Raw genomic sequence first — 241,585 nt, 5'->3', positions numbered from 1 at the left:
CAAACCTGTGAGCAATGTGTTCACATCAGCACCTTATCTGTATGTAGACACACACCTGCAGCTTTACAGGACACACACCTGTCCACTCGAACACTGGAGCACCTCTCTGACTCCACAGCTGTGTGGGGAGTATTGTGATCCAGCCAGCTCTGCTTTGGCTCTCAGAGGAGGCGGACGCACTTTTTCTCCTCTCCCTTATCTTTCCTGCTAGTTCTTATGTCCTTGTCTAGTCTCGTGTCTTTTTTGTATTACTTTCCCTGGAACACTCTCTCACAGTCTGTGTCTAAAACCTAAAAGAGAATTAAGAATTTGATCAACTGGTCTCTGAATGCTATTGACACTCTTTAACAAGAAGTCTGGGCTCGGGAGAGCCCGAGTGCCCTGGAGGGACTTTCCCTGCCGGATACACGATGGACGGGTGGCAGAGGATCGTGTGCCTGGCGGGACTGTCGATCGAGGACGCTGAAGATATCTACCTATTCGGAACCATGATAACAGGGTTCTTGCTGATCGGAGCTGGCTTGGCCCTGGCTTATCGGAGAATTAAGAGAGCGGAACCGGCTGTTCAAACCCCCACAAGGCTGCCCGCTGGGATTGGAACGACAGGCGCGACTTCTCAGAAAGGGCTCACTGAAGGCAGCATGGTTAAGAGCTTGGAGGCGCTTACGACTGCAGTGAATGCTCAGAATAACACCTCTGAGCGCATGTATGTTGGATTACATCAGGAAAGAATAAACTCAGAACAACATCTCTGGGCGGAGCTGGATTACATCTCGGATCAGTTGGCTGCGGTCGTGAGGTCTCAGAATCTGCTATGTGAGCAAAAAGAGTGACAAGACCACAGAATCGACGGCTAATAACATCACGGAGAAGCTCGCAGCTATTAACGGGAGATTGAGAGACGAGTGTCGGAGTGTTAAAAACAGCTTGAAATTCTCATGAGTTGTTTGCAAAAGAAAAATCACCATCATAACCCGGCTACCCCTTCGGCGCCAGCTGTGGGCTCAAGGCCGGAGCTCAAGGCTGGAGCCGAACAACAACTCCCTGATAACGACTGTGTTGAGTCTGTTCCTTCCCATTCCCTACAAGGCCACCTGGGTTGGCTGGAAGACTGTTTACTTAGCCTGGCAGGGTGAAGGACACTGTCTCAGCTGAACTATGGACACGCACACACATACATATACTGATACTGATAAGCACTCACTGACGCATCACCCTCCCTACCCCGGATCCAACGCCACCTCCAACGCTTACCTCCCCCATGATGTGGCCATCGGGTCAGCTGGAGGCGCAGTCGAAGATTGCAGCGGTCCCAGATCAGATGTACACACTGGGACTCTTTCCCGTGTTGCTGTCTGTGTTTATTGTGTTATGGTGTGTTGATACCTGTGCATTCCTGTATTATCCTTTTGTGTTGCACATTTCAATGTTTTTTTTCCTCGCTACCTGGCCTGACCTGTCTCCCCAATGTGATGTTTGTATTGTATGTACGGCCGGCAAGGTCTGTCATCTTGGTTGTGGGCAAAAGACCTGCAACTGACAAATAAAGGCTCTCTCATCTCATCTCTCTGTGATTATTGTTAGACACCTGTCCGTCCTGGAGACATCTCATCTGCATCATGTCCATTATGTTGGTGAGTGACTTGGTGAGTTTGTGAGGACGAGACTCAGTAAAGCCGGTTTGTGTTAGCATGTAGCTTCTGTTAAGGTTCAGAAATTGAGGAGGAGAGTACAAACAACCAGGGTCCAGAAGAGCTTGGTCAAACAATTGATTTTAATGAATACACGCGTGGGGGGACCAGCGCCGTTCACAGACAGCGCTGATCTCCGACTAATCAAAGCATAAGCAGATATTATATACCATCAGGGTTTGAATTTAATGACAACCCTTCAACGTCACAGATACATTTCATACATAGGTTCCCAGACCACAATGACTTTTAACACAGTTTAAAAATAACATTGTCTCTGTCTTCATGGCAGATGTTTCCTGTCAACCTTTTGACTGCCGCTTCTCCGAAACCACAGACCATGCTCTGCAGTGAGACAGCACTTCTGCACGCCCGCAGTTGCAAGAAAACATGATTAACCTCTCACCTATAAATGAGTGTATCTACTTTGTGTGTGTGTGTGTGTGTCACGACCTCACTTGGCACTCTGTGTCACCTCTCACCTACTAACACTCGCAGTCAAACAGAGGCCACTCTCAAATGTGTCAGCAGTTTACGAAAACTATATGTGTAATATATTGAATAAATGTTTTAATCAAGAACCTCTACTAGAAGCTTAATAAAAGAATATAAAAGTATAAAAGATAATAATGAACAACCTGGTTATTCAAATAGCATCATCCCAACAGCTCCTCAGAATAACCTGCACTTAGACTCTGCTTTTAGTTTCACTTTTGCAAAAGGCACACTCTGCAAACCTGCAGTTCCTGTCTACTTTGCACAGAGTGTCCTCAGAATCAACAGAATCAGCACATACACACTTAATATTATAACAAGCATTCAAAAGCATTTAAGATTATAGATTCAACTCAACAGTTTAAAGTGGTTATAACTGCACCTGTAATAAATTGGGTGCCAATATGTTTAAACATCTTACTACAATATCAATGCTGTAGATTATATTATTAATGCAATGGTAATGATGATGATTATTAACAATAGCAGCAAAATCATTTCCCTGATCTCCACACTTCACACGTGTGCCGGCCTCCTCAAAGGTGAAATGGTGATGGCTTTTCTTGTTGCTCTATCTCTGGTGGTATAAAGTGGACGCAGCAGGAAACTGCAGCAGCTCCGACAGTAATTCAAGTGTTTATTCAGGGCTGCTGTGGCTCATTAAAAACTCTGATATTAAAAACAAATGAAGGTCTTTAAATGTCTCATGTTTCCCCCAAATCATTGAATGGAAGCGTTCTAAGACTGGAAGGGAAAACGAAGCCAAGAACAATTATTATTAATAGTAATGATGATTATTATTCTTATTGTTATTTTATTATTATAAAAAAAACCAAAAAAACTTTTTCACTTGAAATTTATTGGTGAAAACTTGAATGAATTTTCCTGAACAATGAAATAGTGACATGTTCTCCATCCAAATCAATCAAAATAATAGCTCTTAAAGTGTTAGATCATAGAAAATCTCCAGGGCCAGACTTACTAGATCCTTACTTCTTGAAACTGGCAGCTGATTTTGTGGCAGAGCCTCTCACAACACTTTTCAACCTCACACTCGATGTGAATGAAATTCCCTCAGTGTGGAAATCAGCTTTTGTTGTCCCTCTGTTAAAGGGGGCGGCCCAGCAGTGTTAACTAATAAGAGACCAAAATCTAAACTATCTGTGCTGGCCAAAGTTCTTGAAGCTCCTTTGTTTCAGCAGTTAAAGTAGTTTTTAGATACCAATGCCATTTTATCTGAATATCAATCAGGCTTTAGGAAAGACCCCTGGAACTCTTTTGAGGAAATGAAAGGATTTTAAGCACACCTTATAGTCTGAAAAAATGCGGCACTGAAGTTATTGTGCTTAAAGTGCTTCACTGAGCTTAAATTTAAAATATCTCAAGATACATAAAATAAAAATGTCAAAATTAAAAATACCTCAAAGGCTTTGAACTGAACATCTAAATAAATGCACATCTTACCTTGGGCACAGGCATCAGAGGTCCCTCCCTGACTATCTCTGAATGTAACAATAATAAGTCAGGAAGTGTACTTCTAAAATGTCCTTGTTTCCTCTGTAAAGTGTGCATTTTTTGGTGGTTATTTTGAGGAGCTGTCTGGATGAGGCTATTTGAATAACCAGGATATTCATTACTGTCTTTTATTCATTGATAATATTAATATTAAGCTTTGAGTAGTGGCATTTAATTAAAGCATTTATTCAATATATACATATATAGTTTTAGTAGATTGTTACACATATGAGAGTGGCCTCTGTCTGGTTGTGAGCTTTAGTAGGTGAGGTGAGAGGTGAAACAAAGTGCAATTGAGGTCGGGAGACATATACACACACATCTTAGGTAGACTTTTTGCAACTTATGCATGTATTGTATCTGCTTGGCGCATGAGGGGGCGTCATAAACAATACCCTGATGGTATAAAAACAACTGATTGTGTATTTTTCGAGTGAGATCGATGCTGTCTGCGTACAGTGTTCATCTCCCACACGTGTGTTCATTAAAATCATCGTTTGACCGACTCTCCTGGACCAGTGTTGTGATTTTGAATCCCTCCTCTATCTCTCCTCAATATTTGAACCCTTAAGTTTAGACCACGATATGGGCACAATGTGTGTCTGTTGTTGACCACACAGAGACTTTCAGAGTTGCAAAGACTTTTCTTTCTTTTTTTTCATTCGAATGGCTGGTCTATGATTTTTTTGGCAGAACACTGGTGGAATGTGCAGCTGTCGCTGTGCGCAATTAGATTATTGTGGGAATTCCCTACGTCATTTTCCCTTTCTGTGCGTCTGTGCAGAGACACCCGCATGATACACAAATCGAGCAAACAGCAGCAGCACGGAGCCGGTGCTGGAACACTTTAGCGGTGCATTCAGCTACTCTAAGCAGCACGTTCATGATTGGTTTGGGTCATGATGGGGGCATAATGTTGTCTGCTGTTGGCCACACAGAGACTTTCAAAGTTGAGGAGATTTTTTTGTTTTTATTCGAACGGCTGGTCTCAACTGTAAGTTGTGTTAGCGCTACTTTAGCATCTAGCTAGCCCTGCTGAAGAGCAGCGAGCATAAAGGGAGGAACGTTTTTGAAGTGTCAGCTAATTTCAAATGCAGCGTTTCTATCAGCTCAACAAACATCAGCAAACACACAAACTGTTTGTGTGCAGTTTGTCTCACAGTGTGTTGCAGCCAAAGGTCCAGCTGCTGTATTTCACAGGGAGAGAAAGAAAGAAAAGAAAAGCTGCTGTAGGAGAGGAACCCAAGCTTTGGCATCGCTCTGAAAACTATCGCTGATCCTTTTACTCGCTGGCTTTCAAATCAAAGCTGGAATGAAATTTGTGGCGTTTGCAGGATCGAATCAATCACACAGGATCAGAAGAGAAGACAGCAGAGCAGCTGATTTTACACCTGAAGATAAAACTGTAATGTTAGAAACATGAAGATATTACACACACAATACAGACTGCAGCTCAGACAGCTGCTGGACAGATGTGTGTGAGTGTGTGTGTGTGTGTGTGTGTGTGTGTGTGTGTGTGTGTCCTCCTCAGGGTTCAGCAGGATAAAGAGAGTCACTCATTGTAGCTGTCAGTCCGTCAGCTTTAGCTCAGGAAACGTTTGTGTCTCAGTGTTACGACCCGGCTTGAAATGACCGTAACAAGAGCGGGGTGTCCCGTGACTTGAGATTTAAATGAAGCTATTTCATTACTGTATTTCTACACAATGCAAATGTGCTCATAGACGAGTTGGTGCTCCGTGTTTGAGGCTTTAAAGTACTGTAACTCCTTTATTCCACACAGACAGCTTCAGCATTTGTTCTGCTTTCTCTGCTTTTATTTGAATGTGATAGAAAAACACGACTAGAATTTACACAAACGTGTTTACAGGCTGACTTTAATGTGTTTCTGCACATGCTTGTCCTCTGGTCATGTGATCATGTGGTTTGTAGGATGCTCCTCTTCCTCAGAGGATCCACCTGTGCTTCCTCTCCTCTCTCCTCCACCTGTTACAGTGAGGGAACGTCCTCCATGATGGAGGAGCTGCTGGAAAGTGCTGAGAGTTTCCTCCAGAGTGAGACCTCTGTCACAGTTCAGAGGATCTACGGCAGCAGAGACCTTCATGGACACTAAAAGTCTCAAACACACAACAACAACATCACACTGACTCCACTCTGACATCACTGATCAATAATCAAAGAACACACAGATCAAACTGATTGATCAGCCATCAGAGGAGTCGGATCAATGGAGCTGCTTCTGTTCCTGATGTCCCCTGTTTGATCCTGGACCTGAACTCTCCCTGCAGATGAGACACAAGACAGTCAGAGACACACACACACACACACACACACACACACACACACACGCAGACATACAAACACAAACACACCTTTAACTTTGAGCTGCACTGTTTTGAATCTAACCCGTCCGTTCCTCCTCACATCACATTCATATCTCCCACTGTCTCTCTCTGTGGGCTGTTTCAGGGTCAGACTGAGGTCTCCAGTTTTCAGCAGGTCTTCATTCATCTTCGTTCGGTCTCTGTAAACCTGGTGCTGTTTGTGAGGCTGTTCAGAGCCGTTCTCATACACGTGAACCCTCCTGTATTCAGGTTCTTTACGTTCCCACTCCACTTCAGCATTTTCAGGCAGGTTTTGTGTGGTTTTGAAGGGCAGCTGGACAGACTCCGCCCCCTCCTCCACCTCCACCTGCGGGACTGAGAGGACAACAAACACAACATGAGCTGTACAAAGTGTGATTGGTGTTCAGAGCAGCATCATGTGACTCTTGTTCTGCACTAAATGAAGCGATGGAGTGGCGCCTCCTTCAGGCAGAGAAACAGCTCATGGAGAGAAATAATTATTAGAGCAAAAACAAGAGTGGAGCTGCAAATAAGGCCGAGAGGAACGCTGCAGAAAACTGTTCATGTGTGAATTCATCACTTCATAGATTTCTTTGAGCACTAAAATCAGAGCTGCTTCTATTTCTAATATGACAGCTGTACATTAGAGCTGCAACACTTTAAATGTGAGCCATAAAAACATGATGCTCTACAAGTGCATTCAGCTCTGACACTGTCACATCATGAAGGAGACGTGGAAATCACTTTGTTACACAAATCAAAGTCAAATCAATTCTATTGATGGAATATTGTGTGATCAATAGACTGATCAGTTTCTAATCTGTCATCTATCAGCTGGAAATCCAGCATGTCAAACAGACAGGCAGCAGATTAGGACCAAACACAAACACAGTGAGACTTTTTCTTCACAGCAGTTGCAGGTAAACTGCAGCAACAATGCGACTCAGACAGTTTCTCTGTAACTGCAGGGCTTCCTGCGCTGCTGTTAGTCAGACACGGATCAACAGGTTGTGGATAGAAAGCAGATTCCTTCAGCAGAGGATCCATATCACACGTGAAGCATGTCGTCGGGAAACAATCAGTGAAAATGGGACACTTTGAGCCTCAAACTCTGAACATGACCTGCTGCAGACCAGCTGATGTGTTCAGTTACCATGGTGAGGAATTTCACAATAAAGGAGGCGTGCGCTCTGTCTTTTCCCGGCCCGACGCTCTGGGACATTTTAGACACTTCAAATGCTCCACTATTAAGGTGGATGAAGGGTGTAGTTTGGAGGTGCTGCTTGTTAAAGTGTGAAACAGCTCCTATCTGTGCAGGTATCTCCGCCCTCCTAAGACTCCATCAGAGTTGGAGCTGAACTCTCAGATGTTTCCTGCTCCATGGTTCTTATGTGTGATCACATGATCTGAGCTGCTGATTTTAAGATCCATGTTGATGATCTTACTGACTCATTTGAGTTCCTCAGTACAGTAAATTCATTGGTTTCAAACAGCGTGTTGTTGGCCTACATATAACTGTGGGCTTCAGTATGAACTCCAGGCTTTGAGCTGATGTGTTTCTCTCTGATCATTGATGGATTCTGTTTGAGATCATTTTTCCAAGTGATCAGGCAAAAGCAGCTGTGTCAGTACGCTGACGCTCTTTTCATGAGGAAGCAGGAGAAACATGTTCATCAGTGTTTCTACCACCACTGGTGTTCCTCCTCCCTCACACACACAAACACTCTGAATGATCTGAACCTCCTTTGTACATCCACTTTAGATTCAACTGCACCTTTAAGATCAGGACTAAACGTGGTGCTCGCTCGCTGCCCTGGATCCACAAAGACATTCACAGTCTGAAAAGACAATGCCGGAGGGCAGAAAGGAGACGGAAGAAGGTGAATCTTCAGCTGCGTCATCAAGAAATGAAAGCATGAACGACTGCTTTCAATGAACAGGTGAAGGAGGCGAGGGCCGGCTATTTCTCTCCGTTAATTCATTCTAATAAGCACAGCCCAGAGCTCTTTGGAGCTCTTTGGAGGTCAGTGGAGCGTCTTTGAAATCCTGCAAGTTCTCACCAGATTACGGCATCGAGTGAGGAACGTCTTCACTTTCTAAACTTTCTGAAGGATCAAAAGAATGAGAGGAAATCCAAAACAGCAGCTCCTGATTCTTTTCTTGATGTCCCCGACCCCAGCCACCATATCTGATCTTCTTTTGTGCCAGTCTCTGTGGAGGAGCTTTGAAGGACGGTGGCACAACTGAAACGCTCATCAAGCTGTGTAGATATGATTCCTCCAAAGTTCCTGAGTGAAGTTTGGGATGTCCCTGCCCCTCGGCTGCTTCCAATAATGAACACTCGTCTGTCCTCTGGCTGTGTCCCAGAATACTTAAAGACAGCCAGTGTGCAAGCACTCATCAAAGATCCAGCCTCCATCCTTCTGACTACAACAATCACAGCTCAAAGTTTCCTTTTAGAGCAGAACTTTTGGAGAACACTGTCTGTCTGAAGCTTCTTGAAGCGTCACGTCCATGCTAGAACTCCAGTTTGACTCTGACTGTGGATCCTGCTGAAGCTTCTCCAAATAGTGGAGAAATGAAGACAAGATCAGCAGAGCCAGCTCAACAATGTCTGCAGGTGCTAACAGGTCAATCTTTGAGACGCTGAATGTTCCCAGTTTGCTGCTGTGAAACTAGAAGTGATGACTATTATTGTAACAGCACTGCAGCTGGAACTGCTGACGGGGCTGGAGATGAACTGGATTCTGATTTCAGGGACAGTTTTGGCTTTCAGTCGTCATCAAAACACTTTGTTTCATTCATGTTGCTCTGAAGCTTTCCTTTCTTCTCATTGACGTGTTCTGAACCAATCACAGCCCTTTCCTTTACAGCGCTCTGCTTTCACCCCTCCCTGAAAGCCCAAATTCCCTCTCAGTTTAGTTCAGCTGGAGCCGAGATGACACAGAGAGCCTTTGGTCCATGAGATCTATCTAGGAGACATCAGTAACATCAGGTTTGTGTCAGCCGTCCTGTAGAACGCTTCCATACAGCTGCTTCTGTCTCTGATCTCTGAGTATCTCTCAGCTTCAGCTGGGACTCCACCCAGGTGTTGGTTGGTTGACATTTGACAACATCCAAATGACTGGATCAAAGTGTTTGAATGATCTCAGCAGCTTTAAAACTATTGATATTTATACATTTACACTGATTTGGACTAAACTAACAAAACTATTGATTTGATCCAAACTCACATCATGCCAGAGGCTTTTATTTTGAAGGTAGGATAATTTTAATGGTCTTCTTAGTCTGTTCATTTAAACACACAGTTGCTCCGCCTGACATTTTTGGCTTTTAGATCAAAACATCAAAGAATTTATTTTATTTGAATGAACTGAAAATAGATTCAAACTAAAAGCTTTTAGAGAATAAACTCCTGCATGACCTCTGACCTTTGCCCTGTATCTACAGTACTGACCTCTGACTTTCAGCTGCACTTGTTTCTTCAGCAGGATGTTTCCCTCCCTGCTGTAGACGGTGCAGGTGTAGGTCCAGTTGTCTCCATCTGTGGGGTGTTTCAGGGTCAGACTGAGGTCTCCAGTTTTCAGCAGGTCTTCATTCATCTTCGTTCGGTCTCTGTAAGCCTGGTGCTGTTCTTCAGGCTGGTCAGAGCCGTTCTCATACACGTGGACCTTTGCATTGTTATCCATCCACTCCACTTTAGCATCTTCAGGCAGGTGAAGTGTGGTTTTGAGGGGCAGCTTGACAGACTCCAACCCTGAATCCACCTCCACCTGCAGGACTGAGAGGACAACAAAGCACAACATGAGCTTGGATGGAGACATTTGTGTTGCCTCTAACAGGCTGAATGCTGCTGCTTCACTGGGAGCTCACTGTTAGATAGAAAGTGGTCAGTGTGACATCACATGCTAACCTCAACATCAGACATGTTAACACTGTAACATTATTGGATGGAGCCCACTGAGACTGAAACACCATCACGAGTCTGACCTCTGACCTTTGACCTGGATCGACAGCACTGACCTCTGACTTTCAGCTCCACTTGTTTCTTCAGCAGGACGTTTCCCTCCCTGCTGTAGACGGTGCAGGTGTAGGTCCTGTTGTCTCCATCTGTGGGGTGTTTCAGGGTCAGACTGAGGTCTCCAGTTTTCAGCAGGTCTTCATTCATGTTCGTTCGGTCTCTGAAAACCTCGTCCTGTTTGTGAGAGCCGTTCTCATACACGTGGACCTTCCTGTTGTAGTAACTTGTATAATTGTCCATCCACTCCACTTTAGCGTCTTTAGGCAGTTGAAGTGTGGTGTTGAAGGGCAGCTGGACAGACTCCACCCCTGAATCCACCTCCACCTGGGGGACTGAGAGGACAACAAAGCACAACATGAGCTTGGATGGAGACATTTGTGTTGACTCTAACAGGCTGAATGCTGCTGCTTCACTGGGAGCTCACTGTTAGATAGAAAGTGGTCAGTGTGAAGAGGAGACGCAGCAGAAAGATGAAGACTGACAGGAAGAAAGCAGTGAACAGACTGTTGGAGCTGCTGTTAGTGGGACAGGACTTTATTCCGTCTCTGAGGACCAGATTTGACTTGATGAAGCAGAGAAACACAGTCTGAGTGTTTCTGTCACACTCACTTCATCACACAGCTCAGTTTGACAACATGTGGAAGAATTTGATAGAAGCCTTCCTTTAGTAAAAGCACCAAGAAAACACCATGAAAACACCTCACTACACACAAAACTGCAGTACTGGCAAATTGTACATAAAGTATGAAAAGTCAAAGTACTTATTGTGCAGAAAAATGTTCCCATCAGTGTCTGTGGATCAATATTACTGCTGCACATGTTTAAGGCTGAGCTCATTTCAAATCCTTTCTATTGTGTTGAATCTGCAGTAATGCATCATATTCTATAAAATCATATGTTTGTAGTGGCTGTCCTGTGAGGACCACGTCTCTCTAAACAAACAGCTGTTAATGAGCTCACAAACACAGGCCTACAGCTGGATTTGAAAAAGTCCATTCAATAGAAAATCAACAGTCACAGCTGGATTCAAAGGCTTGAGCTCTGTGTGACATGGTTACCTGTCAGCATCTACAGGGGGATTCAAATATGAAGGAAACATGAAGGTGGTGCATTAGAAAAACTGCTGCTTTCAAGCAGAGCAACAAACTGTTTGAACTGATCCAACTTTATTAACACAGACAAAGATTTGTGCATCAGCTGCTGTTTGCTGCTATAGATATAATCCAGCTGATGTGGAGAACTACATGTGACACTTTGATGCAGCCATGAATCTGACTGATTTCTTTCCATTTTCAAAGGTTGATGCATCAGTTAAAGTCCTTAAAAAGCTCAGAAATAAAGAGAAAGGTTGGTTAAAGCAAAGAGAGGCACTGGCAGCATTTAAGACACTAAACAAGAGAAACAGATCAGAGAACATCAGACTGAATAAGTGGAATAAAGTGAAACAGAACTAACGCTCCCTAAGAATGGAGCTGTCAGAGGAAGAGAGCAGCAAACTGAAAGCCTCTGTTAGCTGCAGAGCTCTGAAACTTCACACAGCTTTGGATGATAACATGGAGAAAGGATGTGGAGATGTTCACACTTCTGCTAGAAATCATCTTCTAGTTATTGTGACTCAGATATGACTGATCATAGATGAGGACCAATGAAGGTTTTTACTGAGATTTGAGCTGACTTAGCTTAGCCTGTGTTTCAGCCACATGCTAAACAAACACATGTTCAGAAACTAGAAGATGTGACCTTTCAGATGAAGTCTCACACATGAACTTTGCTCCTACAGTTCATCTGCTGAAGCTTTTACATTTGGCTGGAAATCAAATAAAAACCAAAACAGCCACAAACATCAGACATGCTAACACTGTAACATTATTGGATGGAGCCACTGAGACTGAACCACCATCATCAGTCTGACCTCTGACCTTTGACCTGTATCTACAGCACTGACCTCTGACTTTCAGCTCCACTTGTTTCTCCATCAGCATGTTTCCCTCCCTGCTGTACACGGTGCAGGTGTAGGTGGAGTTGTCTCCATCTGTGGGGTGTTTCAGGGTCAGACTGAGGTCTCCAGGTTCCAGCAAGTTTCTCTTCATCTTTGTTCGGTTCTTGTATTTATCGTCCTGTTCTTCAGGCTGGTCAGAGCCGTTCTCATACATGTGGACCTTCCTGTTGTTTGCATCCTTCCACTCCACTTTAGCATCTTTAGGCAGGCAAACTGTGGTTTTGCAGATCAGCTGGACAGACTCCACCCCTGAATCCACCTCCACCTTATAAACTGAGCGGACAACAAAGCACAACATGAGCTGTAGTGAAGGTTACTAATGTTCTCCTTATGACCTGTTACAGAGGACTTATTTCTGTGCTTGTCCTGTTAGACCTCAGTGTAGACCACAACATTTTACTACAAACACTAGAACACACCAGAGTTATTAAAGGAAACTTACTGCAGTGGTTTGAATCACATCTGATAGATTCCAGTTTGTTCATGTAAATGAGGAGTTTTCTTCAAAAAGTAAAACTGAGGAGTTTCCTTCACAAACAAAAATTATTCATAGATGTGTATGATTGCTCTCCAAATGATACACATTAGATTTTCATGATTAATACCTGTCATATCATTTACAGGCACGTTTTAAAGACACAAGGCCTGGATCAACTCTAATTTACTGCTTCTAAATTCATCACATTGATCCAGGACCTGTACATAACTAGAACTAAGACACACATATTAGTGTTTTTCAAATGAAGTCAGTGACCACTGTGTGATCGCTGCAGTCAGACAATTGAAGCTCCCAAAATCAAAGCCTCAAATAATTTTTAAGAGATTTTAAGAATTTCTGTGAGCAAAATTTCTTTTATGATTTCTGGGACGACAACTGGAACAGAATCCACCTCATTACTGATGTAGAGCTGGCATGGAATATTTACAGAATACTTAGTTTTGTCCTTGGAGTTCTGCAGAAATCATTAAACCTTCTAAAATTAAAAAAGGCCAAATCAGAGTTTTAGCTTTGAAAAATCATTAAACATCTTAATGATCCTAAAAAGTTCTGGAAAATAATAAAATCTTATTAAGGGGATATAGCCACCAAAATACCAGATTTTGTTTTAAAAGGCTGACGTACTTTACTGAAAAATTTGATATTTTAAGTGCTTTATACATTTTGTTTCTTCGGGGTCTTTATTTGAATCTTTACATCAGATTTCAAACAGCTTATGGCACAGGAGGCTCTCTGTAACAACTCAAACTCTGTGCTTCAAGCCTTCAGCTTTTCTCCTCTGAATGTCCTGGAGGTCCACAGAACTTTAAATCTGTTGGATCCAAATAAATGTGCAGGACCAGATCTTTATTTTATTAAACTGGCTGCAGATTATATAACAGAACCACTAACTTATATTTTTAGTTTTAGTCTTTTGAACACTGAGATCCCTGAAATATGGAAATCTACCAATGTTCTCTCTTTGATGAAAAGAGATGATGTTAATAACTACAGGCCCACATAAATACTGTGTTTAAGTTTACAAAAAGCTTATTAGTGAACAACTCAAAGAATTTGGGCAAATATTTAATTCTTTCCCAACATCAGTCAGTAAACAACACAGCACAATAACTGCTGCTCTTAAAGTGGATCAATGACATCATTAATGCAATGGACTGAAAAAATACTGAGCTCCTCTTTGTCTTGGCTTGTAAGAGGCTTTTGATACAGTCGTCCTGCCATTTTAGTAAACAGACTAAACAATATTGCTGTGTGTTATATGTTGTGAGTTGGTTATCAAATTATCTGTCAGCTAGAACAGTGTCCAAAGGAGTTCCCCAGGGCTCCATATTTGGACCACTGCTCTTCTGTGTACACAGATAAAAATGCTGCATTACATTTTTATTCAGATGAAGTACACTTGAATTTGTGCAGTCTGCCTTTGATGATGTTCAGTCCCATTTGACTCAAATTAAGTTGGTGTTAAATTCAGATAAATTCAAGTTCAAGTTATTCTCAAGTGGCAAAGAGTTGTTATGCAAACTTCCTAAGAACAAACCAGTCAAGGGATTGAGGTAAGGAATGCGCAAATGTCATGGGGAAGAAAAATCATATCGCTGGTTGTAACAGTAGTACAATCTGACCGGATTATTTTTGTTGTTTAAACATCATTTGTTGCGGGTCATTTCTCATGTCCTTATGTTGAATTGAATGCACGTTTATGTGAGATTTCTTCATTGGGAAGAGAGGGATAAAACATGGGAGCATAGTTAGCTAACGCTGTTGTTGCTTTTCCATTTAGGTCTTACGCCGACTGTCCACGAGAGTAAACGAAAGCATTCTAACTTGTTGCCTTTTTGTTGTGAATGCAGACCAGAGAAGACTACACAGAGGTCACATTGGTGCCGTAACTCGTTCGTGATGCTGCTGGATCGGGCTGGTGTCTTCTCGTGGCAGCAGCATCGTGGAGCATCGGCCTCCTTATTGTTTAGACTGTTGGGTAACAGAATCAAACTTTGGGGACTTTTGGATATACTTTCATTTGGACTTTGTATATTGCCATATTGGATTAAGCCAATTTTAGCTCTTTTAATATCCTGCTAGATATGGATCTCAGTGACTCAGATGACACCCCAAATGTGACTCACCTTGATGTGGGTAGGGGTAGAGGGTTCACAGCTGTTCCTTTTTCACTGGGTGACTGTCGGGTGGGGCATAGAGCAGCAGATTGCCCTTGTGGGCTTGTGGCTGAGTCGCCGTCGTTACAGTGCACTAAGGCATTGGCCTCAGACCCCCCAATAACTGATGTGAGTCAAAACATGTGATAAATGGTCAGCTCGTGAAGTTCAGGAGGTACTGGATAAGTATCACCTGGGGAAAAGGGTTCCAGTCTTCTCCACAGACAGGTGACTGTGTCTATGTGAATAAGGCAGAGGTTAGCGCAAATGCTACTCTTTGCTTGGCTGACCACGAGCAGAGACCAGCTGTGAGTCAGGATAGCACTGCTATTGAGAGGTTGATCAGCATGCTAGAGAAGGTGCTGCAAGGCCCAGGCTATGCTCGAGCTAATGTCAGGTGACAGAGTACCCGACTGCCAAAAATACCGTGTTTGGATGTTCCATCTGCAGAGATAGATCCCACTCCACCCTCACGCACTGTGGGGAAAACAGATTGTGCTTCCTGTGTCATGTACCTGATCATTCAAGACGCAACTGCCCAGAGGGCAAGTGTCCTCCTTTCAATGGTCATCAGGGAAACTGAACGATCTGCGTGGAGGGGAGGACAGCGCAGATCCAGCAAGTAAGCCTCCCACTTTGGACATGACTACACAGATTATGAGACTTTGTATTCCACTTACAGTGGCATCATACCGCCAAATAAAACACTGATTGCACAGGGCTTGCATAGGCTCCCAAATACTGATAGCTTATTCTACTCTGCAGTGACTACTAGTAGTGGACAAGTTTTTAAAGCATTAGTGGACAGTGGATCTATGGCGTGCACCATAAGTGAGACAGTTGATGAGAAACTTTCACAATCTATACCTGATATTGAGAGACGTTCAGCCGAAGACATTGTCATTGTTGGTTGTGGGGGTCACCTTGTTATACCTTCTGCTACATATGATCTTACAGTATCAATATATGGCTTCGAGAAGCTTCGCACTACTCTAGATGAGATGGAGGAGTCAGGAAAAATCCATAAATCCCAGAGTGAGTTCTCATCCCCCTTGTCTTGGTTGTTAAGCCAAATGGTGACCTGCGCATATGCAATGACTTCAGATGATGAAATGCAAGAACAGTTAAAGATTCACATCCATTGCCTCATCAGTCAGACGCCCTTGCAGCACTTGGTGGGAAATGTCTTTTCCTCTTCAATGGATCTCACATCAGGGTTTTACATCAGGGTTTTTTTTGTCGTCCACGAGGACGACAAAAAATACACGGCATTCTCCCCATTTTGCCTTCATGAGTATAACATGGTGCCTCAAGGCCTGACAAATAGTCCTGCTACTTTTATGCGAATGTCCATTTTTGGTGATGAGAACTGCGCAAGCTTGTTGTGTTATCTGGATAACCTTATGGTTATATATGCTTATATATGCCACATCTGAACAGGTGGCACTTGAACGTCTGCAGATGATTTTCTCGCGCCTTTCTGCCAACAACCTGAAGCTCTCACCTAAGAAATGCCACTTTCTTCAGCGGTCTGGGAAGTTCCTGGGACACATCATATGTGGTGAGGGTGTGAAAACAGACCCAAGTAAAATGCAGGCTTTAGACAATGTGCAGAAAGCAGACCTGATGGAGTCTGATGGGGTGACACTGTGTGCGAGGAAAATCAGGTCCTTCCTAGGAATGGTTCTCTACTACCATCATTTTGTTGAGTGGTGCTCTGCAAAAACTAAGCCGCTGTTTGATCCTGTGGCTGAACCGGCTGCGATACGCATAAGAGGTAGAGGCCATAAGCCTAAATTTAAAAGGGGCCACGTAGAGCTGGGTGATAGAACGATAACGATATGTATTGCGACATAACTTTTTCTCGATAGAAAAGTTAAACTATTGCGATAGGCTTCATCTCTCTTGTCCTCTTAAAAAAAAAAGAACAGCCAATCCAAATTAAGTAGCGCAGAGCCGAACCAATCACAACTGCAGCGTCATGTCACGTGACTTGTTACGTACAGCACAAGTACCAAGCCGCACATGTGTATTTGTTTGGGAAGCAGCCAGCCGCCGTGCCGCCCGGGTAATGGAGGAAATGAGTGTGCCGACTAGAAAAAAAATCAACCGAGAGTGTGACCAAAGGTTACCGAAGAAAAAACAGATGATGGTGTCATGATCCTGCGTCTTTTGACCCAGCGTTTTGAGTTTTAGTTTATGGTTTATGTTTAAGCCCTTCAGGTTTTCTAAGTTCATTTTTATCATGCCTAGGTTGTTATAGTTCTTTGTCATTAGATTCCCCTTGTGTCTAACACCCCTGTTAAGTCTCCCTTGCCCTTCATGTGTTTCATGTCTGTGTCTTACTGTAGAGAAGTAGATTCTGGTGTAGGATTTTACATGATGTCCACAAACGCACCACTGACATCCACACCTTCCCAGCCAATAATTAGCAGGCTTATAAGAAACAGCTGCGCTTCACTACCAGAAGGAGGCAGTCTTGTCCATCCAAGGTGGCTGAGAGCATTAGGCAGTTAAGCGCTGCAGATCTCTCAAGGAAAGCTACTCGGTTTAGTATTGCCCTTTAGAGAGTGGTAAGTGGGACTCTTTGTTCATCATAACGTGGCATATAGTAGGGTGGACTTTGACAACTGTTTCCCTCCTTTGTTGCAGGTTTGCACTATACTGCTGTCTTGTCATATGCTGTTTTGTTTGTTACATGATGCTTTTATAACGAACAGTACTTTGGGGTGTATTTGTTTTATGTAGATCTTTCATTAATGTGTGTAATGTTTTATGCTTTGTTTTATTGCTTTAGTGGAGGTGTGGCCGCTTGCTGAGGGGCTAGACACGTGAGGTGGAATCCCCTTCCTGATGCATGCGAGTGTACACACCGGGCATAGGTTGATTGCACCATTTAGAGTTTAGTGTAAGTGACAGTGAGGTCTGCAGTGAAGTTACACGGGTGAATAATTGGTGGCACCCTTGGGCACTCCTCCCTGTAGGTTGCCTCCTCAAGTGGCCGGTCTCCACTATTTTGTGTGGTTATTCTTTTATCCTGGCCGCCACCCGGCACACAATGCACCCGACCCCTATGGCGCCTCCTGCGGGTGGTGGGCCTGCGGGAGGATGGGCCCATGTCTCCTCTTCGGGCTGTGCCCGGCCGGGCCCCATGGACTAAGGCCCGGCCACCAGACGCTCGCCCTCGTGCTCAACCTGGAGACTCTGTTGTCCTGCTGGGAGACTTCAATGCTCACGTGGGTAACAACAGCGAGACCTGGAGGGGCGTGATTGGGAGGAACGGCCTCCCTGATCTGAACCCGAGCGGTGCTTTGTTATTGGACTTCTGTGCTAATCACAGTTTGGCCATAACGAACACCCTGTTCGAACATAAGAGTGTCCATAAGTGCACGTGGCACCAGGACGCTCTAGGCCGTAGGTCGATGATCGATTTTGTAATCGTATCAGCAGACCTGCGACCATATGTTCTGGACACTCGGGTAAAGAGAGGGGCTGAGCTGTCAACTGATCACCACCTGGTGGTGAGTTGGATCAGGTGGCGGGGGAGGACGCTGGACAGACCTGGTGCACCTAAACGCGTAGTGAGGGTGTGCTGGGAACGTCTAGCAGAGGCCCCAGTCCGCGAGATCTTCAACGCACACCTCCGGCAGAGCTTCAACAGCATTCCGAGGGAGACTGGGGACATTGAGTCCGAATGGACCATGTTCAGCGTCTCCATTGCCGAAGCTACTGCATTGAGCTGCGGCCGCAAGGTGGTTGGTGCCTGCCGCGGTGGTAATCCCCGAACCAAATGGTGGACACCAGAGGTGAAGGGAGCCACCAGGCTGAAGAAGGAGTCCTATCGGGCTTGGTTGGCCTGTGGGACTCCGGAGGCAGCCGACAGGTATCGACAGGCCAAGCGGAATGCGGCTCGGGCAGTGGCTGAAGCAAAAACTCGGGTGTGGGAGGAGTTCGGAGAGGCCATGGAAAAAGACTTTCGGACTGCCTCGAAGAGATTCTGGCAAACCGTCAGGCGTCTCAGGAGGGGAAAGCGGTGCTCTACCTGCACTGTGTATAGTGCTGGCGGAGCGCTACTGACGTCGACTGAGAAAATTGTCAGGTGGTGGAAGGAATACTTCGAGGACCTCCTTAATCCTACTGACACGTCTTCCGAGGAGGAAGCAGAGTCTGGGGATGAGGGGAATGACCCGCCAATTTCCGGGGGCGAGGTCACTGAGGCAGTTAAACAACTCCTTGGTGGCAGAGGCCCTGGTGTTGATGAGGTCCGCCCCGAGTTCCTGAAGACTCTGGACGTTGTAGGGCTGTCCTGGTTGACACGCCTCTGCAATGTTGCGTGGAGATCAGGGGCAGTACCTGTGGACTGGCAGACCGGGGTGGTGGTCCCCATCTTTAAGAAGGGGGACCGGAGGGTGTGTTCCAACTACAGGGGGATCACACTCCTCAGCCTCCCTGGGAAAGTCTATGCCAGGGTGCTGGAAAGGAGAGTTCGTCCGCTAGTCGAACCTCGGATACAGGAGGAACAATGCGGTTTTCGTCCTGGTCGCGGAACACTGGACCAGCTCTTTATCCTCTCCAGGATACTTGAGGGTGCATGGGAGTTTGCCCAACCAGTCTACATGTGTTTTGTGGACTTGGAGAAGGCATTCGACCGTGTCCCTCGGGGTGTCCTGTGGGAGGTGTTGCGGGAGTATGGGGTGTCTGGCCCATTGCTACGGGCCATTCGATCCCTATACAACCGTTGCAAGAGCTTGGTTCGCATTGCCGGCAATAAGTCGGACTCGTTCCCGGTGGGTGATGGGCTCCGCCAGGGCTGCCCTTTGTCTCCGGTTCTGTTCATAATTTTTATGGACAGGATTTCTAGGCGCAGCCAAGTGGCGGAGGGCTTTCGCTTTGGTGGCCTCAGAATCTCATCTCTGACTTTTGCAGATGATGTGGTTCTGTTGGCTCCATCGGGTGAGGGCCTCCAGCTCGCACTGGAACGGTTCGCAGCCGAGTGTGAAGCAGCGGGAATGAGGATCAGCACCGCCAAATCTGAGGCCATGGTTCTCAGCCGGAAAAGGGTGGAGTGCCCACTACGGGTCGGGGATGAGTTCCTGCCCCAAGTGGAGGAGTTCAAGTATCTCGGGGTCTTGTTCGCGAGTGATGGGAGAAGGGAGCCGGAGATCGACAGACGGATTGGGGCTGCGGCTGCAGTAATGCGGACGCTGCACCGGTCCGTCGTGGTGAAGAGGGAGCTGAGTGTAAAAGCGAAGCTCTCAATTTACCGGTCGATCCACGTCCCTACCCTCACCTATGGCCACGAGCTGTGGGTAGTGACCAAAAGAACGAGATCGCGGATACAAGCGGCAGAAATGAGCTTCCTCCGAAGGGTGGCTGGCCTCTCCCTTAGAGATAGGGTGAGAAGTTCGGCCATCCGGGAGGGGCTCAGAGTAGAGCAGCTGCTGCTCCACATCGAAAGGAGCCAGCTGAGGTGGTTCGGGCATCTGACAAGGATGCCCCCTGGGCGCCTCCTGGGTGAGGTGTTCCAGGCATGTCCCACCGGGAGGAGGCCCCGGGGCAGACCCAGGACACGCTGGAGAGATTATATCTCTCGGCTGGCCTGGGAACGCCTTGGTGTTCCCCCGGATAAGCTGGAGGAGGTGGCTGGGGAGAGGGAGGTCTGGGCCTCTTTGCTTAGGCTGCTGCCCCCGCGACCCGGCTCCGGATAAAGCGGATGAAGATGGATGGATGGATGGATATTCTTTTATCATGCTGTGATTGTTTTAGGGTAGCATCGTGGTAGGGAGTCTGGTCATTTTAATCATCGTTTGTAAATAAAGTGTTTTAATTAACTATTTTGCCGTCTCAACCCTGCTACCCTAGGTGCCTTCCTGATTTTATAGTTATGTTTTTAGTAGTTCCTCTTAATAAATTTTGATTTGTAAACTTCCTTTGTCTCACCTCTGCCGTTAATAACGAGTCTGTGGGCTTTGGTAGCCAGTGCAATACGTACATTGGCTAGAGAAATCTTTCCTGGGGTGTAACGGCCTCCCCCAGGTGGCGTTGTCAATATCTTAGTTACCGTCCCCAGTTATTCCTCTATTGCGACACCACATTACGTTGTCAAGTTCAGGTTGTCATATCTGCGTCTTATGTTTCCTGTGTTATTTTTTATGAGATCTTGTGTTCCTGTGTTCATTGTGTTTAGTTTTACTCTTCCACTGTGAGGTCGTTATGTTCATGTGTGTCAGCTGTTCCCCATGTGTTCCCACTTCTCTCATTAGCCTCCTGTGTGTATTTAGTCTGTGCCTTTTCATTCAGTCCTTGTCGGATTGTCTGTGTTGTTCCCATGCCATGTCCTGCGTTCAGGTTTTCACATACACTCAACAAAAATATAAACGCAACACCTTTGTTACTGCTCCCATTCCCCATGGGATGGACGTAGAGACCTAAAATTCATTCCAGATACACAATATAACCATCCCTCCCAAACAGTGGTCACAAATCAGTCCAAATGTGTGGTAGTGGGCACATCTGCCATATTGAGATAATCCATCCCACCTCACAGGTGTGCCACATCAGGATGCTGATCTGACATCATGAGTAGTGCACAGGTGTACCTCAGACTGCCCACAACAAAAGGCCATGCAGATGGACCAAGCGAGTGATAGGGAGTCTGCCGTTGGTCAAACTGGTTGTTCTCTTGGTGCGGCATTGAGCGTCCCAACCTCTGAGGCAGAATCGACTGTGGCTCCACATGCTGTGTGTGACGTGTTGGTTTCCCAACATAATTTGTATAATTTTACCACTATATGATCACACTGCAAGTGTAAATGTAATCCTCAGAGTATTGGAGGATTCCTGTGAGGCTGACTGGTCACGACAATAAACGAAAGCATTCTAACTTGTTGCCTTTTTGTTGTGAATGCAGACCAGAGAAGACACTACACAGAGGTCACACTTGTCATTTAGACAGCTGTTAGCACATGATTCTCCTTATGGGGACCTGATACGTTTAATATGCTGATGAGAATACAGCCCAGAATAAGCGTATACTATAGCTTTTATTTTGGAAAGAGACATTTCTCTGTAATAAACTCTCTTTACCAAAGATGAGTGATTCCTCAATCAGATAGATTTTTTTTTATTACTTTGTTGTTTCAGCAACATTAAATTTAAAAACTGTACTTTTGAGTTAAAATATATATTTATAATTTTAATAAATGACAAATTAAAAAGTCATGAACATTTTTTTTGTATCGAAAAAATATCGAACCGTGACTCCAAAGTATCGAACCGAACCGTGAATTTTTTGTATCGTTGCACCCCTAATATATATGTGTAATATATATGTGTCCTTAGTGTCGGAACAGAATTGGGGGAAAAAGCTTTTGAATAAGTTGCCTCTGGAAAAATCTACAGAAGGAGTTTAAAGTTAAAGAAGTGAGAGAAGGTTCAATTTGATCAGTGTGAATTTTGTCATTGTTGGTTTTATAATGACCTGTTATTTTATAAGATTCTTGATTTATTTTTGTGTTGTGTTGTGGTTTTGTTTTTTTGTGTTGTGTTTGTGTTGTTTTATAGGATTTGTGAATTCATGATTCATGTTTGTGTTCACTTGTCTGTGTGGAAAATTGTGTTTGCTTCTTTATTTGTCACACATTGTATTTGTTGTAACTTATACATGACTCTGCTGGTCACTCTTGTAAAACGGATTTTAATCTCAGTGAGGTATTTACGTGGGCAAATAAAGTACACATGCAGTGAAGCACACACACTGTTTAGTAAAGTCGTGTTGTGGAGCTGTTTCACTGATCAATGACTGAGTCTGAAGGAGGTTTTCTGACTTCTGGAACAAACCTGGAAGTTTCTCTTCAGCTCTCTGTATCAGCTGTTTGTAACTATCAACTCTTTCAGCTTCTGGAACAAGTTTGTGTGAGCCGCAGTCAAGGAGCCACCAGAGGACACCTGCTAACCATCGGCATTATGGGTAGTGTAGTAGGAGACACTCACCTGACATGAAATACTGACGGAAATAATATATGAGACCTCCAAAAACCACAAGAAGAACCAGGAGAACCAGGAGCACAAGAACAGCTTTCGCCCAGGATGGAAACTGTTCTGTGGAAAAAAACACAAACAACATGTCCTTTGAACTCTGATCTCAATGTCCTGCACTGTATCATGGTTTTTATCTCCATGTCTGACCTTTGACCTGCAGCACTACTTTTTGTCTCAGGATGTCTTTGTCCCTGTAGATGATGCAGATGTATTCTCCACTGTCTCTCTCTGTGGGGTATTCCAGGGTCAGACTGAGGTCTCCAGTTCTCAGCAGGTCTTTGTTCATCTTTGTTCGACCACAGTAACGGTCGTCCTGCTTCTTAAGGTGGTCACTTCCATTTGAATATCCATGGACCATCATGATTTCTCTGTCAAATCTTGTCCACTCCACTGTGGTGTCCTCAGGCAGGTCAGGTGTTGTTTTGCATTGCAGGATGACAGACTCTGATCCTACAACGACCTCCTCCTCCAGTTCTTGGTCTGAGAGGACAGTAAACCAAATTATAAAAATTGCATCTGGAAAGTTTTCCCAGTGTTTTATTTGTTCCACATTTTGTTATTCCAACATGGATTAGATTGAGTTTCACCTCACATTTCTACACACACAATACCTGGGGATTCCCATGATGCATTGAGTTTTTCCTTTCCAGTCACCTTCCTCACTCACTATGTGTTAATAGACCTCTCTGCATTGAATCATATCTGTTATTAACCTCTGTCTCTCTTCCACAGCATGTCTTTATCCTGTTTTCCTTCTCTCACCCCAACCGGTCGCAGCAGATGGCCCCGCCCCTCCCTGAGCCTGGTTCTGCCAGAGGTTTCTTCTGTTAAAAGGGAGTTTTTCCTTCCCACTGTCGCCAAAGTGCTTGCTCATAGGGGGTCATATGATTTCTAGGTCTTTTTCTTTGTATGTACGATCTGCTGTACAATATAAAGCGCCTTGAGGCGACTGTTGTTGTGGTTTGGTGCTGTATGAATAAAATTGAATTGAATTTAACAATACCCCGCAATGACAGGCTACTGTTTAAATGATTGCAAATGTATTAAAAATAAAAAAAATGAGAATAACATGTAATCACAAACTTTGCTCAGTGCTTTGTTGAAGCAACTTTGGCAGCAATAACAGCTTTCAGTCTTTCTCAGTATGATGCTGCAAGCTTGGCACCTATTTTTAGGCATTTTCTTTATTCTTCTTTGCAGACCCTCTCAAGCACCATCAGGCTGGATGGGGAGTGTCAGTGCAAAGGCATTGTCTAATCTCTCCAGAGATGTGTAATTGGGTTCTTGTCTGGGCTCTGGCTGGACCACTCAAGAACAAAGACAACAAAGTGGTGCCGAAGCCCTCCTATGTTATCTTGTCTCTATGTTTAGGATCGTTTTCCTGTTGGAAGATAAACCTTCAGCCAGTCCAAGGTACAGAGCACTCTGGAGGAGGTTGTCATCAAGGAGTTCTCTACACATTGGTGCATTCAGGAAATCTTTTAGTTCTTCCACTGTAAAAGGTCCCACAACATGATGCTGTTTTTTCCAGACATGACACTTGGCATTCAGGCCAAAGATTTTTATAGTGGTTTCATCAGACCAGAGAATTTTCTTTTTCATGATCTGAGATACTTCAGGGGCTTTTTGGCAAACTCGATTCAATGCATACTGTCTCAGAGGTCTGCAGACAATTCCTTGGACTTCAAAGCTTGATTTGTGTTCTGACATGTACTGTCAACTGTTGGACCTTATACAGACATGTGTGCCTTTCCAAATCATGTCCAATCAACTGCATCTATCACAAGTGGACTCCAATCAACAAACATCTGGCAGATTATCAGAGGGAACAAGGTTCAACTGAGATTAAATTTTAGTGTCCCAGAAAAGGCTGTGAGTACTTTTGTACATCTGTTAATTTTAGCTTAAATTTAAAAAAAAATTTAAGCCAATTTTTTTCCATATTCATTATGGGGGTATTGTGCAGGAAGAATTTGGAGGTGAAAAACTGATTCCATCCATTTTGGAATAAGACTGTTACATAACAAAATGTGGAAAAAAAGGAAGGGCTGAGAGTATTTTCTGGATGTTCTGTAACTAAAGAAGCAGATTCAGTCACATTGATTTTAATCATAGAATCGACCTGATCTGAGATCTGAGCATCTGTGTTACTGACCTCTGACTCTGCTGCCAGTAAAAATAAATATCAATAATAAAGTCATTAAAATCTCTATTCTGCATGAAAAATATCAGGAAAGCTTGTGAGCCAAAACTGTGCCAGGTCTTCACAGTACTACTGTTAGTTATCACACATAAGTAAGAGACCATGTGGGGTTATTGTCTGTCCCTATTAGGCAGGCAAGCTGCTGGTTTTCCTGCACATGTAAGAATTTCTGGATCAAATCATCCTGATTTAGAAGATACACCAAAAATTGTACCAATAAGATTCTATTTTCTTCTTCTTTGGTGTTCATGTTTTTATTTTTCCAGTGTGGTTGCATCTAGAAAACTTTACCACTATTTTATCAGATTTCAGTACTAGAAAAATCTTTTATGTTACTCTTTAGTTTGACCTCTGACCTTCATAATCACAGGTGTTGGGTTTTGTACCTTTGACATGCAGCTGTATTTCTGCCAGTTTCCGTTCCTCCCTTTCATTTCTGATGGAGCAGGTGTAGATGCTGCTATCAGTCTTTGTTGGTTTTCTCAGAGTGAGGCTGAAGTCTGAAGTGTCCAGAGCATCAGGCCTCATTGATGTGCGCCCTCTGTAACGCTGGTTTTGCCCTTTAAAATCATCCGTTTCCTCTCGTCGTAGGTGGACAGATTTGGGGTTGAGATCATTGCGAGTCCACAGCACTGTGGGGTTTTCAGGTATAAAACCTGAGTACTCGCAAGGCAACAGGACAGATATTTCCCCCTCATACACCTCCACCACTGGAGCCAGGGCATGCTGGGAAACTGGAAGGAGACACAAGCACACACAAAAAAAACACTTATTATGTGTATGCAGTAGATTTTGTCCTTGGGTTGATATAAAGTGGTTTCAGAAAGTTGCAGAATATGTAACATCACTCTCAGCCATGTTTTATAAAAAGTATTCAAACACGGATTCTTCCTGTCCAACAAGCACTGAAAGGACATCAAAGATGTTAAAGAAAACTGATGGATGACTGAACAACACTGAGGTGAAAGGAGGAAACCATCTCTTATTTTCTTGTATCGGTGTTCATTTCTTATTGAAAATGAACACAGATACAAGCAGATCTGAGCTCAGACGCCTTCCTGTAATGAGACAGCAGGGCTAACAACGACACCACAGTCCATCAATTTGTAACAAATAACCTCACCATGCATCAACATCAAATGAGGCAGAAACACAACCACACAGAAAACAAACAGTTTATTAGTAAACAGACATCCCAGTGTTACAACACATAAAAGTGTCACCACTGACAATGTTACACACAACTGGCAACACAACCAATTTTCATCTGTATCATTGGACAAGTTTTTTTCTTTTTTTTTTTTGCCACAGTCGTTAATCTTGTCAAACGTCACTACTCTCTGGCAGGTTTGTGGTTCTATCAGTAAGAAACAGAGACGTCTGGAACACACAGATAGTTCGTCTTAAACAGATATGAACTCAGCTGTAACCCTGTGAGCGCCCTGCATGAAGTCCCAGAGGGGGTTATGAGGAATAAAGTCAAGTAGAGTCAGTTTACATCCAGTGAAATCATGTTAGACTTTATGTTGTCTAAAAGCACAAACAGCTGCGTTGTTGTGTTTGCATTCAAAGAGTGCGCTTACCGAGTACGAGGAGCAGGAGTGGCAGCAACATCTTCATCTCCAGTTAAAGTCCTGATAACAACAACACGCAGCTGCTGCTGCACTAAAGGTTTGGTCCTCTTACGATAACCTGATCATTTCCTGTTGAGCCTTCAAAATATTTATTTATTTATTTTTTCTTTTTACAGCGAATGACAGAATTAAATTTAGAGGAGAAACAACATGGCTAGATTGCTGTTTGCTGCTCTATGGGATTAATATTCTGCTGTCATTTGAAACTTAAATTTAGAAATTAAACTTTAAGCTTTACAAAACTGACAGTAGGATTTTAAGGTTTGTCAAAACATTTTTATACATTTACATCGTTTTGCATTTGAGGTTTCCTTCGTCACACCAGCAGCGAGGATGTGCAGCTGTTTGACTCACTTGTTGTTACGGTCCTGGACCCGTGGCCCAGTGTTTAGATTTTGTATTATTGTTTTTAGGCTGTTTTCTTCTATTGTTCAAGGTTGCTAGTTTTTTGGTGTCTGTTTTGTATTTCCGAGCCTGTGGATTCCTTTGCTCCTTATGTCACTCTGGTCCCTGTACTGTGTTAGTATTTTCTCTGAGTTCAGTCTGTGGATTTCCTGTTTTACTTTGAAGGTCTTGTCTCATGTTAGTGTATTCTGCTTTACTTCCTTGTCTTGTCTAGCCTAATGACTTCCAGCTGTCTGTCCACCTGTTCCTGTACCTGCCAGTGTATTTTAGTCCCTGTCAGTCAGTACTTGTCCTGTTGTTAGCATCATTTCTCCCTCCTGCTGTGTCTTTCCTGATGTTTTCTTGTGTATTTCGGTTCTAGCTCCAGTTTAGGTATTCTGTTTGGTTTTCCTTGGTAAGCAATAAAGCTGCTTTCAAGTTCATGTTTTGCCTCAATGAGTCCACCGTGTGGGTCCTCTTCTCCTGCCTGCACAGCACACACCATGACACTTGTCATTTTTCAAAGACACAACTTTGTTTCTTAGTTTTTTTTTTCTTTTCTAAAAGTTAAAAAATAGAAAGAAAAATAAAAAAGAAAATTGAATTAAAAATTTTTTATTGAATTGAATAATGAGAAACTTTATATTTAATTCTAATAAATGTTTGTAATTTGAATTTTTAAGTTTGTTCTTAAAAGTTAAAACAAATCTCATATCTAAAGACTTAAATACTTAAATACAACACTGAAATAACCACAAAAAAGTACTGTACCATAAGAAACTGGGAAAATTCAAAGTACCTAAATCACAAACTGTAAAATATTCATTAAACTAAACAGACCATCTGAGGAAGCTAAGGTGCTGGTCATCAAAAACATGGTGGATCCCCAAAAATATCAGTCACAAGTTAACAAACAACCACACAAATCACTTATGAAACACACTGAAAGGATCAATTCAGCTACATCTGGAAGAAACAGCTGCATCCATCAGACAGAATTGAAAACATTAAACTACAGGGAGTGCAGAATTATTAGGCAAATGAGTATTTTGTCCACATCATCCTCTTCATGCATGTTGTCTTACTCCCAGCTGTATAGGCTCGAAAGCCTACTACCAATTAAGCATATTAGGTGATGTGCATCTCTGTAATGAGAAGGGGTGTGGTCTAGTGACATCAACACCCTATATCAGGTGTGCATAATTATTAGGCAACGTCCTTTCCTTTGGCAAAATGGGTGAAAAGAAGGACTTGACAGGCTCAGAAAAGTCAAAAATAGTGAGATATCTTGCAGAGGGATGCAGCAGTCTCAAAATTGCAAAGCTTCTGAAGCGTGATCATCGAACAATCAAGCGTTTCATTCAAAATAGTCAACAGGGTCGCAAGAAACGTGTGGAAAAACCAAGGCGCAAAATAACTGCCCATGAACTGAGAAAAGTCAAGCGTGCAGCTGCCAAGATGCCACTTGCCACCAGTTTGGCCATATTTCAGAGCTGCAACATCACTGGAGTGCCCAAAAGCACAAGGTGTGCAATACTCAGAGACATGGCCAAGGTAAGAAAGGCTGAAAGACGACCACCACTGAACAAGACACACAAGCTGAAACGTCAAGACTGGGCCAAGAAATATCTCAAGACTGGTTTTTCTAAGATTTTATGGACTGATGAAATGAGAGTGAGTCTTGATGGGCCAGATGGATGGGCCCGTGGCTGGATTGGTAAAGGGCAGAGAGCTCCAGTCCGACTCAGACACCAGCAAGGTGGAGGTGGAGTACTGGTTTGGGCTGGTATCATCAAAGATGAGCTTGTGGGGCCTTTTCGGGTTGAGGATGGAGTCAAGCTCAACTCCCAGTCCTACTGCCAGTTTCTGGAAGACACCTTCTTCAAGCAGTGGTACAGGAAGAAGTCTGCATCCTTCAAGAAAAACATGATTTTCATGCAGGACAATGCTCCATCACACGCGTCCAAGTACTCCACAGCGTGGCTGGCAAGAAAGGATATAAAAGAAGAAAAACTAATGACATGGCCTCCTTGTTCACCTGATCTGAACCCCATTGAGAACCTGTGGTCCATCATCAAATGTGAGATTTACAAGGAGGGAAAACAGTACACCTCTCTGAACAGTGTCTGGGAGGCTGTGGTTGCTGCTGCACGCAATGTTGATGGTGAACAGATCAAAACACTGACAGAATCCATGGATGGCAGGCTTTTGAGTGTCCTTGCAAAGAAAGGTGGCTATATTGGTCGCTGATTTGTTTTTGTTTTGTTTTTGAATGTCAGAAATGTATATTTGTGAATGTGGAGATGTTATATTGGTTTCACTGGTAAAAATAAATAATTGAAATGGGTATATATTTGTTTTTTGTTAAGTTGCCTAATAATTATGCACAGTAATAGTCACCTGCACACACAGATATCCCCCTAAAATAGCTAAAACTAAAAACAAACTAAAAACTACTTCCAAAAACATTCAGCTTTGATATTAATGAGTTTTTTGGGTTCATTGAGAACATGGTTGTTGTTCAATAATAAAATTATTCCTCAAAAATACAACTTGCCTAATAATTCTGCACTCCCTGTATACGGATCACACACAGGAATATCAAATACACCAAGAAAACAGCTTCTTCTCTAATATCAATAATGACTGCTGCTATTATACAGATGAACAAACAGGGGATTCAAATTGAGAATAAACGGTCAGTTTTCCAGTTTAACTGTAGAGGTCTATAGATTTTAATCATATCAAGGAATATCTAAACCAGTTTTCATATCCACTCGATGTCATTGCCTTATCTGACACTTTGATTAATATGGATAAAGGAGCAGACTTTGAACTGGAGGGTTATGAACTCAGGTGTATAATTCAGAGAAATAAAGGTGGAGGAGCAGTGGCCTCAGTATGTGGACAAATGTCTGAAACTGAACGTGGTGATGACAGCGATTGATGATGTGTTAAATGTATAACAGTTTAAACCTAAGCAATAATCTCCAGGTAGTAAAACAACATACTGTGTGAGCCTGTTCTCTAAGATTAGCAGAACCACATCACATCCTGCAGCTCTCACAGACACGTTTTTATAAATGACATTGAATATAAAACAGGAAGTGGACTTCTCAACCCTAATAATTTGGACAGAAATAAAGATTACAGACAAGTAAGAACAGAGGAAATGATAAATGCTTTAAAAACAAATCAGAATTTTAAACAAAGAAATATGAGTAATGAGTTTTCTATATTTTCAATATCAGTGTTTAAGTGACTCATCAGGAAGTTAGACCGCGGCGAGAAGAGAAACTGTCAGAAAACAACAGAAGTGGAAAAGTGTTAGAAGTAATAATAGTGGGGTAAGAGTGGGAGGCGGAGGAAGGAGGGACAAGACTGGACAACCGATTTTCTGGATTAAAATGTGAATTGAGGCTTATCTGCTAAAAAATAAATAATGATTAAATAAATTACTACTTTTTCTGTGAGTACTTTGTCCTAATAACTTTGAAACAATAACATCTAGAGCAATATTTTCACCTCCGATTAAATCTTTGTGTTAGCTTTATTTTGATACCAACATTGTTCACACAGAGTTTGTAATTGCAGAGAAATACTCCATTTATTTTATACAGTGCATTAATTTAAATCATCACATAAACACCACACAGTGAGATTATCTGCCTTAAACTGTGGTGTGAGTGCAGATTGATCTGCATTCAGTTTCTTACCATTTATGAGGAGCAGGATCACCAGCAACGTCTTCATCCTCCTGTAAAAAGCTGAAACAAACACAAAGTCCTTTAAATCTGCTGCTGACTGAACAAAGAAACAAACACTCAGCAATTTTTCTTCAGCTGTAAGCACATAAAGAAAGTTCACTTTTGTTTTTAAGAGGAAGTCAGACATGTGAAATGAAACTGCCCAGTGGGACAGCCACTCTTTACAGCCCACAGCTTCCACCTCAGTGCTGACACAAGGCTCATTAGCAGACTGACATCAATTAAATGTCATTTTAACAAAGAACCTTTAAAAACTGCTGCCATGATTAAAATGTTTAAGTAACCTAAAGCTTCAGCATGTCTCTATATTTGTGATAAGAACCTATTACTCACATAAATCTTAACTCTGGGCCTCAAACGTAAAGACACAGGGGACTTGGAGCTTATCTAAGCTGTCATAGGCAGAAATCTCTGAAATCATCCATATGTAGGACAGATCTCATATATAAGTTTGAATGTACTGTAATGTTCAGATTTTTCAGAATAATTCCTGGAGAAATATCTGTCTTTTAAAAAGATTTAATTCGCTTTAGCGGGTGAAATTACAATTTACAGCACTGGAACGTGAACAGACCAAGGATAACCCTCAAGGACAGTCACGCCGAACAAAGCTCTCGAACTTCCAAAGACAGAGTGCCAACTCATATGAGCACAATTGCATTGTAAATAAAATAATTACAACATGTTTATTTAATAATTGAAATCAAAAATCTCAAATTTTCAACCCCAACAGTACTTAAGGAATTTTGTCCTAGTTTTTAATTGCTTTTAAGGTCCAGTGTCCTCACTGATAACACAGAGTTGACTGTGTTTAATAAGTCTAAGATTAGATTTAGTCTAAGATTAGTTTTAAGTTTTGCAATTTAAGCTGGACTGTTTGAAACAACACTGCTGGGACATTTTTGCACCACCTTTTCAGAGCAGGTAGAAACTCGTGATGGTCCTGGCAGGTCAGGTTTGTTCTCCTTCTTTCCTTCCTCTGCTTCCTCTCTGTGTCTCCTTCCCTCTCTCTTTCCTCTCGGGTGGCTGGCTTGATCTCCAGTTTTCTTGGGCTCTGGCTAGTGCGGCTGTTTGTCATCAGCTGGCTGCTTCCTGCAGCCTGTTAAAGAAAAGCAACCAAATATGCATCAATCCAAGACTCCACACCACCTCAAACAGTTACAGCTATCATTCACTCAGCCGACTCTAACAAGTCCTCTTCTCTTGAGCAGAAAACCCTGTGATGTTTCTGCTGGCATGTTTTTGAGTTGTGCATTTAACTACATATTTACTGACATTATCACAGAAAATGTTCAGCACTTCAAAACTACACTGGAGAACCAAAATTCTTATTTTAATTGAAATTCTCAACTTGTCGAATAAAATAGTTTAAGAGTTAATACATATCTTTCAGTGAACCCTTGCAAAAATTGCAGTTACAAAAATTCTGATTGGCTGTTTTGGTCTCCAATCAGTATTGTGGAAACACAATGTTGCTAAATCCAGTGGAGTGGTTTGGTGTAAACTAAATCAAAAAAACACGTTTGGTTAGTATGTTTAATTCTTTTATTTCAAGATATAGATTTTTTTAAGACCATCATTGGTGTGGTATGATGGTGCTATTGCATTGTCGAGAAACAGATGTTGAAGGAATCAGTCCTAAAGGGATGTTTCCTCCTCAGCCTAGCTTCTTCCACAAGGAGTGATTTGGATTTCCTCTGCAGCTAAAGAAGACATAACAGAATGAAAGAATTGCTCCAAAATACTACACCACAGCATCAGATGAGTTCAGATGTTTGTTCTTGCAGTTCCTTTCATTAAATATGTTGTGAAATTGTAGTTACAGATGCAGCTGTGGAGTTTAAGTTAACCTATGGTAAATTACCAGCATAGTTTTCTTATGGAGGAAGTTCATGAGTTTCTAATCATGTGACTCCTTTCATGACTGTTGCAGTTTTAACTAAATAATTTAAATCTGTTTTATGGCAATGGTGCAGTTGAGTCAGCAGTCAGAAATCTGGTATCTTTGTTGCTTAACAACATGGCCTCAAACCCTTCAGGAAGAAGGATTTGATCCTTCAATGAAGATTTGTTACCAGTGTAATGAAGCAATGCCTCTGCAGATGCAGTACACATCAAGATGTGAGCCTTATGAAGAGGTGAGATGCAATTACTGATTTTGATGTAAAAACAAAAAAAATATATGGTATAACACTTGCTGTTTTCTAAATCTGCAGGAATCCAAGTTATCCATTGTGAATAGAAAATGCAAGGTAAACCTAGAAATTACCTAAAAGAGATTACCTAAAAGGTAAACCTAGCACATTACTAGAATCCAAAGTAACTACAAGTAATTTTGGATCAGTAACGACCTGTTGTGTAACATGCAACCCTCTCTCACATTTTAGCTAATTCATCCAATTACCTGAAATTAAGGACTTCACAGTAACAAGGAGGAGACCACAGTCCATGCTAGTTTGTTTGTGGATATATAATCTCTTTTCAGATGTTTCTGAAAAACTGTGTTTCAGTTACAGTCCACGTAAACATAATTAGTTTCTTTTTTTTTTAAGTTTGTTTCATCAACAGCTTCAAATGCATGGTGCCTGCTGCAAATGATAAAACTCCACACAGCGCAGCTCAGTATGCACACAGACATACTTTATTCTGTGTTATAGTTCATATACACACTATTATGCAGGACCATTTGTTACAATTATGTGTAACATAATTTACACAATAACTGTAACTGTAAAACATTTTGTGACCACACTACTTTAAATTATTTTTAACCCTTTAAGACCTACCATAGAACCAAGTCCGCCAGAGCTTATATTATATTTTTACATGCTGTGGAACCATTTTTAGGAGCGTTTCAAGTTGCTATACATCAATACAACCATTATAGCCCAGATTTTAATAATATGTCTGCATTAAGTGCATAGTAATTACATAAATTGGAAAAAAGTGCAATAAACTACAAAAAAATTTAAAATCGTTTTTGTTTTTTTAACATATATTTCTAGTTAGAGAAATTTAAGAGGCTTATCCCTCAAAACTGTAAATACAAAAAAGTTGCACAAAATAGTTTCCTACCACAGGAAATTTATTTTGAGTGTCTTCATAGTTTTATTTTTGAAATACACCAATTTTTATATACTGCAGGAAAAACGAAAATAAATATTATACTGCAAATTTGCAAAAAAAAAAAAAATGCATCAAAATAAAATATTTCCAGCAGTGCAATATGAGTACTAATGTCATGGTCTGCGGTGGGTGGCTGGAATTTCCATAAGGCTCCTGAACAGACCTGGGATCCGCCCCTGGGCAGGGCCAGCTCCTGCACACTGGAGCCTATTGCAGGCAATCAAGCCTGAGGGATTTAAACCACACGTTGATGTTCATTCACTGCCAGTTCGTCATCAACACATGTTGGTAACAGGCCTTATGCTTCAAGTTCTTGCTGTGATCGATCTTGTTAACACGACTCTCTTGTGCTGCAGTTGCTGTATTCACCTTGGCTCACGCTCCACCTCCGGACTCAGGATACCAAGCAATCATTCTGAAAATCTCTCTGTGCCTCACCGGTAGTGATGGGCAGATGAAGCTTCATGAAGCACTGAAGCTTTTCATCCAATTGGTTCACTCCAGTGCAAAGCTTCTTGAAGCTTCATTTGCTCTAGTAGGACACCTACTGGACGTAAAAATAGTAGTTGGTATGAATTTGAAGAGTGTGGCCTTTTGCACACAGCCTGTAAATGTCAACAACAAAAGGAGTGTGTAAAACATGTATATTGTAGTGATGGCAGTATACTGTGTATATTTATACTGGCAGTATGGAAAATGATCATTTGGAAATGCTTGAAATGGAAATGATCATTTACTGTGAGGTGAGGTGTGGTTGGGGTGTGGACAGTGGTTGTGCTTTTGTAACGTTGAGGTATGGACAGCTACACACTGAGGCTTTGAGCCTCAGTCCTGCCTGTTCACATTTTATTCTGTAAAAACTAAATTTTCACTGCTTTTATGACCTTTTAGTGGGGAGAACATAGCTAGGATTTAATGATTTAACAAATCTTTTGAATCCTTTGTCCTCCACAATGCTAAATGGCTGGGAGTCCTCAATCACCATGCTAACCAGGTCTTCATCTATTTGAGATTGTTCTCCTGAGGAAAGACAATAAAGACAAAGCACAAATATAAATATCACATACGTAACTTATAACAGTTGTATAATATTGTTATATCATTTAGTAACATTACTGCATGCTATATTATCATGGCATTTGATGGCTCACCTGGTCTTGCTCCACAATCGGTGTTCCCCTTATTCTCATGCAAAGCTCTGTAGTGACTAAGCATGGATGAGGTGTTGTTGTTATATCCCAGCTCCCTGGCACATAGCAAACACTTCACCTTGTACAAAAGTACAGACAGCTTAACATAGGTTTTATTGCACCATCAGTATTATGAAAATACATCTTCTGTGGAACTTTACATACCTTGTTGGGAGATATAAGCTCAAAATGTTCCCACACAGGGGAGGACATCCTTCTCTTCGTAGCTGGCTCCATTCTCTCCTGACTTTCTCTCCTCACTCTCCTAAACCTCCAACCTCTCTCCAAACTGTCTCTAACTCTCTCCAAACTGTCTGTAACTCTCACTAACCGCAACTCTCCATCAAACACCCGCATTTTGAATGAAGTCTGGGGGGTTTATATCGCTGTCATATCTCGCAGCAAAGTTCGAACCGCTTCCTGAACCAGTCACGTGGTACAGCCGGGCAGCGAGGCTTCGGACGTCATCATTTTCAGCTCCTCCCATAAATGAAGCAAGCCTCGATACGCGCTTCGCGGAAACGCCCCCTCCATTACTCGACACAGGCTTTGAAGCCTCGATACAGAACGTCACATCACTACTCACCTGCCTGCCCTTCTCCATCTGAAGCCCCGGATCTCAGGCCAGCCTTTCCACGCCACTCAGCCTCCCCTGGATTCTCATCACCCCCCTCTCAACACTCCATGTCCCCTACTGCAAGTAAGAATTGCTACTCTTACAACTGGCCACTTCAGAGCTGCCTCCACTACCTCCCTAACTCCTCTATCTTCTCTCTTCAGTGTGACTGTTCCCTGCTCAGCTCCACTCCGCATCTCAGGCCTCATTCCCTCGCCCTAGCCACGTTCCCCAGGCCACGCCTCGTCAAACTCCACGTCTTATTGGGGTTTTTTTTGTCTTTGCTACGTTTTCTTTTTTGCACTTAAACCTAATAAATTGTTACATCATCTGCTGTCTCTGCTTTGGGTTTCTGCACCTGAGTCCTGTTCAGTACAGGCCACTCGGCCCCGTGACACCTAAGCATCCCAGAAAAGACACAGAAAGTCATAAAGTCAAACATAACTTTTAAAATCACCAGTATAGGCTCATGAGGCCCTGATGGTAAAAAAAAACTACATTTCCGCAAAATGACGTCACTTCTGGTTTCGTGCAGGTCATGGCGGACATGAGATAGTTCGTGCTGATGGACGTAGGAAGTGTTACAAACAGCTGATCGGATCGGCAAAGCGTGTTTCTGGAATATTATGTTTTTGTTGCTGCAAGTGCTTTTTATGCAGTTTTGCAAAGCTTTATGTGGAAGGAAACCGTGACCTAGGACAAGCTGATGGCATAAGATGTAAGTACAACTCCTCTGGTTTTAAAAGCAGTTACGCAAAACGGAGCGTGCCCGCTCCGACCAGCTTTAAAGGGTTAATGGTTGTTGCACAGAACATGCTGCAGTAATTTATAAGCACATTTAATTTGGGAGCCTCTTTTAATCTGAACATGATTGTTTCAGATTTGATAATCATGTTTATGATGTTTTCTACCTTTGTTTTTCTTTTTTAGCATGGAAGATGTAAGATTTTCCTTAAACAAAAGTTGATGCCACAACAGAATTCAAGTTGTGTCTGGACAGAGAAGATCTTCCAGACAGAGGCCTTCTCCAGTAGTAGAAAAAATAAAAGCTGCATCTGCTACCAGTGTTTGTTTGTTTTTTGTTTCCTTTTATATGATTTGGTGTGTCAAGATGGCTTGCCGTCAGCTGTTACCTGTTTTGTTTGTGGTAGCTTTGTTTACATGTAATTTCTTCAAAAATGTCTCTACTCTTCTGGTGTATGACTTCCATTGTTCCTCTGCTGTGATCCACCTTTCTCCAGGAGGAAATGCCACAGAAGGCAAGGGAAACAGGGCGGCGTGTTGGTAAAATTCAAAAATTGCATGACCGCCCGGGCTCTTTGGGGCTCTAATGAGCTGTCGCATTTTCTTAATTAAGTCTTCACAAAAGGTTAAGAAAATTAACAGCTACCCACCATCATAAATCAAGGGTAAACCTGATTCCTAAACCTAAGAAATGTCAAAGATGACTACTAAAGATGACTAAAGATGTTTGCTCTTATTTTAGCCCATGGAATAAAGATGGTTACTAGTTCTAGATATTTTGGATTATCCAGAACTAATAAATAGGGGTGAGTTTTTGAAAAATGAATTTTCAGGTGGTTCGGTGGTTAGCACTGTTGCCTCACACACTCACAGCAAGAATGTCCTGATTTCCTCCGTCAGGGTCTTTCTGTGTGGAGTTGGGGTCTCTACAGGTACTTCAGCTTCCTCCCAACAGTTGAAAGACATTCAGTTAGTGGGACTAGGTAATTGGAAACTCTGGTGTGAATGGTTGTCTATGTGTTAGCTCTGCGACAGACTGGAACTGTACAGGGTGTACTCTGCCTCTTCCCCTAAGACAGCTGGGATAGGCTCCAGCCCCCCTGTCACCCTGAAGAGGATGGACGGAAATCGATTTTAGCTTGAAAACGAAATTTTTGCCAGAAACTTGAGAATCTCACCTTAAAGCTCACAAAATTATTTCCACACCACCACCACCACAAACAGCAAATGAAAGGAGGTAACTGGATTCTGCACACATGTAAACATAAAGTGCGTATTGGTCACCTAACCTAACGCCATGGACACGCCGTCGGGGCTGAAAGCCGACATCTCACAGATTCTGATGCTGCAGGTTTTGTAACTCTTTGACCAAAATTTACTGAACCAGCAGCAAAAGAAGATGAAAACTCCACTTCACATTTGATAAACATCAGCATTAATTTGCTCTATTTGCTTACTTATTGCCGCTCAGTTAAAAGTCTGAAATTCAAACAAATGTCAAATGTCTCATTTTTCCACCAAATCATTACATGGAAGTTTTTTAACACTGGAAGGAAAAGTGAAGGAAGTCAGTTTTTAAAGTTTCATGTCACTTGCTCACCATATCTCCTCTTATCACCACTCATTAGAAACATTTATTTATTTGAAGATGCAGTTAGCTGCTGACACGCTGATGATGCTCAGTAAATCTGATCTTTGTATCTTTTTTTTTTTCGGGATTTATTTGACAGGGACAGTGTTCATGTTCATGGACATCAGGATAAAAACAGAAGATGGAAACCTGCCAGATTTGAGCTAAACTGCTCATTTCCATTACCACAGAGGATCCACCTGTGCTTCCTCTCCTCGCTCCTCCACCTGTTACAGTGAGGGAACGTCCTCCATGATGGAGGAGCTGCTGAAAAGTTCTGAGTTTCCTCCAGAGTGAGACCTCTGTCACAGTTCAGAGGATCTACGGCAGCAGAGACCTTCATGGACACTAAAAGTCTCAAACACACAACAACAACATCACACTGACTCCACTCTGACATCACTGATCAATAATCAAAGAACACACAGATCAAACTGATTGATCAGCCATCAGAGGAGTCGGATCAATGGAGCTGCTTCTGTTCCTGATGTCCCCTGTTTGATCCTGGACCTGAACTCTCCCTGCAGAGGAGACACAACACAGTCAGACAGGGAAATACAGACGTGAACATGAAGAGAGAGAGAGACAGACAGATACCTCTGACTTTCAGCAGCAAAGTTTTCACCCTGATCCAGACGTCCTTGCTGTAGATACCACACTCGTATCTCCCACTGTCCCATTCTGTGGGGTGTTTCAGGGTCAGACTGAGGTCTCCAATTTTCAGCAGGTCTTCATTCATCTTTGTTCGGTCTCTGTAAAGCCGGTCCTGTCTGTGAGGCTGGTCAGAGCCGTTCTCATACACGTGGACCTTGTTATTGATTTGGTCCTTCCAAACCACCATAGCATCTTCAGGCAGGTTTTGTGTGGTTTTGAAGGGCAGCTGGACAGACTCCGCCCCCTCCTCCACCTCCACCTGACAGACTGAGAGGACAACGAACACAACATGAGCTGTACAAAGTGTGATTGTGATTTGTTACTGGTCAATATTAGAGCTACTACCTTCTTGTATGGAGGCCATTTTGGGCCTTACGTAACATCTGTTTTTAGTCTTGAATGTAGTTGAAACTTTTGTAATTTCCATTGTGATAAATAACAGTTAGAGAGTCATGCATTAAATGGAGCATCAAAGTAAATTTTTTTACATTGATGTCAGGGCAGTCTGTTCTTAGTGGCATACAAGGAAAAAAGTAAACAATGGTTCAAACCTTTGGGTTTAAGCAGCAATGGTTTTGCTCTGAAAATGTCTCCATTCCTCCAAACTTCACAGATGAAAGCTCCACCGTCACAGTCTGTGGGATGTTTCAGGGTCAGACTGAGGTCTCCAGTTTTCAGCAGGTCTTCATTCATCTTTGTTCGGTCTCTGTAAACCTGGTGCTGCTCTTTAAGCTGGTCAGAGCCATTCTGATACATGTGGACCATTCTGGATTTCCCGTCCTTCCAGACCACTATAGCGTCTTCAAGCAGACCTGTGGTATTGAAGGGCAGCTGGAGAGAGTCCACCCCATCCTCCACCTCCACTTGGGGGACTGAGAGGACATCAAACACAAAATTAAAAGTGATAACCAGATGAGCTTTTCACTGTTATCCACTTTCTTGAATACAAATGTGGAATAAACTGCTGAACCACTCCAAAACATTCATTTAGAAACAAAGAGAGAAGACGTCACACATACAAGGATAATTTGGATTCTTTGGACAATCTTTGGACTCAGGCGCAGACTGAGAAAGCACGGTTCAAACATTTCTTTATTAATCACACTGTTGGTGTGCCTGTGGGATCACCAGGTACTTGTAGCTGTCCTCTATGTCTACGCTGTTGCCTTCACCCTGGGTCTATACACCTGAATCAAAGGATTAGTTCATTACCAGGCCTCTGGCGAACTGCAAGACATGTTGAGGAGGTAATTTAGCCATTTGAATCAGCTGTGTTGGATCATGGACACATCTAAAAACTGCAGGACACCGGCCCTCGAGGCCTGAAGTTGACGACCCCTGCTCTCAAGGGAGGCTGGTTGTTCGGCTTAACCACGTGACTTCTGAGTTGGAGAAGGAAGTCCCGATTTGGCGTCCGCAATACCATCACAGACCTGAGGCAGAGGAGGGTATGGCGGAGACCATAGAGGGCTTATTGAAGGTAAGGGTGTTAGCACCCTCAACCCTAAGCCTGGTTCTGCCAGAGGTTTCTTCTTGTTAAAAGGGAGTTTTTCCTTCCCACTGTCGCCAAAGTGCTTACTCGTAGAGGGTCATATGATTGTTGGGTTTTTCTTTGTATCTGTAATTGGTAATAGTGATTAATCAGGCTGTGGGAGGTTCTGATGCCGAGGCAGACCACATGATGCCACTTTTGAGAACCAGGAAGGGTCAATCCGCTGATATTATGTTTGATGACTTGCAGTAGTGTTGGTCTACCATGGGGGGAGACCAAAAGAGGGGATGTTGGAATGATCTTACCTGAAGTGCTTTATTACTGTGCCTTTTATTAATCTCATATTATTCCAAACTTCCATATGATCATATAGAAGTAGTGTTGAGTGGACACAACCCTGAATAATAAAGGCATTAGAATACGTGTCCTTCAGTCGTAGAGTCTCACACATATTTGCCTGTAGAGCAGTAGATAAGAGGGAACCATCTAGTAGTCAAAAGTTACTGAAATGCTGTTGTTTAGACTAGAATGGGGTGGCCGGGAATAAAACTGTCAGGTGCGCGTCACCATTTTGAGATCTGCTGCAACGTGTCATGTAGGACGCATCTCCCTTCTAGAAGTAATGTTAAAAAAAAATAAAGTGTTAAATGGTCTACTGAGCAGTGTTTTGTGTTCCATCGGATGCCTCTGAGGAATCAAAAGAACTCGGTGAAGTGTTGATATTTGGAGTGCTCAGAGTAGAGATGCTACTCCTCCACATCGAAAGGAGGAAATCACAAAAAAGTTGGTCGTGTTCATCTGGACATAGGGTTTTCAGTGGGAGAAATGTTTTGTCAGTCATCCAAGTGTCTTCTCAGCTGACTGCGAATGAACAATAGGCTGGGGGGCGGTGTCAGTTTTTGACCATTAACTCATTCACTGCCAGCCATTTTCATGGCAGTCAACGTAAGTTTTTCAATTGACGTGGCAGTGAATGAGTTAATATGCAAGTTGTCATGACCACTGATCTACGACCATTGATCAATGACTACTCATCATCCATCCATTCGCTTCCACTTATCCTTTTTCAGGGTCGCGGGGGGCGCTGGAGCCTATCCCAGCTGTCATAGGGCGAGAGGCGGGGTACACCCTGGACAGGTCGCCAGTCTGTTGCAGGGCTAACACACAGCGACAGACAACCATTCGCACATTCACACCTAGTGACAATTTGGATTATCCAATTAACCTATCCCCACAAACTGCATGTCTTTGGACAGTGGGAGGAAGCCGAAGTACCCGGAGGGAACCCACGCAAACACAGGGAGAACATGCAAACTCCACACAGAAAGACCCCGGCCTGATGTTGGAATTCAACTCAGGACCTCCTTGCTGTGCGGCAACAGTGCTAACCACCATGCCACCGTGCTGCCAATAGGCTGGGGGGGGTCAGTTTTTGACCATTAATATGCAAATTGTCATGACCACTGATCTACGACCATTGACTACTCATCGATGACCATGAATACTATTCACAGAGATTTGAGGATTGGCTGCAATCACAGCATTGAAAGATGTACCATTGGGATGTTACATCTCTCTCCACTTGTGTTCCAATTACTGAAGCGTTGGAGGTAGTTCATAAAAGATTACAGGATGACCCCAATACCATCAACAGAATCACTCTCATTACTGACCAAGTGTGTTTGCTCTTGGAACTGTCTTAATTCCACCTATTTCACATACAAGGGTCAGTACTACTGGCAGAAACATGGGTATACCATGGGTTCTTCATTTTCATCCATTGTGTCCAACTTGTACATGGAAGAAGTGGAAAAGGGGGGTTTATTATACTGCCCTGGAACAACACCAAGTGATTAGTTGAGGTACGTGAATAACATCTAGGTAAAATCTAAACCTGAGGATGTACCACAATTCACTGATTATATTAACCTGGTGGACCTACACAAATTCACCAGGGAGGATATGAAAAGTAGCAGGTTAGCCTTCTTAGACTGTGAGATGTCCATCAGTAATGGGGGACATTTAAAAGTTGATATGTACCATAAACCACCACATATGGTTCATTGTATAAGGTTTGACTCTCATCACCCAGTGGAGCACAAACTGGATGTCATCAGGATGGCGCCCACACAAACACACAGCAGGAGATGAAGCATCGCTGAATATGTTTCCAAACCAACTTCCTTCCAACCCGAAGACAGAAAAATATGGTGAAGCATGTGATGAATAGCATGCTGACTCAATCATTTCTGCATGTTTCCTCATGTTACAGAGGAGGAGAAGATCCAAAGAGGAGGCAGGGGGAGAGGCTCAGGAACAGTTAGGATCAGAGACTTTGAGCCATCATGGACTCCCACTGTGGGGACTCTTAGTCTTGGTCTGTTCAATTAAACGTACAGTTGCTCCCCCTAAAAGTTTTGGCTTTTAGACAACGGCATCAAAGAATTTATATTATTTGAATGAACTGAAAAAAGATTCAAACTTAAAATGTTTAGAGAATAAACTCTTGCATGACCTCTGACCTTTGACCTGTATCTACAGCACTGACCTCTGACTTTCAGCTCCACTTGTTTCTTCAGCAGGATATTTCCCTCCCTGCTGTAGACGGTGCAGGTGTAGCTGTCTGTATTCCAGCCTGTGGGATATTTCAGGGTCAGACTGAGGTCTCCAGTTTTCAGCAGGTCTTCATTCATCTTCGTTTGGTCTCTATAAACCTGGTGCTGTTCTTCAGGCTGGTCAGAGCCGTTATGATAAACATAGACCATCCTGCTGCCTCTGTCCATCCACTCCACTTTAGCATCGTCAGGCAGGTGAAGTGTGGTATTGAAGGGCAGCTGGACAGACTCCACCCCTGAATCCACCACTACCCGGGTGACTGAGAGGACAATAAAGCACAACATGAGCTTGGATGGAGACATTTGTGTTGACTCTAACAGGCTGAATGCTGCTGCTTCACTGGGAGCTCACTGTTAGATAGAAAGTGGTCAGTGTGAAGAGGAGACGCAGCAGAAAGATGAAGACTGACAGGAAGAAAGCAGTGAACAGTAGGGATGGGTATCGTTTAGGTTTTATCCGATACCGGTGCCAAACCGGTACTTTTGAAATGGTGCTGGTGCTTAAACGGTGCTCAAACTGGTGCTTAAAGAATGGTGAACATAAAATTGGTCCAAAAACCTCTCATGTTCAGCTGTTTTTTTGTAAAAAGATAACAATGTTAGCCTTTTCTGCAGCTATGGGGCATATATGGCATCACTCTTGGCTGGAAGCAGTGCTTAAACAATGCAAAAAACACAAACTTTGTCCAAAAACCTCTCATGTTTAGCTGTTTCCCTCTTTTTCTTTGATCATTTTAGCCTTTTTGGCCAGGGTGAAGGGAGTATCTGCCATCAAACAAGAAGACAGCCGCATGTAACTACGACGGTGTTTGCTAGTTCACCTTAGTGCATTAATGTAATAACGTGGTTAGCCTACTCAACGTAAATTACACACGAACAACATTAAGCTAATCACGCAGAGAAGAACAGCTGCTGCTGCCGTCATCATCCTCATCATTTCTGCTACACTGGCAGGGCTAGGGGCCAGGACTCTCCTCTTCGGGTTTTTGGGGGATGTTGCTAACTCCGGGTCTGATAACAGGCACCACACCGTGCCCCCAGTAGATGTGCACGGTGTGAGGTCTCGCAACAAGCTATCAAATACGGCGCATTTCTCGGCTTTTAAAAAGAACGCTATGCGTCGCCAGGTGTTTCATCGGATTTGAGGTGTTACCTCCTTTGACAGTATCACAGTATCAGCTTAAAGCACTTGTTGCAGGCTGCTGAGTTTGCATATTTTGCTGTGAAGTACAGCCAGACTTTTGACCGCTTTGCCTTGGGCATTTTAATCTGTAGCTCTGCTCTAAAAGAATGTACCTACCTGGGCCCGCCTACTATCCTCGGAAACATAAAATGATTGGCTAGAATCTAAAGTGTATCACAGCTCAGGAAAAAAAGCACCGAAATGTGCGCTGCTTTTCGGTCTGGTTACTACTGTTTATGTCAGAACCGATACCGGTACCCATCCCTAGACTGTTGGAGCTGCTGTTAGTGGGACAGGACTTTATTCAGTCTCTGAGGGCCAGATTTGACTTAATGAAGCAGAGAAACAAAGTCTGAGTGTTTCTATCACCAGAGATGGGCAGTAACACGTTACTTGTAACTTTACTTTTTGTAACTTTACATTATTTTTTTCCAAGTAATGAGTAAAGTAAGGGATTACAATTGTAAAAAAGTAATTAGATTATACTTACTTTCCCGTAAGCACGCTGCGTTACTGCATTACTAAACTATGATTTTGTTTGTGAGAGTGTCTCCTGACAATGACGCAAGCGGGTGCGACGGCTGTGGTAGCACGTCTGTAAATCAACAATAGAAAACATGGAGCGAGGGATAGAGTTCAATCGTGCAGCATTTAATACTTGGAAATACCGACATTGCTTTCAATTTGACTCTTTAAAGAGCGACAAAAACATAAGCGTTCATTGCACACTCTGCATCGGAAGAAAACTTCTTTCTACATCGAAAAATTCCACTTCCAACCTGAGCAAGCACCTAGCACGCTGCCACAAGAATGTTAAATTAACAGAAAACCCCAGGATCCCCCCACTGACATGACCGCTGTGGCTACCACATCTACTTCCACTGGGTAAACCTCAGATGAACCCACTCCTACTAAACAGGTTAAACTAGACGTAAGAGCGACAGGACTTAGTGTCACTGAACTGAAGAAGCTCGTCGCTGCCTATATTGTCGAGGACATGTTGCCAATTTCCACTGTAGACTCTGAATCATTCCGATGCATCGTAGAAAAAATACCAACTAAAAGTGATGTCAAGCTGCCCCAGAGAAAGTCATTTGTAGGATACCTTGAGAGAGAATATGATAAAATGAACTCTAACTTGAAGGCTACACTCGAAGAGGTAGAGTTTGTTTCCACCACTGCTGACATCTGGACAGTAAATAATAAACGTTTTATGGGTTCACTGGATTAATTCCACATTACAACGCAACAAGGCCGCCCTAGCATACAACAGAATTAGAGGCAGCCATACCTATGATGTAATTGGAGCAGAGATTGAAGAAATCCATTCATCATATGGACTACAAGGCAAAGTTATTGCCACTGTAACGGATAATGCATCCAATTTTGCCAAAGCATTCAGAGTATGTCAGCCCTGTCATTTGGAGTCTGAATCTGAAAATGAAGAAGGTAATGACGAGGAACTGACCTTTACTGATGTCAAGGAAGCTCTTTCAACCCCATGTGGTGATGCACAGTTTGGCCTCCCTCCACACTACAGATGTGCATCGCACACAATTAACTTGATTTTAACAAGCGATGTTGACAAGCATCTAAATTCCTATGGCGACACCAAGGCTGTATATAGGAGTAGCATTGCAAAATGTTCTGCTCTTTGGACTAAAGCAAGTCGATCAACATTAGCCTCTGAACAGGTAGAGGAAGTCAGCCAGAGGAAACTAATGGTACCGACATCCACAAGGTGGAATTCCCTGTATGAGGCCATTTCTAGAATCATCACAATTCCCTTGAATGATTTTAATCCCCTGTGTGTAAAGCTGGGAATCAAGTGACTTAATGAAAGGGAGTACCAGTTCTTGAAAGAGTACTGTACGGTGATGAAGCCCCTGACAGTGGCTCTCGACATCTTACAAGAGGATGAGTGCACCTATGGGGCTTTACTACCAACACTCACAAGCCTGAGGTCAAAGACGCTTGCCCTGACCTCTCTAGAATGACAGTCAACCTTCCAGATGTCATTGTAAAGGTAAGATTATTATTAATTGCTTTGAGTGGTTTTGTTAAATTTGTTATACCATTCAGAGTGGGTGGATGTTATACTTTGTTTTAAGCAGCGTGTAAAATTATTAAAATGATAGAATAAAAGACCAAGTATTTACCCCTTGTTAAATATCATAATAGTCGGCCTCATCACTGATGGGGACGACAAGGAGTACAGCTGACTGACTCAGGACTTTGTGGACTGGTGCCAGCTGAACTACCTCCAGATCAACGCCAGTAAAACCAAGAAGCTGGTGGTAGACTTCTGCAGGCACAAGCATCCTCCACTGCAACCACTGAACATCCAAGGTATGGACATTGAGGCTGTGGACAGCTACAGGTACCTTGGTGTTCATCTGAACAACAAACTGGACTCATAATTCAGATGCCCTCTACAGGAAAGGGCAGAGCAGGCTGTACTCAGGTCGTTTGGAGTAGAGGGCCCACTCCTTCTATGACTCTGTGGTGGCTTCAGCCATCTTCTATGGTGTGGTCTGCTGGGGCGGCAGCATCTCTGCCGGGGACAGGAAGAGACTGAACAGGCTGATCAGAAGGGCCAGCTCTGTTCTAGGATGCCCTCTGGACCCAGTGGAGGTGGTGAGTGACAGGAGAATGGCGGCTAAGCTGTCATCCCTGTTGGACAACATCTCCCACCCCATGCAGGAGACTGTGACAGCACTGAGCAGCTCATTCAGTGGCTGCAGCACCCACGGTGTGGGACGGAGAGATTTTGCAGGTCTTTCCTCCCCACTGTTGTCAGACTCCACAACAAAGACTTTTGCAGCTGATCAAACCCTCACACGTGCAATAAGACTGCTATATGTGCAATTCTTGTACAATTCTTCTTCTGACGAAGTTGTACTTTTGTATTTTCTTACTCAGTTGTACTTTTGTATTTTCTTACTCAGTTGTATATAGCATTTGTATTTCTATTTTATTCTATTGTATATATTATTTTATTCTATTCTATTTTATTCTACTGTATATAGTATTTTATTTTATTTTATTGCATTCCAGTGTTTTCTAATTTCTGCTACATAACTTTGCACTTTTGCTGTAACAAAACAAATTTCCCACCTGTGGGACTAATAAAGGTCATCTTATCTTATCTTATCTTATCTTATCTTATCTTATATCAGGGATATTGATCATCATTAATCAAGAATATTAATCAAAATATCAACAAAAGCCTCAACCAAAATTCAATCTCATACAGTATTGATAATAGAAACATGTGCTAACACTTTTAGCAGGCTTAGAATCAGAATCAGAATCAGAATCAGAATCAGAATACTTTATTGATCCCTGGGGGAAATTATTTTTTGTTATTTTTTGTTCTTACATGCTAACCCTACTTTTTAACTCACTGAGACCTATCGAAACACTTCAGATTAATCAAAAACAAGTATTTCCCTCACGGAAGTCTTTAAATGTCCTTTACTTGTCATTAAACTTGCTAACCTTAGTGAACAGAGCATTAGATAGTCTGAAGCTCTGTGCGGTTCGCTCGTGAACTGTACATGCTGCTTTCAAGTGCAGAGCAACAAACTACAGTGGAATCCTGACTTGCGAATACCCCATTTAATGAAAAATTCAACTTACGAAGGCACTTGAATGCAATATCTCTGCCTGCGTTACGGCAAAATGCCGGCGTAACGAAATCTGCTGGCTCTGATTGGCTGAGCCCAGAATGCCCAGAATGCCTTCTGAATCATGTGACAACCCCTTAGCTTTTGTACTTGCGCTTCACTGTTCCACTTGAATGACGTATTGTTGTTGCAGTTAGTAATTAGCCTATAGCCTATTGTTCACTCAAAAGGCGTAATGGGTGCTTCGACTTACAAAAGACCCTCGGGAACGAATTAATTTTGTAAGTCAGGGTTCCACTGTATTTGAACTGATCTAACTTTATTAACACAGACAAAGATTTGTGGATCAGCTGCTGTTTGCTGCTATAGATATAATCCAGCTGATGTGGAGAACTACATGTGACACTGTGATGCAGCCATAAATCTGACTGATTTCTTTCCATTTTCAAAGGTTGATATATCAGGTAAAGTCCTTAAAAAGCTTAGAAATAAAGAGAAAGGTTGGTTACAGCAAAGAGAGGCACTGGCAGCCTTTAAGACACTAAACAAGAGAAACAGATCAGAGAACATCAGACTGAATAAGTGGAATAAAGTGAAACAGAGAACTAACGCTCCCTAAGAATGGAGCTGTCAGAGGAAGAGAGCAGCAAACTGAAAGTCTCTGTTAGCTGCAGAGCTCTGAAACTTCACACAGCTTTGGATGATAACATGGAGAAAGGATGTGGAGATATGACTGATTATAGATGAGGACCAATGAAGGTTTTTACTGAGATTAGCTTAGCCTGTGTTTTAGCCACATGCTAAACAAACACATGTTCAGAAACTAGAAGATGTTACCTTTCAGATGAAGTCTCACACATGAACTTTGCTCCTACAGTTCATCTGCTGAAGCTTTTACATTTGGCTGGAAATCAAATAAAAACCAAAACAGCCACAAACATCAGACATGCTAATACTGAGACATTATTGGATGGAGCCCACTGAGACTGAACCACCATCATCAGTCTGACCTCTGACCTTTGACTTGTATCTACAGCACTGACCTCTGACAGTGAGATTCACTTGTTTCTTCATCAGGATGTTTCCCTCCCTGCTGTAGGCAGTGCAGGTGTAGGTGGAGTTGTCTCCATCTGTGGGCTGTTTCAGGGTCAGACTGAGGTCTCCAGGTTCCAGTAACTTTCTCTTCATCTTTGTTCGGTTCTTGTATTTATCGTCCTGTTCTTCAGGCTGGTCAGAGCCGTTCTCATACATGTGGACCTTCCTGTTGTTTGCATCCTTCCACTCCACTTTAGCATCTTTAGGCAGGCAAACTGTGGTTTTGCAGATCAGTTGGACAGACTCCACCTCTGAATTCACCCCCACCTTATAAACTGAGAGGACAACAAAGCACAACATGAGCTGTAGTGAAGTTACTAATGTTCTCCTTATGACCTGTTATAGTGGACTTATTCCTGTGCTTGTCCTGTTAGACCTCAGTGTAGACCACAACAGTTTACTGCAAACACTAGAACACACCAGAGTTATTAAAGGGAATTCACTGCAGTGATTTGAATCACATCTGATAGATTCCAGTTTGTTTATGTAAATGAGGAGTTTTCTTTGCACACAAAAATTATTCATACATTTATTTGATTACCATGCATATGCTATGCATTTGATTTTTATTTCTGATATCATTCAAATCAATCAGTTACAGGCATGTCTTAAGAAGATAAAGGCCTGGAGGACATCTAATTTCCTTCTTCCAAATTCTTTACATACTTGACCTTTATGTGAAATTAAACCCTACTGATTTATTTTTCACTAACATGTCCATATTGGTATTTTTGCAAATATCAGTGACCAATGTGTGATTGCTGATATCTGGCAGAACCACTAACCTGTATTTTTAATGTAAGCGTTTAAACAGTGAAATCCCTGAAATATGGAAATCTGTCTATTTTCCTTTGCTGAATGGATAATTCAGATGTTACCAACTACCAGTGTTGGGCGAGCTACTTTGAAAATGTAACTAATTATAGTTACTAGTTACCTCTTCAAAAACAGTAACTGAGTTAGTAACTGAGTTACAATATTCTAAAAGTAATTAATTACTTGAAAAGTAACTATTGTGTTACTTTAAAAAAATGTTTAACCCTCTGGGTCCAGGGTATAATTGGCCATTTTTGACTACTTTTGATGTGACCTCTTCATTTCACCCTTAAAAACTATTTACTTTGCCTTGTTTGGTATCATCCTTTTCAACACAACCTCACATGCCTGAATTTACAGTCAGGTTTTCATTTAGATATACTGTATTAACACAGTTGATCTAAAATAAAAATAAAAAATTAAAATCAGAGTAGAAAAAGTTATATTTTTTACTGTAACAACCACAAACATGTTTAATGAATCCTATTTCATAACTTTAAATGCAAATATAAATTATCAGTTTTAAAATATGTACAAATTTTGCAAACAACAGTTATTTGCAGCCATTAACCTTTTACCCCTTTTTTAAATAACCATTTCAAACTATTTACAGAACAATCAGCTGTTCTGCATTCAATAAGATGCCACAAATTATCTGTGCCACTCCAAAAAATAATAATTTCTGTCCACTATAAAGGAGAACATCACAGCCTGATACCTGTTGACATGGTGCATTTTCCTCCCCCTATATTGTTTAACACGAATCTGGTTTCACGTGGCCTATCTACGGTGGCCCCTAGAGACAACTCATGTACAAACTCCAAAACACTTGCAAACTCCAAAACACTTGCAAACTCCAAAACACAACGGAAGTGCTCCCGGACGCTAGGGGCAGTGTTGAGCTCGATTTACAAAATAAACGGCAAGTTTGTCTGTATGGGACGGTCTAGTCTCTGTCGAGCTTCCCAGGTTGCCTAGCAACCATGATACTAACTGCTGGAAACGTGTCATACAACTTGGTTTGACAGAAATGAAGGAGAACATATTTAGTTCATTTGTTTGTTTCTACAAGAGCTTTGTGTGATTTGATAAGTATCTGAGGCTGAGACCACAGGACAGCAAAACATGATTTTTGGGCTTCATTTCTGTGCTGAACAGTCATTTAAGATTAGCTAGTAAATAACAATTAGCTGATGTTGTTCATGAGACTAAAGTCATATCACTTTGGTAATGTAAATATAATATGGCCAATATTATAGTTATTATATTAATCATTATTAGCTATTACAGCAGTGAACATGAACTCTGTGTCAAATACTGAGCCCAGTACAGATTCAAGTTGCAGTTATTTATATGTCTTATCACCTTAAATCTTCACTCAAAGACAAGTATCTTTGACAGTGCATATATAGGTGTATCATATATAAGAGACAAATGTTGTTCCTTCAGTATGTTGCCATTACTAAATTTGGCTCATTGCTTACATATATTTATAAAAAGAAAATGTACAAGCTGTGATAACTGTGTCTGATAGAATGAAGAGTAGACTGATATATGAAATATTCCTTTATTGGGTGAGAAAATCAGACCATGTCATAACTGCTGTAAGTCACACAGAATAGATATCAGAGTCTTAAACAGGCTGACTTCTGCTAAATGGGTCAAACTGGGCAGAAAGTATACAAACACATAACATCCTTATAGAATATGATGTAACACTATAGATCAACTTAGCTCAGAATATATAAAGCATATAAACAATTACAGCAATATGATGCAACACACACAGCAGTGATACTGATCCAAAATCCTCAAAGCTTCATAGAACTGTAACAAACATTTATTTTTAGCTCCATTCTGCTGCTGATACAGACTTTAGGTTTCTGAACATTACACTTGTTGCTGCCTTTCATAGTGTGTAACTTGAAGGCCCTGAGTACTTTCTCCCACACTGAAAACACTGGGATGATCACATTATTTGAACATTACCTAATAAGACTGATTCAGGACAGACAATTAGTTATGTTAAACTTTCCTAGCAGTCCTTCACAAACAGGGAACAGTCTGTCTATTCTCTCCATCTGTCAGCTGCTGCTGGCTCTTCCTCCTCCTCTTCCTCACACACTGCTGAGTTTGTCCTGGTGGATCATCAGGGGTGCAAAGCCTCATAGATGATGTGCAGCAGTGGGTCCCTCAGTCTGTCCTCACTCTGGACACTTGCAGTCGTCACACATGGAAATCAAATGTGTGATAAGCTGCAGGATTCAAACACAAGTGTAACTTATAAACACATGTTCATAATTTTATTCCACAATCAGAAAGAAACAGAGAGAGAGTGCAGGACAGACAGACAGGTGACAGTCTCAGGTGTACACACTGCTACAAACAGGAGGATTTAGTGTTTGTGTCATTACGAGTGCTAAACAAGAAGAGTTCCAGATGGTGCAGTGGACACATGTGTGACTGCTGTGATTAAAGCATCTTTCTTTCAGCTTAACGAGTGAACCGTCAGCTCGTTCAAACACACGTTAAAGTCCGTTTGGCTCGACACCACCGAACAGAGGCAGCAATATAACATAGCTAACATTAACAGTGCAGTGAATCCTGCTGGTGCCGTGATATTCAGGACTGCAAACAGAGCAGCATCACTGACTTTCAGCTTGTTGTGTTTGTGGATATATGACTGACTTTAATTATCCATAAAATCATCAGATTCTCTGTAAGATTAAGGTCGACTATCGAACGGCGTATAAAGGCTTTAAAACAAAGTAAACGCTGAAAGTTCAAACATCGCTAATGTCACATAACTTTGCCGGCATGTGGCCAACAGTAATGTTTTAATGTTTCTCATTATTAAACATTTGCACATAAATAAGTGACATAACATTCAGTACTTACTTTTGAAAGTTTACTCTTTGGCTGCTCCGCTTCCACTTCTTTGAAGTGTCTCCCAGTCCCAGTGCACTTGTTAGCATGTTTTGGTTCATGCAACTGGTCCGTCCGCTTATTGTCTCCCCAGAAACATTTCCGTTGTGTTGTGTGTGCTTTTGCAGCGTTTTTCTTTTTGCAGCGTTTTTCTTTTTGCAGCATTTTTCTTTTTGCAGCGTTTTTCTTTTCGCAGCATTTTTCTTTTTGCAGCATTTTTCTTTTCGCAGCGTTTTTCTTTTTGCAGCGTTTTTCTTTTTGCAGGTGTTTTTCTTTTTGCAGGTGTTTTTCTTTTTGCAGCATTTTTCTTTTTGCAGCGTTTTTCAGCACTTTTCTTCTTGCAGCGTTTTTCTTTTTGCAGCATTTTTCTTTTTGCAAGCGTTTTTCTTTTTGCAGCATTTTTCTTTTTGCAAGTGTTTTCTGAAGTTGCAGTCCGTTTGGCCTCTCAGGGCCACCGTAAAAAAAAAGGCTTTAGGATATAAGGTTTCCTGGAATAATCTACAAATTGAGCTAAAATTGTCAGAAACGAGAGAACAGCTCTTTTGGTCAGTGTTCTTGTTTTGGTCTGTTATTGCACACAACTCATACATTTGTGTTCACTGGTCTGTACAGAATATAGTATTTAAACATTCTGAATGAATATTGGTTCTTTACTTGTTATATTATTAGTGGCATTTGTTGTAACATCTTCTGCCCCCTGCTGGTCTCTCTTGGAAATATGAGAAACGAGTCTTTTGTCTGGATTAACTGCAAATAATGAAAGAACAGCTTGTCCACATGCAGCCTCTGTGTCAGATCAATGCAGTGAAGCACACACACTGTTTAGTAAAGTCATGTTGTGGAGCTGTTTCACTGATCAATGACTGAGTCTGAAGGAGGTTTTCTGACTTCTGGAACAAACCTGGAAGTTTCTCTTCAGCTCTCTGTATCAGCTGTTTGTAACTCTCAACTCTTTCAGCTTCTGGAGCAAGTTTGTGTGAGCTCTACTTGTGTATAGTACGGAACACTCACCTGATTTATAATATTGACGGAAATAACATATGAGACTTCCAGAAACCAAAAGAAAAATCAGCAGAATCAGGAGAGCTTTGGCCCAGGATGGAAACCGTTCTGTGAAGTTCAGAAAAACATGACCTTTGACCTCTGACTGAATGTGGTGATATATTTTATTGAACATACCTCAAGCTAATATTTTTTGAGTGAACATATTTATGCAGCAATAAAATAGTAAAGTTTTATCTGAGTGATGTCAGATGTATCTACAGCAGATGTTTGTTGCTGACCTTTGACCTGCAGCTGTACATCACTCCGACTCAGCTCATCTCCAAAGTCTCTGACGGAGCAGGTGTAGGTGGCGCTGTCAGACAGTTGGAGGTTGGTTAGGTTCAGGCTGAGGTCTCCAGTTTCCAGAGCGTCAGCCTTCATGGATGTTCGGCCGCTGTAACGCTGGTTTTGATCTTTCAGTTCGTCTCCTTGAAGCTGACGCTGGTGGACGGTTGGAGGACTGAGGTCGGAGCGACTCCACACCACTGTGGATTTAGTCAGATTAAAAGTGTCGACGTGACAGGGCAGGATGAACGTGTCCCCCTCATGCAGCTCCACAGCTGAGGCATGCTGGGAAACTGAGGACACACAGAAAGAGACTCCATGAGTCACTTTAAGGTGAAGATCAAGTTTAGACACATTTACAGAAACCAGGAGACAGAACGACAGAAACATTCAACATTTTAACAACTCATTAAAAAGAACACAGCGCAGATCAGAGGCAGGAAGTCCATCACATAAAAATGTCAAACAAAGTCCAAAGTCTGAAACAGTGAGAAGTTCTAACAACAACCCAACAAAGAACATTACCTCCTACGTTCTGTTCCTAACTACTGTGTACACCATGTGATAGTTGCTTGTTGTAGTTCTTATGTATTTGGTGACTTATTTGGAAAGACAGGGCGAGATGTTCTCAGCATTTGTTGGTAACTGGTGGGTCAAACCCGCAAACAAAAACTTTGTCTCTATCCTGTAACTGTTCGTCTCCAAAAGCTCAGGATTACAACCATAAATAACAAAAACCATGACAGTGTGTCAGGCGCGGATCAAGGTTTGTTTAAAGAAAATATCTTTCTGACACATGCACAACTGAAACCAGCTAACAGTATTCAGGCTCCGCCCACAGCACCACAATAGTCTCTACACAATGATTTCTGTTACAGCCCAGGAACCTAATCTTCCCATTTATGACTCAGTTACAGATCTGACAGGTGTTTGGTGGTCCAGATGTCAAAGCACATCTAACATCTGGACCATGTATTATAGATCTGTGGCTGAACAGTGGAGACAGACATTAAAGTGGAAAATAACTCTTGTCTTGTTACGTCTAATTTCTCCCACTTGTATTTTCCTCCTGTCTCAAATTCCCTGATTACTCCACTGTGTATTTAATCCCCATGTTTTCCTTTCCCTGGATCGCGTCATGTTGTCGCTATGCTGTATGTTTGTTTCGTGCTCCTGTTAGTTGGCTAATGTTTAATTTCTAGTTTCAAGTGTGAGGTTTTGGTTGGTTTTAGTAAGTCTTTATTTTCATGAAGAGTTTTTCCCACAATACAAGCTACATTATGGGTTTAAGTCACATTTTTGAGATCCTGCATTTGGGTCTAATCCTCCCTGCCGCACAGCACGTCATGACAGAACGACCAAACCAAACAAGCGACCCAGCAGCACTCTTGCCGTCTGAGGAGCTCCAGGAGGATATTATTTACTCTGTGAATAAGTTATCTGACCTGTGGCTGGATCATTCTGAAAAGGAGTTTTAGTGAGCTGTAGATAAATGGCTACAATGCCTGGATTCTGGTCTCTCCTGGTTACCGAGTGTGCTTCACCAACTTTTGCAGCACTTTTTGCTACACACACCAGGGCCCAACTGGTCCGTCCAACGATCTTCTGTCTCCACTGGAGGTCCCAAGGGGTTGCTTCAGCCACCTGTCTCCTTTGGAGGCTCTGAGCCTGTCCAGCCATCAGCGCCGCCATCAGCGCCACCACTTCCACTACCTGCAGCAGCCATATCCCCGGCCTTTCAGCTGCCCGAGGCTGCTCCACCTTCGTCTGGTCCTGCCTTGCCTGGTCCACCACCGTCTTTTCCTGCCTCGTCTGGTCCCGCGGCTCTCACACCGCCGTCTCGTCCAAATCTAGCTTGCCCACGTCCACATCCAGCATGGCCTGCTCGTCCAAACCCGGCACACCATCGCCGGCCACTTTTCCAGCCATCAGCTAAGGATCTTTGCCGTCATGGATGGCCTTCTCACCTATGTGGCCAGTGCCACTTGACCTGCGGTGGGGCTCCTGATCTGCTCTGTCATTGCCACTGACTTGCCACCCCGGGTCGGTCTTCTGCTTTGGTTCTGCTCCCAGGATTTTCAGTTTCTTGTGTTTTGTATTATTTTACATGATTTATGTTCAGTTTTTCTAGTTGTGCTGTTCGGATTATCTTTATTCAATGTTTCAGCTTAATTCTGATTATCAGTAGTAACTTAGTTCTTAGGTTTTGTTCTTTTAGTATTTAGTATTTAGTATTTATTTATTTATTGTCATTGTCAAGAACAATGAAATTGCGTTTGGGGCTTCCATACAACCCCAAAAAAAGAAGAAAATAATAAATACCCCTTAAAACCCAAGTGTACATATTTAACCCAGTGTGACTCCAATGCAATAAGACAATCCTTAGCAATAATGTTCGTAGAAATTCAGACAAAGACCTGAGAAACATGACAAAATACAACAATGCAACCCATTCAATATTATTGTACTGTGAGATATGATATCAGATATGATAGTTATCTATTTAAGAAAGAGGGGGGGGGGCAGGAGGGGGAAGAGAATAAAGATATGATGCACCAATGCAGACCAGTTCATTGCTATTAAGAAGTTGGATATGGTTATTGTCCGTGAGAGGGGGGCAGAGAGTTCAGGAGCCTCACAGCCTGTGGATACAGGCTGTTGGCCAGTCTGGATGTTAGTAGATCATCTCTGTTGTATTGAAGTAACCCCAGACTGTGTGAAATAATACACAGTACCACCAAAAGTGCCCTTGTGTTTACTGTAGGTTTAGTTCAGTGTCGTGTGTTTCCTGTTTTACATTGCCATGCACTTCAACACATTAAAGAGAGAGAGATGAAAGAAAAGCTGATGATGAGAGCAGAGAGAGGAAGGTGTACTTACCGTGCAGGAGGATCACAAACACCACAAACATCTTCATGTTCCTGTCAAACTCAGAGACTCTTTAAAAGCCCTTCAGGACATCAGCTCACAGCAGCTTCACTTTCCTCTGCTGATCATCTACTGACACTCTCACACTGCTTCACTGTCACAGCTCAGAGTTCAGCTTCACACTTTGTTAAAGCACATCTGTGGAATGAAGTCCAGCCGGCCACAGATCACTTCCTTTCTTCTAGTTTCACGCCCGAGCGCTCCGGTTGGAGGCGGCTGCTGCGGCCTCACCCTGACACGCACAAAGCTCCGCCTCCAGTCCTGACGCTGAAACATCCACTGTAGCTACAATGATGCAGATGTGACCCTCAGCAGCTGGATTTCCTCTCCATAGATGTGTTTCCATGCAGATCATGGACATAAAGCAGCTCCAGGATGAAGAGTGTGAAAGAACTTCTTCCACTACAGTATTCATTACAGCACTGTGGCACTCCACAAACCCTCACACTGTCTCAATCCCTGTTTCCAGTTTGACTGAGAGAAGGCCTGAAGCTCAGCCAATCACAGGACAGCAAGTGATCAGCTGACACAGTGATTTGAAGGTTGAGCTGTCAGGGTGAGGCTGCTTCGTGCAGGTGTGAAACTATGAGGAAAACTGACAAAACGAAGAGTCTCAAAACTACACAAACACAGGTGTGTATCAGGTGACTCATGAGTGTATTTAATGTTCTATCAGTGAGTGAAAAGAACATGAAAGAGGACAGGAGAGGAAGAAGAGAGCTTAAATTTAAATGGAAGGATGCTTATTTAAAGCTTACATCTAAGTCCTCATGTTCTCTAATCAAATATTGGATCTGTACATGTGACATCATGTTTTTCCACATTGTGAAACCTGCTGCTAACTGGGTTATTTAAAGACTACATGTAAAATCCTCTGCAGGCTAGGGCAGGATAAACAGGTTAGTTTACTCGTGTTTACTGTGATGTAAATCCATCACAGGATTTAGAGTAAAAACAGTGTGTGACTAGTGCAGAGTGGCTATGAATTAATGGTCACAGTTAGCTTACATCAAATGTAGCAGAGATTGATATGAACGTTAGCTGATGATGATTCCCTGACTGAATTCGCCCTTCATAGCAACTTTATACCATCTAGAAAACAAACAGCATAAACGGTGTGCAGCCAGTAAACAGACAGAACAACTCATGGACACTAAGAAAATCTACTGAAGCTCTCAATAGAAATTATTGTGAGTTTAAATTCTTTTCCACTGAGACATTACAGCTAATTTTAGGTTCCCCCACCTGTTGATTCCACATTACCTGACGGCACACATTTATTGTTTAGAGGCAAAGTCACCCTCTACAATGTAGGAAATAGAGATGTTTTTTTTTAATTTATTTATTTTTTTTGTTTTATTTTCCTTACTTTTCCTGCTCATGCTCATACTTAACTGATTCAAGCTTAACTGATTGGTTACAATTCAATTTTAGACTGAAATAAATCTTTGTATTTCCATCTACTTGTCTTATCATTATGTTAATAAAGCACAAGGTTCGGTTAGCTTTGCACAAATGTCCTCCAAAGAGCTACTTTTACTTTCTTTCTTTGAGTATTTCAGAGCCTCTACTTTTTTACTTTTACTCGAGTAAAGAAGTTGAATCAGTACTTCAACTTTTACTGGAGTATTTTTAACACTAGTATCTGTACTTCTAAAGTAAAGACATACGTTTATTATACTAATTAGTATTAGTCACAAGGAATAACCCCAATGAAAACATATTTATTTTAGTTTTTCCTTTTAAAAAAGCCACGCCCACCACACATCTACTTAACCTGTTCATCTGGCTCACCTGGCTGCAGAAAAGCCTCGCCTGGTGTTTTTCCAGTGTGACACTGATCCATTTCAGCCTTGACACAAAAATCTCCTTTTAAGTAACGTACTGCATTACTTTAAAAAAAAAGTCTTCTGTGTAATATGTGTCATAACTTTTTTACTTTACTTTTTTGAGTAAACACTGATCACAACTAGGGATGGGTACCGGTATCTGACATAAACGGTAGTAACCAGACCGAAAAGCAGCGCACATTACAGGTACGTACATTCTTTTAAAGCAGAGCTACAGATTAAAAATGCCCAAGGCGAAGCGGTCAAAAGTCTGGCTGTACTTCACAGCAAAAGATGCAAACTCAGCAGCAACAATTGCTTTAAGCTGATACTGTGCAAAGGAGGTAACACCTCAAATCTGATGAAACACCTGGCGACGCATAGCGTTTTTTTAAAAGCCGAAAAATGCGCCGTATTTGATAGCTTGCTGCGAGACCTCACACAGAGCACATCTACTGCGGGTGTGGTGCCTGTTATCGGACCTGGAGTTAGCAACATCCCCCAAAAACTCGAAGAGGAGAGTCCTGGCCCCTAGCCCTGCCAGTGTAGCAGAAATGATGACGGATGATGATGCAGCAGCAGCTGTTCTTCTCTGCATGAGTAGCTTAATGTTGTTCATGTGTAATTTACGTTGAGTAGGCTAACCACGTTATTACATTAATGCATGTAAGGTGAACTAGCAAACATCATCATAGCTACATGCGGCTGTCTTCTTGTTTGATGGCAGATACTCCCTTCACCCTGGCCAAAAAGGCTAAAATGACCAAAGAAAAAGAGGGAAACAGCTAAACATGAGAGGTTTTTGGACAAAGTTTGTGTTTTTTCCATTGTTTAATCACTGCTTCCAGCCCAGAGTGATACCATATATGCCCCATAGCTGCAGAAAAGGCTAACATTGTTATCTTTTTACAAAAAACAGCTGAACATGAGAGGTTTTTGGACCAATTTTGTGTTCTCCATTCTTTAAGCACCGGTTTGAGCACCGTTTAAAACCTAAGCAATACCCATCCCTAATCACAACAAACATGGAAACATCTCAAACATGGAAAAACATTTGACCCACAGCATGTATTTAATGTGCATGAATGTAATGTCTTTGATAAGTTGCTTAGAGATGGTGGTGACTCTCTGTGTTGTGTTAAATTATGTATTTTTCATATAATGTAACGTCCTGCAAAACAAACTGAGTTATACTTACTTTGTGGTTTTTGTTTTTTTTGTTTGTTTTTTTTTTTTTTTTTGTGTGTGTTTTGTGTTTGTTGTTTGAATGTTGCATGAAAATACTGGGTACTTTTGTGCAGGATAAACTGTTAAGTCTGAATTAATGTGGTGCATTCACAGTACAGAGCAGTGTGTAACTGCGGTGCAGAGTGTCTGTGGCCTCATGGTCAGATTTATGTTGCATTAAGTGTAGCAGAGATTCATATGAATTTTAGTTTATGATGATGAGATTCAGTCACTGAGCACCAAGTTTATAACAGAGTACTTCAGTGTAGGAGATGTACATCAGTATAAAAATACACAATGCAGTTAGCAGCTGACACGCTGATGATGCTCAGTAGATCTGATCTTTGTATCTGGATGTATTTGACAGGGACAGTGTTCATGTTCAGGGACATCAGGATAAAAACAGAAGATGGAAACCTGCCAGATTTGAGCTAAACTGCTCATTTCCATGTGTCGTCCCTGGGCAGGTCACATGACTCTATCCAACATACAAAGACACACAAGAAAAGCCAGAGAAAGAAAGACAAATCCAAACAATCCATCATACTGAGTCAAAGTGATCACAGGTCTGCTTTGTTGGAGATGAGCCTTCAAAGTGGAATATGTGCACTGTTCCTTTATTACTACCACTGAAGGACACGCCCCTCTGGTCATGTGATCATGTGGTTTGTAGGACGCTCCTCTTCCTCAGAGGATCCACCTGTGCTTCCTCTCCTCTCTCCTCCACCTGTTACAGTGAGGGAACGTCCTCCATGATGGAGGAGCTGCTGGAAAGTGCTGAGAGTTTCTTCCAGAGTGAAACCTCTGTCACAGTTCAGAGGATCTACGGCAGCAGAGACCTTCATGGACACTAAAAGTCTCAAACACACAACAACAACATCACACTGACTCCACTCTGACATCACTGATCAATAATCAAAGAACACACAGATCAAACTGATTGATCAGCCATCAGAGGAGTCGGATCAATGGAGCTGCTTCTGTTCCTGATGTCCCCTGTTTGATCCTGGACCTGAACTCTCCCTGCAGAGGAGACACAAGACAGTCAGAGAGAGAGAGAGACACACACACACACACACACACACACACACACACACACACACACACAAACCTTTAACTTTGAACTGCACTGTTTTGAATCTTATCCAGATGTTCTTGCTCTGAACTCCACAGATGTATTTCCCACTGTCTCTCTCTGTGGGCTGTTTCAGGGTCAGACTGAGGTCTCCAGTTTTCAGCAGGTCTTCATTCATCTTTGTTCGGTCTCTGTAATCCTGGTGCTGTTCTTCAGGCTGGTCAGAGCCGTTCTTATACACGTGGACATCTATTACTGGTTCAGGGTCATAGCGTACCCACTCTACTGTAGCATCTTCAGGCAGGTTTTTTGTGGTTCTGAAGGGCAGCTGGACAGACTCCGCCCCCTCCTCCACCTCCACCTGACACACTGAGAGGACAACAAACACAACATGAGCTGTACAAAGTGTGATTGGTGTTCAGAGCAGCATCATGTGACTCTTGTTCTGCACTAAATGAAGCGATGGAGTGGCGCCTCCTTCAGGCAGAGAAACAGCTCTTGCCCAAGGACACAACGACCGGGACTGTCCAAGCCGGGGCTCGAACCGGAAACCTTCCGATTACAAGGCGAACTCCCAAGGAAGACAGCACGAGAAATGTTGGGGATCATTTTCAAGTGATTGACAATGAATGCAGTACATCAGTTATTGTTCATTATGTTGTTGATATGTATATGCAAAGATGGATGTTTAAATATTCTTTATAAGACACCTTTGAGTTTATGTTAGCTTAACCACTGTTGCTGTAATATAGTTGCCCTAATGGCAGCTTATTTGCAACACTGTCTATTAACTCATTCACTGCCATTGACGTCTATAGACGTCAATTGAAAGCATACGTTTGAAAATGGCTGGCAGTGAATGAGTTAAGGTGACAAAAAAACAGCTGACTTCAACAGTTAAGCATAGTGGAACCCTCTTGTCCTCCTTCCTGTATTCTGACTAATACACCATCTTGTTGACTGCTAAGAAACTAGTCATAACACTGCTATTCCAGAACACATGCACTCTGTTTTTGCCCATACTCTGCAACATTTTAGAAAAGTTTCTGGGCAGAATACGATCCTGTGCAGAGGCCGACACCATCCTTATCCACGTGGGCACAAAGCATATTCCAAAAAGCCTAAGGAACTTTGAAAGAAAAGCTTCTGGACTTCTTTAAGTTTCTTGAAGACATTTCACCTCTCATCCGAGAAGCTTCTACAGTTCTAAGAGCAATTGTTGGACAGTCCCAGATTTGCTGTGAGCATTCGTGCTAACAGCCAGAAATGTTCAGACGTCTAAATTGGAAAACATAAAAGAGCCACCTCGACAGGACAAGACTGAGCTGTACATCTGAATCTCAAGGACAAAGATCACACTTTTGAGGATGCAAAGGTTCACATTCTGGACAGAGAGGGCGGTCGGTTTGAGAAAGGGGTGAAAGAAAACATCTATGTCCACCATGGACCAGGAGGCATCTTTCTGCAGCAGATGTTCTCCACTTCAACCAATCAAGAGCCAGACACTCTCTGCTAACATATGATATGGAGTCCAGCAAGCAGGAAACACTCCATCAAGTACCTGCTGACCACTATTTCCACGATTCTCTGTCTTCTGGCTGTGCCCCTGAACTCTGATTTCAGGGACAGTTTTGGCTTTCAGTCGTCATCAAAACACTTTGTTTCATTCATGTTGCTCTGAAGCTTTCCTTTCTTCTCATTGACGTGTTCTGAACCAATCACAGCCCTTTCCTTTACAGCGCTCTGCTTTCACCCCTCCCTGAAAGCCCAAATTCACTCTCAGTTTAGTTCAGCTGGAGCCGAGATGACACAGAGAGCCTTTGGTCCATGAGATCTATCTAGGAGACATCAGTAACATCAGCTTTGTGTCAGCCGTCCTGTAGAACGCTTCCATACAGCTGCTTCTGTCTCTGAGTATCTCTCAGCTTCAGCTGGGACTCCACCCAGGTGTTGGTTGGTTGTTGGCACAGAGCTGCTGCAGTGACTCACAGCTGGTTTCGTCCAGTTTAAATAAGCACATGAAAATCCACCAAATATCAAAATAGAAACAGAAAAAGCTTCAATCCACATTTTGCCCTGTATCTACAGCACTGACCTCGGACTTTCAGCACCATTCTCTTCAGCAGGATGTTTCCCTCCCTGCTGTAGACGGTGCAGGTGTACATCCTGTTGTCATAGTCTGAGGGGTGTTTCAGGGTCAGACTGAGGTCTCCAGTTTTCAGCAGGTTTTGATTCATCTTCGTTTTGTCTCTATAAAACTCGCTCTGTTTTTCAGGCTGGTCAGAGCTGTTCTCAAACACATGGACCTTATTATCATTGTTGTCCTTCCACTCCACTTTAGCGTCTTCAGGCAGGTGAAGTGTGGTTTTGAAGGGCAGCTGGACAGACTCCACCCCTGAATCCACCTCCACCTGGGGCACTGAGAGGACAACAAAGTAAGAAACACAGTCTGAGTGCTTCTGTCACACTCACTTCATCACACAGCTCAGTTTGACAACATTTGGAAGAATTTGATAGAAGCTTCCTTTAGTAAAAGCACCAAGAAAACACCATGAAAACACCTCACTACACACAAAACTGCAGTACTGGCAAATTGTACATAAAGTATGAAAAGTCAAAGTACTTATTGTGCAGAAAAATGTTCCCATCAGTGTCTGTGGATCAATATTACTGCTGCACATGTTTAAGGCTGAGCTCATTTCAAATCCTTTCTATTGTGTTGAATCTGCAGTAATGCATCATATTCTATAAAATCATATGTTTGTAGTGGCTGTCCTGTGAGGACCACCCAACTCTATCGTTGCTAAACTCTACATCCACCTCACTAACAGACATTATTCTCTGCTAACCTTATTCATGTTTACAGCTCGTGGTTAAATGCCAAAAGGTCAACTCCACATCCCTCCCCCACAGTTACCTGATTGGTCTGAATGTTCTTGATTGGCTCACTAACAGCCAATAAAATCTCATGTACAGAATTACAGTATTAGTTAGGAAACTGTACAAGCTGCTTTCAAGTGCAGAGCAACAAACTGTTTGAACTGATCCAACTTTATTAACACAGACAAAGATTTGTGCATCAGCTGCTGTTTGCTGCTATAGATATAATCCAGCTGATGTGGAGAACTACATGTGACACTGTGATGCAGCCATGAATCTGATTTCTTTCCATTTTCAAAGGTTGATGCATCAGTTAAAGTCCTTAAAAAGCTCAGAAATAAAGAGAAAGGTTGGTTACAGCAAAGAGAGGCACTGGCAGCATTTAAGACACTAAACAAGAGAAACAGATCAGAGAACATCAGACTGAATAAGTGGAATAAAGTGAAACAGAACTAACGCTCCCTAAGAATGGAGCTGTCAGAGGAAGAGAGCAGCAAACTGAAAGTCTCTGTTAGCTGCAGAGCTCTGAAACTTCACACAGCTTTGGATGATAACATGGAGAAAGGATGTGGAGATGTTCACACTTCTGCTAGAAATCATCTTCTAGTTATTGTGACTCAGATATGACTGATTATAGATGAGGACCAAAGAAGGTTGTTACTGAGATTTGAGCTGACGTAGCTTAGCCTGTGTTTCAGCCACATGCTAAACAAACACATGTTCAGAAACTAGAAGATGTGACCTTTCAGATGAAGTCTCACACATGAACTTTGCTCCTACAGTTCATCTGCTGAAGCTTTTACATTTGGCTGGAAATCAAAGAAAAACCAAAACAGCCACAAACATCAGACATGCTAACACTGTGACATTATTGGATGGAGCCACTGAGACTGAACCACCATCATGAGTCTGACCTCTGACCTTTGACCTGTATCTACAGCACTGACCTCTGACTTTCAGCTCCACTTGTTTCTCCATCAGCATGTTTCCCTCCCTGCTGTAGGCGGTGCAGGTGTAGGTGGAGTTGTCTCCATCTGTGGGCTGTTTCAGGGTCAGACTGAGGTCTCCAGGTTCCAGCAAGTTTCTCTTCATCTCCGTTCGGTTCTTGTATTTATCGTCCTGTTCTTCAGGCTGGTCAGAGCCGTTCTCATACATGTGGACCTTCCTGTTGTTTGCATCCTTCCACTCCACTTTAGCATCTTTAGGCAGGCAAACTGTGGTTTTGCAGATCAGCTGGACAGACTCCACCCCTGAATCCACCCCCACCGAGCGGACTGAGAGGACAACAAAGCACAACATGAGCTGTAGTAAAGGTTACTAATGTTCTCCTTATGACCTGTTACGACAGCATTCGCTGTTTAAAGCGTGTCTGTCGTAAAGCTGAGCGTTTGTGGAGAAAGACTCGTTTACAGGTTCATCTCTTTCATTTAAAAGACCTTTTAGTTTCTTTTAACGCTTCAGTTCGTGATGCAAGGGCTGCTTATTTTTCAAACCTAGTCTCTAGGAGCAGAGGTAACCCTAAGGTTCTATTTGACACAATTAGGGATATTGTTGCTCCGGTTTCTGCTGCTGTCGCTATTTCTTCGAATGAAGACTGTGATAATTTTCTTTCCTTCTTTGTTGTTGTTGTTTGTTGTTTCCTTAAAAGGTTAGCAATGTAAGGAGCAAAATCTCTCCCTCCATGTACCATTTGCCTGTTCGGATTTTACTTAAGCCTGTCAGATTTGAAAGATTTTCACCAGTGTCTTTGCCTGAGTTGTTGAAGCTGGTTACTTCAATGAGACCATCCTCTTGCATCCTTGATATTTTAACTGGATCTTTACTTAAAAATGTTTTTGAGTCTATTGGTCCTAGTGTTCTTAAAATTATTAATGCATCTCTGCTCTCTGGTCAGGTCCCTGTTTACTGTAAAAGTGCTGCCATTCACCCACTTTTAAAAAAACCTAAACTTGATCCTTCTTTGCTTTCCAGTTACAGACCCATCTCAAAATTGCCTTTTATTGCCAAGATTTTAGAAAAGGTTGTGGCCAAGCAACTCATGGATTTTCTAGATGAACACAACGTTCTTAATAAATTTCAATCTGGCTTTCGTAAGGCTCACTCTACCGAAACTGCACTTCTTAGAGTGTCTAATGATATTTTGATGAATTATGATGCTGGAGAGTGCACTGTGTTGATGTTGCTGGATCTGACCTCTGCTTTTGACACTGTTGATCATCTTATTTTGTTAGATAGATTAAACCACTGGGTGGGTGTATCGGGTACCGCATTGGAATGGGTTAAATCCTATTTGTCAAATCGATCTTTCTCTCTTGCCTATGGGGTGCCTCAGGGCTCTGTCTTGGGACCATTATTGTTTTTGTTGTATTTACTCCCTCTTCTGCAACTTCTTAGCTCTTTCTCTGATATTTCATATCATTGTTATGCAGATGATATTCAGCTATATATCTCTTCTAGGCCACCTGATGTTTCTAAGCTCCAAATCTTGCAGTCCTGCTTAGACTCCGTTAGAGATTGGCTGGCTGGTAATTACCTTCAACTAAATGCTGATAAAACGGAAGTCATTGTCTTTGCTCCTGAGAAATTTGTTCCCCTCGTGGTTAAAAATCTAGGCCCTCTTGCTTCCTATATTAAATCATCCATTATGAACCTTGGTGTTACATTTGATCCAGCTCTGACGCTGGACACACACGTTAAATCTTTGGTTGGCTCTTGTTTTTACCATTTAAGAAATATCGCTAAGCTGAGTCCCATTGTGTCACGTTCCGAATTGGAAATGATTATTCATGCTTTTGTTTCATCTCGCTTAGATTATTGTAATTCCTTGTTTACTTGCTTAAGTAACGCCTCCCTGGAACGACTGCAGGGTGTTCAGAATGCTGCTGCCAGGCTTCTGACAAAGCATCACAAACACTCCCATGCCACTCCCCTGCTGATTTAGCTGCATTGGCTCCCTGTCAAGTTCAGGGTCCAATTTAAGATCATAATCATGACTTATAGGGCCCTGCACGGTGTAGCTCCAACTTACTTAAGTGATCTTCTTCTTTCCTATCACCCCAGCAGGTCCCTGAGGTCTTGTGACCAGGGGTTGCTGGCTGTCCCGCATACAAGGTTAAAAACAAAAGGTGGCAGAGCGTTTGTATCAGTGGCTCCCAGACTCTGGAACTCGCTCTCTTTGAGTTTGGGATCTGTGGACTCAGTCATGTCTTTTAAAAAGCAGTTAAGAACGTATCTGTTTAAACTCGCTTTTGGTTGATTTTGTTTTGTTTTAGATTTTAATGTCTGTTTTCTGCCTCTGTAAAGCACTTTGTGATTTTATCTTGAAAGGTGCTATATAAATAAAATTTTACTTTACTTTACTTTACTTTATTTTACTTTACTTTACTTTACAGAGGACTTATTCCTGTGCTTGTCCTGTTAGACCTCAGTGTAGACCACAACATTTTACTACAAACACTAGAACACACCAGAGTTATTAAAGGAAATTCACTGCAGTGGTTTGAATCACATCTGATAGATTCCAGTTTGTTCATGTAAATGAGGAGTTTCCTTCACACACAAAAATTATTCATACATTTATTTGATTACCATGCATATGCTATGCATTTGATTTTTATTTTTTTTATTTTTCTGCTTCTAAATTCATCACATTGATCCTGAACCTTTATATAACTATAACCAACACACACATATTAGATGTCAGTGACCACTGTGTGAAAATAATAAATATTAATGACAGTATAATAAAATAAATGTATAATAAAATCTTATCATGGAGGTCTCTTTAACATTGTTTTTTTTAACCTTTATTGGATTACAGTGAGCTGGTGTACATTGCATTGTAAATGGTAAATGGCCTGTATTTGTATAGTGCTTTTCTAGTCTCTAAGGACCCCAAAGCGCTTTAGACAACCAGTCATCCACACATTCACACACTGGTGATGGCAGCTACATTGTAGCCACAGCCACCCTGGGGCGCACTGACAGAGGCTGCCGGACACTGGCGCCACTGGGCCCTCTGACCACCACCAGTAGGTGAAGTGTCTTGCCCAAGGACACAATGGCTAAGACTGTCGGGGGCTCGAATCGGCAACCTTCCGATTACAAGATGAACTGCAACCTTGTGAGCCACGATCGTGATTGTATTGTAAAGTTATTACATATTATTCACATGTCTGTGTTCTCGAGTATTAGTTTGTTTTTTTTTGTAACCTCTGTTAACTCATGACCAATCGCAGTGAAACTTTTGGTAAAAAGTAAAACTGGTTAAATTGCAGATAATGAAAGAACAGCTTGTCCACATGCAGCCTCTGTGTCAGATCAATGCAGTGAAGCACACACACTGTTTAGTAAAGTCGTGTTGTGGAGCTGTTTCACTGATCAATGACTGAGTCTGAAGGAGGTTTTCTGACTTCTGGAACAAACCTGGAAGTTTCTCTTCAGCTCTCTGTATCAGCTGTTTGTAACTCTCAACTCTTTTAGCTTCTGGAACAAGTTTGTGTGAGCCACAGTCAAGGAGCCACCAGAGGACACCTGCTGACCATCGGCATTATGGGTAGTGTAGTAGGAGACACTCACCTGACATGAAATAGTGCCGGAAATAAAATAGAAGACCTCCAGAAATAACAAGAAGAACCAGGAGAACCAGGAGAGCTGTGGCCCAGGATGGAAACTGTTCTGTGGGGAAACAAAAAGAACAGCATGACCTTTGACCTCTGACTGACCTAATAGGCCTACATTTCAATCAAAGAGCCAATATGATTTCTCTGATAAGTTTTATCTGAATGATGTATGATGTGTCTACAGCAGGTGTTTGTTGCTGACCTGCAGCACCTTTGACCTGCAGCTGTACATCACTCCAACTGAGTTCACGTCCAAAGTCTCTGATGGAGCAGGTGTAGGTGGCGCTGTCAGACAGTTGGGGGTTGGTCAGGTTCAGGCTGAGGTCTCCAGTTTCCAGAGCGTCAGTCTTCATGGATGTTCGGCCGCTGTAACGCTGGTTTTGATCTTTCAGTTCATCTCCTTGAAGCTGACGCTGGTGGACGGTGGGAGGACTGAGGTCGGAGCGACTCCACACCATTGAGGCATTTCTTAGGTTGAAAGTGTCAAACTCACAGGGCAGCACTACAAATGATGCCCCCTCATATGATTCCACAGCTGAGGCATGCTGGGAAACTGAGGACACACAGACAGAGACTCCATGAGTCACTTTAAAGTAAAGATCAAGTTTAGACACATTGAGACACACATGAGAATGTGTGACTGATGTGATCTGTGTGTCCAAAAAAAAAAAAGTCAGGGTCAAACAGCACAAACAGACTGTGAGTGGAAGTCCTGATGTCGGAGGACAGATTTTCAAGTCTTTTTACAAATTAAAGATTTGGGAGTGACTGAGAGGAATCCAGATCTAAAATCACTAAGCTGATCAAAGCGTTTTACATCAGAGCAACAGATTCAGAATACATTTGTGTTGTTGCAATTAGTGCAACATACAGCTGTATATCATCCACGCAACAGTAGAAATAACACAGTATTTTCAGACTATCCCAAAAAGTTGATTCTGTTCATCTGGACGTAGCGTTTTGTGAGAGAAGTGTTTCGTCACTCATCCAAGTGACGTCTTCAGTCTCAGCTGACTGCAGGTTTCAACCTTATAAACAGTACCTTTGCATAATGACTGAAACCAGCCCACTGAAGGAACAATGGGCTGGGAGGTCAGTTCCTTAATCACTAGTATTCAAATATTGCACAGACATGCCGTCCCAGCATGTCTGTGCAGGTTTCAGACAGACAGGCTGGGAAACATGGAATAAAACATAAGGAGGGGAAACAAGGCAGCAGAACTCTAATACACACAGGGAGACACTGGGGGTAAAGACACGAGGGGAAATCCAAAAAACTACACTGAACAACTTAGGACTCATAGAATAACTCCTAGAACAACATGATATAGAAACACAAGAAAGCAGAGAAGGACCCAGGACCATGACAGTAAGTACTTAAGTACAGTTTTAAGGTATCTGTACTTTACTTAAATATGTAGCTCATCTGGAAACCACCAAGAAGAATCCAGAGATTTGAAAGTTGCTGCTTTGGATTGTTAGTTTGATCTGAATCAGAATCCAGTGTTTGATGGAAATCTCCTCCTGCTGCACTTCAACACATTAAAGAGAGAGAGATGAAAGAAAAGCTGATGATGAGAGCAGAGAGAGGAAGGTGTACTTACCGTGCAGGAGCATCACAAACACCACAAACATCTTCATGTTCCTGTCAAACTCAGAGACTCTTTAAAAGCCCTTCAGGACATCAGCTCACAGCAGCTTCACTTTCCTCTGCTGATCATCTACTGACACTCTCACACTGCTTCACTGTCACAGCTCAGAGTTCAGCTTCACACTTTGTTAATTTGAGGAATGAAGTCCAGCAGCCACAGATCACTTCTGAGAAAAGAGGACGTCGGCTTTCCTCCTAGTTTCACGCCCGAGCGCTCCGGTTGGAGGCGGCTGCTGCGGCCTCACCCTGACACGCACAAAGCTCCGCCTTCAGTCCTGACACTGAAATATCCCTTCCGCTGTCGCAACAATGATGCAGATGTGAAAAGATCAGTACAGGTTATTAACGAGGCCGGGTTCTCTGATCACGGCGATCCTGTTTCTAAAGTCCCACATGATCACATTTATGATGTGGTTTCTTTTCACATCATGCAAATAAAGTTTAAAGTCTGCGTGTCTCCAGACTGTGTCCACAGTGTTTCAGTGCAGCAGAGTGAATCTGATTTACTGGCAGCTTTTTGTCCTTTCACTGAACAAAAGGCTCCAACAGAGATGAAATGAAGATGTGTTTCTATCGTTGCTTCATGATGGAATAATGCTGACAGCAATATAAAAATGGGACTTTTGGTTGTCAGTGATATTTGTGAGGCTCACATGTGTGAATGTTGTTGTTTGGAGGCTCGGGCAGCTTTAATGAGACGAATGGAGGCCAGGCATATATCAGCACTGCTGCTGCCTGAGCCTGTTCACTCCCTGCTTGGTGTTCACACTGTGGACTTTATATGTGCTGTTTATACTGTGTGCGTCAGAGCTGATGGCTCAATACACAATACAAATATGCCACGTAATGTGAGCACACACTCTGTGTGTGGCACATTCCAACAGTGCTGTTTGTGTGTCAAACAACAAGCAGAACAAAGGTTCAGTTTAAAAAGAATGACTACACCCTGAAGGTTCCTCGGGTGGCTCAGCAGGGAGAGCAAGTCATCTCTTGACTCCTCCTACCAGCATGTCAAAGTGATCTTGTACAAATAAAACTGAGGTTATTGTTCTCGTCCCTAAACATCATAGAAATATGGTATCTAACCACATTCTTTCTCTGGATGGCGTTACCTGGGCCTTCAGTAACACTGTGAGGAACCTTGGAGTCATTTTTGACCAATTCAATTCAATTTTATTCATATAGCACCAAATCACAACAGAAGTCGCCTCAATGTGCTTTATATTGTACAGTAGATCGTACAATAATAGAAAAAAAAAAGCCCAATGGAAAAATGTACCATGTCAACCAATTAATTAAGTGGGATTTGGTTGTTGATGAGAGAGAGAGAGACAGTTTCTAGATGTGGGAGATTTGTGACGTTTGGTGTGGAGTAGTTAGTTAGTGTGTTGTCTCGTGTAGTTGTTCTGTTGTGTAGTTGTTTTGTTTTGTGTGTCAGTGAGGGCACTGATGAATGTCACAAAGGCACATTTGCAGTGTAAACACTGTCACTAAGTACAAAACCAGCGGAGTGATACACCTCCTGCTGTCAGGCCTGCAGGTTTATCCCTGTGCTGCTCTCCTCTCTTTTGTTGGACCAACATTGTTTTTTCCTGGCACACATAATTTGTGGGTTTTTATACTTATTGGGCTACATATGTATTTGTTATACAGGCTTGTAACAGGGCAGCCCTTAGCGGCTGGAAACACAGTGAGACAGACCAAGGCAAGTGTAGTGGAACAAAGTATTTATTTTCTATACGGCTCTCCTTACAACAATTAACTTGTCGAGCTTCTTCACAGCACAAAAAATCCACGCTCTAATGACAACTGGCAGCCTTAAATATGTTCAGCTGTCACAGACTTAACCATTATTCCACTCTCAGGTAAATTCTTAAATCCCAACCTTCCACCACAGTATACAATATATCAATAAGAATAAATAAATACATAAATACATTTTCACATTTACATATTAATAAATACTTCACACTTTAATGTTACACCAAACCCAATATTATAAAAACCCAGAAACCCAAGCACAAAAAGATTCACCACACTCTCTTTACCCATGGTCTCTCCCGGAACCTTTAAATGGTGTCTGGACCCCAAAAGCATGCATGGCAAAACATAGCCGACAGAGTCAATGCGTGAGTGTTAATATAAACATTGATCGAGGGATTTCCACCCATTTAACACGTTATTTTATCATATATTATTTTATTTGTTATTTTATACATTTTATTTTGTGATGTGATGTGAGCGCAGGTGCAACCCAACAGGCCCCAAACGTGCCTGGCAGCAAGTAAAAATGAAATATAAAAATATAGTCCAAACAGGTAAGGTGTAATTGTATTATGAGCCATAGTGCTTGGTCTGTTTGTCCCATGTAAATCAATTGCAGTTAGAGGCTACATTAATTTTCTTTCTGTAAGCACTTATTGAAATTATCTGAGCACATTACAAGTACATATTTGCTTACTCTGTATGCTCAAATGTGGCCCGTTATAGCCAACAGAAAAAAAGCGGAGGCCCGAAAAACAGGTGGGGGTCCTCCACCACCACCACTCACAGAGGCTGAGCAGTTGGCCCTCAGCCAAAACAGTGGGCGCCCTGTGGCCGAAGGCATCTCTGCGGGGTCAATAACCCCGCAAGACACAAGTGCCTACATAGGGGGTAAATTCAAAATAATACATGATGTGCATACATCCTTTCTTCACAGTCACCTTTGCAGTGCTGCTCATTCATTTGATAAACTCTTTACCATAATGAATTATTTTGTAGTGAAGTTATTTTCCGACTGATTTTGCCTTCCCTCAGCCTTGGTTGTCTTTGAGAGCATAATGACAATGAAGTGTAAGGTGATTGGTATGTTTGTTAATTGCCATTTGGTCCCTTGTAAGTTATAAGTGACCTGTATAAACCTCATATTCTATCAGTTGATGGTGGTGGTGTACTGCATCTGGTGCAGCCTCCTGTTGAGCCAGACCAACATGCAGTTGTGAGTAATACTCCACAGATTATATGAGTTTACAGTAGAACAGCAATGTTGTTTATTTCTTTACTACAGGAAAATAATGAAGAAACATTGACAGCTGTTACAGAGGAGGAAGCAACAGAGACACTTTATGAGGTTTACATCTTTTAATACTTTGTGTACAGGAAACACAGGCGACCAATAAAGCCAGTTGAACAAAAAATCTGTTTATTCTTCTTTCAACATGTTGAGGTGATGGGTCAAAAGAAATGATTGTGACATATGGTGTCTCTGACTGCTCTTCCATCTTGTATGTCCGTGGGAGGGTCAGGATGTTCATGGTTTGGATCACTGCTGATGTTTGGTTCAGAAGGACAGTGTTCTCCTCTAATTGTGGCAATGTTGTGAAGAATCACACATGCCACAATAATGTCACATGCCCTTTCTGGGGTGACCCTGAGTCTTTGCAGGCACTGGAACCGGGCCTTAAGCATTCCGATAGTCATTTCAATTCTGGCTCTTGTCCTGCAATTAGCCAGATTATATCGCTGCTGTGGGCCCGGTTCAGGGTCAGGGTAAGGGGTAAGCAAATAGGGTAAACATGGATACCCCCTATCACCAAGCAAGTAGCCAGTGAACTCTCCTAAGACAGAAGGGTACACTTCAGTTCAAATGTCCCTGAAGCAATTGGTCTTTATATATTTTAAAGTATTCTCAACTCACCATGTCCAAATTTTGTGCTCAGTGTACATTCACGGAATATTTGTGAGTCATGGACAGAGCCTGGCCACTTGGCTTCCACATTTGTGATAATGTTGGCAGCATCACATATGATCTTCACAGTGCAGAGAACACAAATTAGCATCCATTACTATGATGAAATAATTTGTTAGTTTGAAATGCTACAGGGAACTATGTACCTGTACATTAATGCTGTGGAAAGACTTCCTGTTCACATAGTCTCCTTCATTTACTGAAGGAGCAATGATTGGAATGTGAGTGCCATCTGTACAGCCAATCACGCCTGGGAACCCTGAAAATAAATGTGCAATTTAAGTAGTAGTCCAAGTATCACCACATCATACATTAAGTTTTGGTCATCCTGATACCTGCAATTTTGTGGCATCCCTCTTTGATAAATCTTGTGGGTCTGTGACCGGGGAACACCACAGACGAGTACAGGAGACGTTTCAGTGCAACTGTAACATTCCTGACTGCCCGACAGACGGTAGCCTTGGAAACGTGCTCAGCGTCACCAATATTATACAGAAAGCTCCCGTTTGCAAGAAACCGAAGTGCAATACAAATAATATGTAATGAACTGAGAGCATGTCCGCGATGTGTCATATGCGTAATATATGGCCTGAGGATGTTATCCAAATAAATTATAGATTGTGCTGAGAAACGGTAACGTTCACACAGACAATCATCAGGAAATGATAAAATGTCCAAACGCGCTCTAATCACTCTCTCCCGGCGGAGAGCTCTGCGGAGAATTTGGGCTTCACGATCTACTGGCTCTTCAAGGAAGTGGCACGCCATGTCCGACACTTCCTACTGTCAGGTTTCCGACAAAGGGGCGGAGACAGTCAGGGTTAGTTGTAGTAAACCTGCTAGGGGGCAGGTTAGCTTCACGGAGTGTGTCGTCATAGTGACTCACTCAGGCTGCAGCTGAACTCGCTTTGTGAAACCGAAAACCCAGAGTTTTCGTTAACTCAGGGTATACTTACTCAGTTTTTCCACTAAACCGGCTTCCTGAAACAGGGCCCAGGTCGCAAAGTGAAACGAACACTGTGGCACACTGAGAGTTAAAAACTGTCTGAATTCTTTCATCTTCAATAAAATGATCAGTGTTGCTGCTTTACCAGGTGTAACAGTTCAGTTTAACATCCAGGCATCCATGAAAACAGATGCAAAGTTACATAGCAAAAATGTGAAAAATGACGGAGCAACATATACCACAACAACATGGGAATAGAGCATCTGCAAGAGAATTCAACATGAATGAATCAATGTTACAGAAGTGGAGGAAGCAAGAGGAATGAGTTGAGTAAAGCTTGACTTATCCGACTGTTTTCTTTCATTAAGGAGCTCCTCATAGAAACCCGGTGCACCTTATGTAGGAAAACAGACCCGTTCATCGACTGTGCGCGTTATAGTCCAGTGCACCTTATGGTCCGAAAAATATGGTAATATTCCAGAAATAATAATAATGGATTGGATTTATATAGCGCTTTTCAAGGCACCCAAAGCGCTTTACAATGCCACTATTCATTCACACACTGGTGGAGGTAGCTACAGTTGTAGCCACAGCTGCCCTGGGGCAGACTGACAGAAGCGAGGCTGTCATATCACGCCATCGGCCAACACCAGTAGGTGAAGTGTCTTGCCCGAAGACACAACGACCAGGACAGAGAGAATCGAACCGGCGACCTTCCGGTTACAGATGCGTTTCCCAACCCCCTGAGCCACGGTCGTCGTTGTTCGTAACACTTCCTACGTTGGAATAGCCATCAGCATGAACTATCACATGTCCACCATCACATGCCCGAATATGGAAGTGACGTCATTTTCACGGAAAATGTAGTTTTTTTGTTTGTTTTTTTTTTTTTTGGGGGGGGGGGGGGTCTTATAAGCCTATACTGGTGTTTTTAAAAGTCATGTTTGCCTTTAAGGTTTTCTATATATGCTCAGAAGTCATATTGCACTGCTTGTAATAGTGTATTTTGATGCACATGCTGTTTTTTGGGGTTTTTTGCAAATTTGCATTATAATATTTATTTAAATTTTTCATGCAGTATAAAAATTGGTGTATCTCAAAAACAGAACTAGGAAGACCCTCAAAATATCAAAATGTCCTGTTCAGTTCAATTCAATTTTATTTATATAGCGCCAAATCACAACAAAAGTCGCCTCAAGGCGCTTCATAGATACAGAGAAAAGTAGCCATGATGGTTACCTTCTGTTAACCGCTTTGACGTTTCAAACGTGGCAAAATTTACTTGTATGTGTGAGCACCGATTTCCAGATTTAATGACTTGATATCGGTTTATTCCAGTTAAAATCAATTTTAATTGAAAAATCGATTATTAAAACCCACCCCTACTGTGTGTGTGTGTGTGTGTGTGTGTGTGTGTGTGTGTGTACTGTAACTCCTTTATTCCACACAGACAGCTTCAGCATTTGTTCTGCTTTCTCTGCTTTTATTTGAATGTAACAGAAACACACGGCTAGAATTTACACAAACGTGTTTACAGGCTGACTTTAATGTGTTTCTGCACATGCTTGTCCTCTGGTCATGTGATCGTGTGGTTTGCAGGAACGCTCCTCTTCCTCAGAGGATCCACCTGTGCTTCCTCTCCTCTCTCCTCCACCTGTTACAGTGAGGGAACGTCCTCCATGATGGAGGAGCTGCTGGAAAGTGCTGAGAGTTTCCTCCAGAGTGAGACCTCTGTCACAGTTCAGAGGATCTACGGCAGCAGAGACCTTCATGGACACTAAAAGTCTCAAACACACAACAACAACATCACACTGACTCCACTCTGACATCACTGATCAATAATCAAAGAACACACAGATCAAACTGATTGATCAGCCATCAGAGGAGTCGGATCAATGGAGCTGCTTCTGTTCCTGATGTCCCCTGTTTGATCCTGGACCTGAACTCTCCCTGCAGAGGAGACACAAGACAGTCAGAGACACACACACACACACACACACACACACGCACACACACACACAGAGAGAGAGATAGAGAGAGAGAAACAAACCTTTGACCTTGAGCAGCACTGTTTTGAATCTGGAGATCCTCTCACTGTAGACTCTACACCTGTATCTCCCACTGTCTCTCTCTGTGGGGTGTCTCAGGGTCAGACTGAGGTCTCCAGTTTTCAGCAGGTCTTCATTCATCTTCGTTCGGTCTCTGTAATCCTGGTGCTGTTCTTCAGGCTGGTCAGAGCCGTTCTCATACACATGAATGATTTTGCTAAAGACTTCACCAGACTCATAGTATTTCCACTCCACTCTACCATCTTCAGGCAGGTTTTGTGTGGTTTTGAAGGGCAGCTGGACAGACTCCGCCCCCTCCTCCACCTCCACCTGACAGACTGAGAGGACAACAAACACAACATGAGCTGTACAAAGTGTGATTGGTGTTCAGAGCAGCATCATGTGACTCTTGTTCTGCACTAAATGAAGCGATGGAGTGGCGCCTCCTTCAGGCAGAGAAACAGCTCATGGAGAGAAATAATTATTAGAGCAAAAACAAGAGTGGAGCTGCAAATAAGGCCGAGAGGAACGCTGCAGAAAACTGTTCATGTGTGAATTCATCACTTCATAGATTTCTTTGAGCACTAAAATCAGAGCTGCTTCTATTTCTAATATGACAGCTGTACATTAGAGCTGCAACACTTTAAATGTGAGCCATAAAAACATGATACTCTACAAGTGCATTCAGCTCTGACACTGTCACATCATGAAGGAGACGTGGAAATGTTATTCTTTCTGTCACAACACAGAGCTTGTGACCAAATGTGAGGGTAGGTATGTAGAGTAACCTGTAAATCAACCGCTTCCCTTTCATACTCAGCTCTCTCTTCATCATGATGGACTGGTAGAGCATCCCCATCACTGCAGCCCTAATCTGTGCAGGGTGTGCAGATTTTTTTAATAATCACTTTTTTATTGAGTTTTAGACATTAAAACAAAAATAAGACAATGCACATACACCCCTGACACAAACACAGAAAAAAAAAAAACAACACAAACAGTCTGAGCAAGCAAAATTTCAGTAAGTCACATATTCAAACCCTCTGTACACATAGCTATTGCATTGAGCCTTTTCTCTCAGGATACTCTCTCTCAGATCGCAGGGCTGACCTGTATCTACAGCACTGACCTCTGACACTGAGCAGCACTTCTTTCTTCAGCAGGATGTTTCCCTCCCGGCTGTAGATGGTGCAGGTGTAGGTGTTTGTGACTGTGGGGTATTTCAGGGTCAGACTGAGGTCTCCAATTTTCAGCAAGTTTCTCTTCATTCTGATTAGGTCTCTGTAAAATGGATGCTGTTCTTCAGGCTGGTCAGAACCATTCTCATAGACGAGGACTTTCCTGTAACCATCAGTCCACTCCACTTTAGCGTCTTTGGGCAGACAAACTGCGGTCTTGCAGGGCAGCTGGACAGACTCCACCCCTGAATCCACCTCGACCTTGTAAACTGAAAGGACAACAAAGCACAACATGAAAAAATCAGCTGTAGCTGTGATGGTCACATGACCTCATCTTCCTTGTCACATGCTTCCCTTCCCTTTCTGGATTGACTTGCTTTTGTGTCTTTCTCTCTGTCTCCCATTCCCTCTTTCCTGCTCTATGTGTGTTTCAGTTCTGCTTCATCTTTCAGAGGTGAACAAGCTCACATTTAAATGATAAACAAGCTCTTTTAATTTTTTTTAGCACTTTTCATTAGTGCATCCACTCCTTTAGCCACTTACATCTCCGAGTGCCCTAAACCGCATATTGGATAAGCAGATATTGGACCAGCTCAGGAGAATATTTCAAGGCAGAAAAGAACAATGCAGCAATGAATGCAGCAGCCACGGATCCTGTGAAGAGGGCTCTCTCCAGCCACGGAGCGCCAAGGAACAGCCAGGAATGAGGGAGAATGCAATGCCAGACAGAGGGAGATGCAGACTCTAAATATATGAGAGGGATTAAGGGCAGGGAGGAAACGCCTGGGGAAGACGGCTGAACATAAGCAACTGACAAGACAGGGGAAGCACAGCTAAACATAGTACACACAGAACAAGTGTCTCTAAAAGCTGCAAAACACACAGAGACACAGGCCGACTATGTACAGGCAAAGGCAGGAGCGACAGAGACACTACTGGGGAACAAGGGAAGAGAAGGCAAGGGAGCAACACAGAGACGTGACTGGGGGGAGGGGAAACAAAGACAAGACGGACCTAACAGGGCAGGACACACAGATGCAGGACCAAGACAAACAGAGACGAGACCAGGCATGAACAGGATCAAACACCAGACAACCTAAACTAGAAATACAGATAACTACATAGGAACAAGTCGCACAGCACAGAGAAAACAAAAATAAATAAACAAGACTTAAAATATTATAAAAACAAAACTTGACTGAACGACTCAGGCACCCTAACACACTCAATGTCATCTAGTGCTTACTCATTAATCCTAAATTATTTTTCCTTGTGAACCTGATCAGAGGAAGGGCGCTCATGTGGCCAAGGAGATGTTGGCTGGTAACATGAATATAACTTTTCTGGATTTTCTGGAAAAATTAAATCAAGTTTTTGATAAATACTCTAGCACTGACTTGCTCACAAAACTGCTGACACTCTGACAGAGGAGGAGTAGTGTGGCTGATTTCGCTGTTGAGTTTGTGGATTCTGGCAGAGGAGACTCGCTGGGATAAAAGGGCCCTTTGCGGGACCTAGTTTGCATTATTTGAGTGAATACATTCAAGATAAACTTGCAACGAAGGAATTCCTTGCTTAACTTCATGCACCAGTCTACTTATGTATTAAAGGTGGATGACCACATTCAGGCATTTTGTCCCCAAAGGAACTGTAACTACTGGCAGGTAACTTCTGGTTACAAGGGAGTTTTTGCATCAAACTGCTGCTAAAGTAATTATTCATAGGGGTTGTTTGATTGTTGGGGTTTCTCTGCATTACTGTAGGGTCTTTGCCTTACAATATAAAGCACTTTGAGGTTACTGTTGTTGTAGTTTGGTGCCATCCATCCATTTTCTTCTGCTTATTCAGGGCCAGGTTGTGGTGTCAGCAGGGAAAGCAGAGAAGCCTATGCCTCCCTCTCCTCAGTGTAACAATAACAAATGTGTGGTGTCTCTTTAAGACAGCCTAAGTTAATGTTTAGTGATGTCACTAAATATTACTGCCCAGCCAAAAGATATAATTTCTCTGACATGCCATGGGTCTCCCCCAGGAACTCAACTGGCTCCATTTTTATGTGGAGTAGTAGTGGCTCTACTCCTCACCCTCTCTCTAAGGTAGAGACCAGCCACCATTCAGAGAAAGCTAATTTCTCCACTTTCTCTGAATAGTGCCGTGGGCACTCCACCCTTTTCCAGCTGAGAACCATTGTTTTGTTGGACTAATGGACGGATTCTCCTTTTCAGCACCCTGGCATAGACTTTCCGAGGAAGGCTGAAGAGTGTGACCACACCCTCCAGGCTTTTTCCATGGCCTCTCCGAACTCTTCCCAAACCCAAGTTTTTGCTTCAGCCCCTGCCTGATCACTGTTCTGCTTGGCCTGTCAATACCTACAGTGGGGCAAAAAAGTATTTAGTCAGCCACCGATTGTGCAAGTTCCCCCACTTAAAATGATGACAGAGGTCAGTAATTTGCACCAGAGGTACACTTCAACTGTGAGAGACAGAATGTGAAAAAAAAATCCATGAATTCACATGGTAGGATTTGTTTTTGGTAAGTATTTGGTCAATAACAAAAATACAACTCAATACTTTGTAACATAACCTTTGTTGGCAATAACAGAGGTCAAACGTTTACTATAGGTCTTTACCAGGTTTGCACACAGTAGCTGGTATTTTGGCCCATTCCTCCATGCAGATCTTCTCGAGAGCAGTGATGTTTTGGGGCTGTCGCCGAGCAACACGGACTTTCAACTCCCGCCACAGATTTTCTATGGGGTTGAGGTCTGGAGACTGGCTAGGCCACTCCAGGACTTTCAAATGCTTCTTACGGAGCCACTCCTTTGTTGCCCGGGCGGTGTGTTTTGGATCATTGTCATGTTGGAAGACCCAGCCTCGTTTCATCTTCAAAGTTCTCACTGATGGAAGGAGGTTTTGGCTCAAAATCTCACGATACATGGCCCCATTCATTCTGTCCTTAACACAGATCAGTCGTCCTGTCCCCTTGGCAGAAAAACAGCCCCATAGCATGATGTTTCCACCCCCATGCTTCACAGTAGGTATGGTGTTCTTGGGATGCAACTCAGTATTCTTCTTCCTCCAAACACGACGAATTGAGTTTATACCAAAAAGTTCTACTTTGGTTTCATCTGACCACATGACATTCTCCCAATCCTCTGCTGTATCATCCATGTGCTCTCTGGCAAACTTCAGACGGGCCTGGACATGCACTGGCTTCAGCAGCGGAACACGTCTGGCACTGCGGGATTTGATTCCCTGCCGTTGTAGTGTGTTACTGATGGTGACCTTTGTTACTTTGGTCCCAGCTCTCTGCAGGTCATTCACCAGGTCCCCCCGTGTGGTTCTGGGATCTTTGCTCACCGTTCTCATGATCATTTTGACCCCACGGGATGAGATCTTGCGTGGAGCCCCAGATCGAGGGAGATTATCAGTGGTCTTGTATGTCTTCCATTTTCTGATGATTGCTCCCACAGTTGATTTTTTCACACCAAGCTGCTTGCCTATTGTAGATTCACTCTTCCCAGTCTGGTGCAGGTCTACAATGCTTTTCCTGGTGTCCTTCGAAAGCTCTTTGGTCTTGGCCATGGCGGAGTTTGGAGTCTGACTGTTTGAGGCTGTGGACAGGTGTCTTTTATACAGATGATGAGTTCAAACAGGTGCCATTCATACAGGTAACGAGTGGGGGACAGAAAAGCGTCTTACAGAAGACGTTACAGGTCTGTGAGAGCCAGAGATTTTCCATGTTTAAGGTGACCAAATACTTATTTTCCACCCTAATTTACGAATAAATTCTTTACAAATCCTACCATGTGAATTCATGGATTTCTTTTTCACATTCTGTCTCTCACAGTTGAAGTGTACCTCTGGTGCAAATTACTGACCTCTGTCATTATTTTAAGTGGGGGAACTTGCACAATCGGTGGCTGACTAAATACTTTTTTGCCCCACTGTATAGACTGATCCCAGTCCAACAGGCTGACCAAGCCTGATAGCACTCCTTCAGCCTGATGGTTCCCTTCACTTCTGGTGTCCACCATCTGGTTTTGGGGTTGCCACCACCACCAGCTACCTTGTGGCTGCAGGTCAGTGCAACAGCTTCAGCAATGCAGGTGCTGAACATCCAGACGATTTGGACTTAATGTCCCCAGTCTCCCTTGGAGTGCTCTTGAAGGTGAGAGTTGAAGATCTTGTTGACTGCGGCCTCTGCCAGGCATTCCCTGTGGACATTCACTATATGTTTAGGTGAACCAAGTCTGACTCAGGTAATACATGAAACCACGGTTCTTTGTTTACAGATGGATTTATTCTTCCGTCACACTTCTCCATCAATTCACTATAAAATCCACCGTCAAACTGTCATTACATAAATGCGCAGAATGATCAAACATAAATACAACAAACAAAAATTTAAAATAAAGTTAACAAATGTGCAATAAACAGAACACAGTTAAATGTACCACGCTGGCTGCACATGACTGTGAGAGGAGTCTGCTTTAGAAACAAAAACTTAACGAAAAACAATTCCCAACTTCTTCTTTATCTTCTTTGCAGCTCCCTTTCACTATGAAACAACTTATTTAATCTTCCTTATGACTTATTTATCTTACGGCTTTTCTTAGCTTCTTTGCACATTTTCTTAACCTCCTTTTTTGTCACTTAAAGGCGAAAGAAAGAAATAACATACATAACACAATAATTTAACAAATTGACATAATTTACATACAGTTAAAGACTCTAAGAAGGCCGGGTACTCTGATCTGTCGTTTGGCACATAAGTGCAGACGACAGTCAGGTCCCAATCCCTGACCCAAAGGCGCAGAGAAAAAGAAAACTCTCTCATCCACTGGGAAAAACTTCAACATACAGGCAGCAAACTGAGGGAATGCTAAGTTACCCACCTCAGCCTGCCACCTCTCACCAAGGGCAACTCCAGACTGAGACAAAGTTTAGCCCCTCTCCAGGAGACTTGTTCAAGAGCTCAAGCTTTTAATTGACTATTGCATAAAACAACATCTAACACTTTGATGCGCCCATTTTTTTCAGTTAAGCCTTGGACTCATTGCACTTCTGGGACCATAAGTGTGTGGTGATCACAGCCTCCGATCACTCACTCTTTTGGTTTGGCCAAAAGGGTTATGGGTAGGTGTTGTAGGAAAGACTAACCTGACTTAAAATGGTGCCGGAAATGAAATAAAAGACCTCCAGAAACCACAAGAAGAACCAGGAGAACCAGGAGAGCTTTGGCCCAGGATGGAAACCGTTCTGTGTAGAAACATAAAGACAAGTAAGACTTTTGACCTTTGACGGAATGTAATTAGTGAATTTACTGAACAGGCCTATACTTGTGTGAAAGAGCCTAGAGTAACATGGTTATTTCTTATTAAAGTAAAGTTTTAAAGTAATAACGTTTTATCTGAGTGATGTCAGATTTGTCTACAGCATGTGTTTGTTGTTGACCTTTGACCTGCAGCTGCACATCTCCTAGTCTCTCGTAGCCAAATATAGGGTCTCTGATGGAGCAGGTGTAGGTGGCGCTGTCAGACAGTTGGAAGTTGGTCAGGGTCAAGCTGAGGTCTCCAGTTTCCAGAGCGTCAGTCTTCATGGATGTTCGGCCGCTGTAACGCTGGTTTTGATCTTTCAGTTCGTCTCCTTGAAGCTGACGCTGGTGGACAGTTGAAGGACTGACGTCAGAGCGACTCCACACCACTGTGGGGTCACTCAAATTGAAAGTGTCAAATTCACAGGGCAGGTGGAATGAGTCCCCCTCATACATCTCCAAAGCAGCTGAGGCATGCTGGGAAACTGAGGACAGACAGAGACTCCATGTGTGACTTTGAGGTAAAGATCAAGTTTAGACCTCAAAAGTTGATTCTGTTCATCAGGACGTAGCGTTTTCAGTGAGAGAAACCTTTCGTCACTCATCCAAGTTACTTCTTCAGTCTCAGCTGACTGCAGGTTTCCCAATCTTATAAACAGTACATTTGCATTATGCCGGCTTGTACACATACAAGAGAAACACGAGAGTTCTTCTGTACTGATGTTTACTGTGCTTCTCTTAACGTACACAGGTACACTGTAGAACTGGTGAATACAAATGTACAAGGAAATTGTATTTCAGCATTAAAACATATTGCGATATAAAATTCACAAAATATAAACAAACATACCACTTTGGCCTGCAAGTGGACAAACCGGTGTATTTGGAACTTAGGACTTGTTTTTTCTTCTTTGACATTCACACGGCTAGACCGTCACCATGAGCAGCTTCTCTGGCCTTTTTTCTAAAAACAGGAAGTGACCTCTGCCCTTACCTTAAACTTACAAAATTAACCGATTATTTTCCATGTATCAAATTAACAGTACACCAATCCGGTATGCAATAGGAAAATGTTAACATGCTCAACACAAAAATAAAACATACAAAATAAAATGCGTTAATTACATTATCATTACAAGAGCTCTGCCTAGTGGTCAAATACTAACATTTCAACAGCTGTTACACTCCCACCATCACGCTATCGCAACAGCATGTGTGTTCCTAAAGGAATTTAACCCAACAATGAAATTTATAAAAGGTTAACCAATAAACATAATGTCTAGTCTTTACTCTGCTTCAAGTAAAAGTGTAGTCTTATGTATGGGTCTCTCTAAAATCGTCTTAGTTGTGTGCTTCCCCTTATTGTCTCTAGTAGAGTCAGTGATGAGAAGCTTAACTTTTCTGACTCTGCCGTCAGCTCCTGGAGTTCCTGAACTTCCACAACTTTAGCGAGTTTCCATTGGTTTCTTGGAAGACAGTCTTCTTGTAATAACACAATGTCATTTACTTTTGCATTTCTTCTGGTTTTATTCCATTTGCTTCTGTGTTGCAGGTTTAACAGATATTCCTTTCTCCACCTAGTCCAAAATACATTTGCCAAATACTGTACTGGTTTCCATCTTTTCTGGAGGTAGAGATCTTCTTTAGCAAATTCTCCAGGTGGTGATGAGATCACTGCTGATTTCATCATCAAAATATGGTTGGGTGTCAACGGCTCCCGTTCTACAGGGTCGTTGATAGACTCTACAGTTAGTGGTTGACTATTAACTATTGCCATGGCTTCATACATGAACGTTCTCAATGATGAAGTGTCTAATCTTGAAGCTGACTGGTCAAGAATGGATTTCAGAATATTTCTTATTGTCCGAATCTGCCTCTCCCAGACTCCTCCCATGTGGCTAGAAGCAGGTGGGTTGAAAACGAAAGTTATTCCCAGCTCTCTGACCTTCTCTTGAGTTGCTTGCGTTAGAAGCTTTCGTTTCTTGCACTGATAAAATTGATGCATTGATCACAATGCAGCTGACCTACATTGCCACGTACTGTTATGAAACAACGGAGTGCATTGAGAAAACAGTCTGTACTGAGATCATCTAGGACTTCTATATGTATAGCTCTCAAGCACATACATGTAAACAAGAGTCCATATCTCTTTAAGTCTTTCCTCCCTTCTTTTACACAGAATGGTCCGAAGCAGTCCATACCGCTGTATGTAAATGGAGGGGTAGCTTCCAGTCTTTCTGGTAGCAGGTCACCCATCCTTTGTTCTTGATTGCCTTTCCTGTACTTTCTACATTTGACACATTTGTATATAAATGACGATACTTCAGTACTGCAGCCAATTACCCATATGCCATTGGACCTTAGCTCATCTACTGTCATCCCTCGGCCTTGCTGATGCGTCTTCTCATGAAAATGTTTAATGAGTAGGTGCGAGACATGATGTTTCTTTGCCAGAATGGCTGGATGTTTGATGTTGGGATGGATTGATGCTTTTGTAAGTCTTCCTCCCACCACTTCTTTCCTTTCTTCTAATGTAGTACTTTCATTGGACATTAATTTTGGGTTCTTTACATACTTTACACGTCATCTTAATCTTGCTATTGCTTTCACAATTCTCATCCAATCTGAGAATTTTTCCAGACGTTCCAAAATGGATTTTTCTTCTTTTGCCTTAGCTGCGAATACTGTTGTGACTTTGAGTTTTGGATCTTCGATGTTGATCTCTAGAAAGGCGCTTGAGAAAAGACGATCGCTACTACAAGGATTACGTGCAAGAGCTCATAAAGAGAGGTGATGCAGAGAAAGTGCCAGAGGCTCAGCTAAATAATCAACCAGCGTGGTACATTCCTCACCATGGCGTCTACCATCCTCAGAAGCCAGACAGATCCGTTGTCTTTGATTGCTCTGCAAAGTACCAGAATACATTGCTCAACAAGCATCTCCTGTCAGGACAGAGCGCTAACTTGAGCGGGGATGAATGGTTTCAAGTTCACATTTGGAAAGCTTGGTTGCAGGAAGGAACTATCTTGTCTTACTTGGGAATGAACAGAAGGTTTTTCTTCTTTCTCACTTTTCACATTTTCAGCATACACCTTCAATCTTGCTTGTGCTGCATTATGCTTTTGCAATTCTTTCAATAGTTCCACTTCCTTTCTCTTTTCTTCTAACCTTGTCTTTATTGAGGTGCTCTCTGTTAGAAATTGAGCTCTTTTCCTTGCATCTTCAACTTCAAGATCTCTTATTTCGTCCTCACACTGATGCTGTTTTTATTATCTTAATGACTTCTTCCGTAGCTGCTACTTCAGCTGCAGCTTCTTGTCTTTGTTGTAATGTGACCAGAGATGATTGCTTTGACACCCCAGAGATAGACCTTGACGTATATGTGATCCTTGAAGAAGCGCTGGATGAACACGGTCAAACACGGACTCTGAATCAGGCCAGGGTATACTATTTGGATCACCATCTTCTTCTAAAAGGCACCGAGCCTTTGCTCTGGCAGTTTCACTGATAGCCATGCACACATCACATCTTCTGTGCATTTCAATATCAGGACTATGTATTTTTCTGATCTCATCATGAATGTTACAGATGTCAGTCATACTAGCATCTATAACACTCACAGCTTCAGATATTAACTCATAAGTTTATGTGGTATTTCCACTTCTTGTAAAATTTGACATTTGTTTGATGGAAATCTCCTCCTGCTGCACTTCAACACATTAAAGAGAGAGAGATGAAAGAAAAGCTGATGATGAGAGCAGAGAGAGGAAGGTGTACTTACCGTGCAGGAGGATCACAAACACCACAAACATCTTCATGTTCCTGTCAAACTCAGAGACTCTTTAAAAGCCCTTCAGGACATCAGCTCACAGCAGCTTCACTTTCCTCTGCTGATCATCTACTGACACTCTCACACTGCTTCACTGTCACAGCTCAGAGTTCAGCTTCACACTTTGTTAAAGCACATCTGTGGAATGAAGTCCGGCCGGCCACAGATCACTTCTGGGGAAAGAGGAGGACGTTCAGCCTCCTCGTAGTGTGACTGCTCCAGGTTCACAGCGACACCCAGAAAGCTCAAAGTCCTGTCACATGACCATCATTTACAACCAGCTCGGAGCAACTGTATGAGTCAAACACAATAAAACGGAAACATGAAGCTTTGGTGCTTCAGTGAGTTTATGTTAGCATGGATGCTACACACTGCACACACACACCAACATGAAGTTTGTGGTGGCAATGTGTTGATTTCAGCCTGAGCCAGAACCTTTTTATGACACGTCACAGACTCCTGTGAGTTTTTGTGGAAACACTAAACACACCTTTGACCTCCACCAACACAAACAGCTGCACTAAGAAACAAACAGCGCCTGATATATATGGATGTGATTAATCTGAGAGACCATTATTGTTTCAAAGACCAACAAAACTCACTGAAACTGTGTGTTTGCACAAAGGCTGAAATGTACATGTGTGTTATTATTTCAGATTCTTGCACTGAGCTCTAAATCTGTCATTAAAGTGTTCACATGTAAACCAGGCTGTTTGTATCACTGCACACTTTACTCAGAAACACATGCAGACACGTTCTTCTGCAAATGAAAGAAGGAAACAGAAGTGGTGCTTTATGTTTATCTCAGCTCTACAATCAGGAATGACAGAGCAATAAAGGACAAAGGATCCCAGCAGGAAGAAGAAATGATTAACTACACATGAAATCAAACACTGTGAACTCTGAACTCTGGACTTCAGATCAGAAACAGATGAAGGTTTTATGACGGTCAGAGAAATCAAACTAAAGTAAAACAAGAAAACAACTTAAATAGCACCAACCAAACAAGACGAGAACTAAACACGATCCAGACGCACACTGAGGAGGCAGTACCAACACACAACTGTCTCATTCTAGCTTAAAATTTCTGTTTCATGACCCGTCACAGTACCACGCTGGCATTCACGGTGTTCCTGAGAGCACACCATTCTTTCACAAACATTTGTAGAGGCAGTCTGCATGCATATTTTACACACCTGTGATCATGAAAGTGATGGAACACCTGACCTGATTCAATGATCCGGATGGGTGATTGAAGCTTTTGTATATGACTTTGCGGTCCATGTTCACTGAGTATTAGTGGTATCTAGTGGACATTTGAAGACACTACGAACTGATCTCAGACTATTTTGAAATAAATCAAGTATATTTAAATACAGCACAATCACAGAAACTGTGTAAGTGGACAGTAATAACAAAATTAAGGAAAACACAAAAGTGGAAGTGACACAACTGTGAAGTTTTATATATACACTCAACAAAAATATAAACGCAACACCTTTGTTACTGCTCCCATTCCCCATGGGATGGACGTAGAGACCTAAAATTCATTCCAGATACACAATATAACCATCCCTCCCAAACAGTGGTCACAAATCAGTCCAAATGTGTGGTAGTGGGCACATCTGCTATATTGAGATAATCCATCCCACCTCACAGGTGTGCCACATCAGGATGCTGATCTGACATCATGAGTAGTGCACAGGTGTACCTCAGACTGCCCACAACAAAAGGCCACCCTGGAATGTGCAGTTTTGTCTCACAGCAAAATGCCACAGATGCCACAAGCAATGAGGGAGCGTGCAATTGGCATGCTGACAGCAGGAATGTCAACCAGATCTGGTGAATGGAAAGCACGTGAATGGAAGCATTTTACTGGATGGACTCGGAGTTTTGTGCTTTAAAAGCTTGAAAGCAGCAACAAGGAGCTGATGGCTTTGGTAGCAGCTGGAAGAAAAACAACATTAGAAAATATGATGGTGTGGTCTCAGCACTGCATACCAGAAAGTAATAATTCCAGCATATGTAACTGTTGTAGTTCCACGTTGTAGGGCTGCTGCTACCTTACACAGATTACATATCGCAGACATCTCTGCTGTAATTACATGGCAGCACAGCTGGAATCAAAGACGAGCTTTATACTTCTGTTTCCGGCACAGCTCACTGTTACACATCTGTTACATTGTTACCCTTTACAGGTGTGAATGCAGCGCTGTGAGATGTAAAAATATAAACTGAATGCAACATTGAAAAAGACCAAATTTACAGTTGAGTGTTGAATGAAATAAGCTCTATACAAAGAATCTTTGAATGGCAGAGGTGTGTGCATGTACCACAGAGCCATGGCTCCGAGTCTGACAGCGTCTGAATGTGAGCACCGCCCTACAAACATGCTTTGAGTAAATGGTAACCCTAAGTCCTGAAAATAAAGTGACCATTCATTGGACTGATAGGGATCAGCCTCTGCTGTTACCATTCTTTTCTTCTAATAATGTCATGGAGGTTGTGAGTTAGGACCCAAGATGCAGGCACGGCTGAGATACAAGTGAGTTTTATTCATAAGGTGGTGACAGACGAACCAGCAACAAGCACGAGATGACACACACTATAAAAACACAGACAGGAACATGAGGAAATGTGCAACAGGTGCCAACACAGCTGGAACTGATTGGGCACAACGAGACAAGGAAGCAAAGCAGAATACACTGAGGTAAGACACAGACCTTCAAAGTAAAACAGGAAATACACAGAGACGCAGACTGTAGGGGGAGAGAGAACACTGAGGAGCATCAGGGAGAGCACAGACATGATGGGCTGGGGAAACATGGAATAAAGCACAAGGAGTGTAAACAGGAACCAGAACTCTACACACAGGGAGACACAGGGCGTAAAGACACGAGGGGAAAGGCAATAAACTAAACTGAACAACTTATGAACCATAGAATAACTCCTAGAATAACAAATGAACTCAACATGATAAAGAAACACGAGAAATCAGGGAACACTGGGTCTAAATGACCCAGGACCATGACAAATAATTCTCCTTTGCCTTGTTGTTTCATATCATCCTGTTGATCTTCTCATGGCTAGTTTTGAACTGCTCCGTAACAGAAATGGAAAAAGCACCTGTGAACAAGCAGTTAGAGCTTATAGAAGTCCAGTCTAATGGCACACTAAAGGTAAAGTACCACTCTGTGGGCCCTACACAGTTCCCCCACTCCATCCCTACAAATGCTTAGGGATGGGAATCGAGAGTCCCAGTAATCCAATTGGACCTTATCAGTTATTGATTTATTATATTTTATTCCTTCCTAGTTAAATTTACCCCTTTTAATTTTTCATATTTATTTCCTATCTTATTCATAGCCTTTTCCTTTTTTGTTTTCTTTAGGTCACGAGCAGTTGTCCAAGCATTTCACTACATATCGTACTGTGTATGACTGTGTACGTGACAAATAAAAAAAAAAACATTTGAATTTGAATTTTGATTTCAGTTTTAGTTTCTGTGTCAAAGGAGGAAAACCCAAACTGTTGCTGTTTTACCTTAGAGTAATTAAGTAACGTACTGTGTTACTTTCAAGAAAAGTCTTCTGTGTATTAGGTGTAATAATGTTTTTAACTTACTTTTTTTGAGTAAACACTCATCACAACAAAGATGGGAAACACCTCCCACATGCACAAACATTTGGCCCACAGCATGTATTTAATATGCATGAATGTAATGTCTTTGATAAGCTGCTTTGACATGGTGGTGACTCTCAAAGTGGAGCCAATGAGAATCGATAAGGAATTTGAATCACTAAATTCTCATCAGTTCCCGTCCTTACAAACAATCCAAACAATCCATCATACTGAGTCAAAGTGATCGCAGGTCAGCTTTGTTGGAGATGAGACTTCAAAGTGGAACATGTGGACTGTTCCTTTATTACTACCACTGAAGGCCACGCCCCTCTGGTCATGTGATCATGTGGTTGTAGGAACGCTCCTCTTCCTCAGAGGATCCACCTGTGCTTCCTCTCCTCTCTCCTCCACCTGTTACAGTGAGGGAACGTCCTCCATGATGGAGGAGCTGCTGGAAAGTGCTGAGAGTTTCCTCCAGAGTGAGACCTCTGTCACAGTTCAGAGGATCTACGGCAGCAGAGACCTTCATGGACACTAAAAGTCTCAAACACACAACAACAACATCACACTGACTCCACTCTGACATCACTGATCAATAATCAAAGAACACACAGATCAAACTGATTGATCAGCCATCAGAGGAGTCGGATCAATGGAGCTGCTTCTGTTCCTGATGTCCCCTGTTTGATCCTGGACCTGAACTCTCCCTGCAGAGGAGACACAAGACAGTCAGACACACAAAACTCGCTTCCTTCCTCAGACATAATCAGTGAAAACTGGTCCAGTGAGGTCCTGCAGAGAGTTTTCAATAACACAGGAGATGTGCTAACTCCAGAGTTCGGGGAAGCCCAGATGACAGTGAGCTGGGTTGAGCCACAGTCTGAGGAGCAGAGCACAGAAGCACTATTGACCATCATCCTGCTGGTCTATGCACACTTAATCTACTTCATCACTGTGTCATTCTCCTTATTCAACAGTCTTTGTTTGGTTATAGTTCATAGTTTTGATGCATGATTCATAGAGTTATGATGTCTTTGTGTTTCCCTGGTGAGTATTAATAACATGTAGAACCTTAGATTTCTGAAACAATTAAAATATTCAGTAGGCGTTAAAGTAAAATCCTAAAACAGGACACCTACACTGCATTACTGTTTGTACACAGACTGAGCGGATGTTTGAATTCAGGTTTTATATTTCCTCTTTACTCTCAAACCTTCTTTTTTTTTTTTTGTCATTTTGCCATAAAAAAAGGCAGGTAATGTTTTTATTTTTTTAAATACTCAATGTTTGGGTTTTAATTTTAAAAGCCTACAAATATTGTACTTGATAATAAAATCATGACTTACATCGATAACAAATTAAAGCTGAGTTACATTTTACACACATTAAAAGCAAATAAAATATATAAGTAATATATATTTGTTTTGAAATTCAGTTTCACATATTTATAGACATAGAACAGCTTGGAGAATAAGTGCTGCACTGAAAATTACTATGCTGTTATATTAATTATGTTTTAACAAAGCAAGCAGAACTAAAACACACACACACACACAAACAACCTCTGAATAACTGAAAGACAGTAAAATGATTTTCTTTTGGTCATTTCTCTAAGTCTAAATGAGCTTCAGTCTGGAGAAAATAAAAGACTGCATTCAAAATGCAATGACTGTTGCAGACTGTTTAACAGGATGGCAGGGGTCCTATAATAGTATAGACATCCAGCTCATGAGACAATAGGTCCCATGATTGCAGTGCATTATGAGTAGCTACCAAAGAATATGAGACCATTTTATAGGACCAGATGTATCCTATGGTCCAAACAGTATTCCCTCATTATGGCCCAATATTGTTTGATGCTAATATGTCCCTTCACACCGCTAGACAAATTCTAAAGTGGTTTAATAAACACTGGGATGCAGTCAAATTGCTTTTAAAGCCCCATTAATATAAGCATCATTACAATTTTATGTGAATGCTAGTGGGAAGCAGATTAATGCCATCTTTGTTGTTGAAAAACATAACAAACAAGCAGGAAAATAACAACAAGCTAAAATGATATTTTCAGTTTAATAATTTGTTTAATATTCCAGCTTGCGAGTACTCTTCTTCTTCTTCTTCTTCTTTTGCAAACAAACCGATAGGGAATGGACTGTGACAATCTACATGAGACATTTAAAATGTATGGACTTAAAGGAACTTCAGTTTTTAACTAATAGTATAAGGGAACTTTGCATGCTACCCTGTGATAATGGCTTGCAACAGGCAAAGAAAATATTATGGGGGAAAAAAGATTCTATCAAAACCACAGTACAGCTCAATGAAGCCGAATGATCTCTCTCAAGCTCGACTGGATAAAGTCAAACGCCTTGGTTGTGGACATCAATCCTGTTTATGACTGTTAGGCTGGAGGATGTTTTCCAGCTCTGCTGTTCAACACAGACCCTTACAGCAAAATCTCTCAAACCTTCGAACAGCAGCGAGTCTGCAGCTGAGACAACAACAACTCAAACTGCTGGTTATTTTCAGAGTTTTGTTTTAAAATCACTTGGAACCGTCATGTTTTCAGTGATTCTTTTATTTCCAGCATGTTTTAAAAGCATCACAGATCCTGTGCTGGCGGAATATGTTCTATATGTGCAGGTTCAGCCATACTTTACTGAAACCACTGAGCGAAGCACAAACTGTGCATCGCTTTGTCACAACAATGTGTTTATTAATTTAAGGTTTTTGAAACTGTACACAGGCTTTTATTTCTTTTAGCTGTTGCTAAATCTCTATTACACTGATGGAACTGGATGCTGACCTTGCTTTGTAGTACAGGACCCAGAAAGATATAATATCAGCAAAGTTCATCACAGTCAGGATTTATTGACCTTAGTGAAACGTAAAATCCCATACTGAGTATGTTTACTGTGGTTATCTGTGGTTTAACTTTCTCTGTTGGGCTTCTCCCTAAACTGAGTACACTTAAACTCTAATGTTTAGCACCCATAGCCTAAAAAACGAGCAGCACCAGCTGAGGCTTGTCAGCTCAGGTGAAAGGATTACAAAACCACCCCATCTACAGGAGCTCTACACCAAATGGTGGTGAACGAGAGTCATGAGCCCTCATAGGAAGCCCAGTCACACCAAAAACAGAACATCTTCTGATGGGCGAGACAAAACGAGCCGGAGCTTCTAACCTCATATCATCATACTGAAAAATACCAGCACTAAAGCCCCTCCCTCACTACTCAAATACTGACTCATGAACATCTGTCGTTATTGCTCTGTTAATGCTAATTTTTCTATGGTTGCATTTCTTTCTTTAATTATTCTGAAATCGTAACAGCCATTTAACGGTGCATTAACTTACATATCAGAGTAAAGACACAAACAAACCTGTGACTGTGAGCAGCACTGTTTGTTTCCTCCAGATGTCCCCACTGATGACCACACAGCTGTATTCTCCACTGTCTCTCTCTGTGGGCTGTTTCAGGGTCAGACTGAGGTCTCCAGTTTTCAGCAGGTCTTCATTCACTCTTGTTCGGTCTCTGTAAACCTGGTGCTGTTTGTGAGGCTGGTCAGATCCACTCTGACACATGTGCACCATCATGTATTCTGGTTTATATCGTTCCCACTTCACTGTGGCCTTTTCAGGAAGCTCAGCTGTTGTTTGGAAAGGCAGCTTTGCAAACTCCACCCCCTCCTCTACGTCTACATGACAGTCTGAGTGGACAAAAAAGACAACACACACAACATGACCTCTATAGAAGGCAACAGATGGTTTTCACAGTTTCACAGTTGTAGAGAAATCTTTAGAACAGAAGCAGATCTCAGAATAAAAAATAAAAGAGGCAGAAATCTTTTTAATTCAGTTCAAATCCAGTCTTTAAAAAAAAAACACCCTTGTGTCCTGAATGCAAACTGACAGCCGATTGAATGGGAGAGAGACTTTACAACTAATATGTTCAGATTAGTTGAACATATTAGTTGTTCTTTACGAGGCCACAAAGTGAAGCAGACAGGCAGTGGAAGTTCATATTCATTTACAACTAAACGTTGTCTTCCACTTTTAGAAACTCTGGGAATCACATGTTAGCCTGCTGTTATGGTCCCTGCACTGGGCAATGTGTTTTGTTTTGGGGGTTTTTATGTGTTGTCTCTCGCTCCTCTGCCTGGGCGGTGCTCATCAGGGGCTCGCGCCTCTGGCCCACACACCTGTTCTCAATCACTGATTTTCAGGATCCTGAGCTCTATTTAAGAGAGCGGTTCTGTGCTACTCATCGCTGGACCGTTGACTAGTCTGCATCTACCCCGGACCGGTCCCCATAAACCTGAGTGTGGTAATACGATACTGTAAGGTTTCGAAGATATAATGGAGCCTGATCATTCATGAACACACCTGCCTCCATTTCCCAACACTGACTGAAAGGTTACACGCAGAAACAGGTAATGCTATCAAAAGTAATTATTGTATCCAAAACCACGTTTCTGAGAGTGTGAGGTCCAAATGTAATAACTTCAGTTTCTCTGAATTTGTAAACAGGAAGAGGTCATCCAGGCCTTCATGACCTTTATGCAGTGTTTTATAATATTTCTTAGGGGTGGGATGCGTGACATAAACAGTCTTGATTCCACCCCACAGTTTAATGTGTGAGGAAGACTGCTCACACACATGGACATATTGGAATCTGTCAGAAGTCTATAATTTAAACTATATCCTGTCATGGTCCAGGTGAGTGGCATGCTTGTTTGCTGTGCTCTAGGGCTCCTCCTCTGGGTGGAGACCTTCATTCCACCTGGGAGCTGCACCTGAGGCTGATTATGTCGGCAATATTTAAGACCAGCGCTCACAACCACTCGTCGCCTGAACGTCTGCTAATCACCATTAGTGCTAATCCGTTCATGTCTCTTGCAGATTGTTAGTATTTGTGCTAATCTTTTGCTCTGTCTTCAGCTAAATCCACAGACCACGCCTGCAAACTGTCACCGCTTACACAGTCTGGTTGCTGGTCACTTTTGCCAACCATTTTGTGTCAGTCATAGCAGTCCCAGCTCACAGTGTGTGCATCTGCCCTAACCTTTGTATATACTCCCCCAGCCCAAGTGTTTTTAATCACAGTTTTCACTCAGTCACTATTTCACTCCACCTGTATATAGCCACTAAACTCCATATTAGTGTGTATTCACGTTTTTTTCACTTGTAATAAATTCTTGCCACGTTCATCTGGTGTCGGTGTTTAATCTGTTTGAGTCCAATCCGCCCTGCACAGCCCGCGCCGTGACAATTTCCTTTTATACAAATGTTGCATTCTAGCATCTGTAATCTAATGCTGTGGTCGGCAGCATCAATTGCTACGATAAGGACCAGCACAGAGATGACTCCACTTTCAGAAACCATAATAAGATCATTTTTATCTTTCACCAGTGCTGCTTTGGTGCTGTGATGAACTTTAAATACAGACTGAAACTCTTAAAACAAACCACCTTCTACAAATGATCACACGCTGATTTATAATCACTTTTTAAGGAGTTTAGGAAAAAAACTGAAAGCTCAAATTTGATCTATGATCATTCTGTCTCAGCTACACCTGTCGCTCAAACAAACACAAATCTTTACCTGAACATCAGAGGAAAAAAATCCACAGGAGAGAAGCACTGCTAATAGAAATTATAGTGATGTGAAAAACTGTTTGACCCCTACTGATGTCCCACTGTCACCCTGTGTTCACACTTAAAAGTTTCACTTCATCAAACATATTTTAACCCTCTCCAGGCCGGCGTTGCAGATTTGCAACAAGTAAAGGCTCACACCCCGCTTACCCACATGCATATTTTATGAGTTGTTTTACTCAGAAGTACCACTGCAGGTATTCTTTTGTGCATCAGCAACAAAAACTTAATTTGAGCCTGAGAGGGTTAATATATTTGATATACTTAATACCACTTTTAAATCGCATCTTAAAACTCATGTATTCAAAATTGCATACCCTTCATTATGATTTTCTTGTACTAATGTAAAGTGACCTTCAGGGTCTTTAATAAAATAAAATGTATTATGATATTATGTGATAGTGAAGCCCGAGATATCCAAACTTGCCTTAACTAACATGAAAATAAACATAATTAAGTGTTTTTCATAACTTTTGATGAGTCATTAAAGCACAGCGGAGGAATTTTGCTTCACTACCTGCAGAATTACTGTACGCGTACTGTAATCGGATTACAGTAACGTGCTACTCTCTGAGACTGGAGTCAACTAGGGCGCTCCAGTACCTCCATTTTGGTCTTTCTGAGTTGTTCAGAGGTGAACTTCCTGCTGTGTTCTGGATGTCTGACTGCTGCTGAGTTCTCTTAGTTAAACGCTGTTAGACTGATGCAGCTGTAAGAGGACTCAAACCTTACAAAACGTCCAGCTTTGGTCTCATCAGCGTATTCCTCTACCGAGTTTGATGTTTCACAGAAAATGTGATGCAAACCTTTTTCTTTTTGCTCAGCAGTGGTTTTTATCTTGAAATGCTGCCATGCAGGCCATTTTTGCTCAATCTCTTTCTTATAGTGGGGTCATGAACTCTGACCTCACCTTTGGGAAGTGAGGCCTGCAGTTCTTTGGAGTTAATGAGCTGTTGAGCTTTTGGGGTCACTTTGGCCGGCTCATAGGAAGGTTCACCATGTTCCACAGTTTCTCCTTTTGTGGATAATATCTGTGGTTTGTGGTAAATAGTGACCTGATGTGTTGCTTTTCAGGTCTGTTTTCAGATGATTTCTATTTAGTGAATTTCTTGATTCTGGCAATAATGTGGCCACACCTGAGTGTGGATAGTGAAAGTGAACTCAGCTTTCCAAACATGTGTTTTCATACAGGTGGGTTTGGATCATCTTTTGCCCAAAATAAATGAAATCATCATTTAAAAACTGTGTTTTGTATTTAGTCAACTTATCCTTATCTAATATTATAAACTGATTATCTGAGTGGGGCGAACATGCAATATGGAAAAATAATCAAGAAGAGGAACGAGTTTTTTCACAGCACAATAACCAAACTTTAAAGTCTCTGCTTTCATGAGTTTGTCTCAACAAAAAAGTGTTAAAGATTTTTTGTAAGATATTTTTTAGCATACATTTTTGAGGTAGCATTTTAAAATGCTACCATCAGTCAGCTCCCTTTGGCCCCAAACTCAATCAGAGACATTTCAGTGGGAAACCGCTTTCACCCTCAGGCAGCTTTAAATGAATATAGTAGAAATCATTTAACAGCAGGCCTCACAGTAAGAAGGTCCTGAGTTTGATTCCACTCCCATGTCCGCGTGGGTTCTCTCCGGGTTCCTCCATGCAGTTAGTGCCGTTAGATCATTGGTCATTCTAAACTGCTCAAAGGTGTGAGTGTGAGTGCGAATGAACGTCTGTCTGTCTCTATGTGTTAGGTGACCTGTCCGCTCTGTGGTAGCTGGATGGTCTCCAACCCCCCCGTAACCCTGACAAGGATAAGAGAATGAACGGGTGGATACTAATACAAAATACACTACTGACTGGAAGCAGAAAATTAGATGATGCAAACCTCTGACCTGTTTCTACAGCACTGACCTCTGACTTTCAGCTGCACTTCCTTCTTGATCAGGATGTTTCCCTCCCTGTAGACGGTGCAGGTGTAGACTTGTGTGTCTCCATCTGTGGGGTGTTTCAGGGTCAGACTGAGGTCTCCAGTTTTCAGCAGGTCTTCATTCATCTCCGTTCGGCCTCTGTAAGCCTGGTCCTGTTCTTCAGGCTGGTCAGAGCCGTTCTCATACACGTGGACCTTTCCGTATTTACCCTTCCACTCCACTTTAGTGTCTTCAGGCAGGTTTCCTGTGGTTTTAAAAGGCAGCTTGACAGGCTCCACCCCTGAATCCACCTCCAGTTTTTGGACTGAGAAGACAGAAAAGCACAAACTTATAACTTAAACATGACAACAGTTTAAGCTGTTTTGGAGAGGTTTCATGTTTGGAAAATGCTATTGTCTGCTGGCGGGAATGAAGGAGACAACGAGTCTCTTGATTGCACTATTAGTTGTGTTAAATTATTGTTTCTTTCTTTAATTAATCTGCAGATGAACTCGTAACAACCATTTAACGGTGCATTAACTTACATATCAGAGTAAAGACACAAACAAACCTGTGACTGTGAGCAGCACTGTTTTCTTCCTCCAGATGTCCCCACTGATGACCACACAGCTGTATTCTCCACTGTCTCTCTCTGTGGGCTGTTTCAGGGTCAGACTGAGGTCTCCAGTTTTCAGCAGGTCTTCATTCACTCTTGTTCGGTCTCTGTAAACCTGGTGCTGTTTGTCAGGCTGGTCAGATCCACTCTGACACATGTGCACCATCATGTATTCTGGTTTATATCGTTCCCACTTCACTGTGGCCTTTTCAGGAAGCTCAGCTGTGGTTTGGAAAGGCAGCTTTGCAGACTCCACCCCCTCCTCTACATCTACATGACAGTCTGAGGGGATGAGAAATATACAGCATGACCTCTTGTGACCTTGTGCTGCTTAGTTTCGACAGTTTAACAGATGCAGAAAAAGCTAAAGAAAAATGTTGCAGTCATTGCAGGAGCTCCTATAAAACTGGCCTCATGTGGGTCTCTCCTGCCTTTGATACCACCCTGTTTTGTTCAGCTGACTTTAATCAGCAATTAGAGCTACTTAAGACTAAAGAAAGGTGAGCTCTAGTGCCAAAGAGGATCTGAGGATTCAGGAATGACGGACGATTAACAGCCAGGAGGTGGCAGTAATGCAACAGTTTTGGATGCAAGCTGCCGTTAAACTGAAGAAGAAGAAGAAGAAGCTCTAGTGCCAGGCATCCTTGTTGGTTTTGTAGCTGGTGTGAGTGTGCAGTGGCACTTTTAGGGAAACAAAACAAGTGTGGCCTTTCTGTGATCTCAGAAAATGGAAGCTTGGAATTGGCAATATTTCATTTTTGAATATTTCACTTGTAGGTGTCTAGAATAATGTTACCTTGGAAAATACAACTTCCCAGTTAAGTTAGGTGAGTGTCTGTCTGAGTTTAAGTTCTTACTTCAAGCACTATTTGCATAGATAAGATAAGATAAACCTTTATCAGTCCCAGTATGGTCACGGCACAAAGCGGACAATACAAAGTTAAGGGCAGCAAAAATTACGAAAAACAGTAGAATAGAATAAAATAAAATAAAATGCTTTACAAAAGAGAATAAAATTGTTTAGCCTTATTTTCAGAGTAATCTGGGGTGGGGATAAGTTCTCTGTTGGGGACAGGAAATTGAGGGCTCTTGTCACTGAAGAACTTTTTGCCAAATGTGAAGGTTGGCAGGCAACTGTGAAGGGGGCTCAAGTCACTTTGCTCTTCTTTAAATAATCATTTATTTTCCTCCCACACAGCATATACAGTGCAATACAAATACACGTATTCTTCTTTTTTATTACTAAGTTATTATACTGTGTTGTGTTGCGTTGTGATGTGTCGTATCGTGTTGTGTTGTGCGACTGTGCAATGACAATAAAGAGTTCTCTTCTTATCTTCATATTAATTTAGGGCCACTTTAAAATTCCATAATCAGTCAGTTCACTTTGGCTCCTTCACTGGGAACCAGTTTTGCCTTCAGTTAGCTTTTTATTTCTACTCATCACAACTACTTAGAAAGCAAAATTCAAACCTCAGACCTGTAGCTACACCACTGACCTCTGACTTTCAGCTCCACTTCTTTCTTCATCAGGATGTTTCCCTCCCTGCTGTAGACGGTGCAGGTGTAGGTGGAGTTGTCTCTCTCTGTGGGGTATTTCAGGGTCAGACTGAGGTCTCCAGGTTTCAGCAGGTCTTTTTTCATCTTCGTTCGGCCTCTGTAATCCTGTTCCTGTTCTTCAGGCCGGTCAGAGCCGTTCTCATACACGTGGACCTTTCCATATTTGTCCTTCCACACCACCTTGATGTCTTTAGACACTTGAACTAAGGTTTTGCAGGTCAGCTGGACAGACTCCCTGCCTGAATCCACCTCCACCTTGTGAACTGAGAGAAACAAAGCACAACACGATGACATGAGCAGCAGCATTGAGAATGTTTTATTTGACTGGATAACTTTTCCAGTAAAATCCATTCTGACTGGACACATTTGATGACGATGAGCAGAAGCAGGCAGAGAGAAGAAAACGCTCTTATTTTTATTTGTGGGTAATTGACACCTGATGGGATGGGACTACACTGTTAAAGCTAATAATATAAAAATGACAACAGTCACCTGTTCAAACTGGTTACATCTGTTAGATTCTTTGACATTTAACTAATCAGATCATTTTAAATAAACACTGACCTTTGACCTATATCTACAGAACTGACCTCTGACAGTGAGCAGCACTTCCTTCTTCATCAGGATGTTTCCCTGCTGATTGTAGAGGGTACAAGTGTAGGTGTTTGTGTCCCAGTCTGTGGGCTGTTTCAGGGTCAGACTGAGGTCTCCAGTTTTCAGCAGGTCTTCATTCATCTTCGTTCGGTCTCTGTAAACCTGGTGCTGTTCTTCAGGCTGGTCAGAGCCGTTCTCATACACGTGGACCTTCCTGTTTTTCATGTCCTTCCACTCCACTTTAGCGTCTTTAGGCAGGAAAACTGTGGTTTTGCAGATCAGCTGGACAGACTCCACCCCTGAATCCACCTCCACCTTATCACCTGAGATGACAACAAAGTATCTTTTACTAGAGCAATGTTATTCTCCCAGTGTAATGGAACATGCCTGTATTATGTATTTTGTATTCCTTTTCTTTGTACAGTTGTACAAAAAGAGAGAGAGAATTTATTTCCATCGTTGAATCACAACAAGCAGCCTGTTTCTTTGACGATAAGGTGCTGGGAACAATAGCTAAAATTATGTTGTCTCTAAACAAACTTTAGTGAGGACAGCATGAGCACTAAAATGATTTTTGTTGACTGGATAAGTTAAAATATTTCTAGTAAAATCTGTTCTGACTGGTTCCAGTCTCAGAAATGACCGACTATAGATGGGACATGAAAAAGTCTGTGTATTGAAGGAACGGAGGAGCTTTGAGCCAACTGATACTTGGCACACTATTACAATGAATCTGACCTTTGACCTGTATCTACAGAACTGACCTCTGACAGTGAGCAGCACTTCCTTCTTCATCAGAATCTTTTGCCTCCGGCTGTAGACGGTGCAGGTGTAGGTGTCACTGTCTTTGGGATGTTTCAGGGTCAGACTGAGGTCTCCAGTTTTCAGCAGGTCTTTGTTCATCACAGTTCGGTCTTTGTAAACCTGGTGCTGTTCTCCAGGCTGGTCAGAGCCGTTCTCATACACGTGGACCTTCCTGTCTTTCATGTCCTTCCACTCCACTTTAGCGTCTTTAGACAGGCAAACTGTGGTTTTGCAGGGCAGCTGGACAGACTCCACCTCTGAATCCACCTCCACCTTGTAACCTTTGAGGACAACAAAGGACAACATGATGACGTCAGCAGCAGCTGTGAACAAGTTTGTGTGAGCCACAGTCAAGGAGCCACCAGAGGACACCTGCTAACCATCGGCATTATGGGTAGTGTAGTAGGAGACACTCACCTGACATGAAATACTGTCGGAAATAATATATGAGACCTCCAGAAACCACAAGAAGAACCAGGAGAAACAGGAGCACAAGAACAGCTTTCGCCCAGGATGGAAATGGTTCTGTACAGAAACATAAAAATATGACCTCTGACCTGTATCTACATCTCTGACCTTTGACCTGTGGCATCATCACTGACCTTTGACCTTCAGCACTACTTTCTGTCTCAGGATGTCTTTGTCCCTGTAGATGGTGCAGATGTATCCTCCACCGTCTCTCTCTGTGGGGTATTTCAGGGTCAGACTGAGGTCTCCAGTTCTCAGCAGGTCTTTGTTCATCTTTGTGCGACCACAGTAAAGGTCGTCCTGGTTCTTAAGGTGGTCACTTCTGTTTGGATACACATGGATCATCATGAGTTCTCGGTCAGAGCGAGTCCACTCCACTGTGGTGTCCTCAGGCAGGTCAGGTGTTGTGTTGCAGGGCAGGATGACGGAGTCTGAGCCTTCCTCCACTTTAACCACCACTTGCTGGTCTGTGAGGACAATAAACCACAACATCAGCTGCAGAAGCAGACAATAGGAGTCGTAGCACTGATCTAATCTGGGTATGTTTTGCCAATTGTGATTGTATACAAGAACCATACTTTTCAACAATAAAAGTTAAATAATAACTGCTTCCTGTTTCAAAGCTACATTTACTTTATTGCTCTTTTTCAGTGAACGTAAAGATTTGAAGCACTGATGTCAAAGAGCCTGAAATTACAACAACCTTGACCTGAGGTCACTCTGCAACAATGCTATCTAAGCAAGCACTTGGTGACAGTGAGAAGGAAAAGTTCCTTTTAACAGGAAAAAAGCTTAAATATTTATATTTTATGTGACCACCCATAAAACTTCAATTCTGTTTCTTTGCTTTACTTTTTCCTACTGAAAACGTCATCAGTGCAGGCTCTGCACACGAACAAACAAATACAAATCATCTTTTTATGGGAATTTGAATCCAATATTCCTGAGAGTTTCCTTCTCTTTTTGGTGAACAGGGCCTCAAATGAAAACCACATTTTCTGAACTCAATGATCCGAACTCAAAATGGACCAATCTTTAGAACTAACGTTTGTCCAGAAAAGGTAAAAAAATTATAATTCACAACAGTAAAGAGATATCATTAATGTGTCAAGCCCCAGCATGTTACAGTGCTTTAACTCGACATGGCCGTGACTGTTAGACTGTTACGACTATCAGGACACTTTGGATGAACATTGATTTGTTTGATTTCTGCTGTTTCAGCTTCTTACAGGCAGAGTTTCACGGTACTGCTGACCTTTGACCTGCAGCTGTACATCTCCCACTCTAACTTTATTTCTTTCATTGCTGAGTGTGCAGGTGTATTTTCCGCTGTCAGTCAGCTGGAGGTTTTTCAGAGTGAGGCTGAAGTCTCCAGAGTCCAGAGCATCAGGCCTCATCGATGTGCGCGCGCTGTAACGCTGGTTTTGTCCTCTGAGATCATCGGTTTCTTCTTGTCTCACGTGGACAGATTGGGGATTGAGATCGTTGCGAGTCCATGTTACTGTGGGGTCCACAGGTGGTAAACCTGAGTACTGACAGGGCAGCAGGACAGATCTTTCCCCCTCATTCACCTCCACCAACACAGCCAGGGCATGCTGGGAAACTGAGGACATATAAACAGACAAACAAATTATCTGTGACCTGTGGATTAGAGCAAGAAATCACAGCTTAATCTGAACATGTTTAATGTAGATGTATTCTGCTGTTAGTGTAGTTACACATGCTCATAGTTATAAGGGAAATGTTAATGAATGTTGTGATGCATTCACGGGAAAATTTCTGCTCAGTTCAAAGAGGATGGGAAGCACAAACCTGCACGATCTCTCCTGCTGCACTTCAACAAATTAAAGAGAGAGAGATGAAAGAAAAGCTGATGATGAGAGCAGAGAGAGGAAGGTGTACTTACTGTGCAGGAGGATCACAAACACCACAAACATCTTCATGTTCCTGTCAAACTCAGAGACTCTTTAAAAGCCCTTCAGGACATCAGCTCACAGCAGCTTCACTTTCCTCTGCTGATCATCTACTGACACTCTCACACTGCTTCACTGTCACAGCTCAGAGTTCAGCTTCACACTTTGTTAAAGCACATCTGTGGAACGAAGTCCGGCCGGCCACAGATCACTTCTGAGGAAAGAGGAGGACGTCGGCTTTCCTCGTAGTTTCACGCCCGAGCGCTCAGGTTGGAGGCGGCTGCTGTGGCCTCACCCTGACACGCACAAAGCTCCGCCTCCAGTCCTGACCATGAAACATCCACTGTGGCTACAATGATGCAGATGTGACCCTCAGCAGCTGGATTTCCTCTCCATAGATGTGTTTCCATGCAGATCATGGACATAAAGCAGCTCCAGGATGAAGAGTGTGAAAGAACTTCTTCCACTACAGTATTCATTACAGCACTGTGGCACTCCACAAACCCTCACACTGTCTCAATCCCTGTTTCCAGTTTGACTGAGAGAAGGCCTGAAGCTCAGCCAATCACAGGACAGGAAGTGATCAGCTGACAGTGATTTGAAGCTGTCAGGGTGAGGCTGCTTCATGCAGGTGTGAAACTATGAGGAAGCTGAACGCCTCCTCTTTCCTCAGCAGTGATCTGTGGCAGTCTGCCATCATGTTTGGCTGCTCACACTGAATGTGACTCACTGTTGGGGTGTAGCTCAGGTGGTGGAGCAGGTCCTCTGCTATTCGGAAGGCTGGTGGTTCACTCCCTGCAGTGTGCATCCCAAATATCTTTCAGCAAGACACTAACTCCAAGTTGCTCCGTGATGCATCACAGTGTGGATGTTAGAGGGTGAGGAAAAAGTGCTTGGATTAATGAGTGAAGTTGTTTAAAGTGCTTTGGGTATAATCACTGATTAGAACACGAACATGAACACAGAGCTGCAGAGAGACAGGAAGAGGTGAAAGCTGCGACCCTGGTGTGGTCAGAGGCGTCACGGGTGTTTAGATGTCATCCAAGGAAAGATTTAATATTTCAATAATATAAATTAAATATAAATATAAATATAAATTACACAAGTTTGCAAAATACACACAGACAAAAGAGATGTTTCAATAATATAAATACTTTATCTAAAAGATATGCAGTGCAATAAAACAAACACAACACACAAAAAGACCGCAGCACCATGTTGGCCACAAATCAGCATTAAATCAGAGAAAGTAAAGAGGCTGGATGGAGCAGTAACTCAGCAGGAACACAAAACACTTCAGCTTCACACTCGGAGCTGCACAGTAAAGGAAACCTTTCAGAGTGATGTGGAGTAAAGGAAACATGGAGGGAGGAAACCACCAGCAGGGAGGCCACACCGCTGCTGGCTCGTCCTTCAGTAACCAAACACAGAAACGAAAAAGTGACACATCACATAAAAACATGTAGTCCAAAGCTAAAAGGACAAACATGTTCACCACAAATACTAAACACAGTGTTAAACAGTCACAGTGAGGCTGAGCTGTGTCAGTTTCACCTCTGACACAACAATCACTCATTAAAGGAAACTGCAGAGCTGCACTTCCTGTGGCAGCTCGAATCACCACGATGACTCCGAGCAAACGTCCCTCACACAGAAGCTCAGTTCTGCTTCCTGTGTGATCAGATTATGTTCAGGATGAACTCTGTTCAGGAGGAAACAGTTATCACTGATGATTTTAAAATAACTTCCAGAAATCCAGTTAGAAGCCAGAGAAGACGAACGTTCGAGCATCATAATTTTTAATGGGACAGGTTACAAAAATTAAACTCTATAAACTCTGAGTGTGACCATGTTTCAGTGTAATGTGCAGCTCAGAGATAACCAGCACCACTGAGCTCAACGTTAAAGTCATGAACTTCTTTATGGCTCTGTGTTCTGAGTCACCAGGCTAAACAAAAACATCTGCAGCATTGTTTACATCAGTGTTGCATTTTACTGGTATATTTATGATCTTCTGTACAGATTATTGATTATTTCACCATCATTATCATCTGATAACATCTCTGACTGCAGTATGTGGATTTCACAAAGATTTAAAGCTGAAAAAAGTAACAGGACAAGAAGTTTAACGGAGACGGTTGATAACCAACTGTTTCCTCCAGGTTTTCTCAAGGCAGCAGAGACAAAGAAGTCTTTCCTGATATGTTCATGTTCTGCAAACACAACATGACTCAAATGTCTTCAGCTGCACCACAGATGAGTCCGTGCCGGTATCTACAGTGGCATTCACAAACGTGTTTACAGGCTGACTTTAATGTGTTTCTGCACATGCTTGTCCTCTGGTCATGTGATCATGTGGTTTGTAGGACGCTCCTCTTCCTCAGAGGATCCACCTGTGCTTCCTCTCCTCTCTCCTCCACCTGTTACAGTGAGGGAACGTCCTCCATGATGGAGGAGCTGCTGGAAAGTGCTGAGAGTTTCCTCCAGAGTGAGACCTCTGTCACAGTTCAGAGGATCTACGGCAGCAGAGACCTTCATGGACACTAAAAGTCTCAAACACACAACAACAACATCACACTGACTCCACTCTGACATCACTGATCAATAATCAAAGAACACACAGATCAAACTGATTGATCAGCCATCAGAGGAGTCGGATCAATGGAGCTGCTTCTGTTCCTGATGTCCCCTGTTTGATCCTGGACCTGAACTCTGCCTGCAGAGGAGACACAAGACAGTCAGACAGGGACAAACAAATAAATAAACAAAAAACAAACAAACCAACAAACCTTTGATTTTCAGCAGCACAGTTTTGCCTCTGTGGATGTTTCCCTTCCTTCTAACCACACAGCTGTACCTCCCACTGTCTCTCTCTGTGGGATGTTTCAGGGTCAGACTGAGGTCTCCAGTTTTCAGCAGGTCTTCATTCATCTTCGTTCGGTCTCTGTAAACCTGGTGCTGTTCTTCAGGCTGGTCAGAGCCGTTCCGATATATGTGGACCTTCCTGTAAAACCCGTTCTTCCACTCCACCTCAGCATCTTCAGGCAGGTTTTGTGTGGTTTTGAAGGGCAGCTGGACAGACTCCGCCCCCTCCTCCACCTCCACCTGACAGACTGAGAGGACAACAAACACAACATGAGCTGTACAGAGAGCAGCAGGTGTCACAGTTGTAGAGAAAGCTAAAGGAAAGAAGCAGATCTGATCAGAAGGTAACAGGAGATCTTTGAGGAGTCATCACTGAGAAGACTTGTTGCTTATTTCATTTTTCATAGAACATCACATTAAGATCAAGAAACATTGATTAGATTTATTTGTCCTTTGTTTTGAGAAGCAGTTACCGTGTCTCAGTTCTCCTGTTGCATTTTCAATTTGGTCACTTCTTTATAAAAATGTCTTTTAAACTAATCTTGTGATAACATGTGGAGATAAAGTGTGAATTTCCCTCCACATATTTGCACCTGATCCTTTCATGTATGTGTATTTTGCTGCAGTAACATCTGGCTGTCACAGCTGGACTGGCTCTTTAACTGGTGTGAGAGCTCTACACACAGCTTCACGTTGTCAGCTGTACGGACAGGATGATGACTGATGACTCTTTGTCTATAACAGAGATGTTACCCACTGTCTGTGATGGACTTCCTTTTGCTTTTACCATGTGACCTTTAACTTCTCATCAGTACTGATCACAACTATTTAACTGACAGGAAACAGATAAGAAGATTACAACATCTGACCTTTGACCTGTATCTACAGCACTGACCTCTAAATTTCAGCTCCACTTGTTTCTTCAGCAGGATGTTTCCCTCCCTGCTGTAGACGGTGCAGGTGTAGGTGTTTGTGTCACAGCCTGTGGGGTGTTTCAGGGTCAGACTGAGGTCTCCAGTTTTCAGCAGGTCTTCATTCATCTTCGTTCGGTCTCTGTAAGCCTGGTTCTGTTCTTCAGGCTGGTCAGAGCCGTTCTCATACACGTGGACCTTATCATCATCACTGTCCATCCACTCCACTTTAGCATCTTCAGGCAGGTGAAGTGTGGTTTTGCAAAGTAACTGGACAGACTCCACCCCTGAATCCACCTCCACCTGACAGACTAAGAGGACAATAAACACAACTTGAGCTGCACAGACAGTAACAGATGTTTGAGTGGTTCTTGTTTAAAATATGATGGAGACAGAATTGTCATTTTCTGTCTGTTTAATCCTGAGCAGATCTGGCTGCTTCTTAAAGAACAGTGTGACTGTCAGCTGGTCAGAGTCAAAGCTTTCTTTGAAGGGGAGTCAAGGTGTCCATTGCAGGAAATGTTAAATGTAATGTAATGTTTCCTTGACCAAGGAAGGTGGTTCAGGGAAACTAAGAGAGACGGGTCCTGGGTGAGGGGCCAGACTAAGAGCAGTTTATAAGATATTGTTAGAAACGGTTCAAATATTGAGGGTGAGCACAAAAACAACAATGGTCCAGAAGAGCTTCAGTCAAACAATGATTTTAATGAACACACGCGTGGGGAGATGAACACTGCACCATCAGCATCAATCTCACCTCAAAACTGCACAATAAACTGTTTTATAACATCAGGGCATTTTAATGACGCCCCGTCATGCGTCAAGAAGATACAATACATACACGAGTTTGAAAAACACACACATTCTGTTGACGACTTTTGACACATTTAAAAGGACATCTTCTCCGTCTGCAGGCCAGGCGCTTCCCGGTAATCTTCTAACTCTGCTTATCTCCTGGAGCAAACTGTCCCTTAGGCAGACACAATTTCGCAATCACCAGCTTTTGCAACTATTATTTGAAGTCTTACCTAATCATGAGTCTAACTACTGTTTGTGTGTGTGTCTCGACCTCAAAATGCACTCGGCCTCAACCCGCCCGTTGACGCTTCTGGCCTTTTACCAGACAGAAGCTCTCTGTGATAAGTGTAATAATCTTAACTAAGAACATGTGTAATCTATTGAATAAATGCTTTGATGAAATGATAATTAATGTAATGGTAATGATGATGGTTATGAATAGTAGCAGTAAAATATTTCCGTGATCTCTACTATATGCATATTGATGATATCAGAAGTCCAGAAACCTGGACTGAATGAGGCATACCACTGCTCCTCTGAGAACACTTAACCTGCTCAGGCCTTGACCCACGGGGCTTGTCCAGCCATTCACCGAGTTGTCATTGTTCGACTGATGCTGACAGCCTTCAATTCCCTGGCATGTCACGAACTGGCACAATGTGCTGAGTCCACACAAAAAGTTTACATAAACAAAAAATATATATTTATTAAAGATATCTAGAGGGTGTAGCCTGCATTTCAGGCTATGGTAACTGGGATAGACTCATCAGTGTGGGGGCATCATTCTGAGCTGCAGCATGCCCCCTTCTCCACTACTACTGCTTGGTAAAGTTAGATAAGTTGGCAGATTTCTCGGGTAAATACAGAAACTCATTCCAAGCAGCTGTTCCTACGTGACTGGTGTTGGAACTTTAAACCACAGTTGCGAAAACGAAAAATAAAAATAACCTATAGTTCATGAAATCCAGTGGCGGGTCCTTACCACAGTGGGACTCATTATGCAAATCATTAGGTGACCCCAGAGGGCACAGTGGGGCTCTGTTAACACTGTGTACAAGCTGAGACGATTCGCACCTGGATAATGGTGGAGTACCCACTGTGGGTCAGGGATGAATTGTATTTGTGGGTTCTGTTCATGAGAGAAATAGGAAAAGACTGACTGGTGCCACATCTGGAGTGATGTGGACACTGTATCAGGCAGTTGTGACAAAGAGAGAGCTGAGTGTGAAAGCAAAGCTGTTGATTTGGCTGTGATGGTAGTGCCAAAGTCAGGAATTGTGCATGAGTCCTATTGGGAAGAGCTTGCTTGGGAGTACTTCAGTGTACCCCTGGATGAGTGGCAGGAGAGAAAGGTCACCCACCCTCCTTCCCTGTCATCAGAGGGTTAGCTAGTTTGCTAACTGTATCTACAGCACTGACCTCTGACTTTCAGCTCCACTTGTTTCTTCAGCAGGATGTTTCCCTCCCTGTAGACGGTGCAGGTGTAGATGCCTCTGTCATCATCTGTGGGGTGTCTCAGGGTCAGACTGAGGTCTCCAGTTTTCAGCAGGTCTTCATTCATCTTCGTTCGGTCTCTGTAAACCTGGTCCTGTTCTTCAGGCTGGTCAGAGCCGTTCTGATACACGTGGACCTCATCTTCATCACCATCCATCCACTCCACTTTACAATTTTCAGGCAGATGAGCTGTAGATTTGCAGGGCAGCTGGACAGACTCCACCCCTGATTCAACCTCCACCTGCAGGACTGAGAGAACAACAAACACAGCATGAGCCGAACAGACAGCAGCAGCACTGAGCACATCATCTTTAATCAGATGAAGTGAAATACTTATGGTGAAAACATATTTGACTGATTCCAGTGGGAGTGAAACAAGTGGAAAAGTTCTAAGCACATCAGATGAAATCCCCCACAAACCAGGACGAAGGAGGGATTCAGGGTCACCTGATCCAGCGTTATCAGAAAGGAAAGGTTTAAGCCTAATCTTGAAAGTAGAGGCTGGTTGTTTCCTATTTTACTTTTAAATACTACTACTACTAGTAGTAGTAGTAGTAGTAGTAGTACTACTCTCCATCTATGGGGACTGACATAGCTGCCTCACTGCTAATGAACCCATCATCGTGATGAGGCTGACCTCTGACATGGAGCTCCACTTGTTTCCTCATCAGGATGTTTCCCTCCCTGCTGTAGATGGTGCAGGTGTAGGTGTTTGAGTCTTTGTCTGTGGGGTGTTTCAGGGTCAGAGTGAGGTCTCCAGTTTTCAGCAGATTTTTCTTCATTTTCGTGCGGTCTCGATAACAACTGTTCTGTTCTTCAGGCTTGTCAGAGCCGTTCTCATACACGTGGACCTTCCCACTAATATTTGTCCACTCAACTTTGGTATCTTCAGTCAGGCGAACTGTGGTTTTGCAGGGCAGCTGGACAGACTCCACCCCTGAATCCACCTCCACCTTGTAACCTTAGAGGACAACAAAGCACAACATGATGACGTCAGCAGCAGCTGTGATGGTCACATGACCTCCCTGTCCCTCCTTCTCTTCTAGTCTCAGTCAGATTGTGTCTCAGTTTGTTCCTGATGTGTTCCTGACTCGTTCTTTGGTAACTAGTCTGCAGTGTCCTGTAAAGCGCTGCAGACATGTTGGATGAAGAAGAACAGACAGACTGAGCCTCCACAGTCGGCCATGTCTCACACACATCAGCACAGAAACCATGAAGATCTCATGTGTCTGAACATCTGAAGCTCACCTGGCATGAAATAGTGCCGAAAATGAAACAACAACAAGAATCAGGAGAAGAAGGAGAACCAGGAGGACCACGACAGCTGCTGCCCAAGCTGGAAATTGTTCTGTGGAGAAATAAACAAAGGTAAAGAAAAAAAAGAAAAGAAAGATATGACTTTTGAATTATAATTTTTACCACAGACCTCTGGTGTTTATCTACAACACTGACCTTTGACCTGCAGCACTACTTTCTGTCTCAGGATGTCTTTGTCCCTGTAGATGGTGCAGATGTATCCTCCACTGTCTCTCTCTGTGGGGTATTCCAGGGTCAGGCTGAGGTCTCCAGTTCTCAGCAGGTCTTCGTTCATCTTTGTGCGACCACAGTAAAGGTTGTCCTGTTTTGTAAGATGGTCACTTCTGTTTACATACACATGGACCATCATGAGTTCACGGTCAGAGCGAGTCCACTCCACTGCTGCATTCTCAGGCAGGTCAGGTGTTGTTTTGCAGGGCAGGAGAACAGACTCTGACCTTTCCTCCACCTTCACCTCCACCTGCTGGTCTGAAAGGACAGTAGATAACAATATAAACTAGAGAAGCAGCAGCAGTGATACTGTTAGCATTGAGTGAGTTCCATCATCTGTTGGACAAAAATCATATTTTAAATCTTTGTAATAAGTATGATGGAGTAATTGGAGTGTACAACCTTTACAGGAATTTAACAACATTTTCATTAACTGTTTATAAATAAGTCATTTTTATACATACTCAAACATTTAAGAGGCTTAAAAAATAACTGGAAAGAATAACATAAGTGTAAAAAGTATGAAGTATAAAGCCGTTAGGCATCTCCAAACACTTCCCCCCCCCCCCCCCCTTCCTGGTTTCTTAGTTTTTTGCATATTTCTGCTTCTACTTCTCAGATTCTGAAGAAATAATTCAGCTTTATTATTTAAGATGTTAGACTGGACTGCTGACCTTTGACATGCAGCTGTATGTCTGTCAGTTTTCGTTCATTCCTTCCATTACTGATGGAGCAGGTGTAGTTGCCACTATCAGTCAGTTTGGGTTTTGTCAAAGTGAGGCTGAAGTCTTTCATTTCCAGACCATCAGGCCTCACTGATGTACGTCCACTGTAACGCTGGTTTCGCTCTTCAAGATTTGGACCTTCTTCTTCTTGCACATGGACAAATTTTGGATCAATATCATTGCGAGTCCACATCAACATAGGGTCCTCAGGCATGACACCTGTGTACTGGCAAGGCAGCAAGACGGAAAGTGCACCTTCATTCACCTCCACGACCACAGCAAAAACATGCTGGAAAGCTGGAAGGACACACAAGGAAAAAGAAAGTTTGCCCCAGCATGCAAAAGCTGGTCTCCAACACACAACTGCAGACACCAGAGAGACAAGTGTTGCACTCAAATACAACCTAAACATAAAGAAATGACCAGGTATCCATCCAACCATTTTCTGCGGGTTATCTGCAGAAAATGGCAGAGGTCTCGGTTCCTGGTCTGCCTACATTATTCTGTAAACTCAGCAGCATCTTCACTTCATTGCCTTTAAGCTAAACATTAATCTCTTCTTAAAATTAATGACTTACTTTTTACTGAGCAAGGAGTTAATTATACAAACATCAGTTAATGCACAATTGCAACCTAATGCTATTCTCTGACTATGTATGGTATTGCCAATTGTGAAGAAGGGCTGATATATAAACTACTGATTTTGAATATTTATCAGACACTAATAGACTTTTTTTGAACAAGAGATGAGAATAGGGAGGTTTTGGGAATGCTACTATGCAAGTAACCCATATGGAAAAGATATATATAAATCTTTTAAAGTTTGTATCTGTCTTGTGTGAAACTTGTATGAAAAGCATATAACTGTGAAAACAGATATAAGATCCCTTGAAAAATTATATAATGAAACTTGTATGTTTTGGATACTTACTAAAACAATGTATTAAAGTAATGAGAAAGTGGCCAGTTTCATGAGTAAATCATGTAAGCCTTATATGATTTACTCACGAAAGTGGCCACTTTCATGAGTAATCACATATAAGTTTTTACTATTTCTTTTCCGTATGGGTAAAACCAGTGGAAAGGGTTATATGAAAAGGATATAGGACATATGGAACAGCCAACATTTAGACCAACAACGAAGTTACCAGTAGTTCTGCGTTCCAACATCTGGAAGAAGCAACTGCTATCACAGCTACTGGTAAGATAGAGCAAAAGGATTGTGGAGAGGGGAAGCCTGGATGTCACGTGGCAGTGATCAATGAGATTTTTAGCTATAAGATGAACAGCCAAAAGTAGCAGTACCCTTCATGTAGAAGGAGAGTAGAGTCCAAGGTCCAGGCAGCAAGGAGGGAAGTTAGCCAACTATCTGAGCGGCAGAAGGGCATGATGAAAAAAGGGATGGCTTAGAAATACAGCAAGCTGCCCATACCTGTGACAAGTAACCACCACTGTGGCAGGCAAACCAGGAAAGGCTATCCAACATGAAGAATCAGAGAGCATCAAGCCTTGTCATGATTCATGCAGACTTGCTCAAGAAGCTGCACTCCCTGAGTGGCTGGCTAACTGAAGGCCAGACAGTCCCCAAGGATCACCAGAAGGGACTGGTCCCATCCAACTACCAGACAATAACCTGCCTCAGTACTACATACTACATGGAAGCTCCTGTCAGGCATCATAGCGGCTAAGATGAACAGGCACATGGCTCAGTACATGAGCGGGCCACAGAAAGGGACTGGCAAGAATACCAGAGGACTGAAACTCCAGCAGCTGGAAGATAGAGCAGTCATTCGAGACTGTAACACCAGAATGACAAACCTGTGCAAAACCTGGATTGACTACAAGAAAGCCTATGACTCAGTGCCCCACACTTTGATCCAGGAATGCCTACAACTACACAAGATTAACAGGACCCTAAGAGTCTATGAGGAATTCAGTGGCAATGTGGCAAACAACACGAGAGGCCAACTTCAAGGAAATAATACAAGTTACCATCAAGTGTGGGATCTACCAAGGAGACGCTCTGTCCACTGGTGTTCTGCAAAAGCCTAAACTCCCTCAGTGAGATCAGTGACAAGACACAAGACGGGCTGTGGATACCGACTACAGAGTGGAGCAATCATCAGCCACCTCCTCTACATGGATGACATCAAGCTGATGAAATATCTGTGATGAGTACGGCCTGGAAATCCCGAGGTCAAAATGGGAGACAACCCCAAGGGTGGTGGCGAATGACCAAGCTAAGATCCTCTGGGACTTCCAGGTACAGACGGACAAAATCGCGGTGGCTAACCAACCAGACATAGTAGTGGTAGACAAACAGAAGAAAACAGCCATAGTGATAGATGTAGTGATAGCAAATGACAGCAACATCAGGAAGAAGGAACACGAAAAGCCTGAAGTACCAAGGGCTCAGAGAAGAGCTCGAGAAGATGTGGAGGGTGAAGGTAACAGTGGTCCCAGTGGTAATAGAAGGAGTAGATCTGGTGACTCCCAAGCTAGGTGTGTGGCCCCAAGCAGATCCCAGGAACAACATCGGAGATCTCTGTCCAGAAGAGCGCAGTCCTAGGAACAGCTAAGATACTGCGCAGGACCCTCAAGCTCCCAGGCCTCTGGTAGAGGATCCAGGCTTAAAGGAGATAGACTGCCTGCAGGGTGAGAGATCTGCACAACACACACAGCAGCTGATTGTAACATGAGCTCATCTGAAAGCCACCAAGAAGAATCCAGAGATTTGAAAGTTGCTGCTTTGGATTGTTAGTTTGATCTGAATCAGAATCCAGTGTTTGATGGAAATCTCCTCCTGCTGCACTTCAACACATTAAAGAGAGAGAGATGAAAGAAAAGCTGATGATGAGAGCAGAGAGAGGAAGGTGTACTTACCGTGCAGGAGGATCACAAACACCACAAACATCTTCATGTTTGATCACAGATCAAAGATCTCACACACAATGATGCAGATGTGACCCTCAGCAGCTGGATTTCCTCTCCATAGATGTGTTTCCATGCAGATCATGGACATAAAGCAGGATGAAGAGTGTGAAAGAACTTCTTCCACTACAGTATTCATTACAGCACTGTGGCACTCCACAAACCCTCACACTGTCTCAATCCCTGTTTCCAGTTTGACTGAGAGAAGGCCTGAAGCTCAGCCAATCACAGGACAGGATATGATCAGCTGACACAGCTGCAGGGATTTGAAGATTGACAGAAAGTTGATCAACAGGTGTGAAACTATGAGGAAACTCAACAGTCTCCCCTTTCTTAGGTGTTATCTTTGACAGTCTGCCATGAGGTTTGGCTCCACACACTAAATCTGAAATGTAAAAACAAAACAAAACCGAGATTAAAAAAACTGAAGAGCAAAACCTTTCAAACCATGAAGCATAGAGGAGGAGGAGGTAAAAAGCCTAGAAAAACATTAAATGAGAAGGTGTGTCCCAACATTTTACTCAGTGCTTTGCAATTGGCATAATTTGTGAAAGTTTAAATCTCTTCTCTATTGAAGAGCAGAAATTAATACGTTCACACCTGTTGATGAACTTTGACCGACACAAAGTTCATCAACAGATGTGAACCTATGAGGAAGCTCAACGACCTCCTCTTTCCTCAGAGGTGATCTGTGGCAGTCTGCCATGTGCAGCTGCACAGACCCAGCGTGAGCTCTCTGAAAGCTGACTGGGACCTTTTTAAAGAAGTGTTATTTCTAATTTAAAACATGAGAAATATATTCAAATGTCTGATGAAATAAGTATGACCTCATTTCAAACTGCAGCTATATTTCTTAATTTTTAAGAGCCAGTAAATGGTTATTGTGAAATGATAATATACAAAAATTTGAAATAAACTCAAATTTATTTCAATGAAATAAATTATTTTGATATAAGTGTTTTGTGATGAATACAGCAGACAGTAACCCTTCTGTGTGCAGCGGTGCTCTGCTTTCCTGAGCAGACAGTAAACGCAGCATGCAGAGTCCTGTCTGTCCTCAGTGTGTCAGCACAGCTTCAGTTCACAGGACACTTTCATTAGTCATCCCTTTATTTCTCTGTTACATTCATTTCAACATTTAAATCATTAGAAATGATTCTGTATATTGTTCAACTAAATGAAAAGACATGAAAATAAGAATTTCCAGGTTGGCCTCAGTTTCATCCTGATACTGACATCAGCTAAATTCTACTTGTAGTTTCTGCTCCGTAGGTTTTTGGTGGAGACTGAAGCTCATCAGATCCTGAGAGCAATCCAAGACATTTATTCAACCCTTAGAGGTGAAGGTTGTTGCCATGGGAACCATAGATCTTAAATCTTAATGTTTAGAATAAGGATTTTTATTTTAACGATCTCTGGGGAAATAAATGTTTCTCTGTTTAAAGCTGTAAATCTACTGCTGAGGAGAGTCCAGAGACATTTCCACAGATGTGTACAAATGTAATAATCAAAGAAGAATTTTATTATTTAACCATAATAATAAAAAAGAAATCAGAGAAAAATGAAACACCAGGTGATGATTTCAATATAAGACTGAATAACTTCCTGCTGCTGGTTTCGGGTGCTCTGTGCAAAGCTCTTTGGAGCTGGAGGATAAAGAAACAGCTTCTGCACATGTGAGCAGCATTATGGGCGAGTGTGGTCGTGACGCTGAGCCTGTGGGTGTCTGCAGAGACCCTCTCTCTCACTCTGTTAATGAAGCCTATGTCACCTGGAGCCCAGCAGACTGGAAACTAGAATCAGGTCTTTATCTGTGCGGAGGCGCGAAGCGAGGTCATGAACATGAACACGTATCTACCTTATTGTGACTGCTTGGATACTCAGTGAAGGAAACTTCTGCAAGAATAATCAGCGTAAAATACTTTCCCTGTCATGTCCTGTCACAAAGTTTCTAAATATTTCACACTAATTCTTGATCAGTTTCATGTATATTTTTTGTCATCAGCTTTTGAGATTTGTCAGGTTCGATGATGTCACAAGACAGACAAGAAACTGAAGCTGATTGGATCATAAATGACAGACAATTTTGTGCAAATGAGATTTTCAAGATTTTAGCAGCAGGTCAGCTACTAGAAGAAGGCTGGTGGATAATAACCCGCAGCTGTTTTCTGAGCATCCACTGGTGTGTAACTGTTGGATATTTCCACAGCTAACACATCATGAGAAAAAGTTGGAGATCCCCCTGTTTCTTTTTATTTCTTTCATCCTTCCTTAAAGAGATAAAACAGTTCAGCACATATAGTATAGGACGCCAAACAAGCAGGAGGAGAGTTGGCTGAAGGACAGGAAGACAGATGTCTGCATTCTGTTTTCTGATGGGCAGGAGGAGGTGCAGGAGAGACGCACAGCTGCTCTCACTCAGCTGATGCTTGAGGTTAAAGTTACCACACTTCCAGCTCACGTGATCGCACACACCCTGTACACACACTTGTGAAATAAACCATTTCACATCTTTTTACATGTTACCCAATAACTTTCAGCCTAGAAGTGGTTAAAAGTGAAGAGAGTGATCCTGACACTCACGTGTGTGGCTCTAATCAGCCACACATGTATGTTTCCAGCTGGAAACACACACACACACACACACACTCTACCTCACATATCTACAGAAGGAGATGATGCCTTTGACACACAGCGGCACATGAATGTTTGTTCTAAACACAACAACATCTGCACACTGTGACATGTTTGATGTGTCAAACTCAGCTCCTCGTGTGTAACTGTCACAGTAGGAAAGAAGGCCTTATCACTGCCTGACAAACTACAGATGAAACCACACTCAGGTGCTCACAGATGACTTTTTACAAAAGCTTCTCTGTTGCTGTGCACACACACAAACAGCACTTTACACAACATCAGAGGAAGACGCTGCAGCTACAACAGGAAGTCCCTAAGACTCTGTGGGCTCAGAGTAAACACGATGTAGGCCTGATTAAAGGTGCAGAGCCCCAAACCTGATTAGGTTACCATGTTTGAAATCCTGCCACACTGCTGCCTGCTGGAGACGGGGAGCAGCAGACACCACTGCTGCCACGCTGCCTTCTCATTATTCAACACTGCTGCTGCTGAGCTGGACGCTCTCAACAGAAACAATCTGCACCACCTGCAGGTAGACTTTAGGTGTTGTGCTTCTGCTGCATTATGGAAACCTGATGGTGACGCTGCTCGATGCTGCTGCTGTTTGTCAGAGTCCAGCTCACAACCCAGTTCGTGGTTTCTTTGCCAGAGTAAACACGGCTGCTAAGCAACAGCTGAGCGGGAGGTGTCTCACACAGAGAGAAGTATGGCTGCACTCTCAGGATGGTGTTGTGTTTCTCTGCTTTGATAAACATTTCCTTTCCCTTCGTGCTCTTTGGCCTCGTGGGTGGATCATGTTTGGAGGCATTTCCAACATCTAAACAAGATAATGCAGCAGTGCTGCCCGAGGTCGTTCCCAGATGAAACAGTTATCACGCAGGAGGAAGGAGAGAATCTCACATTGAAGCCGAGCCTGTGACCAGACTGGACTCTCACAGACAAATTCATGTTGTTGTTTACAGCTGTCTGCCAGCAGGAACACACACTGCGTCCACCTGTTCTCCCCTGTGCACAGTGTGTAAATGTTGTGAGTGTAACCCTCCACCTGCAGTAAAGACTGCAGCTGTTGAAGCAGAGACATCCTGTTTCCACTGAGTTTAGCTCTGAGCTACATGTTACTGGTGAGTCTATTTAGGAAATCTTCCCTTCAGTTTGACCTCTGACCTTTGCCTACAGTACTGACATCAGTATCTACAGCAGGTGCTGGGGTTTGTTGCTGACCTTTGACCTCTAAATGAACGCTTGTCAGTCTTTGCTCTCCCATCACTGATGGAGCAGGTGTAGTTGCTGCTGTCAGTCTGTTGGTTTTCTCAGAGTGAGACTGAATCTGTGTGATGTGTGACCATCGTAGCGCTGTGTTTCTCCTCTAAGATCATCTCCTCCTCCTCGTGGACAGATTTGGCATCAGCTGAAGAGTCCACATCACTGTGGCCTTCTAAAGTATGAAGCTGAGTACTTGCAGTCGTGTTTGTTCGTTATTACAAACACATTCCTCTGGACACAGACCAGCTACACACAGCTCTGCATCTGCTGACGTCTTTAGAAATAACTCTGAAGTCACTCTGACCTCTTTGTGAAATGTTTCAGTCTTTGTATTATAAATGCTGCTCGAGCTTCTACCCCCTTACAAACTTTATCCTCCTCTCTGGTAAATCAAAGTAAGGAAACACAAGGGAAGAAAAGAAATGAATAAAACAGCTTTGAGGAAAATTAAACACCAGCCCAGTCTGTGTCCTCTGTGAGACCTTTGAAAAACAATGAAAATCTCTAAACATTCAGTCAAATGTGACCCAGAGTTCACTGGGTCAGACCTCAGCACTCTTTGTTCTGGATATTACTGATTAGAGATCAGCAGGTATGAACTCACCACCTACTGACCACTCAGTTCTGTGGAATAGCACCACTATCTCTGGCAGATCTCTGTGCAGACAGTGGGAGGGTCTGAAGTCTTTGTGTTTCCCCGATGAGCTTCAGTAATAAAGATTTTTAGACTTTAACAGTGTCACAACAAATCTGTTCCTATATAGGCTTTCATATATATTCAGACCGTCCATTCCAAGTAGTATGTCAAGCCTACACTTGAATCCTGTGTTTGTGTTTATTCTTGCTCTCAGACCATTAAACAACATTTTAAGAGGCTTTAACAAATCTGACATTTATTCTTCATAAGCGGGGTGTTCCTGTGGCTGCGGGAAACTTGGTAAAATGAAAGTGTTGTCCTGTCCCAGCCCTCTCCTACCATGGCCGTTCTCCAAGACATTTTTTATCCGAAGGCTGTGCAGCTCATGATACAGGAGACGTGTAATTCCCCTGCTGCTGCTGGTTTTAGGTTTTTGTTGTTTCTGTTTCTTTAAATAGAAGCCGACACAGCAAAGATGCTTTGTGTTTTCTGTTCTGTGAGCCGACACAGACATGTTTGTTACAGGATGGATTATGATGATTGTGGGTCAGATATTCATGCTCCCCTCAGGACTTGTATAATGTTTATTAGCATCGGGACCAAGTGAAGAAACCAGATATGAGCATATTGGTAGTTTGTGCTTTCATCTAATGAAAGCATACTATACTGTAAGAACAGAGGTTTATGGCTCCATAGTGTAGAGGTTAACATGTTCAGTGGTGACAATAATCGCCTTTGTGTTGCATTTGGTGTAAAACATGCAGAGCTGTGTGCTGTGTCTTGTGATGAGGGAGCAGCTGAAAGTAGCTGCTGTACGAACACGTCCATCACTGAGTGATCTGTTTGAGGGGACGGAGGTGAGTCTGTCACTTGGATCTACATCCGGATGAACAGAATCAAGTTTTTAGGACGATCATAGTACGACTTTACAGAAATAAAGTAAACTACAGTGAGGGGCTTCATTTAGTAAACTCATGTTACAGAGTTTGTCGTTTGAATGCTTAAACCACTGCGACCACTGCAGAGAACAACAGCAATCTCACCTCCTCGACCAGGACAGGTTTACCGTCCTCCTCTAAATGTCACACAATAACAAAATGGACTCAAAACCCAAACTGGACAAAAGGGAATCCCAGTGAAGAACAGACTGCTTTCATTGTTACAGTCAGGTTGTACAAACCAACATGTGTGACGAGCAGGATAAGCAGTCACACGAGGCTGGTTACCAACTCACTAAGTTAACCCAGAGTTTGCTCATACGTTCACATGAAAGAGGCGGTGCTGGCAGCATGTAACCAATCAAAGGGGGTGTTTGATGGATCACATGACTCCACAAAAAATGATCCCTACGAGCTCCACCTACGAGAGACTTATTATCATATAGGGATTAAGAATCTATAAAAGAACACTATTGTGAAAACGAATGCTGCAGCAAATCATTAACCTGCTGATTTAAAGCACAGAGCAGTGAAATAAAGGTTTTGATTCCAGTCGATGGTTTTGTTGCTGAGCGCGCTCTCAGTGCTGCTGATTATTTCTCAGGTGATGGCTGCACATTAAACTGGACCAACTGAAACTATAACGCTTATTGTCCAACAGCCTGTGGAGCTTCATTTTCATGCACATCACAGTGTGAGTGGTTGAACAGGTGTTCACTGCTATGCAGATGACACCCAGCTTTAACCATGAAGCCAGATAACACTTGCAAATATGTAAGACTGCGTTCTTCCATTTGTGCAACATCGCTAAAGTTAGAAATATCCTGTCTCAGAGTGACGCTGAAAAACTAGTTCATGCGTTTATTACTTCCAGGTTGGACGACTGTAATTCATTATTATCAGGAAGTCCTAAAAACTCCCTGAAAAGCCTTCAGCTAATCCAAAATGCTGCAGCAAGAGTCCTGACAGGGACTAGAGAGAGAGAGCGTGAAGTGGCTGCTTGGTGTCTCCAGTGTAGGTCTGAGAACTGCTCGCTGCTCTGCACAGCATACTCTATGTTTGTTCACTTTTTTTCCAAACTGCTTAGATGACCATGACCTGGATGACTGAGACACTACACAGGCTTAGAGTTTAAAGCATCTTGAGACGACTGTTTTTGTAATTTGGGGGTACATAAAGAGAAAGAAAGAAATCTAGAAAGTCAGAGCAGCTGTCTGTGTTATGACCATCAATACGATCATACTTCAAAAAGCAATACCGTCATGTTCAATGAATCCAAATCAACCTGATGATCAAATGACCTCAGATGAGCTGCTTCCTCCAACCAAACTGAATCACTGAGTGGATTTGTTCCCTCTGTAGTGTTGAACAGCTTAGCAGGATGAAGAAAACGAGACAAAACCTCGGTGTGTAAGAACAGGATCAGAGCCTGAAGTGAGAAATTCCTCCATGATCTACATCCAGACTTCAGTAGAGCCAAACTGGATCAGACTGTCTGCTGGACTCTTACACACATTCCGAGCTCAACATATACACTACACACTAAATAGTTGTTGCTGTTTCAGACTCTGAATCTGAAGCTCAGCAGTGTGTTTCCTGTTTTTCTGTCTTTACATTGTTCCTTAAAGGTTCCTCCAAGTTTTCTCACTGTTCCTCTGATCCATGCAGATCATCATTACAGGCATTCAGCTTTCTTCTTCTACTCCTTCTTCTCTGTGTGTCATGTCCTGTTTGAATCATCCATCTGTAGTCAGGAGCAGCCGCTCCATTACAAACACGACAGCAGAACAACAACACTGGATCAGATTAAATTGTTATGACCGAGGTTAAATTCATAGAACAATAATTATTATAATATGTTAGATCAAAACCAAATTGACAAGTTAAAAAAGGCGACCTGTGATCATGCTGTTTGACATCACTGATCAGTCACACAGATCAAACTGATTGTTACGGCCCGTCTAGACCAGCGGTCCCCAACCTTTTTTGCGCCACGGACCAGTTTGTGCCCGACAATATTTTCACGGACCGGCCTTTAAGGTGTCGCGGATAAATACAACAAAATAAAACCAGTACCGGTACCGAAAAAAAAAAAGATTTATTCATAATACACGTGAAAAGACCCAGGAAAACCGAGTTAACGAAAAAACGATAACAAAATAACGCTGAAAACCGATAAAAACCCTGAAAACCATAGATTTCACACCCGAGTCTCACTCTCGCAGCCCAGCACCAAATGAGAGATCGGTGTACTCATTATCATCCTCATCAGTCTGTGTATTTAAGCCCTCTCTTTCTACTCGTTCACTGTCGTGTCATTGATGTTGTCCTTCCCGTGTGTTCCCTCAGTTCAGTCCGCCATTCAGTTGTCCAGCCAGTCAGTGTCCGTTCACCCACTCCTTATAATAAACCTCACCTACCTGCCAGTCCTGCGTTTGGGTTCCTTCTTCCTCGCCTCCACACAACATGTGAACACTGCAAGGCCAAAGTTCTGTTTTATATTAATACATCTTCCTGTGTGTGAGTCACCTGGGGTTTGGTTCCTCTCCGGTCTGGCAAAGGGCTGGGAGAGCTGAAGTACCACTGTCAACCGTCATGCCTCATTGCCTGGAGGGTGTTTCAAGTTTGTTTAATTGTTTTGTATTAGTTGGTTATATGGCAGCCATTTTGTTTTCCTCTGTGTGTGTCATGTGTTATAGCTAAACCAGTATTAACGTTCCCCCGTGTGTCATTTCAGGAGGTCAGTTTGTCTTATGTTTGCTTGAGGTTTCGTTAATTGTTACCTTGAGCTTAGTCTATTGAGTTGACCTGTTTTGCTGGTCTGCCTGTTTAAGTTTTGGCTTTGTTAAATATCTTTTTATACTTTTGGGTCAATAAAATCCAATTTTTTAAATTAAACATCTGTGTCCTTTATGCTTTACTGCTTGGTCCCTGAGACAATGATACAAACAACATACTCAAAGAAATTAAACCAAATGACAGCAGCGTACCTCCAAAACTAACAAAAACAGGAGAAAACAGTGATCAAATACAAAGGCAGTCCACCCCTACATGCTGCTGTGTAAATATGTTGTCTCCATGTAGTTAGCCAATCTGCAGGCACCGTCTCCAGGTGCATATGAGAGACAACATTACGACAGCAGTCATAACACTGATTGATCAGCCGTCAGAGGAGTCGGATCAATGGAGCTGCTTCTGGTCCTGATGTCCCCTGTTTGATCCTGGACCTGCAGAGGAGACACAAGACAGTCAGACACAATCACACAAGCCAGCAAACAAACAGACAAACCAACCTTTGACTTTGAGCAGCACAGTTTTCTTTCTGATGAAGGTTCCCTTCCTCCACACCAAACACTTGTACTCTCCACTGTCTCTCTCTGTGGGCTGTTTCAGGGTCAGACTGAGGTCTCCAGTTTCCAGCAGGTCTTTGTTCATCACAGTTCGGTCTTTGTAAACCTCGTGCTGTTCTTCAAATTGGTTTGGGCCGTTTGTAAACACGTGAGCCTTCTGGAACGGCTCGTAGCGTTCCCATATCACTTGAATTTCCCCCGACAGGTATTTTGTGGTTTTGAAGGGCAGCTGGACAGACTCCACCCCCTCCTCCACCTCCACCTTCACTGGAATCACTGAAAGAACAGCAAACACAGACAGCAGCAGGTTTTCAGAGGTGTAGAGAAATACCATGTCCTGTTTGAATCATCCATCTGTAGCTTCACTGAATGCTGGAGGTTCAAAGAGTCTAAAGCACAAAGTCTGATTTGTCTTTACGGAGCAGCTCAGAGCAGATCTCGCTGTTCTCACAGGGGGAACGTTATCAGGTTTTCTCCTGGAGGTCAAAGTTCAGCAGGTGTTTGTTCACTTCTCCTTTTACACTCTGATCCTCGAGGACACAGGAGGAGCTTTCAGACCAAACTGTCCTGCAGACTCTCTGAGAGGAACTGCCCACTGAGGAGCTCCTCCGACATCTACAGACTAACAAAGACTTGTTTTCTGTTTGAATGACACCACCAGCGGGGACAGGCTAATGTAATGGAAAAAGGTCTCCCCAATCTTACTGGTGGAATTTGAAAAGAATACAAAAAACTATGATCCCACGAATGAGAAATGTGGGTGTTACACAACTCTTATAGCAAGGGGATATAAAATATAAAAGGAAGACACAAAGTGGTCCTATCTACATAAGCAACTGAAGTTTGTATATGCAGGTAACAATGTACAGAAATATTAATAGAAAACTGTACGGAGTAAGATAGCAGTAAGATGAACAATGGGCTGTGACGGCAGTTCTTTGATCATTAATATCCAAATTAAATATTTACATATTAATGAATAAATTAGCGGAACAAGTCAAGAAACCCCAGAAGACACCTGCTAACTATATGCATTATGGGTAGTGTAGTATGAGAGACTCACCTGACACCAAGGCATGACGGAAATGAAACAAAAGACTCGCAGAAACAACTACAAGAAGAAGCAGGAAAACCAGGAGAACTGTGGCCCAGGATGGAAACGGTTCTGTGGACAAACAAAACAATATCACATGACTGCTGAACGCTGTACTCAATCTGCACTGACCTCTGACCTGTAGCTACATCTCTGACCTTTGACCTGCAGCACTACTTTCTGTCTCAGGATGTCTCTGTCCCTGTAGATGGTGCAGATGTATCCTCCACTGTCTCTCTCTGTGGGGTATTTCAGGGTCAGGCTGAGGTCTCCAGTTCTCAGCAGGTCTTTGTTCATCTTTGTGCGACCACAGTAAAGGTCGTCCTGGTGGTCGCTTCCATTTGAACACCCGTGGACCATCATGAGTTCTCGGTCAGAGTGAGTCCACTTCACTGTGGTGTCCTCAGGCAGGTCAGGTGTTGTGTTGCAGGGCAGGATGACGGAGTCTGAGCCTTCCTCCACCTTCACCTCCACCTGCTGGTCTGAAAGAACAAGAAACCACAGTATCAGCAGCAGCAGTCACACTGATGATAATCAAAGCATCTGTGTTTGTGATGGTCCTGTGTCTTTGACCCAGTCTTTGAGCTGAAATTATAAAATGTTCATATTTGAGTTTTCTATTATATTTACATTCTATTTTATATGACTTTTGTATTCTTTTAGTGCATCTGACTTTTTTTAGTCAGAACAGTTTGTCTCTGTGTCCTGTCCTCAGTGTGCTCATGCTAGTTTACCTCAGATTTCCTCAGTCATGGTCTCTTTGTCTCCCCAGTTTTGTTTTGATGTTTCCAGACTGGTTGCGTTTATAAAATGTTTCTGCCATTTTTTAGGTTTAGATTACTAGAAAGACCCTTTCTACTACCTTCTACTGTGACCTCTGACCTGTGTCAGCACTGTACTCATGTTTGACTTGTAATTACAAAGGTTATTGGGGTTTTTGACCTTTGACATGCAGCTGTACGTCTGTCAGTTTCAGTTCCTCCCTTTCAGTGCGGATGGAGCAGGTGTAGTCGCCACTATCAGTCAGTCGGGGGTTTCTCAGAGTGAGGCTGAAGTCTCCAGTGTCCAGAGCATCAGGCCTCATTGATGTGCGCCCGCTGTAACGCTGGTTTTGTCCGCTCAGATCATCAGTTTCTTCTTGTCTCAGATGGACAGATTTGGGGTTGAGATCAGTGCGAGTCCATATCATTGTGGGGTCCTCAACTACAAAACCTGTGTACTGACAGGGCAGCAGGACAGACTTTGCCCCCTCATACACCTCCACCATCACAGCCAGGACATGATGCGAAACTGGAAGGAGACACAAAAAACAGAAACACTAATTAACTATAATTAGCCCATATAATGAGGATAGAAAGAGACTGAAATCCCCCTGACTTTTCTCTCCCTACATCTGAGCAAGTGTGGAAAGGTTTAATATCATTTATGTGTGAAATAATAAAGCTCTAAAAAAAGAGCTTTTCCATACAGTGGGATGCAAAAGTTTGGGCAACCTTGTTAATAGTCATTATTTTCCTGCCCAACAATCGTTGGTTGTTACGATAAAAAAAAATCAGGCGGGTGCATAAATTTGGGCACTGTTGTCATTTTATTGATTCTAAAACCTTTAGAACTAATTATTGGCTCGGTAAGCTCAGTGACCCCTGACCTACATACACAGGTGTATGTAGAAAGTGTAGCTGCACTGCAGGAGCTACGTTTCAGATAACAGAAAATTGCTGTCTGGGTTTCCCATGAACTGTTGAAAGACTGCACGAGATGAATTCAAGCTATCTAATGGATAACCACAGATAGTGGATATCTAATTATGCAATTAGACCCATTAGTCTGACACAGAGACAGACAACGATTCACACCTACGGGCAAATTAGAATCACAGATTAACCTCAACCCCACTGACTGCATGTCTTTGGACTGTGGGAGGAAATCCTGAGAGAACCCACTCATACACGAGGAGAACATGCAAACTCCACACAGAAAGGCCAGATGCTGCAGTGAACTCAGGACGTTCTTACAGTGCATCAGTAAACTCATCAACTCGTGAATTTTCTTCTCTCCTTCTTAAATCCTGCCCTCTGAGGCAGCATCAGAATTATGATGCGAATGCTCTGTTGCCAAGATCAGCTCCGTCTCCTCTGGTTCATGTGTTTCTTTTATCTTTTTGTTTCTTAATTTCTATTTGTGTTGTTTCAGTTATTAAAAACGTATCTGGTGTACAGTATGATGATGTCTAAGGCAGGACAGGCAGGAGGAAAACATGGGTGGAGGAGACTTTAGGAAGATGTAATAAATGACTAGAGCACAAATAGAAATGAACAGCATATCGCCAACTGCTCTATTGGTAAGAGAAAGAACAACAAATGTACAACATCTGGAAAATAAACATCTAAAAATTCACAGCTACATAAATCCACTTAAATCTTATCATGGTGTGTGTGTGTGTGTGTGTGTGTGTGTGTGTGTGTGTGTGTGTGTGTGTGTGTGTGTGAGAGAGAGAGCGAGCGAGAGCGTGTATGTCTTCAAGTTAGGCGCACACACATTTTATAATAATTGATATAATATAATGTGTTTTTCTGGATACACTGGGCTTTTTCAGCATTCAAAGATTGATGACACCGTGTCAGAGCACTGGCTATGAATTTCAGAAGGATCAGGCCTTAACTTAACAGAAAAGTTAGCAATAGTTCTTTTCCTATTACAGCTACATCCACTTCTGTCGGGCCTAGGCTGCTCATAGGGCTGGGTATCATCACTGATTTCTATTATCCATTCGATTCTGGTTTTCAAAGTCCCGATTCGATTCAACTTGGCCTCAGACAGTCAGAAATATTATAATTCTGATCATTTATCAGTACTGACTTCATCAGAATTGTGAACATCACAGCAGATGCCTTTGTGTGAAAGTAACTGAGAATAAAACACAGAAAAACATGAAGGAGATTTTCCTGGTCTGGCTTTTTATAGCAGATAACCTTAAAAATATTCTACAATGTTCTGCATATAAAGTTTAAATTTCTTCAGTATTGAACAACAGAAAAAATAGGCTTTCTTGTCCGAGGTCATTTAAGTGAAAAAAGAAAAAGACAGCAGCCACAGCGCTGTAAACAACGGTAGACTGGTGGGTAATAAGCGAATGAATAATACAGAAAACAGAGATTGGAGACGGGAAACTGTTCTTGAAGTACAGAGAGAGATAGAGAGAGAGCTAGCTGTGCATGAAGTGTGATTTTAATAGTCGTGGAAGCAAAACAGCAAAGTTCATGACGACATTGATCAAATGTGAAGCGCAGTTTGCTGCTTCTTTTGCTGCTGGCTCGGTGGATTTTGGTTGGAGAGACAAAACCTGCAGCTCAGAATCAGCGCAAAAAGACGTAAACACAGCGGACGCATCAGGATCGCTAAGCTCCGACAGCGTGTCCGTCTGCGGGCCGTCGGGTGAGAAAGCCGAGAAAGACAAAGCTGATTCTGATGCGTCGGTCTGTGTTTACGTCTTTGTGTGGAGTCCGTGTACCTGCTCTCATCTGCTGTTTGGTTGTTGTTGAAATGGTTTTGTGAGCTTTAATCTGAGAATCTGGCGTTTCTGGCAAAACACAGTTATATTTAAAAGTCGATTCAGGGTTTAATGAATTGATATCGCTTTATTCAAGCTACTCACCTCCCACTTCCACCTACACTTTCTACTGGACCACGGCCAATCAGAGAGGTCCCGCCCCTGACTATCTCTGATTGGTTTAGTCCATGATAGGGGCAAAATGTGTGTCTGTTGTTGACCACAGGGAAGGTTGCAGATTTTTTTTTTTTTTTTTTTTGCTACCCGAACATTTGGTCGCACAGATGCAACCAAATATTTTTTAGTCGCACCACTGAAAAATTTGGTCGTATTTGCGACCAAACTGGTCGCACTCTAGAGCCCTGAAAGTACTTTTTCAATTTTCAGGTTTTAAAGATGTTTTTGAAAATAACTATGAAATCAGTTAACAAATCAGCCATGCAGTGTGATGAAAGGAGCTCTCTGATTGGTTAGAGTAACACAAACATGCACTGGTGCTAGCATTAGCTTTTTTAGCACATTAGCTTAAGAGGTTCAATGTTGCACTGAGTGTGAATGCTGGAGCGAAAAGTCCTTTAAACGAGCACACACACCTGTTAGTAATGCTAAAGCAGAGCTAATGGTTCAAACAGGAGCTTAGAAAAAAATCCAGGTCAGTCTCCAAAGTAAATTTTAAAATTAATTCCAACATGTATTTACTAATCTGTATTTTATTGTACAATTAAACACCAAATCAAAAAAGCTTTATGTCAATGTGTGTGAATCTCTTGGTCTTCCATATCAGACATCTGGTGCTTTGACACACCTGGAACACTGCACAGCCAAAAGTCCTCAATTTAAAAAGACCAGAGCACATTTGTGCGTTTGGAACAAACTGTTACAAATAAAACAAAAACTAAATGTTGTTTGTTAAGTTTAACAATGACCTGTGAATCAGTGAAGCTTGAAAAGGCACCAGGATGAACCAGTGTGGGGACTACACAGCACTTTGTTACAACTGACCTGCTGCAAAAGCACACTGTTCCCATTTATTTAGCTGAATCTACAATAGATCTGGCACCAGGCTTCTTTTATAACCTTTAATGTGGCCAGACTTCACTACAGGCAGTATTCTGGTAATATTAGTGAGACAGGAAAGGAAAATTTCTTAAACAGATGAGCAGATACCAGGATCATGAGCATGAAGCCTGCAGATTTCAGCAGGAGTAAAGTAACTGAGGTGAGTAGTTATACATGTTACACACTTCAAATTATTTTAAACAACCGTGCGTGTGTGTGTGTGTGCATTCAAAGAGCGCTCTCACCGAGTACCAGCAGCACGAACAACAGCAGCAGCATCTCCTTCTCTGGGAAAAACCTTTAGTTAGAAATCACAGTGGTGTTCGCTGCACTGCAAGCATTGGTGCACGACAAAAAGTTTCCTGATAAGAAGACCCTCCTGAGTTCCTTCAAAATAAAATCCTTTACAGAAAAGGACTTTCAACATTAAACTCGGAGGAGAAGCGTTACAGCAGGGCTGCCCAATCCCAGTCCTCGAGAGCTACCGTCCTGCAGCTTTTAGATGCATCCTTGTTCCCACACACCTGAATCAAATGAATGGCTTGTTATCAGGCCTTTGCCAAACATGATGGCATGCTGAAGAGATCAAACCATTTGATTCAGCTGTGTTGGAGTAGGGATGCATCTAAAAGCTGCAGGACGGTAGCTCTTGAGGACCGGGATTGGGCACCCCTGCGTTACAGCATGTCTCACACAGACTACTGACAACTTTTAGCAACATGTGGATTTATATTCTGCTGGAACCTGAAGCTGAAAAGAAGGTTTGAAAGGAAGGACGTCAGTTTTAGTCTCTCTATGTTGAAGTTCTGCAAAACTGACAATAAGTTTTGAACCTATGAAAAATGTTTTTATAGCTTTAAAAATAAAATTCAACTCTTCAAGCTCATGACTTTGTTTTTTTGAGTTTTCCTCTTTCACTCCTGCAGCAGTTCTTATGTGTTAAAAAAACACACAAATTAATAATGATTAAAGAATTAAGTATTATAAGTATTAAGAAAATGTTTGTAATAATTTTTAAAAGGTAATGAACTTGTGCCATGTTGGAGATGTCCGCTGATCACTCTGCACACATTTTTACAGAGGACATGTTTCTGTTACAAAATATTTTCCACTAACTTCATTTAATTGTCTCCTCTGTCGCAGAGGATGACTGGAGGCTCATAGAAAGTTGAGAACAGACAGAAAACATGTCGTCCACACTCTGGAAACATGGGCCTACAGAGCCGATAGACGGAGTGTGAAAACGATCTAAAATGAGTTTACGTTTGAGGTTAAACACACATGTGGACTATAAACAGCCCGTGCATGAAGGTAACAGTCAGTAAATGTTCAGAAAAAAAGACCCAACACTGGACGTCCAGAAATGGCTCATAAAAGGCTCAATTCATGATATCAAGTTTGCACAGTGGGTAAGCTTCCTGAAGCTGTGGGAAACCCTGATTTCATCAAACACATCAGGAGCAGCTGCTCCATCACAAACACCACAGAAGAAGAACAACACTGGATCAGATTAACGGTTAGCCTGTTGTTTTTATTGAACAGGAACAGTGTGAGTTAATGTAGATGAATCAGAAACATAGTGATGGAAACCAGTCAGATTGTAGTTAAGCTGCTTATTTCCAGCTGTACACTCTGGACAGGTCACATGGTCCCAACACTGGTTGCACCACAGTAGCAAATGATGCATTCAGTGCACTGTGAACCCAAACAGTTCAACTCAGTTTTATTTATAAATCATGATAACAGTTGCCTCAAGACAAGCAGGTGAAAAACAGCTGAAGCTGTCAGAGGAACAAACACACAGGCCTCTCATTTGTCTTCCTCTGAGGAGAGCACGGGTCCCTCGCCTTCACCAGGTGCAACACCTCACAGCCCACTGGTTCCACTTAGTTGGTTCCGCTCTCCATTTCCATCACAATGTAAAAATAACAACCTTCTGTTGGCATCGCAACAATTACCAAAATATTTTCTTCATTTTAATTTGCAAAAGTCAAATACACACAAAGCTTAAAAAGACAACAAACAAAACCCCAAAATAAACACAAAGGTAACACTAATCTATGTGTGCAACATAATGCATACAAAAGACACAAGAAAACCAAATGATAAGTGAAATAAAGTGAAGTAAAACCTTTATTTGAAAGTGTTTAGAAAAAGCCCAAAAATGGCTTAAAAAGGTTAAACAGCACAGACTGTAAAGATGGTGAGAAACAGATGAGGAATATGGAACGTCACACAATAGCTGATCACACACAGTGAAGGACTGTGCACACAGCAGAGACAGAGTGAGGATGTGACTGGACTTAAAAGTGAAACGTGTGTTCCTGTATTATCACGCTGTGACATTAAAACTCTCTAAATGAACAAAAAGGCAGAGTGGTGAGGGTAAAACTCAGAGTCGGATCAATGAAGCAGCTTCTGGTCCTGATGTCCCCTGTTTGATCCTGGACCTGCAGAGGAGACACAAGACAGTCAGACACAATCACACAAACCAGCAAACAAACAGACAAACCAACCTTTGACTTTGAGCTTCACGGTTTTCTTTCTGATGAAGGTTCCCTTCCTCCAGACCAAACACTTGTACTCTCCACTGTCTCTCTCTGTGGGCTGTTTCAGGGTCACACTGAGGTCTCCAGTTTCCAGCAGGTCTTTGTTCATCACAGTTCGGCCTCTGTAAACCTCGTGCTGTTCTTCATATTGGTTTGGGCCGTTTGTAAACACGTGAGCCTTCTGGAACGGCTCATAACGTTCCCATATCACTTGAATTTCCCCCGACAGGTATTTTGTGGTTTTGAAGGGCAGCTGGACAGACTCCGCCCCCTCCTCCACCTCCACCTTCACCGGAATCACTGAAAGAACAGCAAACATAGACAGCAGCAGGTATTCAGAGGTGTAGAGAAAACTGAAGGACGGAAGCAGATCTGAGCAGGAGGAACAGGATAGAGATCCTGACACTGAGAGAAATTTAAAACTGCTTGGCTTCTCATGTCTATTGTATAGTCTCAATTATTCTCTAACCCTAAGAGAGTCTCCCAGACTTGTTCTCTAAAAACCTAAAGAAGAATTATGGATTTGATCAACTGGTCCCTTAACGAAACTGACACTCTCCGGGAATTGAGAGAGCCCGATTGTCCTGCAGAGACGTTTGCTGCCAGATACTCGATGGTTGGTTGCGTCGTGTGTCTGGCGACACTCTTGATGGAGGACACTGAACGACGTCTACCAATTCAGAACTATGGTAACAGAGTTCTGGCTGGTTGGAGCTGGCTCAGGCCTGGCTTATTGAAGAACAAGAAGCGGCTACAGCTGTTCAAAATCTCACAAGGCTGGCCTACATGATAGACGATGGGTTGTGAGTACTCAGACCTGGTGACCAGTGATGGACATTACACCAGCTGTAAAACTGGATGCAGTTTTTTCGCCCTAATCAAAACAACTACCATCTTCATCTCATGCGGCCCCCCTGGCACCAGCTGGATGCTCAAGGCAAAAGCTGACGGAAATAACAAAACTCTCCTTTAGATAATAAGACTTTTTGTTGTGACTCTAATTCCCCTCATTCAAGGCCACCCGCATTGATCGAAGATTGTTGACTTTAGCTTAACCGAGTGAAGGGACACTTTCTCTTGGTTGAACACAGAACACATACGCATCACGCAGACCTGCACTCACCCCCCTGATCTCCCAGTTGAAGCTCAGTCTGGGGGAGTTATTTTTTCTCCTCGTCTTTCCTCGTGTTGTACATTTTCCATTGTTATACCTCTCTGACCTGTCTTCCCCATGTGATGTTTGTGTAATGTATGTATGGTCGGAAGGGCAAGATGGCGCTGGCACGGCTGGCAGCCTTAACCCGATTTCCCTCGGGATGAATAAAGTATTATCAATCAATTAACGGTCTCATATTTTCTACGCACTGAGCAGCTAACAGCACTGTGACGTATGTATACTAAACTTGAATTGTTTAATCGCATAACATTTAACTTGATCTTGTAACTTGTGCCTGACCTCATTTTCTACCTTTTCCTTATAGAAAACATCATCTTTGTCTTGTTGAGTAAATATTTAAATCCCCATTCATATGAGTACTTTTCATTGAAGTGCAACTCACTAAGGCACCTTTAACCAAATATTGCAAACAATCTGCACCTCACTGATGTTCTTGAATATTGTTATTATTACACTTCTTCTGGATTCCTTCATCTTGATAAAAACCCACAGACGAGAGTCAAAGCAACAACGTTTTGGAGCATGATGGAGACACAAGTGTTAGACTGTTTCTCCATCATTTTTCCAAGTGAACAGAGGGTTTTGATTGAGTTCACTGATCAATGACGGAGTCTGAAGGAGGTTTTCTGACTTCAGGAAAAAACTTGGAAGTTTCTCTTCAGGTCTGCTAACCATCGGCATTATGGGTAGTGTAGGAGGAGACACTCACCTGACACCAAATAATGACGGAATTGAAATATAAGACCCGCAGAAACTACTAGAAGAAGACCCAGGAGAACCAGGAGAGCTGTGGTCCAGGATGGAAATGGTTCTGTGGAGAAACATGAAACAATATCAACATGACTGTTGAACCTCAATCTCCTGCACTGAACCCTGATGTTTTTCCACATCTCTGACCTTTGACCTGCAGCACTACTTTCTGTCTCAGGATGTCTTTGTCCCTGTAGATGGTGCAGATGTATCCTCCACTGTCTCTCTCTGTGGGGTATTTCAGGGTCAGACTGAGGTCTCCAGTTCTCAGCAGGTCTTTGTTCATCTTTGCGCGGCCACAGTAAAGGTTGTCTACATTTTTAGGATGGTCACTTCTGTTTACATACAAATGGACCATAGTGAGTTCTCGGTCGGGGCGAGTCCACTCCACTGTGGCCTTTTCAGGCAGATCAGGTTTTGTTTTGCAGGGCAGGATGACAGAGTCTGACCCTTCCTCCACCTTCACCTCCACCTGCTGATCTACGAGGAAAATGAACCATAATATCAGAAGCAGCAGCAGCCATGCTCATGGTAAAGAGAGAATTGATGTGCTCTGATCTCTGCTACCAGTAAAAATACATGTTAATAATATATAAATATCATGATTCTCTCTCTTTTTGTTTAAAATGGTAACTAAACTGGACACTATAAAATCCATACAAATAGTCTTCACAGTGCTACCTTTAGGTAACAACTAACAAGCAACAGAACATGTGTGTAAATAAAGATAGAGACATACACTGTAGCTCAGGTGGCAGAGCAGGTCAGCCACTAATCAGAAGGTCAGTGGTTCGAACCCAGGCTGCCCCGTTGGGCAAGATACTAACCCCATGTTTGCCTACTGGTGGTGGTCAGTGGCGCCAGTGTCCTCGCCTCTGTCAGTGCCTCAGGGCAGCTGTGGCTACAATGTAGCTTGCTATCACCAGTTTGTGAATGTGTGTGTGAATGGATGGATGACTGAATGTAGTGTAAAGCGCTTTAGGGTCATTAGGGACTAATTAAAGTGCTATACAAATGCAGGCCATTTACCATACACGATCATGATTGGTCATATCGGCTGTTCCATCAAGCTCAACCACTGTTGCTGATTGGCTCTGATTACCCACATTTCCTGACTCCAGTGGAGCCTGCACATCTGGATCCATGAAGAGGACCAGCTGTACTGTACCGACTTGGATTCTGCAGGGTCCAGCCAAAGCTCTCCTACACTAGGCCTCCACTCCTCAGTGTCTATTCAAATTTTATATACATTTCACTACATGTGGTACATCCACAGTACAGATGGCAGCACCTGGTGTTCATCGTCATGTCAAGGATCGCATCTCGGCCCTGCTCTGAAAACAGTTGGCCAGCCAGCATCTCCATTTCAACTCTCCATACGCTCCACACGGTGGTTCGTGGGAACGGGAGATTTGTTCCATCAAGTCAGCTCTACACCATCTCGGAGCATGTCACTGAAGAAGTCTTTAGGACCATACTTAGCAAAGTAGAGGGCATCGTTAACTCCAAGCCCCTGGTTATGTTTATGTCCCCTCAAATGTAGCTAATTTTGATTCAATCCCTCCCAACATGTTGTTGATGCGGCGGCCTGATGCTGGTATGTTCAGGTCATCTACCCAGAAACGGAGCTCCTGGGCCATCATAGATGGAGGCGGTGCCAAGTTTTGGATCCACAACATTCAAAATTATCTGCCTTTCCTCCAGACGTGCCACAAGTGGCAGCTTGAGGCCATTAAGGGAGCGTCACTAATTTCTCATGTTGGCACTTGTATAACACCCCCTTACCACACTACCTCCACACTCACATTATGAATGCATAACCCTGCTTCCTGTTCAATAAATGAATAAATGAAAGCTACTTGATTGGAAGTGGATTCTTCTGGAATAAAGAACAGCTGGCAGCACTTTATCATCCTGTCATTCATAGTTCCAGAGGTCAAGTTTATCTTCTTAAAATGACATCCTCTGTTACATGTTGTACATCGATCTCTATTAGGCCTGTGAGCTGCAGGTTTTCTTGCGTATACAGGATGTAAAACCTTCTGAATCAAATCATCCAGATTTAGTAGAAACACCAAAAAATCTACCTGTGAGATTTTGATGTTTGCAGACTGATTACATCTGGAAAATGTTAATGCCATTTTCCAGTTTTCAACAAAAGAAATTCCTTTTCTATCAACCTTAGTTTGACATTTTTCTTTTTGTTTGTTTGTGTTTCTTACCTTTGACATGCAGCTGTACGTCGGTCAGTTTCAGTTCTGCCCATTCATTTCTGATGGAGCAGGTGTAGTTGCCACTATCAGTCATTTGGGGGTTTCTCAGAGTGAGGCTGAAGTCTAAAGTGTCCAGAGCATCAGGCCTCACTGATGTGCGCCCGCTGTAACGCTGGTTTTGTCCTGTTACATCATTTGTTTCCTCTCGTCTCACGTGGACAGATTTTGGGTCGAGATCATTGCGAGTCCACAGCACTGTGGGGTTTGTAAGTATAAGACCTACGTACTGACAGGTCAGCTGGACAGACTTTGCCCCCTCATACACCTCCACCACCACAGCCAGGGCATGCTGGGAAACTGGAAGGAGACACAAGCACACACAACAAAAAACACTAATCACCTGTATGCTGTGGATTTTTCTAGTGGTTCACATCGTGGGAAAAGTGGTTTCAGAAGCCACGTTTTCTGCTAAGTACTCAAACATGGTTTCTTCCCATCCAACAAAAAGTAACTCGAAGGATGCTTTAAAAACATCAAAGAAAACTTTGATGCACGTCTGAAAAACATGGAGGTGAAACGTTCTGAGACTAGTCTCTGTTACGAATGAAGTGCTTTTAATCCTTGACTGTAATCTGCAAACGAAGAACGTGTTAATAAACAAGCAGGGGTGACATCACAACTGTGAATACGTGCGTACTAAACCAATTTTGATTTGTTTTCATGTGTCAGGCTTAGAAAAGAAGGAAGTTCTCATTAAGCAGATGAAACATTTTTCATGACAGTTTTTTCAACCCCATGAAATAAAAATAACAACCATAATAACAGCCGTTAAAAACAGTTTGAGAAACGTAATAATCCTAAAGCTTTTAAAGCTTTTAAGAACATACTGATTTCATGAAGTGACACTTCTGCAGCTGTACCACCTGACCTCGACATCTAAACACACTTTTACATGGACACCTTTACTGACGTTTGTCCTGGTACCACCAGCATATATAACACTTCTTAAATGTAATAAAAATATTATAATGCATTAATATTTCCTAGTCTTCACATTTGTTCTATCTCCTGACATGAAATGAACACCAAACATACAAAGCTATCAGTTTGTACAGTAACAGTCACAGTGAGACATTCTAATGTATGAAAAACAAAAAAGACCATCTCTACTGTGGACTTTACTGTAAGTCATGTGACCAGAGGACCAGGGAGGGGACCTGTTCAGGGGGATTTCTATAAGGGGGCAATTCAGGACACAAGTTATTCTGAGACTAAGCATTAAAAATGTATAAACACAGAGTAACATCTGGTGTTGAATTAAAAAAAAGAAAAATGTCTATTTGTTGTTTTAGGATTGTTATAACTTTATTAATCAGTGAACTTGAACATAGATGATTGTGCACGTGGCGTTATTGTGAACAAAAACCATTTTTGACACATTAAAGTGCTTTCTATGGTAAACGGGGCTTTTAATAATGTGAGACAAGCTTTCAGTTTTTATACAAAGTACTTTTATTCCTGCCGTGAATCACACGCACACGAGCGCTGACGCACTTCTTAAACAGACACGCGCAGATATCAGGATGATGAGCTCAGCTGTCACGGTGAGACCCGCCCCGCATGAATATCGCATGTAGGGACCACAGTAACTACACAGAGGGGCCTAATGCAGTCAGCTCGTGTTACACACTGTGTGTGTGTCAGTCTGCGTGTGTACTTTCTTACCGAGGACCTGCAGCACGAGCCACAGCAGCATCTTCCTCTCCGCTGAAAGTCCCGTTAACTCTGAGAAACAGGCGCACACAGCTCGATCACAGCACCCCTGACGCACTGAACAAAGTTTCCTCCTCTGAAGTTACACAGAGACACCTCACAACTTCCTGTCAGAGCCTTCAAAATAAAATCCTTCTGCAGAACTCCAAACATGAAAGTGAGGAGAAGCAGCAGGGCGCACAGAGACTGCAGACAGCGAGCTGCTTTCAGGAACACGTGGTTGATCCACGTGGGTTTATATTAATGTAACCTGACCTAATTACAGTTTTAGTTTTGCAAAACTGACAGTAAGTTTAGAAGCTGTATAAATGATGGCTGTGTGTGTGTGTAAAATAATAAAAATGAATAAATAATTAAATAAAAAGAAAAAGTATTAATATAATAATATGATGAACTGTCCTCACTGTTATTTCATAGTTTGAGTTTGGACCCCCAAAAAGGTCATGCCTAAAATTCTGACTTTAACTAAATTAATTACAGGGAAATTTTCCATGTATTTTGTTACATAAGTACACTGTAAAATGTTACATTTATCATAATCTGGTCAAATTAAATGTAGTTGGTTGGTATACATGCAGGTTATACCGAACACGGTTTACTTAATGGTTAATTAAGTGAATAAACAAGCCTTTGATTGCTGTATTTTTGCACAGTGTTCATAGTTCGTGTCATTGTGAGTTTGGTATTTGATTTATCTCCTGTTTTAGTTTTATTGTCAGAGTTTCTTAGTTTTACTTTCATTTTGATTCCCTGGGCTTCCGGTTTTCCTGCCCTCCTGTGCGCCCTAATTTCATGTCAGGTATTCTCTGCTGTTGTAACATTTTATTTTGGTAGTTATGTCTACTGTGTGCTGTTTCTGGTGTTGCTTTCCCTTCTTCTCATATTGAAGAGTTTTCAGTTACTGTGCACAAATGTACTCCATTTGTGTATAGGGGGTTTCCACATACTTCAGTGGAGAGGAATGTGCCATCCTGCATAGACCTGATCCCCCTCTTCTGGCCCTTGCATGTAACATTTTCGAGATCCGCCACTGTTTGAATGCTGGAGTTTCAAACAGTCTAAAGCACAAAGTGTGGTCTGTGTTCACAGAGCAGCTCAGAGCCGATCTCACTGTTTGCCTGCTGATGATGGAGATCTCAGAGGGGCAACGTTATCAGGTTTTTATCAAAGTTCAGCAGGTGTTTGTTCACTGGCACAAAACTTGTCATTTTACACTCTGATCCTCGAGGACACAGGAGGAGCTTCCAGACCAAACTGTCCTGCAGACTCTCTGAGAAGAACTGACACACAAACTGTGATGAAATTTAGATTAACAAAGTCTGCAGACACGGTTAGCTGTAACAAACGCCTATATGACCATGTGCATGGGAGAGGAAACAGACGGTTAACACACTCATGCGAGCTCTGAGCTCTCGAGGCGTGGCGGCACCTATTTATCCTCCCATAACATCAGCTACTTACTTCCTCTTCTCAGGCTCTGCGGTCTTCACCCCAGCATGTTCAAAACAGATGTCGCCGTTTCAAATGACTTTAAGAAACTCACAGAAAAGCAGTTGTTTTCTTCAAATGTCGAGGTCAAAGTAAGTTCAGCTAGTTGTTGACTGTTCAGTGTCACAACTGAGCACATAAACACTTTAAATGACAATAACACACACACACACACACACACACACACACACACACACACAAAATCTTCCTTTACAAAAACCAACTTATAGTTTTATGTGATGTTCTGTATCTCTCATTAAAATATAATTATCATAAACAGTAGAGACTAATTTGTGGACTATTTCAGTTTATTTCTTTCTAAGTAAGCAAGCTTAAATTCAGCTTTCTAAAATTTTACATGTTAAATAAAAAAGAAATTCAGCTCTTTGCATCACCAGTTTTGAATCTTGTGTATTTTGAGCTGTTGTTAAATTGTTACAAAACTGAAACTTTGCTGAAGCAGCAGGAACCCTGGCTTCATCTAACACATCAGGACCACCTGCTCCATCACAAACACCACAGAAGAAGAACAACAAGGATTAGATTAAAGGTCAGCCAGCTGTTTTTATTTTGTGTGTTAACAGACAATAACCGATCTAAAAAAGCAGATGGAAAGCTGACAGATTTGAGCTCTGCTGCTCATTTCCATGTGTAGTCCCTGTGCAGGTCACATGACTCTGTCCAACAGTCCAGAGAAGAAAGATGAGTAACCTTCCTGTCATGTTCAGGTCGAATCCAATTTACAACTTAAAACACTCATAAATATTGTGTTTTCCATCCGATTGGCTCGAGGCCTTATGACATCCTCCCCACTATGCACTTGAACATATAAAAGTGATGAGCACCTATTTCACTGAATTTTGAGTGTTTTAATCAACCATGTTACATCTGCGGTGTTCCTGGTCAAACCATAGGAAATGCCCCCCCCCCATTGCCTGAACGACCCACTGACGACCCACTGAACTGTATTTGGTGGTGAAAAATGTTTGTTATGCTAATTTAAGAGCTGTTAAAACTGACCGATCAGTTTTGACTGGAGCACTAAAGTGAAGGGGGGAGGGGGGGGGGGTCCTGATAAGGAAACAGGATGGGTGGAGGGGGCTGCACCACATCTGAACACCAACAACAGGAAACTGGACTTAAAATAGAATCTGCATTTCTGTGTTACAACACTGAAACAGCCAAACCACAAAATGCAGTAAAAGTTCAAAGGTCAGAGTGACGGAGGTTGAACTCATAGAATAATAATTATTATAATATTTTACATTAAAACCAAATTTACAATTTAAAAAAAGGCAAATTAAATGAGAACAAAAAGCATTACTATGGTCCTGTGATCATGCTGTTTGACTCACAGCACTGGTCACACACAGATCAAACTGATTGATCAGCCATCAGAGGAGTCGGATCAATGGAGCTGCTTCTGTTCCTGATGTCCTGTTTGATCCTGGACCTGAACTCTCCCTGCAGAGGAGACACAAGACAGTCAGACACAATAGCACAAGCCAATAAACAACAAATAAACAAACCTACCATTTTTGTCTGATGAAGTTTCCCTTCCTCCCACTGTCTCTCCAGTTTTCAGAGGGTCTTCTTTCATCTCTGTTTGGTCTTTGTAAACCTGGTCCTCTTCTTCAGGCTGGTCTGAGGGTTTCTTATACACGTGGACCATCACTGATGGACCTGATTCTTCACGTATCCACCTCACCTCAGCATCTTTAGGCAGGTTTTGTGTGGTTATGAAGGGCAGCTGGACAGACTCCGCCCGCATCAAGAACTGCACCTGAGAGACTGAGAGGACAACAAACACAACATGAGCTGTGAATTCATAACTTCATAGATTTATTTTGGCACCAAAATCAGAGCTTCTTCTACTTCTACAGATAAATCAACCTTTGACTCTGAGCAGCACAGTTTTCTTTCTGATGAAGGTTCCCTTCCTCCAGACCAAACACTTGTACTCTCCACTGTCTCTCTCTGTGGGCTGTTTCAGGGTCAGACTGAGGTCTCCAGTTTCCAGCGGTTCTTTATTCATCACAGTTCGGCCTTCGTAAACCTTGTGCTGTTCTTCATGCTGGTCAGAGCCGTTCTTATACACGTTGACATTCAGTGATGGTTCAGGCTCTTTGTGTTTCCACTCCACTTTAGTATCTTCAGGCAGGTTTTCTGTGGTTATGAAGGGCAGCTGGAGAGACTCCGCCCCCACCTCAAACTGCACCTGACAGACTAAGAAGACAACAAACACAACATGAGCTGTGAATTCATAACTTCATAGATTTATTTTGGCACCAAAATCAGAGCTTCTTCTACTTCTAATATGACAGCTGTACAGACAAACCCACCTTTGACTTTGAGCAGCACAGTTTTCTTTCTGATGAAGGTTCCCTGCCTCCAGACCAAACACTTGTACTCTCCACTGTCAGCATCTGTGGGGTATTCCAGGGTCAGACTGAGGTCTCCAGTTTCCAGCGGTTCTTTATTCATCACAGTTCGGTCTTTGTAAACTTCGTGCTGTTCTTCATATTGGTTTTCGCCGTTCGTAAACACGTGGGCTTTCTGGCTCGTAGCGTTCCCATATCACTTGAATTCCGTCCAACAGGATTTTTGTGGTTTTGAAGGGCAGCGTGACAGATGTTTCCCTATCCTCCACCTCCACCTTCACTGGAATCACTGAAAGAACAACAAATACAGACAGCAGCAGGTTTTCAGAGTTTTAGATAAAGCTGAAGGACAGAAGCACATCAGAGCAGGAGGAACAGTAACATCCCTGTTTACAGGATGGGGTTTTAAGATATCATGGAAATGCACATTGATTTGGGATTCTCCTTGATGATGGAGAACCATCTCTCCTCCTGATCACCTCGACCCCAAGAAGCTGCTCAGAGTTTTCATCATGTATGAAGAGGACACTATTTACTACTTCCTTCATTTCAGCTGAGTTCCCCTGTGTGAAAGCACGATTTCTTTTAATTCAGCAGCGCTTTGGAACTGAAGCAGGCTGGATGTTGACATGTCTGACTAAAGCTAACAGAGCACAAACCAGAGGACAGCTGAACCTCAGGACTGAACTAAAGAAATCCCAAACTCTGAAACCTCCCAGAGACTTTTCCCTGCATTATGAGTGTAACACGATGGATACATGGTGTCTGTTGGTGGTGTTTGTGAAGTTATGTCAAATAAACACTATGGATTTGTGAAAACTGTGTTTATTTTAAATGAAGAGGCTTCAGTATATTTAAGTTAAGCTGTCCTGAGGCTCCAACTGCTCAGCTGATCTTCTTAGTTTAATCCACTCGCACAAGCTGAATATTCTGTGAACCTCAGGTGGGTGATGTTTGCACCTGGCAGTTAATATTTGGATGTTCTGTTTCTCTTTGTGCTTTTCTGTTGTAAAGACTTGTTGGAGTCTTGAAACACTTTCATTTTCATTAAGCAATTCCTTATAAAGCCAAAGTAGTTCTCACTTTAGATCATCTAGAACAAAAGACATTAACTGTTAACTGCCTGAATTAACCATGATATGAAATATGAAACAAGTATTAACAAAACATGTATTAAAGCAAACAAATGTGCTTTTAAATACTTTGTTCATCAGACGTATAAAACAGACTTATTAATCAAGATTCTATATTTATATTGATATCAATTTATATCTATCTATTTATAAACTAAACACTAAGGATGAGTATTACTTTATAAATGATTAATTAAGCACTCACTACCTTACTAATGCTGCAGACATGTTGGATGAAGAAGAACAGACAGACTGAGCCTCCACAGTCGGCCATGTCTCACACACATCAGCACAGAAACCATGAAGATCTCATGTGTCTGAACATCTGAAGCTCTCCACCACATGACTGAGCACAACTCAAGGAGGAACATTTACTGTCAGCACATGTTTCCATGTCAGCTGCTGTTTACCACCACAGAAGAAGAACAGCTTGTCCACATGCAGCCTCTGTGTCAGATCAATGCAGTGAAGCACACACACTGTTTAGTAAAGTCATGTTGTGGAGCTGTTTCACTGATCAATGACTGAGTCTGAAGGAGGTTTTCTGACTTCTGGAACAAACCTGGAAGTTTCTCTTCAGCTCTCTGTATCAGCTGTTTGTAACTCAACTCTTTCAGCTTCTGGAACAAGTTTGTGTGAGCCGCAGTCAAGGAGCCACCAGAGGACACCTGCTGACCATCGGCATTATGGGTAGTGTAGGAGGAGACACTCACCTGACATGAAATAGTGCCGGAAATAAAATAAAAGACCTCCGGAAATAACAAGAAGAACCAGGAGAGCTATGGCCCAGGATGGAAATGGTTCTGTGATGAAAAGAAAACGAAAGGTTTTCTGACCTGTGTCCACAACATTGACCTCTGACCTGTAAGTACAGCACTTACCTTTGACCTGCAGCATTACTTTCCATCTGAGGATGTCTTTGTCCCTGTAGATGGTGCAGATGTATCGTCCTGTGTCTCTCTCTGTGGGGTTTTTCAGGGTCAGACTGAGGTCTCCAGTTCTCAGTGGATCTTCATTCATCTTTGTTTGGTCTCTATAAACTTCATCCTGAGTCATAAGTTGGCCACTTCGGTTTGAATACTCACGGACCACCATGAGTCCGAGGTCAGAGCGAGTCCACTCCACTCTGGTGGCCTCGGGTATGTTAGGTTTTGTTTTGCAGGGCAGGATGACAGAATCTGATCCTTCCACCACCTTCACCTCCACCTGCTGATCTATGAGGAAAATGAACCATAATATCAGAAGCAGCAGCAGCCATGCTCATGGTAAAGAGAGAATTGATGTGCTCTGATCTCTGCTACCAGTAAAAATACATGTTAATAATATATAAATATCATGATTCTCTCTCTTTTTGTTTAAAATGGTAACTAAACTGGACACTAAAACGGAGCTCCTGGGCCATCATAGATGGAGGCGGTGCCAAGTTTTGGATCCACAACATTCAAAATTATCTGCCTTTCCTCCAGACGTGCCACAAGTGGCAGCTTGAGGCCATTAAGGGAGCGTCACTAATTTCTCATGTTGGCACTTGTATAACACCCCCTTACCACACTACCTCCACACTCACATTATGAATGCATAACCCTGCTTCCTGTTCAATAAATGAATAAATGAAAGCTACTTGATTGGAAGTGGATTCTTCTGGAATAAAGAACAGCTGGCAGCACTTTATCATCCTGTCATTCATAGTTCCAGAGGTCAAGTTTATCTTCTTAAAATGACATCCTCTGTTACATGTTGTACATCGGTCTCTATTAGGCCTGTGAGCTGCAGGTTTTCCTGCGTATACAGGATGTAAAACCTTCTGAATCAAATCATCCAGATTTAGTAGAAACACCAAAAAATCTACCTGTGAGATTTTGATGTTTGCAGACTGATTACATCTGGAAAATGTTAATGCCATTTTCCAGTTTTCAACAAAAGAAATTCCTTTTCTATCAACCTTAGTTTGACATGTGATCTTTGACTTGTGATTATAGAAGGTGTGGTTTTTCTTTTGTTTGTTTGGGTTTCTTACCTTTGACATGCAGCTGTACGTCGGTCAGTTTCAGTTCTGCCCTTTCATTTCCGATGGAGCAGGTGTAGTTGCCACTATCAGTCATTTGAGGGTTTCTCAGAGTGAGGCTGAAGTCTGAACTGTCCAGAGCATCAAGCCTCATTGATGTGCGCCCTCTGTAACGCTGGTTTTGCCCTTTCAGATCATCTGTTTCCTCTCGTCGTAGGTGGACAGATTTGGGGTTGAGATCATTGCGAGTCCACAGCACTGTGGGGTTTTCCTCAGGTATAAAACCTGAGTACTTGCAAGGCAACAGGACAGATTTTTCCCCCTCATAGACCTCCACTACCGGAGCCAGGGCATGCTGGGAAACTGGAAGGAGACACAAGCACACACAACAAAAACACTTCTTATGTGTATGCAGTGGATTTTTTCCTTGGGTTGATATAAAGTCGAATATAAAGTGGTTTCAGAAAGTTGCAGAATATGTATGTCACTCTCAGCCTTGTTTTATGAAAAGCATTCAAACATGTATCCTTCCTCTCCAACAAACACTGACTGAAAGGACATCAAAGATGTTAAAGAAAACTGATGGATGACTGAACAACACTGAGGTTAAAGGAGGAAACCATCTCTTATTTATATCTACATTTGGTTGAAAATGAACACAGATACAAGCAGATCTGAGCCCTGCAGGGCTAACAACGACACCGCAGTCCATTCATTTTTAACAAATAACCTCACCATGCAACAACATCAAATGAGGCAGAAACACAGTCACACACACACACACACACACACACACACACACACACACACACACACACACACAAAACAGTTTATTAGCAAATGGACATCTCAGTGTTACAACACATGAAAGTGTCACTACTGACAATGTTACACACAACTGGCGACACAACCAATTTTCATCTGTATCATTGGACACCTTTTCATCTTCTGTTTTTGCCATAGTCGTTAATCTTGTCAAACGTCACTACACTCTGGCAGGTTTGTGGTTCTATCAGTAAGAAACAGACGTCTGGAACACACAGATAGTTCATCTTAAACAGATATGAACTCAGCTGTAACCCTGTGAGCGCGCTGCATGAAGTCCCAGAGGGCGTTATAAGGAATAAAGTCAAGTAGAGTCAGTTTACATTCAGTAAACTCATGTTAGACTTTATGTTGTCTAAAAGCACAAACAGTTGTGTCGTTGTGTTTGCATTCAAAGAGCGCTCTGAGTACGAGGAGCAGGAGTGGCAGCAACATCTTCATCTCCAGTTAAAGTCCTGATAACAACAACACGCAGCTGCTGCTGCACTAAAAGTTTGGTCCTCTTAAGTTAAACAGAGGAACACTGATAATTTCCTGCAGATTCTTCAAAATAAAACTCTTTTTTGTTCTTTTTTTTTACTTTCACAATTAAACTCAGAGGAGAAACAACATGTTATTAGAAGCGTTACTCCTTCTAGTAACATGTGTTTGCTGCCCTGAGGAATTAATTTTCTGCTGTCATTTAGAATTTAAATGTAGAAATTAAACTTAAAATTTTACAAAACCGACAGTAGGATTTTAAGCTTTGTCAAAACATTTTCATACATTTACATCGTTTTTTGAGGTTTCCTTCTTCACACCTGCAGCGAGGATGTGCAGCACTGTTTGACTCACTTGTCATATTCCAAAGACATAACTTTGTTTGTTACTTCTTTACTTTTGTAAAAGTAAACAAAAAAAAGAAAGAAAAAGGAAAAAGAAAAGTGAATAACGACAATCTTTATATTTAATTCTAATAAATACATGTATGTATTTTGGATTGCTGCTAAATTTATTAATAATAATAATGGATTGCATATAGCACTTTTCGAGAACCTCAAAGCGCTGTACAATTCCACTATTCATTCACTCTCACATTCACACACTGGTGGAGGCAGCTACAGTTGTAGCCACAGCTGCCCTGGGGCAGACTGACAGAAACGAGGCTGCCATATCGTGCCATCGGCCCCTCTGGCCAACACCAGTAGGCGGTAGGTGAAGTGTCTTGCCCAAGGACACAACGACCGAAACTGTCCAAGCTGGGGCTCGAACCGGCAACCTTCCAATTACAAGACGAACTGCCAAATCTTGAGCCACGATCGCCCTTATTCTTAAAAACTAAAAAAAATCTCATGTCTAAAGACTTTTAAACAACTGATAGCCAAAAAAAAGTACTGTACCATTAGAAACTGGGAAAAATTTGAAGTACTTGGATGACCAACTGTAAAATATGAATTAAACTAAACAGTGATTGATGACGTGTTGAATGTATAACAGTTGAAACCTAATCTTCAGGTATTAAAGCAACATACTGTGTGAACCTGATCTCTAAAAGTAGCAGAGCCACATCACATCCTGCAGCTCTCATAGACACGTTTATAAATGAGGCACTAAGTGGACTTCTCAGTAGTGACATCAGTGACCATCTTCCAGTTTTTAAAGTCTGTGAAGGTAATTACAAGATTAATATTTTGGACAGAAATAAAGATCACAGACGAGTAAGGACAGAGGAAACAATAAATGCTTTTAAAATGATTAAATAAATCAAAACTGGGTGAAATATATCAGAAACAAGATGTCAGTGTGTATGATGAATTCCTTAGAATATTTACATTATGATATAACACAAACTGCCCAATAAAGCAATATATTAGAAAACATAAATATATAGAGTGTCCATACATAATAAATGCATGTAAAAAGCAAAATGCACCAAACAGAAATGTCTTAAGACAGAAAACTGAAGAAGCTTAAAATGTTTATAAAAGATCCATCCATCCATCCATCTTCATCCGCTTTATCCGGGGCCAGGTCGCGGGGGCAGCAGCCTAAGCAGAGAAGCCCAGACCTCCCTCTCCCACAGCCACCTCCTCCAGCTTATCCGGGGAATACAAAGGCGTTCCCAGGCCAGCCGAGAGATGTAATCTCTCTAGGGTGTCCTGGGTCTGCCCAGGGGCCTCCTCCAGGTGGAATATGCCCGGAACACCAACCCCAGGAGGCGCCCAGGAGGCATCCTTGTCAGATGCCCGAACCACCTCAGCTGGCTCCTTTCAATGTGGAGCAGCAGCTGCTCTACTCTGAGCCCCTCCCGGATGGCCGAACTTCTCACCCTATCTCTAAGGGAGAGGCCAGCCACCCTTCTGAGGAAGCTCATTTCTGCCGCTTGTATCCGCGATCTCGTTCTTTCGGTCACTACCCACAGCTCGTGGCCATAGGTGAGGGTAGGGACATAGATCGACCGGTAAATTGAAATCGTCGCTTTTACACTCAGCTCCCTTTTCACCACGACAGACCGGTGCAGCGTCCGCATCACTCCCGCCGCCGCACCAATCCGTCTGTCAATCTCCGGCTCCCTTCTCCCATCACTCGCGAACAAGACCCCGAGATACTTGAACTCCTCCACTTGGGGCAGGAACTCATCCCCGACCCGGAGAGGGCACTCCACCCTTTTCCGGCTGAGAACCATGGCCTCAGATTTGGAGGTGCTGATCCTCATTCCCGCTGCTTCACACTCGGCTACGAACCGTTCCAGTGCGAGCTGGAGGCCCTCACCCGATGAAGCCAACAGAACCACATCATCCGCAAAAATCAGAGATGAGATTCTGAGGTCACCAAAGCGAAAACCCTTCACCACTTGGTTGCACCTAGAAATCCTGTCCATAAAAGTTATCAACAGAATCGGTGACAAAGGGCAGCCCTGGCGGAGCCCATCACCCACCAGGAACGAGTCCGATTTATTCCCAGCAATGCGAACCAAGCTCTTACAACGGTTGTATAGGGATCAAATGGTCTGTAGCAATGGGCCAGACACCCCATACTCCCGCAGCACCTCCCACAGGACACCCCGAGGGACACGGTCGAATGCCTTCTCCAAGTCCACAAAACACATGTAGACTGGTTGGGCAAACTCCCATGCACCCTCAAGTATCCTCGAGAGGATAAAGAGCTGGTCCAGTGTTCCGCGACCGGGACGAAAACCGCATTGTTCCTCCTGTATCCGAGGTTCGACTAGCAGACAAACTCTCCTTTCCAGCACCCTGGCATAGACTTTCCCAGGGAGGCTGAGGAGTGTGATCCCCCTGTAGTTGGAACACACCCTCCGGTCTGCTAGTCCAGGGGTACTGCCCTGATCTCCACGCAACATTGTAGAGGCGTGTCAACCAGGACAGCCCTACAACGTCCAGATCCTTCAGGAACTCGGAGCGGACCTCATCAACACCAGGGGCTCTAAGAAGGCTGGGTACTCTGAACTACCACTCGGCGCATAAGCGCAGATGACAGTCAGGACCCGTTCCCCGACCCTAAGGCGCAGGGAACAAACCCTCTCATCCACCGGGAAAAACCCCAACGTACCGGCAGCAAGCCGAGGGGATATTAGAATACCCACTCCAGCCCGCCGCCTCTCACCAGGGGCAACTCCAGACTGAGACAGAGTCCAGCCCCTCTCCAGGAGACTGGTTCCAGAGCCCAAGCCATGTGTAGAGGTGAGCCTGACTATATCTAGCCGGTACTTCTCAACCTCACGCACCAACTCAGGCTCCTTCCCCACAGATTAAAATAAAATTTGGTATAATGTTCTTTGACCAGTGTTCTGTTGAATTAAATTTTGGAATTCTGCATTTTCTAGGCCACAGATGAAGCCATTATCCAATGATCTAATAAGGAAACAACCATGGGAATTTACATCATAAAATCAAGAGATGCCAGCGGCAGCCCTGAGGACATTGGGATAGTCCTTGAAGGCCAGAGAGTCTTGCAGGATTTGGATAACTATACCCTAGCAGCTGCAATGCTGTTTGGATTAATGTACACTTTGAACCTCACCTACCCACTGGAAAAGTATACTTTCGAGGTATTATAGAAACTGGTTATGGAGCTCAAACGGAACAGCCTTTCAAAGAAGGCCCAGGTTTTCAGGAACAGACTGTACGATTGAACAGTTTTCCAGTTATGATGTGGGAAAAACTTTACAACAACCAAAGTAAAACAAATGACAGTATTAAAATATAAAACAAAGCTTAGACTTGTAGTTAAGTTTATCCAGTCTTTATTATAAGCACCGTGCTCATTCTTAACCAGCCTGCAAGTCCTGCATTTGGTTCCTCTTTCTCCAGTTTCCACACAGTACACTGACAGAAGAACAACACCTGCTGCAAAGACACGAACTGGACCTAGTTGACGTCGACTTGTATGAGCGGCAGCAGACAGCACTCTTCTTTTTGGAAAAAGAGCTGAGGTGGAAGCCGTGGATCATCCTGTGCTCTAATGGGGTGATATGGTCATTAAGATAAGATGGGGCCTGATTATTTACGACCTTGTATGTGATGAGCAGGATTTTGAATTCAATTCTGGATTTAACAGGAAGCCAATGAGGGCCTGTCAGTACTCTTGCTGCAGCATTTTGGATTAACTGAAGACTTTCCTTCATGTAAATATGTAAAAAATTGTGTATGTTTCTGTTCTGTGTCTTGTGTACTGTTTGTTTGTATATATGTTTTTCTTGCTGCTGTTACACCCAAATTTCCCCCTGTGAGACAATTAAAGGATTTTTCTATTCTATTCTATTCTTTTCAGGGAATTTTTAGGACTTCCTGATAATAATGAATTACAGTCGTCCAGCCTGGAAGTAATAAATGCATGAACTAGTTTTTCAGCATCACTCTGAGACAGGATATTTCTAATTTTAGAGATGTTGCGCTAATGGAAGAACGCAGTCTTACATATTTGCTTAATATGTGCATTGAAGGACATGTCCTGGTCAAAAATGACTCCAAGGTTCCTCACAGTGTTACCGGAGGCCAAGGTAATGCCATCCAGAGTAAGAATCTGGTTAGATACAATATTTCTAAGATTTTCAGGGCCGAGTAAAATGACCTCAATTTTATCTGAATTAAGAAGCAGAAAGTTAGCGGCCATCCAGGTCTTTATGTCTTTAAGACATTCCTGCAGTTTAACTAATTAGTGTGTGTCATCTGGCTTCATGGACAGATAGAGCTGGGTGTCATCTGCATAGCTGTGAAAATGTATGCTTTTGTCTTCTAATGATGCTGCCTAAGGGAAGCATGTATAATGTAAACAGAATTGGTCCTAGCACTGAACACTGTGGAACTAATTGACCACTGCAGTGCAGTACCTGTAATACCTACAGCATGTTTTAATCACTCTAATAGGATATTATGGTCAACAGTATCAAATGCAGCACTAAGGTCTAGCAGGCTGTTTCTGTGCTGTGATGAGCTCTGAAACCTGACTGAAACTCTTCAAATAAACCATTCCTCTGCAGATGATCTGTTAGCTGTTTGACAACTACTCTTTCAAGGATGTTTGATATGAAAGGAAGGTTGGAGATTGGCCTATAATTAGCTAAGACTGCTGGGTCTAGAGATGGCTTTTTGAGTAAAGGTTTAACTACAGCTAGCTTGAAGGCCTGTGGTACATAGCCGATCATTAGAGATAGGTTGATCATATTTAAGATCGAAGAATTAATTAATGGCAGGACTTCTTTGAGCAGTTTTGTGGGAATTTGGTCTAAAAGACACGATGATTTGGAGGAAAGTAATTATTGAAGTTAACTCAGAAAGATCAATTGGAGAAATTGGAGATAATATTACATCTGTGAGATTTCTCACAAAAGAGCTCTGACTTTTTGTCAGCCTGGCTACAGTGCTGAAGAGAAATCTAGGATGGTTCTTATTTTCTTCAATCAATGATGAATAGTGGGATGTTCTGGCTTTGCAGAGGGCTTTCTTATACAACAACAAACTTTTTCTCCAGGCTAAATGTGTCATGGTCCTGGGTCGTTTGACCCAGCATTTTGTGTTTAATATTATTATCTCATGTCCTACTTAATTCTGGTTTTGGTTTCCTGTGTCCTCCCCTTGTGCTCTCTTCGTGTCCCTGAGTTTGTGTTTGTGAATTTCCTATTTTCCTTTGAAGGTCCCGTGTCATGTTAGCGTATTCTGTTTTACTTCCTTGTCTTGCCTAATTAGGTTCAGCTGTGTTTCCCTCTGGTGTGTCATTCCCTCGTTATCTCATGTGTATTTATAGCGTGCCTGCCTATGTTCCTTGTCGCGTTGTCTGTGTAACTCTGCCTTCTCTATTCTCCATCCCATGTTCGTCCTGGGATATTATGGTTTCAGGTTTGTTCTCTAGTTTTCCCAGTTTAGGTTATGTTTTAGTTCTGTACTCGACACCCTCGCTTTTGTTGTTTTCACCTCTCATCACTTAGAGCCCCGGAGAGCAGCCAGTTGGCTTTTCTACCATTAAAACCCTCCTACCAGCCAAATGGCTTTTAGCTAGGCTTTAGCTTCAGCCAAGTGGAAGCTAAATTGGCTAGTCATTCATATGTAAATTAGGTTGTTACCTGGGAATTCTGGAGGGAGGGGAGTGGGGGTGTGTGAATGAGGGGGTGGGGGAGCTGCTAAAAGCTGTGAACTTCCTTTTGTGTTCGTCTTGATGCATTCTCAATCATCCAGGGAAATAAATCTCCAAAAGTCACCAACTTGGAGTGTTTCAGTTTGCCATCTTAGGGAGAAATCAACACACATGGGTGTATGTCCTTTGTTGCTGACATTTATTGATAAAAACAGTACAAAAAACCAACCATTTGTACACATATTTACAAATAATAATAAAAAGTGAGTGAGTACATTTCAACATTTTCAGCAATCACTCACAATCCTCAAACAATCCTCACAAGCGCCCCTCCAACGGCCAAACACATCTGTTCTCTGATTGGATTATTACATTTGTGATTGACATGACATTGACCAATCAGATGAAAGGAAGAAAAATAGGGTCAAAATTCGTACTTGTAACTTGCAGGGTTTTTTTTTTTTTTTTTTGGCTAAGTCCACACACAAATCTTTTTTACACATACATCCTGATTTAGTGTAGAAAATATTTATGACCACATTTTGAGCCCATACTTAAAGGGTTAAAGTACGCAGCTTTAACGGTCCACAAGGGCTGTGTACTCAAAGACCCCTAAGGCTGGGAGTGAGAGGCTTGTGAAATGGGACGGTCTAGCCTCCATCGCGCTGCCCAGGTTGCCTAGCAACCATTATACTAACAGCTGGAAACGTTTCATACAGCTTTGTTTGACAGAAATGAAGGAGAACATATCTTGTTCATTTGTTTGTTTCAACATGAGCTTTGTGTGATTAGCTGAGTATCTGAGGCTGAGACCACAGGACTGTAATGGGATGAATGGGATGAATGTGCCTGATCCCATCTGCCGGTGGATCACTGACTTCCTGACGGACAGGAAGCAGCATGTGAGGCTGGGAAAGAATGTCTCGGACTCCCGGACCATCAGCACCGGCTCCCCTCAGGGCTGTGCTCTTTCTCCTCTGCTCTTCTCCCTGTACACCAACTGCTGCACCTCCACCCACCAGTCTGTCAAGCTAATCAAGTTTGCAGATGACACCACCGTTATTGGGCTCATCTCGGACGGGGACGAGTCTGCCTACAGGAGGGAGGTTGAACGTCTGGTGTCCTGGTGCAGCCACAACAACCTGGTGCTGAATGCCCAGAAGACAGTGGAGATTATTGTTGACTTCAGGAAGCACACAGCCCCACTCCCCCCCATCATCCTGACTGACACCCCCATCACCTCTGTGGACTCATTCCGCTTCCTGGGTACCACCATCACCCAGGACCTGAAGTGGGAGCCCACCATCACCTCCGTCATCAAGAAAGCCCAGCAGAGGATGTACTTCCTGAGGCAGCTGAAGAAATTCAACCTGCCAACACGGACGATGATGCAGTTCTACACTGCAATCATCGAGTCCATCCTCACCTCCTCCATCACCGTGTGGTACGCTGGAGCCTCTATCAGGGACAAACAGAGACTGCAGCGTGTTGTGCGCTCTGCTGAGAAGGTGATTGGCTGCAGACTCCCATCTCTGCAGGACCTGTACACCTCCAGGACACTGGGGCGTGCAGCTCGGATCTCAGCTGACCCTTCTCACCCTGGACACAGTCTGTTTGACCTGCTCCCCTCAGGCAGGAGGCTCCGGTCCATTCGCACCAGAACCTCTCGCCATAAGAACAGTTTCTTCCCCTCTGCTGTTGGACACATGAACAATAACCGTATGACTGTTCCCACCACTAACACATGACCCTACGCTGTGTCACTGCATCATTCCATGTTTGGCACTGATCACCACCTGCACTCATGTATATATCCTTCTACGCAGCACTTTTAATTCTTATTCTCATGTATATATCTCATGTATATCTCATGCACATATCTTTCCACGTAGCACTTTTAATTCTTATTCTTACTTTTATTTTTTTTTCATGTCTATTTAAGTGCTATTTATGACAGTATGTTTGCACTGAAGCACCGCAGCAATTTCCTAATGTTGTAAACCTGCTCAACATTTGGCAATAAACTGATTCTGATTCTGATTCTGATTCTAAAACATGATTGTTGGGCTTCATTTCTGTGCTGAACAGGCATTTTAAGATCAGTTAGTAAATAACAATTAGCTAATGTTGTTCATGAGTTCAAAGTCATCTCACTTTGGTAATGAAAATATAATATGGCCAATATTATAGTTATTATAATAGTCATTATTAGTTATTGCAGCAGTGAACATGAACTCTGTGTCAAACACTGAGCTTCAGTAAAGATTCAAGTTGCAGTTATTTATATGTCTTATCACCTTAAATCTTCACTCAAAGACAAGTATCTTTGACAGTGTATATATAGGTGTATCATATATAAGAGACAAATGTTGTTCCTTCAGTATGTTGGCATTACTAAATTTGGCTCATTGCGTACATATATTTATAAAAAGAAAATGTACAAGCTGTGATAACTGTTTCTGATAGAATGAAGAGTAGACTGATAAACAAAATATTCCTTTATTGGGTGAGAAAATCAGACCATGTCATAACTGCTTTAAGTCACACAGAATAGACATCAGAGCCTTAAAAGCAAGAAATCAGATGGTTTACAGGAAGCCAAAGCTGAAGCTTTATGAGGGTCATTTACATGATTTATTAAGATAAGATAAGATAAGATAAGATAACCTTTATTAGTCCCACACGTGGGAAATTTGTTTTGTCACAGCAGGAAGTGGACAGTGCAAAAGTTATGAGGCAAAAATTAGAATACAGCAAAAATTAGAATACAATTATCACTTTATTTTACTGGAACTTTAACCTCCTAAGACCTGAACTCTTCCACAGCATATATTTTTAATTTCTCTTTGATATTTGGGCTGATTGGGACCCAATGAATATAAAAACAAAGAATTACCAAATTTGTTTTACCTGATTTTTCTTTCTAAAAAAATGAGAGCCAAATATCAATCAATCTTTATTTATAAAGCACTTTTCATACAAAGATGTAGCACAAAGTGCTTTACATGGTTAAAAGCAGCCCACCCCACCCTCCAACTCACTCCCCACACTCTCATCAACATAAACATGAGGATATTCATTTAAAATTTCAGTAGCAGTATAATGTATTTTAGTCTAAATAACCCAAAATGTGATGTCCACATATGTGGACGGCAGGTCCTAGGAGGTTAAGATCAGTAAAGCTTTGCTTTATATCACTTTATCTTACACTCAGCGCTGTCATTGCTTCCTTCCTTCAAAACACAGCAGCTCAGAGATCATCCAGATCTGCGTGTCATGTATTTGTAACAACACACAGGCTGTTTGGAAGTCTTTTTGCCTAAAATTTGTGGGAAAGTGGAAAACTCTACAATAGTTTTTATCAACAATCTTTAAAGGTTCTGAAATGAATATGTAAAACATGATATTAACACCAACCGCCCCCAACATGTCCGGCTGGATAACCGCTGCTCATCTACCATCACAATGAACACCGGTGTACCACAAGGCTGTGTGATGAGCCCTTTCCTCTACTCCCTCTTCACCCACGACTGCAGACCTGCTGATGGTTCCAACACCATCATTAAGTTTGCAGATGACACCACGGTGATTGGCCTCATCAGTGACAATGATGAGGCCGCCTACAGGGAGGAGGTGGATCGTCTGGCTGAGTGGTGCGACACAAACAACCTGCTGCTTAACACCGAGAAGACCAAGGAGCTCATCGTGGACTACAGGAGGAATGCTGACCCACATCCACCCATCCACATTAAGGGGACGGCTGTGGAGCGTGTGAGCAGCTTCAAGTTCCTGGGAGTCCACATCTCCGAGGATCTCACCTGGACGACCAACTGCTCCAAGCTGGTCAAGAAGGCTCACCAGCGCCTCTTCTTCTTGAGGACTCTGAGGAAGAACCACCTGTCCTCAGACATCCTGGTGAACTTCTATCGCTGCACCATCGAGAGCATCCTGACCAACTGTATAACAGTCTGGTACGGGAACTGCTCTGCCTCGGACCGGAAGGCGTTGCAGAGGGTCGTGAAAACTGCCCAGCGCATCGCCGGAGCACCACTTCCTGCCATAAAAGACATCTACAGGAAGCGGTGTCTGAAAAGGGCTGGGAAAATCATCAGAGACCCCAGTCACCCATCACATGGACTCTTCACCCTCCTGCCCTCTGGGAGGCGCTACAGGAGCCTCCGGACTAAGACCACCAGGTACCGGAACAGCTTCTTCCCCACAGCTGTCAGACTCCTGAACTCTGCCTCCTGACATCTGATCCACGTTAACTCATGGACTGAACATACACACACACACACAATGGACAACTGTACCCTCAAACACACAATAATAACATGGAGTGAACCACCACTCACAACCACTAGCACTTTATATAGCCTCTGTAGAAACTATCTACACCCTCACTTACCTTAACTGCACTACTGTATAGCTCTGTGTAAATAATCATTCTGTACATTCAATAATCTTTAATCCTACAACTGTTTACAACTTGCATAGTTCCCATTTCTGTATAGCTGTATATCTCAGATTCCTGTAAAGTTATTTATTTCATATTCTGTATAGTTTTTCATATTTATATCCTGTTCATATTCTGTACATAGCTTGTACTCACTACAGCCTGTACATACTTATAGTTATAGAATATTCACAACATACTTCATACCGTGTACATTATAACATAATAGACCCATTTCTGTAATATACTCACATATCTATATTATTGCTAATATATATTGTAATATATCTATATCACTAAAGCACTTCTTGATGGATGCAAACTGCATTTCGTTGCCTTGTACCTGTGCATGTGCAATGACAATAAAGTTGAATTCTATTCTATTCTATTCTATTAACACATGTAACATGAAACTGCAGCTCTGCAGAACAGCAACCATTGCTGTTTACTCCCAAGAGGGAGTGGATGGGGAGCCGTTAGGAAGTCTGATGTTAGGAAGCCTCACATACAGATCTGGAAATCTCCTCCTACTGTAAAAAACACTTGAGACTCATCTGAAAGTTTAGTCAGATAATGATTTTCCACCCTGGGCTGGAGGGAAATGAGCACAGTCTTATCTTTTAAATGTACATATTTGTAATTAATTAAAAATCAAACGCTGTGCCAGTTTCTGGCTTTGCTTGAGAGTGTGTCCAGCAAACCTGATGGTACAGACTCTTAAAATCAAACACATCCAAACTCTGAGGCTGTGAGTAAAACACGAAGCACTGAGGCCAAGAACAGCTGTAATCCTGTGTGATTATTACAGGAAGCACAGCAGTCTGTTCTCTCTTTGACTTTAGAAAATGATTTATTGGGATCAACACGAATGTTAACAGAGGGAGAATTTTACTGATTGTCTTAAAAACAATGCACCAATTTAATAACTCGGTGTAGAAAGTACTTTGTTACACTACTTGTTACATTACATTTACGTTACTGTGTAATACAACCTGGTTGTCTTAGAGTTATCACATAACAATATAAACCTGAGGCTGCAGTCTGACACACCCACACAAATCTGGTAACATTTTATATTACTGATGATTTAACAGTTTTTACTGAGCCAATTTTAATGGCTTTAAACTGGAGAAGGCACCAGTATACCACAGGTTTTTGGTTTGACTCTACTAGCACACTAGTGAGTACATGTCATATGTTTTCAGATTCTAGACAAGATATTGTTTTTGATATAATTCATTTAATCTATAGAATCAAACATCGAGGGATAGAAATACATTCTTATGGATTCCTGCAAATATCTGTGTAGATGGAAATGAACAGGCTGATACGTTTGTTAAAGGTGCAATAAGAAATAATCATGTAGATATGAATATAAACACAGTAAAGATGAGGTTAAAAATGGCCTGTATTTATATAGTCCTTTATAATAGTCCCTAAGCACTTTACACAAGCAGTCATCCACCCATTCACACACTGGTGATGGCAGCTACATTGTAGCCACAGACAGAGGCGAGGCTGCCGGACACTGGCGCCACCGGGCCCTCTGACCACCACCAGTAGGCAGCGGGTGAAGCGTCTTGCCCAAGGACACAACGACCGAGACTGTCCGAGCCGGGGCTCGAACCGGCAACCTTCTGATTACAAGGGAAATTCCCAACTCCTGAGCCATGATCGCCACCTTAAAAGTATAATTAAGGTGAAGTTAATGGAAAAGTGGCAGGCATGATGGGACAGAGAAGGTAAAGGTAGATAGTGGGACAGTAGAAGAAGTCAGAGAAGTAAAAAAAAAACGAGGATATAATTTCGAGAGTAAGATTTGGTCACACAGGGTTAAATAGCACACTTAAAAAGATGAATAAGCACGAGACAGGAGACATTTGATCATGTAACGTTAGAATGTGGTAAATATAGGTGGGAAAGGCAAATACAGAAATCTGAATCACAGAAAAATACAGTTCAATTAAGGGTAACATAAATATTTCAAATGAGTGCCGGTCATGGAGTTTATAGAGCGATATTTGTGTTTTTAAGAGCAACAGGTGTTTATATGAAAACAAAGGTGTAACGATGTCCAGAAGGTGGCGGTAATGCACCTGAAGCTGTTTGCCAACCGCTACACAAGGATAGAAGAAGCAGCAGCAGCTGCAGGCTGTGGTGGCATCGAGCAATAACGGAATTTTCTCCCGGAGAATGAAGACGTTGCTGACGTCACTGCTCCTCGTGCTCGGTAGGAAAGTCGCTCTGACCCTGTTTGAAGGCGCACGCGCTCACTCAGGTGTGCGTTCCAACAATAAGAAGTGTAACGTGAGTTTACTGTGAATCCGCGCGCTGTCCTGAACTTCACCATGTGATGAACCGTGTGTGTCTGCGGCCTGGTGGGGGCGCTGTTCCTCTGTATCCGCTCTTCATGACGCACTGGAGCAAATATTTAACCCTCACGTCACCCGGCTGAGGGCACCGCCCTGTTTGTCGGACAGTAATGATGCGGAGCTGGACTCTTAGCTGGGCTGTTGCTGCTGCAGAGTTTGTGTCATGTTGTGTTTTTAACTGGCAGCGAGTGAAGCTGTAGATCATTTAAACATAGGATACAGTTCATCTTCTCTATAAATCCTCTTTTTCCAGCAACACTGAAAACAACCAACTGTTAAAACAAACAAGCAGCACAAAACAATATGAAGCAGTATAGTGGAAGCCATTGTTGACAGTCACCTCATGCACTGTTTGTATATCCATGTCCACACATGCTTCAGTGGATGGCTGCACATATTTTGCACAGTTAGCTGCTGTTGTGTAAAAGCAGCAGGTGTCCACAGAGATCTGACTTAAGATGAGGATAAAAAGTAAAAAGCAGCTTTTCTTCTGTTTTCTGCTTCATGTGTGCTGAGTCAACAATGTTGTGTTGATTAGACGTCTAAGCAGCGTCTAAATGTCAGGGTTTAAATGTGAGGCTGTCAAGACGTCGAGCAGGAATTTGCAAAGTGCTGAAAGCTCAAAAAATCTCTTCCTTCTCTTTTCAACAAGCTCAGAAGATGTTTTTCACCTCAGTGTAAGGAAGTCGTCACTAACCTCTGATGCCTTTGAAACATCCGTTGGTTTTGTGTAATTACTCATTGTGTGGCTGTGATGGACGTTGTATGTTTGTAACTTTCTGAAGCCAACTGAAACACTCAGTTTGTGTTCTTGTTTGTGTCTCCTGCCAGTTTCCCAGCATGCCCTGACTGCGGTGGTGGAGGTGTATGAGGGCGTAATGTCTGTCCTGTTGCCCTGCAAGCACTCAGGTTTTATCCCTGAGGATGACCCCACAGTGCTGTGGACTCGTAGTGATCTCAATCCTAAATCTGTCCATGTGAGACGAGAAGAAGCAGATGATCTCAGAGGGCAAAACCAGCGTTACAGCGGGCGCACGTCGATGAGACCTGATGCTTTGGACTCTCTAGACTTCAGCCTCACTCTGAGAAACCCAACAAAGACTGACAGCAGCATCTACACCTGCTCCATCAGTGATGGGACAGAAGATCAGAGACTGAGAGACATCCAGCTGCAGGTCAAAGGTCGGTAATTAACCTGACCTGAACAGAATGAACGTTTTGGGATCTCTTAAAGTAAGACGTCTGTTAGTGGACTGGTGGTGCTGAGAGAAGCTTTAATGAAGTCAGTCAGGAAAAGAACCTGAAGATCCCAGTGTGTGATCCAAACATCTCTGCTTTTAAGATTAGACATCAGACTTTCATTTTGATAAAGCTCCCTGTGATCTGGATCTTAGTGCTGCTGCTACAGGCTGAGGCTGCCTGGTTTATGGTCTGTCTGAGCTCCTCTTTCTCCTCGTTCTTCCCCATCACCAAGTCATGCTCATAGATCTTTGAATTCTTTTCTGTGTAAAACACTCCAAACTCGAGTGCTCTCACAGATGGATGAAGGTGAAATCAACGTGGTAAGAAAATAGTTGGAGGAACCTAATTAGAAAGGGAGAGATTCAAGGATTCAGGTCAACAAGCTGCTGTGACTATCAGTCATTGCTAACAGCTAAAGTGTAGCTTTTACATGTTTCAGTGCAAGTAGGGCTGCACGATTTTGCATAAAATGAGAATCACGATTTTTTGGCTTAGAATTGAGATCACGATTCTCTCACGATTTTCTTTTCCAGTATAAATATTTATTGCACTTATTTACTGCACATCAACTTCGTAACAGGTGAGACTGAACATAAAAACAATAAATAAACATAAAAACAACAAAGTGTTGTACTGCTTGAAATTCCGTCTCCACTGTTGCTCGACGCTGCGTGTACAGAGCAGGTAGTGCAACAATAGAAAAATAGTTGCGGGACGGCACTGTGTAGCGTTTGTCTAGGGTGTTGATCATTTTCCTAAATCCCTTGTTTTGCACAGTGTTGATGGAGCCATATCTTTGGTCAGGTGATAAGTGATAGCCTCCGTAATGTCTTTGTGCCTGCGGGAGTTCGACGGGTATAGGGAAGCGCTGTATAAGGTTCCCGTTATTGATGTTTGGGTGGTTGACCGGGACGGATTTTCTCCTGTCACTTTCTCGTCATCCCTGACGTGCTCTCCGTTGTTTTCTCCTGCTAATTTTAGCATCACACGGCACAGCTTCTGTATCACGTGGTATAAGGCTCCGCCCTCGTCATTTGTTGAGCAGGAAGAGAGAGCGCTTGTTTTCATGCAGAGTACGTCCCGGATCAAAATGCGGTACAATCGTCGTCGTCTTGTTTTTTTTTTTTTTGTTTTTTTTTTAAATCGTTTTCATTTGGAAATGAGATCGCACATAAGTATGAATCGAGATCGCGATTTTCTAACGATTAATCGTGCAGCCCTAAGTGCAAGTAAGGAATAATCCAACAATAGCTCTTCCAGCCTGATTAAAACCCATGTTAATACACACTGTATGTGTTTGCATCATATATAGTCAGGACTACTGAGCGATGGTGGTGGACCACCTAGAACAGAAATGCCAGGGACGATGTTTTTGTCCCAGCCCATTAAAGTCAGTCTGTCGGCATCTCTCAGGTTTCATTACAACTGTTCATTTTAAAGCTCAGTTTTTAAGAGCCTAGTTTCTTTTGCAGGATGTTTCACAATATAAATATATGTAATTTATCAAACACATCATATACAAAACTAATATGTGATTAAAACTATGACATTACATGTAAGCATTAAGTCTAACGTCTCTTCTTCTCCTGTCCTCTTTCTTATCTTTGTCCATCTTCTTTCCTCTCTGTCTGAATTACAGCAGCTGGACCTTTAGCTGCGACACACTGTGAGACAAACTGCACACAAACAGTTTGTGTGTTTGCTGATGTTTGTTAACACTGCATTTGAAATTAGCTGACACTTAAACATCACGCGGTGTCCACTCGCTTCTCCAGTGCGAGCTAGATTCTGTAGACATGACTTACGGACACGTGCACTCCCACTTCATCCCTGAGTAGAAACACTAAACCTAAAGTAACCAGCCTGTTTTGAAAATGTAAGAAGTAGAAAGTTCAGATACCTGAAAAATTTACTTAAGTAGCAAAGTATTTGTACTTTGTTACTTGTGACTCAGTAACATTGATACCCAGATCTAGTAGGTCACGGCTATGCTATTACTTAAAGTGTGTCTGCTGTTTCTTCTTCTACAGTTGATATTGTGGTTTCTCGTCCTCTCAGACCAGCAGGTGGAGGTGAAGGTTGTTGGAGGCTCAGACTCCGTCATCCTGCCGTGCCAAATCAAACCTGACCTGCCTGAGGACACCACAGTGGAGTGGACTCGCTCTGACCAAGAACTGGTCCATGTGTATTCAAACAGAAGTGACGACCTGACGAAACAGGACGGACTTTACAGAGACCGAACAAAGATGAACGAAGACCTGCTGAGAACTGGAGACCTCAGTCTGACCCTGAAATACCCCACAGAGAGAGACGGTGGAGGATACATCTGCACCATCTACAGGGACAAAGACATCCTGAGACAGAAAGTAGTGCTGCAGGTCAAAGGTCAGAGCTGCAGATTAAGACCAAAGGTCAATGCAGGAGGTTAAGGTCAGAGTTCAGAGGTCATGTGTTTGTTTAATGTTTCTCCACAGAACCGTTTCCATCCTGGGCCACAGCTCTCCTGGTTTTCCTGCTTCTTGTTCTGGTTGTTTCTGCGGTTCTTTTATTTAATTTCTGGCATCACATCATGTCATGTGAGTGTCTCCTACTACACTACTCATAATGCCACAGCATGACTTTACTAAACAGTGTGTGCTGCATTGATCTGACACAGAGGCTGCATGTGGACAAGCTGTTCTTCTTCTGTGGTGGTAAACAGCAGCTGACATGGAAACATGTGCTGACAGTAAATGTTGCAGCAGCTTCAGTAAATGTTCCTCCTTGAGTTGTGCTCAGTCATGTGGTGGAGAGCTTCAGATGTTCAGACACATGAGATCTTCATGGTTTCTGTGCTGATGTGTGTGAGACATGGCCGACTGTGGAGTCACCGATTATTTCATGAAGTCTTATCTCGGCTTCCTAGAACCTCTCCTGCTCAAGCCTGTGAGCATCACCCTGTTGTCTCGTCACACAGCAAACTAAAGATCCAGGAAACACAAGAAATTGAAAATAATCAAATCTAAAATGAAACACATATTTAAAAAGAGCTAATGTATTAGCTCTTTTTAAATATTAGTCTTTTTTAAACAACAAATAATGTGCAAATAGGAAACTAAATATATTTTCTGTCCACAAGTTCAATAAAGATTCAAATGAAATCAAAGCGATTTTATTTTCCCGTCCAAAATAAAGTTTCCAACTTTTACAGATGAGTCATTTTATAAATTCACGACAGCAGTGGACGTGCTCTGGAGTGAGGCTCACGCTTATCTTTGTTCCCAGCTGCTGATAACCTGCTGAAGAAGCTCTGTCATGACTTCAGCCATGTGGGAGGTGCATGAGCCTCTTTACAGGACGAACTCATTCATGTACCTGTGCTTTTATTTGTTTTATGTTTAGAATTAACCTCTAAAAACCTGCTGTTACCGTCTGTACAGCTCATGTTGTGTTCATTGTCTTCTCAGTCATTCCGGTGGAGGTGGAGGTGGTGGAGGGGGCGGAGTCTGTCCAGCTGCCCTTCAAAACCACAAAAAACCTGCCTGAAGATGTTAAAGTGTTGTGGGAACGCTATGATCCCAGAATGAAGGCCCACGTGTATCACAACGGCTCCGACCTGCCTGAAGAACAGAGCGAGGTTTACAGAGGCCGGACGAGGATGAGGGGAGACCCACTGAGGACTGGAGACCTGAGCCTGACTGTGGAACGGCCCACGGAGGGAGACGGTGGGGAGTACAAGTGTTTGGTGTGGAGGAGGGGAGACTTCATCAGAAAGAAAACCGTGAGGATCAGAGTCAAAGGTGTGTAGTGGTGTGTGTGTGTGTGTGTGTGTGTGTGTGTGTGTGTGTGTGTGTGTGTGTGCCTGTGTGTGTGTGTGTGTGTGCCTGTGTGTGTGTGTGTGTGTGTGTGTGTGTGTGTGTGTGTGTGTGTGTGTGTCTCTGACTGTCTTGTGTCTCCTCTGCAGGAAGAGTTCAGGTCCAGGATCAAACTGCTGGTGAGCAGCTCTGACATGAACCATCACTCCTCCACGTCCAGCACTGTGGGGAAAGCTGTGGATTGTAAACTTTCAGTCACGTATCAGCTTCCTGTCACACACGAGGACTTCCTGTTAAGGTCAAAAGTTCATCTATCAGCAGCTTATGCATCGTAAAACTCCACCCGAGTGTTTCAGAGGATGATGATTCTCGATGGTGGTCTTTTCAGAGCTCAGTGTTTGGGCATGAAATCCCAGATATGACACACAATGATGGACAGCAGCACCACTGCAGTATCAGCGGTGCTGGTTATTCATCATGTGTGTACTTTAAAGGAAGGAACGAGCAGCAGCATGAGAATAAGCTCCATGTGTGCACTTCCAGAGAGGATGCGGCTTCATCACATGCACAAATCAGCAGTTGCATTTGAGCTTTATTAGCAGAGCCTGTCGCTGAGCTCTCTATTTAAACTTGAATCAGTCTTTTGCAGTAACTTGAACATGTTGGTGCTCACAGTCAGAGCCCTGCATATATCAGTGAGTTACTGCAATCATACGTAACGTCTGGCTCTCTGAGGTCAGCTGATCAGTGCTTGTTGGCTTTCTATTCATTATAAAGTGATCGAGCTTCATTACATTTAATAAAATCATGTGAAGAGTGAAAGGATGGAGGAACAGAGCTGCTGAAGTGCAGTCTGTTTACATATTCAGTAGGGCTGCAACGATACACAAAATTCACGGTTCGGTTCGATATTTTTTCGATACAAAAGAATGTTCATGCTTTTTTAATTTGTCATTTATTAAAATGATAAATATATATTTTAACTCAAAAGTAGTTTTTAAATGTAATGTTGCTGAAACAACAAAGTAATAAAGAAAATAAATATATCTGATTGAGGAATCACTCATCTTTGGAAAAGAGAGTTTATTACAGACAAATGGCTCTTTCCAAAATAAAAGCCAATAAATAAAACCAAAACAGTTCCAAAGGCCAGATCTGAATGAGGGTGGGGGAGGTTCAATTTGCCATGTTGCAACTAGCTTAGCTTCTGTCTGCTAGCTTGCCCTGCGCTCAGTGAATCTGCGTTCGACTGCTCCGCCTAGGCTGCACTGTCGAGCGCAGATCCACTGAGCGCTCAACACAGACAGCATCGTCAGAAGGAAAGTTGATAAAATAAATTACAAATGTTGTATTGTTCGATACATATGCGTACCGAACCGAAAGCACTGTATCGAACGATTCAATATCGATACGAGTATCGTTGCACCCCTAATATTTAGGGATAACTATCGTGCCAATGACAGAATATGTTTCTAATTATGGAAGAAATGTCTTTATTAATAATAGAAGAATTGGAGCTGGTGCACGCCTGTTTCACTGACTGTTACAATCACTGTTTACACGTATGAATATCTATAACTATGCAAATATTATTAAAGTTATTTTATCCTTTCTTTAAAAAAAAATCTGTTTGTTGCAAAAAAACATATAATTAAAAGTCAATTGACCTTTTTTTTTTAACAACTGTTGGATTATTCAAACAGGGGTGGATCTATGGGGACAAGGGGGGGCAACTGTGTCCCTCCTGTAGAGCCCGCCCCCCACCACCCACCACCACAACTTCTGTATTCTCAAAACACTTTTCACCTGTTCTTGTTTTTCCGGTGCACAGTGGGAGGTTTTCCCCTCTAAAGCTTGTTAAAATCCTCTTGTTCTTGTTTTTTACAGCACATGATGACACAATAAGTACAGGGTGGGCCATTTATATGGATACAGCGTAATAACATGGGAATGGTTGGTGATATGAAAGTCCTATTTGTGGCACATTAGTATATGTGAGGGGCAAACTCCTCAAGATGGGTGGTGACCATGGTGGCCATTTAGAAGTCGGCCATCTTGGAAAACAACATTTGCTTTTTCAATAGGCAGAGGGCCATGTGACACATCAAACTTATTGAAATGTCACAAGACAAACAAGGGTGTGCTTGGTTTCAACGTAACTTTATTCTGTCATGTCATCACAGCTGGTACAAATTAGACTTACAGACGACCGCTTCTGGTCCCCAGGCCGTATGTTTGAAAGTCAATAAACAACACTGAGAGGCAGTCGACGGTTTGATCTCCTACAAAAATAAAATTAAGTAGAGCCTGAAATCTGTTCTAATAGAAACTGTGTGAATCCTCTGTGGGGCTTTGTTTTGTTACAAAAACATCACAAATATGAATACTGCATAAATCCTGGAACACAGCATTTATATTAGCTGTTGGAGTCCAGTCACTCTGACATGTGTGACTGTAGATCTTGGCTGTGTGCTGGCCAGCTGTCGCGTCTCACTCCAGCTCGGAGGATCCAAGCGATGCTGCTCCATCTGCACTCTGCTGTCTCCTCCTCCTCCTTCAGTCTCTCCTCCTCCTCCTTCTTCCATATGGTTCAGTGAAGCCTGTAGCTCCACCTGCCTGACAGCAGCTACCAGCAGACAACATGCACCTCCTGTCACATCTCCAGGATGTCTGAACACGAGCCCACGTCCACGTGAAGAGACCTCATTAAAACAGCAGAGCTGCGATCAGCTGAGTTATGATCAGAGATATGTCTGTGAAGGTTCTCAGTCATCCAGGTCATCGTAGTTCTTTGCAAGCTCCTTTGACTATGATCAGAGATGAAAAAGCACCTCTCATATTTAAAACTGTTTCCTGAACAAATCGAATTTATCTTTGTGTTTATTGATTCATGATTGGTTTTGCCCTCCAGAGTCAACAGCTCATTTAACAGCCTGTTTATCGTATGTAACATTGCAGAGGTGGGACCAAGTCATTGTTTTGCAAGTCTCAAGTAAGTCTCAAGTCTTTATCCTCAAGTCTCAAGTCAAGTCTCAAGTAATGTCAGGCAAGTCAGAGTCGAGTCTCAAGTCACTGGTGTAAAAGTCCGAGTCAAGTCACAAGTCTGAAACTTTGAATTTCAAGTCCTTTCGAGTCTTTAAAAAAAACAAACGAAAAAATAATGTTGCAGTTATATGCTAAATGTAAATGTTAGACCATGTAATTTTAAAATCTGTGTTTTTCTCAACACATGACAAAATAGTGAACTTAGAAAATATACACAAATTGTGAAATTGCACCTCTTTAAAATGCAGCTCAATTAAACCTAGCTCCAAGAATAATTTTCACCGACAGTTCTGAGATAAGCTGCATGTTATTCTTGGATGCGGTTGTAGGACCAGCTTTAAAATCGCATGACAAAAATATCATACACATTAAAAAAAAACTGCATCACCAACGTAGCCTGGACAACATTTGCTAGTTAGATGAAGTCAGCTATCTCATCGTAGCATATTTATATGCATATTTATAATTATACGGTTCTTGGAGTGAGTGCATACACTCATGAAGTTTAGTAACTTCCGGTCACTGCAACAAGCCCAGGTACAGTTTACCGACGGATGGGTGCAGGACCTTGAAATGCACCGTGTAGAACGAAAGACCATCGTACGTATCATAAGTTTACCAGTCTCACAAATCGTCTTCATAAATACACATTCGTTAACCGTTTATTAATAGGACCTTTGAGCTCAACGGTAATTAATTAGTAGTGGAAATAATTTCTGGTAGCATTACAGAAATGTAGCAGTGACAATAATACTGTATGCTGTAATCGTACTGGGCAATTAGTGATACAAAAAACCTGTTTTATCCTGTGAATAAAAGTATATGTTTTTGTCAATGTACCATAATAACAGAAGCGAAACGCAATATTGTGTCAGGACAATTCACTATTTATGCACAATAAATAAAGGAGCATAGCGCGACAATTTCTGTTCAGCGCCAGACTTGCTTGTAACCTATATCACCAATTATGTTAAGAAAATGACGTATTAACTACAACAGCAGACTGACCTTTGTGTAAATGCTTGGAGCAGACTAACCTGTGAGCTGGAGTGTTCTAGGACGTTATATTTTTGATCTTTGAATGGCTGCAATCCAGTCGCATCTTTGTTACTTCGGAAACATGGCTCGAACAATTTCTCTTCAACGACGTAATCCGATAACAACCGATCTCTTTACCCGTCGGCTTCCCGTGGCTGTCATGCGACCGGCTATTGCAGTTAATAATACAACAGCTTCTTGACATTTTTGTGTTTCTTTTTATCGCTGTGTGACTGGTTTCAATTGAAAGCCTGCGTGCGCTAGTACCGCTTGCCACGAGTTCCCAGAATCCTTTGCGGTTCTACCCGTGAATGACGTCACATTTTCAATCTCTATATAATATGCATGTTAAATTTTATATTTGGGGTGAAATATCAAGTCTTTTCAAGTAAACCGGTTCAAGTCCAATTCAAGTCCCAAGTCATTGGTGTAAAAGTCCAAGTCAAGTCACAAGTCTTAGAACATTTTTTCAAGTCAAGTCTAAAGTCATAAAATTAATGACTCGAGTCTGACTCGAGTCCAAGTCATGTGACTCGAGTCCACACCTCTGTAACATTGTCACCATGACTACGAGTCGTTACTCATTGTTAGACAGCTGATAATAACACGGCTGTAGTTCTCATTATTTAAATCATGATATAATCAGAGGTGGGTCGACTATCCAAAAATTGTACTCAAGTAAGAGTAAAGAAGTACTTGGCGAAAAGACTACTCAAGTAGCGAGTAACTGTTTGAAATGTCCGATTTATTTTTTAAATAAATGTAATCAGACAAACAAAAATAAATAAATATACAAATTTTAGTATTTTCAAAAGGAATACATGTAAAAACATCAACAAAATAAGGCACAACTATTCTAATTTCAGTTTTTCACAACATAAAGCTTTTTCACCAATACCTGCAGTAAATAATATAAATATATAAACAGTGCAAACTATTTCCAGTCACAAGATATGCTGTAAACTTTATATTCATTTTCGCTCCACGTGGCACATCAGCCTCAGAGGAAACAGAACGAGGCATCCTCATTATTTAAATCATGATGCAATAATAATACTTTAATTAATAATAATCACAGTGTGCCTGTAGGCTGTACTGTGAGCTCTACACAGAAGGGGGAGTTCCACATAACCCGTGGCAGCTTGTTGTCACGTGACACCTCATTACTCAACAGCTAGGAAGGTGTGGGGGCGTGGCTTGTGCCTGACAGCATGCGAGCGGCCTCCCACAGGCCCGACCTTTCTGCTCCTTACAACAGGCTCGTTACTGTGGACTTATTTCGTTTATGTGGAATTATTATTTCACGTCACGGCCTTGGAAACACTGCTTTAAAACATCGCGTGGCTGTTTTTGATGTTACCGCTTCTTTTCATTACACGCGCCTGTGTAAAAGAAAATAACATCCTCTCGTGATTATTCCTGCTGTGGATCGTGGAGACTTTAATCACATTAACATTATGTATATTTATAAATAATATATGAACATCTTACTGGAAGAATTACTCCATGCAGACTGGTGGGTGAGCCTCGTTCACGCCCACCAGCAGAGAAAGAGAGCGAGCTCGTCTCTGCTGTCAGGGAGGAGAGAAAACAGGAAGAGGCTTCAGCTCTGACCCCCACGGGCTCTACTTTCTTCTACTTTTAACAGAAAATGTCATTTACAGCGCTAAGTGACGTCATCCTCACTCCGTTACTCACATGAAGAAAATATTCATACCGAAAAAGAAAAACAAGAAAAAGACATTTATTCATTAATAACGTTTATGAAAGAGGAGCCTTTTCTTTCTTTATTCCCACTGAAGCTTCTGTTGTGAATATCTCACAAAAGATTTAAAGATGTATGAAATGAGCTCTCGGGATTGGTCAGAATTAACCAATAAAAAGGTGCTAAATTTTAACCTCTTATAAAGATGGAAAACAAATTTAGTATTTTTATTTAATATATATGTATGTAGATATGTCATCCAGGGAAGGACGGACGTTGTTTTGCTGTGCTGTATTTTAATGTGAAGTGTACATATTTATTTTTTATATTGCATGCATTGGTTATATTTTTGTGCAGTGTTTTATTTAGTTTGCATGTTTTAGTTGCCGGCAAATTGTCCTGGAGAGACTCCGCCTTTTCCCCCGTTTTTACTAATTGGACACACCTGAAGAGGAAAGGAAAGGTAATTTACAGAGTGCTCAATGACACATAAAAGGGTTGGAGCCGGTGTTCAACAGAGGATGCAACACGAAGAATGCGAGACAGACAGAGGAAAGACACAGACGATCAGAGGGGAGAGCGAGAGACGATCAGAGAGTAGAGATGATCAGATGAAGCAGATGACCAGCGACTGGGGAGGAAAAGAGATTACCAGCGACTAGGGACGCGTAGCGGCAGTCAAGTGGCAATAACGACAAGAGCCAGCTCGTGCACTGCGGGAGAACAGAAGCAGTGAGACCGCGGTGCCGATTGCAGTTTAAGGAAGCGGCGGGCGGAGTTGAGAGCTCTGCCCTCCCAGGTAAGTCTTTGACTTATCCTTTTTATAAAGTAAACTGCCAAAGGAATTGTGACTGCCGCTCCCTCCCTTTCTTCAGTGCACCAGGACGTGGAATGCGAGGAGGAAGGCGAGGACTCTGCTGGGTTTCCCTCTTTTATTACTACGCTGGATTTCTTAGTTTTTCTGTGACTTTTAGGCCGTGGTGGATTCCACTGGACTTTTAATGTTGTGTGTTATTGATTTTTATTGTGTCTTCCCTTGGCCAAGGTTGTTTTAATTCATTTTACCTTTTTAACTATTTAAATATAATAAATTATATTTTTAATTCTACAGTTTTTGTATCGTGTGCTTTTCCCTCGGCGGCTCCACTGCTCTGCCCGCTTTGAGGAAGGTTTCCTTCCTTTTAAAAAAACACAAACCATCTTGGAAACATAATTAGCCTTTCCGCTCTGTCACAGATATATAGATATTTTACTGAATTAAAATCCATATCTAACGCTATCCCAGCTTCTAGCCGTGTGTAGAACAAACGTGATGATACAAAATCAGACAAACACGTCCAAACTCTGAGGCTGTTAAACACAAGCATGAGGCCAGAAACATCGGTGACCAGTGCGGGTATTAGAGGAGACACAGCCGTCTGTCCTCTCTGTGCTATTTATTCTGGACAACACGGATGCCAGTGTTCATCTGATTATTAATATTTAATATTAATAATTATTATAATTATGTTATCATTAAAATAATGAGCACTACAGCCATGCTGCTTTCAGCTGTCCAATAACGTTTGTAAGGACTCGTAGTCATAGTGATGATAATAAATATGATAAACACCGCTGACTCACTCTGGGAATTATTTATGGGAAATTATTACTTATGGGGAAAAAACATAAATAATTCAGTTAATACATTAATCAGTAAATACAAACATGTTTCGATTCGTGCAGGAAACCGTTTGAAAAATTGAAGGTAACTCAGCTGAGTGACGTGTGGTCTGCTGGTAGCTGCTGTCACGTAGGTGGAGCTACAGGCTTCACTGCGACATATGGAAGGGGGAGGGGCAGAGACAGACCAGCAGAGTGCAGGCGGAGCAGCATCACTTGGATCCTCCGAGCTGGAGTCCTGCTGTGAGACAGCGACAGCTGGCCAACACACAGCCAGCATGTACAGTCACACATGTCAGAGTGACTGGGCTCCAACAGGAAGAGCAATAAATAACAGGACGCAGCATTTATATCAGAGTAGAAACATCACCTGTGTATAAATGATGGTGTCAAACATATGGCCTGGGGGCCAGAAGCGGTCGCCTGTAATTCTAATTTGTACCAGCTGTGAAAAATAGAACAAGTGTAAAAAAAAAAAGGTTTAATTCAAATTTATCTGTGCAGAATTTTATTTTATCTTTTGCAGCAAGCACAAGACTGTGCCATGATTTTTTATTTCTTTTTTTTATTATTATAAAATAACATTATTAATATATCCATATTCATCCATGTAAACAGGGATTGTAACAGTATAACAGGTGTGCACCATCTCCAGTCATCTATTATTAATAAAGTGATTTCTTCCATTAAACGTATAGAAACATATTCTGTCATTGGAACAATTTTATCCCTAAACATGTAAACAGACTGCGACACTTCGCTCTGTTCCTCCATCCTTTCACTCTTCACATGTTCTTATTAAGTGTAATCAAGCTCGATCACCTCATAAGAGAAATTTCAAGACAAACAGTCACAAAGTGATTAAAATTGTGTAAATGAAAAAAGTCAAAGGACGCCTGCACAGTTGGGACGTCAGCGTCTTTATTCAATCTCCTGTGTTATGTTCGGTACCCAGAAGCATCACCATCTGAAACACTCGGGTGGAGGCTCGCGATGCACAAACTGCTGATAGAGGAACTTTTGACCTTAACAGGAAGTCCTCGTGTGTGACAGGAAGCTGATACGTGACTGAAAGTCCACAGTCCACAGCTTTCACCACAGTGCTGGACGTGGAGGAGTGATGGTTCATGTCAGAGCTGCTCATCACACTCACACATACTAAATGTTGTTTAACCACTGAAGCTCCAGGCTTATGTGTTTTTATTTCTCTGAGGTTTTTGGTAATGAGTATAAAAGCTCAGCATCATCAATGAAGAGAGAGTTATTCTAAAATGACGTTCTTGTATTTAGACTTTAGTTTTATTTTACATCATAACACAGTAAAGCTGTGATTATTAAGCAAAGAAAAAACACTTTATTCCTTTTTGTTACGAGGGTAAAAAATACGGTTGATGCTGCATTTGAGTTAATTGTTAACTGAGAAGCATGAGGGCACGTTTATCGTAGAGCTCGTAATCTTTACAGAGGTAGAAATGCAGGAGAGGACAGCAGTGGGAACAACCTCCACCTGAGAGGAGACGGGACCATCATATCATTGCCTACACATCTGATCTGAACACGCTCCGTCTTAGTGACTCAGTGTTTGTGTCTGTTTGATGTCAGTGGGGATAAAAACCAGAGGCTCTGATGTTCATGTGGACGCCTTTATTTCAGGTTCTGAGTGAACAGGAAGTTTCTGGACCAACAGCGTTAACAAAGGACGGCGTTGTAGCCGCTGTAGTCAGTTTACTCACAGAAAAACCTCTAAATTCACCTGACTGCTGTAGTATCTGATTGTTGCTGTCAAAAGTAAACACACTCCGTCTACAGAGAGGCAGAAAGCTTCAGCTGCTGTGAGGTGTGTGCCTGTGTCCACGCCTGTGGTTCCTACCAGAGGTCAGTCAGTCGTATCCTGTGCTCTCATTGGTCGCTTGAAGACTTCTTGACGCTGCAAATCACATCCCGTGTGCGTGATGATGCACTAAGAGCAGTTTGTCAGGCAGGTGTGTCTGTGTGTGGATCATTGTGTGTTTGTAGAGCGTCTCCTCTGTGACGTCCTGATGAAGGTCAGCTGTGCTTTACAGGACGTCAGCATCCCCGTCTTCACGTTCACAGCCTGAAGAAGTGAGAGGAAAACAGAGAGGTCAAACACACAGATGTCAGTGAGTCCACTCTGCTGTGTGAGCAGCTCTTCACTCCTGTTTCCACTGAGTCCTCTGACTTCAGTGATGACAGAGAGGACCAGACTGTGTCCTCTGGATCACTGTGGGACACCTGTAGCTGCTTCACTCTGCCCTGGATCAGCTGACAGCTTTGTAAACGTGTTTTCATGGGTTGGTTTGTTCCAAGTGAACTACAAACCATGTGACCAACTTCAGCGCCACAAAGAGGATTTACATGAATGTCGCGCTTAGTTTGCAGCTGGTACTGACTGTGCACGTCTATGCTGTTAGCTACCTCAGACTTACAGCATAGATGTGGTAGCTGATCACACTTACACACCATCAAGGAAGTTTTTTATATCTGGAGTTTGTTTAGAAGCAGATCTGGACCACGCCTCTTTCAGCAGCGCTCTTATCGTAGGTCAAACCCTGAATCTGACGCTTCGTAGTCGGAATGAGGAAATCGGATTCTGACACTCAGGAGAAAGCTCAGGGATATTTGCCTGTTCACTTCATAACTCACAACTCTTTCAGCTTCTGGAACAAATTTGTGGATCACAGTCAAGGAGCCACCAAAGGACACCTGCTAACCATCGGCATTATGGGTAGTATAGTAGGAGACACTCACCTGACATGAAATAGTGACAGAAATGAAATAAAAGAACCCCGGAAACTATAAGGACGAGAACCAGGAGAAACACGAGAGGCTCCCAGTATGACCACTGCTCTGTAAAGACAGACAACAAACAGTGTGACCTTTGACCTCTGAGTCCATGTAATCTAAGCTGTATTGAGCCAACAAAGTCCTTTGATTGTAAAGTAAAGACTACTTTCAGTGATGTAATCTTTATCAACAGCAGTCGCTGAAGCTTCTTGCTGACCTTTGACCTGCAGCTGCACATCTGTCAGTCTAATTTGTCCTATCCTCCTGTTTCTGACGGAGCAGGTGTAGGTGGCGCTGTCAGACAGTTGGAGGTTGGTCAGGTTCAGGCTGAGCTCTCCAGTTTCCAGAGCGTCAGTCTTCATGGATGTTCGGCCGCTGTAACGCTGGTTTTGATCTTTCAGTTCGTCTCCTTGACGCTGACGCTGGTGGACGGTTGGAGGACTGAGGTCAGAGCGACTCCACACCACCGAGGGGTCAGTCAGATTGAAAGTGTCAAACTGACAGGGCAGCATGAACGAGTCCCCCTCATACAGCTCCACACCAGAGGCATGCTGGGAAACTGTGAGGACATATAGAGAGACACCGTGTGTCATGTTTGAGGTAATAATCATGATCAGACCTGCTTACAGACGTCAGAGCAGACAGAATGATGATTACAAATGTTGAATTCATTTTCATTCATGCAACATGAATTAAACTGGAGAGGAAGCCCATCATCCAAAGATGCTAAACACAAAGCACATCAAACAGGAAAGCACAGGAAAGGAACAGAAATCTTCAAAGTAAAACAGGAAGTAAAGTGTAAAAGGGCCAGAGGATAAAAGGAAACCATTTACAAGCACAAGCAGAGTGATACAGGATTAAAAGTGAAAATGCTAAAATGCTAACAAAGGAATCGGGACGGGGGGTATCTTGTAGGCTGGTTTACAGGCACCGTCAGGCCTAGTGAGGGTGTCCCGCTACCCTCACTAATGAGGGTGATGGATGATGACACACGCATGCTGCTGATCAGCCTCGTCTGGGGGAGCTAATTAGGAGAGTCGCTGAGCGCCCATCGTTCCGTGACAAACCGTCGGTTCAATCAGTACACAAAGCCGTTGTGAAGTGTGTGGTCTGCAGCTTGTGTGAGGTTTCTTACGGCTGCATTTGTTGTTTCACGCAGGATCGCGGAAACAGGAGGACAAGCAAGCGCCAGGAAACAGAACATATTTTCAGTATAGTAATTATGAATTACTTTCAGTAATTAGCATAATGCAACACTTTTATGAACACTAAGGAATAATGTAAGTAATGTAAGTAATAGATTACTTTTTGGAGTAACAACCTCACCACTGACTGTGACCTGATACAGTCTGATGCTGTTCATGCAACCACCGTGCCAGCTAACAGAGCATATCCACCAGTACCTATGAAGACTCGTGCTAACCACTTTCAGATTCATTTGCATCTAAATTCTGTTTTTTCTTTCACTGTTGCAAAGTGCAAACATGACAATTTTCATGAAGTTAAAAAGTAATCTATTACAGCTTTAAAACAGGAGACAGTTGATTTAGCCTAAAATCTTGTGTTGCCTCAAGTCAGTCGCTGCGTTGATGTTTGACAGATTTCAATGAAAGTTTCTGGTTGGAGCAACAAACAGAGCTCAGATTGAGCTCTAACCAGACTTCAGGCTGACTCATCAGAATCAGAATCAGAATGGGTTTATTGCCAGATGTTGAGGTTTACAACATTAGGAAATTGCTGCGGTGCTTCAGTGCAAACAATAAGAATTAAAGTGCTATGTAGAAAGAAAGATATGTGCATGAGATATACATGAGATATATACATGAGAATAAGAATTATGAGTGCTACGTAGAAAGATATATACATGAGTGCAGGTGGTGATCAGTGCCAGACATGAAATGATGCAGTGAACACAGCGTAGGGTCATGTGTTAGTGGCGGGGACAGTCATGTGGTTATTGTTCATGTGTCCAACAGCAGAGGGGAAGAAACTGTTCTTATGGCGAGAGGTTCTGGTGCGAATGGACCGGAGCCTCCTGCCTGAGGGGAGCAGGTCAAACAGACTGTGTCCAGGGTGAGAAGGGTCAGCTGAGATCCGGGCTGCACGCCGCAATGTCCTGGAGGTGTACAGGTCCTGCAGAGATGGGAGTCTGCAGCCAATCACCTTCTCAGCAGAGCGCACAACACGCTGCAGTCTCTGTTTGTCCCTGATAGTGGCTCCAGCGTACCACACGGTGATGGAGGAGGTGAGGACGGACTCGATGATTGCAGTGTAGAATTGCATCATCGTCCGTGTTGGCAGGTTGAATTTCTTCAGCTGCCTCAGGAAGTACATCCTCTGCTGGGCTTTCTTGATGACGGAGGTGATGGTGGGCTCCCACTTGGCTCTTTAAACCTCTGTTCAGGTGCAAAAGTGTTTCTCCTGTTCCTAGTTTCCCTGTTTTTGTATGTTTTTAAATGTTTCACATCATCAAACTAATTCAGATATTAGAGAAAGATAACACAAGTAAACACAAAGTGCAGCTTCTAAGTGATTAAGGGGGGAAAACGGTGCCTCAGTTAAATCACTTTAAGTTTAGATTTAAAGCACTAAACAATCAGCTCATACAGGACAAAGAATCTGTTTAAACAGCTGAAGCACAAAGAGCCACGTAACAGCTGAACAAGGTTTACTTAACGCTGTTTCAGTATATGTAGGTCAGCAGGATGTGTGAGCCGAACTCACACAGAGAGGGTTACACACCATATCAAACTTCTTCACACATGGACCTGTGAGCCACGTTTCCATCTTTTCTCCAAAACTTTCAAGACTTCCATGTTTCTAATGAGCGTACAAACCTTGTAATAAACATGATCATCAACCTGCAGTGAGTGCAAACAACCTGCATTCAGACTTCAGAGCGTTTCTTACCGTCGATGAGGAGAAGCAGGAGCAACAGCAGCATCTTCATCCTCCTGTGAAGTCGACACCAGCACAGATGCCGTTAAACACTCGGACGCTCCTCTGCAGCTGCTGACGCACAAATCAAACGTTCCTCTCGGCCTCTGCTGTCTGTCTGTGGCAGGAAACCACCGAGAGCTGATATGAGATAAAGAAGCACCAGTTTCAGTGTTCGCTGCTCTTCATCAGTCTGAGCTGCTGTGGTGATTCTCCTGAACTCTCATCTATGTTTTAATCGTTTCATCTTTATGCATATTTATATGCAGCACATGTTTTAGCCTTCAAGTTTCATTTTTTATTTTCATTTTAACTCCATCAGCTTATCTCAGCTCCCAGCAGCAAAGCTTTGGTCTGACACAGGTTCTCTTCATGCAGATGTAAAATTTTACTGTGTTTGTTAAACTTCAGTCTGAGTCTTTCCACTGCAGGAGCTACATCTATTTGTATTTTAGAAAAATAGAGTCCATGAGTGACTCAGACATCAGCACTGTGAAGCATCTTCAGCACACAGTCGAAACCAGCGACTCACACTGGAGGTGAATGTAATCTTGCATCTATGCGGGTCAGCGATCCTCGAGAGGAGTGAAGACAAAATGTACAAACTGACCTCAGTTCCTGGATCAACGAGGTCTGTGTTCATTATGCAGTAAGTAGCAGCTCAGCCTGATGCTGCTGTTGCACTTTGAATTTATCCTGTGGACAGTTTTGGGATCGGCCTCGTTGTGAGTCCACATCAGTGCAGTGACAGACTTTAAACTTTCACTCACCTCCACCACCACAACCAGGGCATGCTGGGAAACCGTGAAGACACACAAACAGCAGCATGCTGTGGATTTCTTCCACAGAGCACACAGTGGACTGAAGGTCAAAGGACCTGCAGAGCCCAGAGAGCTTTTAGAGAATGAAGGTCACAAATTGTGTGTTTAACCTGAAAGACAGGACTGAACTCTTAGGGACCTCACAGTCCAGAACACGCTGTCTTCTTTTTCTTCTCTGTTATATAAAATATTGACGTGTGTGTAAAACCACAGCAGTTGATGGGACCCATCGATGCATCGACACTACATTCATGCTGAACCTTGATGTGTGTTAGAAACCAGAGAGAAATCCTGGATATGATGAACCTGCTCCATAGTTCAGGCTCTGGATCAGCTACAGTTTTATTTACTTATTTGTTTTTATTTATTTATTATCAGCTGAGTGATGAGGTGTCATGTGACCACCGTGTGCTGTGTGGAGCTGACAGCGCAGCCTACAGGAGACCCAGTTAAACCTTTATTTATGAAATCATTATTATCATAATGGTGCAGATTATAATTACACATGTCAATAATAATATGAGTTGTTGTGTTTTTAATCTCAGATCATAACTCAGCTGATTGCAGCTGTCACTGACATGCACACTGAGCGCAACATTTTAATGCAGCTCTGCTGGAGATGTGAGAGCATGTGCATGTTGTCTGCTGGTAGCTGCTGTCACGCAGGTGGAGTCACAGCGAGCTCCCGTGAGCGGACACAGACTGCACATATAGGAGAAGATGGGAGCTGCAGCAGGAGAAACAGCCCAGCAGAGTGCAGACGGAGCAGCATCAGTTGGATCCTCCGAGCTGGAGTCAGAGCTCAGACACGGACATGTGCAGAGACCGGAGCAGCCAGCTCCAGCAGGTGTCCAATTCATGTAATAAAGCCACAGCAGCGCTCTGACTTTATTTTTAGATTCTTTCATGATGTGGAAAACCTGAGATTAATCTTGGATTTGTTTTCTTCACACACATCCTGGAACAATCTGGAGCTGTGTTCGTGGGCTTTGACAGGATCCTGTCTGTAATGATAATAAGCGGCTGTGGGACTGTGGCACACACGTTTCCATGGCAACAAACACAGAAAAACGTCAAAGCTTCCCCGTTATCGCCTCACAGCGTGTTCGTGTTCACACGTTGTGTTTTTAATGTAATCACAGTATTCCCACGGACACGTCGCGGTGCACCTTTCACTGACTCGCTAGATCTCAGGTTTATCTGTAAATTTATATTACACATAAATACACATATTTTTGTGGCCTAAAGGTTTTTTTATTTTCCTCAATTTTAATTATTTTAGTGGTAAAATCATAATTTTCCAACCTAAAAAATAATAATAGAGTTATAATGTGGTTTATGAGCGCATAGGAGGTGACATTTTCATTTTCTTTAGAATATGTTGCATAAAGAAAAATAGCTCTGTGACTTCATAAGAAATCTCTCTGGTCAACAACTTCCAGACTGAGTATTTGGTGGATATGCTCTGAGTATTCAGGATACAGGCGGACAAAATGGTGATGGCTAACCAACCTGATATAGTGTCGGACAAACAGAGGATGACGGCCGTAGTGATAGATGTACCGAATGACAGCAAAAGCAGGAAGAAGGAACATGAGAAGCTGGAGAAGTACCAAGGGCTCAGAGAAGAGCTGGAGAGGATGTGGGACGAGAGGGGCATTATATTGTTTTATTTCATAAAGGTAAGTTGAGCATTTGTACTGCATCACTTTAAAGGACTGTCTCCTTCTCTGTATGAGATCTGTGAGTCTGTTTTTCTCTGGCTTCCTTTGATTTGAGTCAGAAACAACAACCTCACACCGACTCCATTCTGACATCCGGTGGCTGTTCTACCCTGTTTGGTGCCCTGGGCGAACACTCCCTCTGGCCTCTGTTGTGGTCAGTGCTATCCTCCATGCTGTTGCATGGTGGGGCAGCAGGTTGGGGGTCACAGATGCCAACAGACTAAATAAACTGATCCACAAGGCCAGTGTTGCACACTTGGATTAAGATGAATTGAAACCAGTGTAGCTTTGTGACTTAGTTTTTAAACTCAAAGGCTAATGCTCCTTACAGGAAATAAACATAAACAAAGGATAGTGTGATTCACCAGTCTTCATTCGCTGGTACTGGTATAGATCCACAACAGCGCCACTAGGGTTGCCAACCGTCCCTTAAAAAACGGAATCGTCCCGTATTTAGAAACAAAAGTACACGTCCCGTATTGAGCTAATAAGGGACGCACTTTGTCCCGTAATACAGTGAGAATCAAAAGTAGTCTATAAATGTTAATGGAATTAACGCTTTGTTTGAAAACATAACTCCCAGCCCCTCTCCTGCTTTGTGACCAATGAGCTGACAGCACACTTATGACAATTCGAGTATGACAATTCAGATTACGGCTAATCTCATTGGTCGAGGAAAGGTCGCTTACGGAGAAAATACCGGAAGACAACAGATGACCACAACAAGAAGCATGGCCAACAGGGAAACAAATGCCGACACTGCGGTGCAAGTCTCGGATGACAGTACACCTAAAGCTGGACAAACACTGTGCGATTTTCAAACTGCACGATTGACTCGCAGGGGTTAGAAGTTCATAGGTCACGATGCAGGGTCTCACACTATACGGCCCGATGCTCTGATGCGACCTGAGATAAAACGAAGGTTATAACAGACAATCTGTCGCTCGCTCTCTCTGTCTCTCACTCACACACACACACCACCACCATCAACTTTGCTAAATTGCTAATGAAAAACATTGATCAGGCAGCTGTGATTGAGCAGCAGTGTAGATCCAACTGTTTTCACGGTTGTTGTGGTCGTGATAATTTTGTGAGGCCACATCGAAAAGGCTTGGATGAGCTTTCCAAAGTTCTACAAGTTGTGCCTCCATCGCTTGTGTCCAGATCACAGGCTGCACTGCCGAGCTGCTCCATCTTTTTCACCGACGTTTACGTGTTTGCACGTGAGCAGTGTGAGCGGCTGCGGTGACCATCTCACGAGCGATTGATGATCGGGAGCTGCTCGAGGTGTTAATCGCGTCTCGTTACCCCACGTATACTACATGATGCACGATGAAGGCCAAAATCGGGCCGATCACCAAATCGGTCGCACGACTCAAAAATCGTCTCAAAATGGGCCAAAAATCGCACAGTGTGAGCCCAGCATTAGAGCAGCAATGTTTGTTCCCCTCAGAGAAAGAAAAAAAGGCTGCAAGTACAGGGAGGAATGGGAAAAGGAAAACACCTGGCTGGAAAAGTGCACTATAACACCTATAAAGCGCACTGCACTGTGTGCCGGTGTTGTGCCAAAAACTGATTTCCAATGTTTCTGTGTATTTTTTATGTGTAATATCTTTACGTATGTTGGTAAATAGACTTCGGTGAACAGGGTTTACAAAGGGGTTATATAGAGAATTTAAAAATTATCCGTTTTTCAAGTATATTTACAACTCTGTGTTATTGTACTTACATTATAACCAATCCGGTCCTTTATCCCCACTTAAAATATTTTACAGAACTATTGTAATATTTGCTGCCATTTCTGCTGTCCTCGTGGCCAACTTACTCTTACAAAAGACATTTTAATGTTAATGAGATTTTTTTTAACTGCATAAATAAAGGTTATATAAAAGTCACTGCCAAAAACTGATTGCGGCTTCTACCTTGTTACACTAATGTTGTTTGTGGCTCAAGATGACTTTATGTCATCCATGAGGGATGCATTTGACATATGTTTCACATAGTATAGCCCAACAAGTTACTTATAGCAGTTTAAATACGAGCAATCAGTTTTTGGCACAACACCGGCGCACTTTTTCCATAGGCATGCTTCTAGTGGTGGGCACATGAAGAACATGAGGGGCGTGAAAGCTCGGGGAACCCTTTACCAATTTCTTGTCCACCAGGCCACGGCAGAAGCACATATGGTATGTAAACATTGGTTTGCTTTTTTAAACCCTCTGGTTAAGGTTAATATGGGCATGTGCAGTGAATATCAGCGCTATGTGGCCAGAAGTGTGATAATATAATTTATTTTGTGTAATAAACAACTGCAAGGATAGATGATTACAACAAATAGATCACTATTACATAAAAGTAATACATTGATGAGTAATGATGCGTAATCATGGGAACAAGTGGGTTTACAAACAGGAGCAGCTGATTAGCTTTAGAAAAGCTGAAATAATACCTCAACTGAAGCCAATTGTACTAAATGCACTAAATGTGCACAGTTACAAGAATGTTTTTGTTGTATTGCTTTCTATTAATTTATATAATTTTAAGTTAAGCAGGACAGAGTTCTTTTAAAGAAAGATTTACTTATATTCTCAAAAGTTAAGCATGACAGGCTTCTGTTTAAGAAAGAGACCTGTTTTACTGTGTTAATGTTGTCATTTTGAGCTAAAAATAAATGGCTAAATGATCATTTGTTTCCTATATGGTCATATCACAAAGAATATGCATCTGCTTAAATCAAATTCAAGTCAAATGGTTAAAAAATAATTTCACACAAAAAAAAAAGAGCTACCACACTGGGAAGGGTGAAGACAACTGGGTTGCCCGGCCCTGGCCACGAGGTGTCCCTTATTTATTTTTCAGGGAGTTGGCAACCCTAAGCGCCACGAGGTTTCCACACAAACTAATTATTAGCTCCAGATGCTAATCATTAGCTTCATGGCTAATTCACATCTCTACCAATAACTTATATACTAATGACACATAGTGGGGATCAGTGGCCAAGTTTCCCACATCCACATCAACCCTGTGGACTTATCTTTAGATACATCTCAAGTTATTTTCCTATATTGTATCTGCTTACCTGCAAATGTATAGACACAGTGCATCGTTACACATTTGTACAATCTCACAGCTCTTTTAGGCGCACTGCTTTATGGTTAGTGGCTGGACTGATTTACTCAGCTAGAGCTGCTCGTTTTAGGGGATACTCCCTCTTGTGGTACAACGGAGCAATAACTACCCTGATTGATTATTTTACAACAACCAAAGAAAATGACATATTTGAACAATCAGAACATAAAAAAATATAATATTGTAACTAAAAGATTATGGCAGGGGTGTCTTGTTTTGTCTTTCTTGTCCTTGCACCAGTAATGTTGTGCAGCCCACGAACACAGTTCAACCGTAACACTAACACGAAATCATCAAACTGTAAATTACAAATTATAAACAGTTATTGATCCATTTACCACGAGTCCTAAAGCGTATATTTATTTTCTTACTCTTATATTTATTGTTTGTTTGCTTGCACTGCTGTAACTGGAGCCTCGTCGTCTCGTCTCTCTATATGCTGGACTGTTTGTAGCGGAGACGACAATAAAGTGACTTCAGCACAGCAGCAAGCAGGCGCACCGAGGGCTCTCGCGAATTTCGAAAAAAGAAAATCGGTACAAATTAGAAGTCTGTATCATGGTGTCTGCTATTTTTGTGTTTGTCGCCCATATCAAAAACCACCACTGACTATGTGTGTTAGAAGCCAGGGAGAAATCCTGCATATGACGAACCTGCTGCGTAGTTCAGGCTCTGCATCAGTGTACAGTTTTATTTACAGCTGGAGTTGTGACAGGATGTGCGTGTTGTCTTCTGGTAGTGCTGCCACGCCGGTTAGATCTCCGTAATCTGCCGTGAGAGGCCACAGACTGCACATAGGAGAAGATAGAAGCTGGAGGAGGAGAAACAGCCCAGCAGAAAGCAGATGGAGCAGCATCACTTGGATCCTGGAGTCAGAGCTCAAACACAGACATGTGCAGAGACCGGAGCAGCCAGCTCCAGCTGGTGTCCGGTATAAATTCATGTAATAAAGCCACAGCAGCGCTCTGACTTTACTTCAGTGTGAAGGTTCATTAAACACCCGAGAGTTTGATGTGCATAGAAAATGTCTGCTTGTTCGGAGTAATACTTCTAATGATGATGATGATGATATCAGCGGGCACCAAGGACGCGTCGGCCTGACTTTATCCTTCGCACGAAGTAAGCGAAGCATAAAACATTAAATATTAAAAATGAGCCGCTTTATATCCAACAAACAACAAAAATAATAATTATTCATGTTTATTCGCTGATATTAAAAAGATTTTCCTGACCCGCGTGGGCTCTTACCTTCATTTCTCCAGAGTTTAGAGTCTTTGAAAGCCTGAGATTTATTTTCTTCACACACATCCGTGAACCATCTTGAGCTGTGTTAGTGGGCTGCCTGTAATGATGCGTGGATGTCATAATAAGCCACTGTGGGGCTGTGACACGCTCGTTTCCATGGCAGCAAACACGAAGCATAACGTCAAAGTTTCACACCGTTAACACCGTGTTAGTGTTCACACGTTGTGTTTTTAATGTTATCACAGTATTCCTACCTCCCACTGACTCGCATCGCGGGTTTATCTGTAAATTTATATACAATACAATTTTATTTATATAGCACATTTAAAAACCACAGGTATGCCAAAGTGCTTCACAGAACGAGTCAGAGCAATAATAGGTACAAATACAAAACACAAAATACAAATAAAATATACTAACAGGCGGGTGACAAAACTAACCAATAATAAACAGCATAGTAGGCACACCCCGAAAGGCTGAAGGTTAAAACATTATAAATATTAATAAAGCGAAAAAGATAACTTACAGTACAACAAAAATGCAGGCTCTAGGGGGCGGGGAAAGCAAGGCTAAACAGATGAGTTTTTAATCGAGATTAAAAAGATTGAATTGAATCAGACGCCCGAATAGCTAGAGGGAGGTTATTCCAGAGGTTAGGGTGCAACAGCGGCGAATGCGCGGTCACCTATATCGCGGCTTCCTGCGGCCTAAACCTGTTTTTATTTTCCTAGATTTTAATTATTTTTGCGGTAAAATCAGCATTTTCCGACTTAAAAAACAACAACAGCGTTATAATGTGGTTTGTGGGCACATTGGGTTTTTTTTAAATTGCTGTAAATATATTAAATTGATAAATAAAGGCGTGTTTTTTTCCACCTGTCACAGAACAGCGTGCAGAGTATCGGAGCTCTGACATGAAGAAGCTCATGTTTCCTTTGTGGAGCTTCACATGTGACCCTGTGATGTATTTCTATATTCATGTTTTTATAGAAATAATTTTTCATAATTTAAACAGTTTAGGTTGTTATCTTTGTAATCCTTCATAAACTCATAAAAATTATAAATTGAATACATCCATTTCTTCCATAATTTGTGTGATTATTAACAAAGATTTAACAGAATATTAGTGATGGTCATAGCTGGACTGGCCATCGGCCCACCAGGCAAATGCCGGCCGATGGGGGTTTTTTTCTCGTTTTTTTCCCCTAACGGTATAAACACTGAAAGGTGGTGGATGGCCAGATGAAGGGAGATCTAGTCAAAATGCCCGGGACGATTTTTTGTCCCAGTCCAGCCCTGGTGATGGTTGAGTATGCATATATTTGATTTAGATTTTTTTAAAGGCAATAAAGAGATAACCTGTACAATTAATCGAACCTGAAAAAAAATTGAAATAAATATTTAAAAACTCCAAAATCATCAAGACATGCAAACTATTGACCACAGCTGGTTCACAGCATCTCCTTCCTGGTTTGGTATCTCCTTAAAACATCTTGTACATCTGTGTTTGTTAACTATCAGGTTTGTGACCAATTTCATTTTCTTTAGAATAACTTTCATAAAGAAAACCAGATTTGCAATTTTATAAGAAATTGCTTTGATCAACAACTTCTAATCTGTGTATTACAGATTGGAATAACCAACCTGACATAGGAGTGTCAGACAAATAGAGAATGACGGCCGTAGTGATAGATGTACCAAATGACAGCAACATCAGGAAAAAGGAACATTAGAAGCTGGAGAAATACCCAGGCCTCAGTGAAGAGCTCGAGTAGATGTGGAGGGTGAAGGTAACAGTGGTCTCAGTGGTAGTGGGAGCACTCGGTGTGGTGACTCCCGTGCTAGGCGAGTGGCTCCAGCAGATTCCAGGACCAACATCTGAGAGCTCTGTCCAGAAGCAGTTCTGAAACAGCTGAGATTTTTTTATTGTTTTATTTCATAGAGGCAGGTTGAGCATTTGTACTGTATCACTTTAAAGGACCGTCTCTTTCTCTGCATGAGACCTGTGAGTCTGTTTTTGTTCGGCTTCTGGAGATTTGAGTCACAAACAACAACAACACACTGACTCCACTCTGACATCACTGATCAATAATCAAAGAACACACAGATCAAACTGATTGATCAGCCATCAGAGGAGTCGGATCAATGGAGCTGCTTCTGTTCCTGATGTCCCCTGTTTGATCCTGGACCTGAACTCTCCCTGCAGAGGAGACACAACACAGTCAGACACACACACAAAAACCACCAACCAACCATCCAACCAACCTTTGAGAAGCAGTCTTTTCCTTCTGAGGAGTACAACACCCGTTTTGACTTCACATCTGTATCTCCCACTGTCTCTCTCTGTGGGCTGTTTCAGCGTCAGACTGAGGTCTCCAGTTTTTAGAGGGTCTTCATTCATCGTGGTTCGCCCTCTGTAATCCTGGTCCTGTTCTTCAAGATGGTCAGATCCACTATGATACAAATGGACCTTCCTACATTCAGGTTCACAGTATTCCCACTCTACTGTGGCGTCTTCAGGCAGGTTTTGTGTGGTTTTGAAGGGCAGCTGGACAGACTCCGCCCCCTCCTCCACCTCCACCTGACAGACTGAGAGGACAACAGACACAACATGAGCTGTACAGACAGCAGCAGGTGTTCAGAGTTGTAGAGAAAGCTGAAGGAAGCAGATCAGATCAAACATGCAGCCGTCAGCAGCATGTTTGTGGCTCTAAGAGCATTTTCACACCAATGGTTCTTTTACTCTGGTCTGAACTTAACGGGACACGCAAAGCAGTCAAACGTACACACAGCTTAAAGTGAGGGATATAGCGACACAGACCAAGGAAAACATGGGGCTTAAATACACAGAGGGAGCTATCAGGAAACGAGAGATAGGACACAGCTGGAACAAAATCAGGCTAACGTGGCAAGGGATGGGACAGGAAACACTGACATCCGACACGGACCTTCAAAGTAAAACAGAAAACACACCGACTGAACTTACAGACTCACGAGCAGACACATCACAGACATTAGCTGCAACTGTCCAAAACTGGACTTCCTCTCTCTGTAACATGCCGTCAAAAACAAAATGCACCAGTACCAGTTCTTATTTCTAACAATCACAAGTCCTGATCATGTCTCATTTTCATGCAAATTAGATCCTTTTCTGAGAAGCTGCAGAGAACCCACACAGTCACAGGGAGACTGTGCAACCTGCACTTGACAACAGTGCTAACCACTGTATGATCTGTCACTATGGGATGGCAATTTCACCTCTCCTTTCACCCAAAGGAGATAAAACAATGAATGACTGAAGTTTCTGTCTTCAGTATTGGAGAACTGACTCTTAATGACCAGCATGCAGACACAGAAACAGACAAATGCAATGCAGCCTAAGAGCAAGTCAACATCTGATTGGCTCCTGTGTCTCCAAAATATTTTCATCTTGTTTGTATAAATTGATGAAAGAGTCATTTCAATATAGATTTTGTCCTGAAGTATTGTAGTTTTTATTTTGCCTTTAGGACCGACCATAGAACCAAGTCCGCTAGAGCTTATCTTTATATTTTTACATGCTGTAGTGCCATTCTAGAGAGCATTTCAAGTTGCTATACATCAATACAACTGTTATAGCTCAGATTTTAATAATATGTATGCATTAAGTCCACAGTAACTACATAAATTGCAAAAAAGTGCAATGAAGCAAAAAAATTGAAATCATCTTAGGGTTGTTTTTTGTTTGTTTGTTTTTTTAACTTATATTTCTAGTTAGGGAAATTTAAGAGGTTTATCCCTCAAAACTGTAAATACAAAAAAGTTGCACAAAATAGTTTCCCACCTCAGGAGATTTATTTTGAGTGTCTTCTTAGTTTAATTTATGGGATACGCCAATTTTTAAGCGTGTTTCTGGAATATTATGTTATTGTTGCTGCAACTGCTTTTCATGCATTTTTGCATGTGGAAGGAAACCCTGACTTAGGATGAGCTGATGGAATAAGATGTAAGTGCAACTGGTTTCATATGCAAAAACAATTATTACGCTAGCTTATGTGATTGCAGTTCTACAGGGATTTAAATACAGTGACGCAAAATGGAGCGTGTCTTAACCCAGTCTTAAAGGGTTAAGCTTCTTTCATCAGAAAAAGATAAAAGATTGTTGGTCAGCCAATAATGGTAGGAACAAGCACGGGTCATCTAGTTACAACATTGACCTCTGACCTTTGACCTGTATGTACAACACTAACCTCTGACTTTCAGCTCCACCTTTCTCTTCAGCAGGATGTTTCCCTCCCTGCTGTAGACGGTGCAGGTGTAGGCTCCTGTGTTTCCATCTGTGGGGTGTTTCAGGGTCAGACTGAGGTCTCCAGTTTTCAGCAGGTCTTCATTCATCTTTGTTCGATCCCTGTAAACCACTTCCTGTTCTCCAGGCTGGTCAGAGCCGTTCTCATACACGTGGACATTTTTGTTGTAAGAGTTACTCCACACGACTTTAGCATCTTCAGGCAGGTGAACTTTGGTTTTGAAGGGCAGCTGGACAGACTCCACCTCTGAATCCACCTCCACCTTGGGGTCTGAGAGGACAAAAAAGCACAACATGAGCACAGTTTATTTGACTGGATGAAGTCAAATATTTGCAGTTCAAACATGTTTGACTGGTTCCAGTATGAAATATTCTATTTTTTTTATTAGTCCTTTATTTATCCAGGTAAAAAATCTCATTGAGATTAAAAATCTCATTTCCAAGAGACACCTGGCATCATGGCAACAAAAGTCACTCTAACCACAAACGTCATTCTAACCCTGTTAGCTGAGGGATATGATGAAATTTCAACATGTCCATACTTGCTTTATGGCTTAACCAAACATAAAGGCCGAGCCAGAGATAATGTTCATCTGGATGGTGATTATGAACTTTCTGAAGGAAAACTGACTATAACGTAGCCACCAGAGGACACCTGCTAACCATCAGCATTGTGGGAGTGTAGTAGGAGACACTTACCTGGCATGAAATAGTGCCGGAAATGAAATAAAAGACCTCCAGAAACCACAAGAAGACCCAGGAGAACCAGGAGAGCTGTGGCCCAGGGTGGAAATTGTTCTGTGGAGAAACACACAAAAAAAGCAAGATCTCTGAATCGTGACTTTGATTGTTAGCATTGACCTCTGACCTGTGTCAGCATCACTTACCTTTGACCTGCAGCACTACTTTCTGTCTCAGGATGTCTTTGTCCCTGTAGATGGTGCAGATGTATCCTCCACTGTCTCTCTCTGTGGGGTGTTTCAGGGTCAGACTGAGGTCTCCAGTTCTCAGCAGGTCTTCATTCATCTTCGTTCGGTCTCTGTAAAGTCCATCCTGTTTCTTAAGGTGGTCGCTTTTGTGTGGATACACATAGACCACTATGTCAGCACAAGTCCACTCCAGTGCGATGTCCTTTGGCAGCCCAGGTTTTGTTTTGCAGGGTAAGAGGACAGACTCTGACCCTTCCCCCACTGTCACCTTCATTGGGTCATCTATGAGGACAAGAGCAACATTATCAACCACAAGAGCAGGAGCCGAAAAACATTAGTGGTAACTGAAACCTGATGAACATCTGCATTCCTGAGCTCTGACTCTGGCTTTTTACTGGTGAAGATGTCTGATGGTATTATTTGGTTTACCGGGCATTACTCACCAACAGGGAAACCACTGAAAAGTGGGGTGAAAAGAGGGGAGTGGACGAGAAGTGCTCAGTGTATCATGGGAAGTCCTCCCAGCACTTTGAGTGTACAGCAGCAGGGATGGTGAAAGGTTGATGTCTGATCTTAAAAGCAGAGAGGTTCTCTGTCTCCTGAACTGAGACTGTGCCCTTTATTCTGGATGCCTTCATTAAACATTCACAGGTTCTGTCTCCAGCTTAGCCAGTCCACCAAAGAAAAATCTCCTATGTATAAGTATTATAAGCAAATACTTTATAATGCAATGGCTAAAAACTCAGATTCACAACATCATTTGCAGTGGCAAAAGCAGACACATTCATCTTAGAGTTACAGAGGAGTCGTTCCATCTCGCATCAGCACATTTTTAGAGCATTTCCTGCTCATCCATCTGATTTGCATAAAAAGTGGCTGTAGATGGTTCAGTTCCTGCCGCTTTCATCTCCCTCAACCTCTTTTGTCCTTCCTTCCAGTTTTTTTAAGGATATACTACCTCTCCATTTGACCTCTAACCTTTGTCTACAGGACAGATTTTTTCACCTGTATGTTCATCTGGGGTTTGTTGCTGACCTTTGACCTGCAGCTGTAAATCTGTCAGTCTCCATTCTCCTGTCCCATCACTCATGGTGCAGGTGTAGTTGCCGACGTCGGTCCGTTGTGGTTTTCTCAGAGTGAGGCTGAAATCTCCAGTGTTCAGAGCATCGACCATCATTGATGTGCGCCCGCTGTAATGCTGGTTTTGTCCTGTAAGGTCATCTCCTCCTTCTTGTGTCATGTGGACAGTTTTGGGATCCAGATCACTGCGAGTCCACATCACTGTGGGTTGATCAGGAATGAAGCCTGAGAACCGGCAGGGCAGCAGAGCAACCTTTGCTTCCTCATACACCTGCACCAGCACAGCCAGGGCATGCTGGGAAACTGAGGACACATAAACACAGATTAGCTGCACGCTGTGAGTTTGTCTCAGAGACCACATTTATCTGCAGGGAGCAGAGTAGTCAGCCAATCACATTAACTGTAGTTTATTTTAATCATCAAGGGTTTTCAGCTGTAGTTGACAAAGTTAAAGTCTTGCACCTCTTTAGTCGAGCACATATCCATGAAACTGCAGTTTCTGTTCTGTTCAGTCTCACTGCTGCGTTCGACTCTGTTGACCATGAAATTCTAATACAAAGGTCTAACAGGTCAGGCACCTGACTGCCGCTCATCATTTCAAATGAGTAAAAATTCAATTTCAATCAGCAGTTTTCAATTTTTACAACTAAAAATACCATCAGGAGTTTCTTAGGGGTCTAAACTATAGTATAAATGTTGCTGATACTAAATGGTCTGCTTAAATAAGTTAATATACAGTGGGGCAAAAAAGTATTTAGTCAGCCACCGATTGTGCAAGTTCCCCCACTTAAAATGATGACAGAGGTCAGTAATTTGCACCAGAGGTACACTTCAACTGTGAGAGACAGAATGTGAAAAAAAAATCCATGAATTCACATGGTAGGATTTGTAAAGAATTTATTCGTAAATCAGGGTGGAAAATAAGTATTTGGTCACCTCAAACAAGGAAAATCTCTGGCTCTCACAGACCTGTAACGTCTTCTGTAAGACGCTTTTCTGTCCCCCACTCGTTACCTGTATGAATGGCACCTGTTTGAACTCATCATCTGTATAAAAGACACCTGTCCACAGCCTCAAACAGTCAGACTCCAAACTCCGCCATGGCCAAGGCCAAAGAGCTTTCGAAGGACACCAGGAAAAGTATTGTAGACCTGCACCAGACTGGGAAGAGTGAATCTACAATAGGCAAGCAGCTTGGTGTGAAAAAATCAACTGTGGGAGCAATCATCAGAAAATGGAAGACATACAAGACCACTGATAATCTCCCTCGATCTGGGGCTCCACGCAAGATCTCATCCCGTGGGGTCAAAATGATCATGAGAACGGTGAGCAAAGATCCCAGAACCACACGGGGGGACCTGGTGAATGACCTGCAGAGAGCTGGGACCAAAGTAACAAAGGTCACCATCAGTAACACACTACAACGGCAGGGAATCAAATCCCGCAGTGCCAGACGTGTTCCGCTGCTGAAGCCAGTGCATGTCCAGGCCCGTCTGAAGTTTGCCAGAGAGCACATGGATGATACAGCAGAGGATTGGGAGAATGTCATGTGGTCAGATGAAACCAAAGTAGAACTTTTTGGTATAAACTCAACTCGTCGTGTTTGGAGGAAGAAGAATACTGAGTTGCATCCCAAGAACACCATACCTACTGTGAAGCATGGGGGTGGAAACATCATGCTATGGGGCTGTTTTTCTGCCAAGGGGACAGGACGACTGATCCGTGTTAAGGACAGAATGAATGGGGCCATGTATCGTGAGATTTTGAGCCAAAACCTCCTTCCATCAGTGAGAACTTTGAAGATGAAACGAGGCTGGGTCTTCCAACATGACAATGATCCAAAACACACCGCCCGGGCAACAAAGGAGTGGCTCCGTAAGAAGCATTTGAAAGTCCTGGAGTGGCCTAGCCAGTCTCCAGACCTCAACCCCATAGAAAATCTGTGGCGGGAGTTGAAAGTCCGTGTTGCTCGGCGACAGCCCCAAAACATCACTGCTCTCGAGAAGATCTGCATGGAGGAATGGGCCAAAATACCAGCTACTGTGTGTGCAAACCTGGTAAAGACCTATAGTAAACGTTTGACCTCTGTTATTGCCAACAAAGGTTATGTTACAAAGTATTGAGTTGTATTTTTGTTATTGACCAAATACTTATTTTCCACCCTGATTTACGAATAAATTCTTTACAAATCCTACCATGTGGATTCATGGATTTTTTTTTCACATTCTGTCTCTCACAGTTGAAGTGTACCTCTGGTGCAAATTACTGACCTCTGTCATCATTTTAGGTGGGGGAACTTGCACAATCGGTGGCTGACTAAATACTTTTTTGCCCCACTGTATCAAAAATGTTTGTTTCTGTCTGCTGTGTAGGCACATTGAAATGTGCATTATGAAAAAATTGCATTGCTTTAGTTGAGTGCATTGCAGGGGAAGATCGTGTAACACTGATTCAAATTTTGCTAAAAAATAATCTCTGGGTTTTTTCTATAAAACTAGATCCTTGAAACATGAACTGTCTAATTGGTGCCAAGAAAAATGTTATTGATCTCAGAGGGAAATTCATCTGTCTGACATAACTCATCAGCCATTTGTATGAGAATTAAAAGCCTGATGAGTCAGTACTGATGGTTTCTTCTTCCACAAAGATGTTATGAAGTGGTCGATCAGAGTTGTGCATCTTCCCACCACTCCCCCCACTGTGCCCAGTCTGGCTCACAGAGACAGCTCTCCTCACCAGTTTGTCCAGTCTCCTTGCATCACTGTTCCTGATGCTGCCTCTCCAGCAGACTGCAGCGTAGAGCAGCACACTTTCCACCACAGACTGAACACCTTCAGTATTTAACTGCAGAGAGATCTTAGTTTTATTAACAAAACGAGGCTCTCGCCCCTTTTTTTATAGTTCGTCTGTGTTCAAGTTACAGTCTAGTTTGTTATCAGGGCGTAAACGTAGATATTTATCTTTGTTACCACCTCTGTGTGACACGAGCTTTCAAAGGCTAGAGAGGAGGCCTGAATCTTCATAGATCTGCTATCATTTCCTTTGTCTTTGAGGTGTTCAGTGTGAGGAAGATTTTATCCAGTCCAGTCGCTGAATCTTGTACACAACATGATGGCACCATCACCCAAGTATTCCTGGTTATGGTAGGACTCACAGTTGCATTTTCAGTCTGCTGTGAGCTTGTCTTTGAGTATGTTGGGTTGGATGTATTGAAAACATTAGAAAAATGAAAGAAAAAAACATATAGCCGGACACCTTATTTTTGGCACTGGCACAATACAGGCTGCTTTCCACGCTGCCTGCACCCAACACTACTGTACGACAGCTGGGCAGCAGGTTTCATCCATCCATCTTCTGCTTATCCAGATATGAGTCACTGGGGCAGACAGACCCAGGCCTCTCTCTTCCCACCACCCTCAGTTCTTAGGTGGAGAGTACCATGTCATTCAGGCTACGTCCACACGTACATGGGTATTTTTGAAAATGGAGATTTTCTGTTTTCGTTTTAAAAAATAATCCCGTCCACACATAAAGGCAGAAATGAAGGAAAACGCTGCTATGAACATGCCAAAGCAGCAGGTGGAGCTAGATTCCTAACCGTGTAGAAATGTTGGCCAATCAGAAGTCTAGAAGCCTCGGTGGGAAAAAGTAAACAAAGCTGGGGCATAGAAGCAGAACCGAGTCGTATGTGTGGAGGGACAGTAACTGTGTGTATATGTAAGCATTTAAACACTGCAGAGAGTACAAGTAACAGTAACAGTATTGTAGAAATGCGTTTCAGTGAAACAATAACGTGGCGCACAGTGTGAAGCTGCGTTTTCTCCGTTCAGCTACAGTCTGACCATTTCACCGGGAAAGTTACATTAAACTTGAGAGGTGTAGAAGTGACTGCTTCTGTGCTGCTTCCTGTAGTGCTGCGTGCAAACACAGTGCAGAGCTTCTGCTAAACCACAACATTGTTTTTGCTGACAGTCCTGCAGACTCAAAACCATCAACAAGCATCCAGCCTCACTTACACACACAGACACACACAGTAGCGGTTTTAGATACGGGCGACACGGGCGGTTGCCTGGGGCGGCATCACGGGCATCGGCAAAAAATAAATAAAAGTTGCTCGTACTCATGCTGCCCCGACATCAGCCAGCGCATATTGGGAATGGCACAGGCACCGATTGGTTTTCTATCACCCTTTTGCTGGGAGTAAGGGCGCCCTTCGTTTGCGAGGTGCGCCTGCAGCACAGGGAGGAGAGGGCGGGGCGGTGGGGGAGTCTCTGACTGGCTGGAGCAGCATCTAATAACCAACTCGCAAAATAAAACAAAATAAAAACAAACCAACAAACACGAAAACAACAGACATCATGATACAGACTTATAATTTGCACCGATGTTTTTTCGAAATTCTATAAAGTGAGCGCGAGAGCCCTCGGTGCGCCTGCGCGCTGCTGAAGTCAAAGTAAACTTTATTGTCATCTCCGCTACAGTCCAGTATATAGAGAGACGAGACGACGAGGCTCCAGTTACAGCAGTGCAAATACACAATATATATAAGAAGAGTAAGAAAATAAACATACACTTTAGGACTCGGGGTAAAGGGCTCAATAACAATTTAAAATTTACAGTTTGATGATTTAAAGTCTCACACACAACCCGTCGAAAGGGGAGGGGCCAGCTGCTTCCAAATAGAGCACATTTCATTCATAATGTTGTAAATCCAAGCCCATTATGTGTTCATGATTTGAATCCTGGGTTGTGTGAAATCTCAGAAATGCACCCTCGACAAAGTGAATCTGTGAACTAAGGTGTAGGTGTGTTAGATCATGTTGTGGTGATCCTTGGGTTGGGGGATGGGTGTTCATACTGGAGTGCAAAATTAAAACCAAGATGGACAAGAAAAGTTCAAAGCCATCAGGTCCTCAGTTTAGAAAAAATAGAAAAGAAGAGGAGGAGAAACGAGCAACAGATGCAGGTAAGCAGATGTGTGATTGGATCATGGCAGGTCATCCTGAACCAATCAGAGTCAGAATACTTTATTAATCGCTAAGGTAATAATGTGAGTTACAGTTGCTCCAAGAAGAAATGGTAAAAATAGCAACAGTAACAGACTAAAGTCCAAACAATACATTATGTTACAAATTTTAATATTAATTAGTCAGTGTCAGTTGTTGATTTGTCCTGTTCTCATTGTGTGACGAATTATGATGGCTGTTTGGTAGCCGTTTGCATACTATGCATACTCTCTCTCTCTTCATATGTGCGTGTGGTGGTTGGGGGGGGCGCGCCAGAGGGAGTGTTCGCCCGAGGCGCCAAACAGGCTAGGACCGCCACTGCGTACACACACACACACACAGCACCAAGTTTCCTTTGGTCACATATGAAATGTGAGTCCGAGCTTCAGCTACACAACAACACACACAGCAGCTGACTGTAACATGAGCTCATCTGAAAGGCACCAAGAAGAATCCAGAGATTTGAAAGTTGCTGCTTTGGATTGTTAGTTTGATCTGAATCAGAATCCAGTGTTTGATGGAAATCTCCTCCTGCTGCACTTCAACACATTAAAGAGAGAGAGATGAAAGAAAAGCTGATGATGAGAGCAGAGAGAGGAAGGTGTACTTACCGTGCAGGAGGATCACAAACACCACAAACATCTTCATGTTCCTGTCAAACTCAGAGACTCTTTAAAAGCCCTTCAGGACATCAGCTCACAGCAGCTTCACTTTCCTCTGCTGATCATCTACTGACACTCTCACACTGCTTCAGACGGGACATGAGGCTGACGGCTACAGTACCCACTGTGACCATGTCACAGCTGATCCACAGAGTTAAATCAAAGTCTGTGAGGAGAAGTGTGAGCAGACGGCTCATTAAGGTGTGTCTGTGTCACAGATCATTTACAGCCCGACTCGACCAAACTTCAGTAAAGCAGCAATAAGATGTGAACTTTGAAAAAAAACAAAACAAACTTGTTAATGTTTAAATTTGGTTCTTGAATGACGAGTTTACAGTTTCAGGTCGGTGTTACAGTCTGTATGTAGAGAAGAACAGAAACTCAAACTCTGATAAACTGAACCTGCAGCCGAGCAGGTCAGGACTTCCTGTAAGATCTTAGTTTTTACTCTCTGATGGTTTAACTTCAGCTTTTCAGCACATTTATTTAAAATTACAGTCAAAACCCATAAAACACTTTAAACCAGCTGCAGGTTTGATGTGTTTCATTCATTTAGTGTCATTAAATAAGTGAACAGCCTCACCCTGTGTAAACATGTCTTTCATTCCAGATCAGTTAATGTGATGCTGTTAATGAAACACTTTGAATCAAAGCTGAAAGTCACATGTTGGTCGTGCAGCTGCACACAGGATCTAAATAAAGGCTTTACTGAAGCTTCGATGCCTCGTTTTAAATGTAAAGCTTCTCAAAGAGAAACAAAGAAGAAGAGGCAGTCAGTGAATGTGACACAGACACATGAAGAAGTCAGACAGCTGGAGTAAAGCTCTGATCCTGGCAGAGGGTAAAATCAATGATTAACTTCTACAGTTCAGGACAGAAGGACTCTGGGCTTTGTTTCAAAAACCGTGTTAACGACAGAGACGTTTTACAGGCTCAGAATGGACTTCAGTCTTTTCTGGGTGTGACAGAAAGAAGCTGCTCTAACAGCACACATGCTGATATGAATGAATAACAACCATAAATTCAGATTTATTGTAAATTAAGTGTGTCTGTAAATAAACTGTAAAACAGGAGGTAATAACATCTCTCCTTCATCTGTGGAAATAAAGCTTCTTCTTTTTCTTCAATATTCAGATTCATTATATTTACAATGCTGTGATTTTACTGTGTTTGCTCAGACCCAGCAGACTGAAGGATCAATGCATTTTTGAATAGATCAAAAAGCGCCCAGCAGCGCCCCCATGTGGCCACTCATGACCCTGTATTTATTTGAAACTTTCCCACGCTCACAGAGCAGCAGCTTCCACATCCACACTCATGATGTTCACTGGTCTCGGGTTTATTTTAAAACTGTTTGAAGAAAATATAAGGTTTAAATAAACTTTATTTTCTGTTGCGTTTAGGTTTATGAAACAGTTCAGGGTGTGGGAAAGCTTTAAGATCACACGAGTGGATTAATGAAACATTTTCATGCTCCCCAGTTAGACTGTTACTCTCACGTGTGATTGAAAACATACTGATGGAACAAATGTGCTTCACTGACGTCTAAAACACACGAGGCTGCTGTGACTCAGGGGGATGAGCAGGTCATCGACAAATCAGAAGGTTGATGGTTTGCTTCCCCTTTGCAAATAAAATCTGTTTGGGCAGCTTGTTGATGTGAATGTTAGATAGAAAGCATTTATGTAGAAACACTGTCTGAGTGAGTGATTTACTTTTTGTCTCACTTGATACAAGATATTTTTACTTGAAATAATGAAAAATCTGCCAATAGAACAAGTGGAAATTCAAGATTCACTGGCTAATAAGTTCACATATCTTACTGAAATATTACTCTTTAGCTGCTTTTGTCTTATTTTAAGTGTCATGACTTTTTTTTCACAAGAAATAAGACAAACATACTTGGTAAGATTTTGAGTTTTTAAAGCGTGCCCCCGATGGTCACCAGCAGAGTCAAAAAGGAAAAACTGCCCTGCTAGAAAACAGCTTAACATCAGTACAACACAGAAAACAGACAGTTTGGTGTGTGTGTCCTGTCCAGAGTGTAATATCCAGTATTAAGGACCTCTGACCTCAATCTAAACAGCAGTTATATATTTAGGTTAACAGATCTGAATCATTTTCACTTTGGCTGTTTTTAGCATGCCAGTTAAACCATCAGATGTGGACAGCCATGTTTGTAGTTTGAGCACCTCCAGTCCACTGTAGTTTCCTGAGGCAGGTCAGCTGTGGAGCAGAGCAAGCTTCTCCTCTTACATTTCCTAAAGAACGGAGAGGAAAGCAGCAGAACATGTGTCTGTTCGGCTAAACCCCTAAACATGAATGCAGTCATACAAAAGAACAACACAGCAAGACACAGACTCACATTACTTCTCTGCTCTGTGCTGTAATGCTTCACTCCTGAGAGCACCGTAGACATAAGCTATGCAAACAAGGATGACCACAACACAGAATGAAGTTATCATAAACCTCTCCATGAACACAGATCCTGCTGGGAAAAAACAACAGATAATTAATATCATCCAACATATTTTAACCTGGGCCTGAGTCTGGCATTAGTCTTTGATCTGTGGTTACAGCAGCTGTCATTTATTTATTACCTTTCACTTGCAGCCATATGTGTCTCACTATCAGTTCTTCTCCATCAGTGATGGAGCAGGTGTATTTTCCACTGTGAGACTCTGCTGGTTTTCTCAGAGTGAGGCTGAAGTCTCCAGAGTCCAGAGCATCAGGTCTCATCGATGTGCGCTCGCTGTAACGCTGGTTTTGTTCTCTAAGATCATCTCCTCCTTCTCGTTGTCGGTGGACAGTTTTGGGATTAAGATCATTGCGAGTCCACATCACTGTGGGGTTCTTAAATATGACTCTTGAGTACTGGCAGGGTAATAGGACAAACATTTTCCCCTCATTCACCTCCACCACCACAGCCTGGGAAACTGTGAGCACATAGAAAAACACAAATTAGCTCCATATTTTGAGGTTGTTTGCAGGAGTGCAGGTAACTTATTTATAAGGACAAGAGATTTTTTCAACATTATGCACTCCACACTGTATATAAATGCCACTTGTTTTGCACATATTCAACTCTGTATATTTTATATATTTTATTATTATTATTATTATTTTATTTTATTTTTTTACTATTTAATTTGTAAAAATGTGTATACACACACACACACACACACACACACACACACACACACACGTAGGAAAATATTTAGTATACACATCCAGAAATGCATACACTATTATATATTGTACATATATTTATTAGTTTCAGGTTGGCCATTCTTGTATTTTGCTCGTTTGTGTTGTTGTGTTTGCACATCTCTGTTGCTTGTGGGGCTCGCACACAAGAATTTCACTCGCATGTGCTGTGCCAGTGTGCCTGCACATGTGATGTGACAATAAAAGTGATTTGATTTGATTTGATTTGATTTGAGATACTGAAATCAAAGAGCATTCAATCAGCACATGTCGAACTTCTCTGAAAAATCTGCACTCTGTGAGGGAAATGGGAATAGTCCAGTCTGAGTGCACCAGTTCAACCAGGGAAACATACAGATTCGTTTCAGGTTCCAAGACTGAAGTTAATGCCTTTAATGTCATTGTAACCGGTAAAATCAAACTCAAGCAGCTTGACTGTATTCAAATAATGGTTTTAGATTTGACAAGCCTGCAGCACTGGGAATATAACATTGACCATTAAATAAAACAAATGACAGCAAAACCAGCAAGTGTTGATCCTCCATCAGTCTCCTCTGCATACATTCGTCACATTCCTGTTATCCTCCTGGAGGATGTAAAATCATTCCTACCCAAGACATCCTCTTATTTAATGCTGGTTGGTCTAAAATGTCTCAGATTTTGAGCTGGGTTAGGTGACTGTGAAGATCATAGTATATGATTAACACCATCTCAGCATTCATTAAATCATTTGCTTGCAACCTACTTGTAATTGGTCAGTAACTTGGTCAAGACAAGGCTGAAGTTTAAAACAGTTAATAAATAAATAAAATAATAATAATATTAATAATAATAATAATAATGAGAAAATCCAGGAAATCTCCAGGCCCAAATTGATTTTTTACAGACTTTTATTAAAAAAAAAAAACCATGGTCTGCTTCAGTATTAACTAATTGTCCCTATTCTTACCATTTTAGGCTCTACGCCATCATGTTTGTCTTTAATGGGCAGGATTAACAGTTGTGGAAATATTTGAAGTGCCTCAATTCTATGCTTTATATTGACTAAAATGCCATATAACCATATAGTGTAGTATTAAGTGGACACAGGCCTGAAAATAAAGGCATTAGACTACGTGTCCTTGGGGGGTAGAAGGCTGTAGACTCTCGCCCACGCTTGCCTGGGAGAAAGTAGATAACAGGGGAGCATCTTCTAGTGGAAAGTTACTGAAACACTGTTGATCAGACTAGAGAGGGACCAGCAGATTGATTGTTTGATTGTAACTGATTGTTTATTCTGGGAAAAAAAGGAATGGGATATTGCACTGTTTTATGATGCATTATACTGCTGATTTATAAGAAATACTGTTTGCAGAGCATCATGGCCTTGCTTTTCTGATTACAAAGAGAACAGAACATACAGGAGGAGAAAAACAGGAAGCCAAGGTCATGACTTAGGCTCACTGAGAGAGAGAGAGAATGTGAGTGCTGAGTTTGGAGGAGGGGCCAAAGCTATAAGAATGTGAGAAATGGTCACGTGGACACTTCGAGAGTTTGCCAGACACCCTCCTGTGCATATCTCCCGTCCAGACGTTTGTAATGCTTAAAGAGTTTGTATGGAATAATGAGAAGTGTATGGATTAAAGAGATTGTTGATTCAGCATTAAACACCGAGTGTTGTTCTTCCTTCAGCCTGAAGGTCAAAGAGTTGGGGATTTGACACAGTGTAAAAATGATGCTAGTATCAACATTTCTACATGTATTTGAATGCCTTCCAGTCCTAATTCTCAAACCCTTTTTTAAATCTCTGGTTTTCTTAATCAATTATTTATTTGGAATGGTAAACATCTAAAACTGAGGAAAGCTCTTCTTCAAAGACCCAAGCCGGTGGGAGGCTTAGCCCTTTCCAATTTCCAGTACTACCATTGGGCCACAAATATCAGGAATGGGCTATTACTCTGTTTTATGATGCATTATATTGGTGACGCTACAATCTTGAACTGTCATCACCAGTTTGGGTCATCATGGTTTCTTTACCTGTGACTTTAGGCTTATCCCTTTCTCTTGCCTAGTAATAATAGAGTAGTCCATCAACCTCTTAGAATTTGGTCCCAGTTTAGGAAGAGCATTGGCCACCAGGCTTTTTCACTTCAAGGCCCAATTGGAGCAAATGAATTGTTTTTTCCTTCAGTGACGGTGTTCCACATCTGGCACAGAAAGGGTCTAAAATCCTTTGCAGACTTATGTGTAGATGGACAATTTGCAAGTGTTGGCACTGCTGCTCTTCAGTGTTTTTGCTTTTTACAGGTCACACACTATGTGCAGACACTGACAGTACGATTCCCTCAAAACAGACGATCCTGTAGATGATTTTTTAATTCTCAAACGAACATCAGTTCTTTACTATTTCATTTACAATTTACAATGTTCTCCAGTAGCTTTCATTAAGACTAAATTAGAAAAAGACCTTAACATTCATATCAGAGATCAACTGCGGCATTCTATCCTTGGCCAAGTCTACAATATATCAGTGTGTGTTCGAAACATGCTTATTCAATTTAAGATCATGGGGAGCACTGGTCCAGGACTAAGTTGGTGTGCATATATGCAGAGGTGGACCCAACCTGTAGAAGGTGTAGAGCTGCTCCTGGTACATTGCTTCACATGTACTGGTCCAGTCCTTCACTGGACACACTCTGATTTCTCTACTATGTCTTAAGTCCTGCGGCATCAAATTAAACCAGATCCACTCTGTGCTAGTTTTGGTGCGCCAGAACTCAAAGTTGCCACATTCCAGATTTAGAGCAGTAAACAAATGTTTTAACCCTCATAACTTCTTAATGAAAACACATAATAAGCCATTAAGCAACAAGCCATGAACTATATTAATGAAATCAATCATCCCCATTGTTTCCATTTTACTTGAAATAATTTGTGTAACAATAGTTTATGGTTTAAAATATATAACAGATTATAAATTCTACGTATCACAATCAACATTTTATAAAAATGACAGTAAGATCATTTGCCTCATGTAAAATAGAGTAAAATCATCATTAATGATAATACTAATAATTGAAGGTAACAGTACCGTTCACAAGTAGCAGAGACAGTAGAAACATCTTCATCCTGCTGTAAATGAATCCTGCTAATTTGCTGCTGACTCAAATGAACTGCGTCACATGACTCCATCACATGACTCTATCAGCTGACGCAGAGAGACGCAATAACTTCCATTTCCAAAAAGACGTCTCTATGTGTGAACCACAGAGAAGGCCATTACTGCAAATACTGAACAAAACCAGAAGAAACATCTTACTGCACTCACTCAAGAAAATGATTTTTTGCAACTCTGGTGCTTTAATAGGTGCATCAGTTTCTTCTGTTCATGTCTAAAGATATTTTTAAAAAAGGAAGTCAGAGCAGGAGTTTTATTGTTCCAGCTAAGCAATGTGTGGATATCATAGCATAAAACATTAAACACCTTCATGAATGCAGAGAATAACCCTAATCCCATATCTGACAGCCTACAGGCCTCCAGTGCATGCTGGGAGGAGATTGAGGTATGTGTGTTAATTTGGTCACATGTGCCTTAAGTGAAACAGCTGCTGATTTCAGACGTTGGCGTTCACGCAGCATCAGCAACAGGCTTTACATTAAGGAGCTCACAGGAGTCAAATAAAGCTGACACAGAGGAACAAACTCTTCTTCTGTACAAACAGATTTACTGGTTTCACTGAAGTTAGTGAGGAAGACAATGATACTGGTGCATCTCTTGTTCTTACTCGCGCTTCAACATTTGCTTCAGTAAATTTAAAGGTTTCAGAAGTTTCACATAATGCCCGAGGCAAAGATTTTCGTTTTATTTCTCAGATGATCGAACACATAAAAGTGTGAACAGTCACATCTTGACTCTTTCTTACTTCCTGTTTTCTGCGTTTAATCTTCTTCTCCTTTTTTGTTCCTCAGTTTTAAAACACATTAAGCTGGCTTCAGGATTATTGTGGTTAAGCACAGATTAAAGCAAAGCTCAAAAACTCCAGGTCACATGTTTATGTGTCTTTATCTTCATGGCACGGGTGCGTTTACCCTTAAAAAAATGTTTCAGCATAAAAGCCTTAAACAGAGGTCACGCTGGAGATGTTGGGTCTTTACTCGTGGTACCAAACATCCGGCTGGGATGAGACTCCACCAGTGGTGTGATGGGAAAGTTAAAGACTCTGCTGTGACCTCAGTGAAGGAAGATGTTTCCCTGTTTCCTGTCACCAAGTTCTGTTGTTTACATGTTGTTCTGTGACTACAGCAGAGAGTTTGCCTCCTTCTTGGTCAGAGACATGCAGACTGTTATTTGATCAAAGGCTCATAAAACCTACAAAGATAATCTGACTGTACAAACTTCAGTTTATTTAAGCACATCAGAGCTGGTCCACCAGCAGGAACCTTCAAACCTGGAGACAGTGTAGTGTCTAATAAGAGCATCAAACATGAGAAGAAATCAGAAAATCACATCCTTTTAGGCAAATTTCATAAAAAAGGAGTGAAGTCAAAGGACTCATTCAACAGTGACATTTACTGCTCTCTAAATCACAAAGACTGAAATTAAATCTCACAACATAATCTAGCAAAATTGAGACTGTTTAGTTCATAAATACTTAAACTACCTGAGGTTTAACTGAAAATATACCAAGTAAGGATGATAAACAGTAACATAGTCTAAGGGCGAAGAAGCATACTAAAGCTTGATGTCCTAGTTACCACATCAGGTGCACTCTCTTCATTATTTCTTCCCCTGCTGTGGGGTACCTTCCCTCCAGGCAGGATGTTGGTGCTTCAGCACCACAGAGCAGTGTGAGGATGGGTGAACTGAGCTGAGTCAGCAGCTGAGGGACAAAACAGGAAGTCACTGTTGCTTCCTAACAGTCAACCAATCACAGGCCTCACACTGGACAGACGCTCAGACTGGAACAAACTTCCTCTTCCTCTGAGATGGGTTGATGGTTAAATATTTTTTCTATCTGGTATGTTTTCAAATATCGTGAAGTCACAAGCAAAGGGAGAACACACCAGGGTAAACGTTTAACACTGAAATTATTAATCAAATAGACAATGTGATGTTTTTGTATTGCATATATGGTCAGAAAAGGTCCAATTTCACCTGTAGGCAAGTGCAAGTGACAAATAAAGACTTCATTCATTCACATGCCAATTTTAATTGTTTAGAACTGTCACGTGTCACAGCTCTACAGAGTGGGCAGTCGTGATGAAGCCGTTCATCTTCTTTGTAGATTCAAGCTGCTGTTCACATTCTGTCCACCAGATGTCACCAAAGAGGACTATGTTGGAAAACCTCGAGTAATGAAGCCTTTTTTAAAATATAAGCTTCAGAAGGTTTCATGTGGACAAAGATATCAAAATGAGGGATGCTGTCAAACTTCAGCGTTACACAGCTGTGTATGTCTAACCAAAATTTGGTTGAATCAGTTCAAGAAAAAAACAAGAGTTGAAATGTTTCACAAGCTCAATCACAAAAGTAACACAGGTCCACCTCAACTTTGAGTCTTGTTTTAAGAAGTACTAAAACGGGGTAAATATAATAAATCAACTTTACATGCATTTTCTTAATTTTTGGAGAAATGGGTGAAACACATTTAGAAAAAGCCTTTTTATATAATCGACTTATCCCCATTAAAAGCTTGCAAATGTTTTCCTGAGTCAGAATGATGGAAGAATGGATGAATTAAAGGGTAAAAACCAGCGTTAGTAAAAAAGTTGAAAACTTACAGTGGTTTGTCCTTTGCTGCAAAGGAAATATATATATATATATATATATATATATATATATATGATTTTGCATGTGTGTAATATTAAGTTATATATACGTTTATATAAGTTATATATATTGTTTATGTAGCCTGGTCTCAAATATCTATTTTAGACACTACAGGTTAAAAGGATATAAATATTGTCATGTAAAAACTTTATTGTAAATATTTCATATGTGTTTAAAAAAACAAAACAAGAGTTCAAATGCATTAAAAATGTGTTTAAAATCACAATAAATAGAAGTCAATTATAATTTAAGTGTTCATGGAGTTAAAGTTACAAGAAACCCAAAGGTTTGTTATCTAATGTAAAACAAGGAAAACTTTGTATTTGCTTCAAGTTGTTTTACAAGCTCATTTTGGGTTGTCAATCTTGTATTTGTTTTTATCCCATTGGTTGATGTAAACCTATTGTCCAATCAGACGTAAGGAAGGCGGGATCTAAGTGAGGCGAAGAAAAGAAAAACTAAGCTAGTGAGAGTCGGCAGCAGCACGTTACCGGAGGAGGTTGTGTACCAGAGCTAACGGGAGAATAGTCAAAACAACAGCCGTGGATGCAGAGTCTACGTTCCTGTTATGGACTGTTTTGCCCTGTGATGAGTGAGTACTGAATGTGGAGTTAGCATTGAGCTTAAACGGAATGTATAAGTACTTAAAATGTATGATGTTAATCGCGAGTTAGCATGTTAGCATTTTAGAGCCTGTATTAGCTATTAGGGGTGCAACGATACACAAAATTCACGGTTCGGTTCGGTTCGATACTTTGGTGTCACGGTTCGATATTTTTTCGATACAAAAAAATGTTCATGCCTTTTTAATTTGTCATTTATTAAAATTATAAATATATATTTTAACTCAAAAGTACAGTTTTTAAATTGTGCGTGTTTTTTATTTTGACAGCGAATGCGCACCTGCGGACCACTTATGTGCAGCCCTGGTTATTTAGCTTGTCATATTGCAGCCACAGAAATTATTTTGTCCATGAAACCATAAAGCTGCACTTTCTTTTTGCCTTATAGTCTGATTTGTCATAACTTCTCCGTTTTGTGGTAAGCTTTTCTTTGGCTGTCACTTCTTCACCCTGACCTGTCTTATTTGGCTCAGCAGAACTGAAATGCTTTTACACATGCACTCACATAAGCTCAGCGATTCTCTGCGCGATCAACCTCTCACATGTTTAAGCTGCGGGAGATTTCACTTGTCATGTTTGCATAGTAAGCTAACGATTAATAAGACGATGTCAGAGGAATTGGTGCACAAATTATCATCACTCACAGATCATTGCTGTCGCTCTCTACACACAGTTCGCACGATTGCAAAGTGAAAGCAAAAAAACAAGCGCAAATTCAAACGCGATTTCAATGTGTCACATATTGACAGTGGCTCACCGATGCCAATGACATAATTACCCAGCTACATTTCTGAAAGAATGCAAAAGCATTGACATATATTTTTCCTTCCTACAATAGCCCGACGGGCAGGGCAGAGATAGATTTTGGTAGCCCGACTGAAAAAAATCGCTAGCTCCAGGACGTCGGGCTAGCGATATTGTGAGCCCTGTATCTGATTGAGGAATCACTCATCTTTGGAAAAGAGAGTTTATTACAGAGAAATGTCTCTTTCCAAAATAAAAGCTATACTATCCGCTTCTTCTGGGCAATATTCTCAGCAGCATAAGGAGAATCATGTGCTAACAGCTGTCTAAATGACTCGGCTAAAGTTAGTAGCATGCTTGTTGTTTTGGTCTTTGCACTAGGATGATGTCGGTGTAAATGTGCAGTCATATTCGTTGTGTTCCCACTAGTGCTTTCAGGTTAATCTCGTTGAAATGACCTTAACGCCACAACACGGCAAATCTCCGTTAACGAGCTACCGCCGATCGCCCCGTGCATGGGGCTAGACGGCCAACACGTTAACGAGCTAACTGCGCTAACACACTAGTTCCCACCCATGTAATTGAGCATTGCATGGCACATCCAACATACTGTTTTACTTTAGTCCATGACTCGCTTACCTTCAGGGTCATACGTCACATGAAAACCAAAATAATTCCAAACGCCAGATCTGAATGAGGGTGGGGGAGGTCCATGTGTCTTGCTAGCTTGCCCTGCGCTCTTCCTTCTGACTATGCTGTCTGTGTTGAGTGCTCAGTGGATCTGCGCTCGACAGTGCAGCCTAGGCGGAGTAGTCGAACGCAGATTCACTGAGCGCTCAACACAGACAGCATCGTCGGAAGGAAAGTTGATAAAATAAATTACAAATGTTGTATTGTTCGATACATATGCGTACCGAACCGAAAGCACTGTATCGAACGGTTCAATATCGATACGAATATCGTTGCACCCCTATTAGCTATGTATGCTGAGTATGTAAGCTACAGATTACTCTATGGAACTAAATAGTAATCTCTAATGCACAGTGGACCGAGAGGAATTCTCTGGACCCTTCTGCTGTGGATAGGATTTCCGTGGGTTTGTCCCAGTGTGCTCAGCAGCCCATGTATGCCGCTAATTCCGACCACGTTGCCGAGTGGAGGCCGCATGGTCACAAACCGAGCCTGCCCCTCAGCTTGTCCTCGCACTTAGCCCGAAGGATTTGTGAGTAGCCACGAGCACGTGCGTTTTGTTTTCTGCTTGTTTATCAAGCGAAGCGGCCATTTGTGTGTTTTCTGGCCCAACGAGCCCGAGCAACGATCAGGCCTGCAACGGTTTCAGTAAATGAGCTCTAAAAGGTTACAAATTTGAACTGAACTTAAAAGGGGAATATCTTGGATAAATGTGTTGTTTCCAAAACATTGACTGTGAATTGTGAAGAGGAAAAAACCATCCAATTGAATTGTAAGGAAACACTTCAGAACTGGGAATATTGTATTTTTTATTTTTATTTAAATCATACTTTGTTTTGACTAAATCTTACATGTTGAATTTAAAGTTTTGTGTTGTGTCATATTTATAATTTACAGAGTTTATAAGTGATAAGGGTTACTAAAGGTAAAAGAGAGGTTTAACATGTTAGATAAATTCATTATTCTTAGTGAAGATTAGACAGAACTCCTTATTTTCACTAAGTGGAGGCACCGCCAACATTAAGATTTCTAAGTACAAAGGTTAAAACTGGTTAGCTATCGTTTCTCCTGTTTACCAATAAAATAAGTAACGTACCCAGGGCCCCGCTCAGAGTACTATCACCATCTTAACCGAGGGTTAATCCAGAGCTACTTGAGTTGGGTGCTACATTTAGTATTTTTTTTTTTTTTTTTCTGGAAGTGACATCAGAAACAGCAGCATGTGACATCACGTGATGGCGGAGCTTCAGTTCATCCTTTGTCATCCTTTTTTTTTTTTTTTTTAATAGGACAGGGGGAAAGAATGAAAGAAAGAGGGGGAGAGGAAGAAAGAAAACCAAAGGGGAGAAGAGACGGTGAGAAGGGGGGGAAGAGAGAAAAAAAAAAAACTCCTGGGTCACCTGTATGGAGAGAAAGAAAAACAAAAAAAACAGGGGAGACAGCAAACAACAAAGAGCAACATAATAAAAAAAAAAAGCACCATCACAATAAACTAGCTAGTCATAGATATCAATAGTTACTAAATAATAAACGATATTGTGCAGCACGCAAGATAGACAGCGCACAGTGTGCTTTGAGGCAGCAGCCAAGAAAGCTGTAGTCCGCGTCTGTGAATACCCATGTGTACACCTGTGTGCATACCTGTGTGGATCAGCATGCTTGCATTCCAAAGGTTTCTCCATGTAATGATCTGCTAGAGAGTGTGGGGAGCCACAGCCCTGTCCTCTATGGTATCAAGCAGGTATGGAGGAGATCAAAACTCCAGACATCCAGAGGCCCCCAGAACACAAGAGACCAAGGAAGACCCACAGAGGGGCAGCCGCGCCACTGTCCCAGTAAGAGCTGAGGAGAGTCCCAGATGAGGGCTCACTCAGCAGCCGCGGAGCAGAAGTCAGGGGGAGTTGCAGTGACGCGCCCGTGAGCTCCGCCGGCAGCCAGCTGTGCCTGAGTGACCGAGCCCCAGGCCGAGAGGCCGGGGGCACCCCACCTCCAAAGTGGCCCGAGCGAGCCCCAATAAGCGGCCGCCAAGGAGTGAGCCGGTGTGTACCCGGACGCCCACCCCCAGATACAAAGAACCACCAACGCACCGATACCTGAGGGAGTCCGCCACCGGCAGGGGAAGTGGTGGTGGGTGGAGATAGGCCTCCAAACCTTGGAGGGCCCGAGATGTCCCCCAGTCTGCCACATACTCCGAGGGTTGTCAAACTGTTGCTCCACCCTGTCCCTGTACTCACGTTTGGCTGCTTTGATTGTCTTCTGGAGTTGGTAATGTGCATGTTTGTAATCCGATGTGTTCGCGGAGGCAAAAGCGGCGCTCCTTGCCGCCAGTGCCGTGCCCATGTGCCGCAGACTGAGTCTGTGTACTCATCAATGTCATTAGCAGCCACATGAAACCATTCCCAGTCCTCGTGATCAAAACACTCCCGCAGCGTGGACTCTGATTGGTCCAACCAACGGTGCACCGCCCTCAGCGTTGGAGCTTCATGTTTCAGCTTTTGCCTGTAGGCGGGCAGGAGCAGGATGGAGCGGTGGTCTGATTGGCCGAATGAGGTGTGGGGGAGGGCTTCGTACGCATCCTGGAAGGAAATGTAGCAGTGGTCAAGTAGCCGGTCTCCACGAGTAGTGATGGTAAATTTGATTCTTTTAACTGAATCGAGTTTTAATGAGTCACTCACCAAAGTGAATCGATTTTTTTGAGTCATTTGATTCACTGAGTCAGTTGACCAGAGAGTGCAAAAAATGTACATTTTCACTCAAACTTAATTTGTTTCTCTTTTCATGTAAATCCTACTGCTAAGATGAATGATTCTAAAAGAAAACAACTATTTTATAGAGCAAAAAAGAGCAAAAACATTTCTAAAATTAAGCAATTTCCTATCAAAGTTGCTTAATAAACATTTATTTTGTTTATTTTTATTTTATCAGTATTTTCCTTAAATGTGTCAAATATATATTTTCTCATCTAAACGTCCACTGAGCTGTGAGCCAGGGGGCGGTAATGCGCCTTAACATTGGTTGCCAACCAAGAAGAAGAAGAAGCTGTGAGCCAGGAGGGAGGGGGTGAGTGAGTGAGTGATTCGCTTACGCTTACGATTCAGCACAGGAGGGAGGGGGATGAGTAGCTCAAATGTGCTGTTAGCATGTTAGCAGAGCGATGCTACTGTGAACCGAGGAGCTATTTTCTTGATGTGAGCTTCTACTCAGGGTTTTTTCTTCCAGTTAAGAGCAGAAATATTTTTGTTTCGATACTGGATGTTGTGTTTTTCTCCACAATTTTAATTATAAGCTAGATACATTGCTGCTAACAACAACAGGGATGAGTCAGTGAGTCAGTTGGGCTTGTGAATCATGATTCATGAGTCAGTAAAGTGATTCTCGAGTATTGAACGATTCGTTCATGATTCGCGCATCACTATCCACGAGTGTTGAAATGGATGTGTTGGTGGAGTTTTGGTGAAACTTTCTTCAGGTTTCCTTTGTTAAAGTCCCCGGTCGTGATAAACGCCGCCTCTGGGTGTGCGGTTTCCTCGCTGCTGATCGCGCTGTACAGTTCCCTGAGTGCACGGTCAGTGTCGGCTTGTGGGGGAATGTAAACAGCCGTAATAATCACTGCTGTAAATTCCCTTGGTAGCCAGAATGGCCGGCACTTAATCATCAGGTTCTCCAGGTCCGGTGAGCAGAAGGATTTAACTGGGTGCACGTTCGCATAATCACACCAGCTATTGTTGATCATGAAACACACACCACCGCCTCTGCTTTTCCCAGTAAGATCCTGTGACCTTCCCTTGCGGTGCAAATAGAACCCCGGTAGTTGTATTGCGGAGTCTGGTACCTTGTCCGATAGAAAGGGTTTCTGTGAGGCAGATCACGCAGCAGTTCTGCATCTCTCGCTTGAACGAGATCTCTGCCCGAAGCTCGCACAGCTTTTTCTCCAGAGACTGCACATTAGCCAGTAATAAACTGGGTAGTGGTGGTCTGTTAGTGTGCCGTCTCAAAGTGGAACATGTGCACTGTTCCTTTATTAGTACCACTGAAGCCCACGCCCCTCTGGTCATGTGATCGTGTGGTTTGTAGGACGCTCCTCTTCCTCAGAGGATCCACCTGTGCTTCCTCTCCTCTCTCCTCCACCTGTTACAGTGAGGGAACGTCCTCCATGATGGAGGAGCTGCTGGAAAGTGCTGAGAGTTTCCTCCAGAGTGAGACCTCTGTCACAGTTCAGAGGATCTACGGCAGCAGAGACCTTCATGGACACTAAAAGTCTCAAACACACAACAACAACATCACACTGACTCCACTCTGACATCACTGATCAATAATCAAAGAACACACAGATCAAACTGATTGATCAGCCATCAGAGGAGTCGGATCAATGGAGCTGCTTCTGTTCCTGATGTCCCCTGTTTGATCCTGGACCTGAACTCTCCCTGCAGAGGAGACACAAGACAGTCAGAGACACACACACATACACACACACACACACACACACACACAAACAAACCTTTAACTTTGAGCTGCACTGTTTTGAATCTAACCCGTCCGTTCCTCCAGACATCACACACATATTCTCCACCGTCTCCATCTGTGGGGTGTTTCAGGGTCAGACTGAGGTCTCCAGTTTTCAGCAGGTCTTCATTCATCTTCGTTCGGTCTCTGTAAACCTGGTGCTGTTTGTGAGAGCCGTTCTTATACACGTGGACCTTCCTGTATTCAGGTTCTTTACATATCCACACAACTTCAGCATCTTCAGGCAGGTTTTGTGTGGTTTTGAAGGGCAGCTGGACAGACTCCACCCCCTCCTCCACCTCCACCTGACACACTGAGAGGACAACAAACACAACATGAGCTGTACAAAGTGTGATTGGTGTTCAGAGCAGCATCATGTGACTCTTGCTCTGCACTAAATGAAGCGATGGAGTGGCGCCTCCTTCAGGCAGAGAAACAACTCATGGAGAGAAATAATTATTAGAGCAAAAACAAGAGTGGAGCTGCAAATAAGGCCGAGAGGAACGCTGCAGAAAACTGTTCATGTGTGAATTCATCACTTCATAGATTTCTTTGAGCACTAAAATCAGAGCTGCTTCTATTTCTAATATGACAGCTGTACATTAGAGCTGCAACACTTTAAATGTGAGCCATAAAAACATGATACTCTACAAGTGCATTCAGCTCTGACACTGTCACATCATGAAGGAGACGTGGAAATCACTTTGTTACACAAATCAAAGTCAAATCAATTCTATTGATGGAATATTGTGTGATCAATAGACTGATCAGTTTCTAATCTGTCATCGATCAGCTGGAAATCCAGCATGTCAAACAGACAGGCAGCAGATTAGGACCAAACACAAACACAGTGAGACTTTTTCTTCACAGCAGTTGCAGGTAAACTGCAGCAACAATGCGACTCAGACAGTTTCTCTGTAACTGCAGGGCTTCCTGCGCTGCTGTTAGTCAGACACGGATCAACAGGTTGTGGATAGAAAGCAGATTCCTTCAGCAGAGGATCCATATCACACGTGAAGCATGTCGTCGGGAAACAATCAGTGAAAATGGGACACTTTGAGCCTCAAACTCTGAACATGACCTGCTGCAGACCAGCTGATGTGTTCAGTTACCATGGTGAGGAATTTCACAATAAAGGAGGCGTGCGCTCTGTCTTTTCCCGGCCCGACGCTCTGGGACGTTTTAGACAAGTTTCCTGGCAGAATACGATCCCGTCCGGAGGCCGACACCATCCTTATCCACATGGGCACCAACCGGACTCCAAACAGCGCTCCCACTTCCTCAAACTGGAATTTATGTTTGTCAAGTCAAAGTCAAAGTAAACTTTACTATTATCTCTGCTATACACAGTACAGTACATAGAGAGACAAGATGACGAGGCTCCAGTTACATTCAGTGCAAAAGAACAACAACAAATACAGTAAGAGAAAGAACATGAATAAACATAAAGACTGGGGTAAAGGGGGTATACACTGTCGTGGAAAAAGTTTTGAGAATGACACAAATATTAGTTTTCACAAAGTTTGCTGCTAAACTGCTTTTAGATCTTTGTGTCATTTTTTTCTGTGATGTACTGAAATATAATGACAAGTACTTCATACGTTTCAAAGGCTTTAATTGGCAATTACATGACGTTTATGTAAAGAGTCAGTATTTGCAGTGTTGGCCCTTCTTTTTCAGGACCTCTGCAATTTGACTGGGCATGCTCTAAACTTCTGGGCCAAATCCTGACTGATATTAACCCATTCTGTCATGATCACTTCTTGGAGTTTCTTAGAATTAGTGGGTTTTTGTTTGTCCACCCGCCTCTTGATGATTGACCACAAATTCTCAATGGGATTAAGATCTGGGGAGTTTCCAGGCCATGGACCCAAAATTTCAACGTTTTGTTCCCCGAGCTACTTAGTTATCACTTTTGCCTTATGGCACGGTTCTCCATCGTGCTGGAAAATGCTTTGTTCTTCACCAAACTGTTGTTGGATTGTTGGAAGAAGTTGCTGTTGGAGGATGTGTTGGTACGATTCTTTATTCATGGCTGTGTTTTTGGGCAAAATTGTGAGTGAGCTCACTCCCTTGGATGAGAAGCAACCCCACACATGAATGGTCTCAGGATGCTTTACTGTTGGCATGACACAGGACTGATGGTAGCACTCACTTTTTCTTCTCCAGACAAGCCTTGTTCCAGATGCCCCAAACAATCTGAGTTTCATTGGAGAATATGACTTTGCCCCAGTCCTCAGCAGTCCATTCACCATGCTTTCTGCAGAAGATCAATCTGTCCCTGATGCTTTCTTTAGAGAGAAGTGGCTTCTTTGCTTCCTTTCTTGACACCAGGCCATCTTCCAAAAGTCTTTGCCTCACTGTGCGTGCAGATGCGCTCACACCTGCCTGCTGCCATTCCTGAGCAAGCTCTGCACTGTTGGCACTCCGATCCCACAGCTGAATCCTCTTTAGGAGACGATCCTGGCACTTGCTGGACTTTCTTGGATGCCTTGAAGCCTTCTTAAAAAGAGTTGAACCTCTTTCCTCTTTCCTTCCATTGTTCCTTCAGTGGGCTGGTTTCAGTCATTATGCAAATGTACTGTTTATAAGATTGGGGAAACCTGCAGTCAGCTGAGACTGAAGAAGTCACTTGGACGTGTGACGAAACGTTTCTCCCACAAAACGCTACGTCCAGATGAACAGAATCAACTTTTTGGAAAACTCTTTACTTGAAGTTCTTGGCCTTTTTGGTGATGGAGGTGGTGTTGATGGTCTAGGTGAGGTCGTCTGAGATGTGAACTCCCAGGAACTTGGTGCTGTTAACAGTCTCTACTGTCGAACCGTGGGTGCTGAGTGGTGTATGAGTGGTGCATGTCTTTGCAAAAGCGCTATACAAGTACAGGCAATTTACCATTCCTAAAGTCGACGATTCTCTCCTTGGTTTTGTCCACATTCAGTGACAGGTTGTTTTGGCTGCACCAAAACACCAGCTGCTGAACCTCATCTCTGTACATTGACTCTTTGTTACTTGTTGTTTTGAACAGAAACATGATGAAATCTGGAGAGGACTGTCTAGTCTGTGAACTCTGATGTTTTGAACATCAACGTGCTTCTTGCTAATGTAAAGTAATTTCTCTCCTTTAATTCATTCTAATAAGCACAGCCCTTTGGAGCTCTTTGGAGCTCAGTGGACCGTCTTTGAAATCCTGCAAGTTTTCATCAGATTATGGAATCGAGTGAGGAAACGCTCATCAAGCTGTGTAGATATGATTCCTCCAAAGTTGCTGAGTGAAGTTTGGGATGTCCCTGCCCCTCGGCTGCTTCCAATAATGAACACTCGTCTGTCCTCTGGCTGTGTCCCAGAATACTTAAAGACAGCCTGTGTGCAAGCACTCATCAAAGATCCAGCCTCCATCCTTCTGACTACAACAATCACAGAGCCAGCTCAAAGTTTCCTTTTAGAGCAGAACTTTTGGAGAACACTGTCTGTCTGAAGCTTCTTGGAGCGTCACGTCCATGCTAGAACTCCACTTTGACTCTGACTGTGGAACCTGTGTTGGTTGGTTGACATTTGACAACATCCAAATGACTGGATCAAAGTGTTTGAATGATCTCAGCAGCTTTAAAACTATTGATATTTATACATTTACATTGGTTTGGACTAAACTAACAAAACTATTGATTTGATCCAAACTCAACTCATGCCAGAGGCTTTTATTTTGAAGTCAGGATCATTTCAACTCCATTTTTAATGGTCTTTTTAGTTTGTTCATTTCAACACACAGTGGCTCGGCCTGACAATTTTGCTCTTAAATGAAAACATCAAAGAATTTATTTTATTGGAATGAACTTAAAAATAGATTCAAACTAAAAGGTTTTAGAGAATAAACTCCTACATGACCTCGGACCTTCGACCTGTATCTACAGCACTGACCTCTGACTTTCAGCTCCACTTGTCTCTTAAGCAGGATGTTTCCCTTCCTGCTGTAGACGGTGCAGGTGTAGGTCCAGTTGTCCCAGTCTGTGGGGTGTTTCAGGGTCAGACTGAGGTCTCCAGTTTGCAGCAGGTCTTCATTCATCTTCGTTCGGTCTCTGAAAACCTGGTGCTGTTCTTCAGGCTGGTCAGAGCCGTTCTCATACACATGAACCTTTGCATTGTTATCCTTCCACTCCACTGTAACATCTTCAGGCAGGTGAAGTGTGGTGTTTAAGGGCAGCTGGACAAACTCCACCCCTGAATCCACCTCCACCTGGGGGACTGAGAGGACAACAAAGCACAACATGAGCTTGGATGGAGACATTTGTGTTGACTCTAACAGGCTGAATGCTGCTGCTTCACTGGGAGCTCACTGTTAGATAGAAAGTGGTCAGTGTGAAGAGGAGACGCAGCAGAAAGATGAAGACTGACAGGAAGAAAGCAGTGAACAGACTGTTGGAGCTGCTGTTAGTGGGACAGGACTTTATTCAGTCTCTGAGGACCAGATTTGACTTGATGAAGCAGAGAAACACAGTCTGAGTGTTTCTGTCACACTCACTTCATCACACAGCTCAGTTTGACAACATGTGGAAGAATTTGATAGAAGCCTTCCTTTAGTAAAAGCACCAAGAAAACACCATGAAAACACCTCACTACACACAAAACTGCAGTACTGGCAAATTGTACATAAAGTATGAAAAGTCAAAGTACTTATTGTGCAGAAAAATGTTCCCATCAGTGTCTGTGGATCAATATTACTGCTGCACATGTTTAAGGCTGAGCTCATTTCAAATCCTTTCTATTGTGTTGAATCTGCAGTAATGCATCATATTCTATAAAATCATATGTTTGTAGTGGCTGTCCTGTGAGGACCACGTCTCTCTAAACCAGGGGTGCTCACACTTTTTCCGCATGTGAGCTACTTATAAAATGACCAAGTCAAAATGATCTACCCACTACAAAAATCCAAAACATATACTTATTTATAAATATATTGAGGATTCTTTATATCTACAATGTATATACATGCATAACCGCAATATCCAATATTTCACAACACAATTAACTATGTAAATTTTTTGTCATTACCTGAGTTTACTCTGATGACTTGCACTGAATTGAATCAGCCAGGGATGCATAGTCCGGACAGTAGCTGCTGACGGCCAGGTTTAAGAGAAAAAACCGAGAGCTAAAAATTGGAGTTAACTCGCTGACTAGCTTGTCAGTTTTACTACACTTCGCGCCGCTGTTTGCGCATGCGCAGCGACCTAAGCGTCAGAAAAAATCTGCTGTCATCTGACTGGCTTCCCTGTATCAATCAAGTGACGGGATGGATGATAGGCTGGCATCTATTTTTTTAATGCCATGCGATCTACCAATACTACCTTTGCGATCGACTGGTCGATCGCGATCGACGTATTGAGCACCCCTGCTCTAAACAAACAGCTGTTAATGAGCTCACAAACACAGGCCTACAGCTGGATTTGAAAAAGTCCATTCAATAGAAAATCAACAGTCACAGCTGGATTCAAAGGCTTGAGCTCTGTGTGACATGGTTACCTGTCAGCATCTACAGGGGGATTCAAATATGAAGGAAGCATGAAGGTGGTGCATTAGAAAAACTGCTGCTTTCAAGTGCAGAGCAACAAACTATTTGAACTGATCCAACTTTATTAACACAGACAAAGATTTGTATATTGGCTGCTGTTTGCTGCTATGGATATAATCCAGGTGATTTGGGAGAACTACATGTGATACTTTGATTCTTCTTCTCGGTCTTTTGTCCCTAGCTGGAACTTGGCAGGGGAGGTTGTCCACGAAGCCATATATGTCACTGTGTGTGCCGTAGGGTCTCCATCTTGATCAACGATGCATATCAAGGCCTTGTGGTCTCTTGCCCTCACCTTCGCTTGCTCGAGTGTTAGACGTCGTTGTTTAAGATAGTCTTCAAATTGCTTGATCCAAGTCTTCTTGGGTGCATCATGCACTCTCCGGTGGGCGGGGTTCTGCTACATCAAAAGGCAAGCCGTGATAGGCTGATTTGAGGAGGGTAAAGATCTTCTTGGGGACATGTTCTGCTTCCAACATTCTCCACAGGGCAGTCTGATTGATGCAATCGAAAGCAGACCTTAGGTCAATGAAGGCAATCACTGTCGACTGTCCACATCGAACCCTTCGCTCAATCAGCTGGTGAAGAACGATGATCTGATCACAGCATCGGCGCCCAGGTCGAAAGCTGGCTTGCTCTTCTCTGCTTGCCTGCTCATGATGCTTTTGTAGGCATGACTGAACGATTTTCATTAAGACCTCACCAGTGATGGAAAGAAGGCTGATTCCACGATAGTTCTCGCACTCTCGGGTGTCACCTTTCTTGTAAAGTGAGATGGTAATTACCTTCCTCCACCTTTTCGGTATCTCATCTGTTCTCTAGATCTGTTGAATTAGTCCATTAAGTTGAGAAAGGAGGCTGTTTTAATTGATTCCACAGTTACTTGGTCCAGCATCATTTTTGGCAAAGATAGCATGCATGGACTGCATGTTTAACTTCTTCAATTGTTGGTTCGGCATCTGACATTGGTGCATGGGGGGGGGGGGTCGATTTCGGGAGGCACTTCAGTTCGGCCTTGCAGCATGTCATTATTGTAGAGGCCATCAAAGAATTCCTTCCAACAATGCAGGTGTTCAGTTACTGAGCGCACAAAGGTAGCATCAGCCTTCTTGATCTTGTCATTTGTGGACTTCGATTTGCTGCTTAGACGACGCAATGAGCAGTAAAGTGTGGGGTAGTCATGTCTCGACGATGCCACTTCCAGGTCTTCAGCCACTTGGTTCCAGTAAGCTTTCCGGTCCCTCTTCATCATCCTGCATACTTCTTGATTGAGCAGCCGGTAACGCTCAAGGTCTACCAGTTCTCCTTTCTTGCGCTCTGCTACCAGATCGAGACGTTTGTCGGATATCCATAACTGGGTGTGGTGCCGGGTTGGGGGACAGAGTAGGCGGGCACTTTCAAGGATGGCCTTAGCAATTTTTTGCTCTTCTTTATCCACATTGTCTGAATCAGCCAGCAGTGCAAAACAATTCAAAAAGGCGTGTTGGAATTAGGGCTGGGCCATATCATACCGTTCACGGTAATACCGGTATAATGTTAGGCAATGATAAGGAAATGAAATATTGCAATAGAATATGGGTAAAACGCGCATGTGCAGTGCCTTTGTTTTCATACGCACATGGTGGAAAAAGCATGGCGGCGACGGAGAATGAGAAGGGAGAAAGCGGATCATTGAATGAAACAGATGAACCAGAGTTGGTTTGTAAAAACGCTGCAACTTCAGCGGTGTGGAACTGGTTTAGCTTTCGTCCGTCAGATACACACCAAAGCAAAATGTTTGGTAGAGCATACTAGCAGGCCGTCGTTATTACTGTGTTTTTTGGAAAATACGGCACACTTAAAACCAATCCTTTGATTTTTCTGAAAATCGACAGTGCCCCTTATAATCCCGTGTGCCTTACATATGAATTCTAGTTGTGCTTACTGACCCCGAAACGATTTATGAGGTACACAGCGCTCGAAAATCTGTCAAATGTTTTAGTACGACATTGCTAAGCTACGAAGCCGCACAGCTTGATGGATTGTGGGAGCATTATGGCTATCATAGTCAGGGGCCTGGCGGAGTGATACATACTGTGCTTCACCATAATATTACTGTATTGTGTTGTGTATAACCTCTTTTTAAGTTTTGTGGATATTATACATGGTTATGCTGAGGATATGTCGGACAGTTTCTACTGGAAATGCCTTTTGGTTACACTGTCAGCGAGGAATTTGCATTTGCACTGTTAAATGTTTATATAACTTTTAATGGACATAAAAAACAGCTGCTTTTTTAAGTGAAAATACACTGATGGGTTTTTTTTTGCACTAATAAAGTTGTGGAGTTGTTAAGTATTTTATCTTGTGTAAATTATATCGTCAGTTATATCGTTATCGCAAATTTTCAAATGTAAATTTGTAAACTTGGATGGCGTCTGCTTCATGTGCTCGAGTTTCAATTGTAGTTGAGCACAAACAAGGTAGTGATCAAAGCCACAGCCCCTCATTGCACAGACATCTTGAAGGGATGATCAGAATCAGGCATTTATTAGCACATAGTCTTGCATTGCCGAATCCTTTCCACTAGGATTTCTCCAGCTGAGCTGGTGTTTAATGGGGTGCTGGAAGATGGTATTCCCGATGACCATTTTGTTGGTCGCAGCAGAGGAGAAAAGATGAAGTCCGTTGTAGTTGATCTCTCCATGGCGGGAATGACCCAAGGTAGCCTCCCAGCCAAGTCGTTCAGATCCAACGTGGGCACACAGATCACCGGCAATAATGATGAGGTCAGTCTTTTGAGTAGCGTCCAAGATGAGTCAAAGACTGTTATAGAAGTTGTCCTTGGCCGCATCCAAGCTGGTCTCTGTTGATGCATAGGCAGAGGTGTTGTGCGTCGTGATCGTTCCTTTGATGGTTAGGGTGGCAAGGCGTTCTGAAATGGGTTGGAAAGCGAGGACACTGGTTGAAGCCGTCGCTTGCTTAACACTTTTCTACCCCAGAATAATAGAGTGTCATGGGTTCATTGGAGGAAGAGGGCTTGATGCTGGTAGTACCTGATCCCATTAGACGAAGTTCAGACAAAGCTGCAATTTGGATGTTTCAGCGCTGGATCTCTTGCACGATGATCTCGTTCTGGCCAACGTGATGTCCCTTGCGGACATTCCATACACCAATGTTGATTGCCACTTTCAGTGAAATTCGAATATTACCTTGGACAGTAGTCCACTTCTCACTAGCATCCTGAGTCCCTCGTGCAGTATCTTGAATGTGCGACGTTGATCGATTTGGATCTATACAGTTTCATGCCCCATTTCCCCAGAAAGCTGGTTCTGGTCGATTCGGCAGGGGACCACCCTCCTTTTGCAGCCGGGCTTGGGACCATCCTTGGCGGCGTTGACACTTTGATGCAGCCATGAATCTGACTGATTTCTTTTCATTTTCAAAGGTTGATGCATCAGTTAAAGTCCTTAAAAAGCTCAGAAATGAAGAGAAAGGTTGGTTAAAGCAAAGAGAGGCACTGGCAGCCTTTAAGACACTAAACAAGAGAAACAGATCAGAGAACATCAGACTGAATAAATGGAATAAAGTGAAACAGAGAACTAACGCTCCCTAAGAATGGAGCTGTCAGAGGAAGAGAGCAGCAAACTGAAAGTCTCTGTTAGCTGCAGAGCTCTGAAACTTCACACAGCTTTGGATGATAACATGGAGAAAGGATGTGGAGATTTTCACACTTCTGCTAGATATCATCTTCTAGTTATTGTGACTCAGATACGACTGATTATAGATGAGGACCAAAGAAGGTTGTTACTGAGATTTGAGCTGACGTAGCTTAGCCTGTGTTTTAGCCACATGCTAAACAAACACATGTTCAGAAACTAGAAGATGTTACCTTTCAGATGAAGTCTCACACATGAACTTTGCTCCTACAGTTCATCTGCTGAAGCTTTTACATTTGGGAGGAAATCAAATAAAAACCAAAACAGCCACAAACATCAGACATGCTAACACTGTAACATTATTGGATGGAGCCACTGAGACTGAACCACCATCATGAGTCTGACCTTTGACCTGTATCTACTGCACTGACCTCTGACTTTCAGCTCCACTTGTTTCATCATCAGGATGTTTCCCTCCCTGCTGTAGACGGTGCAGGTGTAGGTGGAGTTGTCTCCATCTGTGGGGTGTTTCAGGGTCAGACTGAGGTCTCCAGTTTTCAGCAGGTCTTCATTCATCTTCGTTTGGTCTCTATAAACCTGGTCCTGTTCTTCAGGCTGGTCAGAGCTGTTCTCATACACGTGGACCTTTGCATTGTTATCCTTCCACTCCACTGTAACATCTTCAGGCAGGTGAAGTGTGGTGTTTAAGGGCAGCTGGACAGACTCCACCCCTGAATCCACCTCCACCTGGGGGACTGAGAGGACAACAAAGTAAGAAACACAGTCTGAGTGTTTCTGTCACACTCACTTCATCACACAGCTCAGTTTGACAACATGTGGAAGAATTTGATAGAAGCCTTCCTTTAGTAAAAGCACCAAGAAAACACCATGAAAACACCTCACTACACACAAAACTGCAGTACTGGCAAATTGTACATAAAGTATGAAAAGTCAAAGTACTTATTGTGCAGAAAAATGTTCCCATCAGTGTCTGTGGATCAATATTACTGCTGCACATGTTTAAGGCTGAGCTCATTTCAAATCCTTTCTATTGTGTTGAATCTGCAGTAATGCATCATATTCTATAAAATCATATGTTTGTAGTGGCTGTCCTGTGAGGACCATGTCTCTCTAAACAAACAGCTGTTAATGAGCTCACAAACACAGGCCTACAGCTGGATTTGAAAAAGTCCATTCAATAGAAAGAATGACCGGGGTGGTGGTCCCCATCTTTAAGAAGGGGGACCGGAGGGTGTGTTCCAACTACAGGGGGATCACACTCCTCAGCCTCCCTGGGAAAGTCTATGCCAGGGTGCTGGAAAGGAGAGTTCGTCCGCTAGTCGAACCTCGGATACAGGAGGAACAATGCGGTTTTCGTCCTGGTCGCGGAACACTGGACCAGCTCTTTATCCTCTCAAGGATACTTGAGGGTGCATGGGAGTTTGCCCAACCAGTCTACATGTGTTTTGTGGACTTGGAGAAGGCATTCGACCGTGTCCCTCGGGGTGTCCTGTGGGAGGTGTTGCGGGAGTATGGGGTGTCTGGCCCATTGCTACGGGCCATTCGATCCCTATACAACCGTTGCAAGAGCTTGGTTCGCATTGCCCGCAATAAGTCGGACTCGTTCCCGGTGGGTGATGGGCTCCGCCAGGGCTGCCCTTTTTCTCCGGTTCTGTTCATAATTTTTATGGACAGGATTTCTAGGCGCAGCCAAGTGGCGGTGGGCTTTCGCTTTGGTGGCCTCAGAATCTCATCTCTGCTTTTTGCGGATGATGTGGTTCTGTTGGCTTCATCGGGTGAGGGCCTCCAGCTCGCACTGGAACGGTTCACAGCCGAGTGTGAAGCAGCGGGAATGAGGATCAGCACCTCCAAATCTGAGGCCATGGTTCTCAGCCGGAAAAGGGTGGAGTGCCCACTCCGGGTCGGGGATGAGTTCCTGCCCCAAGTGGAGGAGTTCAAGTATCTCGGGGTCTTGTTCGCGAGTGATGGGAGAAGGGAGCCGGAGATCGACAGACGGATTGGGGCTGCAGCTGCAGTAATGCGGACGCTTCACCGGTCCGTCATGGTGAAGAGGGAGCTGAGTGTAAAAGCGAAGCTCTCAATTTACCGGTCGATCTACGTCCCTACCCTCACCTATGGCCACGAGCTGTGGGTAGTGACCGAAAGAACGAGATCGCGGATACATGTGGCGGAAATGAGCTTCCTCCGAAGGGTGGCTGGCCTCTCCCTTAGAGATAGGGTGAGAAGTTCGGCCATCCGGGAGGGGCTCAGAGTAGAGCAGCTGCTGCTCCGCATCGAAAGGAGCCAGCTGAGGTGGTTCGGGCATCTGACAAGGATGCCTCCTGGGTGTTACGGGCATGTCCCACCGGGAGGAGGCCCCGGGGCAGACCCAGGACACGCTGGAGAGATTATATCTCTCGGCTGGCCTGGGAACGCCTTGGTGTTCCCCCCGATAAGCTGGAGGAGGTGGCTGGGGAGAGGGAGGTCTGGGCCTCTTTGCTTAGGCTGCTGCCCCCACGACCCATAAAGCGGATGAAGATGGATGGATGGCATTCAATAGAAACTCAACAATCACAGCTGGATTCAAAGGCTTGAGCTCTGTGTGACATGGTTACCTGTCAGTATCTACAGGGGGATTCAAATATGAAGGAAACATGAAGGTGGTGCATTAGAAAAACTACAGCTTTCAAGTGCAGAGCAACAAACTATTTGAACTGATCCAACTTTATTAACACAGACAAAGATTTGTGTCTCAGCTGCTGTTTGCTGCTATAGATATAATCCAACTGATGTGAGAGAACTACATGTGACACTTTGATGCAGCCTGTATCTGTATCTACAGCACTGACCTCTGACTTTTAGCTCCACTTGTTTCGTCATCAGCATGTTTCCCTCCCTGTTGTAGACGGTGCAGGTATAGGTGGAGTTGTCTCCATCTGTGGGGTATTGCAGGGTCAGACTGAGGTCTCCAGGTTCCAGTAAGTTTCTCTTCGTCTTTGTTCGGTTCTTGTATTTATCGTCCTGTTCTTCAGGCTGGTCAGAGCCGTTCTCATACACGTGGACCTTCCTGTTGTTTTTGTCCTTCCACTCCACTTTAGCATCTTTAGGCAGCCAAACTGTGGCTTTGCAGGGCAACAAGACAGACTCCACCCCTGAATCCACCCCCACCTGGTAAACTGAGAGGACAACAAAGCACAACATGAGCTGTAGTGAAGGTTACTAATGTTCTCCTCATGACCTGTTATAGTGGACTTATTTCTGTGCTTGTCCTGTTAGACCTCAGTGTAGACCACAACATTTTACTACAAACACTAGAACACACCAGAGTTATTAAAAGGAAATTTACTGCAGTGGTTTGAATCACATCTGATAGATTCCAGTTTGTTCATGTAAATGAGGAGTTTTCTTCAAAAAGTAAAACTAGGCATGGATTTCCACAGATTTCTGTATTGGGACCATTTCTTGTAATATTATTAGAAAACAGCAAAATGCTGAAACAATACTTGGTTTACAACAATGTAAACTTATTATATATTATTCACATTTCTGTTCACTTGTATTGGTTGTTTTCACATCTGCTGCACTCTGCTGGCCTCTCTTGGAAAGAGATTTTATTCTTAGTACGACTTTTACAGGGATAAATAAAGTACACATGCAGCCTCTGTGTCAGATCAATGCAGTGAAGCACAAACACTGTTTAGTAAAGTCATGTTGTGGAGCTGTTTCACTGATCAATGACTGAGTCTGAAGGAGGTTTTCTGACTTCTGGAACAAACCTGGAAGTTTCTCTTCAGCTCTCAGTATCAGCTGTTTGTAACTCTCAACTCTTTCAGCTTCTGGAACAAGTTTGTGTGAGCCACAGTCAAGGAGCCACCAGAGGACACCTGCTGACCATCGGCATTATGGGTAGTGTAGTAGGAGACACTCACCTGACATGAAATAGTGCCGGTAATGAAATAAAAGTCCTCCAGAAACCACAAGAAGAACCAGGAGAACCAGGAGAGCTTTGGCCCAGGATGGAAACCGTTCTGTGGACCAATATCAAAAATAATGTCATGATTTCTGAACTCTGATGTGCTGTTGTAACACTGACCCTTGGTCTTTATCTACATGTCTGACCTTTGACCTGCAGCACTACTTTCTGTCTCAAGATGTCTTTGTCCCTGTAGATGGTGCAGATGTATCCTCCACTGTCTCTCTCTGTGGGGTATTTCAGGGTCAGACTGAGGTCTCCAGTTCTCAGCAGGTCTTTGTTCATCTTTCCACGGCCGCAGTAAAGGTTGTCCAGCTGTTTCGGGTGATCACTATTGTTTGAATGCACTTGGGCCACCATCAGTTCAGGGTCAGAGTGAGTCCACTCCACTGTGGTGTCCTCCGGCAGGTCAGATTTTGTTTTGCAGGGCAGGATCACAGACTCTGACCCTTCCTCCACCTTTACCTCCACCTGCTCGCCTGAGAGGACAGTAAAGCAAAAAAACTAAAATTGCATCTGGAAAGTATTCAGTTGTTCCACATTTTGTTATTCCAACATTCATTCTCACCTCAAATTTCTACACACACAATACCTGGGATTCCCATGATTCATTTACCTCACAATGACAGGGTAATGCTTTACATTATTGCAAATATATTAAAAATAAAAAATTAGAATAACATGTATTCGCAAACTTTGTTGAAGCAACTTTGGCAGCAATTAAAGCCTTGCATCTTTCTCAGTATGATGCTGCAAGCTTGGCACCTATTATTATGCATTTTCTTTATTCTTCTTTGCAGACCCTCTCAAGCACCATCAGGCTGAATGAGGAGTGTCAGTGCAAAGGCATTGTCTAATCTCTCCAGAGATGTTTGATTGTGTTCTTGCCTAGACTCTGGCTGGACCGCTGAAGAACAAAGAGCACAAAGTGGTCCCAAACCACTCCTTTGTTATCTTGTCTCTATGTTTAGGATCATTTTCCTGTTGGAAGATAAACCTTCACCCAGTCCAAGATCCAGGGCACTGGAGGAGGTTGTTATTAACAAGGTCTCTGTATGCGTTGGTGCATTTAGGAAATGTTCTAGTTCTGTCCACTGAGAAATATCCCACAGCATGATGCTGCCACCATCATGTTTCACTGTAGGGAGAGTTTTGACCAGGTGGTGCCTGGTCTTCTTCATACATGACACTTGACATTCAGGCCAAAGAGTTCAATATAGATTTCATCAGAGCAGAGAAATTTTCTTTCTCATGATCTGAGAGTCCTTCAGGGGCTTTTTGGCAAACTCCAGGTAGCCTGTTATGTGCCTTTGACTGAGGAGCAGCTTCAGTCTGGCTGCTGTACCATACAGCCCTGATTGCGGGTGTGCTGCAGTAATGGCTCTCCTACTGGAAGGTTCTCCTCTCTCCACTGAGCAACACTGGAGCTGACTAATGTCTGCAGACTTCAAGGCTTGATTTGTGTTCTGACATGTACTGTCAAATATGGGACCTTATACAGAGAGGTGTGTGTGCCTTTCAAATCATGTCCAATCAACTGCATCTATCACAAGTGGACTCCAATCAAGAAACATCTGACAGATTATCAGAGGGAACAAGATTCAACTGAGCTCAAGTTTTAGTGTCCCAGAAAAGGCTGTGAGTACTTCTGTACATCTGTTAATTTTAGCTTTTTTAAATACACCTGGACAAATTTTAAGCAAATGTTTTAGAATTTGGAGGTGAAAAACTGATTCCATCCATTTTGGAATAAGGCTGTTACATAACAAAATGTGGAAAAAATGAATAGGTGAGAGTATTTTCCAGATGTTCTGTAACTAAAGAAGCAGCAGTGTTAAGTCAAATTGTTAAATGTTGTCATTGTGTTTCTTGTGATTTATTTCAGAGCTGTGGGTGCATGAGAGCGCCTAACAGCTCCCCATTTGCGGGAATGCAAAATAAAGATCATTTTTGAGTTAGACCACTTTGAGCCTTGCCAAAAGAATGCAAAGAACTGAATTTAATAATTTGATCCTACTGCTTGGTTCAAGCACACACACAGTGCCTTGTCTTTTGTAACCAAGGGGGGGGGGTTTACGGTGGGAGGTGCTTGTGTAAACTGTTGTGTGTGTTGCAACGGTGTTTTCAATAAAAGGCAACAAGCAGAGGGGTCATTTGGTGGTAGGATTCGAAGTGCATTCCTGAGACACCAACTGGGGCCTCCCAGATCGATCGATCGCTTACTGTCTTGTTTTCTTCATGAGGAATAACTCTCTAAACTAGCGGGGCCTGTGGAAACACAGACTCAACAAGCAGTCACACTGATTTTAATCATAGAATTGATCTGAGCTGAGATCTGAGCATCTGTGTTACTGACCTCTCACTCTGCTGCCAGTAAAAAATATCAATAGTCGAGTCATTAAAATCTCTATTCTGCATGAAAAAATATCAGGAAAGCTCGTGAGCCAAAACTGTGCCAGGTCTTCACAGTACTACTGTTATAGTAATTACACATAAATAAGAGAATATTGGTTTGTTATTGTCTCTCGCTATTAGGCAGGTGAGGTGCTGGTTTTCCTGCACATGTAAGAATTTCTGGATCAAATCATCCAGATTTAGTAGAAACACCAATAAGATTCTATTTTCTTCTTTGGTGTTTCAGAGTGGTTGCTTCTAGAAAACATTTTTACTATTTTATCAGTTTTTTCAGAACTAGAAAGATCTTTTCTGTTACTCTTTAGTTTGACCTCTGACCTTTATAATAACAGGTGTTGAGTTTCTTACCTTTGACATGCAGCTGTATGTCTGTCAGTTTCAGTTCTTTTCTTTCATTTCCGATGGAGCAGGTGTAGATGCTGCTATCAGTCTTTGTTGGTTTTCTCAGAGTGAGGCTGAAGTCTGAAGTGTCCAGAGCATCAGGCCTCATTGATGTGCGCCCGCTGTAACGCTGGTTTTGCCCTTTAAGATCATCTGTTTCCTCTCGTCGTAGGTGGACAGATTTGGGGTCGAGATCATTGCGAGTCCACAGCACTGTGGGGTTTTCAGGTATAAAACCTGAGTACTTGCAAGGCAACAGGACAGATAATTCCCCCTCATACACCTCCACCACTATGGAGATGGCATGCTGGGAAACTGGAAGGAGACACAAGGACACACAACAAAAAATACTTGTTATGTATATGCAGTGGATTTTTTCATTGGGTCCACATAAAGTAGTTTCAGAAAGTTGTAGAATATGTATCGTCAATCTCAGCCATGTTTTATGAAAAGTATTGAAACATGGATTTTTCCTATCCAACAAGCACTAACCATACTTGCCAACCTTGAAACCTCAGAATTAGGGAGACATTCAAAGGGGGGGGGGTTGTAAGTTAAATGTCACCATTATTACTGTGCCCCAGTCGGGGCTGTCCAAATTCAGATGCTGTATCCACCTGACGACCCGGCCTTCGTGGTCTAAGTAGGCTGGGTCCTCCGAAAGCCGGGTAGGCCGGAAGTGAGCGACTGTGACGGCCTTCAGAATTATGTCACGAGCTCTCTCTCTTGGTGAAGTGAAACTGTGCCATCTGCTCCATGTTATCTAAATAACAAGAATTTACGCTGGCGTAAATTCTTGACCATCGCACTCTTCTGTTTAATCAGTTTTCTGTTTGACGCTTATTCAGCTGTGTGAAAACCCCAGAGTAACCCCACCGAGGGATTAATAAAGTTTAATTTAATCTAATCTAATAACTTTAATCTCAGCCAAACTGATGCACTCAGTCACAAATAAAACACTGAAAAAAGTCAAACAATAACATCTTAGGATATCAAAGTGACTTATATATCATGTTTAACCCGAGTAGTGAAAGACCACGGGGTTTGAAGACGATGTGTCGGTCGGCTCAGATATTTGAAGTTTACACAGCCACATTCTCGCCTGAAAATGTGCTAAAAGTTTATTTTGCAACCGGTGAAATGAGGAAAGCCATCTCTTATTTATATCTACATTTTGTTGAAAAATGAACATGAATGTTAGAACGCATAAAAGTGTTACCATGGACAATGTGACAGAGAGCGAGTTTTGAGACGTGAGAGATTTGTGACGTTTAGCGTGTTTGGGGTGTGTAGTTAATGTGTTGTCTTGTGTAGTTAGTGTGTAGTGTTGTGGATAGTTTTGTGTTGTGTGTCAGAACAATGAGGCGACTGCTGTCTCCAGGGGCCCGTTCTTCGTACGTCGCTTACTACATCCAAGATCAAATGACACATCCAAGATCAAATCATCGCGCTAACCGTGAGCTCGCTAATCCGGTTCCCCGAACACACCTGCTGTTGACGATTAGTACAGCTGGACGCAGTAATGTGACATCACTGGGTGTCGTAAAAGGGGCTACGCATCGATAGTAGAAACATTGATCGGCAACCCGCTGATTGGTCGGCGAAAATGTCGAAGGGGCGTGCTCGGTATTTTCCGGCAGCAGAGCAAGAACTCATGAGTGAGGGATTTCAGGAGTTTCAGAGTTTAATTAAAACGCAAGGGAACACTGCAAAGGCTGCAAAAGCAAGGAGAGAGGGCTGGCAGAAAGTTGCTGACAAATTAAACTCGTAAGTAATTTAATAATAATAATAATAATAATAATAATAATAATAATAATGGATTGGGTTTATATAGCGCTTTCCAAGGCACCCAAAGCGTTTTACGATACCACTATTCATTCACTCCCACATTCACACACTGGTGGAGGCAGCTACGGTTGTAGCCAGGCTGCCATATCGCGCCATCGGCCCCTCTGGCCAACACCAGTAGGCGGTAGGGTAGATTTATTATATTACACTATATTGTCCAATATTATATGGCATTATATTATATTATAATATGTTATATTATATCCCCTTTCACATTAGAGCCACAACAGGACCCACAAGAACATGGGAACAAGTAAAAGTGGAATACAGGAGTATTCTACAGAATGGTAATATTTATCTCTTAGATTGCTTTTCGTCTCTTGGCAAAGTAATACTGGCCTGTAATACTCTGTTAGTTTGTTCATAACAGCAACCAAGAAAAGGGCAGAGGAAAAAAAGACAGGTGGTGGTCCTGCACCCCCTCGTCAACAAGTTGGTTAAGTAAATAATACCCTCACAGGAATATCGATATCTCTCTATGAGCACACTGTCGCGCTGAGCTAAAGGATCCTGTCTATCCCGCAATATACGCTGAATTCTGAGGACTCTCCTTATCAATCTTGCACCTTCCGCAATGGGCTGCTCGCGTATACGGACAGGACATGGCTGCGACAGGCTTCCCAAATCCACCTTCGCTTTTATAGCCGTGGTCTCTCATCTTGCTTACATGAAGTAATTTACAATTACTACTCTGAAATATGAATTACATCTGTAATAATCACATACATGTAATAGAATGTTAATAGTACATTTCCCTTTTTTAGGAAATGACCTGTATGTATCTGTGTGAAATCAATAAAAGGATCAAGTGCTGCATTATCTTTAGTTACATTGATAATATTTATTTATGGTGAAACAGTGGTGGAATATCGCTGTTGCTTTCGTATAAATGAAGCGGACATACCTGCGTGGCCGCGATCTAATCCTGTTTACATAAAGTAAACCTGCTCCCAAGCAGGTTTACACTTACGGATCTGTTGCTATGACAGCAAGTCCCGGATGAGCTTCGGGGAACCGAACGATCCAGGATCACGCGAAATCGTCAACAATCAAATCCAGCTAACCTACTTAGCGAGGTACGAAGAACGGACCCCAGGAGTGGCAGCAACATCTTCATCTCCAGTTAAAGTCCTGATAACAACAACACGCAGCTGTTGATGCATTAAAAGTTTGGTGTTCTTAAGCTAACCTGATCATTTCATGTTGATCCTTCAAAATAAAATAGATTTTTTACAGCAAATGACAGAATTAAATTTAGAGGAGAAACATGTACCGTCTACAGGGCTGTTTGCTGTTCTATGGGATGTATATTCTGTTCGCATTTGAAACTTAAATTTAACATTTACAAAACTGATAGTAGGATTTTAAGCTTTGTCAAAGCATCTTCATAAATTTACATCATTTTGTATTTGAGGTTTCCTTCTTCACACCTGCAGTGAGGATGTGCGATACTGTTTGAATCACTTGTTACGGTCCTGGGCCTGTGGCCCTGTGTTTTTGATTATGTATTGTTGTTTATTAGTCTGTTTTCTTCTATTGTTCATGGTTATGAGTGTTTTGGTCCACGAGGGCCGGTGTCCCTGCAGGTTTTATCTCACCCTGGGTCAACACACCTGAATCACACGGTGCTTAACTCTATAAAGCAGGAGTCACCAATCCCAGTCACGAGGGCCGGTGTCCTGCAGGTTTTAGATGTGTCCTTGATCCATCACAGCTGATTTAAATGGATAAATTACCTTCTCACAATGTCTTCAAGTTCTCCAGATGCCTGGTAATGAACTAATTGTCACTACATGACAGAACACAAGCTTAATCGCTCTTAATAAAAATAGTACACATGTATGCCTGAGATAAATGCTTTTATTTTTATTTTTGCACTGTGTTAGTATTGTCTTTGAGTTCAGTCTGTGGATTTCCTGTTTTACTTTGAAGGTCTTGTCTCATGTTGGTGTATTCTGCTTTGCTTTCTTGTCTTGTCTAGCCTAATGAGTTCTAGCTGTGTGCCCACCTGTTCCTGGTTTCCTCATGTGCCTGCCAGTGTATTTTAGTCCCTGTCAGTCAGTACTTCTTGTCATGTCGTTAGTGTCAGTTCTCACAGTTCTCAGGTCCGTGCAAAGACAGACTTGACAAAAAGGCAAATAAAATGTTCGAGGAAAAAATCAGAGGAGTGAAAGGGTCAGACCCATACAAGCATACAGAGTGGAGTAAGGACGTTAGCGTGTTGCCCAACTTTCATCACGCACATATTTATCATTATATGGTCCTAAGTGTGAGTGCATACACTCACAAAATGTTTAGTAACTTCAGATCCCTGCAACAAGCCCAGATCCAGTTTACTTTGGTGTAACTATTTTCTGATTTGGACTATTTCATTTTGTTAAAATTTTTTCTTTGTCTCCTGTACAGGCCCACGCAATCTATTTGTCCCCTTCATGCCTCACCTTGAAATCATTTCATCTGTCAGCCTCACTCATCAAACTAAGGGGGCGGGGTTAACGCTGCCACTACAGCTTCTCTAACATTTGATTGGTTGCTGTGCAAAGTAAGTCAAGACAGGTGAATCCTAGATAGTCGATTGCTTGTGTGGACTTGGGGCAGCCCAGAATGCATTTCAAATCACAGGCAGCAATGGTGGTGGTGTAAAGTTTTAAAATACCCCGTTTTTCTGTCACCAACTACACCTTTAATAGTGTTTTAGCCACGAATGTCGTGGCGTAATCTTCACATGTCTGGTCAGGTTGTCAACATAGAACATGTTTGCAAAAGTGCTCAGATGTTTTCAGAGATGTCACTGGAACACTGGGGCTGTGAGCTCGGTACACTCTTGTTTAACCAATCACTTTCATTCCACATTGATCTGTGACAAACTGACGGTTCATCTCTGTTACAGTGTTGCGTTAGACTGCTATATTTTTGTGCTCTTTATATTGTAGATTTTCACGTCTCTCGGATAGTTGGCAGTAATAAGGATGATTTTTGTAAAATCATATTGACATCACCCGTGAATTATTTGTAGATGACTGTTAGATTAGTTTGATGCTGCCGACACTTTCATGTGATACATCTGTGAAACTGTGTTAACTCATAGAGCTGAAGATATCGTGGATATGCTGACGTGGCTCTGTGGTGTACAGGGCCGTTTATCCTCAAGATTAATATTTACAATAAAAATATTAGCCGAACATCATGAAGTCTGTATGTGTTTCATAGTGTCGAACAACCTTTGTACAGTTAAAGCCAGCAGTTACTACATGACGGAAACACCAACGTTATCTCTTTTATGCGTTTATACACAGGTCACGCTGATTACTGAACAAAAACCCAAAGATCAGATGTTAAACAGATTTATTTGCTCTCTCTCCTCCTTAAACATGTTTTTAATGTTAGTTATAATTCAGAATTGGCGACTGAAACAGGTAGGACACATAAGAACATCAGGAAATAAAAACTCGATAAATATAACCTCAGTAAATGAAGTCTGTGTCAGCGGGGGTTACTACAGCTGTGTACCGGGGCCTGCACTTTGTCGGCGGTAATAACAGCTCGATTGCTTGCGAGGCGAGCGGGTCTATCCACGCTTTGCCGTGAGACTGGGCAGACATCTCCGAAATCATCGAAGCATTTTTACAAAGAGGCTGTATCTTGATGAACCGACCAGACACGTGAAGATTAAACCACTACATTCTCGGCTAAAAAGATATTAAAATGGTATTTGGTGACACACAAAAAGGGTTCTGTTAGTTTCAACATGCCGGTTGTTGTGTGCTAAAAACAATGGCCACCAGGCCAAAGCAATGGTTTTGACTCGATCAGCGTTAACCCCGCCCCCTGAGTTTGATGGGTGAGGCTGACAGATAAATTATTTCATGGTGAGACCTGAAGGAGTCAACTGTGCCAAAATTAATTAATTAAATATACCATTAAATAATTATTTAAATGTGGCAATAATATTTATTTAATTAATTCCCATTTTAATTAGTTAATGACACATTTAATTAATTAGTTAATGGTGTATTTAATTAATTCATTATGTCAGTCCTGGCATTCCCTACGGGTGATCCGTGTGGCACTAAAAAGCTCTGATAACGTCCATCCAGCAGCTGATAACAGGGACATTTGGTGCCATGTCAGAGCTGCACAGTCAATCATCCGTTTGGCTCTTTAGTTTGAAGAGTTCAAAGCAGCAGCAGAGAATCTAAAGTGTGTCACACAGCACCAAGTTTCCTTTGGTCACATATGAAATGTGAGTCCGAGCTTCAGCTACACAACAACACACACAGCAGCTGATTGTAACATGAGCTCATCTGAAAGGCACCAAGAAGAATCCAGAGATTTGAAAGTTGCTGCTTTGGATTGTTAGTTTGATCTGAATCCAGTGTTTGATGGAAATCTCCTCCTCCTGCACTTCAACACATTAAAGAGAGAGAGATGAAAGAAAAGCTGATGATGAGAGCAGAGAGAGGAAGGTGTACTTACCGTGCAGGAGGATCACAAACACCACAAACATCTTCATGTTCCTGTCAAACTCAGAGACTCTTTAAAAGCCCTTCAGGACATCAGCTCACAGCAGCTTCACTTTCCTCTGCTGATCATCTACTGACACTCTCACACTGCTTCAGACGGGACATGAGGCTGACTGCTACAGTACCCACTGTGACCATGTCACTGCTGATCCACAGAGTTAAATCAAAGCCTGTGAGGAAAAGTGTGAGCAGACGGGTCAATAAGGTGTGTCTGTGTCACAGATCATTTACAGCCCGACTCGACCAAACTTCAGCAAAGCAGCAATAAGATGTGAACTTTGCTAAGAAACAAAATAAACTTGTTAATGTTTAATTTTGGTTCTTAAGTGACGAGTTTAAAGTTTCAGGTCGGTGTTACAGTCTGTATGTAGAGAATAATACAGACATAAAGCCTGCTTCTATGTTATAGATCAGTGTTTGTACGAGTATCCTGGTGACTTTTATGACATGTCACTCGTGTGATGACTGAACTTCGACCTTCACACAGAAACTCAAACTCTGATAAACTGAACCTGCAGCCGAGCAGGTCAGGACTTCCTGTAAGATCTTAGTTTTTACTCTCTGATGGTTTAACTTCAGCTTTTCAGCACATTTATTTAAAATTACAGTCAAAACCCATAAAACACTTTAAACCAGCTGCAGGTTTGATGTGTTTCATTCATTTAGTGTCATTAAATAAGTGAAGCATCGATGCAGATGCTGCTTTTTTACATGTAAAGCTTCACAAAGACAAACAAAGAAGAAGAAGCAGTCACTTTATGTGACACAGACACATGAAGAAGTCAGACAGGTGGAGTAAAGCTCTGATCCTGGCAGAGGGTAAAATCAATGGTTAACTTCTACAGTTCAGGACAGAAGGACTCTGGGCTTTGTTTCAAAAACCGTGTTAACGACAGAGACGTTTTACAGGCTCAGAATGGACTTCAGTCTTTTCTGGGTGTGACAGAAAGCACACATGCTAACACTGATATCTGTATCCTGGTCCCGGTGACTTCACAGTCAATAAAACTGACCCTGCAGCTTCTGTTTGCCCAGTGTCACTGAAAATGCTTCCACAGAACTCAGCTGTGGGTGATTCTGAGATCACACCTGCTCATGATAAAGATCATAAGATTATATTTGAGATATTTTGTGTGGTCATGCAGAGAAGGAGTGAGAAGTGTGGGCAGAGTGAGTGAGATGAGCCTTTGTGTCACGGTCTGGCTGGCAGACCGTGGGGATGTGGGGAAAAGGAGGACCCAGGCGCGGTACTCTGTGTATAAACAGTGCGTTTATTTACAGTGATGGAAAGTAACAATAAACCCCAGTGTATTCCCCAGACTCCCGTGTCGTGTCTCCCTCGTGCTCTCTGCTCCCGTGTCAGCACCCCCCGGTGCTCGCTGCTCTCCCAAGCCTTCCACGCTCCACCTGTGGGAAACAATAGCGGCAGCTGTCAGGACACTTAGGAATGGCAGGCATACACTTTAAGACAAAACCTAGACAGGGTGACTAACGTGGAGTCTCATGCAATGATCCCGCGTCGGTAGGAGCTCCAAGACTCTCCTAAGTAGCTCCCCCGACGAGCCCTGATCAGCGGCAGGTGTGTGGCTTCGGGTGTGGCCAGTCCCTCCGCAGGGCCACACCCCTCAGGCCTGCAGGTGGCCGAGCTCCATCCTGCAGGCACACCCGCAGACATACACACCCATACCTCGCCTAAACATATGAGTGGGACACAGACTAACACAGCACAGAGAAACACACATATGTACACGCACAGAGAAGGGGAAACGACACCAAAAATACATAATAATAATAATAATACACAGGTCCATGACTGCCCAGGGTTCCTGGGTCGCCCAGTCCCAGGACCCTGACACTTTGAGAGCTTCACATGATCACAGCTCACCTACTAGTGATGGGTCGTTCGCGAACGAAATGGCTCTTTTTTCTTCTTTCTCTCAGCCTCTCTCTCGCACTTTTTTTCCGCTTCACTCCGCACACGAGCCTTGTGCTTTACGCTGGGCAGAGGGGGGAGGGGCGGTAGTTACACTCAGTAGCACAGGAACAGAGCGGGGGGGAGAGAGAGAGAGCAGGGACAACAAGGTCACATTAGAAAGGTATAGTAATCATCCACAATTATTTTCGGTTGCAGATGATAAAGGACTCAGAAAGTTTATTCATGCAGGTCCATATGACAGAGAATATGCATCTTCTTTTTGTTTTCATATTATAATTTATATTTAATTGTGTTGTGGTTTGCAGTGTTTTGTGTTGTTTCACTTTAAATTTGTGAAAGGAAAAAGCTGAAAATTTAAATAGTTAAAACTTGAAATGTGAATAGTTGATTTTTGTATTAAATGATTTATTTATTACATTTTATGTGGAGTGAATAAATAAAAGTATATTTACGGTGGCCTCTACAGACAAAGCACATATAAACTTCAAATCACGTACGAACTCTGAAGCACGTACAAACTCAAAACACGTACAAAAGACAACAGAAGTGCTCCAGGATGCTGGGCACAGTGTTGAGCTTCTGTTATCTTGTGGCTACACAAGCCAGCAAGTACCAACGACCGGATTTGGTGTGTGGTAATAACAGGTAAATGAACTTTTTTTTTTTTATTATTTGAATATATATAAGTGCCTGTGTATAAATACACAAACAATACACACATGCTTTCAATTGTGTAATTTAAGTGATCTAGTAGCTCTGCTTTGGAAGTTCAGTTCATGCTAGAAATGTGTTTTGGAGTTTGTACGTGTTTTGTCTCTAGGGGCCACCGCATATATTTATATATAAACATATATAAATAAAACCACTTTTTTAACGTTAGTAATTCCTTTTGTGCATAATTTTATATTATTGTTAATAATAAATTAATTAAAGCAACAAAACAACCTGAAGAGCCGGTTCAGAGCCGAAAGAGCCGGATCTCTAAAAAGAGCCGGAAATCCCATCACTATCACCTACAGTCTCACTCTCTCTTTGTTTGCAGCTCCTGTGTGACTTTAGCTCCACCTGGTGGTCAGAGGCAGACACTCATCCAGATTTAAATAACTTTATTGGTATTCTTACACACAGAGCGGTAGGAGGGGTTAAACAGGAAGATGGAGGAAACTTTGTGATCCAGCTGGTCGTCATGGTAACGGTCACACAGTTTCAGTCAGGTGATCAGTGGAGTCAAATTGAAAGGATAATAATGTTTCTTTGTTGTGAGCGTAAACAGGTGATGATCTAACAAAGAAAAACGCTTCAATAATGAATCACATGCCCTCCTGGGTTTTAAATGCACCTTAGAACACACATGCATCAACACTACAATGAGCGGGTGGAGGGAGGTTTGGAGTCTTCTCCCACCCCCATTCTCTGCGGCCTGCTGGAGCGGGAGGGCTAGTAGGAGGAGTTGGCCGTCCGACTGCGGTCTGGGGTGTGGGGCCTCCCTGCTGCTGCGGAGTCGGGGTGGTCTGCCTCTCCCCACCGCAGGGAAAAGGGTAACACCACCTGGGTCTGGGTGCAATTCCCCCCTCCAGGGGCAAGGGTACCTAGACCCGGTTTGTAGAGTACGCTTGGGGAGTGTGATTGTGTGTACAGCGTCTCTTTATGTCTGTCTCCACGTTGGTTGAGTGTGGAGTGAGTGCATATGAGAGCATGAGGGTGGGAATGGATGTTTGTGTCTGTGTGTGCCTGTATGTCTGTGTCTATATGTCAGGTTGGGTATCAGACGCCACCTCTCTGGGGACACCTCAGGCCCTCCAAGGTTTGGAGGCCTATCTCCACCCACCACCACTTCCCCTGCCGGTGGCGGACTCCCTCAGGTGTCGGTGCGTTGGTGGTTCTTTGTGTCTGGGGGTGGGCGTCCGGGTACACACCGGCTCACTCCTTGGCGGCCGCTTGTCGGGGCCTGGGGCCTGGGGCTCGCTCGGGCCCCTTTGGAGGTGGGGTGCCCCCGGCCTCTCGGCCTAGGGCTCGGTCACTCAGGCGCGGCTGGGGGCCGGCGGAGCTCACGGGCGCGTCACTGCAACCCCCCCTGGCTTCTGCTCCGCGGCTGCTGAGTGAGCCCTCATCTGGGACTCTCCTCAGCTCTTACTGGGACAGTGGCGCGGCTGCCCCTCTGTTGGTCTTCCATGGTCTCTTGTGTTCTGGGGGCCTCTGGATGTCTGGAGTTTTGATCTCCTCCATACCGCTTCACACCCTGGAGGACGGGGCTGTGGCCCCCCCACACTCCCTAGCAGATCATTACATGGAGAAACCTTTGGAATGCAAGCATGCTGATCCACACAGGTATGCACACATGGGTATTCACAGACGCGGACTAAAGCTTTCTTGGCTGCTGCCTCAAAGCACACTGTGCGCTGTCTATCTTGCGTGCTGCACAATATCGTTTATTACTTAGTAAATACTGATATCTATGACTAGCTAGTTTATTGTGATGGTGCTTTGTTTTCTCTATTATTATGTTGCTCTTTGTTGTTTGCTGTCTCCTCTGTTTGTTTGTTTGTTTGTTTTTTCTCCATACAGGTGACCCAGGAGTTTTTTTTTTTTTGTTTTTTTTTTGTTTTTGTTTTTTTTTTGTCTCTCTTCCCCCCCCTTCTCACCGTCTCTTCTCCCCTTGGGTTTTCTTTCTTTCTCTCCCCCTCTCTCTCTCATTCATTCCCCCTGTCCTATTTATTAAAAAAAAAAAAAAAAAAAAAAAAAAATGACAAAGGATGAACTGAAGCTCTGCCATCACGTAATGTCGCATACTGCTGTTTCTGATGTCATTTAAGAAAAAAAAAAAAAAAAAAAAAAAAAAATAATGAATCACAGCGTTTATTTTACACATTATTTCATATTTTTAACATAAATGTTGTGTAGGTACTCACAGTATTTATTTCAAAGGGTCATTTTTATTATTATTTTTTATTCTCATTAAAGAACAGCATAATTTGGATTTTTCTGATCAGAGTGAAACTGAAATAATAAACTGAGCTTGGGTCAAAAAGCTCCAGCAGAGTGGAAACATCAGGAAACTCGACTGGTTTGATTATGAATGTTTGAATTATGCAGTGAAAATTAATACTGATTATTTCAGTGTTTAAAAGACCAACTCTGATTATAAACTGTGGGTAATAAACACCAACGATGAGCTTTACTATTGATTTTATTTTTACATATTTCCAGCAGTTTGTCTCTGTTACTGACTTTGACTCTGAGCCTGATCAGCAGGTTTACATAAATACGTAAGTCACACAGAGCCCATGTGAAGCAGGTCTGATTCATAGGAATAAACACCTGGTTAAATGTTCTTGATCTTCTTCTCGTGCACCTCTGGATCATTTTTACCCCAGCTGATATGCTCAGATCTGTCTAGAGCCCAGTCTGACCTCTGACCTCAGACTGACAGCAAACATCAACGTCTGCTTCAAACTGACTTGAATTTGTTGTGTCAGCTGATGGAGCTGATCTGTCCTCCTGCCAGCACGCACTGGTGGATCTGCAACATGAGCTCTACTCCCAGCATCAGACGGAGAACCTTCAGTGACACAGGAAACAGTCTCCACCCTCCAGATTCAGCAGATTTACCTCCATCTTTATAGACGCCACATGAATGAAAACCAAGTTCCAGCAGCTTCACAGCACACTGAGGAACATAAAGGGACTTCCAGTCAAACATCAGCCACACTGAAGCCGGTGCACAGGTGGTGTTTCTGATTTTCACACCCTGATTAACACAGCTTCACATCCACCTATCAGGAGACCAAAGACCTGTCGGCTACCTGGTTAAAGTTCACTTGTTGGTGTTTTGTTCATGTTGTAACCTCCACTGAGTCACATTAATCTTACTGCGTTTGCTTTAATTAGGATGGAAAGTATACTCCTTTCCTTCAAGATGTTCCAGATGTGAGGAGGTCCTGACTCCTGAGAGGTCCCGTCTCCTCAGGTTGAGCACCACTGAGTTAAATGTCTTCTCTATCTAAACACACACAGGAGGGAGCAGCAGCTACATTCATAAAATACACATTTCCAATTTCACAGTAAATATACTCATAAAATTATTTTCAGTACAGAGTACTAAGGAGCAGGCTTTTATTTTGAAATACAAATAGCGCTTATTGATATACGGAAGCCTGTGAATGCCAAAAAACAAAGCCTAAAAGAAGAACTCTGGATTAAATAAAAATACTTTTATTATATATATTTACCTGGAGTGAGAAGTTTGAAGCATGATTGTGTTTTTTACATTAATTTTAAATTTAGTTTACTTGTGCCTTTATTTCATAAATTTCCAAAAATCATAAAACACAAGGATGTAATTCACAGCGGGGCTTAATATGTGATGATAAAAATTATAGTAATATATAAAAATAAAACTCTACGTTCATGTGATATTTGTGATTGTTTACAAAATAAAACCAAGTTATTATTTCCTAACTAGAAAAAAGTTTGTGCTTCTGTTTGTACGGATACACGTTTTATTGTTATACATATTTATGTGTTTCACAGTTTCATAAAATCTAGATTTTTATTTCTGCAGCTCCTCACAAACATTGTTTAATTAAGGAACTTCCATAAATCCCTACATGATTAACTAGGAAACAAACATATTTACATTTTAATGGTTTTACCATAAAAGTTTCCTTTGATACCAGCTTCAAACCTTCTCGTTATTTTTCTCTGTTTTTAACTGTTTTCGTGTCACAGTTTATCCATCTGAATATTTTACTGTATTAATGAAGATGTGAAGATTAATACAAGAATAAATATTTCTGATTATCTACAGTCTGAACTCTTCCTCATCTTCATCTTCTCGCCTCCTTCTTCACATTTCTTGGCTTGTTGCCCAGCAACGCGTCCATCTCGGCGATGAGGGGCGGAGTCAGCTGAGACAGCACCTGAGGGACAGAACAGGAAGTGGTTAGTGGCTACCAA

At 42.5% G+C, this 241,585-nt stretch overlaps 11 protein-coding genes and 2 pseudogenes across 29 annotated transcripts in view; 2 read left to right on the top strand and 11 right to left on the bottom strand.

The window, feature by feature from the left end:
* Positions 1-5,460: 5,460 nt before the first annotated feature.
* LOC146578312 (uncharacterized) lies at positions 5,461-30,741 on the bottom strand. 2 transcript variants are annotated; one of them, XM_085258352.1, is made up of 9 exons: positions 30,696-30,741; positions 25,348-25,695; positions 22,906-23,238; positions 22,711-22,818; positions 12,010-12,336; positions 10,067-10,396; positions 9,501-9,824; positions 6,071-6,397; positions 5,461-5,980 (listed from the first exon to the last, which is right to left on the bottom strand). In XM_085258352.1, the coding sequence occupies exons 1-9, from the start codon at positions 30,730-30,732 to the stop codon at positions 5,889-5,891; spliced, it is 2,226 nt and encodes a 741-aa protein (XP_085114478.1). In that variant the 5' UTR covers positions 30,733-30,741; the 3' UTR covers positions 5,461-5,888. The 2 variants fall into 2 exon arrangements, with proteins under 2 accessions (XP_085114478.1, XP_085114469.1); XM_085258343.1 differs by lacking the exon at positions 30,696-30,741 and adding an exon at positions 26,545-26,643.
* A 7,274-nt stretch (positions 30,742-38,015) lies between these two features.
* Positions 38,016-87,233, bottom strand: LOC146578310 (butyrophilin-like protein 2). 5 transcript variants are annotated; one of them, XM_085258399.1, is made up of 13 exons: positions 86,999-87,233; positions 83,358-83,702; positions 83,064-83,162; positions 77,856-78,173; positions 76,729-77,064; positions 68,308-68,406; positions 64,677-65,003; positions 62,945-63,268; positions 48,669-48,995; positions 42,747-43,073; positions 39,258-39,578; positions 38,650-38,973; positions 38,016-38,573 (listed from the first exon to the last, which is right to left on the bottom strand). In XM_085258399.1, the coding sequence occupies exons 1-13, from the start codon at positions 87,033-87,035 to the stop codon at positions 38,482-38,484; spliced, it is 3,276 nt and encodes a 1,091-aa protein (XP_085114525.1). In that variant the 5' UTR covers positions 87,036-87,233; the 3' UTR covers positions 38,016-38,481. The 5 variants fall into 5 exon arrangements, with proteins under 5 accessions (XP_085114525.1, XP_085114491.1, XP_085114500.1 ...); XM_085258365.1 differs by lacking the exons at positions 62,945-63,268; positions 64,677-65,003; positions 68,308-68,406; ... (3 more) ...; positions 83,358-83,702; positions 86,999-87,233 and adding exons at positions 53,473-53,571; positions 53,745-54,083; positions 56,671-56,863; XM_085258374.1 differs by lacking the exons at positions 38,016-38,573; positions 38,650-38,973; positions 39,258-39,578; ... (5 more) ...; positions 83,358-83,702; positions 86,999-87,233 and adding exons at positions 58,989-60,797; positions 60,886-61,218; positions 68,554-68,904; positions 69,956-70,123.
* On the top strand, positions 44,556-45,828 carry LOC146578311 (uncharacterized; annotated as a pseudogene).
* Positions 87,234-89,580: 2,347 nt separating the features above from the next.
* Positions 89,581-104,349, bottom strand: LOC146578309 (uncharacterized). 5 transcript variants are annotated; one of them, XM_085258282.1, is made up of 11 exons: positions 104,181-104,349; positions 103,530-103,877; positions 102,409-102,741; positions 102,224-102,331; positions 101,767-102,087; positions 100,999-101,325; positions 100,348-100,671; positions 98,804-99,130; positions 98,237-98,557; positions 94,052-94,378; positions 89,581-91,374 (listed from the first exon to the last, which is right to left on the bottom strand). In XM_085258282.1, exons 1-11 carry the CDS (start codon positions 104,215-104,217, stop codon positions 91,283-91,285), a joined length of 2,865 nt encoding a protein of 954 aa, XP_085114408.1. In that variant the 5' UTR covers positions 104,218-104,349; the 3' UTR covers positions 89,581-91,282. The 5 variants fall into 5 exon arrangements, with proteins under 5 accessions (XP_085114408.1, XP_085114433.1, XP_085114416.1 ...); XM_085258307.1 differs by lacking the exon at positions 94,052-94,378 and having other exon boundaries at positions 99,128-99,130; XM_085258290.1 differs by lacking the exon at positions 98,804-99,130.
* A 1,881-nt stretch (positions 104,350-106,230) lies between these two features.
* On the bottom strand, positions 106,231-130,422 carry LOC146578308 (CD276 antigen-like). Of its 2 annotated transcripts, XM_085258009.1 has the most exons (10): positions 130,211-130,422; positions 126,299-126,646; positions 125,515-125,838; positions 125,327-125,428; positions 111,708-112,040; positions 110,893-111,216; positions 110,181-110,504; positions 107,948-108,274; positions 106,977-107,300; positions 106,231-106,903 (listed from the first exon to the last, which is right to left on the bottom strand). In XM_085258009.1, exons 1-10 carry the CDS (start codon positions 130,242-130,244, stop codon positions 106,812-106,814), a joined length of 2,532 nt encoding a protein of 843 aa, XP_085114135.1. In that variant the 5' UTR covers positions 130,245-130,422; the 3' UTR covers positions 106,231-106,811. The 2 variants fall into 2 exon arrangements, with proteins under 2 accessions (XP_085114135.1, XP_085114128.1); XM_085258002.1 differs by lacking the exons at positions 106,231-106,903; positions 106,977-107,300; positions 107,948-108,274; ... (1 more) ...; positions 110,893-111,216; positions 111,708-112,040 and adding exons at positions 123,384-124,140; positions 124,207-124,539.
* A 1,062-nt stretch (positions 130,423-131,484) lies between these two features.
* Positions 131,485-138,531, bottom strand: LOC146578307 (butyrophilin-like protein 2). The gene is made up of 6 exons (XM_085257990.1): positions 138,380-138,531; positions 136,664-137,011; positions 134,589-134,921; positions 134,401-134,502; positions 132,482-132,814; positions 131,485-132,415 (listed from the first exon to the last, which is right to left on the bottom strand). Exons 1-6 carry the CDS (start codon positions 138,408-138,410, stop codon positions 132,369-132,371), a joined length of 1,194 nt encoding a protein of 397 aa, XP_085114116.1. The 5' UTR covers positions 138,411-138,531; the 3' UTR covers positions 131,485-132,368.
* Positions 138,532-141,289: 2,758 nt separating this feature from the next.
* On the bottom strand, positions 141,290-147,100 carry LOC146578306 (polymeric immunoglobulin receptor-like; annotated as a pseudogene). Its single transcript, XR_014891329.1, has 7 exons — positions 147,094-147,100; positions 145,447-145,797; positions 144,311-144,643; positions 144,143-144,232; positions 142,258-142,576; positions 141,809-142,141; positions 141,290-141,379 (listed from the first exon to the last, which is right to left on the bottom strand). The product of XR_014891329.1 is annotated as a polymeric immunoglobulin receptor-like (transcript).
* A 12,322-nt stretch (positions 147,101-159,422) lies between these two features.
* Positions 159,423-166,562, top strand: LOC146578305 (uncharacterized). Of its 3 annotated transcripts, none has more exons than XM_085257980.1 (6): positions 159,423-159,518; positions 160,492-160,842; positions 162,961-163,287; positions 163,377-163,478; positions 164,349-164,681; positions 164,846-166,562. In XM_085257980.1, exons 1-6 carry the CDS (start codon positions 159,482-159,484, stop codon positions 164,887-164,889), a joined length of 1,194 nt encoding a protein of 397 aa, XP_085114106.1. In that variant the 5' UTR covers positions 159,423-159,481; the 3' UTR covers positions 164,890-166,562. The 3 variants fall into 3 exon arrangements, with proteins under 3 accessions (XP_085114106.1, XP_085114089.1, XP_085114097.1); XM_085257963.1 differs by having other exon boundaries at positions 159,446-159,566; XM_085257971.1 differs by lacking the exon at positions 164,846-166,562 and having other exon boundaries at positions 159,446-159,566; positions 164,349-164,689.
* A 7,129-nt stretch (positions 166,563-173,691) lies between these two features.
* LOC146578304 (myelin-oligodendrocyte glycoprotein-like) lies at positions 173,692-184,913 on the bottom strand. 4 transcript variants are annotated; one of them, XM_085258100.1, is made up of 5 exons: positions 184,814-184,913; positions 177,865-178,032; positions 175,169-175,510; positions 174,916-175,014; positions 173,692-174,241 (listed from the first exon to the last, which is right to left on the bottom strand). In XM_085258100.1, exons 2-5 carry the CDS (start codon positions 177,902-177,904, stop codon positions 174,204-174,206), a joined length of 519 nt encoding a protein of 172 aa, XP_085114226.1. In that variant the 5' UTR covers positions 177,905-178,032; positions 184,814-184,913; the 3' UTR covers positions 173,692-174,203. The 4 variants fall into 4 exon arrangements, with proteins under 4 accessions (XP_085114226.1, XP_085114234.1, XP_085114251.1 ...); XM_085258108.1 differs by lacking the exon at positions 184,814-184,913 and adding an exon at positions 183,516-183,646; XM_085258125.1 differs by lacking the exon at positions 184,814-184,913 and adding an exon at positions 180,225-180,306.
* Positions 184,914-185,029: 116 nt separating this feature from the next.
* On the bottom strand, positions 185,030-196,910 carry LOC146578303 (butyrophilin-like protein 2). The gene is made up of 7 exons (XM_085257937.1): positions 196,722-196,910; positions 191,060-191,407; positions 189,983-190,306; positions 189,795-189,893; positions 189,040-189,366; positions 187,076-187,399; positions 185,030-187,010 (listed from the first exon to the last, which is right to left on the bottom strand). The coding sequence occupies exons 1-7, from the start codon at positions 196,756-196,758 to the stop codon at positions 186,919-186,921; spliced, it is 1,551 nt and encodes a 516-aa protein (XP_085114063.1). The 5' UTR covers positions 196,759-196,910; the 3' UTR covers positions 185,030-186,918.
* A 1,991-nt stretch (positions 196,911-198,901) lies between these two features.
* LOC146578302 (uncharacterized) lies at positions 198,902-203,086 on the bottom strand. Its single transcript, XM_085267799.1, has 4 exons — positions 203,050-203,086; positions 199,373-199,708; positions 199,138-199,263; positions 198,902-199,033 (listed from the first exon to the last, which is right to left on the bottom strand). Exons 1-3 carry the CDS (start codon positions 203,084-203,086, stop codon positions 199,139-199,141), a joined length of 498 nt encoding a protein of 165 aa, XP_085123925.1. The 3' UTR covers positions 198,902-199,033; position 199,138.
* Positions 203,087-212,177: 9,091 nt separating this feature from the next.
* LOC146578301 (butyrophilin-like protein 2) lies at positions 212,178-234,851 on the bottom strand. 2 transcript variants are annotated; one of them, XM_085257851.1, is made up of 9 exons: positions 234,647-234,851; positions 228,290-228,637; positions 225,673-226,005; positions 225,483-225,581; positions 224,403-224,729; positions 221,985-222,308; positions 216,265-216,588; positions 212,344-212,661; positions 212,178-212,269 (listed from the first exon to the last, which is right to left on the bottom strand). In XM_085257851.1, exons 1-9 carry the CDS (start codon positions 234,681-234,683, stop codon positions 212,178-212,180), a joined length of 2,202 nt encoding a protein of 733 aa, XP_085113977.1. In that variant the 5' UTR covers positions 234,684-234,851. The 2 variants fall into 2 exon arrangements, with proteins under 2 accessions (XP_085113977.1, XP_085113986.1); XM_085257860.1 differs by lacking the exons at positions 225,673-226,005; positions 228,290-228,637.
* Positions 234,852-239,473: 4,622 nt separating this feature from the next.
* LOC146578300 (voltage-gated potassium channel subunit beta-3-like) overlaps positions 239,474-241,585 on the bottom strand; it is a 21,350-nt gene continuing 19,238 nt past the window's right edge. For both annotated transcript variants that reach the window (XM_085257946.1, XM_085257954.1), the window contains one exon: positions 239,474-241,548. In XM_085257946.1, the coding sequence (XP_085114072.1) occupies positions 241,456-241,548 (93 nt within the window). In that variant the 3' untranslated portion in view covers positions 239,474-241,455. The remainder of the gene's footprint in view (positions 241,549-241,585) is intronic.

This window comes from Mchenga conophoros, linkage group LG3 (assembly GCF_057382185.1).
Source record: "Mchenga conophoros isolate Kocher_MC1m ecotype Shallow Benthic linkage group LG3, M_conophoros_male_GT1.1, whole genome shotgun sequence".
Taxonomy (NCBI): domain Eukaryota; kingdom Metazoa; phylum Chordata; class Actinopteri; order Cichliformes; family Cichlidae; genus Mchenga; species Mchenga conophoros.
This window is presented reverse-complemented; position numbering and strand designations above follow the sequence as displayed.

Coding starts and splice junctions, on each gene's coding strand:
- LOC146578302 (XM_085267799.1), bottom strand. CDS start 203,086: ATGAAGATGTTTCTACTGTCTCTGCTACTTGTGAACG. Junction 199,709..203,049: donor GTCTCTGCTACTTGTGAACG/GTACTGTTACCT, acceptor ATGTGCTCACAG/TTTCCCAGGCTGTGGTGGTG. Junction 199,264..199,372: donor CATATGGCTGCAAGTGAAAG/GTAATAAATAAA, acceptor GTTTTTTCCCAG/CAGGATCTGTGTTCATGGAG.
- LOC146578310 (XM_085258399.1), bottom strand. CDS start 87,035: ATGAAGATGTTTGTGGTGTTTGTGATCCTCCTGCACG. Junction 83,163..83,357: donor TGTGCAGCTGCAGGTCAAAG/GTCAACAACAAA, acceptor GTTTCTACACAG/AACGGTTTCCATCCTGGGCC. Junction 38,574..38,649: donor TTTGCTGCTGAAAGTCAGAG/GTATCTGTCTGT, acceptor TCTCCTCTGCAG/GGAGAGTTCAGGTCCAGGAT.
- LOC146578303 (XM_085257937.1), bottom strand. CDS start 196,758: ATGAAGATGTTTGTGGTGTTTGTGATCCTCCTGCACG. Junction 190,307..191,059: donor TTTACAGCTGCAGGTCAAAG/GTCAGCAACAAA, acceptor TTGTCCTCATAG/ATGACCCAATGAAGGTGACA. Junction 189,894..189,982: donor AGTAGTGCTGCAGGTCAAAG/GTAAGTGATGCT, acceptor GTTTCTCCACAG/AACAATTTCCACCCTGGGCC.
- LOC146578309 (XM_085258282.1), bottom strand. CDS start 104,217: ATGAAGATGTTTGTGGTGTTTGTGATCCTCCTGCACA. Junction 101,326..101,766: donor AGTGCTGCTCACTGTCAGAG/GTCAGTTCTGTA, acceptor TTGTCATCTCAG/GTGATAAGGTGGAGGTGGAT. Junction 99,131..100,347: donor AGTGGAGCTGAAAGTCAGAG/GTCAGTGGTGTA, acceptor TCATCCCCTCAG/ACTGTCATGTAGATGTAGAG.
- LOC146578307 (XM_085257990.1), bottom strand. CDS start 138,410: ATGCTGCTGTGGCTCGTGCTGCAGGTCCTCG. Junction 137,012..138,379: donor GCTCGTGCTGCAGGTCCTCG/GTAAGAAAGTAC, acceptor GTCTCCTTCCAG/TTTCCCAGCATGCCCTGGCT. Junction 134,922..136,663: donor CGTACAGCTGCATGTCAAAG/GTAAGAAACACA, acceptor TTTTCCTCGTAG/ATCAGCAGGTGGAGGTGAAG.
- LOC146578312 (XM_085258352.1), bottom strand. CDS start 30,732: ATGAAGACGTTGCTGGTGATCCTGCTCCTCATAAATG. Junction 23,239..25,347: donor AATACAGCTGCATGTCAAAG/GTACAAAACCCA, acceptor CTGTCCTCTCAG/ACCAAGAACTGGAGGAGGAG. Junction 22,819..22,905: donor AGTAGTGCTGCAGGTCAAAG/GTCAGACATGGA, acceptor TTTTTTCCACAG/AACAGTTTCCATCCTGGGCG.
- LOC146578308 (XM_085258009.1), bottom strand. CDS start 130,244: ATGCTGCTGCTGTTGTTCGTGCTGCTGGTACTCG. Junction 111,217..111,707: donor AGTAGTGCTGCAGGTCAAAG/GTCAGTGTTGTA, acceptor TTGTCCTCTAAG/GTTACAAGGTGGAGGTGGAT. Junction 108,275..110,180: donor AGTGGAGCTGAAAGTCAGAG/GTCAGTGCTGTA, acceptor TTGTCCTCTTAG/TCTGTCAGGTGGAGGTGGAT.
- LOC146578305 (XM_085257963.1), top strand. CDS start 159,482: ATGAAGACGTTGCTGACGTCACTGCTCCTCGTGCTCGGTAGGAAAGTC. Junction 163,288..163,376: donor AGTAGTGCTGCAGGTCAAAG/GTCAGAGCTGCA, acceptor GTTTCTCCACAG/AACCGTTTCCATCCTGGGCC. Junction 163,479..164,348: donor CTGGCATCACATCATGTCAT/GTGAGTGTCTCC, acceptor TTGTCTTCTCAG/TCATTCCGGTGGAGGTGGAG.
- LOC146578304 (XM_085258100.1), bottom strand. CDS start 177,904: ATGAAGATGCTGCTGTTGCTCCTGCTTCTCCTCATCGACG. Junction 175,511..177,864: donor CCTGCTTCTCCTCATCGACG/GTAAGAAACGCT, acceptor ATGTCCTCACAG/TTTCCCAGCATGCCTCTGGT. Junction 174,242..174,915: donor CTGTCACTATTTCATGTCAG/GTGAGTGTCTCC, acceptor TCACTTCTTCAG/GCTGTGAACGTGAAGACGGG.
- LOC146578301 (XM_085257851.1), bottom strand. CDS start 234,683: ATGAAGATGTTTGTGGTGTTTGTGATCCTCCTGCACG. Junction 228,638..234,646: donor GTTTGTGATCCTCCTGCACG/GTAAGTACACCT, acceptor GTCTCCTTCCAG/TTTCCCAGCATGCCATCTCC. Junction 226,006..228,289: donor CATACAGCTGCATGTCAAAG/GTAAGAAACTCA, acceptor CTGTCCTCTCAG/GCGAGCAGGTGGAGGTAAAG.